Source organism: Zootoca vivipara, chromosome 1 (genome assembly GCF_963506605.1).
Source record: "Zootoca vivipara chromosome 1, rZooViv1.1, whole genome shotgun sequence".
In the NCBI taxonomy this organism is placed as follows: Eukaryota; Metazoa; Chordata; class Lepidosauria; order Squamata; family Lacertidae; genus Zootoca; species Zootoca vivipara.
The window spans coordinates 110,475,997-110,764,354 of NC_083276.1; the positions used below are offsets into that span (position 1 = coordinate 110,475,997).

The following is a 288,358-nucleotide window of genomic DNA, read 5'->3' on the forward strand; positions in this document are numbered from 1 at the left end:
CTGCTTCCTTTTCTGTTCTAGTCACAGAAACCATACCATTGGATAACACCCTTCACATCTGAAATGATCGTGCATGCTTTGTAGATTGTAAAACAGTAACGAAACAAAAATAAAGGTTGTGCCTTATATTGTGAACATAAACTTCCCAACTGCCCTACTGGGGCTGATTTTACCCTGCCACGTTTGCTTTTAATTTAGGAACTCAGCCGAGGCAATAAATAACCAGGAAACAATGGAGAGGAGTGATTTACCAATTCAAAAGGGTCTCATTTAACTCATGGTAGAAACATGATGTTAAGAACTCTTTCTTTTCCTGGTAATATGTAGTTTCACTTTTAGAAACCTAGAAAGCTGTATGGTACTACGTTTGCCAAGATATGTTATGAATTCCTGTATGAGGGCTCTTTATAGGACTTTCCCAAGAGCTAGCAGCCAAGAACCTAATAGGGCCAGCAGAACTATAACCAGTGGTTACCCCTTTCCTTATACACACACATTCTTGCTCCACAATTTTCAGTTTGCCTGTGGACTATTCCGGAATAAATGAGGATTTCCATCTGTTGGAATCTGCAGGTAAATGTTACTCAGGGGTAGAAATTAGATACTTCTTTAAGGCTGCAACCCTATGCACAATTATTTGCAATTAACCCCCAAATAGAAGCGTACTTCTGAGAAAGGAGTCCTGCACAGGTTAGGGTTGCACAAGTTAATCCTAAAAACATTATTTTACACTAACAAATTCCTTGGTCATTTGCTTCACTTGATAAACTAGTTATGTAACTTTGGGCTTGATACATGACCCCTTTTTTGCCTCAAATCATGTCTTCCAGATACTATACTTGTCTCATGATGTGCTAGAGGTTTTTCACCCATTGGACTAGTTCACATGTAATGCCAAGTCAGGGAAAGAACCTCATCAAATCCTCTTCTCTTCCTTAGTTTTTAAACAAGCCAACCTCAAACCATAGGCTACAGAGCTGGTTTATTTAGCCCGTTTGGTGAAAGCCACAATCTCTGCTTCATATATGATAAGCCAAGATTTGTGAAAAGTGAAAGTAACTGTTACAAGTCTTTTTTTTCTGACTGTGTGAGAGTAGGGAGCACACGAGTGTGAGGCTTTTGCTCTGGTTGGTTCCAACTCGTGCATATAGCAGGAGAGCATAGTTAAGAGTGTTACATGCAAACTAGCTCATAGCGTTCCAATTATACTGCTGAAAGTGAATATTGACAAGCAGGCAGCATGGCAAAATTACCTGTAAAGCTACATTAAATGTGTCCAAAGAAATTGTGTATTAATATGGCTCAGTCCTAAAACCTGCTGAGCCAAAATATAACAGATTAGAAGGTGGACATCAAACACTATGCCATGCTGGCATCACAAAACTACTGCTTGCTCAGTTGAATACTGGCACTGCAGGTAGATACATCAGTTTACATCAGGCATAGGCAAACTCAGCCCTCCAGATGTTTTGGGACTACAACTCCCATCATCCCTGACCACTGGTCCTGTTAGCTAGGGATGATGGGAGTTGTAGTCCCAAAACAAATGGCGGGCCGAGTTTGCCTATGCCTGGTATACATGTTTCAAAGTGGGTAATTTGTTACCTCTGTCAGCATATGCCCATAAATATTTGCATTCCAGTTTGTTTGTTTTCGTTGTTGTTTTTTACTAGCATACATATATCAGCATTAAACGTGCAAGAGGTACTTTATGCATAAAATATACTAAAATACTTTTTGCACTAAGTACATTTTTGTGCCAATTGGGAAAATCTGAGTGGTGATGCAAAACTAACTTCTCATCTCACTATGTTAATTAAAAGTCACACTGTTTCTTTCAATCACTTCATATGAGGAAGACATTTAGAACTGAATGTTTGCTTCTGTGAAAAATGTAACCAAGAGTAAATAATATTCTTCTTTCGAAATAGATTTATATACAGGCTGTAGTCTCTGTCCAATTCATAAATTTATTTGGTTCTTTCAAGTGCCTTGTGGTTAATGTTGCAATCTATGCATGCTTAGAGTAAATCCTTTTGAAGTCTGTGGGATTTCTGAGCAACCACGCACACAAGTGGTTAACAAAAATCTTATTTTTTAATTATGTACAATGTGTCTAAAGTTATTTTAGTTGCTGGCATCTCAGACTTGTGTTTAATGTGCATGCTCACCTTTCCACCAACTAACAGAACACTGGTTGTCACGATTTTGGTATTTAGTGATATTTCATAGGTATGAAATAGTGATGTTTCATAGTGATAATACAGTGGTATCTCGCAAGACGAATGCCCTGCAAGACGAATTTTCTTCAAGACGAATGCGTCCTGCAATCTGATGGTGACTCGCAAGACGAATTCATTTTGCGAAAAATTCGTCTTGCGAATCTTGGTTTCCCATAGGAATGCATTGAAATTTAATTAATGCGTTCCTATGGGCAAAAAAAGGAAATTTCAATGCATTCCTATGGGAAACCGCTATTTGCAAGACGAATTTTTCGCAAACGAATTCATGGCACCACTGTAATTTCTGAAAACCTAACCAGTTTTAATTTTATTCAACACACTAGCTGTACCTGGCCACATCTTGTTGTGGCTTCCATTGAAAGCAGGAAGGACCCCCGCCCCCCCCACCTTCAGAGTCCCCTTCATTTTGCAGACAAATATTCCCCCCACGGGTGTTCTGGAAAATTCCCCCACCCCACCCACCCCCAAAATAAACCGTGGAAGAACCCCACCCCACCCCATTCTTCCTCCCCAAAGGCATGCCCCTCCTCCACTCAGTGCCCCCATTTCCCAGGGCAGCAACATGACGTCATGACACCCCTTTGGTCCCCCCGATGTGTGACATCATCTTCCTCCCAAGTGATGTGATCTGCCACCCCGACCCCTCTGTCTCTCCCTCACATACCCCATGCGTATCTTGGGGAGGGCCTGGCTGTTTCCCCTGGCGAGGAGGCAGGCGGGCCAGCTGCAGTTGCTTCACCAAGGCGGACATGGGGAGGGCAGCAGGGAGAGGCGAGGCGACAAATGGGCAGGATCCGGCCCCTGCCTTCCCAGAAGGAGCCGCAGACCAGCCACTCCCAGCAGCCTCTGTACGCTCACATTGGAAGGACGACACCCCGCGCCCCAAGGCATCCTGGGAGTAAAGTATTTAGTATAGTGCGTGTTGCTTTGACATCCAACAGATGGCGCTGTTTTTTCAAAAAAATGTTTTTACCTGTCACAGGTGTGACATCTATAGAATCTAATTAATTTTATTTATATAGATTTAATACCCTGCCTTTCCTCAAGTAGCCTAAGGGAGCTTAAAGCATATTAAAATATTTTATAAACTTGACAGTTAAAAAAAACCAAACCCACAAAACCACCAAACACTAAAACAAAAAGAAGAAAAATGCAATTACTGTAGAAAAATATAAGCAAAGCATTTTTAATCATTTCAATAAAGGAATATTCATTTAGGGACCACCAGAATCCTTCCTATAAGTAAGGTTAATGCTCTGTGAGGGTGGAACGAGCCCGGCTCAGGTGCGACGGAACTGAGGTGGGCCGGTCCCTGCCTCTGCCGGCGCCAAGACATGGGACACCTTATATTTATGATTTGGCATGCGCTCTCTCACTCTCGGCAACGCACCCCCTCTTCCCCTCTCCCCGACAGCTGGTCCATCTGGAAAGTGTCCACTGTGGGAGGGTCAGTGAGGAACATGTCGGGGTCGTTGAGCATGTCCAAGGTCAGGAGGTCGATTTTCCTCTTCTTCATTATTTAAGTCATTTATTATGGGCACATCAATATAAACATTCTGGACAAGGCCAGCCAGCAGAACTACAGAAGAAACCCAGGAAAGGATGAACATGGAAGTATTTTTTTTAATATTCAACATATTATTCCTATAAAATGTTTTGAACCCAAACGTGGCATGATTCCCTCACTGCCCAACCCTCCAAGTAATTTGTGTTTTTCGATATTTCTGCTAGCTTATACAACACATGAAGAAACTCTCCGAACCAACCAATGGAGCAGGTGTACATGGCGGAGAGATGCTGGCGAGCTCACCTGGAACCAGAAGCTTCTCATAGAAGATAATAAAAAGCACACATAATTCCATGACCAATTATAAATAAATTCTTGCCTTTTCACCCTGTATTCCAATTCCAGGAGCACCTTCTGAACCACGGGGGCCAGGTAATCCTGGTTCTCCCTGCAAAAGAAAAAATAATTTGGTAGCATATCGTTGTATATATTGGTGCAATTCAGCGGCTAAAATATTGCTCTGTGAATCAAGAAGTCCCTGTTTGGCATGTGTAGGGTTGCCAGACTCAATAGTGGACAGGACTTCTGTGCCTTTAATTGCCCTGCTCTCTTTTGAGTCTGGAAACCTTGAAGAGAAACCAGAAGACCCTTTGTTTAATTTCCAAGCAAAGGGTCTGCTGGCTTCTCTTTAAGGTTTCCAGACTCAAAAGAGAGCAGGGCAATTAAAGGCACAGAAGTTCTGTCCTCTATTGAGTCTGGCAACCCTAGGCATGTGCCTCATGATGCAAACCCAGGATATGGATTTGTGATATTAGACTGAAGCCAGCCTTATAGGGAGATTCTAACCACATCTTTGCAGAGGTAAGCCTCATTTCATTCAGCTGGGTTTATTCGCAGGAAAGGGGGGTTAGGATTGCAACCAAATTCCAGTCAGAACAGACCCACTGAAATTAATGGGCCTAAATTAATCATGCCCATTAACTTCAGTGGGTTTACTCTGAGCAGGATTTGTAGGAGCTGCAACCCATAGTATACAGTCCTCATCCACAGGACTAACTTCTGAAGAGAGAGAACAACTGGTCCGAGGTCATGCAATGAGCTTCTTGGCTGAGTGGGGATTTGAACCTGGGTCTCAGACCAACATTCTTAACTGCTATACTTCCCTGGCTCTCTTATTTGCTTAATCCTATTCTTTTTCCATAAAGGAGAATCCTCCCCCCTCCCCCCGTCCATTATATGGGACAACCTCCTCCAAAATGCCAGTTTAACAGGGGACACATGACCTGAGGAAATGAAATATTACTTTTATAGAGGGATAACTTAACCAGAGTTGGATCACTGGCCTACCTAGCTCCATAGTGTCTACACTGACTTACAACAGCCCTCTGGGATTGTTACACGCTCCTATCCCAGCATACCTGGAGATGCTAGGGACTGAACCAGGGACCTTCTGTGTTCAGCCGCTGACACCAGTTCTAGAGTAGACCACACATTTAAAGCACGTGACTTCCTCTAGAATCCTGGGAACTGTAGCTCTGTGAGTGGGAAGCTACAGTTTTAAATGTGTGTTGAATGTATGATGTGGGAAATTTGGGGGGGGGCGCTAGAGGGATCTTTGTACCCCAGCTTAAGAAGGCCCTGCACCTGACCTTACTACGCCTCTGGTTATTGCCCCCTGCACCACGGGAGTCCTGGGCCCACATCATGCCACCCCCCAGCCAAAAGGTCGACAACTCTGGGAAAGGGGGAGGCGGCGGAAGGATATTTGCACCACGGTGCCGGGTATGCTTAAGAGGGCCCTGGTTTTGACCATCCGGCTGGCTGTTGGGAGATAAGCCTCCCTCCCTTAGGACGAAGCTTCCGAAAGGGGAGTCATCCCTAGTCCCTCCCAGCCAGGCATAATTTCTGAGAACGTTTTGAAATCTTGTTAGAAAGGAACGCGCACAAATCCCACCCCTGCTTGAGACGGGGCTCAGTGGAACGTTTATTATTGACCATAGCTGTCAAGTTTTCCCTTTTCTTGCGAGGAAGCCTATTCAGCATAAGGGAATTTCCCTTAAAAAAAAGGAGAACTTGACAGCTATGTTATTGACAGCTATGTTGCCTTTCCTCCAGGGAACTCCAGGCGGCATACCATTATTGCTCTTCCCACTTTTATCCTTGCAAGAGCCCTTGGGAAGTAGGCTCGGCAATAAATGCATTCCTATCCAGGCCGCCTGGCATTCTTAGGGGCCCAGGAAACCAGTTTGCTGTACGCACCCTGCAGGCGCGCCTTGGCGTTCCTAATTTGATCCGCCGAGCATCGTTAACGAGAACGGGGAGCGGCTGCAGCAGAGAAGCACGTGCAGTACGTACTAGAAGCCCGGAGCATGCGCACAACAGGCTTCTTCGGCCGCCGCGCTGAGGAAGTTTGTCCGCAGCCGGCGCCCGTCGGGGAGTTGCCAAGGAACGGCGCACGGACGCCGAGACGGGCCCCGGCGGTCACCATGGCGGCCACGGCGGACTCGCTGTGGGAGGACAGGGACGTCCGCTTCGATATCTCCTCTCTGTGAGTGTTCTCGCGCGAACGGGGGCTCCCTTTCTCGCTGTGTCCCCCGCGCGGGTGGCTCTGTCGCGACAGGGAGTCCGAGGCCCCGGCCTCGCTAGGTAGCCGTTGGCAAAGCTGCCGCTTCGAGGCCTCGAGAGCGGAGAGCGCCGTTTCCTTCCAGCCTGTCAGTTCCATCTTGCGGGAGCCGAGGATTCCGCCCTCGCCGTTAAAAATAAAACTCGGGATTTGCACACGCATCTTTGGTTCCCCACGTTGTGTAGGGCACGGCTCTTCTCGGGGCTCTTTTATTTGTTAAGTGGGCTTCCTCAGGTCCCTGAACGCCAACGGCCTCTCCGCTCCTGAACACAAAAAAAGTCGCGCTTGATATATTATTATATCAATATCAATATCATTTATTGAATTTATATACTTTCCCAACACCTTTAAAGCCCGTCCGAAGCATATTTGTTTCTCCCTAAAAGAATTATGGGCGTCGTACTTTTAAGGAGTTGCTGGGAATTGTAACTCTTAAAATTTACAGCGCCCAGGATTCTTTTGAAGGGGGGAGATGTGCTTTAAAATGCGGTTTGTATGCAGCTTCCGGATTAGATCTGCGGGTTAGCTCTTCTCCCGTTCACACAACCACTATTGTATCTTTCAGGCCCAGCCTAGCCTACCTCACAGGGTTATTGTGAGGATGAGTGGGGCTGGGGGGGTGGGGCTCGTTGGAATAAGAAGGGGATAAAAGAAGTGAAATCAAAGGGGATACAGTAAATGATCAAGGACAGTATTAACTCCTTTATTTGTAGAGTCGTAATTTTTCGGAACATATTTTGTATAGCCAACCATCTAGCTATATCTGCATTTTATTTATTCCTTTGCTGTGGCTTGTGGCTAACACAAATGAAGATTTTTTTAAAAAAAAAACTGGATAAAGTGTGGCCTATCGTTTTTTAAATTGATAATTGGTCAAATTGGCAATCTAAAATGCAGCAATATCTCTCTCCATGGCTGATACTTAAGGAGAAAAAGGTGTCTCTGGCCTGGACAGAACAGAAAAGTAAGTGATTTTAGACTTGCTTATACAGGTTATGCTTTATACAATATTCACCAGGTCCGTAAATATGTACCATGTGCCTGTTGACGCAAGATGGCTTGAATTCGCTGCCATGAGATGTAGTGATGACCATAAGAAAGTGTTGGGACAAATTCATAGCAGTTAAAAGAGTAGCTGCTGGCCATGCTGGCTGGGAACTGACCTGGGACCCATTGCTACTTGCCCTGGAGATGTGACCAATGCAACTTTGTAAATAAGTCCAGGAAAACTGGAGTCAATGCGGTTGATTGAGGAAGGATAGAGAGCCCTACCCTCCTCCAGCAGCCCCTCTGTATATGTGTGATTGACATGAAGGATGGTTTTTTTCTATCCTCTGCCAGCTTGCTTGGTTTCTGGCCTGTGCTTGCTTGGTCACTTGGCCTGCTCATTCACCTGCATGGTATTCTGTGCACCCACCTGTGAGTGAGTTTTTTTGATTATTATTTTTTTGTCACTGGTGGCTACCAATGGGATTATTTAAATAACAAGCCGGATTAATAGCATAAATAAACTTGTTTATTTCAGAATGGAAGCAAGCTTACCAAGATGTCACACATCCCTCCTTGCAGGAATCTACTTTGATTGGAACCTGCAGTTAAAATATTTGTTTAACTTTTTCAGTGCTCATGAGAAGTAATGCAAAATGCAGATAGGTGGATGTCATTGCACAACTCCGCCATTTCAATTAGTGTTTCATTTGGAAACATGACTCTTTTTGGTTAGGGAAAGGACAAGTTTTTTTCCCCAAAGTCATTACAGTATAGATCTTGGATTTGTGTTTATGCATGGTGAGCATTATTGTCCCAAAATGTTTCATTGGGATATTACTGGTTTACCTAAATAAAAGAAAATCATGGGTTGAAGCAGCAACTTAACATGTAATATTGTTATAGGCAAATGAAAATGAGACCAGGAGAAGTTCTCATTGACTGTTTGGATCCTATTGAAGATACCAAAGGAAACAATGGAGAGAAAGGTACAACTTCTGGTTTCTATAGACCCTTTCTCCCTCTTTCGCAAATGCCACTAGCACTCTGTTCCAAGCTAAAAGTTTGCAGGTTCTTGTCAAGCAAGAGGGTTATCTCCCACCTTCTGTCCAGTGTTATTTTATTGTTTCACAAATGTGTGTTCTTGCATGCCTAGGGGATTCCCCACGTATGTAGAAGCCATGACCTTATTTTTGGATTGCAGCATTTTGCTTCCCGAGTGATTGGCACTGGGCCACCTGAGTTTGCTATTATTAGATATTACGATGATGTGTCAGTGCAGATGTCCAAGATCGCCATGTGTATTTATTTATTTATTATAACTATTTATATCTTGCCTTTATATCCTTGTGATTTATTTAATATCAGCTCCCTATTTCTTCCCCTCCTGCAGATCTTAGATAGTATGTAGGTCTTTGTTGTGGGAGTTTGCTTGCCCAATCTCTTTTTCTAATATAGTTGCCGTTCACTCATTTCTGCTTATTTTCATGTACAGCAGATTTGAATGGGTTATTATTCTTGGAATTCTACATAGGAAAATAAGAAGCTGCCTTATACTGACTCAGACCATTGGCCTATCGAGTTCCCTATTGCTGTTTACACTAACTGGCTCTCTAAGGTTTCCGTCAGGGGGTTCTCCTAGTACTACCTGGAGTTGAACTTGGGACCTTCCTGATGCAAAGGAGATGCTCTACCACTGAGCAATGACCCTACCCCAAATAGTGAACTCATTCTCTGAGTGGGAATCCTTATGTAGTCAAAATATCACTATCCCTGCACAAGAGGGAGGTATCAGTAGGCTTGTGAAGATTGTTAGATTTGCAGTAGTACAAAAACATCGCAAAGTGAGCAAGCCAAGTGACCACAGAATCAAAAGCTGGCTCTTGGGAGAAAAAACAAAAAATGTGGTGGGCTGGAATGGAGTATATTAGAGAAGATCATGGTTGGCTGAAACCCCAGGACAGGAGTGCTCCATGTTTTGTTGCACACCCCTCTTGTTTGTTTTATATATATGACATTAATAAATGGATGGGGGATACTGGGTGTAGAGGATCCTGACTGAGTACATAGGATTGAGTAGGATAGCCTTTATGTGTTTTCTGTCTGTCTAGTATTAGAATAATTTTGCTATAAATTATATGGTGATTCCCCCCCCTTTTTTTTTAAATTTCCAGGCAGACTTTTGGTAACAAACTTGAGAATTATTTGGCACTCCATAGTATTGCCTAGAGTCAACCTCTGTAAGTATCCCTTCCTTTGTTTCTATACCATTAAAAAATTAACTGGTCAATCAAAAGCTTTTCTCCTTCACCTGGTACTGCTGCTGCTTCAAAGAGAGACATTTACACCCCAGTCTTAAGCACACTTGCTTGAAAGTAAGTCCCAACATTTTCAGAGGTGTTAGACACCTTTAGGATCAGAGTGGAAGGCTCTGGTTTTACTGTAACCTTCATCACTCTATTAACGTTGTGTATACTACCTTTGTATTAGTTGTTAGAATTGACATAATTATTCCCATGTAAAGAATGCATTGGTAAATGTTCTCAAAGCATTCTGCACATTACAGAAAATTCTAACTTTCCTTGGGTATATCTGGCATTCTTGAAAATAAGAAAGCCTTGCAGACTTTTGCATTGTCCCTTGCCAACTCACACTGCAATTGTCTATTTGTTTGTGTGGGGCACACAGTGTTTCATACTTCCTAAGATCACTTCATATAAAAAGCATTCCGATTCAGCATATAACTACATCACATTTCTAACATTAAATGTTGGACAACTTTCAGACTGATATACGGTAATATAAAAAAATTATAAATAAGGATGATGTACTGTGGTCAGCCTCCTTTCAGGTCCAGTGTGCTGGCAATTAGAAACTTGGTTTGCCCTTTACTGGGTTATAAAACTAGGTGGCAGAAATATTTCAGGCTGTTCTTATTTGCTCATAATCTTTATTGAGGGCATGTCAGCTTAGTTCTAAAGCTGTTTTTCTACAGTGTGTCCAGTCTAGTAAGATACAGTTACCTGCTAACAAATAGCATTCTTCAAAGTGATGTTAATTCTGTTCATATAAATAGCATTTGTGTAGCTTAGCCTTTTGTAAACATGTACCGTAGTTAATTGTGGACAAACATGGGTTGGGACCTGCAACGATGGATAGACTTGGCTTGGGAGGGGTAGGTCTGCACCATACATCTCTTATATAAGAAAACTCTGACACCATGATTAACTATCCTCTGGCAGCAGCCACTACATCAAGCTTCAAGAAGGAGAGAGAAGGGTTAGGAGGCCACTCTTAACAGTGTGCTCAGATACTTTACACTTCTTCTTCTTCTTGAACTTTTCCACTGCCAACTGATCATCAAAAGGACTTGAAACTAAGCTCTTGTACCTGAGATTGCTTATTTTTTTCTCCTTCCCTATCCATTTTCCTTTTGTGTCATGTCTTTTTGGATTTTTACCCTGAGGGTAACTGTCTTTGTGTGTGTGTGTGTTGTAAGGTTTTTTGATTGAAAAGTAAAATATAAATATAAAACTACAGTATGCACATGTCTTCTCAAAAGTAAGCAGTGCTTTGGGGTTCCTGGAAAATTTCTGATGCCCTAGAGAAGGGTTACTCAACTTTTCTTTCCAAGTGAGCCCCAAGAGTACTTTGACATAGAATCTGCAGGCTCCACACTGTCTTGTTGCACCCAGGGGAGAAGGAGTGAGGCCAAAATTTTATGCCCCCATCTTTGGGAAGGCAGCATAAGGACTGTGGGGGGGGCAATCAAATGTTGCTGAGGGCCACCAAAAAGGCATTGAGGGTTGCATGTGCCCCTTGGGCCACGTGTTGGACCACCCTGCCCTAGACAGTGATCTCATTTAGCCTGCTTTTTAAAACTTGCATTTAGTAAACAAAAGCAAAAAATATTGAAGGTGCCAAACTTGCCCAAAACTGTACATTGTTACTATGAAACAGAAAATGTTCCATGGAAAAATAAGCACTGGAAAATTTGCAGCCTCCCGTTACTGGAAGCAAGTCTCATTAGACTGCAGTGGTATAGACTATGCCTGGGAGTAGGTTTCATTTAATTTAGTTGGGTTTACCTGTGAATTGATTTACTGTTATAGTAGCAGCACGTGTTCCTGCAGCTACAGTTAGTACATAGCTGTCACACAGTGATTTCATTGGGAGGAATTCAATTTAATGGTAGGCTCAGCTGATTATTACTTCAGAGCAAGCACTTCTGCTTGCCAGATGGAAATACCCCCGTCTCCTTCCCCTTTGTGCTGTTCTGGAGTTTCTCCTGATCCTCCAGAGCCGATTTGGCAGAGGTGAGGTGTAGATGGAGCAAGACCTGTTGTGCTAGCGGGAACCCTTGTGTTGGAATCAACTAGCACACTGGGTTAAGTTTAATTTGGGCAATTTTCTATTCCAGACAGCAATATATACCACTATATCAAATAACTTAGAGAGTTCAACGGAAAGAACTCATAAAGTTCAACGGAGTAAGCAGAAGACCCAGTAGATCAGTTCATTCACAGATCAGTTCATTCATGAGGCCCATACATGTACTAGTGTCTATTCTACCTGTGTCTTTCTATGTTCATAAAGTCCAAACAATCCACATGGAAGCTTGTACAGTTCCACAGAATCCTTTCACAGAGTTTAGACAAGGATTTCGGAAATATTGGCCTTGTTTCGCTGTCCTGGTCTTCATCAGTTGTACAAGTTCATATGTGATGTAATAAGATTGTGGATCTTACGGCATAGTAGTAGTTGCTGATGAAGCCCAGGACGGTGAAACAAGGCCAATATAGACACTAGTACATGTATGGACCTCATGAATGAACTGATCTACTGGGTCCTCTGCTTACTCCGTTGAACTTTATGAGCTATTTCTGTTGAACTCTATAAGTTATTTGATATGATATAGTGAATAATATATTTTATTTCTGTAAGAGCACAGCCGGTTACGTCTTGTGTGTTTGTTGAGTGTATTGTACGTAACCACAGGTTTGATGTTGTTTTGCAAGCAATATATACCAGACAGATTATCTGGAGATATTCAGTTACATCTTTAACAATACTGTTTTTGTTTTCCCTGATTCCTTAGCTGTTGGCTACAATTGCTTTATAAGCACAACAACAAGAACTGCTAACTCGGTGAGTTTACGAAACAAATTTTGAATTAGAGCGCATTTTGAAATATATAACATGCTCTCGTCAAATGACATGATTTTCCAGTTCTTCTAAAACACATTTAATTGTCAGCAAGTCCTATGAATTTCAAAATCAACAAAAAGCCTTGTGACACCTTAAGGGCTAATGACTTTATTATGGTATAAACCTTTGGAGAAAAGTCCACTTCATTACTCTATCAGCGCTACCCAAGTTGGCAGGATGTGTGTAGAGAGAGAGAAATGTGTTAAGCAGTAAAGAGAGAAATGAAATGCAGAATAATACAGACTACAACATTTAAAGCTTAGGGGTTATATTCAGCTAAGTCATATTCAAAGTGACCAATTTATTTCAGTGGTTGTCCTCTGAATTTGACTTAGATGGATACAACTATGTATACAAAATAAGTATATGCAGAATAAGTAAAGTGAACATTCACAAAGTAGTGTTGAGTGTAACACACAGATATCCTTGCACTGGTAAGTTAATCAATGCTTGTAGTGGTAAAAGACAAACAGTTCCAAACGAACCACAATTAATTACTTGATTAATACTTGTAGTGGTATAAAAAACCCTATAACTTGATGAGGGTAATAAAGTGGGCTCTACTATGCCAAAGCTTATAGCAATTGATTAGTTTTTAAAGTGTGAGAACACACTTTTGCTGCAACAGACTAACATGGCTACCACCCTGGAAATCGTTACTGGTTTCCGATTATACTGAGAATACATAAATATTAAGATTGTTAATTTCTTTTGGAAAGTGCAGTACTAAATACTAAATCTTATAAATCTTTTCTCTTACAGAAATTAAGAGGCCAGACAGAAGCACTTTATATATTAACCAAATGTAACAATACACGTTTTGAATTCATATTTACAAATGTGGTTCCTGGAAGCCCCAGACTTTTTGCCTCTGTTATTGCTGTACACAGGTACTTGAGCTTTTTTATTTTAAAGCGTGTTAGTCTTGCATAGAAGCAGGAAATACTTGCTGAAGCACAATCCTAATGAAGTTAGTTGGTTTAGTTGCATATGCCATATAATCAATACATTTTTAGAATGAAAGGTTTGCATATATTTTGTTCAGTGAGGAAATGGTAATAATTTGGGATTGGCGTGCATATGTATGCAAATACGGTACACAGAGCAACCCTTATATTTCAAGATAAGAATATTCTCAGGATGGGCAGATAATTCGCTTTTTAGGATAAAGGATCTTATTGAAGAAGGGCATCCAATTGTGGAGGTTTTCCTTCAAGCTAAACTCAAGAATCTCTGGCATAATTACTGTACTTCCATGTTGCTCAAGTTAGAGGAGACAAATTGGTTAGGTTAGGAGTATAAATACTTATTCCCCATTTTTATCATTGTTTGAAACCGTGTTTTATTATTCCTAGAGCTTATGAAACTTCAAAAATGTACCGTGAGCTTAAACTGAGATGTGCATTAATTCAAAACAAGCAGTTGAGATTGTTACCCAAAGAACAAGTATATGACAAAATAAATGGTGTCTGGAATTTATCTAGTGATCAGGTACAGTGTAATATATTCAGAAACTGAAATTAAGAATGTGATTTTTTTAAAGCCTTTCCTGCAAAATCTGGCAAAGAAGTTCTGTAACCATCTTGTGAAACTGACTACTTGAAAAATACATGGCACTGAGGTTCAGCAGAATATTCTTAGCTCTTTAATATTCATGTGCAAGTTCTATCATATTACTTGAATTTCATAAGACTTTCCTGACCCCTCTACTGTCCTGTCCTTCATTCCCCAAAAGACACTCCTGAGGTTCAGGGGACCCTCCATTGTGGTGTTGACTGGGTCACAAGGGGCTGCTGGAGGAGAGGGAAATTAACCAAAATTGGTCAGAACCATCTTAGGAAAGAAGAAGAAAGAAAGAAGAAAGAAGAGCACAAGTTGGTTCTGGCCAGTTTCAATCAGTCCCCCCTTCTTCCAGAGTTCTCTGTATCCCACCCCACCCCATTTCAGAGGGTCCCTGTTCCTGAGGAGAAACATTTAGAAGGCCACTGCAGACGGTGGGAAGGTCACTTCCACAAGTTTCATTCGTCTTGCATTTCTCAAGATGCAACCCATATTCATTTGGCATGTGAAATAGTGTGTGGTGACTATTTTAGTGTGTGAAAATAGGCACAAAAGCAATATTGCAGAGCAAAAGGTTATTTTTGTATACTGCTATTTTAACTTTGGCATATGTGTCTTGCATGCCATCGAACTTGAATGGTATATTATTTTGAGTCCTATAGATGCAATGGAAAGCTTCTTATACTGTACTATGGTTCAACCCTGATTTGCTGTAGTAAGGGTTTCACCAGTGGATTTTGTATTTAAATGTGAGTTTTCTTAAATAAAAAATGCTATTCTCTTTACATTTTAAATGCAGAGGGACCTAATATAGTGTTATAGAAGACTAGTACCAACTAATTATAATTTCTCTCTTTCCTAGGGAAATCTGGGTACCTTTTTTGTTACAAATGTAAGAGTAGTTTGGCATGCTAATATGAATGACAGCTTTAATGTCAGTATCCCATATCTACAAATTGTAAGTACAATAACAGTACAATATTTTTGCCTAAATATTAATATGGGTTACCTTATTTTAATTGTTGTATATATAATTTCCAAAGAAATACTATGGAATTTTTGGAAAGTGTCAATGGATATTAATATAAACTTGACAAAGCTGACAAATCTTAGAAGCACATAGAGTCAGCCTGCAACTTGCATGGGGGGTGGTACATTTCAGGGATTGCACCTAAAGCCAAAATTGTGTATGGTCAAAACACATAGGGTTCAGTGACGGCTGGGATTGCCAAAGTCTTTTTTTCCCAGATACCCACCCCCTTTTTAGTTTTAATTTATAAATTTGCAAAGTGCATAGAGCTGAATGTGCACAAGTTAAATATGCATAAGTTGTGGGTTTACAGTATGTATTTCTTCTGGTGGTTGAAATGAATGGTCTTTTAGCTGGATGATGGTGGAAAGGGTACAATGTCTTTGGTGTTAGAGACTTGTCCTGGATAAGTTTGCTGTGACATGCATTATTTAATATTTCCTTGTCAGGTAGTGCTTATGCAGGAATACACTGATGGACGGAACTTTGTGTTTGGTCAGCTTTTAGACTCATAGAGAGAACATGGAGGATATTCCACCTCCAAAAATCTGCAGTCAGATTCATATACCTCTTTGCAGCAGGCCAATAGCATTTCCTCTATACTGAGGAATTCAGCTCATAGCTCACACTCTTTACCACTATGGTACACTAGTACTGTACTTTTAAAGCATTGGTCAGTTTATATGGTTTCCATGGTACTTGGCCAGTGCTGCTAGCTGAGCATTATAGTTGTTTTTTGTCAGAGGCATATGAACAAAATTCGTATCAAAGTTCCCAGGTAAGATATTTTCCAACTTTTCGATGTTCTCAGTGTTCTTCTCCACTAAAAATTCATGTGCGTTTATAATTATAAGTGACTGGAAATAGAGTAATTCATTTTCAATAATCACTGTCACTGTCAATAATTTCAGTTAATTCTGTTAAGGAGTCATATTTCAGTAATTCTTTTTAACAAACACATTTTTTGCTTGTTTTTACTTTTCAACCAGCGTTCAGTAAAGATCAGAGACTCAAAATTCGGCTTGGCACTTGTCATTGAGAGTTCTCAGGCGGTAAGAACTCAGCATATTGTACTTCCTTCAGTTTTTAATCATTCCATACAAAACTCCATTAAGTCATTTCTTAAACATCTTCAATCAATCACCTATACTTGGTGATATTTATTCCTAAGGAAGTTGCTGCTTTGATTAGGATGTCATGGTAGTATGATCTTTGCAATTTGAAGAGCTTAGTTATGAGTTCACAGAATAATGACTATGATAAATGAGCACCAGGTGACTAATCAAATCTCTGAATGAGACACCAGCATATCAGCTTGGTCACTTGCTATTTTTGAGTGCTGTGCCCCTGTAAAAGAGTCATGAAATGATTTGCTCCTGAATAGTTCTTGGGAGTAGAACTGTTTGTGAATAAATAGCTTCAGAAACGCAATTTTGAATGTGTCGTTGCTGATTACTTTCCACATGGCACAGTTGAGATTAGTACTTAAAAATAGCTTTCAACCTGGAATTGTTCCGTTGTTTTTGCAACACTATATTTACAATTGTAGCCATTCATAAAAATATGATGACTAATAATGAACATGTAACGCACTGCAAAGCCCCACTAAATTGCTATATTTATTTAATATTGATGTTGTATTGCTTCAGTATATCTGAATGGTTTAAATACTTGAGCATGATTCAATTGATAATGGCTTGCCTCATCTTCCTAATAAAACTGTGGCTTATGATTGATATGGTGTAACATTTTGTTGCACAATTTCAGCCAAAATGGTTTTACTGAATTTGGGTTATCATACTGTGGGATAACTATTGAATATGTTTTCTTTCAACATATACTCTCTTATAGACTGGTGGTTATGTGCTTGGATTTAAGATTGACCCAGTGGAAAAACTAGAGGGAACAGCAAAAGAAATAAAATCATTACATCAAGTCTTTTCAGTTAATCCTATATTTGGAGTAGATTACGAAATGGAAGAGAAGGTATTCCTATTTTAAAAATACGATTTATAGAAATTAAACTAGCTACTACTTACTTAACAAGATTTAAAGATTAGATTTTAAAGTGTTTTCTTTCATTTATTAATTTTCAGCCTCAGCAGCTAGAAGATCTGACGGTGGAACAGATACAGGATGATGTAGAGATTGAGGCAGATGAGCAGACAGATGCTTTTGTGGTAAGGTTCTACTGAAAAATAATTATCCTCTGTTGATTTACCTCTAATTCTGTAGTCCTGTGATACTTTGACCCCCACCCCCAACTCTGTGACGCAGTTCACACATCACCATAAGTCACACTTAATGGTTTACTGTAATTGCTGCCTGATCACTTCCACTTCACTCCTGCTCTAGTGTGTGTGGGATGAACAAGCAGCAAAGCTTGGCTTCTCTCCCTGACAAACCATAATTGACAAGCCAAGAAAAAACAATGATCCCCATTTCAGATAAACCTTGTGGCTTTAGCATCCCACTTGCCTTAGAGTGAAGTGAGAGTGATTGGACAGCATTTATGATAAGCCGTGAATTATGGCTTACTGTGACTGGCCCAGCATAGCTTCCTTCTGAATAAATACCGACAGGGTCAGGGTGTACATCACTTAATGTTTCTGATCCTATGGGAAGATTACAAAACTTTGTGGAATGGATCCGAATTTGCCTAGTACAAGCATAGAGGGACTTCTGCTTGTGAAAGGCAGCCCTACCAAATTGGTTCCTGTGCTTCCAAAGCCCCTGTACTCAGTCCCACATTGTTTCAGAGGGTCCCTTGACACTTGGGAGCAGGTGGGTTTTTGGTAATGGAGGACTAGAGCGGGGGAGGGGGGGAATGGCCAGGAAAGCCCCGCTGCATAAATGGAGTTCCATTCATCTCTGGGTCCAACCCTGTATTTCACAGAAAAATTCTTGGTTGTGAAGAATGGGAGACTACTTGCAGTAGGTTATATCTTGCTCGCCTGCTCGTTTCATATTCATTTGAGAAGGTGCTTCCTTTTCCGCTGTTTGTGATTAAACAGAGTGGCTCCATTTAAGCTAGCAATCAACCACCTTGAAGCTATGCTGTTCTTGGGATCCAGCTGCATGAAGTGATAGTGATAAGAATCCACATGATTATTTTTTGCCCTGTAAAAGACAAACAAAATAAAACTTCTGAGGTCCTTTAAAAGTCACCTCAATTCCAGAGACCTTTGGGAGCAGGAAGGGGAAATCCTTTAGCACAGGCAGAAGTCCCTTGCACATTATAGTGAGCACCTGTGACAATACATCTATTACAATCACACTGGATTTTTCAAAGGTCAAAATGCTATCACATATCTTCTACCTCTTCAAATATCTGGTGAGTTGTTAAGCACGTTTGGGTTCCTTACTTCATTAAGGAAAGAAATGTGTATAAATTTCTCATGTGAATATTTCACTCTTTGTCTGACAGTCACCAAAGACATGACACTAGAACACATTTCTTAAGAGTGTTAATGCTGTTGAAATAATCAACAGTCCTGACCTCTGTTTCAGTGTGGTGTATCAAATTGAAAAAAGCTGTTTTAATTACTGCTCAGAATTGCTGTAAGTTATAGAAGCATTTCTTTTGTGTTTCCTTTGTGTTTAAACAAGCTATTTTGAAAACTGGCAGAAGAAATTACTTTGTTTAATACTATATTTTATGTATCTGTCAAGGCGAAGAGATTTTTCTTTTATTTGATAGAGTATAAAATGGAGTTACTCATACTGAATAAGGAGGAAATGAAACAAAATGGCAGTACATGGTTTTAATAACCACTTCAGATGTAACAGATAATTAGATACAAAAGTATTTAATTGAACTGAGTTACTTGGTGTCTGTGTTTGAATTAACAAATGTTCAATTCTTAGGCTGTAGTACTATCCAGTTACGTGGGAATAAGCCCCATAGAACTCAGTGGGGCTTCTCAGTAGTCACACACAAGGTTGTGCTGTTTATAATTAAAATATTTAAGATGATATATAATGTTAATTGTAGGCCCACTGATTTCAGTGGGTCTGCTTTGAGTATGACTAACATTACATATCACCCTTAGACAATTACTTTTTAAGGTTTTTGATATGTTTTTACTTTTCTGTTGTAGGCTTATTTTGCTGATGGAAATAAGGTAAGATTTTATTTTATTTTTAACTAAAACTTAATAGTGTGTTAGTTCCTAATGGCCTAATTGATTATATTAACCTTTGTTTTCTTGCATTTCCTCTCTTCCTCATTTCCTGAAAAAAAGCAACAGGACCGTGAGCCTGTTTTTTCTGAAGAGTTGGGGCTTGCTATAGAAAAACTAAAAGATGGCTTCACACTGCAAGGACTCTGGGAAGTAATGGGATGACATTATTTTAAAGCAACATTTAATAAATCTGTTTAGTCTCTAAAAGTCATGTATTGAAAAAGCTACAGCTCCCTGTTTTATAGAGATGATTATATTTACAAGAAAACTATTACAAGAAGGAAGAGATAATGATGTACAGTGTATAGTTGTCATGTTATAATAAAATATATTTGATTATATATTCATGGAATGTACAGTTTTGTAATTGTATGTGCTTTCAGTGGTTACATTTAAAATTATTTAAAATTATTTGATTATTTAAAATATGTGTTGGTCTCATATGAGTGTAAATAAAAATATTTTAAAGGAAATAACATGAGATAATATGTGGTATTTTTGAATTTCCAACTATGACCCAGTCATTAAATCTTACCCTTATTTCATTCCACCAATATACTGCACATTCCATTACCCTGGATGTATGCTAAGAAATGAAGTTTACTTTTATGAAATCTACTGGTTGCTTTGACAGATGTTGAATTTGTCTTGTCATTTTTCCTTTTTACTGTATTTTTTGCTTCATAAGACACACCTGACCATAAGACACACTTAGTTTTCAGAGGAGGAAAGGGGGAAAGCCCTGGTTTTTTTTGGGGGGGGGGTCAGCTCACAGTTGTGCAGCTTCTTTTTCAAAGAGGAAAAGCCACATTTTTTAAAGGATCAGCTCAAAGTTGTTGAGTTTACTTTGCAAAGGGAAAAAATCCTGTTCAACTCACACTTCTGCAGCTTCTGATAATCTAATCAGCCAGATAATCCAATCAGCCAGTCACATGTTGCTGGGGAAACAAACAGCCTCGCTCTGCAGAACATTCAACAATGGAGGCCTGGGCAAGGGGGTGGCTGGAATTTGGAGGGGAGCTAGCTTCCCTTATCTCCCTCCCCGATCTCTTGCAATCAGCTGCTGAGCGGCTTCTTTTCAACACCCCTCTTTCCCTCTTGTTAGCCTTTAGCTCTTTCTAAAAAAAAAAAAGCACGATCTGCATTTTGCCCCTGGGCAATTCGGCTCCAGGGACCACACAATCGCTCCATAAGACACACAGACATTTCCCCTTACTTTTTAGGAGGAAAAAAGTGTGTCTTATGGAGCAAAAAATACGGTATCTGTTAAATATTGATTTCCTTTTTACTTACTAGCTATTACCGACTACTGATTTGGTGCTCACTGACTACACCATTTGTGATTCTGTTTTGCCAGTAACATCACACCTGTGAATTTTTCCACCTGTGAATTCCACTAAATAAAGCTTCACAATGATAAATCCCACCCATTGTCTTCAAGCGAGTCCCAAACAGAATCGGGTGGGTGGATGGGTGAAATTGCATAATACTATAATTCATTGAAAATTTCATTCCAGCTTTGTTTTTGTCAAATTTGTTTACCTGTAGGAGTATCACAACATAATTTTTTCATGCAGTGAACTAACAGTATGCTGCATGCAAAATTAAATGTCAGCTATTGTTTGTGAGAGGCAGCTGCTATGTTTTCATGAGACAATACCATGCACACAATTTCTGTAAATGGAAAAATGTCAAATGACTTGTTCATCCAGCTGTTATTTTAGCAGCTGATCTGTTGGGTATACATTGAGAAATAAACCAGTTAATCTTTCCTAAATACGTATGTAGAGCTAGCTCCAGATTTAAGAGTGTAATCTTATATCTACTCAGTTCTGTCGAATTCTGAGGTTTACTGTCGGGTAGGTGGAGTCAGGAATGCAGCCTAAGTCACACTTTAGGTCTCACTGAAATCATTGAAACTTCAGTTACTCATGACTAAATTTTTCACTTCCTTTTCAATGGAGCATAATTGTAACTAACTTAGTTCTACATCCAACCCCTTTCTTCTGATGAAAGTTATATTGAAAGTAAAAAGGTGAATTTCAGTAAATTGTATAAAATTGCAGGGTTGGTCCATTAAAAAACAGAATTTATACGTCAGTAGTAGGATTGTACCTGTTGACTCATTTAATAAGTAGCCACTGTGCTCCCAGAAATCTTAGGTTCTTGCTTTGACTCCAGCAGCAGCTCCTTTATCATTCTTGAACGATATTAAAAGTACACCCAGCCTGGCTAAGCACACATACTAGCTCACTGACATTTTGGGACACAATCCTGCTCTTATTTTAAATCGGTGGACATTTTCCCATTGCTTTAAAGGGCGAGTATGTTAATAAATGAAAGTAACTTTCCATTTGTATCTAGCAGATATTTCATAGGAATTTGTTTTCATAGGCATATGCACTGGCCTGATTTTTCTGAAACAATCTTTTAAATGAATTCAATGATTCAGTTATGAATGGCTATCATAGTTCCACCTGCTGGCTTCCAACTTTCCCCATCATGCTTGAGTAATATTAGCATTTTAAAGACCATAGTGACTGCCTTGGTCCTAATTCTGCACCTTTGCTAACTGCGGATGCTAATTATATTCTGCAAGTAATCTTGGTGATTCAGTGTGTGTAACCAAGTAGAAGTGGTTCCCTAGTGACTAAAAGCAACAGTTGTTTCTTTCAACCCATGACAGCTGCAAGTTCCACTCTCCTTTCCACACCATCCACCCTAAATTCCAGCATGTGAAAGTCTGTACCTATATTTAGCTGGCAAGATTAAATTACAGAAGCTTCAGGCCGGGCAGAGCACATTGATCTGCCTTTTTCAGGCAGACCTTGGTACCAGCAAGAGGGCTCTCTCTCCTACCTCCTTGCCCAGCCGTTCCACAAAATGGATACCCGAAGAGAACTTGCGGAAGAGCTTCGGCTTTATCAATCCACTCTTCTTCAAGATGGCCTTAGGGAACTTTTGGAAGAGAAAAAGTTTGTTGATTGTTCCCTAAAAGCCGGGGATAAAAGCCTCCCTTGCCACAGGCTGATTCTGTCAGCCTGTAGTCCTTATTTCCGTGAGTACTTCTTATCGGAGCAAAGCGAGGAGAAAAAGAAAGAGGTGGTTCTGGACAATGTCGATCCTGTCATCCTAGATATGATTCTCAAGTACCTTTATTCTGCAAGCATCGACCTCAACGATTCTAACGTGCAAGATATTTTTGCTCTGGCAAGCCGCTTTCAAATCCCTTCCGTTTTCACTGTCTGTGTTTCTTACCTCCAGAAGAGACTTGCTGTTGGCAATTGCCTGGCCATCCTGAGATTGGGTCTCCTCCTCGAGTGCCCGAGACTTGCCCTGTCTGCCCGTGATTTTGTGTCAGACCACTTTGTGAAGATTTGCAAAGAAGAGGACTTCAGGCAGCTCGCCCCTCATGAATTGATTTCTGTGATTTCGCCAGACAGCTTGAACATCGAAAAGGAGGAAGTGGTCTTTGAGGCTGTGATGAGTTGGGTGCAAGCGGATAAAGAGAATCGAGCGAAGAACCTCGGAGAAGTGTTTGACTGCATCCGCTTTCGCCTGATGGAAGAGAAATATTTCAAGGAGCATGTTGAGAAGGATGAGATCATCAAAAGCAACCCAGATCTTTCAAAAAAGATAAAGGTTATTAAAGATGCCTTTGCTGGGAAACTGCCTGAGCCAACCAAAGGTGCAGGGAAATCGGGCAAAGGAGAGATTAATGGTGATGTGGGGGACGAAGATTTGCTTCCTGGTTACCTAAATGATATTCCGAGGCATGGAATGTTTACTAAAGACCTTATTCTTCTCATAAATGATACTGCTTCTGTGGCTTATGACCCCACAGAGAATGAATGTTACCTGGCAGCGCTGTCGGAACAGATTCCCAGAAATCATTCCAGCATAGTCACTAAACAGAAGCAGGTTTATGTAGTGGGAGGACTGTATGTGGACGAAGAGAACAAGGAGCAGCCTTTCCAGTCATACTTTTTCCAGGTATAAATCTCTGGTTTGTTTGGTAAGGGAAGAAATAATTGAACGCCACATGCTTAAAAACATAGCTTTTGTGTGGCTCCTTTGATGTGCAACTTTATTTGGTGTATCAGCTATCTGTCTCTAGGAGCTGTACATCCTGTTTTGTCTTTCTAGTCCAAGATCATAAGAATTTATAAATCCAAAGGGGCATAAATAATTTATCCTGTAATTTTACCATTGATCCGATAATTTCACCGCTCCTTCCAGATTACCCTCGATCCTCTTTCGCTTTCTAAACTTTCTAATTTCCTCTATAATATTAGAAGATTCTCCTCTAAAAGCTTCTTCTTTTTTAACATTTGCCAACAGCACCAACTGTGTTGGTCCACAAAATGTTATTGACGTGAAACTGAAATTGTATTGTATAACAGAAGCTGTGGCACCATGTGTGCTCTCACTTAAAATCACAGCTCTATCCTGGTGGAATGTCTGAAATAACCTACTCACATGCAGTTCATACTCGCATAAATGTGAGCAGAGAGTGGGGGCAGAGCCAGCAGGAACAAGTGCAATCCCACTCTCCTTGTATGTCTCCTCAGGTGAACATCTGAACACGTGTAAAGTTGGTTTTTAATGTGGGCCTTAGCGTCTTGTCCATATTTATACATTTTTTTTTAGTTTGCTTTTGTTTCTTCCTTGTTTTACATCATATACATGTCAGATCCACAGCATACATTTAAAGTCTATTTAAAGCACATGGCTTCTCCCAAAGAATCATGGGAACTGTATTTTCTCCCTCACAAAGCTACAATTCCCAGGATCCTTAACAAACCACAGCCCCCAGGATTATTTGGGGGATCTGCCCATAGTTACATTCCAATACAGTGAGTCCTGATGGGCAGAACATCTGCCACACACACACACACACACAGACAGAGAGAGAGAGACAGAGACAGACAGACATGGAGTTTCATCACTTCCAAGGGTCTCCCCATTCATTTCAGCAGCGGTTCATATTTATGGACATTGCTTTTGCAGGCTGTGTGCATTCTGGGTACAACGTAGACTTCGAAGTCAAAATATGCTACATTGCTCACCTTGTCGCTGTTCTTTTTTTAAGTTCATCACAATGTAAACTTTACCCTGTCAATAACTGAGCCCAAAAATATCTTAAGCAAGATGGCTCATTTTGTCTGCAGTGCTGTAGTTTTGCGTTACCTGCACAAGCAGCAGGTAGACCCCACATACTTTCCCTTCCCATCTCTTCTGGCACAGCTGCAAGGAAGAGATGAGAAGCATCTGTGTTCGCTTTTAAACCAATTGGAGTTCCTTGTTGCATCGGAACACAGTTTGATTAGTTTAAGCAATTGTTAACCTGTATTTTCTAACAAGCCCAAATCATGAGCCTGTTGGAACAGGCCATAGTTTAAAATAACCATAGTGTTTCTACAAGTTCAGGCATAGCAAGCAACTGATAAACGGAGGATCCTATTTGCTCTGCAACATGATATTAGAAGGTAGTTTGTATATGTTTCGAGCATCCTACAATAAACCACAGGATGTGATGCCATCAAAAGGGTTTCCCTGATGACCTGGGTGGTTGGATAGGCTTCTACTCAAGGTGGTGGCCATTCAGGTAACTGCCACGTTTTGTCTTTATTAGTCCAGCTAGCTGCTTTTCTTCTATTTCTCTCTCTACTCTTTACTTCTTTTACTTTTTCAGTATAGCCTCCGAGTGACTGGAGCATATTGTAGCTGCTCACTCAGCCAAGGCTTTGTCTTGGCCCATCTTTACACAACCTGTATTTAAATTTAAATATTCATCCACTCACTTCACCTGCCTTGTTCATATATTTGTTTCTCTCCTGCTCTCACCTAACACCCAAATGATCCAGTTCTAGCTGCTTGTTAAAGTGAGTGTACATTTTCATCCCTGCTCATGTTCACCACAAACAATTGCCATAATAATGAACCTCCTTTTTCCAATTGGCAAAACGTTTTGCAAAAAAAAAGAGCTCCCTATTCAGCTCAGCCCAGGGTGAGGTGCTACAATCCTGAGATAAATTACCCACCTCTGTGAAAAACATGTCCAGGTTGGGAGAGATAAAATAGTTCTTGGAAAGTTTGAATATGAAACAGTCATAAAGAAGGAAGAAAAATGTATAGCCATGAAAACATAGCATTATTAGGGCAGGGCGTAGTTTAGTAATTTTCAAAAGGTGCATTGGGACTTGCAGGTTTGGTACAGAGGTCTGGTGGGGTGGAAGACGGTATAACCAAGATACAAGTTGGAGAAGCTTGTGGGATGGGACTAAAGAAGACACACAATGCATAAAGGTTTTTAAAACGGGGAGGAGGGGAATGTTGTCATGGATCAGATCTACTTATTTGTAATCTCTATACAAGCCTACAGATGATATCTCTGCTAGCAGAGTTCCATATGGGAAACACTTAAAGGTAGGCTAGAGTTTTGGTAGGTTAGCCCTCCCCCAAATCATGTGCACATATCCAAAGGGTGTATCTCCCAGCTTCTGAGTACTCTTTCCAGAAGTACATTCAGAGTCTTCACTGTGTGTGATTAAAAGTCAGGATGGGAGGAATGGATTCTGTACTGTTTCTTTTCTTCACCTGCTTATTCTACCTTTTATCTTATAATGTTCCCACCCCTTTTTCAGTTTTCCTTCCTTCCTTCCTTTGCACAGTTTACTATTACCTGTTTGAGCACTCTTGTTTTACCATCTTTCAGGCCTATGTAATCTTTTGTATGTCTTCTTTTTGTACGTCTTCGCTAATACTTCTTATTTTGAATTTTGGAAATATATATATATATAGTTGGATACCATCACTTCTGAATGGGTTGGTCTTCCTCCGCTGCCATCAGCCAGGTGCCTGTTTGGACTAGGTGAACTGGAGAACAAAATCTATGTAATTGCAGGCAAAGACCTCCAAACTGAGGAGTCTCTGGATTCAGTACTATGCTATGATCCCACGTAGGTGCCTTCATATTGTTGTGTTTATTGGAGCTTCTCGTTGAATTTTCTGTTGCCTTACTGGGTCCTCTTCCATTCCAGATCACTCAAATGGAATGAGGTCAAAAAGCTCCCCCTCAAAGTCTACGGCCATGCTACTACTTCACACAATGGAGTTGTATATTGTCTTGGAGGAAAGACTGATGATAAGTGAGTACCTCAAAAGTGTCCCAGTGGTGGTGGTGGGGGCATGGTAAAATGTTTCTACTTGTGTCCTGTTTCAGCGCCTGATTAACCTTGATTAAAGTTGGTGTCCATGTAACCATAACTGAAGTTAAAGGCATTGGGGAAACTCTGCTGCAGAGAGGAAAAGGGCTGGAGCCCATGATCCTATGAATTAGTATTGATTGATTGATTGATTGATTGATTGAAAATATAGATCACCCTATACCCACAGGTCTCAGGGAGGTTCACAATTGCATGTCCCATTGCATGTGCCCAGTGTCACCATACTGGAGGGGTGAAACCCTCAGCCTATAGTTTTAGAAATATCCAGCATTGGTTTTTGCCTGTGTGTATATTATGCAACGTTCTGGGAGAATATGTTGATTTGCTCTTGAACTATACTGTAGCAACAAGCTGGCTGAGGATGGCAGAATTAATGGAAAACTTGTAACATATACAGAAGAGACCATGGCAAGTTAATGAAATGAGCCACTGCTTAAAAGAAGAATGGGTATTCCATTAGTTACATATCATGGGAACATCATCCTCTTTGTATGCCGCCTTTCCATAGTTAAAACCATGCTCAAGGCAGCTTACCACATAAAAAGATTTGCATAAATGTAGTAAAAAAAGAATAAGTAAAAAGGATGCCAAAATGTACATGACCAAACTGAACAAATTTCACATAAATCATACGTTCTAAATTTAAAGATATAAAAAATTAGTATCAACAATAGCAACGAAAACCCCTAAAGAGTACCCAACCCAAGAGTCTGTTCAACAGGCTCAACGTTTGTAGCTGGAGTCAGTCCAGGCCCTGCCCTCCCATGCCAGGTGGGAAAAGGACTGCAAAGCAGGGATCAGGTCTTCCATCTCAAGATGCTGTGAGATGTTTTCTCTGGGGACTTTTGATCCAGACCACAGAAGCCAAGGCAACAATTCTAAGAAAGGATAGAGAAAAATATTAGGAAGTTGACACCTGCAATATAAATAGAAGAAATAAGGACACAAATTAATGCATTATTGTCAACCATTTAAAGTCATGGGATGTTAAGGTGTCTGGCATATCTATCTAGAAGTTCTTTCTTGGTCCCAACATGTTACACTTCAATTGGATTTGAAACTACTGTATTTTCCAAATCCGAATGCCTGTTGTCTTCGAAGTGGAAATGTTCACATCTTTTTGTTGCGGTCGCCGAGTTGTGATTTCTGAGAACAATTCATGTTGTTTCTTTCTCCCCACAGAAAATGCACCAACAGAGTGTTTGCATACAATTCCAAGAGGGGAGACTGGCGTGATCTTCCCCCCATGAAAGTGGCTCGCTCTATGTTTGGCATTGCTGTCCATAAAGGCAAAATTGTGATTGCAGGGGGCGTTACCGAAGAGGGCCTCTCGGCTTCCGTTGAAGCATTTGATCTCACCACTAACAAGTGAGTGTGATATCCAGTCTCGTTCTCATTGGCCACACCTATGCTGGAGGTTTTCCCGTTACAGATATGCAGAAACCTACTACCAAATTCACACAATCTGTCTTGGAAAGGGGTGATTGTGTTTAGAATGAGAGTACCATATTGCCTCCCTTCTTCCATTACCAGAGGCAGCCAATGCAGCAGTGATTTGGGGGTGGGCAGTTGAAGGAGTGGCAGTATCTTAGCGGTGGCATTGCGCTCATCGAGGTGGGATGAGGTGACATGGCAAGGCTGGTGGAGCTGTGGGTTAGCAGCAATGGTCCTATAGATGTGTGTACACCTGCAAGGTGACCGCCACCCAGTGTTAGAAACTGGGATAGAAAAGCTAGGAGCCAAATGGCTTCTGGGACCTGGGTTGTGGGTGCCAAAACAAAATGTCTAGATTCCACCAGGGTGGCTGGGTCGGCAACACTTTTTATTCATTATTTAAATAAGCATGAACTAATACGCAATTCACATAAGTGAGATTGTTAATATCACATTTTTAGCAGAAATTGTTAATACATGTTTAATTTGGTGTTTGCAATTAAAATATTGGTGCCGTACTTCAGTTTTCAAAATGTTCTACTCTTCATTGTTAAACTTCTTATTGTCTGCCGTTAGTGTATACATTTCAGAATTCCTCAAGTGCTAGCCAGGCGCAACAACAACAAAAAAAAAGGCATCCGGACTTTTTGAGGTGCTCACAAATGGAGAATCTTTAGGTGCAAAATGCGCCTGGCACCCCGATAATTTCGAACCCTGCTGCCACCCCAGAACTCCCCTTGTCTTGGCACCATCAGCTCACCATATGTTGGAGCTTGGCCAGTTTTCCAGCATATCTGAGAATGTGTGGGTTGTATCCAACATTTTCACTTCGTTCCTTGAAGGAGTTCTGCTCACAGGAGGAGTCCTTGCATGAATGAAGTGGAAACAATTGGATGCAATAAATATATATATGTCACCCCCTGCTGTTATACCAAAGTTATGTTTTAAAATCTGAGCATGATCTAATATTTGTTAAATTACAGATGGGAGGTTATGCCAGAGTTTCCACAAGAGAGAAGCTCCATCTCTTTAGTTGAACTGTCTGGCTCCTTGTATGCTATCGGGGGCTTTGCTATGATTCAGCTTGAAACGAAGGAATTTGCACCTAATGAGGTGAACGACATCTGGAAGTAAGTTGCGTTTGAATATCACTCCTTTTGCTAACCAAAGACGGTAACTGCATACATGTTGGCCAGCACTCCCGCTGAACTTAATGGGATCTGCTTCTGAGTAGACATGTATAGGATTGCTGTATGAGAGACTAAAATGTTTTGTATTCATACTGTGCGAGGTCAGCTCCAGAGTCCAGTGAAGAACTGCTGCTTTTGTAAATGTTCTAATGTCAGCTTATTGATAAAGCTTTCTTTAGCACCTCACCCCTTGCTTTTTCCTGCAGGACCAATTGCAGTCGTCAACAGTCGTTAACAGTCATCAACAGTTACAGGTAGGTAGCCGTGTTGGTCTGACGCAGTCATCCTTCCAGTAGCACCTTAGAGACCAACTAAGTTTGTCATAGGTATGAGCTTTCGTGTGCATGCACACTTCTTCAGATACTTCAGATTCTTCAGATGTGTATCTGAAGAAGTGTGCATGCACACGAAAGCTCATACCTATGACAAACTTAGTTGGTCTCTAAGGTGCTACTGGAAGGAATTTTTAAATTTTGTTTTGACTGCGTCAGACCAACACGGCTACCTGCCTGTAACTAGCTAATTTTTAATTGACAATCTTTTGTCATAGTATATTAGCCCTGCATCTGAAGCCTGTTAATTCCACCTTCTTTTTTCGCTACGAAATATTATTCACTTCAGAGGACTAAATAATCTTAACTTCAGGTTAATAAAAAAATTGTCAAAATGCTTTACAGATCTGAGGAATAACCTCTTTACCCACAAACAGGCCAGACTCTTTGCTTGAGTACTGTGTACGTGTTTGCAGAGACAAGTCTGTACCAAGGAATGGTGGATGAATTTGTCTATCATTTATCCAAGGGTATATGCTAGATTTCCTTTCAAAGGTGGTGTTTGGCTAGTTTTGCGCTAGCGCAAGTGATTTTCTCCTCACACGTGCCCCACACTGTCCCCCGAATCTGCTCTGTGGGAAAAGAACAGATCTAGGGACTGTATGGGCAGAGAAGGGGAGATCATTCCAAAATGATCTGCTTAGCGCAGTGTTGAAAGCACCCCTAAGATTTTTGGCCTTACATGTTCAAAATAGAAAGATACCATATACTGTAAACTGATTCAGATAACTGATTCATTTAAGAGCTGATAGTATTAGCTGAGTCGTGAAATTTTAAAGCAGGGATGAGGAACCATCGGCCTCCTTGGGGCATTGGATTCCTACTCCCTCCCATCGTCCCCTTTCAGCGTGGCCAACGGTCACGGATAATGGGAGCTGCCCAATAATAGCTGGAGGACCGCAAGGAAAAAGAACGTCGGGAAATAACAAACAGTTCCAGAGCTGTGAAATGACTCACTAAATCAACGATGTACTATGGTGAATAAAGCCTTAGCGTCATAACTGGCATTTTATGTTGGGATCCTAATGCATGGTTGGTATTTGTAAACATAGAAAGGGATTCGTTGCTCAGTGATCTCAGGTGCCTACTTATAGTAACTTTTGTCCATGCAGGTATGACGACGAGAAGAAGGAGTGGTGTGGGATGCTGAAAGAAATTCGCTATGCTTCTGGCGCTTCTTGTCTTTCTGTTGGCCTGAATCTCTTTAAGCTCTCAAAGCTGTAAAGTGAAAGGAAGATTGACTAATGATGATTTTTTATTGGCCCCCCTCTGGTTTTGTTGTGCAAGCTTACCCTGTACAGAGATTGAGAACTACCTTGATTCATCAAACTGTTAATGTATCCGTCTTATATGTTTTAACTTCTGTAGGTGCCCAATGCCCCCCACCCTCAGTTTTTACTAACAGTTTGAATTTGAAGTAAATTCTGCTGTAACACTGAATAAAATTGAATTTAACTAAAAACGAGTCTGGGAGATTTCACCTAGAAATGGTTCCTACCTGTGCAATTTTTGCTGTAGCTTGGTATGCAAAATACGCTTATCATCCCAATCTTCCAGGTTGTGTTGCTGGCTGAAGCACCTTGGTTTGTTATACATTTCAAAAATATTTTTCACTTAAAATGGACTTTGAGCTTCTGCACCAATCACAGCAGAGGACTTTACCCTACCTCGCCTTCCTCCGCTGCCTGAGGATTGCAAGATCCTCTGGCACACTACAGCATATGGCTCAGGGAGTTGCAATAGGAAGGGTAAAAGGTAAAGGGACCCCTGACCATTAGGTCCAGTCGTGACCGACTCTGGGGTTGCGGCACTCATCTCGCTCTATTGGCCAAGGGAGCCGGCGTACAGCTTCCAGGTCATGTGGCCAGCATGACAAAGCCACTTCTGGCGAACCAGAGCAGCACACGGAAACACCGTTTACCTTCCCGCTGTAGCGGTACCTATTTATCTACTTGCACTTTGATGTGCTTTCGAACTGCTAGGTTGGCAGGAGCTGGGACTGAGCAATGGGAGCTCACCTCGTCGCGGGGATTCGAACCGCTGACCTTCTGACTTCCCTCTCCTGCATAAGCAGAAATTTCCTCTGCCTGGTATTCATTTAACTGTATAGCCCATTCCTGTGCTTGCATTCTGAGAATCAGGTTTTGGAAGCCACCTCCATTTTTTAAAGATCAACTTGGCTTCCCCTTAAAATATGGGGGTGATATCTGCTGACTTCTGGAGTTCTGCAGGTTTAAAGCATGAGCCAGCCCTGAAACAGGAGGGGTACAACTATTTGGAGGAGCGGCTTGCCTCTCTGCAACGGACAAGCAACCTGTGGTTGTCACTCACAATGCCTGGCAGACTCGAGCGCTTGTGCTATTGTTGTATGTCTCCTGTTCTATCAATGGCTGCGGCAGCAGCAGACCCGAGGGGAGATTCATACTTGGAAGGAAACATTACTGCAATTCACCAGCTCTTAGCAGAGGAAGGTAGTTTTTAAATAGCAGCGTGACAAATTTACTAGCTGGAACCAATTCAAAAATCACAGAGTGTGGTAGCTTTCTAGTTCACCAGGCTAGAAGTAGCTCTGTAGGAGGAAGAAGCAGGTATAAAGGTATCATAAACGGAGGGGAACTGGTAAGTGTGGTTTACTTTCACTTACTTTGACCTAAAGTGAAAATTCAAGGTGCAGAGACATATTCCATCCTTATGACTTCCAGTAGGCTTTTTGTTCCGTCGTCTTTTATTGCCCATTTGTATGCATATGAGAAACACAAGTGTGTCTGAGCTAAGATTCTGAGAGGTCATTTTCGGTATGATTGCAGGGGATGGGCCTGATATTTTCCTATGGGTGGAAGAGGCAGCTCTTTGTGCCTCAAGGGGAGCAGCTCTGGAAGATCTCCAACCCTCCGGGCGGAGTTTTCAGAAAGGAGGGTTACAGATGGGGAAATGCATTCTCATCTGCATTGGAAGAATTACCCAGCCATTTCAAAGAAATCTAGTGGAGCATCAAAACCCAGCTCCAAATGTAAAACCAGAGGCACATCAGCATAAGTAGCAGATGTGTAAACCTGCTTCCGCATGTGGGTCACCCTTGTGGAACTAGAGCCTAGTGTGCATTTTGATGACTTCATTTTTAAAAAGGGATTTCATGAAAACCACCATCAGGCTGAAAATATTTAATGTTCCACAGTCTATATAAAATAACTTCATGATTGTGTGTCTTCTTCACGTGATCATGTCAAACCTTTTCATATATTTTATTCTTTAGATACTCTATCCATGCCTCCTTTGATGACAGCTCCATGGAATTCCATTCAAAATGAGGGATCTGAAATAAAATAAAGTTTACTGTAGAAATATAGCAAGGGAAACCTATCAAGATACTTGTTTTTCACAAGAACATCTGTTGGATTGGCATAGTTACACGGCCACTTCTAGATTTGGTTTTAAACTGATTTGGAGGGGAACATGATAAGTGAAAACAGGTTCAGACATAACACTAGTCCGTTTCCTGTTACAGAGCACTCGGTCACCTAAGTTTAGGAAACTGGACAGTAGTTTGCACTGAGGCTAAAGAACAAGATCATCCCAGTAAGTTGACTGCTTTCAATGGGAAGATGCATATTCACTCAAAAGTTAAGTTCTACTTACTCACTGAGTAAGTTTACACAGCACTGCAGCCTTGGCCATAGCTAACTATATCAATACTAAGGTGTTGCTAGGAAGATACTCATCTCTCCAGACCTCAAGTGAATTCTTTAAATGTCTGCCCATATTTTGCATATCCCTAAAGCCAGAGGGGGGAGCCCCATTGCGCAAACAGAAGTCCTTGTGATAGGGAACTCATCTGAAAAAGGTGCCTCCTTTTCTTTTTAGCTACAATAGGCTGCAAATAGTATACTATGAAGAATATTGGTAAACGTGGTAAGATATGAAAACAAAGTAGGTTGCTGCCAGGCAGGTGCTTTCATTCATCCACTTAACGTAAGGAAAGATTATCCATATTAGGTAGCAAAAACAGAATGAAAAGAATACTTCGATAGTTTCAGCAGGTATGACCCAATGGTATTCACTATAGCAGCCTCGGTCGCCAGATGTTGTTGGAAGCCCTAGGCAGCTTAGCCAAAGAGCAAGGATAATATGAATTGTTGTAGAACAGCATATGGAGGTCCACAGGTTGTGAGATGAACTTGAAGACACATCTTCCAACTGTGTAGTTCTTTTTAATGTTTTTTAAAACTCAGTGTAACTTCTCTACTTTTTATTCAATTGTATAAGTTTAAATAACCTCTCTTACTTCCCTCAAACCAAAGCCCATCTTTTTGCTGCAGCCTTTGGAATAACTGTCAAGCTCTAAGTCCCACTCTAAATCCAAACATGAGCAACTGGGGGGGATGGAACCTTCCTCTTTTTATTCCTACCTCTGTTTCCATCTTTCCCCCTTTGCTGTCTCCCCCACCCCCAGTCTGCTTTTAGACTGTAAGACCATTTGGGAAGGGGTGGTGATAATAATAATAATAATAATAATAATAATAATAATAATAATAGAATCATAGAGTTGGAAGAGACCACAAGGGCCATCCAGTCCAACCCCCTGCCAAGCAGGAAACACCATAAAAGCATTCTTGACATATGCCTGTCAAGCCTCTGCTTAAAGACCTCCAAAGAAGGAGACTCCACCACACTCCTTGGTAGCAAAGAACAACTTGAGAAGAAGAGAAAACAACCTTTGGAAGAAGGGTGGAGGATTGAATTCAACTAACTTTCAATGGGTCTACCCTGAGTAAAATTTAGCAGAACACAGCCCTGAATATTTATGATAAAAAGCTTTCAAATAAAGAATACTGACATATTGTCAGATAACTCTGCAATTATGTGCAATATTGATACAAAATATAGAGGACAACATACCTGAACAACGTGGTATCCTAGAATCTCCAAATGTCGCTTTTTCATAGCAGCTTCTCCTTTCAGGTGATTCAAGTTCTTACAAAAGGCTTTTGAATCCAGAAAATCCACTGCAATTCTGAATACAATACAATCACAAGTGCATGATTATAGGTTCAACAATCTGAAAACAGAATCTATTCAGAATCTAAGGTGAGAACTTTCCCAGTTCCTTTCAGTAGAGGGAGACAACCTATGTTTATTCCTTTGCACACTTATGATACCACACTCCACTGAAATGAAATGGTTAACCCTCCACAAGAGATGTGCATCAGTCTCTGCAAATATGTGTCATATGTGCAGAACAACAATAAAATATAACAATATGTGTCATATGTGCAGAACAACAATAAAATATAACAAGGTTTCTCCTGAGCAAATAAAGTTCCGGGAATACTGAAACAGACGCTCTTTAACAACACAGCCAGCTAGAAATTAACTTTCCATTGAGCAAGTAACTAAAGCAAATATAGGTTGCCCTATCAATAAGGAAGGGAGTTTCTACATTAGGAATGGTGTAGACTCAATGAAGGTGTCTATCCAGAATAAATTGCAGTAAATTAATGGAGGAAATGAAATATCCTTCTGAACGCCCTTTTTTATTTCAACTCAGCTTGCCTTGGTCCAAGAACCCCAAGGGCTTTGTACATTTCACAATGTAGCATTTTATTCCAAGTCAAAAATATTAACAGCTGAAGAGCACACACAGATGCGAAGATATGCTTCCCAGTTTGAATGGCAGAAGTTGGCACTCAGGTTCAGGCCAAAGTAAGGAGCAGCTTACTTTAAATGCTGTTATTTTAAATGTTGTTCTTAGCGACTAAAGTTGGAAGTGCAACTTGCCTCTCACTTACTCTTCAGGAGCAAGTGGAGTCAGAAACATACAATGGGACAGATCAGCCTTCCCTGAATTTGTACTTGGCATGAAACAGTATGAAGGAAGATGGACTATTGACCATAGAAGCACACAGAAAATATATAACCACCTCTGAGCTCCGGGCGGCAGCCCTTTCCTTCCCAACAACAGGCCATCTTGCTCCCAGTGCATTCCCTTCAAGTCAGCCATGACAACAATCTGTTCGGTATGAGGAAGGGGCTTCTTGTTTTTATCAAGAATACACTCGAAGTCTGAAATAAAAATGATCATCTCAGGACTTGTCACAATAGGAAGTTAATGTTTACAGTGGGCCATGACTCCACCACCAGTGTAATATTGCAAACTACAAAGTGATTCAAGCACGACTACTGTATATTCAGACACATGTATATACATAAGAGCTGTATACTTAAGAGCAGACTCTTAAGTAAAGCATGAAACAGCTTACATGGGGCTCCAGTGATCTACAATCCAGGCACTCACCAGGCTCATACTTGGTTTCAACAACACTTTAGCTCCGAGAGCTCTCACTCACTACTGAAGGTTAGGATAATAGTTACAGAGGCTACCACTTACAAGAAAAGAAAACCTATAAGCAAAACTTCTCTGTTGCACACAGGCTGACTATTTACTGCTTATGTCACTCCAGTCCCACTGTTTTCAGTAGTACAACTTTTCACACCAAGATCCTGAGCACAATTACTTGGAAGGACATGCTACTGATTTCAATTAAATATGCTCCTCACTGGGGCTTATTGTGAGTCGAGGATCCGCCACCCGCGTAGAGATAAATAAGACACAAGGGCACGTGTATTTTAGGTTAATGGGCTAAAGAAGGCCACAACTTTATTGGTTACAGCATGTGAGTGGTATTGGCTTAGGCATTGGATCAGACAAACTATACATGACCCCACCCCACTCAGCGGGGGGTCATTCAAGGGTTAACAGCCAGGGGGAGGAGCTTGTTGATGCAAATACAACTGGAAGCTTCCCCTGATGTCACCGGGGGTCGTGCCATGGCCCTAGCCACCAGCAGGGCATCGGACAGGATCCATGACTGCCGGATTCCTTTAACGGACTACCCAAACAAAGGGAGGGGAAGGTGATGGCCACAACCTGCCTTCCAACACTCCAGACATATTCCAATGCCTAACCGCCAATACCCGAAAAGTTGTGACAATTTGCTATGAGGTAGGCAAAAAACCAAGAGGCAATTTGCCAAATGGATAAAATTCCTACTGGGCCCCCTGGGCAACTAAAGCAACCAACCAAAGTCCATAGAAAGGTCAAGAGCAAAAAATGACCTAAAGGGAGGGTGGGCGGATGATCCGAAGAAAACAGGAAGCCGAATGGTGCCCCAGCACTGCCGTGGCCGCTTACATGTGGCAAAACCCCACCCCCAAGCCAGCCCTATTGGCTAGCAGAAGGGCTTGGCGCGGCAGCTGGAAAAGCTGACTCAGGGGCCCGAATATGCCCCCCTGCTGACGCGGTCGCCATCTCCCGCTCACAACTCCTCCCCCTCTGGAAAGAGGAGAGGTCTTATCCAAAAGATGCAAAACATCACCCAACCGCATTTTTATCCATGGCCCAACAGTTTCTACAAGTTTCATGCAAATGCAGTAGCTATTTTAGAGGGAAAGTTAGGGAGTAGCCTAGTTGTGAGGAATTCTGCTTTACCGGGGGGGGGGGGAATCAGGGGAGGAATTTTCACGGCTGCACTCAAAAGGCTGAGTTAAAATACAATTTAAACTTTAAAAGAACATGATATGCTACGGAAGTGGGTGGGGAGGACAGTTGTCAAGACTCTCATACTACCTCATTGCATCCAGCAACTGCAAGAGCCTGGCCACTGTATCCTGTACATTCATAACCCAGAGGCTGAATTAATGCAATGCGCTCCATGTAGCTTTTTTGTGTGATTTTAAGTAGAATTGTTGTAAACTGCTGTTTTGTTTTTTGAATAGCATATAAATAAAAGTATATAAGTACCAATACTACTACTACTACTACTACTAATAATAATAATTTTATCATTTATACCCCGCTTATCTGGCTGGGTTGCCCCAGCACAAGAATTGGCCCTAATGGTGTTTGAGGCATCCTTCTTTGGTATCCCTGCATCAAACTACTCACACAGGCCCTCCTTTGGGCCTGTGGATCAGGACATGACTTCAATAAGGAAAAATAAATAATGCTGCATTCAGATAACTATAAATAGATTATCTAGAAAGCCTTTGGGATAGCCAGGACTTGCTTCTGTACATTTGAGAAATGTTTTGAGAATTTTTCCCATGAAACGCTGAACCACAGAGGATTTCCCGTTAATTAAACACCCACCAATTCCGTAGTAGTATGGGGTGAAAACCGACACCTTGGCAAAGTGCCTTCCTCCCAAAATTTCTCCCAGAAGTCCGTGAATCTGCTGTTGCAACGCGCTGAGACTACCACTGCCTGTGTGTGAAAACAAAAACAAAGCATAAAAACCAGATCAGAAGCAAAGGAAAGACAGGAAAAAATATCACGAATCACTTTACAAGAATGACGCGTGTTACATTATCAGAAGGTGGAATCCAGGTGATGCTCCTTGAGCTTTTGCTCCAGTAGAGGCATCTGCTAAAGGAAGAAGGGAGGCGATCTTTGCCAATTTGTCCCCCTGCCCCATGCCATCTCCCAACCCATCCTGGAGATTCCCCAGCCCTCCAGAGCAGATTTTCAGGGGATGCTATGGGCTTCAGTGGGGAGAGGAAATGGGGGAAAAAATCACCTCCTGCATTCTTCAATTAGCAGATATGCTATGCAAGGGTACCAACGGGATATTACCCTGAGACTGTCAGCATCTTTGTTTTTTGTTTTTTAAGAACTTCATATTTCATTCAAAGCAGGCTGACAAGGACATAAGTGAAGGATAAGCCATTTTTGAAATGTTCTGAGTTTTAATAAATATGACTCTGTAAAGATTTTTTTTTTTTATGGACTGAGGCACCCATAATGCATCCGTCATTTAAAAGGTTAAATATTCACCTTTTCGCTGTAGATGCTGACAGTAGCGCTCATGAAACCACGGAATTTGAAGCTCTGGGCACTCCAGGCAGACTGCTCGGTTCAGTTCCATCAGCCGTAAGCGGACCCTCTGGTTTAAGGTACTCGGGAGCGCTGGTTTTTTTTATTAAAAAAAACGGAGAGAAAAAACAGAACACTATTTACACCGCAGTACGGCTGACTGTAAGTAGAAAAGCAAGTAGCCCTTCAGACAAATGACATGGCTGCAGAAGCAAATCAGAAGTCTCTTACGCTACACTGGGCTGCAGGGGCACTGGACTGAACAGAGGCATCCCTCTGCTTACTTCTGCTGGCTCAGCCAGCCACCTGTCAAGATGCTGTCAACGGCTCCCGGCTGGTTGCCCCGGAGATTATAAAGACAAGGAAAAGTTTCTTACAGTCCCTTTTTATTTAGATTTTTTTACAGAGAGTGGCTATAGAACTTCCTCACAAACATAGCCATGCCTTCTCCTCGTTTCCCTATTTAGAGAGGGCACAAGGGGGGATGAAAGTAAGCAAGTAATAAAGCTATTATTCTATGCACAGTGAGCAAAGCTTCACCGAGAAAAGTGGGACTTACATCTGAGTAAAAATGGAAGCTGCCAGATGACATGTAGTGGACTGGCTAGTACAGATGTGCCCAAATGAATAAATAAAGTCCCAATTGCATGAAAAATTATAGTTGAACAGACTAAATTAAAATGCTAGTTTTAACTGTACCTTCATTTTAAAAAACAAAATGAAATTAACGTTTCGCTCCTGACCTAGCTTGGGAGAGCATTTATGGGAAGAACTACCTGACTCAAGGTTGCTGTATGATTCTCTAGTAACCTCATTTATAATCACAACTGACAATCCTTATTCCTTCAAGCTGGGTGGAAAGAGAAGGCATTTAAAACACAGTATAGCCTGAATCAGATTTTACTTCCTTCCCATGATGGTGTTGGGGAGTAGTATGCAAGAGGAAGAAATTCTTAGTAGGTTGATATTTCTCCTAGGTAAGTAATATCTGAATTGCGTGTTGCACACTCGCTATGCAACAAGGCAGAGTATGTAGCTGAAGAAAAGAATCATCATTCTTTCCCCCATTTTTACATGTGGAGGATATGGTCACAGCCACATATCCCATTAAACAATATTCTAGGAAAGCCTCAGGCTCAACCATGGTTTGTTGTTTCTGAACTGACAAACCGTGGTTTGTTGAAAACAACCTAATTCAAACATAGGAATATTATTCCAAAGTAGATTATTGGAAACCAAGAAGACAGTAGTATCAAAAATTGCAGCTGGCTATTCCTGTTCTGAGCAAAAGAAAACACATACACACAATCTCTTAAAAATGCAAGAGTCATGTTACAATTTGTAATTATTTCTTACTTTCAAGCTGGGCATCTAATTTGGCCAGAAATTCGATGTTAAATATAGCCTTTATCACATTCTCTGGAAAATACTCAGCAACAGCCAAAGCAAAACCAAGCAGCACAAGGAGATGCGGTTCAAAACTACCTGTATAAAACAAATATATTAGTGTATCCTTTAACTGACAGTATCTCTGAAGAAGTGGAGAAACAGATGGGAAACTAGAACTCTCCCCACACACACAATCACACAGAGCCCCTTCCTCACCACAGGAACTTATCACGGGTGGGGATAAAAGTGCACCCCTGTTCTTTGCTCTACAGCTACACCCGACACACAAGGGACACATGAACAAGGCTAAAATTGTTGAGTGTTTTTACATACATTTGCTTATTTATTCTGCTTCTGGAAACTGAGGTTTGGATTTTGTAAAGGTCCGGAGGGACAGAAGGAGCAGGGATATAGAGACTGGGAACAGAGCGGGTAGGAAAGCAGTTGGGAACCATCACAGAAGCAAGAACGTGGTGGCAAATGTCACAGTCCTAAAAACGACCCGGTTAACTGTACACTGATAGAGCTTATTTTCATGCTGTTGGTCTTGACGTTAATTTGGATAGAGTAATAGATCCCTCACCCACATCCTCTCCAGCATGGTTTATGTAAGAAAATCACCGCCAGGATTCCCACACTTGTATTCACCCAGCCCTTGCCTGCCAGCCCCTTCTCCATACATTGCAGTGCCTACTAGGGCTCTGCAACCCAATCTTCCCACATTGCTAGCGGCACATTTGCTGCAGCTGCTTCACAAGTGCCCTTTACAGGAAATAACCAAATGAATCTTTGTCTTAAAATCTGTTGGTTGTTTTTTTTTTTTGTATCAGCAAGCACAAATTGTTTAAAATGTGCTCCTGCTTAGTGATGTGGTCATTTCGAAAGATGCGGAAAGGAAGAGCTGCCACTTCACTGCTCACCAGTTTAAATTCATTCTACCTACCAATGTTTAGAATAGTTAGCACACCATAACCGCCGCCCCCCGCCCCCCCCCCCCAAACAACAACAGAAGGTTCTGAATTATATCAGTTTTTTTTTTGTTTCAAAGAGAGATTTTATTTGGCTTTGTGCACCAAATTTGGCACCTTGGGGAAAATGTCACCCAGCTACCATTCCTCTCTGATGAACTTACCCAAGCAAGAGCTCAACTGCTGAAGGCAAGCCTCAAAAAACTCTTCACTCTGGGGAGGATCATAATTTAGAGTAGCAAAGGGAAGGAGGAGAGAGTAAATCCCAGAATTGTAAACCTAGAGAAGAAAGCAGGGGGTGGGGGAGAAAAGGACAGTTAGCATTTACCATGTATGTCTGCCAGATTTTAATTATTTCTCCAGTATACCTGAAGGAGCGTCTCCACCCCCATCATTCAGCCCGGACACTGAGGGTCCAGCTCTGAGGGCCTTCTGGCAGTTCCCTCACTGCGAGAAGTGAGGTTATGGGGAACTAGGTAGAGGGCCTTCTCGGTGGTGGCACTCGCCCTATGGAATGCCCTCCCATCAGATGTCAAGGAAATAAACAACTATCTGACTTTTAGAAGACATCTGAAGGCAGCCCTGTTTAGGGAAGTTTTTAATGTTTGATGTTTTATCGTGTTTTTAATATTCTGTTGCGAGCCGCCCAGAGAAACCCAGCCAGATGGGCCGGGTATTGTTATTATTCAAAAAGAAACAAAAGTTAAGGAGGTGGTCTGCAAACATCAACGAGCTCCTTCCCCACACATCAGTGGGGCTTTGTTGAGCCGACAGCTGATTCTCCCACTGTATGCAACTTCACTGATGCACACAGGGATTTGGAATACAAGACCCATGAAAATGGGGATAGGCTTTCCATAGAATGGGTCATCGTCTTCAATCTCTTCCTAATGTGAGCAAGTTATACATGTTCCCATAGTAGTAATCAAATCACTCAGCATAGTGTGCAATGCAGACCCAATACATCTTTTTTTTGGGGGGGGGCAGCTCTGATAAACTATGTCCAAATAATACACATGAAATGTAACACTGCGTGCTGTTTGTACAATCACTTTCAAGGGCGATGAAATTATCATGTGTCATTAGTACCTTATCTCTATGCTGAATGGTAATGGCAGCTATTCTATCAAGTAATGGAACGCAGAGATAGGAAGTTCTGACAAAAAAGGGTGAAAACTCTGTCACATTTGTCCATGTAATCTGGTCCGACAAGCGCTGAAGAGTAACCATGGTTTCCTCAAGGAGCATTTCTTCAAACCAGTCTCCAGACATGTATTTCAGCTCGTCTAACAGAAGGTCCAGATCATTGGCTTTCTGAAGCCTCTCAAGTGCACAGTTAGTGACTTTTTGCAAAAGTTTTCCGTACTGCACCGAAGGGCTTTGCTGACGGGGCCGATCATGTCGAATCCATTTCATAACAGCTGTGGCGATGGAACTCAAATCGCTCAGGTTGCACTGAGGCATTACAGCCTCCATTCGAGTGACTATGACTTCATCCATGTAGGAATTAGGAAGCAAGGAAAGAACACGGATGAGCATGGAAATATTTGCCGGTACGACATTAGTGTGTAAACAGCTGGAATGCAAAACAGAGAGATATACATCTGTCAGTGATGAAGAATAAAAATTGGCAGGCCACAAGTATTTTTAGTGCATTTTACACCCAAGTCAATTGCATATTCGCTGATCAAAGACACTTTCAATTGATTAATTTTGTTGTTGTTTAGTTGTTTAGTCGTTTAGTCGTGTCCGACTCTTTGTGACCTCATGGACCATAGCACGCCAGGCACTCCTGTCTTGTACTGCCTCCCGCAGTTTGGTCAAACTCATGTTTGTAGCTTCGAGAACATTAATATATCAGTTTAAATGGACATTTGCACAAAAATGATATGTCTAAAGCCAGGAGGGTGCTTCATTTAGAAACAAGATATTCTTCCCATGTGCAAGAGGAAGAATGCCTTCTTAAGAGGATCATTGCCAACCGCAATTTTGATAAGTACTTCCTTGAATTCTGCTAAGGAAGAAGGGAAGGATTCAAATGTAACCAATTAATAAAGAAAGCGGCCATCAGAATATATTTACTGATAAAATGTGCTTTCTTACCTGGTGAGCAATCTCTGTAATTTGGAATAAATCTCAGGATTGGAGCAATGAAATAGGAGGAGGGCGTAGGCCAATTTGGCCAATTCTACTGGTTTGTAGAGATCCATATGTTTGTAAAGCAGAGACACAATCCTGAAAACCAAAAGCAGATGAGGCTAAATTTCAGGGTGAAATAAAAATAATTTCAAATAACAGTGAAGATGTATTTTACAAACTGCCCTGGCCCTGAGATGTACACACATTAAATTACAAGACGGATCATAAATCTTTGTTGAATGGAGTATCTGTAACATCGGCAAAACCAGGCTGCTTGGGATCTGTCAATGCTTCCTGATAATGATGTTCTGTATTTCATGTGTCGTTATACCAGGGGTCACCACCATGATGTTGGCGGGTGCCATTGTGCCTCTCAATACCTCTTTGCAGTGCCCATGAAAAGTCATGGTAAATGCATCACTAGTGATCACTGGGTTATATCCAGAAACTTGAACAAAGTTGGGAAACCCATATACTGCTGCAAATGGATATATTGTCTTATTCCAGTGATAAAAATGGTATAATCTGAAAATCATGTCCATATTTGTATTTCTCCCCCTTTCTCCTGTAGCCTCTTGCAACCTGAAATGTCTGCTCTGGAGGCAGAGGATTTGACCAAAACAAGTCAAACACCCCTGTCGTTTACCCAAGTGCCAGCTGAATCCCAGAGCCTTCTGTGAATGGAAGGAGTCAAGCTGGATATACCATAGAATTCTATAAACTAAATTAACATTTTCAGAGAGGAAGGGAAGAAAGTGTTGCCTGCTTTCCAAGACAGTGGACCCTATCTAATGCACATAAACAATCTATGAATGAAAAGCACTTCTACTCATATATGGCAGGAAGAAGAAAAATGCCATCCAGTTGGAGGCCCCCATACTTTCAGGAAGTTTATGTTGGTCTTGATCCTGGTCACTGTATTTGCAGCAGTTTCAGGGCACCATACAGAGAAAGGGAAAACACCAAGAAGATGCAGGGAATTTTTTTCCTATCTGCTCTTTAATTTTTTACCCCAAGCCGCCCTAACAGGGAAACAAGATGGGATGTTAAATACCTTCCTATATATTCCTATAAACAGCTGTGAGAGGGATCTGAAATTAGGAATGCAACAGATGGGTGGGATTTAAGCATTTTCTCTCCTGCTGCCATTCTGATGAAAACCTCTTCTCTAAAGCTGCTTATTTGCATTGTAAGAAAACCTCCTATTGGCACTATGGGATTCTTTCTTGCCATGCAAAAAGCAGCTTCAGGGGAGAGATTTTCCTTTTTAAAAGCAGGTACATTAAGTCTAAAGATGCATTTAATGTTTTGCCTAGTTTGGCCTCAGGCACAAAGTGAGACAAATAAGGTTACCAGACTCAATAGTGGACAGGACTTCTGTGCCTTTAATTGCCTTGCTCTCTTTTGAGTCTGGAAACCTTAAAGAGAAACTAGCAGACCCTTTGTTTAATTTCCAAGCAAAGGGTCTGCTGGTTTCTCTTTAAGGTTTCCAGACTCAAAAGAGAGCAGGGCAATTAAAGGCACAGAAGTCCTGTCCACTATTGAGTCTGGCAACCCTGGAGAAAAAATAACTTTGCTGCTTTTGTTCACCAGCTTCACTGAGGTTTACTAACACCCGTTGTGTTAGGGCATTTCTTGTGAACATTCCAGCATACATTTCCACAGAAAACTCTTAAGTCAAATGAGCTTAATGTCAACCACACAAGTGATGAGTTACACCATAATCCTAGGCACGCTTACCTGGATGCAAGTTTTTCTAAAATCAATGGGACTTGCTTCCAATAGATGTGTTTAGGACTGTGGTGTAAGGTAAGTCAACGGTATCTCATATAGCGCAAGCATATTCAGCGTTCTGTATCAGCCACTCTTAAACTAAACAGAAGTTACAGCTTTTTCACTTGCTGCATTCTTAACCGGTCAGAAAAGGGAAGTTACAGAAACTGAGAACATTTTGAGACGCTATTTTGTACTGAAGGTTTACTTTTGAATCAGTTGTGGATCTCTGAGCCCTGCTTCTTGCATACTGTCCGTCACTGCTAATGTTTGCTGATGGTCAAATTCATCTGCCATTAGTAGAGCAGTTTTAGTTAACCTAAAAATAAACATACAAAATATTACATATTTCCAGCAGTTTAAGAGGCCACAGAGTTGTGTATATCATTCTTATTTCAAAAAGGGAGAGAGGTGTGTTTGGGGAAATGGAAACAGACTCCACAAAGTGAAGCTTTTAATGTATCTTGAAAGAAAGATAAGCTTAAAGCACACACACCTCCAGTAAACGTTTAGGATTAGAAGTTCCCCATAAGGGAACATTTTAACAAGGGCTGCATAGGAGACAATGCAGCAAAAGCTCATCCAAGGCAAATAAATAATACACTTTTGGTTCTGGATTGGTGAAGGGTGAAATTTGGAACCATAGCTTCTGTTCTTTCTGTAGGGAACAGTGACCTCAGCCCCCTCAAACCACATGATTTTGTACGGAAATACTTCTGGAACAAGCAATTATTGTTGGCTATTGGTATCAACAAATGCATATTGGGATGAAAGAGCAGTCCAAATATTGAACATGCAACAAAATGCCAAAACTGTTCAAATGGACCAAGGGAATAGAGAGTGCTCTGTTCTAGTTCTATGCTATTGGTGGTACCCATGGAACTTCAAATTTCTGAAGACATTTTCAGGGTAACAGAAACTCTGTGCACATCTCTTTGGATTTGGGCCTGTGACTAATTCTGCACTCTCCATTACTCCTGAGGAGAGAGTTAAGTGTGCTCAACAAGGCTGTTGTTGTGTCGCCTTTCCTCAGCACAACATGAGAATTTGTCACAGATTGAGTGAAAAAGAACACAACGGCAAGGTGTGTGTGTGCGTGCATATATGCGACCTGAAATCTATTTTGTCAATTTGGGTCAACAATAGTAACAAAGCAAGTCCACAGGAGGATGTTTCACCATTAATAGCATAGGCCGAGCACAACTCCATTGCATTTGTAGTTTCCCTTTGTTGAACTGCAGCCTATTCTGTCTCAGATAGCAATGGCCTTCAGATAAAAGCATGGAAAAATTCACTACCTTTTCCAAGGAAAAATCTATTCACATGCACACCAAGTAAGCCAGAAGTTAAACTTACTGTTCTCTGACCTCTGGTCCTGCCATGGGTGCAAGGGCAACAAACAGTCGAGAGAAGCTTGAAGGATTATTGCAGTGATCCATTGCTTCCATCAGTTTCTGTTTAGCAACTAATTTTAACTCAACGTTGTTGAATTGTAAAATCTGGTAAAGTCCAAGGATGATAGCCACATGGTCAACACCTAGCTGGTTCACATTCTGAAGAAAAACTTGGTTACACTTGTCCAGCAATGGTCGATGTGGTAGTCTGACATTCCGGAGAAACTGTACAAATCGTCTGGCATTATTCAAGGGGGCAGATTCTGTGGTTTCCAGAAGAAACTCTGCCTTCTGTATTAACCGATCTCTGAAATGCTGCGAGATAACACCAGATATGCTGACCATCAAAATTGACAAGACCCTAAAAACATTCCAAAAAAAGTATGCGGTGATTGAACGAACCCAACAATATTTAAGGACATTACATTAAAAATGGAAAGGACTGGAGGAGGAGATGGAAGGTTTGGAGGCAGAATGAGACTGGGCATCTTTTTTTTTAATACTGTACTATTTGAAAGAGGCAAAAATTAAAGGAAAAAGCATTTTGCAAAGCTGTTATTGAGTCTTTTCTTAATGCTATGCAGACTGGAGTGTTTTCAAGCAAAATAATGGAAATATTTCCATATCAGAAGGGCAGATCTTTCTCTGCCAATGAAGAGGGTTCTGCAATATCCTAGGGGCCCTGCAATGCCCTCCTAGGGACTGTAGGATTGCAGCGGAACAGGATTTAAATCCACAGGCACAATAAAACAGTAAAAATGATATCCACAATGAACCTACCCACATACAGGGTGTCCTATCAGTTGCACCTTCATTAGAATTGCACTTAAACAACTTAACTTAACTTAACTTAAACAACAGGTGGGACGCGGGTGGCGCTGTGGGTTAAACCACAGAGCCTAGGGTTTGCCGATCAGAAGGTCGGTGGTTCAAATCCCTGCAATGGGGTGAGCTCCCGTTGTTCAGTCCCAGCTCCTGCCAACCTAGCAGTTCGAAAGCACCTCAAAGTGCAAGTAGATAAATAGGTACCGCTCCAGCGGAAAGGTAAACGGCATTTTTGTGCGCTTCTCTGGTTCGCCAGAAACGGCTTAGTCATGCTGGCCACATGACCTGGAAGCTGTACAACGGCTCCTTCGGCCGGTAAAGCAAAATGAGCACCGCAACCCCAGAGTCGTCCGCGACTGGACCTAATGGTCAGGGGTCCCTTTACCTCTACAACTTAAACAACAAGAGGGGCCTAAACAGGTATGCTACAGTAGTGCTGTATATGCATGAGAAAGAGAACAAAAATACTCTCAATTCTTCTGAGACATTTATTAGATTAACATTACCTTCCATCTTGTATGGAATCCAAGTTCCTATTCACAATATCAGCTATATCACCAATGAGAGGACTATAGTACATTTGTTGGTCATGTAGGCACATTGCAAATTTAGATAGCTGAGGCATGCTGAGTCTGTGAGGATATAAAAGGAAAATCCTGCTTTACAAAAGCTTTTAAACATTTACCTATATACAAAATTTAAGAGATTGTTGAAAAGCAGTTTACTGCTTACTTACATTATCGATTTAAAACTAACAAACAAACCTGCAACTGTCCCTTGGTAACAAATTGTAATAGCTTTACATCCTGCAGTTATCGGTCATCCTAGATTACTACTTCAAGTACCTTGTAAAACAGATGTTAACATTTCTGGACTGCTTTTCGTTTTTACTGTTTACTGCTGGTTTTATTAAGTGTGGTTTGTTGTATGCTGTTTTACCTTGTAAGCTGCCTTGAGAGGGCTGATGCCCTTTGTGAAGGGAATGTTGTTTTTTTACTTGCTTACTCTATAATAACAAAACCCAGCTCCCACTCCAATGGTTCTGCTAAACCCAGGCCACCAGTGCTAGATTTAGGGCAGTTTCCCTGTACAGGGTGCCAAGCCAAGTATGTGCATCACTATCCTCCTGCTCCTCCTCCCTATATTTGCAGAAAAATTTCAGAAACATACTGGAAAGAGAAGTTGCTGAATTGCAACTCATTACCAAGCTTAAAACCATGGAGAGACCTGGTCTGAATAAGGACATGATAACGCTTTCTTTAGCACCTCAGCCCTTGCTTTTTCCTGCAAGACCAATTGCAGTCGTTAACAGTCATCTGATACAGGTTCACCACTCCTATCAGCCAATCACCCATTCCCACACCCCTTCTGAGTAATACCCCTCCCCACCCTCTGACTATACATAAGGGTCTGGCGACTTCTGTTTCAGTGTATCTGAAGAAGTGTGCATGCACACGAAAGCTCATACCTATGACAAACTTAGTTGGTCTCTAAGGTGCTACTGGAAGGATTTTTTTATACCAAAAGTAATTATTGTGAAAATAAGAATGGGGTGGGGGCAATTTTTTCCCCTCATTGAGGGCACCATATTACCAAAGTCCACTCATGATACTAGGAGGGAGGGGGGGAAAGTTTTAAAGCTATTTTAAAAGGAAATTTGCAATGGCCTTACATACTCCTGGGTTTTCCTGGAGAATTATAAACAATTTCCAAAAATTCAGCCAGGATGCCATTTTCGATGCTCTAGCTTACACTGTAATCAGTTACCCTATTAAAATGCTATAGCCAAATTGACCTTTTATTTTCTCCACCCCCGTTTCCCCCCACAAACCCGTTTCCCCCCACAAACCTTCACTGATCTATTGAAGCAAAGGTTTGTCTCACTGTACTACCATGGAAATAATATTTCTGGTACTCCTACCAGTCATCCCAAAACAATTCCCCCCCCCCCGGGTATCTTCGGCCTAAGCCACATGATTCAGCTATCCCCCAGCATGCCTTTGGCCAATCTCCGATCTAACTTCTTCCCTGATCCTAGCACTGTCTTCTGGTGGAACTGGCAACCAACCACAACTCTGACCAAGGGCTTGTTTACAGTTCCACTTGTCCCATTGCTTTCCCCTGGGAAAAACTGAACTGGAACAAATGCCAATTGGTTTCTCTGTGGATTAATGTTTGTTCCTATTCAGTGGTAAACAGCAGGTTTCCCAGCAGCGGGTCAAGCAAAAAAAAACCTCTTGGACCCATGATTTCTAGACAAGCAGAAGTGTGGGTGTGCCCTACCTAACTCAACTAAGTACCGCTGACCAGCACCCAGTAGTATTTATTATATACACTTCTTCTGGCCGCTCCAGTCTAGCCCCAGCCAATCACACCATCTAACTGAAAATTCTGAATGTGTACCCACCAATCAAAATATGCATAGACCATCTATCCTTTGGCATACTGAGAATTCTAACTCAAGAGCTGTCCATTAAGGCTCCACATGACAGTTAGACTGACTTTCATTGGGCCATACAGAAACATGTAAATAACCAGCCCCAGCCCCCTCCGGCAAGTGGTAAATACCATTTCTAGACTGGTAGCCTTCAACCATTTCAGAACTGGGACCATCTTTAACCCAACATGCATTAGGGGATCGGCTTCTTGTTTTTATTTAGCATATATTTGAAGTACAGTGGTAGTACTGCTGTTGTGACCACCTTAGGTCAGGTACAACTTAGCAGAGGGTCCCTGCCTTGTCCTTCTTTCCCTTTAAAGTTTTACTTAAATGTGCATCAGAACTGGAGGTGGGGGAAAGGACAGGGAGGGTTCTAGGGCGCAGACCGGACACAAGAGGAAAAAAGCAACATGTATTCCAAAGTTTTCAGTTAAGCAGTTTATAATTTTTTATAATTCTCTCTAAATAAATAAAGCTTAGATATTAGCCCAGATTATTGAGTTTATTGTTCTGGTACACTTTAACTTCCTCAGGGAAGGGCAGACTGGAGCAGAGGTTTTTTCCCCTCTCCCATAAATCTTTATAGATTCTTCTATAAACTGGCTTAAAACCAAGTTTTCCACTGCTTTCATTTAGGAAGCTTAACAGTGCAATCTTATACTGAAATAAATCCCACTGGGCTCAGTTGGCCTTACTGCCAGTTAGATAGCTATCAAATTTAAGCCTAAAGTCACCTTTCAAAATCTATCCAGGAGTGTTACATTCTTAAATCTGTAGCTGCCTTTATTGGTACAATGGTCCTCAGTGCAAATTTATCTCAATAATAATAATAATAATAATAATAATAATAATAATAATAATATATTTATACCCCGCCCATCTGGCTGGGTTTCCCCAGCTACTCTGGGCGGCTTCCAACAGAAAAATAAAACACAATAATCTGTTGTTGTTTAGTCGTTTAGTCGTGTCCGACTCTTCGTGACCCCATGGACCATAGCACGCCAGGCACTCCTGTCTTGCACTGCCTCCCGCAGTTTGGTCAAACTCATGTTCGTAGCTTCGAGAACACTGTCCAACCATCTTGTCCTCTGTCGTCCCCTTCTCCTAGTGCCCTCCATCTTTCCCAACATCAGGGTCTTTTCCAAGGATTCTTCTCTTCTCATGAGGTGGCCAAAGTATTGGAGCCTCAGCTTCACAATCTGTCCTTCCAGGGAGCACTCAGGGCTGATTTCCTTAAGAATGGATAGGTTTGATCTTCTAGCAGTCCATGGGACTCTCAAGAGTCTCCTCCAGCACCATAATTCAAAAGCATCAATTCTTCGACGATCAGCCTTCTTTATGGTCCAGCTCTCACTTCCATACATCACTACTGGGAAAACCATAGCTTTAACTATACGGACCTTTGTCGGCAAAGTGATGTCTCTGCTTTTTAAGATGCTGTCTAGGTTTGTCATTGCTTTTCTCCCAAGAAGCAGGCGTCTTTTAATTTCGTGACTGCTGTCACCATCTGCAGTGATCAAGGAGCCCAAGAAAGTAAAATCTCTCACTGCCTCCATTTCTTCCCCTTCTATTTGCCAGGAGGTGATGGGACCAGTGGCCACGATCTTGGTTTTTTTGATGTTGAGCTTCAGACCATATTTTGCGCTCTCCTCTTTCACCCTCATTAAAAGGTTCTTTAATTCCTCCTCACTTTCTGCCATCAAGGTTGTGTCATCTGCATATCTGAGGTTGTTGATATTTCTTCCGGCAATCTTAATTCCGGCTTGGGATTCATCTAGTCCAGCCTTTCGCATGATGAATTCTGCATACAAGTTAAATAAGCAGGGAGACAATATACAACCTTGTCGTACTCCTTTCCCAATTTTGAACCAATCAGTTGTTCCATATCCAGTTCTAACTGTAGCTTCTTGTCCCACATAGAGATTTCTCAGGAGACAGATGAGGTGATCAGGCACTCCCATTTCTTTAAGAACTTGCCATAGTTTGCTGTGGTCGACACAGTCAAAGGCTTTTGCATAGTCAATGAAGCAGAAGTAGACGTTTTTCTGGAACTCTCTAGCTTTCTCCATAATCCAGCGCATGTTTGCTATTTGGTCTCTGGTTCCTCTGCCCTTTCGAAATCCAGCTTGCACTTCTGGGAGTTCTCGGTCCACATACTGCCTAAGCCTGCCTTGTAGAATTTTAAGCATAACCTTGCTAGCGTGTGAAATGAGCGCAATTGTGCGGTAGTTGGAGCATTCTTTGGCACTGCCCTTCTTTGGAATTGGGATGTAGACTGATCTTCTCCAATCCTCTGGCCATTGCTGAGTTTTCCAAACTTGCTGGCATATTGGGTGTAGCACCTTAACAGCATCATCTTTTAAAATTTTAAATAGTTCAGCTGGAATATCATCACTTCCACTGGCCTTGTTATTAGCAATGCTTTCTAAGGCCCATTTGACTTCACTCTCCAAGATGTCTGGCTCAAGGTCAGCAACCACACTACCTGGGGTGTATGAGACCTCCATATCTTTCTGGTATAATTCCTCTGTGTATTCTTGCCACCTCTTCTTGATGTCTTCTGCTTCTGTTAGGTCCTTACCACTTTTGTCCTTGATTATGGTAATCTTTGTACGAAATGTTCCTTTCATATCTCCAATTTTCTTGAACAGATCTCTGGTTTTCCCCATTCTATTGTTTTCCTCTATTTCTTTGCATTGCTCATTTAAGAAGACCCTCTTGTCTCTCCTTGCTGTTTTTTGGAAATCTGCATTCAGTTTCCTGTATCTTTCCCTATCTCCCTTGCATTTTGCTTGCTTCCTCTCCTCCGCTATTTGTAAGGCCTCGTTGGATAGCCATTTTGCTTTCTTGCATTTCCTTTTCCTTGGGATGGTTTTCGTTGCTGCCTCCTGTATAATGTTACGAGCCTCCATCCATAGTTCTTCAGGCACTCTGTCCACCAAATCTAAATCCTTAAACCTGTTCCTCACTTCCACTGTGTATTCATAAGGGATTTGATTCAGATTGTATCTTACTGGCCCAGTGGTTTTTCCTACTTTCTTCAGTTTAAGCTGGAATTTTGCTATAAGAAGCTGATGATCTGAGTTACAGTCAGCTCCAGGTCTTGTTTTTGCTGACTGTATAGAGCTTCTCCATCTTTGGCTGCAGAGAATATAATCAATCTGATTTCGATGCTGCCCATTTGGTGATATCCATGTGTAGAGTCGTCTCTTGTGTTGTTGGAAGAGAGTGTTTGTGATGACCAGCTTGTTCTCTTGACAGAACTCTATTAGCCTTTGCCCTGCTTCATTTTGAACTCCAAGGCCAAACTTGCCAGTTGTTCCTTTTATCTCTTGATTCCCTACTTTAGCATTCCAATCCCCTGTAATGAGACACAATAATCTATTAAACATTAAAAGCCTCCCTGAACTTCAGGGTGCCTTCAGATGTCTTCTAAAAGTCTGGTAGTTGTTTTCCTCTTTGACATCTGTTGGGAGGGCGTTCCACAGGGCAGGCGCCACCACTGAGAAGGCCCTCTGCCTAGTTCCCTGCAACTTGGCTTCTCGCAACGAGGGAACCGCCAGAAGGCCCTCAGCGCTGGACCTCAGTGTCCGGGCAGAATGATGGAGGTGGAGACGCTCCTTCTTAACCCACAACTACTGCTTTGAAGAGAGAAAGGGGCCTACCATACTTTTAATAAATTAAGGTTGTCAGTACTGACCTTGCGATAGTTTTTATAAGCATGAGCTCTCAAGCTTTCAATTCATAGGACAATTCATAGGATTTTAATTTTAATGTGTACTTGCCCATTTAATCTTCTCCAGCATTCCATGACGAGCTCTTCAACTAGCGAATCATGGGCCTCAATTTCAAACCTTCACAAGGAACAAAAGACAAGTCAAATGCTCTGCATAGATATTTTAAGAGAGAGAGATGGGGAAAAAAAACCTGTGTAATTTTAAATGTATTACAAATACTGTAGCAGGTTGCTAGAGTTTTGTACCGGTACTTACTGAACACTTTCCCTGCGCATTCTGGGAAACCTCTTACAACTATGAACAGATCAGTGCTTGGAAATGTGCAGCTAGGAAGCCGCCTCTCTTTTCCCTTTAAACCCCACATTTTTTTCCAGGGCCTTTTACTTAATCACTTAAATCCCTGGGCCAGGTTCAGCTTACTAGTTCCACTAGTAGGAACCAGTTCAAGGGCTGCCGCTGGCACAATGGGGTCCCCCCCTCACCTCCCATTGCACCCCCAAATCGGCACTGTGGGGATTGTGAGAACCCACAAACAGCATGCAGGTGGTAGAAGAGGGGAGGCAGGCAGAAACGCTTGCGCCGATGGAACATTTTGCGGAGAGGCTGGATTTCCTGCCATCTCCGCTGTAACCAACCGTAAATATGCATAGCTGCATTTGCTCACATTCAGCCCTTAACACTTGGCTCTCCTTCTTCTGTTGGCTTCTCCATTGCTCTGCCTGCCTGGGACAGAAAGTCAGCCACAGCTGGAACTTTGTATTTTGCTTTTCAAACTTTTTGGACTATCAGCCCCAGCCTGCATTGGCCAATGACCATGGGTGATGAAAGCTGTGGTCCAACAACATCTGGAGGGCTACAGATTCCCCATCCCTGCAGTAACCAATAGAGAGAACCCTCTGGTAGTTGCTGTCACCTCCGCAATTATTGTCTAGTTTCCCTTTGAGCTGCGTAAGGTCAGGACATTAATGGGAGAAAATATTGGCAGCCAAGCTACTTTTGTTTTGGCTTGATTGTGCCTGTAACTGTCAGTCCCTACACTGCCTTTTAGAGCTAACATTTGCTACATGAGAGTAATCTCATATGTTTTTATGGAGTTAAGACACAGGTTTTGTGACTCATTAGAATAGATCATACATTGTTTAGGTAGATAGATAGATGATAGATAGACAGATAGACAGACGATAGAGAGATATGAGCAAATTTTAAATGGGCATTGTACCAATGAGCTGTGCTTTTGCAGCAATCAGGATGCTTCATAGAATCATAGAGTTGGAAGAGATCACAAGGGCCATCCAGTCCAACCCCCTGCCGAGCAGGAAACACCATCAAAGCATTCTTGACATATGCCTGTCAAGCCTCTGCTTAAAGACCTCCAAAGAAGGAGACTCCACCACACTCCTTGGTAGCATTTTTTTTTTAAAAAAACACAATTACTTTTTTAATCACAGATTAATAAACTTACCCCCATTACATTTCGGCATCATACTATATGGCTTACCTGAGTAAATTATACAGAATATCCACTAATGCTTCATTATCCATCTGTTCAATCTTGTTTTCTGCTAAAATGCGAAGTATAAGAAACTGGGAGTGATTTTTTACATAATCAGTAAGCCTCAGAGGCTCAGGCGTCTTCTTTTGAAACTCCCAAAGTATATTAATTGCCCTTCCCACATGTTTTTCAGAAAGTTTGGTTTTGTTCTTTCCAACGAGGTCAAACACTTGATCTTCATTTATGCAGTTATTTAGCTGGCTTAACAAGGGATCACTGCTCCAAGTTCGACAGTGGCGACATCTCAGTGCAAATAAATAAAAACGTCTTACAGACAGCATTTTTGTGATTTTTATGTTTTTTTAAACATGTCCAGAATGAGGCTATTCTTCTTCACTTCCAATCAGATGCAAACCACCAGCTAGCATTTAGATATATAATATTGCTTTTCCCTTATTCTTTGTAGTTATTGTTGAAGAAGCGGAAATAATTCTGAAGAACCTGCAAAAGCAGCCATTTAAAAAATAATTAGTCTTGCAAATAAGTTATTAAACCACAAAATTTTATTGTTCTGTTTGCCTGTGCATGCCTGTATCAATACTGTAGCCTATCAATAGTCCAGACAAACAATATTTGGCATTCAAACTTCACACAAAATCATGGTTTAGTGTTACATGATGAGTTGCAGTGAGCCTCAGGTTCAATACTCCTCCCCTCCTCCAGTGTGGCTGTAGAGGAATTTGGAAGCTCTTACTTCCATTTTCGATTCAGCTTCCATTTTTTATTTTGCTGCTTACTAGGAAAACTGAATTATGGTGCTGGAGGAGACTCTTGAGAGTCCCATGGACTGCAAGAAGATCAAACCTATCCATTCTGAAGGAAATCAGCCCTGAGTGCTCACTGGAAGGACAGATCCTGAAGCTGAGCCTACAATACTTTGGCCACCTCATGAGAAGAGAAGACTCCCTGGAAAAGACCCTGATGTTGGGAAAGATGGAGGGCACAAGGAGAAGGGGACCACAGAGGACGAGATGGTTGGAAAGTGTTCTTGAAGCTACGAACATGAGTGACCAAACTGCAGGAGGCAGTGGAAGACAGGAGTGCCTGGCATGCTCTGGTCCATGGGATCACGAAGAGTCGGAAACGACTAAACAACAATAACAAGGAAAAATGAACTCAAACAAAGCGTAGATCATCTTAACACTGGTTTGTTGAAAGTTGCCAACTTCAAAGCACAGGTTTTATGAAGTTAGCTTGTTTAAACAAATCATAGTTGAGAAATCTGTCCACATAGCACTAAGCTGTAATACAGTATAGCAATATGCGTGAATCAAGCTACTGCATCCAAACTAGGTTTCTGTATTGTCAAGTGTGTTAGGTTTTGAAGGTTAATGGAACTAGTGTATGATAATAAAGAGGGTTGTGTGCATGGGCATAGCTGGTGGGTGCAATTGCCCCCCCCCCCAATTAAGTAAATAAATAGAAATACTGTACTTAGCTAACTGACCAATTACATCACAGATAACTTGGCCTCCCCCTGGGATAAGTGGATTTCCTGAATCAGCAGAGGGCTGAACTAGATCACATTTAAGGTTCCACCCAACTCTAGGATTATATGAATATGTGTTCTGTGTATTTGTATTTCCTTCCTGATTTAAAGATGGATCTGAACCAAAACCTTTCCAACAAATCCAAACTCACTATATTGTCTATTTTTTAATTTTTTAAAACAATTTGTCTTGACATTCACTCATTTTCATACAGAATAGTGAAGTTCCTTCTCAATATTTTTTAAAAAAACAAACAAAAGAAAACCCCAACACACCTCTGTAGAAGCCACGTGAGTAAGCCCACCACCCCTATACACATAAACCTAGTACAACCTCTAACGTATCCACATTATCACCTTTCTGCAGCTGTGAAGGTAACAGTTTGAACCGCCGTGAACAGCCTGGATCCTTGCGTCCCTTGCGCTCCTTAGGAAGTCTCATTCCATCTCTTTCACCAGGATCACGTCGCACGCAGGAAAGAGTGACTTCCTACAGATCACACGACCATGCTGCCTATTGGCAAAGCAGGCTCCTCCTAGAATCCACATGGCGGGAGATCACCACCTATGTGCTCCAGCAGCAAATATCCCCGCATAGAGAGACGACTGGCTAACATCAAATAATTGTCTATAACTCCGTCCACACCGGCCGCAAAAAATACATACTGACTGTACTACCCGCTCCGCAGCTTCTGTCCTATACAACAATCGGGTCTGAGTCTTAGTTGAAGAATCTGCTACTACATTTCCCAGCATGCTCCACCGACAGCCTCCTTGCCTGTCGGGAGTTGTAGTCTTTACATTGTGCAACATTGCTTGTGGCGAATCTAGGCTACAACTATTTGGTGGGTTGAAGAAGTGTGATGGCAAGCTGCTTTAAAAAGTGCACTCCCCGCACGACTCCTACCAGCCTTAAGCTGATTTATTAGCCATTGCCTCTCCCTAGGGATCTGCGAATTTATTTTTGGCCAAGGGTTATTGATAATACATGCAAGAATCGCAAATAGTTTGGGTGCCCCAGATGTTGACTACAACCCCCATCATCCCCAGCCACCATGGTCAGTGAGTTGTAGCCCGACATCTGGAGACCCAGGCTCGGGAAGGGATGCAACCAGACCCTTTTGTTTCACTTTCTAACACAGTACAAATTAAAGTCTGTGCTATGTTGGAGAAAAGTAAGACACTTCCAGGCAATAGCTATTCCTGAAAAAAAATATGCCACTAGTGATTTCCCCCCCTCTTTTTTTGGACAGTAGGAAACGCTAAGGTTAAACGCAGCAAAATTGCATGTTTAACACAAAAGTAGACTCCCTCCTAGAAAGTGTAGCCTTGCAGCCTGAACCCCTCCACAACATTTAGAAGCATTTCCCCTCCTTCAGTCTGCGGTGTGGGAAGATGATGCTCCCCTCTCCCGACGTGGGCCGGCCTGACCTTCCTGAAAGTTTACTCTCTTTTTTGTAAAGAACATTTAATAAATAATAATACAAATATGTATGTATGTCAAATGTGTGCGGCATGCGTTTGTCTACCACCCCTAAGCGCTTCCTGGATCGCAAAGCGGTGCTGCCGAAGTACAATGACGCGGCGGCGCGCCAGCGATGCTGCGCGAGAGGCGTCAAGAGGACTGGAAACTTGAATCCTAGGGCGTTTTGAGGAAAGCCTACGGCCGAGAGTGCAAGCGAGCTTAAAACCTGAGGACATCGTTTGGGTTGAGGTGCGGCGGCTGGACACCCCCCCCCCCGGTTTGGTTGCCTCTTTCCTTCTGTCTCTGTACTGTATCCCCAGAGAAGAGGGGCAGGCGCTGGAGGTCCGGCCTGGAGGCTGGAGAGGAATTGGGCGTGCGCGCCAAAAGGGGCGGCGAGTCGGACAGATCTGATCTTCCATCTTCGCCCCCCATCCCTTTCTGGAGAGGTCGAGAGAGGGCCCTGGCGCCCGAGGACTCCCCTCCAGCCCGTTCTCCTCGTCAGACATCCTCGCTCGCTCGCGCCCCGTCCCGCCCTCGCCGCTCCAGGCTTCCCCGCTTCCCTCCCCTCCTCCACTGACGCAGTCCGTGCTGCACCAGATCCTAACATGGCGGCGGCGAGGTGGTGAAGAGCGCGGCGGCGGCGAAAGGAGACTTCGGGCCGAGCGGGCGAGCGCGGCGGCGGGCGGGCGGGTGAGTGGCTCGAGTGGGGCTCTCCTCCGCCCGAGGGGCCGCGGCGGCGTTGCCGGCGAACATTTAAGGGCCTCGTGGTGAGGGGGGGGGGAGAAAGGGGAGCAATGGCGCGGGAGGCGAGAGGGCTCGGTCCTCTCTCTCTCCATTTGAATCTGCCTCGCCAGGGGCGGGCGGCTGGGCTCCCTCACGGCCGACTCCGCGGAGGGCTCGGCCGGCCCGAGTGTCACCCCCTCAACAAGTCCCCGGGTGGGCCGTTGGGGGAAGGCGGGGGGAAGTGGGGAGACGAGAGGTAGTTGCTCTGCGGGGAATGATTTGAGGGGAAAGCGCGAGGCCTTGAATGTGGAGCGTCTTCCCGCGATTCAATCTCCGGGAGACGCGGAACGGGTTCGGGTGGGCAAACTTGGGAGGCCGCGCGGGCGGGAGGCGGTTTCGAGAACCGTTGCAAATAGTTATGAATGAAAGCGGGCGCTCACGTCCCTGTAATTAAGGGGGGGGAGGAAGGTGGCCTGGCAGTTGGCTTTGAAAATAATACCATAACTAGGGGCAATAAGTCGCGGGATAAACGTGCACAGGAGCGGGGAAGGATAGGCGAGTAAACTCATGGCCCAAAGGAAGCTTTTTGCACACTCCGAAGTGTGAGATAAAGCTACGTAATATTGTTGTACCTGTACTGATTCTTCCCCGCCCCCGCCCCAAAATGCTGTATGCAGGTTGATAGCAGACAGGCTCCAGTAGAAAGCACAAAGTTAAAAAAACACAAAAAACCAAAACAAAACCGCAGCACATGCTATTTGTCGATGTAGGGGTCTTTTATTCGAGAATTGGATCACTTTGCTCATCTGTGTTTGGAAAGAGGTTATGTGCAGCGTGACATGTATGCAATGGTAAAATAAAGGAGCAGATTAATGTGCTTTGCTTTCTGAAACTGCATTCTGAAATGTAAGGGGAATGGGTCTTTCCAGAAACATCTGTAAGGCTTGCTTTCTCACCAAGTTCCTTTTATCAATGGAAGGAAGAATCCCCCCCCCCATCTGTGTTGGGACGGGTGCATTTAAAATGATCCGCAGCCAAGTTTGCAGATGACTCCCAAATTATTCAGGATGGTGAAGACCACAGTAGACTCTCCAAACGTGAAGGGGCAGCATAATGGCAAGTGAGTTTCAATGTAAGTGTACAATCATGCACACAGAGGCAAAGAAAGAAAGAAAAGGCCTTACTTGAGATATAAGTTGATGGATGGGATCTTGGGGTAGTGGTGGACGGCTCACTGTAGTAGTAGTAGTAGTAATAATAATAAAACATTATTTATACCCCACCCATCTGGCTGGGTTTCCTCAGCCACTGAGTCTAGGCGGCTTCCAGCAGAAGTATTAAAATACAACAATCTATTAAACAAAAGTTTCCCTAAACAGGGCTGCATTCAGATGTCCTCTAAAAGTCTGGTAGTTTTTTTCTCTTTGACATCTGGTGGGAGGGCGTTCCACAGGGTCCTCTGCCTGGTTCCCTGTAACTTGGCTTCTCGCAGCGAGGGAACCGCCAGAAGGCCCTCGGCACTGGACCTCAGTGTCCGGGCAGAACGATGGGGGCGGAGACGGAAGAGAGGAAGCAGTGAAGAAAGGTAGGCTGTTGGACATTATTAGGAAAGGGACTAAAAAATAAAATTATGTTGCCATAGTGCAGGGGTTGGCAACCTAAGGCCCATGGGCCACAAGTGGCCCATGGGAGTCTAACCGGCCCACGAGCTGCCTCCAAACCAAGCTGCCCACTCGGCGAGTCCCGGCACGCTGCGCTAAACCGGCGCGGGGACTCACTTCCGCAGCGCTGAAAATCGTGTGCGCATGCGCAGACTCCGAAAATCACATCTCCACAGATGCCAGAAAACGCAGGCGTGCGTGCGATCCAGCCCACAGAGGGATCTCCGCTGGAGTGAACAGGCCCAGGCAAGATAAACCTTGCCGACCCCAGCCATAGTGCATATTCCAGCCATAACTGGCATACCATATGCAGTTCTGGTTGCCCTGTCTCAAAAAGGATGCAATAGCACTGGAACAGATAAAAAAGAGCCATTAACACCATCAAAGGTCAGAGCATATTCCAATGACGAAAGGTGTATTTGGACTTTGTTTTTAAGCAACTAAGGGACACTGATTATGTGTCAGTGTCATTCCTTAAAATATTTGGAAATATTTTAACTGAAATAATTTTCAAGTAAAGCTATGCTTTTGTTTGAATAGAAAATATAAGCCTCACTAAATGCATGTTATTTATCTCCCTCCTAGTAAATATTTCAGTTCAACTACTTTTAGCTATTAAAAAAACCTTTCAGATATTTATATCACATGTAAAGTTATCATGACACACTTTTACAATTTTGTTTAATTGTCAGCTAACCATGTTAAATCAAGTTTCTCTCAATTTATGGCAATGGAAAACTTTCCAGGAAATTTCTAGGAACATTGTCCAATTCAAAATTTTCTAGGAAAACCACATGTCTGCTTGTATAGCTCTGAATATTATGTGCTAAAGATACTCTTCTCCCTTTTAATGCCATATTTCTTGGCTTTCCAGAGGCATCTAACTGACCACTGTTAAAATCTAGATGGGCTCTTAGTCTAATCCAACAGAGCACTTCTTAAATATTGAAAAATGGTGGCTAGCTGCTGAGATTGCCATAGCTCAACAGTAGAAGACTAAAAAATCTCCAGTTAATCTAATGATAAAAGAACTTATGGAACTAGACCATAGCGGGGGAAAAAACACAAAATTTGTGTCTTTAAAGATGCAGAGAATTGAGAAAAAAATGCAGCATACTGGGAGTTTATATCCTATACCTCCAACTCGGAGGTATAAAAAGAGATTTGGTTATCATGATATTTTTGTTTTTAAACAATTACACTGTAACTTATTGGTGATGTCCTGCTCTTGTGTTGTTTGAGGAGCTATTTGTTTATTGTGTTACATTGAGAATACACACACATACATATATAATGGTGACCTGTGGGGAATCCATTGTTTACAAACTTACCTATCCAAGCCACGTTTACTAGGGAAAGAATCCCACTGGTTGCACTGAATACACACTTAGCAACCTAACAACCCAGTCCTATGCAGATTTACTTGGAAGGAAGTCCTACTGTTAAGTAGGATTTGCTCCAATGTAAATGTGCATAGGTTTGCTGCCTGAACTCGAAGCAAGGATATTTATTTTTCTCTGTTTAATATTGGTGGCTACAGTAAATCTTGATGCTAAACTCTTCCTCATAGAGTGTAGTCTATTTGACTGCTAAACAGATGAGACCCTTCTGTGATGCAGATTTTGAATGAATACTTTCCTCTCCCCATACTTTTTTCTATAAGCTTATTGGCAGGTGTGGCACAACTGAAGTCCATGTTGTAGATGGTGTGATTTATAATCCATACTCCTCTCCCCAGCCGAGCAGGATTTATGGAGTGGTGTGGCTACTGCTAAATCAGAGCTTTCCATGTTGGTGACACACTTTTTAGACATGCATCGTTTTGCGACACAGTAATTCAGTTTTACTAGCAAACCAGAGGTTAAACAAACCCCTTTCCAGCCCCGGGAGGAGCACAGGGTTCGTTCACGCGACACACTGCAGCCAACACACTAACATGTTGTGACACACACTTTGGAAAGCTCTGTGCTAAATATACAGCCCGACAACTACAATGACCAGGACACAAGGTGGGTTGGGCAAGCAGATTCCTGGGCCAGATTAGAGCTGGTGCAGTGATTGGTCTCTGTGGGACTTTCCTCTAGTTGCTGTTTCAGGGCTTTCCACCTGCTGTCAGTGGCATTGCACACTTGGTGGACCAAGGGGGAGCTCTATGCCTCTGGTGGCCAGCAGGAGGGTGACAGGGGCACCTCTGCCCAGTCCAAACACCACCACCAGCAGCAGCACAGAGGGGCTTGGATTGTTGTACAGTACATACACAGCTCTGCCTTGATATGGTTTTGCATTTCACCTCTAGGGGAAAGAGGTGTGCCACATGCGGCAACTCCTTGCTGTTGATCATCCTACAGGCCTCTCAGAGATGGAGTGTTAGTTCCAAAGACTAACTAGTTCGAAAGTTGAAGGAACATCTGCCTTGTGCTTGCAAATGGTTCTTAAAGTAGTAGACATATTTCTGCAAGAACATCCTTTCGTCTAAGTTCCTTCCACTTGTCACTTAGCAAAGTTGCTAGCAATGCTTAGGTTAGTATTTCTGTATGAGGAACTCATAGTCATGACTACTTTTCTTATTTCTTAAGAACATTGAGAACATCTGGAATCCCTTGCAGAATGTGACTTCTCAGCATGTTGGATCCATTTATGCAAACATGAAAATGCAAAAATGAATAATAAATTACAGCTATTATGAGACTGGTGCGTTTTGGTTTCCCACAGTGAACAATCAACTACCAAGGGGCATTAGTTTGTATATGTTCCCTTATCTACCATAAAACATTGAGACAACAATCCCTAATAGCAAAGTCATGACATCTTCCATGTAATAGTCTCATAAAACAACAACTCACTGTTTGAAAACAAGTCCATGGCTTTCAGTTTCAAATGAGCAAACTTTCTAGCACTCCTGGCTAACGGATAAATTTTGAAAATAATGTATCTAATCATTTGATTCTAATCAATCCTTTGGTAATCAGAGAGGAAGAGAGATGAGTGTTCTACACACTTCTCTGTCCTTCCCTCATTACCTTATACTGTCCCTTGTCTGCTCAGTACCACAATTTACAAAAGAGAAATTTCAGTATGTCAGTTGGATTCAGGTGTGATTATCAAGTAAATTGTCTGAAAATGTGTATAAATCCAATATTGTGTATTTCATGGAGAGGGCTCCTAGGTTCAAGGGCTTTAGAGAAATCTAAATTTGAACATGAATCCCTTAAAAAGCAACAACACTGAGTAGTGTTTTCAGAGAATGCTTGTATCTTAAGGGTGTGCTGTTTATTATCTGCAAGAGATCAGGTAGTTAACTGTAATTGTCTAGAAATTATGGTCACAGTTTTCCTTATGTCTTGGAGGAACTTGGAGGATACTATGCTACTAGGGCTTAGTAAGGCAGTGTAAGTGGTGGTTTTTCTAATGCTAGTTGTATACACACCAAGGCAGAAAAAAGTGGTTTGTAATTCTGAGATAAAGTGGAGAGCCTGCAAAGTTGGCCTTGTGCAACTGCCATGTGATCAGGCCTAGGAAGTGAGAGAAAGAGGAACAAGGAATGTAGATGGCATGAACCACTGCACTCTGGTAGTATTATAATTCTTAAAGAGTCTGCCACATTCCTTATTCTGGCAACCCTTGTATTATTTGTCCTGTGTATCATTTATTAAATTTGTATACTGCCCTATAAGCGTAGTTCTCGGCAGTTCACAATATAAAATTACAATATAAGAAACACAAAATCTATCTATCTATCTATCTATCTAAATGTAAAAGGGGCATGTTTGTTTGTCTCCACGTTTCTCCGAAACTGCTTGACCGATTGCGTTCAAATTTTGACACAACGTCACATGCGAATACGAGAGGAAGCAAAAACCGTTTGCATAGACAGATTTCACACCTAGGCCACGTAAAAAACCCCAAACCCCGTGTTCCAGAACTCACCAATCAGATGAAAGTGCATGCTGGGAGCACAGGAGAGGTTGCAAAACAGCACCCTCTAGCGACGGCTACACTGGTACTGCACCTAGAAAACTTCCATCTCCACAGCATCTTGCCTCGGCTTTCCAGACTGGGCCGAGTGGAGGTGGGGGCTCGCCTGGGTGGGGAATGGGGGGGAGGAGGGGATGGGATAGGTCATGGGTTGGGCCAAACACAGGGATGAGGTGGGGTGGCGGGAGGAGGGGCCGGGATGGGTCATGGGTTGGGACAGGCTGGGGGGAGTCAGGGATGCGCCTGTGTAAACAGAACACTCGTAAAACGGGGACTCTGAAGGTCAGGGGAATCTGAAGGGGGTCCTGAGGCTCCATTTAACAGACTGAGCCACAGCAATGCGTGGCAGGGCCAGCTAGTACATAATAAAAATTAGAACAGAAACAAACCAATAATCCTCCCTTCGACAACACATTTAAAAGGGCATTGGATATCAATCAGCCAAAGGCCTGGTTAAAAAGGAATATTTTTGCCTGGTGCCTATGGGTGTATAATGAAGGTGTCAGCTGAATGCCCCTGGAGAGAGCATTCCACAAATGCGGAGCCACTGCAGAAAGGGCCCATGTTGCTACCCTCCGGTCCATCTCTGTCATGCATTTTAATAGTGAAAAGTGGCTGGTATACCCACTCTTAGATGCTTCTAATATGGGTCAAGGTGTCAAGACCAAGTTTTCTCATAATTTCTGGTTTTCTTGCATTATAACTTTAAAGAGTAAAAATCTTCAGGAAGTGTGAATTGATGAACAGACTAATGAAAACCCTTTGTGTTCATGGTCTGTAGCTAGTTTGTATTTCGATTTCCCGTAATCTGCTTTTTAAAAACCTAAATTTTCCTGTTTTCCAAAGGACATATAAGCATCAATGTTCAGCCAGTATCAAGTTACCTTAGCTTCTGTGTTCTGCTGCCCTCAGATATTTTGGCAAATAATATCATGCCAAATAGAACTTGTCATGCCATATGGTGACATAAAAACAGTTAAAGGAGGGGCATGACACCTATATTGGGCAGGTAATCCTTGGTCTTTTCATATTTAAGTGTCCTGAGAAACTGGATTTGCAAACCAGGGTGTGCTCTCTAACACCAGTTAAATGAGGGAGAAGAAGCACTCAAGCCTGTTGCTTGTTCCTGTTCCAGAAAAACCTATAATTTGTAGGACCAGAACCATTGATATCTGAACCAGCCCATAGTTTTATAGACCTTAATTTAAGTAAGGTCTTCATGCTTAATACTGTTTAATAAGCTGTCTTACATCATCATGATATGTTATATTGTTTTATGTTCCCTTTTGCATTATACTTGAGTTAAGTAGTAAATAACTTTCTGAACATTACTGTGAGTCTGCAGTATGAAGCCTGTGCTGGACCCACCCCTGCAGGGATGGACCCTTCCAAATGGCATAGGCAAGCTAGGAAGTTTGGTGGGGGGGGGGGTCTCAGTCTTCGTGGCCGGATTCTGAATCATAGATCATCCTGCACCTCCTTTGCTTTGCATAATTGTATCAACTTTTGAGAGCTATGAATGCAGGCAAGAGAAAGGAGAGAAGACCAAATTAGGGGAGATCACGGGCTATGAGGCTGGCCTGGCCAAAGCATTTATTAGCATCTATCACTAGTTTTAATAACTATAGTTAAAACTTTGTACTGTACAGTAGTTGCTCCAGTGCTTTGAAGGTGCAGCTGTTCACATTGGGTGTAGACTCGGGTTGTACTGATAATGATGTAGGGTAGACGTTTCAAATGTTATATTCTTTTAAAAACTATCCCCTATTTATGAAAGTGCATTGTTTCATAACAGTAATTAGTATTATAAAGAACAGCCAAATTGGGCGTTTTAAATATTGCAATTTTTCAGATGTTGATACATTTATAATAAAGCACTTTAACGTGCTTTTTTGAATCCCGCCTCAACAAAATATTTCCAATAAACCGGAAAACATTGGGATATTTATACAGCATGTAAAACTTAAGGTGGTTTACTAATATTTTTGTTTACTAAATAAACATACAAACATAGTAACTCAGATCCCAGTCAGTTCAGGTTATTGGAAAAAAATCTTTTAAAAAATTGAACTGCATTTTTAACGGAAAATCAGATTGCTAGAAACTGATGTCTACTCTCTCACCCTGTCTCCATCTATTAGAATATCTGCCATGCAGTGTTTCTGATCGCATTGGTGCTGGCTGAGTGGAGAGGGATACATTTCTGGAATAAGTAGCTAAGAATGACTTGGGGGAGACAAGGAGGCACCAAGTGTTTATTTGCTTCCCCATCCCTACTCTTTTCCTTCATCCTTTTACAGTACTTGTAATTTATCCCCAACATGGTATGAACTTTGGAGTTGAGAGCCACTTGGTTTCAGCTTGCCCTATGTTGTCATGTCTGCCATACTCGGTAGCCTACCATTCCAAAGTCCTTGAGAGCAATCACAGTCCATATACTCGTGTTCATCACTGTCATTGTTTGCATAGCTTTATCTCTACATGGAAAAAGGGGGGTGGACTACTTTCTTCCCTATTTTTTATCGTTTGTTAGAGTTTCATATTTGAAGTTTTCGTTTTAAAAGTCTTCAAATTTAATAGAACTCGCTTCTTTGTTAACAGTCTTCAAAATTTGAAGCCATGGGAGTGAAAAGCCAGAGACCTCGTTGCTTTTTTGACATAGCCATCAACAACACACCTGGTAAGAGAGATGCTTCTGGCCTAAACCCTATAACACACAGCTATGTCCAGTTGAAACAAGTGTGTCTTAAGCACAATGACATTACTTTATTGATGATTCATTCATTCATTCATTCTTTTTCTTTTAGCTGGCAGAGTTGTCTTTGAGCTGTTTTCAGATGTTTGCCCAAAGACGTGTGAGAACTTTCGCTGCCTTTGTACAGGTTTGTATATTTCCTCACTTGAATAATTTGTTATGTAGCCCAAATTGAATTGTTCCTGGTTCCTCCAAATGGCATGATTTTGATGTTCGTCTCTTTGCGTACTGAAAATGAAGATACATTTTCATATATGATTTTGTATATTTTGGTATAAATTCATATGTGCAGAATTAATTATTCCATCATAGTTCTACAAATTTTGGCTGGCTTTCGTAGACAGCCCAAATTTATGAACACTACCGACTTGGCTCTTCCTTAATCATGCACTGAGCTTTGGAGGCACTGAAAAACGAGTGAAACTTCCCAGTACTTTCTAAGCACTTCTCAAGCTTAGTGCCAGGATAGGGAGAATTGCTGCCTTCTTCCAAGCCTAAAGAAGGGCAGGGGTTATATGTGTCACTCTTCACTTGATAATTTATTGTCTTTTGCCATCCATGAACTTGAGTGTAAAGTAACACAGTTTGACATAGTACATCGGTGAGGATGGCGAAGTCGGAATTGAAGACTGTTTTCTACCTTTGGGGGTTTGAACTCCTGCATTGGACACACACATAAGTGGATCATACTCAAGGTACCACCGGTACCACCAGATACAGGAATGGACAGGGCTCCTATAGCTTCAGCAATTGAATAGAAGAGGGAATTTTGTCAGGTGTGGTTTATGCAAGGATGCAAAAAAGTACCTACCACAATGTACCACATGACATAGTGCTACAGTCATACCTCAGTTTAAGTCCGCTGCGGTTTGAGTACTTTCAGTTTGAGTACTCCGCGGACCCGGGAAGTGTTTACTTTCGGGTCCACGGCATGTGCATGCGCAGAAGTGATCTGCATGCGCAGAAGCGATCTGCGCAGAAGCAGCACTCCGTTTAAGTACTTTTCGGGGAGCAAACGGCTCCCCGGAACCAATTGTGTGCTTAAACCGAGGTACCACTGTACAGTGATACCTCGACATCCAAAAAATTCGACTTCCGAACGTTTTGACTTCCAAAGTCGACAACCCTGGAAGTCTTTTTGCTGTGCATGCGTTCTGCGCCTGCGCAAAGCGCGAAATCGCGCTTCGCGCCTGCGCAAAAGCAGCGCTTAGACAACCGAAGACTTCGACTTACGAAGACGGCCGCGGAAGGGATCATCTTCCTAAGTCGAGGTACCACTGTACTTTGAATGCAACCCATAGTATTTATTTTCAGTGTCCTTAGGATTTGAGTTAAATGTAGTAAATAGGGGGGTTCCTTTTTGTTGGTACTATGCTGCAACATTTTTTTTTCTTTTATAGGCTTCAACAAGTAGAATGTCCAAGTCAGATAGATCAAGAGCTGATTTCCAGTTGTACTTCTGTTGTACCTGAGGGGTTCTCCATTAAAAGCTAATGGGTTAACTTTCCTCCTCCCCCCCCCCCCGCAGGTGAAAAAGGTACAGGAAAATCAACTCAGAAGCCATTACATTACAAGAGTTGTTTGTTTCACAGAGTTGTAAAAGATTTTATGATCCAAGGAGGTGACTTCAGTGAAGGTATGACATTGGCTAAATGATATCAAATAGTAGTTTGGCAAGTATACAGATGTGTATGAAGTTATTATTTGAATGGTAATGCTCTCTTCCTCCTGAATAAAACACTTGATATTGCAGCTTCTGTGTCAGGATAGAATGCTCTGGTTTGCATGTCACTTAGCTTGTCTTCAGCCATGATTTAATGGTAATTGTGCCCCATCTCCCCTGCTGGCACATGGCCTCTTACATGCCCTCCCCCCAATGTTTCACCCAGGCTGTGGTTTGTGTCTTTCAGACAAACCACAATTTGTATTTGGATGACACAGCAATACTTAGCATGACTGGTTTGATTTATGTGGATGTCATACAGAGGTTGGGTGTGTGTGGGGAGGAAGAAGCCACAAGAGGGCCACATTCACGAATAAATCATGGTTTTAATATAAGCTGTGGCTCTCAGTGAGATTCACATGAGGCATCTGACAGGACTATTAAATGGAAATGTGTTTTAAGAATGCATTTTCGTAATTTCTTGAAGCCAAGTGTTTTTATAATGAACATGACTAAAATAATAATGCCAATTCATTTTCTTAAAAACAACTAGATTTACTAACAGAAATATAAAGAAAATGTGGAATAGCCTCATTCTGCTTCATGAAAGTCTATCTTAAGATTTGTGTAGCTCCATCAAAATTTAGGTTCCCTTTAGTAACAGATTTTTTTTATGTGATAACTTTAACTTGGAATTTATCTGATATGCAATTGTTATTTTTCTCATGGGCTCTGGAGCCAGTCACAGACCTACCCTATACCTGCGATGAATCTGTTTCAACTGTTCTTAATTCTGAATTTTAAATGGTTATAACCCACCCTGGAACCTGATGGGTATTGTAGGTCAGGTAGTTGATGTTGTTGTTATTAAATTTAAAGGAAACTCGAGGCACTCTTGAAAAGGGAGGAGATAGCATGCATATTTGCAATAGAGTTTTCCTGTCTCAGCTAGTAGGATATGATGTAACCCTCTTTGACTGGCTCCAATCACTCATCAGTAAAAAATCCCTAATGGTAAGATCCCATTGTCCCATTCTCATTTGTAATACCTGTAACATTTTTCTTTTAACAAAAGGAAATGGGAGAGGAGGAGAATCAATATATGGTGGCTTTTTTGAAGGTAAGCATAGTCTTTTATCAGGTTAGCCTGCAACTCCCAGTCATAGTCATTGGTTTAAGAATATGTATATTAGGCAAATTACATTTCTTTGGCCCCCAAACTGCTGTCAAATTTATTTATTACAGGTCATAGAGTGCCCTATCCTAGGGATTCAGAGTGCTGTTGTAAAATTTTCAGGAATTAAAATTATTATTACAATCCCCTGTCTTACATCTCCTCTTCTACCCAAATGGATTTCCTCTTTTTTCTATTGAGGTGGTACTTCTCTTATTAAGAAGCTTGGTAACTCTGTATCTCATATTCATCTAACTTCTCTTCCCCTTTACCCACCCTTCACCATCTCATTGATGGTGACTAACCAAAACGACCCTCCGTTCAATCTTACTTACACTTCATTATCCTAAGAGAGAAAATAGAACATCATCCCAGTCATCAGACTGATCTTTAAGATGACTGGACAGTCTGGCTGAGAGATTAATGCTAAGTAGTAATTGGCCCAAGCAGGCAAGTGAATGGAGTCTTACACTTTGTCTTTGCAAGGTAGCTGTTTGTTGATGCTTACTGGCCAACCAGTTCAGTTTATGATTTAGAAAACTTGAATTGTGTGATGAGAATTAAAATACTTTTATTTCAAGTTTTCATGAGGATCAAGCTATTACGGTTCAGAGCTATTATAAGCAACTCTATTGCACAAGACTGCTTTTGCACAAATAAATAGAATTTCTGTTACATTTAGTTTTAAATTTCAAAATTGCCCACCTTGTACATAGGTGTTTTTAAGTTTGTTTTTGTCTGTTTATTACAAGCTTTCTTTCACCACATTATTGCTGTCACTTTTTACACTTTTATAAATGACATGCAGTGAGCTCCTTTGCACAATAACACACTGGTTTGCTTGTGCTAATTGGAATGAATTTAAAATGCACTGGTCTTACTAAGCAGCTGTACTGAATATCAAGAGACAGCTTCACTTATACATTTATATCTTATATAATGCTCTTGACTCGACATATAGTTGAGTCTGTATGTAAATAGTATTTACATTTTTGTGCATTAGGCTGAGAATTATACTGTATACCTCTGTCTTTATTTTTATCTATTTGAATGCTGTTTGGCACTACAATGATACATTTGTGCAGTTTGACAATCCTAATTTAAAATTCTAAAGAAATGCCAATGCAAGGTCATACTTGGAATTTTGAAGTAATTGGAACGCTTTCTCTAGATGAAAGCTTTGCTGTAAAGCACAACAAAGAATTTCTCCTTTCAATGGCCAACAGAGGGAAAGATACAAATGGTTCACAGTTTTTTATGTAAGTATCATGCAGCTCCACTGTGTTTCTTCAGCATTGGGATGGTAGTCCTTACAGTTTACATTTCAGAACTTGGAACAGGTGAAACAGCTAACTCCTTTTCCATTTAGAAAGCATGACTACTTTTTAAAGGTATCAAACTTAACTTGCTCTTAAATGTTTATTGGAGATAGCAAATAAAAGATTATATGGGATAAGTTTGACTATTTAGCCCTGCTGTGTTTAGAATCAGGATTAACTTGGGAGTAGTTATTACTATCTCCTAACATATGGGAACACCTGGTACTTTCCTAAGAGGTGTGGGCCTAATCATTGCCTGGATAGTAGACTATTGGCAGTTGGAATGTACTCTGCTGTTGCTTTCTTGATGAAAAGCCGAACATGAGTTTATAGTCAAAAGACTTCTGTATGTAGCCAGTGGCCATTGCAGAATATAAGTAGGCTGTAAGTGGTAGTGTTGGTTTAGTATTATATTTTTAAATCTGTCAGAGCAAGCTATGTTTTAGTTACACCAAGCCTTACTGAAGAGTAATAAAGGGCCAGTTCAGATGCTACTCTTAACACCAAGGTGCTGTATCTGGTTAAATAAGAAACAGGGTTGTGATTTGTATGCTCTATTCCAGGCATCCCCAAACTGCAGCCCTCCAGATGTTTTGGCCTACAACTCCCATGATCCCTAGCTAACAGGACATGTGGTCGGGGAAGATGGGAATTGTAGTCCAAAACATCTGGAGCGCCGAAGTTTGGGGATGCCTGCTCTATTCTCTGCCTCTCTGTGTGGATAGAAGGTAGCATATCCCTGAATGGCTCATCAGTGTCTGTGCATAGTATGGAGGAAGGAAGGGTGCAGACTTGAGCATCTCCTCATTCCAGGAGTGAAATAGTTTCTGCACAGAATTGCTCAGACAGCAGAAAGAGAGAAGTCTTTGCAATGAAAATATTAAATATTTTTTTCTTTGATAAACTTCAATCAGAGTCAACCTCGGGTTTACCAGATTCAGTTAAATGGAGTTGTAGGTAGGGTAACATATTGGGGACTGTACCTTCAGAAATGTTGTCTTTCTCTGCCCTCCTCTGCCTGCCTGCAGTTCCTTGTTTTTCCTTTTTGCCTTGTCACCCTTTTTCTGTGCCACCTTAGTTGGCCAGTTACTTGCTTTTAGAGGAATAGTTATAAACGTTGACTTATTAGTATAGTTCTTATAAACTAAGTTACCTTTTCTGAAATAAATGTATACTCAAAACATTCATTTGCTTGATCATAAATAAAATTTATGTATTAGGGGTATAATTTCAACAACACACCAGGAGGATCATACTTCTGAAGGTTGGCAGCATGTCTTCTGGGTTTTTTGGTTTTTTTTGGTGGGAGGTGGCTAAATTTCAGCAAGGTGATGAATTTGTGTGTAGACTGTATCACTTATGACTACAAGCGAGGGCTCACATCACTGGATGTTTCTCCTTACAAAATATTCCCTTCAAAAAGAAAACTAGATGATAGACAAAAGGGTTCTAGTTAGCTATTTTCCTGACATACAATTTTGTATATTGGGGGGGGGGGGGATTTGTTTTTTATGCAGGAACATCTGGGCATATTGTTGTTTTGTTTTGTTTTTTTATTTCACATCATTTATATACTGCTCGTTTGTAATAAAACCTCAGCGTTCCCATCTCTGGTATCATACTACAGTGGTACCTTAGTTTACAACCTTAATCCATTCCCGATGTCCGGTCTTAAACCAAAGTAGACTTAAACCAAGGTGTGCTTTCCCATAGAAAGTAATGGAAAATGGATTGATCTGTTCCAGACGTTGAAAAGCAACCCCTAAAACAGAAATTTCACATGAATTGTATCTAACGAAACCATTGATCCATAAAATGAAAGCAATAATCAATGTACTGTACTATAAATAGATAAAACAGTATTGTAGATGATAAAAATTAAAATGAATTTTTTCCCCCTTACCTGTACTGATGATAGTCATTGTTTGGAGTCATTGTTTTATCCATTTCCACAATCAATCAATCAATCATAAAACAAAAAACAATCCGCAGACACAAAAATGAAAAAGCCACACAAACAAAAATGCAAAAAATAGCAAAAACAAAAGCACCAAATATCACCTCAGAACGCTGCAATCAGAAATGGAAGGCTTTAATTACGATTGGGGGGGGGGACTCAGATGAGTGGTGCAAGGGCAGAAGTGGGAGGAAAAAAGGCTTAATTACGGGGGGGGGGCTCAGATAAAGGGCGAAAGGGCAGAAGCGGGAAGAAAAAAAGGCTTAATTACGATGGAGGGACTCAGATGAGAGGCGCAAGGGCAGAAGTGGGAAGAAAAAAGGCTTAATTACGATGGAAGGACTCAGATGAGAGGCGCAAGGGCAGAAGCGGGAAGAAAAAAGGCTTAATTACAATGGGGGGGCTCAGATAAAGGGCGAAAGGGAAGACGCGGGAGGAAAGAAGGCGGAGGTCCAATCCAGACAGCGCCGCCAGCAAGGCCTAGCCCTGCAGTGTGGTGCTGCTAAGGGAGACAGTCTCCTGCTGCCGGATCCCGGCAGTGGAGGCCCAGATCTGGGCAGTGCCGGCGGCGAGGCCTAGCCCCGCAGCGAGGCGTTGCGTAGGGAGGCAACCTCTGCAGCGGAGGCCCAATCTGGGGAGTGCTAGTGGCACATACAAAGGCCTGCAGCCGGGGCCTGTCGTATACCAAAGCAAAAAAATGCAACCCGGAGCACTCATTTCCGGGTTGTAATTGGTCGTAATCCAAAATGGTCGTATACTAGGCTGTTCGTAAACCAAGGTACCACTGTACAGTAGTGAGAATTGGCCGAAACATGAGGTGAGGGGGATTAAATACTGTAACCTGCATACATTTGTAACAATTCCTCAAATTTAAGATACTATTAAAGTTTGCAACTTCGTAATGCATTGATATTTGAACTACAGTTTAATGCCTCCTGAATCTGCTTATATCTTCTCATTTATGGCTTAATACAACAAGTTTACCTCCGTAATACTAATACTACGTTTTGTCATTCTTTCCCTTGATGTAATCAAAAGAACAACCAAACCTACCCCTCATCTCGATGGGTAAGTGCCCTTGTATCTTACTTGTATTTGGAAAAGTTAATTGGATAGCTACTTAAAAATTTCAGTGTGACATAGATATTAGTCAGCTTTTAAAATTAAGCTTTAATCATTTAGGCTTCATGTTGTGTTTGGACAAGTAATCTCGGGTCAAGATGTTGTAAGAGAAATAGAAAACCAGAAAACAGATGCGTCTAGTAAACCTTATGCTGAAGTACGAATACTAAGTTGTGGCGAACTTATTCAAAAATCCAAAGGTAAGAGTGAAATGTTTTTAAAAGTCGTCTCTTTTATTAAAATGTTTTTAAAGGTTGTCTCTTTTCTAGTTTTGTAAGAGGTGTGTCAGATCTAACTCAGAAGATTGGTAACTGGGAATCTTGGTTCTGTAAATTGTTGTCATTGAAGTAGTAGTAACAAAGAGTATATTAAATAAATAACAAGTGGAGCTCGAAGCAAAATGTTGCCTTTGGGCCTCCATGCCCAAAGATGTGTGTTCTTCATCAGAGCTTCATGTAACAAGCTATGCCCTCTTTCAGAATGCTTAGGTTGCTAAAAACTAAAGGAGGCAAAACATCCCCCCCCCTTTCCAAGCATTTGGAATTCTGCGGCTCCTGGAGATCACTGAGCATGTTGGGAGCTTTTTTTCTTTGCTTTTTATTTCAATTTGCTAACATCTATATCTTTCTGAACACCTACAGAGTCCCTTCTGTATGTAGAAACCACTAACATCTGTGTGCAGCTCTGGTTTGCTTCAAAACTGATAGGCACCTATTTTGCTGTTGGAGGAAGCAAATGGGACGTGCAACAAAATTTGTCTCCCTGTGAAGGAAAAAATGCCTTCCCAGGGGATTATAGCTCTGATTTCCTCTTGAGAGTTAGAGGGTTTTCTTAGGAGATCTTCCTTGTTGTCTTATTCCCTTCTCCATGCCTCTCACTTGGCTAAATGATGAACACATCTTCATCATTGGCTTTTCACCACTTGTTCTCTTGCCCAGCTCCATTACAGATTAGAAGTTTGGTTTTCTATGGCCAAGTCTCTTCCATCCCTGCCTGCAGAGATTTATGTGTATCAGGAAATATGAGTCTTGAAATCGCCTATCCAAACAACGGGATGGTTATTTGTGCCCTCCTTATATATGTGTTCTTCCTCAGTTGTCTCTTGCTCCAATTCCTCTACCCTCCTCCATCCCCTACTGTGCTCCTTTCCCACTCTTAGCGAGTCACTTTTGATTCTTTCAGGCTGATAGATGACATTTTGAAGCCTTCATTCAGCCTCCTTTCAGTATATCCAGCCAATTCTATTCTCTTTCCCCCTGCTTTTCCAACCATGGCTCCTCAGTAGGCTTAGCCCTCATTTGGCTGGTTTGTTTACTTAGCAGAATTAGAGAAGTTCCTCCAAGCATTCAGATAGCTCCCTCTTTTTCCGCTGTGATAATTGTTTCATTGTGAGCTGAGTAAGTTCCTGCTCCTAACCCAACTTCCATGCTTTAGTGGCCCTCTTGCTTGGTCACCCCAGGGAAGACGAAGAACAAAGACCAAAAAATGTTGCCTGAATAAAGTTGGGGAGACTCTTCTCACGGTGCCACCTGCGAGTGTAGCTCATTCTGTAACAACATGGGATAGTCCCTTCTTTATAATGGTACCCCAGCTGTGGCCTTCCCTCCTGCTGGACGTGTGGGTCCACAACATTAATGGAATTCTAACCCACAGTGAAAACATACCTGTTCTCCTAAGCTTTTGAAGGTTTTGTTTGGTAACTGCTTGTCTGTTGCTTTAATTTAAAGCCAAGAAAGAAGAGAAGAAAAGACGCAAGTCATCATCCTCATCCAGCGATTCTGAAAGTTCAAGTGATTCAAAATCTTCTTCTGATTCATCATCTGATTCTGAAAGTGCTTCTGGGGAAAAAACAAAGAAAAAGAAAAAGAAGCACAAAAAAAATTCCAAGAAACATAAGAAAGAGAAGAAGAAGAAAAAGAAGAGCAAGAAGAGGTACATACAGACAGGCTGCAGGGAGAGTTTTATTTTTGAGACTTAAAAAAACAACAACACCTACCTTCCTGTGCTACAGTTAGGTGAAAATGGCTCAGAAGAATCAGTAGTGCATTCTTCCATGTCATTTTCATGTCTTACAAAAATAATATAGTTCTTTGTTAATCTCCATCAAAATAAAAATTCTTGCATATCTGTAAAGGTGGAATTTAGAATGAAATGTGAAACAACTTTTTATTGTTTATATAGTCCTGTCAAAAATACTTATACTTTTATCCAGCACTTCCTTTAGAAAGCTCAGAGCCTATCTTGCCTACAGTTTCATGTGCTCTCTAATCCAGGCACTAATATCCATGTTTCCTTAGCTTTATCATAGCTACAGAATTAAGTATTTCCAGGCAACAATAATCTTTTCCCTCTGTAAGCAGTCCCCCCCCCTTTGGTGGTGGGATATTTTTTATATCTTGCATGCCAGATTCTTATCTCTGCACCACATTTTTAATAATACTAATAATTTTATTATTGCTGGGTTTCCCCAGCCACTTTGGGTGGCTTCCAACAAAATATTAAAAATACAATAAAACAGCCTGCTTCTTTTAATATAGGTGGTGTTGTGCTATGAAGCCCTGACTGAGGAATTCAAAGAGCAGCAGGAGGCTGTTTGAAAGCCCTTTTGCAAACAACCCCACACTGCTATTTATAGATTTAAAGCAGTGCAGGGCTGTTTACAAAAGGGCTTGTAGGGAACAACTGGTGAACAGAGAGTACAGTCTTGCTGGCTGCAGGGGTATGTTCTGGGAGCACAGAGAACATGTTGGCAAAGCAGATCCCAGCAGGATTGAATCCCACCCATCACCTGACAGAACCTATTCATGTCAGCTGATGGACAGGTCGACATAGTTTGGGGAAGCTAGCTTTGTGGGCCAACCTCCTGGGGGGCCAGGCTTGACCTGCAGGCCAGAGGTTCCCTACCCCTGCTGTAATTACTAGTTTAGGTACTCGTGACAGTGACATTTCCTTTTCTTTGTTCTGCTACATCAGATGTCAAAGAGAAAAACACTTACCAGATTTTTAGAAGACATCTGAAGGCAGCCCTGTTTAGGGAGGCTTTTAATGTTTAATAGATTATTTTATTTTTCTGTTGGAAGCCGCCCAGAGTGGCTGGGGTATAAATAAATTATTATTATTATTATTATTAAAGAAGGGATATATTTTGAATATAAACCCGGTGCAAAAAGATTTTTGCTTTTGAAGCCTCAACTTTATTTTATTTTGGCAGAACACATATTAAAATATTAAATACCTTTGTTTCATCTTCCAACAATAGTTTCTTTAAAATAGTGCATTTGAAGTTCCTGTTTTGGCATATGCGAATCGCAAAAGAAACATATGTAACATTTAAAATAGATGCATATAACTTTTGTTCTCTTACCAATGAAGCTCAGCCAGTGAAAGTGAAACAGAAAATCCTGAATCACAGCCACTTTCCACAGTCCGTCCTGAAGAGATTCCTCCTGTACCAGAAAACAGATTCCTTATGAGAAAAAGCCCTCCTAAAGTAGATGAAAAGGAAAAAGAGACCAAGAGCAGAGAGAAGGAAAGGGAGAGGTAAAGTTGTACTTTATCATAACTGCAGGCTTATGAGTAAGCCCCAAGCTGTGTGCCATGTGAATTACCTTGATGTTGACTGTCAGGGCTGACGGGCTTCCACTCTTCACACAATACAACGGGTCATTAGCACATAATGATCATTCATAGAGTCACTCAGTTCAGATCTCTGCTGAGGTCTGTGTTTACCCTTCCAGCATCCCAGCATCCCAGAAAATGGCAATTCTCCTGCTCCTCCTCTGCTCTACAGGCCTAGCCTCTCTCCTCCCCCCCCTGGATTCTGAACTGGAACTTAACCCTTGTTGCTCCTGTGAACTCCCTGGCTCTATATCCCTCCCTGTCTGTTCCTCTAGACCAGGCATCTCCAAACTTCGGCCCACCAGATGTTTTGGACCACAATTCCAATCTTCCCCCGACCACTGGTCCTGTTAGCTAGGGATCATGGGAGTTGTAGGCCAAAACATCTTGAGGGCCACAGTTTGGGGATGCTTGCTCTAGACTGACTTCAACAGCTCTCTCCTCATTATCCCCCTCGGGCACACCTCCTCCTTCCTCCAACCCTAAGTCTCCCCCTCCTTCCGGGGAACTTGAAACCTCTGGCCCATCCCTGACATTGACTTCGGTTATTTACTACGTGCTGGCACTTTTACACATGCTTAACTGCAATGGGATGTATTAAATGAATTTTGCAAGAAAAAAAGACAGTAATCTTCCCAGGCCTACCGCCAATGATTTCGGTGAGATTTCCTTAGGATGGAGGTGTTTTGAAATCAATTTTTGGTAAGGTTGTCCTACATCATGCAAGCAGACTTCCAGTTCCTCTCCCCACCCCCAACCCTCTAAAGCAAATTTGGATGGTGCAGGGAGAGTAATCTATTACGCCATGTCCCTTCAATTGGTAGATGATCACAGTTGGCTTTTACCCACTGTCTTCTTAATCCTCACAGTTGTGCCTTTGAATCTTTTGCCATGAAGTGAATATTTAGCAGACTGTTTGTGGAAACATACAGTTTGATAGAGCTTCAGAAATACATAATAATAGAAGAAATGATTAATCATCTTTAGAGCCACCCCAGAACTACAGTGAAGTCTTTTTCCTCCTTTCTAGTAACCCATCAAACTGTCAATCAACATATCAGAGAAGGCTGTTAGTGACTAGATCTGGACGAAAAATTAAAGGAAGAGGACCACGGGTATGTCCTTTCTTGTGATTTATTCTGTGCATTTTGGCAGCTTTTACCCTGTAATACAGTGATCTTGTTCCATAACAACATATAAGAGTAAGTGTTCCTTTTTAATGGATATACTGAAGAGGTTTTGGAGAGAGGCATTTTGGGGATGAATGGCAGAGCTGTGTGGGGTATCTTATCACTATGTCTCCCACAAACACTAGATTACACCAACCCTGCATGCTGCTACTAGTTATTTAATGAAAGAGCCAGTTTTTGCAAGCTTTTGTTTTCAGTACCAGTCAGCTGCCCTGCAACTCAACAGCATTTTAAGATGAGCAGGTCTGACACATAGAGCACAGTGGCTTTTGTCAGTTTTGACTTAGATACATTACTTCTGCTTTCTTTTATCTGAAACAATTACTCTTGCATTACTTTGCTCCTCTCTATGCAGTATTCATTTTCTGAGGTTATTTGCACCTATGTGGGTAACAGCAGACCTGTTCCACTGACTAGGATAGGCTATTTTTGTAAGCGCAGGCCTAACTTTGCTCCTGGCCTGGCTTAAGAACATTTAAAATCTCATGACTCTTATTGTTGGGATTGAATGATAGGAGCCTGATGTAGCCAAAATTATGCAATTCTCAGAATGACTGTTTTGCTTTAAAATATATAAACTTTTCTTTTTCTTTTGGAAAAGTAATTTGTTTTTAGCATACTGGTACACATTTTTATCTAACTTTTTCTGTTTTCAAAGCGCTACCGAACACCTTCAAGATCCAGGTCACGAGATCGTTTTAGGCGCAGTGAGACTCCACCACACTGGAGACAAGAAATGCAACGAGCTCAAAGAATGAGAATATCAAGCGGAGAAAGATGGATAAAGGGAGATAAGTAAGAAGTAGTCATAGAATTTGCATTACTTTTTGACTCTTACATACATCTTTGCCAGTTTCAGTGTGTATACAATTGACCATATACTAAGTGCAAGCAACTCCCTATTTATTCAGGGGTTGTGTTCCAAGGCATGTGAGTGGGACATGCATGAGCCCACCCATTCCGCACCATCCCCTTTTGTTGCCGAAAACGGTACGCATGTCAGCAGACGTGCATGACTTGAACATGCACAAACTACTGGTGTGACCTTTTTCACCTTGAATTTTCAGTTTGTAGCCAGCAGAGATATGTGCAACAACTATAAAGAATAATTGTGATTGTAATGCAGATTCGGATTCAGTCACTGATTTGGCATTTCCTCCTTTGACTTTTCTAGCTCTCACCTTTTCTTATCAAAATGCAGAAATATATATCTATATATCTATATATGGTATGTTTTCCCCCAGGGGTGAAGTTAATGAGAACAAGAAGGATGCTGCAAATCAGAAAAGCCCAGGAAGAGGAAAAGAAAGGAAAGCATCTGACCAGAGGCAAATTTCTGAGAGCCCAAATAGGAGGGGAGGAAAAGAAAAGAAATCTAAAGACCACAGATCTAGTAGTAAAGACAGAGAGACAAGGAGGAATTCTGAGAAAGAGGAGAAAGACAAGCATAACAAAAGCAAAGCCAAAAAAAGGGCTCGATCCAGGAGTCAGAGCAAAAGCAAAGAGGTGTCAAAAAGTAAGGAGAGGGACTCAAAACACAGCAGACATGAAGAAAAGAAAGTGAGATCACGAAGCAAAGACAGGGACTATGAGAAAGAGAAAGAGAAAGACAAAGAGAAATCCAATGATTTTCGAGGAAGAGAAAGGAGCAGAAGTAAAGAGAAAAATAAAAGGGGAGGGTCTAAAACTAATGGCCAGAATGATACTAAAAGTAAAGATACGGAAAAGCATACAAAGTCAAAGAGCAGAGAACGTGAACCATCTAAAAGCAAACACAGCTCAAATAGTAAGACCAGAGAGCGAAGCAATAGTGGAGACAGAGGGAAAAGAGCCAGGTCCCGAAGTAAAGAACGAGACCGCAGCAGAAGTAAAGATTATTCAAAACACAAAGATAGAGAAGTAAAAAGAAGGGGAAGATCAAGAAGTAGAGACCGAAAAGGCACACCAGAAAGATCTAAAGGCAAAGAAAACAAAAGGAGGAAGGAGTCGCAGAGCTCTGAGAGGGAGAAAAGTCGAAGTAATGACCGGCATAGGAATCAAGAGCACAGAAGTTCTCACAAAAAAGATGATGCTGAAAAAAGAAGGCGTTCTAAAAGCCATGACAGTAGTAGCTCAGAGACCAATAAGAGCAAAAAGTCCAGTAGAGATCAGGATAGGAGTCCTGATTCAAAGAAAAGACGAAGCAGCAAGGACAGGGAATCAAAAAGATCATCTTCACGTAGGAGTAAGGAAAAGGAAAAAGACAGGTCCCGGTCCTCAAAAGAAAAAGAGGTCAACCAAAAATCTAAGAATCAGGAGCGAGATCGTGCCCGTGGTAAAGATAAAAAATCTGATCATGAATCGAGTGCTGGGACTGATGAAGACAGACATGGATAATTTGATGAACTTGATGTTTCCATTCTGCCTCCAGGTTCTAGAGACATGTTGGGGAACATTATTTTTTTTAATGTGGACTTCTGTTTGGTCTTTTGATAATCCACAGCCTGGATCATTTGTACTGCTAAAGTTTTAATAAACTTGAAATGGAAAAAACAAGTTTTATGTGTAATATGGTGTGCTGTGTTTTAATATTTCAGAGTTTATGTATCCTGCTTCTGTGTTATCAGAAGGAAACGTTGTATTGCATTTACATTTTAATTTAGATAACTCACTACAAAGAAACTGGTTGGGCTGAAAATAAATATATTTTAACCAGTAGAAATCTGCCTACTCATGTCTCAGAGAATTGCTGTTATGTTCATGTTAATAAATAATATGTTAACATTACAGGAGTACAATATGGAGACAGCTAGTGTATAATAGAGATGTGGGAGGAAGGATATTCTGCAATTTGAAATGAAGATATCGGTTTGCCCAAAATGTTATACTGCTGTTGCCATTATGGGAAAAAACCACCATAAATCCCTTTGGTCTTTGGAACAACCATTTATTATGGATGAAATATTTTCAGCAGAAGCAGTTCTTTCAGAAATGGTAGCTTTATATGCTTATGAGTAACCTCCATTTTATTTCTGATTCAGCCTTCCCTGTAGCAGTGCATTTTGTATGCTGTGTTACTGTATTATGTCTCTTGTAGAAGATTGAATTCTGCATGCTTTGTCTGAAGGGGAAAACATTCCTCTAGATAGGAAGTCAGAGTGCAACTGTATTTATAAGTAGGATTCCCAGTTTTCTAACTCTCCAGTAGCCATTTTGTCCTGTTAATGATAGTTGGTTGGGACCCAGCATTTGTTCTGGATGTTGTGTAGAGTACATCCTCAGTAGCTTGGATGTGTAGGTTTAAAACGTGCACCGTATGTCTTAACTTTTCTTCTGCCTGAAGAAATGAAAATGATGAGGGGAAGCTGTCCTTTTTCTGTAGCTTGTGCTGTAACTGGTTTCTGCTTCCATTTTTCTAGCAGATGTGCAACAAAGTGCAACAAAGAGTAGAGAAGAAGGGGCTGAAGGTAGCAAGGGATGCAGTAATCAGATTCAGGCATCTGTCAGAGAAATTTAGGTTTAAGATTAAGATTAAAAAGATTTAAGACTGGGTCTCCACTCAGTCTTGGGATAGGACCATCTACTTGAGAAATGAAGGGCATATGGAAATACATACACAGCACACATGCATAACATCATTAAAAACAAGCAAAGAACAAATGAACATCCAGTGTAATGAAGTTGTGAGTGTAAGGGATTAAATTTTGTTCGTCCTTTATCCGCAGTACATCTGTACTGGGCAATCATTTCAGTTATTTTAAGTTTAAACACCATGCAAGCTTTTAGACTATCCTGTAAGTTTAAAAAGTTCCCTCTGGATACATGGGAAAACTTGTCTTTAGGGTAAAATACTTTCAATTGTTGCTTATGTAAAATGGAAGAGGAATGTATTACAGTTTACTGTGTTCTTCTTTTAAGAAATTAAAAACTCCAGACTATAAAGCATGGATATATACAGAATTGCTTTTTGTCTGCTGCGTCATAAAAATGCAGTTAATTTTGATGACAGAAAATTTTTTCGCTTGCTAAATTTGTTTCCCCTAATACCAGGATTGATGTGAATCAGTTAAACCTGAGCTTGGTGGCATTTTGAAAAGCTTTTGGCATCGGGCATATTTGGCATCGGGCAATGGCAATGTGAAAACCTGACTTTTAGTCACAGAAATAGGAAGCTGACACACATTAAAAGGTAATTAGCATCCAAAGTACATGATGTATGCCAAGAATACTTCTGCCATGTGTCTTGGTCCATATTATTCCACATTATGATGAAATTACAATACATCAAAAGCACTTTAAAGATTAACGTATTTATTAATTGGTTAAGAAATTGCTACTATGTCACAGACCATAGGGTGTGTGAAATGTAATCTTCAATATGTGCGCCAATTAAGGGTTACACTTCATACACATAATGAATTGGGCTATGGACTGTGGTCCACAAAAACATACACAATAATTAGTGAGTTGTTAAGGTATCACAACACTCTTCATTGTTTTTTACTGCAACCTTCCAACATAGCTGCCCTTCTGAAAATTATGATAATTCAAGTAGTAATACTTAGCATTTACCATTTTGCCCATGTTATTAAACCCAATTTCACATCTAGAAAAATGGTTATTTGGCGCTTCCAAGCATTCATACGTGCAGAACAAACATGAGAATTTTGCTGTATGCCTCTTTTCTGTATTTGCCCAAGATTGATCTTGATGTTCATCTGCAGCTACTATTTTGCTACGAGTGTGATATGCTGTTGTGGCAGATGGTAACAGTCACATAGTTGTGTCCCACTTAGGAAAGTCCTGACATTCCCTTTAGTATACTGTAGCCTCACTAACTGTTTTAGTTGTTCCGCATTGACCCTGAAAAAAGTGAGTTGGTGTACTGATAGCAAATGGTTATCTTGAGTTCCTGTCTCCACTGTTGTGAAACCCTAATTCTGTGAGCTGCTTCATTAAAGTACAAACCCACAACTTTGATCAGGGATCTGATAACTATGTCTTTTCGTAAAGAGCCCTGAACCTGTAATATACCCTTCTTTAGTGTTCTTTAGTTTGAATCACTCTTCCTTAAAGTATTTAATACAGGAAGAGGAATAGTATGTGTTACTACAGCTCCATTGTAAGTTGTAATGAAAAACTATACCTGTTAATAATACAGTAAATTCTTTAGGATGTACGACAAAACTCTTATACTGTACTATTACCTTTCTAGATTGTTCCACGCTTTGTATATTTTTGGAAGAGTATGATGTTTCAAGAGGGAGATTCGTTCTGTGTTTTTGTTCTTTGTTTTGCATGCATCAAATTATTGATTGATCTGTTTTTCAGGAAACTAAACTAGCAAAAGAAGGAAACTTTTTTTGTAATTCCCAGAGTCATTTTAGATGTGGATATTTAAATGTATTCACTAGTCCTGTGCAAATATTAAATCTGGATCCATGATGAGGAACTGGGATTACACTGGTGTGACCTAGCCCCTTTGGGATACCTGCCCTATCTCTTCCTGACAATTGCTTGTTGAATGTTTGCATAGCAACTCACATTCCTAGACTCAGTGCATATAAGACAATCCATATGATCTGCACACCTCAAAATAAAGGTGCCAGGGTCACAAAGATCAGCTCTGCACATTCACCTCTGTGTGCAATGTACAAAGATCAGGTGGGAGCATGGGTGGGACATTGTAATCCTGATCCTCCTCTTGTATATATGGACTTAATCTCTATCCAGGGATACTGGAATATTTTGAGTATGATGTGATAATTTAGTCTTTAATTTGTGAATTGTCATGGCCTCAATCCAAAGAAAGTTGAGCAATGTGAAATGTTGGTGATGAAAGCCCATTGATTTCCGTTGAACCTGACAAAGGCTGTAATTCTGGGAGTAAATCCCATTAAAGTCTTGAGGCTTGCATCCATGTAGGATTTTACTGTAACCTGTCCTGAACTGAGTCCTATATGTGCTTGTGTCAGTATTGGAAAGCATGCTACCCAGGTAAGTCAGTTTGGTATTCTCTCGTACATGGGACTACACAGAAACCACAGAGATTGCTTACCTGCACTGTTTTTCTTTGAGTTGCCCTCTGCAGTCTTCTTCCTTGCTGCAGGTGCTGTTGTTGGCCTGCTCTTGCTCTGGTGCTTTCCTATATAGCCACTTTGGTTATTCTGTGGAACTGAGCAGAAAAGTGGGAACCATGTCCCTTTTTGCATACTGAGGGTTGGGAATAGGCTTCCCAGCAAAACCTAACTCTAAAATGTTCTGAATGTTGCTCTGTGGTTGGCAGAACCCGTATGTGTAACTGCACAGATGACCATTCAAAGAACCACAGTTCCAGGGAAGCAACCCGTCTTTCACCCCATCAGAGAATGGGAAACACATGGTTAATTAACATGGAATTTTTGGTCACAGCACACATAGAATGGAGGAAAGGGTAGCACGCAGGTGGAATGTGTCGGCACGAAGCTCATATGTATCTTGGATTAATAAACTGATACATGCTGTATACAAACCAATGAGAACCTGATATGAATGTGGATTTTTTTGCATATAATTTTAATTAAGCCAGTGATGAAAGGTAAGCCCCTCGGCTGTATCACATAAAATAATTCCTACCTCCAGCTCAAGCAAGTAGAGTGTCAAATTGTATGTTATGATTGTTCCATTGAAAGGCAAGCAGCCTGATGACACGAATCAGGTTGCTCTATCTTCTCCAGTCTGTTTATTTACACTCCAAAAACTGAGAGATGGCCACTAGAACCGGTGGTTGGTTGCAGCATTGGCTCTTCAGATACACCATGTCTATGTGTGTCTGTATCTCACAGTATAAAATGTTTGTGTTCATCAGCATTCTGAAGATACATAAAACATGCTGTCCTAAACCTTTGCACTAATATATTGCAATAGTTGAGAAAAGAATTGCTTGGTTTAAAATTTTGCAACATTCAGAGCATGTTTGTAGCAGAACTTGGAATGGTTTTCACTTAGTATATATAGCCCCTTTTGCATATACCTCTGTAAAGTTGTATAGAAAAGGAAATATATGTTCATTTTGGTATGTTTTCTTAAATGTATTTTTAAAAATATGATTAACTTACAACAGCCTTTACCGACTCTTGTGTCTTCCACATGTTTTGGACTACAGCTCCCATCAGCTCCACCAGACGGTGCTGCTTGGGGTTGGTGGGAGTTGCAAGTCCAAAATAACTGGAGGGCTCCAGGTTGGCATAGACTAATGAACAGTATCCTGAACTGGAGTACCTGGTCAACACTGTGATGACTGTTAACCTTCATAGGGTAACATAGTCACTGATGTGTTGAAACAGATGGATTTGGGGAATAACAAAATAGCTCTGTGTTGCCTGAAGTGAGCGATGGAAACTCATTGTTTTGGAAATTTTTGTAGTTTGTAATTCTCACCTAGGAAGGACACATGGAAATGTGAGTGCTTGGTATGGAACATGCAACTTGTATATTAAAAGTATTTTGAGAAGCTAAATGCTGTATTCATATTTTATTAAGTGACTGTTTCACTGTTGTCATATTACATTACTTATTGTCTTTAATAGTCTTGAACACAAAGCTAGAATCACATATTTGGCCAGACAGTGAGCTTTTATATGTAATGTGGCACATAATATGTGGATCCGGCCTTGCCTTCAAGAATGTTAACCACAATAAGTACAGGACTCAAGAGCATGTACAGTTCAACTATCCTTTCCAGCTTTGATGTGCGTTACTGTCCATCCACTCTGTAAAAGAGTTGGCATTTCTGTGCTTCTGATTCCCTGTTCTCAAGTGTGGGTTTCTCAGACAACATCTAATGCCTTGCAAAATGCATCTGTAATACAATAACCATTTACCTGGGAACAGGTCCAATTGGAACTCATTGGAATTTATCATAGGCATGCATAAGATTGATATTCTGGGTGCCTCCTGACTGCTATATTGGATTAGTTGGCAGAAACATAAATGAGTTAAGCATCATATAGCTAGAGCTCAAAAAATACAAAAAGAGATTATAGAAGGTTTTACTTCCTGAGAAGTAGTTATAAACTAATCAAAGAATCTCTAAGCAGTGCACATAGAAGAATTTAAAACAATTATCAAATTCAGGTGCAATTAAAGTGGATTTGGAGCTCTTGCACAACACACTTCTCTGAAAGATCACACTTTTGCGATAAGGAAAGTGGTGACAAAATGCAATAGAACATACGGGGTGACACTTGGTTTGTGTGCAAAGTAGCTGCACTAAGGGAGAGGAAGGAGGTATAGACATGGGGCGACAGTGAACACAGGTGGAGAGTGGAGCTGTAGAATAGAAGCGAGAAGTGGCTTCAGAATTGGGTCAGGAAAGAGTTTAGTTAGTAGTTGCATGAGGTGGCAAAAGGAAGCTCCAGGGGGTAATGTGAGGGAGAATGGCAAGCAGAGGAAGCTGGGGGACACCCCAAGTAAGTGTCATATACATTGGTACCTCGGGTTACAAACACCTTGGGTTACAAACTCCGCTAACCTTGGGTTAAGAACTTTGTCCCAGGATGAGAACAGAAATTGTGCTGAGACAGCGGGAGGCTCCATTAGCTAAAGTGCTACCTCAAGTTAAGAACAGTTTCAGGTTAAAAACAGACCTCTGGAATGAATTATGGTAAGTTCATAACCCTAGGTACCACTGTATTAGCAATCAAATGTTACAAGCGCCATTGCTTATGGAAATGGCAACACCTGAACAGAAGGGGTTGGTATGGTATCAGCAGACGGGAACCACGTTTCCAGAAGTACAAACAACTTTTAAAAAATTATATGGATGTAAAGGGAGGAACCTCTGAAACAGCCAAAGAGGACCAAAAATGCTCACTGAGTACAAAATGCTGCCTGACTCTTGGGGAGGGCAAAAGGGGAATGGATTGAAGCATCCTGAACAGGAGCCCTCCACACGGCAACTGTTAAGCTGCAGATCCTGCTTGTCATGCCTAATAGCCAATCATTGATAGACCTACCGTCCATTTATTTGTCTAAAATCCTATTTTAAAACTGCCTAATCCAGTGGTCATTGCCAGATCTTTGGGGAGTGATTTGCATACATCAATTATTCTTCGTGTGCTGAAGTACTTTCTTTTGATACGTGTGTTTCTTTTATTTCTGGTGTGACTGCTCAGTCACAGATTGTTTTGAAAGAAAACTAGTGTTACTTCTGAAGAAGTGTGCATGCACACGAAAGCTCATACCAAAATAAAAACTTAGTTGGTCTTTAAGGTGCTACTGAAGGAATTTTTTTTTAGTGTTATGTAGTTAGTAACAAGCTTCCAGTTAGTTTGTAAAAGTAATATTTATTTTAAGGCAAGAACAGCGTGAAAGTTTGTGTTGGGTAAAAATGGAAACTCACCCCAAGTCCCTTTAATTAGCGCGTGATGATGTCATTAGGAAAACACACCTTCACAGTCTTATATTTGATACCGGGACACACTGATACAAAAACTGGTAATATAATTAAATTGCAAGACCACATAGCTGAAATACGAAACTACCTGAGGGATTTGAGTTTGATTTTGGGGGGGGGGGGTTCCTCCGTTTTTAGCTTTATTGGGTGTAAAAATACTAATACAGTTTTAGCAAACCCTTTGATTTCCACTTTAGCCCCCCTAGCTTTATTTGCTGCGTTTATATTTCTGAAGTGCTGAAACTCCTTAAACACTAGGATTAGAATGCAATACATGCACTGAACTAAAGGAGCAACTAGGCCGTTTCTCTTTGCACTGCCTGGGCTTCTCGACAGCAGCATGATGGAAATCTGTATAATGTGCTTTCTTAAAGGAAAACCACACATACCGGTATCCGAATCTACTATGTATTTTATTTGTGTGTGTGTGTGTGTGTGTTATATGTGTGTGTGTATTTTATTATGTATTGTATAAAATACTTTACGGAGAAGGGAGTGAGTGAAGATCTACATCGGGAATAAGGGAGGAATAAAACGGTACCATCGGGGGTCTGCTACCCCTTCGGACTCCACCTTCGTGGGTGGGCCGGCCCTGGCAGCATCCCTTGGGAGGACAGGGCGGGGCCCCCATAGCTTTCCTCCCCATCCGCCTCCGTGGGAACCATCCGCGTGCCTCCTTGCTCCCAAACGAGGACTCCTTTTCCTCCCTCGGTTCGCGGGCGCAACGCGGCCTCCCAAAGAGAGGTCGAAGGGAGGAGGCGGAGGAGGAGGAGGAACACCTGGCTTCCTACGGTATCACTCCACACACCGCCCCGCCAGCAGACGCATTAACGGCGCAGGCGCGAGGCGCGCGCTGCTCCTTCCCGTCTCCATGGTAACCAGCCTGAGGCGGCCGGCCGTTGACGGTTTTTTTTTTTAAATGAGAGGCGGTTGGGCTCGACGCCTCCTATGTCGCGGAGGCGTCTCTCGGTCCCCCCGGAGCTGAGCCGGCGGCAGGACCAGGCGCTGAGCGGGACCATGCGCCTGGTGAGGGAGTTGGGGCCCACCGCTTTCGTCCTGCAGGAGGAAGAGCAGCGGGCGGCGGAGCACAGGGTAGGGCGGCTGAGAGGCGGAGGAAGAGGGAAGCCCTTTCCTCCCCTCACCTGAAGGCTTACTCGGGAGCAGCGAGGGAAGTGGGAGAGCCGAAGCCTCTCTTGTGAAGATCTCTGGCTAGACCAGGTCGTCTGTGCCACCGCTCCCTTCTCCATCCCATAATCTCTCCCACCCACAGCATGTCTGTAAAGCACATTTTCACTGCTTTTAACAGTCCCGACTTATTCCCACCCCCACCCCCCTAGAATCATGGGAATTCTAGAGGGGGTGGCATTAAGTTGTTGTTTTCATCTTTATTATGTAGTCTGTGGTTTTATATCTTCATTTTATTCTGTCAACCGCCCTGAGCTCCCCCGGGGTATAGGGCGGTATATAAATTAAATAAACTGCCCCTCACAGCAGCTATAATGCCAAACAACATAGCTCATACCTTCCAACATTTTCCAGTGAAAATAAGGGATGCCATGTTATTCCATAGTAGTCATTTTATTATTTATACCCCGCCCATCTGACTGAGTTGCCCCAGCCACTCTGGGCTGCTTCCAAAATAGACAAAAACATAACATTAAAAAAACTTCCCTATACAGGGCTGCCTTTGGATTTCTTCTAAAGGTTGTAGAGTTACTTATTTCCTTGGCTCGGGGGTCACGTAACTCTGTAACCTCCAATATTTTTCTAATGAAAATAGTGACGTCCTAAGGAAAAGGGGGACGCGTTATAATCCTGTCTCAAGGCTATTTCTGCTCTGCAAGCCCTTTTTTCACTTCAGTAGCTAGACACACTGTTCAGGCACAATATCAGTCTCTCCATACCCATAGTAGGGCAATGGCACAAATCTTGTATTGTGAACTCTAGTCTTGAATCAGATTTCTTGATATGAGTGACTTAAAGAGCTCGCAAAATAAAAATAGCATTTGCATTTCCCCAATTAATCATATTCTGGTTTCCTAGCACTTGAGTAAGCTCAAGCCCCGCTTTTTGAAGCTTTTCGATAATTAGATAAAAGCTTAGCTACAAAGCACCAAATATAAATCCCATAATTACAGCATTACAAGATGTAATGCTAGCAAGAAATGAGACGTGATTTCACAGCTACCTCTTCAGTGCTGACAGAGCAAAGACCAGCATAAACTAGCCCCAATCTAAAAATGGAAATCTGCATGTGAGAAACCACATACGGAAAACATTTCTGGATATGCTTCACTTGTACAAAAGCAGTAAAACCTATGTGTCCAGCATCAAAAATGTTTTAAGTTGTGCTTTTTAAAGCACCCCCCCATATAATTTTAGCATCCATTCCAATGCTCTAATCGCCTAAAGAATCCAATTCCAATTTTCTTACTCCTGTTTCAGCAGGTGATTGGTGTCGACAGCACAAACTACGTATCCTGAAGGTTCACATTCAGACAGCCATCAACCCGTTAGTTTGTAAACTAAGGACTATTTTTAAAGATGTGTAAATAAAGTACAGGAAGAATAGCAAGATTTTAGTAAATACTCAGCTATAGCATCACCTCCCACCTTTGCCTTTATCTTCATTGTATCATTTTTGTATTACAATTTCTAAACGTGTTCTTTGTTGCTTTGCTGTAAGGTTTTTCTGGGGAATCCTCACTCGTGCAGCTGTTCAATATTTGTGAAAGAAAAGGATCTTTGTAAACATATCTGCTGGTAAATTGGTTTGTAAAACAAAGTTATACAAATGATGTTATGATAGATTTGGTTTACACAATTGCACAAGGATAATTATTTGGCTTTAAAGAAATCAGATAGCTATTCTGACAGAACGAGACTGGGTGAAAGCAGAAAGGCCTCAAAAAAGGAGGGAAAGGGGGTTATGAAATGTAGCAAGGACCAAAATGTTAATGAAGAGGAAGTAATGCAGAGGGATGAGAAGTTGAAGAGGGAAAGGGAATGTGAAAAAATCATGTCTACTATTCCAAGTACACCTAAATAGATTTATTGAATTGAAATCAGAGAATTAATGTTGAGTAAAAGACCTGTTGTATAAGTCATCAAAATGTTCAGACATTTAGCCAGGAAATGCTTTGGGGAGCCCAAAACATACATATATATGGCAGTGTTGCTGTTAGGTCAGGTTGTGACCCACCATGGGTTGCAATCCATCAGTCAAAGACCAATGCTGCAGTGACTATAAGATATAGTAGCTAAGTCAAGTTTGAATTTTTTCTCTATCATAAACTCATGAAAACCTTAGGCAAGACACATTCAGCCTCACCTCCACCATCCCTGCATCTGCAATACATGGATAACACTCCATTGTCTTATATTTTTGAAGTATTAAATGGTATATAAAAGATATGTATTTCTGTGAGGATTATAAGACAATGTGAAGTACTTAAATATGTGAAAGCTCTATACCAGGAATGGGGAAGCTTTGTCCCTCCAGATTCCAGCTCCCATCAGTCCCAGCCAGTATGGTCAATGGTCAGGGATGATGGGAGTGAATAGAACAATATCTGGATAGCCAAAAGTTCCATGTCTTTGCCTATATTGATGTAATTATTAAGTAAACATAGTAATATTTGAGAATTATTAAGAGGTAGAAAAAGAAGAGTAAATGATAGCAAACCATAATTGTACAGAGGCCTGGTTTTCACATCATGGTAAGCCAAATTATGGCTTACTGGGGACTGCTAACCGTGAGCCCAGGTTCAGATGACACTCTCATGCACTGCAGGAGTAAAGAACTCCTGCCAGAGCCATGCACACTGCATAGCACCCACAGCCCCGGGCACCCACAATTGTGGGACCAAGCTGGCACTCCTGCCTTACTGCGATGTAAAAGCCAGGCTACTGTCATAGTCAAATTTGGTAAAGATGGGCTGCATCTTAAGGATTATTACATTTCTAAATTAAAATTTGATTAGGCAGCTTTTGTTACAGTGTCAGGTTACTGGATAGCTGTGTTCTTTTTTTGCTTTTTTATTTTTAGGTTATTGTTGAAAAAATTCAAACTTCCCAGAGACCATGAATGTAAGTACTAACCTCATATTTTTATTCCACCGTTGTACATAAAATGCTAATTTTTCATTTTTCATTAGTTCACTTTTTGGTGGTCAGTTTATGGCAGAAATGATAGCATAGAGTCTGATCTTCTGATTGACTCATCATACGCATCACAAGCAATATTTCCAAAATAACTTCATTCCGTCATTCAACCCCACACCGATTTTTTCACTAGAATCTGATTTCTAGTGAGAGACCATTTGTTTTATATAAAAGGGTATGGGGTGAGTTACTACTTCATTGACAACATCTGATTCACTTGGAAAACAACCAGAATTATATTTTATCAGACATTTTCATTGTTGAACTTTTCTACAGGGGCTCTACAGTTGGGTCTTGTGGAAAGAGAAATTAACCAAGTGCTTCAGGGTCTACAAGTTGCTCCCCAACCAAAGGTATCTGCTAATTCTACCAAGGAGCAGCAAACAGCTGATGATGGGTACATTAAACAAAAGCAAATTGATGATGAGGATGTGTGCCCTATTTGCCAGGACAAACTGCTGAAGAGAATGCTTCCTGTCACTTACTGCAGGTGAGTCACCGCCATAGCTGCCAAGTTTTCGCTTTTCTCGCGAGAAAGCCTATTCAGCATAAGGGAAAATACCTGTAAAAAAGGGATAACTTGGCAGCTATGGTCACCGCTGCTGTTTAAGAAGGCTAAATAATTATGACACAGTATCTCCATAAATGTTTTGATTGGACTACGTTATCTGAAGGCTATAAAGTCTAGAATAATTGTGTTGTTAGGATTTGTTTGGTAGTGTTTTCTTTAATACTTTGGAGTCATATCTTGAGCTTTTTTATGTACTATTTTTATTATTGAGCTATTATTATTATTATTATTATTATTATTATTATTATTATTATTATTATTATTTTATGGTTAAGGTTGGTTTTCATGTAAGGCTAATGTATAGTTTAGCATAGGTGCAAAAGCTAGAAAGAGCCCAAGCAAAGCTTTGGGGTCACATCATCTCCTTTCTCCTCATCTCCTTCTGTTATGTGACTTTGAGAAAAAAATCACTTGCATTTAGCTTTGCTTTCAAGAATCTTGGCTTATTGTTTCATATACACCAGAGTTTGTGGTTTTAAAGAAGCTCTGTTTAGTTAAACATATCAGCTTCAAAACACAGCTAGGCAAGTGGAGAGGAAGGGAAACAAGGGTTGTGACAACCTACAAGATCACCCTCAGCAGCAAGCAGACATAATTATTTAACATTAAAACAAACAGCAGAAGTGACTCATTTTTTAAATCAGCAATCTATTTGTAAATTTCCGTCTTTGTACCTGGATTTTAAACATTTAGCTTTTTTAAAAAATTTAGTTACACTAAGAGCATTTTTAATATTGTAAACCCAGCTGTCAATAAATGAACCAGATTCCTCTCAATCTTTGTGATAGCCCTATGTCATTTCTTCCCTTCCATGTAAGATAAACTGGGTTTAAAAAAACCACTTTAAACCTTTTATGATGATCACAGATAATTATGTTAGAACATGTTACACAATTTTGTCAGAGACAGCAGGGTATGTACTATTAAGCTGTGAGACATTTCCTTGTTATGCTTATGAATCTAGACTACTGTAGATTTGTAACAGCTTTCATAGTTTCATAGAACTTTTTGTATGTGAGTTTTCTTGAGAAGGATAAATAATATAGTTAATTTTCTATAGGTTTGGTTGTGGCAACAACATACACATAGTATGTATGAAGATCTGGGCTGATCATCAGATAGAGTTAGAGAAAGATTCTTTGGTGAAGTGTCCCCTGTGTAGGGAAGATTTTGCACCGTTGAAACTTATATTGGAAGAATTCAGAAACAGCAAAAGACTCATCACTGTAGCAGAGAAGCAGCATCTTGACAAACATCTTGGAATCCCTTGCAATAATTGCAGGGTATGTCCCATTGAAGGCAATTGTTACAAGTAAGCATTTTCTAGTACAGTATTCTCGTACAGCCCTACACCCTCATTTGTGAGCTTGTGGTACTTGTAACTTTTCCTCAGTCAGAAATGAAAGAAAATTTATATGAACAGGCACACCCTTTGAGATTAATATTTTGTAGGGATATAGCTGTTATTTTTATGGTTATTAACCCTTTGATTTTCTACTAAATTATGTCAGTAGGTGTTTCTGCTCTTCTAAATTTATTTGTTGGATTTATATACTACCATTTTTGCCAAGGCATCCAAGGCAGTTTACAATGTTACAATACTAAAATAAATACATTATATAAAATGTAAAAAGATAGAGGCCACTCAGGCCAGCAGGGAGCTGATGGTAAAGTTCCCTGGCTTGGGCTCCCTCGCTTTTTCCTTCCTTCAGAAAATATATTTTGTTAGTACCTAGTCTAAACACAGTAAGGTATATATTCCATTGAACAAAGCAGACACATTCATACATAATTCTAAGTCATGGTTTGTTTATCCTAATTGTAGCTTGTTTGAATATTTGAGCCCACATTGGTTGGGGGGGGGGCAACAAACCATGATTTGAAACCATGTTTTGCTTTTGAATCTTGGCTTGTTTTGACCATGGTGTATTGTTACATCTGAACTCAGGATCCTGGGCTTACTGTATTCTTGTTTGTAATGGTGCCCTACCCACTAAGAAGTGTGAAGCAAAAGTGACTGGAAAAAAGGCCCACGCACTAGGCTAAGCAACTTCTGGCACCTTTCCAGAATAACCCTCTCCTCATTCTGCTTGGCAACAGATTCCTTTCCCTGCCCTAGCATCTAGCTATGAATTTCAAGCAAGTACACCTAGCTTTGCAGAAGATGTAAATTTAAAGAATGCATTGCTACTTTACTAACAGCTATGCAGGACTCCGTGAAAAAAAAACAACTTAAATTTTAGCTGGCTACCGTGATTTTCTACCTAATTAAAGTAGCAAAATAATAATGTCCTTTTCTACTTGACATGAAAATTTTCCATGGCAAAACAAGCCATGGTTTCTTTGCTTGTCTGTAAGACTGACCATGGCTTATTCAACAAACCATGGTTAAAACAAGCCATAGTTTAGTGTTATGTGCATACATGGCAAGTAAGTCTTGTTTTCCAGTAAACATGCATAGGTTAGTTGCTGTTAACAGAGGGGAAAAAACTGTTTGTATCATTGAAGTAAAGTTCATAGTTACTTGTATGTATCTTGGGTTATATTTCAATACAATAAAACCTTCCTCGCATTGGTAACTATTCTTACATGAGAGATTTCTGTTTGATTGCAGCTGCTTTCCCTCCAGTCTCTAATATAGTGGAAACTGACTTGAATACATAATTTAAAACATTTATATACAAGTATTCAAACAAAAAAAGATACAGTAATAGTCAAATTCAATAAAGGTTTTCTCCAATAAATCAAGAGTAGCAAACATGGCATTTAAAATACTATGAGAAAAAAAGACTGTTGCCCCCCTAGTGTCCATTGAGAATAATATCCTGATTTGCTCTGCATATGTAAATAAGGACAAGCTGCATTTTCTTCCACATGTCTCTGATGCTAAGGTGGCCTAATGTGCTACCTTAGACAGCGCTATGCTTTGAAATAGGAGTCTTTTTAGAGGTTTTAATTCTGACATTTCCTGGCATTGTGGTACAGTGGTGCCTCGCTAGACGAATGCCCTGCTAGACAAATTTTTCGCTAGATGAATGGGTTTTGTGATCGGAGGTTGCCTCGCAAGACGACGAGGTTTTCTATGGCTGCCGCTTCGTCTTGCGAAGCGTGGCCATAAAAACCTCCGATCACAAAACCTACAGGGTATTCCTCTAGCGAAAGGGGAACCAGCTGTAGCGTGGGAAGAAGGCAAAGGAAGATGACCTGTCAGTGCCTGTCAGCTGATCTTCCTTTGCCTTCTTCTTCCCGCGCTGCAGCTGGTTCCCCTTTGTGTTCCGCTGGTCTCTGCCGGTTGCCGCGAGCAGTGAGGGTGCCGGCAGAGACCAGCGGAACACAAAGCCGCCTCACCCGACAGAGCCAGCATTTGATGGGGCTTCCGAACCAGATGCCGGCTCTGTCGGGCGGGGGGGGGGAGAGGAACGAATGGAGAGAAAGCTGCCCTTTCTCTTCCTTCGTTCCTCTCCCCCTGCCGCCGACAGCAAGGACGGATCCCGGGTTTTGGAGACTCCGAACCCTGGGATCTGTGCACACTCAGCAGCAGGGGGAGAGGAACGAAGGAAGAGAAAGCAGCCCTTTCTCTTCCTTCGTTCCTCTCCCCCTGCCACCGACAGCAAGGACAGATCCCGGGTTTCGGAGACTCCGAACCCCGGCATCTGTGCACGCTCAGCAGCAGGGGGAGAGGAACGAAGGAAGAGAAAGCTGCCCTTTCTCTTCCTTCGTTCCTCTTCCCCTGCCGCCGACAGCAAGGAGCTTTTCACTTTCGCACCATCGCGTTTTGGCTTTTCGCCGCCTGCCTGCCTTCCCTGAGCAAGTGCCCTTTCCCGAGCCAAGCGGCCACTGCACTTCAGCTCGGGGACTGCTGTCGGCAGCGGCACTTGCTCTCTTGGCTCAGGGAAGGCAGCCAGGCAGACGGCAACAGCCCAGCAAGGGTCCGAGGCTGTTGCCGCCTGTCTGCCTGCCTGCCTTCCGCGAGCCAAGTGAGCAAGCATCGCCACTGCCGCCAGTCCCCCGGAGCCCATAGGAATGCATTAATTAACTTTTAATGCGTTCCTATGGGAAATGGTGCCTCACAAGACGAATTTTTCGTAGGATGAATTGACCGTCGGAACGAATTAAATTCATTTAGCGAGGTACCTCTGTATAGTATAGGCCAGTATTTCTTCACCTGACCTGCTCAACTCTTTAGGGACAGGCAGTTTTTATCAAATGAAGCCTGGCATAATGTGCTTTGAAAGGTTAGTTTTGAACACTAAAATAGAAAGCAAGGGTTCTTCAGTTTTCAAAAAGACATGTGCTCTCACATTTTATAGATAAGATTCAGAACCATCAAAATACTTCCAGCTAGCTTAAATTATTTTACTTTCTCACCTACAAAAGTAAATGTAATACAGGCTTGTATGTAGCATACAGCTTGTGTTTTAGTAGAGTGTTCCATACAAAAGTGCTGATAAATTCAACATTAATCAGTTTTATTTTAAGATATGCTTATTTGTGAAATAAGGAAACTGCTGAAAATTTTGTTTGCCTCATTGTTCCAAGGTGCACCGAATGTAGTGAATATCACCTATGCCATGGATGTTTTAGAAGATTTTGTCATCCTTCACATAGCTTTGCTTTTCGTGAGGTACAGTACAACCCCTTTCAAATTTTTCTTAATTCAGGAATTGAATCAGCAAACATTTTACAGGGAACCGGTAATTGTATATAAATAATCTCTGTGGAACAAAAATGAGCATTTCTGAAGGTCTTTTGACACAAGAAATTTTGACCCAAGGATCAAAATAAAGAGTAAGGATGCAATCCTAAAACATTTACTAAGGTTAAGGGAATAAGGATATGTTTACAATACTGCTTACTTTGCACCCGGTGTGCTCGCACTGCTAATTTTTGAAGCCACATTCACACTATGCTCACTACAGTCCATACTGAGCATGTAGTTTCTTGACAAATACTGCTGTTTGAAGCTGGGTCGATAAAAAGGCTTCAGTCTGATTAGAAAACTGGATGTAGAATAAGCAGTAATCCGAACATACCCTAACAAAGGACCTTGCTGCATTTCAAGCCGCTAATGTGTCCATACACTTCACCTCATTGAGCATAGCAGGATTTACTTGCATGTGAATTGACTCTCAATTGCTTTTCTATCCTAACCAATATTGCTGGGGGAATCTGTAACCCTGCAGCTATTGTTGGACTACAGCTCCCCATCATCTTTGATCATTGACCATGCTGGGTGTGAGTTACAGTTCAACAACATCTGGAGGGTCACAGGTTCACCAAGCCTACTATATTTTTCCTTTGAATAAAACCTTTGACTATGTGCTGCTGTGATGCACAATCTAATTTCAAGGAATTTCTTGTAGGATATCTGTTGAAAAAACCTGTGCTTCCGTAGTTCTTAAGACTGAAGGGGTGTGTGCCATTTTTCTGCTGTCAGTGACTTTGAAGTAATGAATTACTGCTTAGCTTTCATTAGCTCTTTACCCATTCTCTAGAAAAGGAATCAGAGATGGAGGTCAGTTGAACCAGTAACACAACTATCAACATCAGAAAATCTGCAGAACTTTAATCCAGAGAATTCTAAAGAGGAAAAACACGGGGATAAGTAAGATGTAACTCATTTGAATCATTTTAAATTAAAATAAATGAAACTTAAGCAGCTGGCAAGGACCATGGCCAATCCAAGCTGCTACTGCTGAGAAGGTGTCTGTCTGGTGGGAGAGGGCTCAGCCAGTACTGGCAGGATGCAGGAGTGGCGGCAGTGGCGGTAGTTACTCTCCAGGCAAAAGGCTGTGCCCACCTGCAGTAAAGAACATGAGCTGCCAAAGTGGAAAAGCTTGGGCAGCTTTTTAGGGCCCTGGCTAGACTGGAAAGGGGTGATCCTGGCAAGTCTTGGCTATATGCAGTTTTGTGTATGTACACTCCAAGTTACAACATTGATTTTGTTTCGCTTATTTCTAAGACTTAGTGCAACTAAAGATAAATGTTTGGGTGTTGTTGTTTTGGTACAGCTGCATACCAGAGGGTATAATAAACTCATTACCTACTGTGCTGGTTGGAAAATGCAGCAGTTTACTTGATCCAGGCTTGCAATGTAGACTCTGCTTGAAGATCTTTCGCCTTGGCCAAATGACAAGATTCTTGCCGTGTAATCACAAGGTAAATAAAAGATACAGCTGCCCAGCTTTCTCCCCCAAACTCTTATTGTCATATGCCACCCAATGTTACTTCAGATACAATGCTTTTAAGCAGAGACCATGCACACATTCAGGAATTCACACACACATTCCTGCATTGCAGGAGGTTGAACTAGATGACCCTCAGGGTCCCTTCCAACTCTACAATTCTAGGTGTGAGTCAAGAAGTGTTTACTAAGGTTGTGAAACAAGAAAAAGACTTGGTGTAGACTTCATGTTTGGGTGCCAAATTCAGCCCCCCTGCCCAGTCCTTGACACATTCCGTAGTCAATATTCCTCACTATTCCTGCGTTCCACCTCCTGTCCTTGAACTGTGATAATGTCTCCTGCTTGTTGGTATGTGTGTATGTGCAGATATGTCTGATGTTTGCGTGGCTGGAGTATGGCCTACTGTACAAAGGGAAGAATCATATCACTAGCTCCACTCACTTTTTCTGCTGGCCCTGCCCACACTTGCAAGCAGTTCCTGGAAAGTTGCTTATGAGGGGCTGTGGCTCTCAGACTAAAAAGGTTTTCTCGAATAGAACTAAAGACCAGCAGCTGTCATACCATAGCCATTTCTCCTGTTTTTAGGAACCAAGCTTTCCCCATTGGTATATAATTTGCTAACTGGAGTGTTATAACAGGCTACATTATTGTTCTACTAGTTGTGTTTTTTAAGATTAGAAATATGATGCAGTGATTGAAACTTGTTCCAGCACATATGGTTCTAGTTCTCTCACGCACAACTCAGCACTACAGCACATGCATGACATGCAAATATGTTTATGGGTTCTTCACTGGCATCTCCACTTAAAGGATCTCAGGTATTGAGGCTGGGAAAGATATGTGCCTGAGGCTTTGGTGAGGTGCATAGCTGCCAAGTTCTCCCTTTTTTTAAGGGAAATTCCCTTATGCTGAATAGGCTACCTCGTGAGAAAAGGGAAAACTTGGCTGCTATGGTGAGCTGCTGCCAGAGTATGCAATGCTGAGTAAATGAATCAGTCTTCAGACTCAGTATAAGTCAGCTTGAGATGTCCATTTTTTAAACTAGTGTAGCTTATTGCTGTCCAATTTTTAACCAAGTCTTTTATTTGTATTATATTTTATACCAATTCATATGGCCCTCTTCAATAAACAGTTGCACTGGGCAGCATTCAACAAAACAGTTCTGCTAGTGCAATGACTTTGCTGCACAGTGTAACTTCCCTACTCTGTCCTCTACCTGTACACCCTCTGAATTTGCTCTAGTGGATTGGAGAAACCACCGTAGCAGATTTAGCAGGGTACACGGGGGTATGTGGGGATAGGAGAGGGTGGGGAAGCTATATTATGCAGTTAAAAGTCATTGTGCTAGCTTAGTTCAAATCCATCCATTGCTATGTTTATAATAAATACGCTCTATAGATTTATTGATAGAATGGAAAATAGAGTACTGTAACTGGAGAGCTCTAGCCTGTAATCGAAGAGATGTTAGCAATGGATTTCAGAGAGCATTGGTTCAGTCATGGAATTTGTCTCAGTTAAGAGCACCATGGCTATTTTATTGATTTACAACAGTTTATACCATTTGAGCAAATGCATTTCTCACAGTATATTAGTGTGCTTGGCCTAATGCTCCCAAGATAAGTAGGTTTGGATCAGTATTATTCTAATGAAACCTTTTAAGTTGCTTCCGATTTTCTCTAAACTGGAAGGAGAATCCGACCTCTTTGCAAAGAATTTGTAGATGCTAAATACCCTTTTGTCAATAAATAGTATTTTGGTGGATAAGTACTGATATATATTATGTGTTTGTTTTTATAGTTCCATAGAAAATGCATTGACCATTGGTTGCACAAAGAAAATGCCTGCCCTATTGACGGACACATTGTGTATAATCCATTAACCTGGGAGAATGTACGAAGCAAAGGCGAAGTAACCCCAATTATGTCTCAAGCAAAGAATAAGTTTACAAAGCAGGATGTGCAGGAGCTTTTTATACCAGGGACAGGATTGCTTGTCAAGCAAGTGAAACCTGGCTATGTTCTTGAGAAGTCTCAAAGTCATATTCAAGTGTGTTGTAAGAAGAAAAATAATTCAGAATGTGAACAGAGTCTAACACGGAATGGCTTCAGCTATACTTGTACAAGAAGCTCTGCTTCTAGCCAGCACAGTACTCAGACAATCAGAAATTTGAAGTTTTCTAGATATGCTAAGGGTTTGTCTCTTATTCCAAAGCCTTGTGCTGATGTGTTGACACAGGAAGGAATTGGCACTGCCTTGAGAGGTTTATCTATAACTCGAAGTGCCTTTTAAATTTCCATTCTGTGCACATTTACTTGGGAGTAAGCCCCAGTGAACTCAGTAGGACTTACTTCTGAGTAAATGTTTATAGGTTCAGGATGCAAGTTTAATATATTTCAAAAGAACTATTTGAATTTATTATATTCTTTTTCGCTCCTATCTCATATCAGGAGCAATCTCTGCAAAATAGCCACTTGGCTTAAATCAGTACTTCATCTTATAGCAAATTATGTCTGGCAACATTATGCCTGCACAAGTCATATACATCCATATTGTTTCTGTTAAACATGATGAGAAAAAAAATCTGTTAATGTATAAAGCAGTAAGACATAAATTTGCCATTTAAAATTTGACTAATACAAAATATTTTCATTTGATCCTGCATATCAAAAATTAGGAAGTCATGTGCACAAATGACTGCTGTGCATGTTTTCCCTCCTGATTTAGCAGCTGGAAGTGCAGGTATGTGCCATTTTTAAAAAGTTTTGAAACACCATATAGCAGCTACTCATGGGGGCAAAACAGAGTTGAGGTTTTTCCCTCTCTCAGGTTTTTACTTTTAAAAAGTTTACATATGTGCTGTGTTGAATTGGAGCCACTACTTCTATAGCACTTCGTTTTATGCAAGTACTCAGAAATATGTATAGTGGATGAATGAACTAAGAACTACACCATGTTGAACCAGGAAGTTTCAAGCAAAGGTTCAGAGCATATCATAAGGAGCCTGAAATTGCAAGAGAAGAGGTATTAATGAAGAATTCCTTAATTTTGATCCCCTTGCCTTGGTTTGTCTCAGATGAGATTGCTTTGCAAAATTTTAGGAATGTTGTAAGTAGCTGCTAGATAACATTCCTAGGAATGGAAGCCAAGCTTAGCATATCTGCTGCTTTGTTAATTTATATTTGTTTTAATTATGGTAATACAGCTCATTTATTGGGCAATGCTTATTTCAAGCAAGTATACACAGAACCTAATGTGCATCCTTTAAATTTGTACCTATGCATGAAGTCCCTAAAGTGATATAAAATCAGTTGATAAGAACATGGATCTTCTTTGTTCATAGAAGTGGAAAAATGAATTAAAATATTATCTTCCACAATGAAAGAACACCCAGCTTTATTTTGTAACATCAAGGGGGAAAAATATTAACTAACATGTCTCAATGCATCTTTTGGTTTTCATGGGGGGGGAAATACCATAAGGTTCCAGTTCTGTGTACGGCTACTTCAGAGCAAGCGCCACTGACTTCTTTATAAGCATGTGGGGGGGGGGGGTAGCTTTACATGAGAAATTAGCTTTTTTGTGAGAAGAGTGCATTGCTAGTGAAATAACAATGATGCATTATCATGTGAGTCCAGGAATTGTTTTTAAAAGGACCAAGAATCACAAAGGCTATCTTCACAAGTTTTTAAAATATTTTTATTATATTGCATGAACTCTTTTAACATCTTATAAATTTTAAGATACACTGTAGCAATAGATCATTAGTACCATAGCAGTTACACACACATGATATGCCACTCCCTGACAGAATAGAAAAATGAAGAAACTTTTTTATAAAAAAAAAAAAGATTGAGCTACAGGAGGTCATGAAATTGAAATGAGAATGAAATAGAATTCTAACTGTGTCTCAAAGAATTAACAAGTGGCAGTGACTGCTTGTTCTCAGTATTTACAGCTTATAAGTGATGGCCAGTATTGTCTTGGGAACACTTGGAACTAGTCTTCTGAGATGCTGTGTGGCTCAATACTGAAAACAGCTCTGCATGTTGAGTCCTCCTTTCCTCCCACGTTACATCCACTAAATTGTAGTTCATGCAGTTGCTGAGATCGGAGGAAACAATACAAGGCAGTTACTTTTGAAGAGCATCAGCTGAAAAAGGGGTACTTGCTCTTATTGGTGAGGCAGAAAAAGCAAGGACAGCTGGAGCTACAGTAAGCAGGAGAAAGATGTCTGAGATCAGTACTCCTGTATCAAGGACTCCTTTCAGTGGCAGCCACACAACTCTCATGTCTGGTTTCAGACTCTGTTCCCAATAATTGTAGCTCACAGAACTGGGTTCCTGATTCAATTTGTGCTCTTAGGCAACTATCTTATTACACTTACCCAAGTGTAAGTTTTCTTGAACTAAATAGGACTTACTACTGAGGAACCATGTGTAGGACAGCAATCTTGACATACGAAGAACAGATAAACTTCCCAACGGAACAGCTTATATGTAAAAATACTCGTTTTTTTTACAAAGACACGGCATTTGTTGAAGTACAATAAACTTGTGTAAACTTGTGCTTTAAAGTAGAAGAAATGTATCAGCAAGTGGAAAATGTACAAATATTTGACAAGTCTTTTATTATCTGTAAAGTTACTTTAAATTTCAGTTGGTAAAATGAATTGATATAAAATTTCAAAAATGCTAAGAATTATCAGAATTGCTTCAGAAATCTTAATTAATGAAAGGCTTTATTTGAAAGGGGTGGGATGGCTTCCGATGCTTACCAGCAATAATGCTTTTAATGTTTTTCAAAATATAAAAAAGTAAAAGTTAAAATAAGTTTTAAAATATTTTAATATTCCAAATGTTTAGAAAGTTCAGTACAACTAAACCCAACAAGTGTAAATGTCATAGAATTTGAGGGAAAACATTAATATTTTATAAGGCTGTAATCCTAACATTACTTGGATATAAATTCCATTTAAGTTACTTAGAATAATTTTTCTAAGAAAATGTGCTTAGGATAAGGTTGACATCTTGCTCTTGTTTTTTTTTGTGCATACTCCAAAATCAGTGACAGAGTTAATTGATATATAAGTGGTAGCTTTTTCTGAACGGTGCCAACAGAGTGCATGTTGTGTGGTGGTCACATGTTTGGGTACTCCATGTGCGTAGAAAACTTAAGAAATCTGAAAATGTTCAGCCTATCCTCCCTGACATGCATTTTTCTATGTACTTCTTTCCTGTATATATTTTCTTAGTTACATTTCATGCAATCATTTCTTTTGGTAACTCCCCCCCCCCTCAACTCTACAATAAATTCTACTCCAAGGATGGCTGTTGTCCTATAGGCCAGATCCACAGCTTACCTTCTTCATATTCAGAAACACCAACAGTTAGTGCTGAAATGTGTTCCTAGTACACAAATTAGGTTAGGATACACTTAGGGTGCATACAGACAAATATACTGTGAATGGTGAGCTAGGAGTGAGCTCAGGAGAATGCTGATCAGTTAGTTCCTGTGGTATCACCCACTCTGGCTTCCCAGAACTATTTTAAAAAATAATAAAACATATTGATTTTAAAATACACCAAAAGAAGGAACTTTCATGCTATGCTTTAAGAAACACAGCCCATCTGAACTATGGGAGAATAAAAGTCATACCAGCTTCTACATAAGTACACTGGCATATTGTTTGCACTGCATAAGTGGAAGGAAGCCAGCCTCACTATACAGGGAGAATGCTTGCTTTCACTGCTGATCTCAGATGAATCTTAACACCTTTAGGCCTTGAAGCTGGACATTTCTACTTGGAAGTAAGTTCCGCAGAAATTAACTGGATTTACTAGATAAATGTGTTTAGGGTTGCAGTGTTTGTTATTTTCCACAGAAACAGAGCAGAACCAAACAAGCTCAATACAGGTTCTCTTCCGATCTGTTTTCTGGAATAAGAGAACTCTCAATCATAGGAGGCTGCCTTACAGAGACAGATCATTGGGCCATTGAACTCATTACTGTCTATGCTGGTTGACCCTGGCCCTCCAGGACTTTAGAAAGGAGTATTACCCAATTTTAAGAACTCGCTGCACCATATGGTCCTTTCGCCTTCACTTTGTCATTTTGACAGGTTTGCTATCAGACTGGAGAATTTGCTTAATATAAAGACAGTTATGGACTGGCCCTACAAGGCCAATTTTCCCATGCAAGAAAGACATTGGCTAAATATATGGATAGGTTTATTCAAGAAATTTCAAATGGTTCTTTTGCACAATGGACTTGCAAGACTGGGACCACAGCAAAATAAAAAGGAGGCACGTCATCAAATTGCTTAAGTACTACTCTGTCTCATATCTCTTTTAAGGCTATTCAGTAGCACAGGGTTGTTTCTGGAAGAAATGTCTTCTACAAAGCCATCATTTTGGCCAAGTTCAAAATAATATGTATCTTGGACACTGAGGGGCACATTCTGCCCTAATGTACAAACCTAGTTGTTCTAAAAATGGAGCACAATTTGGCTCAATACATACTGGAGCAGCACATGAAAAGCAGAAGTCCGCATACTTGAAATACCATATCAATAAGTCCCTGAATTATTATTTTTGCCCCACGTATATACAGAGAACAATGCGGTGGAATGTTATACAAGGTATCAAAAAAGGCTCTGATGTTGCATTTTAGATGAAAAATGGCAGCTTTTATCTCGCTGCCTTGCAGGACATCTACATCAAACATTGTATGGTAAAATATCCGTATCAGACACCGATTGTTAAAAGTAAAATCTTGTTCACTCACTGTGTGCCTCTTCCCCATGGTGATGCAACCCAGCAGTGCTTCTTCCTTGTCAAATGTCCGATTCCAGAGCACACAATGAAGGTTGCATTCAGGCTTCTTCTGCAGCATGTGTGCGCACCCCAACAGAAGTATCTCAGCACATTTTAAAAATCAGAAGCTTTCTTCAAGTAATTGCTGAAAAGCAAGAAGAGCTGGTTTGCACTCTTAGGAAGGTGTAACCTCTACGAATTGAGAAATTGAATGTTACCGGATTCTGGTTGTCTCTTATAAACTGAACATTTACGTTTACAAATAAGACGCAAAGAGCCAAGGTGACACCAGACAGAGCAAAATGCAGACATCTGTAATTTTAATTTATTGGAATAAGAGGCCTCTCTTCTCTCTTCTTCCAGATGTTGGACTTGCTGTCTCTTTTAGTTAGAGGTGGCCTTCCCCGTTTCTTAGCTGGAGGAGGGCTAGCCTCATGGTCTTCCATTTCTTTCTTCTTAGGCACCTCTTGTGTGTGCTGCTCTATGACTGGATCAGTCCCCCCATCTGGCATGGGCTTCACAGTCTGATCTTCAGGGGTACAAACTGTGGTTCCACTTTCACTACTACTGAGATCCAAGTCTTCCAGGTAAAGGACCTTAGAATGTTGCATGCTTTTGATGAAGGTTTTCTCCCTCTCCAGTTTCCGACTGGGATTATGCTCATTCATGTCCACCCCAGAGTCCAAGCTAGTATCGTTACTCTCTGTCTTCCTGCCCTTCTTGAGGTCTATGAATGAATGCCTCACCTGAGCTATTGGCTTGCCATCCAATGAAACAAACCATGCCCGTGGATGTGGAGATTGTTTTCCTTTTGAAAGCTCCAGCAAGGTTTGCTCTGAAATGCCTTGAAGTTCGGATGAAAATGGTGTCATGACCACAGCTTCGTTTAGCGTCCCTGGAACAGAAACTGACTCCAGCAAGCTATTGGTGTAGTGCCCCCAATTTGCAGCTTGAGGAGATAAGCCTTGTTGGCTATCTAACGCAGCTGATTCATCTCTGGAGGTTGGCACCTGGAGGTGAGAGTGCATGGGCATCTTGGGTAATGTCTGGGTATAACTTTCCCGACTCATTGGCTCCATCATTGGGCTATAGACTAATTGCCCCTTCCTTGGCAAAGTGGCAGACTTGGCAGTATGCAGCTGCTCTGGAGAATGGAACAGGTCAGATGTTTGAAGGATGGCAACAGGTTGGCTATAAAGATGCACCAATTGGTCTGGGAGGGGAGTGAGACCATATATTTCCTCATTCATCGAGAGGTAGTGGTTCCGTTCTTGCAAGTCTCTAGCAGGAGAAATGCTGCCACCAATATGTTTTGCTGGCTGTAAATGGCTCACTCCTATGCTAGGTTCCAAGGACTGGGGTGAGCTACAGTGAGAATTTTTGCTGGAGAACTGGTATGTAATACCTTCTGTGTAGATTTTGAAACTGTCGCGGCCTTTCCTCTCCTCCCCTTCAGCTGAAGCCCCTCTCTGGGGACTATAAGAGGATAATGTGGCTGAAAACAACTGAGACTTGTCATCTGGCTTCAGTGAGCCCTTGGAAATGCCAAGGTGATTTATGTGAGTTGTTGATGTTGTCTGGTCCTTTTTGGAGATATCCCGTTTTGTTGTATTTCTCCTCCTCTTTTTTGACTGACCACATGTATCCCTAAGGAAAAAAAGTGGGGAACCAATAATGTTAAAGCTCTACCTTGCCCACCAGCTGAAATCCTGACTGCAGTTAGGCTGACATCAATGGGATTTAAGCTACCTGTTCAGGAGAGCAGCCTAGATATGTAACACATCCATTTTGTGTCAAATGACATAAGAATTACACACCCTTATAGGTTATCTGCATACCTTTTTCTATTTATAACTGTTGCTTAGAAAACAGGGAAGAGTAGTACAGAAGAATCTTCTACACATGTGACTGCATGGACATAACAACATAAAAATAGCTGGATCAGGCCAATGTCCCATCTAGTCCAGCAGGCTGTTCTCAGAGTGGCTGAACAGAGGACTGCAGAGGCCATACCTCAAATATATTTTCAAAACAAGACTGAACCATCATTCAAAGGCTCCAATAGACAAAAGGATGAAACACATGAATACGTTGTGTCATAATTGCACATCGCTATAATCTTGTTACTTACCTGCAGTAGCAAAGGAGAACTGCAAAGAACCCAATTATAATGATGATGGTGCCTCCCAATATGGCTGTAAGGAACACTGTGTGGTATGCAGTTATATCCTTAGTGACCGAGGCAATGATGGAGTCTAAATTTATAACCATTAAAAAGGGAGAGAAAAAAGAAGGTGATTTCTTGTGCAAAACTGGATCCAACAATATATGGTGTCTTCCCATCTTTTGTTTACTTAACATTGTGTCTCTGGATGTGCTGCTGATTTTTCCAATCCTCATTAACAACACAAGGGTGGCTCACAGTTTAGATCAGGCATCCCCAAACTGCGGCCCTCCAGATGATTTGGCCTACAACTCCCATGATTCCTAGCTAACAGGACCAGTGGTCGGGGAGGATGGGAATTATAGTCCAAAACATCTGGAGGGCCGAAGTTTGGGGGTGCCTGGTTTAGATCCATGTTTTGGCATTAAGAAGTGGCTATGTATACATACCGTATATACACACACATTCAAACAATATTGATGGGAATCCTGCCTCAGTCAAGACACCAGAAATGCTGGGCTGGGATGCCTTAAATAATATAGCCCTGTTTGCATATTGTTTGTATGGCTTCAGTATGAGGCCTTGTTTTAGCCTTTTCTCTAAATCTATTTCTTTCAGTAATCACGGTACATGTGGTTGTGTGAGAAGAAAACCCCAGTGGGCAAGCTCATGCTCCCAAGTAGGGGATGCAGTGTGGTTAAGGCACTTCATTTGCAGGGAGGAGCTTGCATGCTGGCCTTCCTTCTCATACAACCACACAGTTACTGGATGACAAAGGTGTAAGGTTTGAGGGCAGGGCTAAAAAGTGCAGCCCTGATCCTTACTACACAGAGATGCCTTACTGTGAATCATACTTATATTTCCACTTGACCAGGGAACTAAGCCTATGATTCCTATTAAAGTTGGGAGGAGGGCATTCTTCCCTATCCCATGTTCCCTGAAGGAGCGCCTCTGCCCCCATCGTTCTGCCCGGACACTGAGGTCCAGCATTGAGGGCCTTCTGGCGGTTCCCTCGTTGCGAGAAGCCAAGTTGCAGGGAACCAGGCAGAGGGCCTTCTCGGTAGTGGCGCCCGCCCTGTGGAATGCCCTCCCATCAGATGTCAAAGAGCAAAACAGCTACCAGATTTTTAGAAGACATCTGAAGGCAGCCCTGTTTAGGGAGGTTTTTAATGTTCAATAGATTATTGTATTTTACTTTTCTGTTGGAAGCCGCCCAGAGTGGCAGGGGAAACCCAGCCAGATGGGCGGGGTATAAATAATAAATTATTATTATTATTATTATTATTATTATTATTATTATTATTATTATTCTGACCGCCAACTTGCACATAATTATTCTCCTGCAAACTACAACAGCTAAGTTCCATTCAATGATTTCACATTTCCATGGGATACCTCTAGTTCCAGGCAGTGGAGCTGCTATCCAGTAACCAAGACTTGGAGCAGTGTATGTCCATACAAGATGATTCTGTGCATCCTTCACCATGCCCAACCCACGATTCACCCAGGCACCTGGGAGGAAAAAAAATGTTTTCTTTTAGAAGGGCAAGGTGCCTTTAAATCAAAGCACAATAAGCCCTGTCCAAAACTCTAGAGGTCAGATGTGCCCGTGATGTTTCCAGCTGCATGAATGGGGAATCTGTGGCCCTCTTGTATTGCCGGACTCCAGCTCCTATCATTCATGTGGAGCTGTCTTCAAACACTAAAACAAACAGCTAAGACCTTTTCTGTTCAAAAGTTCCAAGTGCACATCAAAGATCTCCATGTAAACGAACAAGATGTCAGAGTGGGGAAACAGCATGTGCTATGAGTTATGCCAATTTGCATTTTTCAGGTACTCTTAAAAGACAAAATTAAAAAAACAACAACACAAAAAACTGTCATGGTTAATCCAAGCTCTCATGTGCCAAGTCATTAGGTTCCTGCTATTTATGAGTGGGACCTGACGGAGAAAGTCAAGCTACTTTAGTCTCCAGGTGGGGTAGGTAAGCTAACTGTTAACTAGGCTTCCTGCTTTTAAGTATTTGTATCCCTGGAAAGGGCACCCACCTGAGGTTCAAGGGTGTGTGATGGCAGCCTACTTGTTAGCTTCTGGCAAGGCCCAATGACCATGGACTTGACCAACTCTTTGACTTGGACTAAGTGAAAATCTTAAAGCTACACAGCTTCAGCCCTGTGCTAATGCAGAACAGAGAACACACTCACCAGTTTTCATGTCGAAGGTCCATGCTGGGATAGGATCTCCTGCTTTGACAGCACTAGTAGGCAGGAGAGGCAATGTTATCTGAATGGGACCATCTACGTTCAGTTCTTTCCCAGCCGAAAACAAGTTTACACATATTGCAGCAAGGGGAGTTAATTCAATACTTTTGAAACCTAAACATAAACAAGGAGATGATCTTATTTCATTTTCAGTCTGGGTGTGTGTTCCAAATTAGTCATCTGGAACCACAAAAGGTATGTAGTCATAACATTTTTTGAATTTCCTACCCTGTTTCTCATATTTTAAGACATACCCATAAAATAAGCCATAGCAGGATTTTAAGCATTCAAGGAATATAAGCCATACCCCGAAAATAAGACATAGTGATAGGCGCAGCAGCAATGCCGGCCGCGGCAGGAGGAGGAGGAAAAAAATAAGGCATCCCTTGAAAATAAGCCATAGTGTGTTTTTTTGAGGAAAAAATAAATATAAGACATGTCTTATAATATGAGAAACACGGTATATGCAAACCAAAGGGTTATTCTACATATAAGTACAGCTGTTTAAATTATCTGCTTTTTATTATAAAAATGGAGAAAGATGGCTATTAATGCATTTCCAAATTAACATATATTGGTCCTCTAAAAAATACCATTTCACAATAATTTATTGGGAAGAATATTTCAGTGAACATTCTAGCTAGCATCTCCAAAAGCTCAACATCTTTTTAAAAGGAGCAAATCAGTATTCCACCCAGCAGCCAGACTAGTTTGCGGAAGCAAACATTTCCCTCTTTCTCCATTATACTTTTTGTTTATCTGGCTACTGATACAGAATGGACCTAGACCCATCACAACCACAGTAATTAAAAAAAAAAATAGGAAAATATGTCTCTACACACGCTCAATTTCAATAGCCATTAGTAGTGGAGGCAGTACAGAAATAAACCACTAGATGGTGATAAAAGGCATCAAAATAAGCTTCTGTATTTAATCTTAATTATTTAACAGTATGACAGCACTTAAATGGTATGGAGCAGCACTTATTAAGAAACTGCCAGATTATTGGTTCATCTAGCTCAGGCTTCCTCAACCTCAACCCTCCAGATGTTTTTGGCCTACAACTCCCATGATCCCTAGCTAGCAGGACCAGTGGTCAGGGATGATGGGAACTGTAGTCTCAAAAACACCTGGAGGGCTGAGGTTGAGGGAGCCTGATCTAGCTCACGTTGCTGAACTACAACTCCCATCAGTCCAGTAAATATAGCAAATGGCTAGGCATGATGGAAGTTGATGTTCTGCAACATCTGGAGAGCCAAATGTTTCCTACACCTCATCTACTTTGGTGGGCAACTGTGCTTCAGGATTGCAAACAAAAAATCTATATTGCAGGTGACAGAATTGTCACCATCCCTTTACAAAATGCAGTAGGTTATCTGTACTATGGTTTTTGTATTTTAGCACATAGAGTAGGGTAAGTGTACAATCAGTAGCAGGGCAAACAAAACTCAGAAGGAAATCCACTAAGCATGATACTCATCGGCCTACAATAGATCAGTTCAAAATGAATTTCGAAGATGTGTGGATAGTAAAGTGCTTTTCCACTTTGGCAAACAACAGCAACCGTGGAATGGATGAATCGATGTAACTCGGTTAGCTCAGAACAAACACACACTAATCTGAGAGGCTGAGCATTAACCAACACTTTTTCTAATCTAAGTCAGCTTTCTGACATTCAGTTTATAAACATGGGATCTACTTATAAACATGCAGGGGAAAACTGAATCAGAACACTATTATGTAAAAGAAAGAAAAAGAAAAACAGCAATTAATTAATATGCATGTTCCCCTGCAGCATCTAAATACTTAGACATCTTAAAATATTAACTGTATCAACTAAAATATTCATTAGCTTACTATATATATATATCCAAGACTTCTGCATTTAACCGTAAGAATTCTAATTTCTATGCCCAGTCAAAATGTTGTGAAAACTTTCCATATGCATGGTGTAATATTACACCTTGTCACATTTGTCACTCTCCATTTCTACAAGCTAACAGACCTGTACACAAATGACTCATCTTGGCACATCTTGCACAGGGAGAGAGAAAGGCTCAAGAACAGAATTAAGCATCTGAATCCTTCTCAAAATGTGCACACTGTTAGATGTGGGTCACAAGAAAACTGTCAAATATCATGTATCAATTAACTTCCACCTGCCCCTAGGATAAAAGCTGGGTGTTGTTTTTTTCGCAGGACCACATAAATAATTTAAAAAGAAACACATCAGAGAGATTTCAGGAGGATCAAGGGGGGGAAATGAAAGCTGCTTTATTTGCTGATTCGTCAGCTGCAAAAGGTGCAGGCATACATTATTAATCCCTGTGTGTCTCGGTGTATTCAAATACCCTTTGAAAGAGTAGTGATCAGTGGCAGAAATGAAAAAAAAAAACACTAGGCAGCCATTTATTGCTTGTTTATTTTAAACATCATTGATTGTCATTCATTATACAGCTCAATAATGAAATCATATTTTTTGAGGGGGGGGCACATTGGGCTAGGAGAAGGATCCGCACCAGTGTAAGGGGAATTCCAACTCCTCCCCCCCTGCATGCCCCCAGAGGCATCTCTATATCTGGCTCTGAAGGGTTGGAAGCAACACCCAGAACAGATTTAGGGGACGCCTTGAAGGTTCTGTCGTGCAAGGAAAGAGGTTGGGCTGTCGGAACCTTACTCTTAGCACTGGGTTGAATACACTGTGGCAGAGAGACTTAATTCAAAATAAAACAAGGGAGAATACACTGAAATTTTGGTGAGAGGGCTCCAGTGTACAAGGAACAAAACTAGGACCCTCGTACCTACGGGACCGCCTCTCCTGGTACGCCCCACGGAGGACCTTACGGTCTACAAATAATAACACCTTGGAGACCCCAGGCCTCAGAGAGATTAGGCTGGCTTGACCAGGGCCAGGGCCTTTTCGGCCTTGGCCTGGTGGAACGCTCTGCCACAAGAGATCAGGGCCCTGCGGGATTTGACATCTTTCCGCAAGACGGAGTTGTTCCGCCAGGTCCCCTTTTCTTTTTGTATAAGAACAAATATGAAAGAGGCCTCTCAGCATTCTCAAAGGCCCATATAAGATCAGCGTAAACAGTTGGGCCGATGAGCACTTACTGTTCCCAACCTTAACCCCGCGGAAAGCCATCTAACTAGACTTTACAGTGGTACCTCTACTTACGAATTTAATGCGTTCCGAACGCACATTTGTAAGTCGGAAAAATTTGTAAGTCGAATCCCATAGGAATGCATTGGGAGAAAAAAATCGTAAGTCGAAGCAACCCTATCTAAAAATTCGTAAGTAGAAAAAATCCTATCTCAACTACATCCAAGATGGCGGACGGAGCTCCATTCGTAAGTAGAAAAATTCGTAAGTAGAGTTATTTGTAAGCGGAGGTACCACTGTAATTTGATTTTGACCTGTTTTTAGGAGGTAATGTAATTATTGTTTGACTTTATACTAATCAAATACTATTTGATGTTAGCCGCCCTGAGCCCGACTTCGGCCGGGGAGGGCGGGATATAAATAAAAGTGGTTCATTATTGTTGTTGTTGTTGTTATTTAGAATACAGTATTCTGCATTGACATTTTTCTTTCTGTAAATGATGTGGGGATCTTGAGTTGGTAAGAATTTGAACAATGGCATTGTTGCCAATATAAATGGAGATTTAAAAATTAATATAGTTATTGGCCAATCAAAGAAGGTGGAGACAAATAACTTCCCTCCTCTCTTGCAACAAGCTGGGGATGACAAATCTCTGTCAGCAACAAATGCAGGGGTGTGTGCTGGCTCTGAGCATACCCCAAATTACAAGATGAATCAGGGTGATTCAGGGAATGTTCTCGCGAGTTGGATCACACAATTAACAAGGTGTTCTGAGAAAAACCAGAGACTCTTTACACTTCCAAGGTGGATAAATTGTTATTCAGCTACAATATTACATTTCAAGTCCTAACCGGTGGGTCTAAAACCTATTGCCGATAATGTTTTAAAGGGATAGTCTTCAGATCCCTGCTGTATATCTTCAAAAGCTAGTGGAAAATCTGACATACCTGACTTATTTAAAAGAATTCCAGTTGTATAAAGAAAATGGTCCACTTTCAAAAACTGCTGGGGCACTGTAAGGTAGGCTGTAACATTTGTGATATGGTGGTTCATAGGAAGTTTTATTAAATACTTTGGAAACTGAACGCTTGGTTGAGATTTGGCATCTGAAAAAGAGGAAGAATTCAAAGCCAGCAATTTCACAGTGCTTCTTTCAAACAGTTAACACTTCTGATTGGCAAAACATTTAACTGGCATTCAAAAATTAATGTTCAAGCATGAACCACTTGCACCTCTTATCAATGTGCATTGAGGTAATATGCCACATTTAGGTGTTGAGATCCATAATAGTATAACGGTATTTGTATAGAACCTAGGCTTCTAACTGCTCCAGACTCTCAATACAGTATGTCTAACAAAATGATTTTTAAACTCCCTAACTATAACCTTGTCATACCACAGATACCCATGCCATCCAAACCTTAAATTGTGACCTTCTAATTCCAAAATTCTTTTATTTCTCAAGGTCACCCACTCCTTCATCCAAATTAGGCAACTGGCTGCAAAGTACAGTTTCAAGTCAGCCAGTCCCAATCCTCCCCTTTCCTTTGCCTCTTGCTGTACTTTCAGTTTAACTCGTGTGTTGTTGTTTTTTTACCTTGCCATAAAAACTTAGATAAATCTTTTGTACTGCTTTTACTTACCAGATAGTTTCCCAGTAATTAAAACTGTATCCTCAAACAACCATATATTTGCCTGGCTTTGGGGGAACAGTGAGAGTGTGACTGATGAATATACTGTGGGAAGACAAAATGATAGGAATATATTACTACAAAGGTTTATGTACTGGAAAAGAAAGCTAGAAAAAAGACTTACAGTTCTGCAGAGTGGTGAAATTTAGGACACCACAGTGATGGATAGAAAAGAGGACTGGTATTTCACATGGAAACCAGGAATTCAAAAGCATTTGTTTCCTGCTGTAAATTTGCAAGAGTTTCTTGTTATGTGCAAACTGGGTTTACAACCCTTACTTTAAACAAAACTAGACTTTAAACTAAGCAGAGTTTCTCCACTAAGGATATAATGAGGCAATCTGATTAGTTTAAAGTAATCAATTTCAAAACTATATGCCTACACACAAGCTGTTACTTTTATGCATTAGTTTATGTTTGGAATTTGTTTTAGCCTTTTTGCTTTAGTATTGGGGGGGGGAATAATATAACAAAACAGATGAGGCATTAAAAAAGGATGCTTTAGTTGAGATTTCAGCATTGCATGGGGTTGGACTAGATGGCCCTTAGGGTCCCTTCCAACTCTATAATTCTATGACCTGAAGCACAGGGTAAGAATTGTGCCATTCCAGACTCATCAGGAAAACACATGTTTATCGTTTGAGACAATATGCTCCAGTTTCTCAAACGGTTCCGCCTCCTTTAAGATAGTCTGTATTCAATATTTGGGGCAGACCTGCAGTAATTACAATATTTTCATGGAAGCATTTGATCTATATTTTATATCTCTTTCAAGACAGCGGCACTTACCTCTGCAGTTGCATTCAGCACAACATACTTTGCGTGACTTCATTAAGTCACATTCATCTGATGAAAATTAGATGGATTACCAAAAAGAAGGAAGAAAGTTCAAGTGCATTCAGTTTAATAATAGGATTTTAAAAGGGGCTTACTCACTCGGCATTCTTCCAGTCTTCCAAGGCAAAGGTGTTAACATATAACCATCTTTATAAGATGCAATAGTTAAACTTAGACCTAGTTGATAGGGAACTTGTATCAATACTGCTCCATTATTTCCAGTCAGCGTAGAATTTGTTTTTGTGTAGTTGACAAACACTTCCACAATCGCTTGGCTTAAATATTGATGGCTGATGATGTCGTTGACTTGCACTTTCAGTGTAAACATAGATCCTAAATGAGACAAAAGGCGAAAGACAACAATCAATGTTACATATGCTTTGAAATGATGAGTCTTTAGTTTGCTAGTTCCCTAGCTCAAGACAATGCTTTTTTTTCACTCCAGAAGAAAATGGTCCAACTAAGATAAAAGAGCTGGAGACTTTAAATCTGAATTCTTGAGAAAATACACTAATGTAGTTCAGAAAATGGTAACTTGATTTGCAATAAGGGCACACATCTGCTTAAAACAGGTCAGGATCAGATCGAGAAGAAAGCACAGTTCATACATTACTGGGTTTTGGACTGTATTCCTGCAAATAAACTTGCACTTCACCACATACCTCCAGCAAGTGATGCACTGGTTTTGCACATATCACCATACACACAGGACCGGTTCATACAACTTTCAAAAAAAGAAGAAAAGGGCGAAGATATCGACTGGACCATTGCACATGCACATCCAGCTATGTTGCACATTGCAAGAGGTGCATAGTGGAGGGGTAGGGCGAGAATCTAATACACCACCAAGCAAGGTGGCCTAATTTTAGTCAAGTTTCCCATTTCAAAGCTCAAACATTTCCTGAAGAAGCATACAGTCTCACTGGTTGCTGTAACAACGAAAACATGCTGGTTTGCATCCAAATAGAGCCTTAATACAATTTAGGATCTTAATCTAAAACCGTTGATCATATAGGCTTAATGCTCTGTAGAGTGCTATCTGCTTAGAGATGAGCCTTCTGCTTGGTTCTTTCCACCAAAAGAGCACTAAGGTCCTGAACATTCATTTGCCATGGAATAGGTTCTCCTAGATTTGTTTAGAAATAGCAGCTACAGGGACCCCCCTCTACACTTTTCTCACTGGACATCCTTGCCTCCTGGAGGCGCCATTTTGCTGCAGTGTCTAATGCTGAAATCCTACACCTACTTATATACCCTGTTTCCCCTATTTTAAAACGTAGTCATAAAATAAGCCATAGCAGGATTTTTAAGCATTCAAGGTATATAAGCCATACCCCGAAAATAAGACATGTGATAGGCGCAGCAGCAATGCCGGCCGCGGCAGGAGGAAAAAATATGACATCCCCTGAAAATAAGCCATAGTGGGGTTTTTTTTGAGGGGTAGGAGCAATCCTGACTATTCTATAAATATGGTCTAGTAGGAAGTGGGCAAGATAGCGTTTTGCTACAAGACAGAAAGGAAATACCCATGCTCTCTGCATGTTAAGAGCCATATACATTCATAATTTGAAAACTAAAGCTGCTACTATGCTTTAGTAACAACAGGGCAAAAAAGAGAAGTGCAAGATCATTCTGTGGATTATCCTGTGAGATACGGAATGGCACCTCCTAGATACTAGAATCTGTAATTGTTTGATAGTCTCTGGACCCATTAGTTTTTATTGCTATATAAGGTGGCTTATAAATACTGTACAGAAAATGAGCACACACGGGAATAAATGGACATATATTTATGCTTAAATTGTTAAATTAACTTTCAAACTGGGTCACATTCCTGATGCCGTTGTTTCCCAAACTTCCCACATGACCTTTTGCTATTCTTTTAAGAGGCCATTTGGCAACTCCAAGAGATGTCAGCCTCTGTGGTGGCAGCCATCTAATTTGGCTGAGCAAGGTATCTTCACACCCTTTTCAAAGGCTAAGTCTAATTAGCCACAGCAGAGCACAAACTGCTATAAATATGCATGTCCCCCGCAGGACTTTGTCCCAGTACAGAGAGTAGCCAATGGCCAAGTGGGTCTCTAAAAAGATAAAAGTTGCCGTGTAACCCTGGTGTGCATGTTACCTGAGGTGGTTGAAAAAACATAACTTTGCATAAAAACACAACAATAGCCAGATGCTTTGATTCATTTTGCCCCCTTAGGATTTGTTTTTAAAGATTACTTTTTGTATCTGAAGAAGTGTGCATGCACACGAAAGCTCATACCAAAATATAAACTTAGTTGGTCTTTAAGGTGCTACTGAAGGAATTTTTTTATATAAAACAGCTCACTCTATACTTTTCTTTGGATGTTAACTCATCAAGTAAACCGTATATGCAATGCTGTCTACAAGCATTCATTATACAATGGAACCTCGGTTTGCGACCGCCTCCGTTTATGCCGAACTCGGAGAGCGACCACCGTGGACCCAAAAGTATTTACATGCGGGTTCCACGCACGCGGAAGCATTCTGCGCAGCGCACACAGAAGCGCTCTATCGGCGCTTCGCACACATGCATAAGTGTGCTTTTGGTGAGCGGCGAACTCAGGGAGCAACTGGCTCCCCGGAACGGATCGTCGTCATAAACCGAGGTACCACTGTAATCACTGCTAACAAAGTGATGATCACTGAAGCAGCAACACCAACAATGGATGGTTTTCCTGTTAATTTTTACTGGATATATTTTGTGCCACATTGTACAGTGGTACCTCGACTTACGAATGACTTGACAACCGAATTTTTCGACTTACGAATGGGGGTAATGGCCGCGCGCTTATGAATTTTTAGATAGGGTTGCTTCGACTTACGAATTTTTCCGTTTCCAGTGCATTCCTATGGGAAATCGCGTTTCCAATGGCGTTTTTCGACTTACGAATTTTTTGACTTACGAAGGTGCCTTCGGAACGGATTAAATTCGTAAGTCAAGGCACCACTGTACATTACACACAAGTGCATTTATTAACCCAACAGCTACTTCTTCTACAGAAAAATGGCTTCAGGAAGGGCAATTTGGGGGGAATAAATAGGGGGCAGAGAGGTGAAGAGGGGTGGATCAGCCTTTCCCCATTTGCCACTATCCATCTCCTCTCACCCCTTCTCTATTCCAAACCTCTGTACCTGAAACTGCTTATTCCTAGGACAGGCAGCCTTTTCGCATGTAATGTTTGATTTGGCATATTATCCCCCTTTCTCTGCATGAAATATTTAACATAAAATCAGTGTGGTGATCTTTTCTTCCTTTTAAAATCTCCCCTATTTTGAAAATGCCAGGCATACGCTTACAATTTATTTCCCGAAGGCTGCCTCCAACATGCATTTCCATCTCACAAGCGAAGCAGCTGTGAGCCCCCACACTGGGTGATTTGTTTGGTCTTAGCTGAATGAACAACCATCATTTTCCATGTCTCACTCTTGCTTTTGTAGAACATGCTATTTCCTGATCGGCCTTATTAGAGATACGAAAGGTGCACTGACCTATAAAGAATAAACCAGTTATTCCGAAGATAATCGGGCCCTGTAAACCCAGCATGCATAGCGTTATTGTAGGGCCAACAAGAAGGGAGTTTATACTCAATAAGGAGTCAACACACAATATGTGTGGGGGTTTTTTGGGGTGGGGTGGGGTTTCCACTCCAGTGGTTTTCCTGAACCAATGGTACCACATTGCCACCATTTAATATCACTTATACCCTTTCTACCTTTAACTTACCAATAACCCTGGGAAGTAACTGTGGGATAGAGGAGTGGTTAAAGGCCAGTCAGATATAGTTACTATATTTAACAAATATATTGATGTTTATTAATTATTAGTTTATTAATTAAGCAGTTGTTGGATGCTTAAATCTGTCATGGATCCTTTAACTGAGATTCCTGCTTTGGAGCAGGTTGAACTAGCTGACCCACTGGGTCCCTTCCAACTCTATGATCCTCTGTCTCTCAATAGAACAAATGAGCTTACTTGACAAGACACAGAACTAAGGTAAAAATTATCTATAAATTAGTAGAAGGGCAATGTGTTAAGGGTGCTTTTGTTTGTTAAATTGCCAACTGCCTATAAGTGGGCTTTACTGTGATACACAGCCTTTTTGTATGGCATCGTTACAATACACATTTCAGGAGAAGAACGTTCTGAACTGATCATACATTCATTTGAATGTGATTTGCAAATCTTGGATATATGGAGCTGGTTTGAACGTTACACTACACACAGCCTATTTTAAATCAAGAGGAGAAGACAGGTTTGTCAAAGCTTGTTCCTCCCCACGAAAAAAGCAGGTCACAAGCCACCACACATCCGTAAAAACTTGAGATCTTTCTTCAGTCAAATACACCCCAAAGGCTATATTTAGCATACACTTGCATCAAATTATTTAATTCAGCATTTAGAGCAGGCATTCTCATATTCTTATTCTACTTGAGCCCCCTGAAGGGAGGGGGGAGGGAGTCAAGCCTCATCACAATTAGTGAAAACACAAACGATGGGAGACAGATGGTACATATTCACTTAATTACTGCTACTGTTCAGTGCTTATTGAGCAGAATGTAAGCTAGGTGTTATACAAATGTTGTCACAAAGTCGCTACCAAGAGGGTTTACCGGTAAAGCTATCACCAGTTTGGTCCCACTCGAAAAATGCTTCCGTTATGTCGTTAGAAACGCAACGTCAAATGTTACACCTGCAGACCAGTACAATATTGTCCAGCGTAGTTATCTCTGTTTGGGGCTGTTTTGCTTCTCATACTAATTGTGCTAATAAGGACCAGAAGTCTGCCATATGGGATGCTAGGAATCAGCACAGTCCCTGTGTGGCTTTCAGGGCAGAGGTGGCTAACCTGAGGCCCTCCAGATGTTGCTGGACTTACAACTCTCATAATCCCTGACCATGGCCAAAGCTAGCTGGGGCTGAGGGGAATCCACCCTCATTTGCAGGGCCACACTGAATCTCCATGCAACACAGACTCAATCAATCCCTTTGTCTGAAGCAGCTAGAGTAAACTTCTTCTGCAAAGCAAACAGAAAATGATTTCCCCTCCACTCCCCAACAGAAGGCTTATGCAAAGTATACAATACTAGCAGTATGATGTAAATAACAAACAGTAAATGGTGTCCTTTTTAAAGGTAATTTCTTTTTGGTCAAAGAGGGTTAGAAGGTAGAAGAATATATATTTTTAAATGAATGCTTTACATAAACCATATAAGAAGTTTAGCTGATTGTTATTTAAAGTCTGTTGAATAATAATTTAAAAAAAAACACCACTGTGTCTCATAAACTGTTTTAATACTGTATACAGGAGAGAATAATTTTCAATTGTCCTTTAACTCCAAGGCAAATGCTTTATTTATTTATATAAAGATCTTTTATCCAGCCTTTCCATTTTAGCAAAAGCACACAAGGCAGCAAACATTCATTAATTATAGAGGCCAATCAATAACGAATTAAGAATGAATGTTAATTAAAATATTAACAAATGAACAGAGAGGGGGGAAAGGTAAAAAAAAAAAAACATTTCTGATAGCAGGCAGCTGGAAGCGATCAAAAGTTAAGAATAATGCCTGCTGGCATAAAAATGTTTTTCAAAGGACATTAAGTGAAGTTACCAAACAAATCATAGAACTGTAGAGTTGGAAGGGATGACAAGGATCATCTAGTCCAGGCACCCCCAAACTTTGGCCCTCCAGATGTTTTGGACTACAATTCCCATCTTCCCCGACCACTGGTCCTGTTAGCTAGGGATCATGGGAGTTGTAGGCCAAAACATCTGGAGGGCCACAGTTTGGGGGTGCCCGATCTTGGTCTTCTTCAGTTTTTTAACTACAAAAAATTAATCAAAAAAATATATACAGTGGTACCTCTACTTACAAATAACTCTACTTACGAATGTTTCTACTTACGAACAGAGCTCCGTCCGCCATCTTGGATGCGGTTTAGATAGGATTTTTTCTACTTATGAATTTTTAGATAGGGTTGCTTCGACTTATTATGCATTCTCCCAATGCATTCCTATGGGATTCGACTTACAATTTTTTCCGACTTACAAATGTGTGTTCGGAACGCATTAAATTCGTAAGTAGAGGTACCACTGTATCATTAATTATGTCATACATTCTATTAAGGCCAATGGCCAGCATGAACACGAGTCTATACAGTCCATAATATCTTAACACTGAAAAAAATACAGAAAAATACAAAAATAAAACATACCTTAGTGTTTGTATACAATCTGGGGAACAAGCGTCATACACCTATGCAACCCCTGCTGCCTGAAGCAGGAAATAGATGGCAGGCGGAGCATGGCATCCCCCCCCCTCCACCATGCACTTGGCTGCATGCAAATACTTATCACCTGTGCCCACCAGGCGAGTGCTTAAATGCAAGGTTGGCAGAACTAAGCATTACATGCATCTCAGTGTAAGGAAAGCTCAGTGTCTCAGTTTTCTTTGGGAACAGAAACTGCACCGTGTGCATGTGCATGTGTATGCTTAATGCTTTTCTAGCAGAAGCAGCTGACGGGGCTTTCTTGCACACACATGTGTGCAATATGGTGGAAGGAATATGCTCTTAGAAAGGGGGAAGGCATAGCTCAGTGGCAGAGCACATGTTTTACACCGCACAAGAGTCTCAGCTTTAATCCTGGCACTTCCAGTTTAAAGATTTCAGCGATGGAGGCCTGGGGAAAGATCTCTGCTGCCCGTCAAAGTTGGAAGTCTCCTTCTTCTTTGGCGATCACTCGCAGCCGAGTAAGATTGTCTTCCATAAACACGGTTTTAACAATGGGTCCGTAAGGGACTGTGGAGGCCAATTCTGGATCCACACGTCCTTCCACAGTGGGGACATTGGTTTCCAGGCAGGAGTTGATCACGGTGTGGATTTGCCAAGCGTGCCTTCCTCTTAGCATGTTTCTCCCTTGCGTCCTGAGATCGAGTTTCCCAGTTGTCAGTGTTTATACTACATTTTTTAAGATTTGCCTTGAGACAGTCTTTAAACCTCTTTTGTTGACCACCAGCATTACGCTTTCCATTTTTAGGTTCAGAATAGAGTAGTTGCTTTGGAAGATGATCATCAGGCATCCGCACAACATGTCCAGTCCAATGAAGTTGATGTTGAAGAATCATTGCTTCAACACTGGTGATCTTTGCTTCTTCCGGTACACTGATATTAGTTCGCCTGTCTTCCCAAGTGATGTGTAAATTTTTTTGGAGACACCATTGATGGAATCTTTTGAGGAGTTGGAGATGGCATTTATAAGTGGTCCATGTTTCACAAGCATATAGTAAGGTTGGTAGTACAATAGCTTTGTAAACAAGCATTTTGGTTTCCCTGCAAATTTCCCGGTCCTCAAACACTCTGCACTTCAATCGGGAGAAAGCTGCACTTGCAGAGCTCAGGCAATGCTGGATTTCGGCATCAATGTTGGCCCTTGTGGAAAGGTAACTGCCTAGGTAGGAGAAGTGATCAACATTTTCCAACATTACACCACTGAGTTGGATTTGTGGCGCTACAGAAGGGTTATGTACAGTGGTACCTCTACTTACGAATGACTCGACTTACAAATGTTTCTACTTACGAATGGAGCTCCGTCCGCTATCTTGGATGCTGTTTAGATAGGATTTTTTCTACTTACGAATTTTTAGATAGGGTTGCTTTGACTTACGAATTTTTTCTCCCAATGCATTCCTATGGGATTCGACTTACAAATTTTTTCGACTTACAAATGTGCGTACTGGGCTACAGGGGGACCAATGGTCAGACTCGGTTTAAGACAGCTTCATATATGAATGCTGGAGGGATGGAGTGGGGAGAGAAACATAATTTTTGTCAATAAAACTTTTCAGTGAAGGCTATGGGCTATTTACAAGCAAGTAAATATAGGAGACTGCTTAGAATCATAGAATCATAGAGTTGGAAGAGACCACAAGGGCCATCCAGTCCAACTCCCTGCCAAGCAAGAAACAGCGATGTGGGAAACCACCACCAGAAAAAGAAAACCCATCAAGACTGATGCCTTAAACTCTAGGTTTTGGCTGAAAAACCATTTCAATACTAATCTAAGCATAAGTAAAGGTAAGGTAAAGGGACCCCTGACCATTAGGTCCAGTCGTGACCGACTTTGGGGTTGCGCGCTCATCTCGCATTATTGGCCGAGGGAGCCGGTGTATAGCTTCCAGGACATGTGGCCAGCATGACAAAGCCGCTTCTGGCAAACCGGAGCAGCACATGGAAACGCCGTTTACCTTCCCGCTGTAGCGGTTCCTATTTATCTACTTGCATTTTGACGTGCTTTCGAACTGCTAGGTTGGCAGGAGCTGGGACCAAGCAATGGGAGCTCACCCCGTCACAGGGATTCGAACCGCCGACCTTCTGATCAGCAAGCCCTAGGCTCAGTGGTTTAACCACAGCGCCACCTGGGTCTAAGCATACCAGAAAGTAAAGGGCAGCACCCCTTATCACATTTTTCATGGCAAACTGGCTATCTATCTGTCAATGTTGGAGGAGTGCAGTGCAGTAATACTAAAATGTATGGCCAGGACCTACTAACAGCTGGCATAAGGCAAGAACCACCATATGGGGCACAACGTCCACAAGTATACCTGGAGATTAGCTGAAGCTCTGATCAGCAACAATTATTTATGAAATATATAATGGAGTACAAGCTCTTCCAGTCCCCCCCCCCTTCCTATCAGTGACAAAGCATGGGAACAAGCTGCAGCAGACAAATAAGACCAGCTTCCAGATCCAGCTTACTATCAGAACTGCTTGTGTGATATTGCCAACGCATTTGGACATTTATTGATTGTGAATATTATGCAGCAAACATCACCTTACATTGTGCTATTCAAATCGAGCTATGGCATGCACAAAGCTGGACATCTCTAAAAAGACCGTTTCCCAACATCCCCTTTTCTCTTTCACAAATGTTATGTATGAGACACCCACTGTCAAATTAATTCAGGCTCTGCCCGTGAAACTTAAAAGCTACATCCACTATAATAAATAATATATGTCCAATAAAATATTTAAAGGCCAAAGTTGATATTTACATGAAAGCAGGCTGATTTGTGGAAACAGTGTTTTTCTCTCAACATTGTTCACTAAATTTTTCATGGGAGAATAATCAATGGAGACAAATATAGAGAGGCGTGAATAAAGAAGAGGGTAGGCAACCAATGAGCTTCTCAAAGGAACTCTAATAATGTGTTGGCTCGACTCCTCACATACAATCGTCGTGAAACAGACTCTATAATTCAAGAGGAATTATAAACTCAACATTTCAAGGCTGCCTTAAATGCCAAGAAGGTCCGCATACAATCGTGACAAAAACAAAGCGATTAAGAAAATAAAAATCCTAACAGAAGATCAAGACTTCAGATAAATAATCAAGAAGCCAAGGGCTTTCCCCCAACAATCATTTCTTTTCCACACAATGAAGACATAATGGCTGCTCATTTGTTCTGGCAGAATCAGTCTTGGTCCATCAACGTAGCATAGCACCTCAGTTGTGGAAGGCTGGAGGAACAGGGGTGTGGGGAGGGGTACAGGGGTGAGGAACCTGGGGTCCTACAGCTGTGATTGAACTCCTACTCCAACCAGCTGCAGCCAGCATGGCCAATGATCAAGGGTGATAGGACATTCAAGTCCCAACAACATCTGGAGAGCCACAGGTTAACCACCCCTAGCGTAGTAGATAATGTCAGACTTTTGATCAGAGATCTGGGTTGTGCGGCAATGGGCCCTTTCTCTCAGGATTAAGAGAATAAAATGGGCATATGTTCTAAACTCCTTGCAAGAACAGCTGCCCACAAATGCAAGATTAATATTATTCACAGATATAGCACTGCCCCTGCAGCACTTTTTTCCTGATCCTACGCACTACATTGCCACATGGGTTAAAAGAACCCTGAGGACCTTCTTGGCAGGAATCCACAAATGCCATTGCTATTGGCAACCAGGATTCTCTTCCTGGTAACAGCTTTGTGGACAAGCATAAGACAAGAAACTCCTGAATTAGTCACATAACACAGAACTCACATTGGGTGGGGTGGGGTGGGGAGAGGAGCTCTCACTTTGCAGGAGACAGACTCCCTGCCCCAAGTCCAGGCTGCGAGACACATTTTAAATGCAAACAGCAGTCTGTTGCAAATTCATGTTGATTCTCCCTGTACATCAGTGCAGAATTTTCCCATTCCTCTGCCCTTGGCTGAAGTCCTGGTCCAGTACCTTGACTACTGCAGTCTTCTACCTTGGTCTTCCCATCACAGGCTTCTCACATCTACCCAAAATTCCAAAACTCCCCTGACAACATTTTCCTACACTGACTCCACAAGGCACCCCTTCCTCAAATTCTATTGCTCGGCTTCCAGCATGGACTCCATGCCCTTACCTTTAAAGGTTACCATGGACTTACCCACTCTGGTTTTGGGTTTTATTCCTGTTACATACCTGTTCAATCATTATTATTATTTTTTAAAAAAAACAATTTTACTTCCACCCCCCATTTCCATCCTCAGCTGCCTAAAGGTATCTTGCTTGCTAATAGGGCTTCAACCATCCTCCCTCATTGCCTTCTATGCTAAAAGTTTCTGCTTGAATATTTATGCAATGCCACCTTTAACTCTTCACTTCCCAAAACCCACCGTGTTTTGCAACCTTTGGTTTCAAATCAGCTGTAACTAAAGTTAGGTACTGTATGTATAACACCATTTGCTCGTGTTCAGCTCTTCCTACCTTTGTCTCTCCCTTCCCACCCACCTGTCTTATTTTAGAATGTGAGCTCCTTGCTGGCAGAAATAGGTCTGATGTTTTGTTTATAAAAATTATGCAATGCATAATGCATAACCCCAAAATAATAAAATTAGGGTGGAGACACAAGGGTGTGCGATCTTGTTAAATTCTAGGTGGGAATTCTAGGCAAGGGGGAATTATTCCCCAAGTATCCTAACTGGCATAACTACTTTTGATACAATTCTAAAGTGCAATCATTCCATGGGCAGATGAATGATGTTTTGGTTACGACAGAAGATTAATCCTGAGAACAAAGGACGAAAATGAAAGGACAAGACTGGGACATCAATTCAGAAACATAAAGCTCTGCCGTAGGAATAATTTCTTTAGCCCAGAAGAGCATTTTCTGTTACCTTAAATGACTTCACATTTCTGGTGCAAGCGATTTATAGTATTTCATTAATTCTAGTGGTAACAGAACTGTAGTGTGCAAGGTTTGGTATTAGAATACGTGAAATATCTGGAAAGAAAATTTAGCGGAACATGAAATGCACGTTTTAAAGAGATATAGGCAATGCAATTCTATTTTGTCTAATCAGAAGGAAATTCCACTGACTGCAGTGAAACTTACGTGCCAAAAGTGTGCCCAAGATTGCAGCTTTAACTTATTTACTCTCTTATATGCTGGCAGTATAAGTGTATTCTTAGTTAAATAAATGGATGCCAACTTCAATACAGTGTATTAGTCAAGTTTGGCAATTTCAAAGTATTAGCACTGTTCACTTAATATGAGTATTATTAACATGTTAAAGCAGATCACTCTCTAGGCTAGGGGATTTTTTTTTTTAAAGCAAGCTAAATATTTCATAGTGCAGATTACCCTAGGAAAATTACCCTAATTTGAGTCGAAAATTTTTCAAAGGCGAAATTTCCCAGAAAACCCACACTCCTGCCTTGCTGCTTCCCAGCTATAGTATCTGAAATATATTTGAAGACAGTTCCCATGAACACTTTCCAGCAGACATAAAATGTCCCAGCCAGGCCAAGCTTATGCAGATGCATTGTTTGTATATACTGGCTTTTTTAATATCATGATTGTGCATGCTGCTGTCATCGTTTGCTTCACCACAGTCCCATTCCCCCCCCCCCAGTCTGCCATGATCATGCTAATCCCAGGGGTCACAAACACTGTGCAGCACCCACAAAAAGCCTATTGTTTACACAAAAGGTGACTCCTGCTTGGCCAACAATGTAGCAGAAGTCCTGTAGATGTCCAAGGTACTGGAATGGGGGTCTCTGGGGAGTGAGGATAATAAATAATAACAATAACAACAACCATATTATACCCCGCCCATCTGGCCGGGTTTCCCCAGTCCTTAGTATAGTGTCAAGGTTTCAACAATGCGACTAGAGGATGCCAGCTCAGAATCCAAAATAATGTGTCATACGATGGTTCAACAGGTAGACAGACGTAGAACCTTAGGTCCAATAAAAGTATTAATAGTAACCGAAATCCCCAGAGAAATGTGTTCAGTTGGGTTGTGTGCCGACTCTGTGTGTACTCCAACTTATGAGGCGAACTGGGGTGATGGTGGGAAGGTTCTCATGCCTCAAGTGTCAAATCTTGTTGTTAACAAGGCATCTAGAGACAGATCACAGACTTTCTAATCTTCTGCGTGCCCCCAAAGAGGGCACTTTTCCTTAGAAAATACTTTCCCACATAAAAGCAGATGGGCAGCAGGAACCCCTGTTTGGAAATATGTGGACACAACACTACACCAGCTAGTTTTCCAGGTCACAGCAGTTCATCTTGGCAGTGATAACATAGCTGATGACACTGCTGTTATATCTGTCAAAGACAGCTGAACTTGTGAAAATACTGTCATTTAATAATGTCCCATTGCAATACATAGAAGGAAAGGGAGCGCTCATGCTCAGCCTCGAAATGTGCCGTATCAGCCTTCCCCAGTCCGGTCCCTCTCCAGATGTTTTGGATGAAGATGCTCATAATCCCTGAGCCACGCTGGGTGGGACTGATGGGAGTTGGAGTCCAAAACATCTAGAGGGCACCTCCTTGCCACATCCTCCCATATTGAGGTCTGCATGCTTTTGCAATTAGTTTGGGTTTGTGAAGAAGAAGAAGAAGAAGAAGTATTGTGTATTTCGGGGGCAGTGTTAGAAACTGGGATAGAAAAGCTAGGAGCCAAATGGCTCCCGGGACCCTCAGGATCTCTTCCAACTTTACAATTCTGTGATTCTATGATATGATTCTGTTGCTGTGATTTTAAATAATCTCAAGAGCATCATTTTGTCCATCCTGAGCCTGGAACCAACATGTTTAAGTAAAAAAAACCACAAGTCATAATACAATTTAGGAGGTGTGTAAACAAAGCACAACCGCTACAAAGACCTTTTAAAAACCACTGTTTGTGGTCCATGGTCATGTATTTGGCATCCAAATGCGATTATCATGAGTAAACATGTTTGCTCCCCTCCCAGGGGCGTACCCAGGATCAAAACTAGGGGGGGGCAAGGGGCGGGGCCAAGGCACGGGAGGGGAGGGGCCACAAAGTGGGAATGTGGGCGGGGCTACAGAGCCCAGGTGAAATCAAAATAAACCTGAAGCGACGGCGGCGAAGGGGAGAAAACCAGCGGCCGCCTAGAGGAGAAGAGGGAAGTCTGGGGGTGGGCGGGGGGGGGGGAGAGAAGGGAACCAGGCTTGGATCGGGGCCTCCGCGGAGGTCTGGAGCAAAGCCCCGGCCTCCGCGAAGCTATCCGAGGCTCCGTTGCTGCAGCGGTCTCAGGCGCTGAACGACTCCCGACGTTCGGGAGACCTTTGAGCACAGCCGCGCTGTGCGCATGCGCCCTGCACGGCGGCCGCCGGAGTCCACAGCCGCGCTGTGCGCATGCGCCCCGCTTTGCGCATGCGCAAAGGTCTCCCGAACGTCGGGAGCGTCAGCCCTTGCCCCCTCCCACACAGCGCGGCTGTGTGGACTCCGCACGGCTCGGGCGCAAGAGACTGCTGCGGGCGCCGAACTCGCGCTCCGCTGGGCTGTCCTCCGCCTCTGCCCACCAGCCCCGCCGGCAGCGCCACTCTTGCCCGCAGCTGCCCGACCGGCCCTGCCTCTAGAGTAGGGCAGCGGCCCCTCCCTGCCCCGCGGTGGGTACGCCCTTGTCCCCTCCTCTTATTTTAGCCACATTTTCAAGAGGTTTACAACACCCCAGCGTTAAAAGCAACCATTATTTTGCTCAAGCTCAATGTAACTTAAACTGCTCTGTTTATTCTCCATGGAATAAAAAGGGAAACATTTTGGAGCCGAAGCATCTTAACTGTAATCGTTTAGTCATATGATTATATGTTTCACAGGAACACCAGCTTCCTTAAGCACTTAAAGAAAGTGCCATGGCTTCATTATGTAACAAGCATCTTGTTGAACCTGCAGCTATGGACCTCCAGTTGTCCTTGGACTACAACTCCTATCATCCCTTCCCACTGGAAATGCTGGCTAAGGCTGATGGGAGCTGGAGTCCAACAGAATATGGAGGGCCCTCAGTTAGCCATCCCTGCTCTGAGGAGTTATGGCTCTATTTAAGGCTTAAATAACAAGCATCTGAAGGAAGTCCAAATCTACAGGCATCTTAGTTACAAACAAGGTTTTCTCAACAAAGCTTTAATCACCAATTGCTATGGTAGGAGCATTTGCAATGCAAGGCTGATTCGAGAAACAAGCGAGGAACACCACTATTCTGCATACGCTACTGCCAGGAGGGGAGGGAAATGACACATTTTCTTGCTCAGCAGAGTATTCTGAAAAACAAGTGAGCTCATAGATTTTGCCAGTCATTGAAGACGTTTTAACATACACTAGCCATTTCACGCCAGCACAAATTGACTGAGCTAGGCTTATCAAACAGTATTACCTTGCAAGCTAAAGACTAAGCTAGCACATCCTTTTGGATCTTGACCTATTTCCCTTAACAACAACAACAACAACACTGCTGTATCCAAAGAGTAAAAAAGAAGGGAGAGAAAGCCAACAAGAGGGAAGGGAGAGAAGAAGAATTCTGATTAGAAAATAAAAAATACCATTATTTGGCATTAGAAAACGCAGACAGAAACATCAGCAGCCAGTGTTTCGTTTTTTGCAAATTAGATCACCAATGATGTATCACAAATCACCAGATGTGCAACTTCCTTGTTGGATGTGTCATACTCTGCACATATATTTGAACTCACGCCGAGTAAGAGCACAAGATCCATTAAAACAAAAAAAACAAAAAAAATTATAAAACGGTGAATTCAAACTCCAACATTTCCCTCAATATACAATGTTCAGGTAAGAAAGCTCATTTTGAGCTGCAAGAAATTCCAAGACACTTTCATCTCCCTTCTAGTTAACCAACGTATCTCCATCTTTTTTATTATTATTTAAAGGAGTCTTCCGTGAGTAATACAAAATATTTCCCTTTCTGCGGATAGAAGGGGATGGTTGAAGGAATATCACGTCACAATACACCAATAGAGCTGCTTTCAATATCAGCTTTAAAGTACAGCATAGCAGCAGCTGCTCCAGGTCACCTATTAAATCCCCACAGAGGGAAAGGAACAGCAACAGAGGGCTAATTCACATCCCCAAGAGGCAAGGAAACTGCTTCATTAAACACACAGTGCCAAGACCCCCCCCTCCTCAGCAACACTATCCACAAATAACAAGCAGCACATGCATGGTCTAGGCCAGGGCCAGTCTTCTGGGAAGAGGAAGGGAGACTGCGGGATTTAAAGGGGAAGCAGAGGCAAAAGGACCAGAGAGAAATTAGGGAGTCCTCCCAAGTGATGAAGGCAGAGGGGAGCCTTGGTGCCAGTGTATAGGTGCAGCTTTAGAAAGGGGAGGAGATGATGCAACCCATGGATGGGGCAAACAAGGCAATATGATGAAATTAATGGTGTGAATAAAGAAATAGATTGCATTATGGGGGGAGAAGCTTGAGGCAATATTGGGAGGGGAGAGGGCTTGTACATTAGATGCACCCCATTCAGTGCTGTAACTGGGGTGGGGGGTGTGGAGAGCTGGGGGGGTTGCCCCAGGTGAAGCCTCCAAAGGGGAGCCATTGAAGCTCCCAACCTGGGGGAGGGGTGCGTGCCAAACTGGGTCTTTGACCCGAGTGAAATAAAGCCTAGTTTCACCCCTGCTCCCACTGAAACTGCACCCTCCTGTTCCTGGGGGAGAACACACCTTCCTGTTCTTTCTATGTAGCCTTTTTTAAAAACAAATAAATATCGCACTTCCAGTTTAAGTAAATACATTTTACCATCCTGAATACCGCACTCATCCATCTGCATGGAAGAAAAGAGACGGGTATAGTGGCAAAAGTGAAAAACGTCGGGGGGGGGGGGAAGAGAGAGATGGATGGTCTGGGCTTGCCATGTAAACTCTGCGAGAAAGCAAGGAGGCCGTCTATAAAACTGGGCAACCTCTCCAAGCAACTCGCCAGCCTCTCCAGAGAAGCCGCGCTGTTCAGGCAAACCCCACACAAAACAAAACAAAACAATCCGATGCGACATTCCCTCCCCAGATCTTAAAACAGGGGTGATGCTGTAGCAAGCTAGCGAGGGCAGGTCTACTACCGCAAGCCCAGGGAAAGTGTGTGCATGCATTGCAACCGGGGGGGGGGCCGCAGGAAAAGGTTGAAACGCGAGGGAAAGAAATGGGGTGCGACGCAATACGGGAAAAAATGTGGGTGTTACAGAGGGGGAGGTTTTTTTTTCCCCAAGCGGGAGCCTCTGGGTGCAAATGCTCGCATGTTGCGCGGTCAGAGTGCGGGGAGACGTACCTGGAGGAGCAGCCGCGGAGGAAGATGCCTCCGCCAGGGCGGCTCGCTGCGGCTGCTGCTGCTTCGGAGGGCGCCTGGCGAGGTCGGCGGCGCCGGCGGAGGCTGCGGAGCCCGGGCGGCCCTTCAGCAGCAGCATAAGCAGAAACACCAGTCCCCGGAGCGGCGAGCTCCCGCGAATGCCCGGCATGGCGACCACCAGCCAGCGGGCAGCGGAGGCATATTGCGGACCGAGGGAGGGCGGCCAGAAAGGGAAGGAGCGAGGACGCCCGGGCCGGCAGCAGCTGAGCCGCTCGTGGCCACAGGGTCTCCCGCTCTCTGCCGGTCCCCCCCAGGCGCGCGCACACTCCCGCCCGCGCTGGGACAGGAGGCGGCCCCCTCACGCCCACGTGACGGCGAGGAGGAGGAGGAGGAGGAGGAGGAAGGCGAGGCGGCCGTCTACTAGGCGCCTCTGCCCGCCGCCTGCTCGCTCACTCTCCTGGGCTTCACTTTGGAGAGCAGGCGCCCAGTCCGCCCAAGCACGGGTCCCCTTATATCCCTGCCCCACCCCACAGGGGCACCACCGAGCCTCCTTCATAACCGGGGGCTCTGCTGCCGTGTTTCTGCCTCCCTCCCAAGCTGCAAGGGGCCTTGCGGCTCTCCCTAGAGCAGGCATCCCTAAACTCTGCCCTCCATGTTTTGGGACTACAATTCCCATCATCCCTGACCACTGGTCCGGTTAGCTAGGGATGATGGAAGTTGCAGCCCCAAAACATCTGGAGTTTGGGGGTGCCTGCCTTAGACGCAGCCCTCCCTCCCAGAGGTGTGGCATCTCGGTGACTGGACAGGGGTAGCAGGTGTTGGCGTCTTCTTCCCCCTAGCAGCAGGGCTTGCTCCTCAAAGGTGCTCCCCAAACCTGGGTCTCCAGGGTGGTTGGTTTGTGGGGTTTTTTTGGGGGGGGGGGGACTACAATGCCCATCGTCCATGACCGCTGACTTTGCCAGCTCGGGATGATGGGAGTTGTAGTCCCCAAACAGCAGGAGACCCAAGTTTGGGAAACGCTGCCTGGTGTATCTCTTTAACACCCCCCACCCTTTCTCACGCACATAACACACACGTCTCATGTCACCTTCAAGGTGTATGTGTTTGCTGAGGACCTCCATGGGCTACAGGGGTAGGGAATCCTTTCCAAGCCAAGGTGCACATCCTGCTGGACAACATTCGAGGACCCAATGCAGGCAATGGTCAATGAACAAAACTGGGCGGAGCATCAAGCATAAGGGCTTCTTTACATGCCTCTCTCTGTCCTTCATCCAAGTAAGCCCAAAGCAGCAGAGATGAAAAACATACCCAGGCAAAAAATTCTCAAGGAAGCTGTGGAATAGGGTCAATGAGGGCTGGAGCTGGGGAGGGGGTGCCATGTAAGGTCAAAAAGCTGGACTTGGAGAGGAGGGCTGCCTTTCAACCCCAGACCTGAGATGTACATTAAGCGTTATCCTTAATGCAATGCGCTCTACGTGGGGCTACCTTTGAAGGTGACTCGGAAACTACAACTAATCCAGAATGCGGCAGCTAGACTGGTGACTGGGAGCGGCCGCCGAGACCACATAACACCGGTCTTGAAAGATCTACATTGGCTCCCAGTACGTTTCTGAGCACAATTCAAAGTGTTGGTGCTGATCTTTAAAGCCCTAAATGGCCTGGGTCCAGTATACCTGAAGGAGCGTCTCCACCTCCATCATTCTGCCCGGACACTGAAGTCCAGCACCGAGGGCCTTCTGGCGGTTCCCTCGTTGCGAGAAGCCAAGTTGCAGGGAACTAGGCAGAGGGCCTTCTCGGTGGTGGCGCCTGCCCTGTGGAACGCCCTCCCAACAGATGTCAAAAAGGAAAACAACTACCAGACTTTTAGAAGACATCTGAAGGTAGCCCTGTTCAGGGAGGCTTTTAATGTTTAATAGATTATTGTGTTTTATTCTTCTGTTGGAAGCCGCCCAGAGTGGCTGAGGAGACCCGGCCAGATGGGCGGGGTATAAATAATAAATTATTATTATTATTATTATTATTGCATCTGACAAAGTCAATTCTTGTTCACAATAACGTCGTGTTATTTGACAGAAATTTGACAGGTGAAGCCGTTCCTATTCTAGAGATGGAATCATTAGCATGGAGTGATAGGGAAAGGTTACATTTCCTTGACCATCAAACAAGTGCTTACTTGTGAGTGAATGCTCTGGCCTGCTTGCTTGTTTGTTGCAATCAACCAGAACACGGGTATTGTTGTAGGTAGTTCAGTAAGTGATGATTTAGCTGCAGTTGCATTTTGTGGTCAAGGCTAATCAAATGGCTGGAGATTCACTTGATGAAAATTCCCAGGGCACCTAGTTCCACTTGACAACTATTGTTTTGCAATAGAAAAATATAGGGGGAAACTGAGAAGAGCCATGCAGATGGGCCTGACTATGGGATGTGCTATTCACACACGTACTCCCCACCAGCATTGGGATTACACTGCCAGTGCTTATGTCAAGGAAACTTGAGAAAGATAATCTTACCCTGTTAAGTAATTCTTAAACTGATCCATGGCCTACTGGTGAATGACAGAAGCAATAGAGAGGAATGCTACAGAGATGGAGGCTTCTTTGAAGTGTCAGTTGCAGCCATGAAACGGTAACGAAAGCTGAATTTAAATGGCTTCCTTTGCTCTCAAATATAGCACTGGGGTGAGGGGAAAGGGGACGGCTACACAAGGTCCAGTTCACAGATACTCAGATCCAGGTATGATTCCTGTGTCATGGTCGGTCATCCAGCGGAAGGAGTGAGAAGTGCGCCTCCATACGGCAACTGTGCTGGAGTTATTTACCATGCAAGTTGCCTGAGATAGCTGTGCCTTGACTGCAAAATGCCTGCGTCAATGGGGACACGTGCAAACCTAGCACCAATCTGATTTCTAGTCCCGCAGTTCCTTCCCCTTCCTCCCCCCTGGTGTTTGTTGTAGGAGGAGGAAGTGAGTTTTAATTCAGATGCTTTTCAAACAACCACTGCACATAGCAGCTGTAATAAAGGTAAAGGTAAAGGGGCCCCTGACCATCAGGTCCAGTCGTGTCCGACTCTGGGGTTGCGGTGCTCATCTCGCTCTATAGGCCGAGGGAGCCGGCGTTTGTCCGCAGACAGCTTCCGGGTCATGTGGCCAGCATGACAAAGCTGCTTCTGGCGAACCAGAGCAGCGCACGGAAACGCCGTTTACCTTCCCACCGGAGCGGTCTTTATTTATCTACTTGCACTTTGATGTGCTTTCGAACTGCTAGGTGGGCAGGAGTTGGGACCAAGCAACGGGAGCTCACCCCATTGCAGGGATTTGAACCGCCAACCTTCTGATCAGCAAGCCCTAGACTCTGTGGTTTAACCCACAGCGCCACCTGGGTCCCATAAAATTCACAAATAACAAGCAAATTTGGGCCTGCCATACAACAGACGGGAAGCACTGCTGAGAGAGTGCAATTGTCTGCTAAAAAGCATGCTCATCCCAAACGATGCTGAAGGAATGTTAGTTCAGTATCATTACTATTGTAGGGAGTTGTGACAATGGACAGCAACACACCTAACACCAATCAAGAGCAAGACAGTGGTCAATATCTGAGTGTTTAGTAGGTCTATACCAGAATCTACTTGACAACTATGGACTGATGGCATGAGCACTTGGGTTTGTTCAATCCTTTTTGTTTAGCACTTAGAGGTTTAGGATGCTCTGGGCATAAGGCTGAGTCCTTTTAACCATCTGGCTGTCAGCCACTAATGGCCCTATCACCCAGGCATTTGCAGCTGAAGTATTTTGAGTACAGTAATGTGTCCCCCACCCAATCTCATTCTCAGAGCTTCTCAAAATGCAGCTTTAAGGAGGCAGCAAAATTCTCCCTCAAAGCAAGCAGTGTTATTTTAAGCCCTGAAGCAGACAGAAAAGGAAGATATAACATAACAGTTTTAGGACAAAAGGATTTGGAGGGGGGGAAATGAAAATGTGCGCGCACAGCCTAGAGATTCGCACATTGGCATGATCCTGACAATCAGTGAGCTAAGCTGACCCTATTTCCCAACCTAAGAAAATTCGCTACTGCATTTGTAAAAGTAAATGAAGCCAGTGCAGGAGAGAAATCCTGCCACACGATCCCTTCGGCACTGCTCCATAAACTAATTAGAAGATAGGTGAAATGATGTGATGGTCAAAAGTAAGTACTGTACTACTGTATTCGGTAGGATTCAGTCTTAAGCAAGGGTGTACACTGTACAGGGTTGGAGGATGGCTCAGTCAGTAAAGGTAAAGGGACCTCCAACCATTAGGTCCAGTGGTGACTGACTCTGGGGTTGCGGCGCTCATCTGGCTCATTGGCTGAGGGAGCCGGCATACAGCTTCCAGGTCATGTGGCCAGCATGACTAAGCCGCTTCTGGCGAACCAGAGCAGCACACAGAAACGCTGTTTACTTTCCCTCCAGAGCGGTACCTATTTATCTACTTGCACTTTGACAAGCTTTCGAACTGCTAGGTTGGCAGGAGCAGGGACTGAACAACGGGAGCTCACCCCGCCGCGGGGATTCGAACCGCCGACCTTCTGTTCTGTTCTGTTTAACCCACAGCGCCACCCATGTCCCTTCAGTCAGTATAGCATGAGGCTTAATCTCAGGGTCGTGGTTGGGCAAAAGATTCCTGCACTGCAGGGGGTTCGACTAGATTACTCTTGTGGTCCCTTCCAACTCTACAATTCTATGATTTTAAGTCTTCTTTGGCCAAGGAAGTTTTCACTGAAGAAGAGAGGCTCCAACCTTTTCCTTGCCCTAGCCTAGCAGATATTTGGTTAAACAACTGAGTTACTTACCTTCCAGCAGAAAAGGCTGAAGGATTTCATGGTGAAACAATACCTGTGAAATTGTAAATCTTGTCTCCTTTCCCCTTACTATAATCAAAAGGCTGCTGACTCCTGATGTCCTGAGCAAACGGGCAACTGGGAATGTGCTGAAAAAAAGGGCACCAGGACAGCTCCTAGCCAAGGAACTGGTGCAAAACTGATACAGACAGGCTTGGTTTAAGTGGGGGACGGACGGACTGTGCTTCTGAAGGAAGGGACTTTACTTGCCTACAATGCTGCTGAGTTAATGACAAAGCAGACAGAGACTGACTATAAAGAGGTCAGCCAGGATTTTGTACAAGATCTTGGGACCCCTAAAGTGTGGGGCCTTGGGGTCGTTGCCTGGTTTGTCACTGCCCCCCACATACAGATCCTACCAACCAACCAAAGTGTTGGTAAGCTTAAAGGTAAAGTTAAAGGGGCCCCTGACCATCAGGTCCAGTCGTGGCCGACTGGGGTTGCGGCGCTCATCTTGCTCTATAGGCCGAGGGAGCCAGCGTTTGTCCGCAGACAGCTTCCGGGTCATGTGGCCAGCATGACAAAGCTGCTTCTGGCGAACCAGAGCAGCACATGGAAACGCTGTTTACCTTCCCGCCGGAGTGGTCCCTATTTATCTACTTGTACTTTGATGTGCTTTCGAACTGCTAGATGGGCAGGAGCTGGGACCGAGCAACGGGAGCTCACCCCGTTGCAGGGATTCGAACCGCCAACCTTCTGATCAGCAAGCCCTAGACTCTGTGGTTTAACCCACAGCGCCACCTGGGTCTCTCGTTGGTAAGCTTACTTCAGCCAATTCCCTGCAACTTCATATTCTTACATAATGTTCTCTTTGCATGCCTTATTAGAACTGGTCCGTTGTAATGTTCAGTGTCTATAGGCCTGCACAGTGAGCATTCTTTTCCCCAACCACTTAACTAACACCCATGCACCAGTTTGACTAGCTTTTGCTACATTAATGTAATGCATTAGTCCTGGGCAGTCCCAGCTAGTTTTATATTAGGAGGAAATGCAAAGCAATTTTGCGAATGTGAAGTTGTACATATCCTGATATTTGTGTTTTGCAAATAAATCCAAAGGACAGAGTGAAATAAGTATTTTATTCATCAATGAAGAAAGAAACATTAGTTATCCTACTATTTACATTAAAGATTTCTTCGATTGATTTATGCGAACAATTAAAAAATATATCTGACTTTCTTTTCCAAGTGTTTTAACATCAGTGGATTTGTGGATTAAGGGATGGGCAATGTATCTCCTATAGGCTATCTTTACACCTGTTGTGAGTGACAACAATGACTTGTTTTATTTGTTTTCAACATTTAAAATACTATTAATTCACAGAACTTTTATAAGGCTTAAAGTGTAAGTGCTGGTGGATTTTATTTATTGCTTTTCTAAATGCATTTTTTAAAAAAATTCCTGAGCATTAACAGTGTGACCATCCTGTTCATGCACAGTCAAACCCAGTTACACACCTGATGTTTCAATGTATTGTTATTTTTTTAAGGAAACATATACTCTTATTTCTAAAAGAAATAAAGTCTAAAGTGCATTGAAGACTTCAGCCAAATAAATACACAGAAAATATTTTAGGATGCATCTACAACAGCACCTACAGTTCCCAGGATTCTTTGGGGGAAGGAATGACAGTGAAATTGGAGTAACAGATGCAGGTTTATGGAATAACATATATTATTTCAGCCTATAACCTATGGAATCACACATAGTAAATTAAAGTGGGTTGTGAGACACCTGGAAAGAAATGTTTGGGTGAGATGTTTAGATAAACAGACTGATGGGTTGAATAGCACAGCAGCGTCCTGAGACAAGAGGGCACATCGTAACCAGAAATTCGTATTAGCAAAGTGCATTTATAATATAATTAAGAAAAGGTCTCAATTGTGTGGTAGTTACGCTGCCAATCATTGGTTTGTTTAGAAAATGACGCACGTGTTTCATAAACAATAAATCACTACATATATATATAAAAATTAGGAAATGGTGAAATAAAAGACACATTCTAAACACCAAGACCAAAAACTTAGGCTGGAATTCAAAGATTTATCTTAGACCTGCTGAAAGTCTTGTGCTCACCCCATTGGGATGTTTTACTTTTATTTTTGCATAACACCCCCCCCCCCGAGAGATAATAAATTGCTTTTGTCTTTCCTTTGTCATATTAGCCAGATGTTGCAGACAACTCAGTCTCCTATCCCCAGTTTCCTGTAATGTCTAGGCCAAAGATGGAGAACCCATGGCCCTCCAGATGTTGTGGGTCTCCAAGCAACATAGCTCCAGCATAGCTAATGGTCATGGGTGATTTGAGTTGCAGTCCAACAACATCTGGAGTGCTATAGGTGCCCCACCTGTGGTATAGAAACACATTACAGTGATGTGACATAATTGCACTGTGTTGTGCCTCACCTAATTCATTGTTGGCCAGCTGGGGCAAAGCAGAGCACAGTACAATAATATAATACCATGTGTGTCTTCACACATTGCAAGGAAGCTCTGGCAATGCTGTTCTTATAATGCCTAGTTAATCCCTGAGTTTGAAAACTCAGATGTGCAGCATGAAGGACTGTCTAAAGAAACAAACAAACTAAGCACCCATAGTCTCTCACTGGTTACTATTAGTGTTAAGTAAAATGTGTGTTACTGTTTTTAATGGTGGGTTAATTTATGTTGAATTGACATGGAACATTATTGTAAGGTCAGTGTATTTAGAGGAATAAATGTTTCACACAATAGTTGCACTGTACTATTAGCTCAGTAACAGTACAGTCATTATTTTACTTGCAGAAGTTATAAATAAGAGTTTGCAACTAGCAAACTTTGCTAACATACATGGTGTGTCGCCCAATGTGGGCAATCACATTTCTAGAGAATTATATAGACAAGGAGGCTGCAAACCTAAGTATTCTTACCAGTGAATATGTTCTGCTGAAAGCAATGGATCTTACTTCTGATTAATCCTGTGGGTGATCATAATACTATCTAGAGCAGTTACATAGTCACTGAGGTTGCACACCTAAGGAGTATTATTAGTGCACAGGTTATACTAAAAGCAACGGGGGTTAGCTATGAGTAAACCTACTTAAACCTGCAAGGTCAGTTTAGTATATTTGCTCTCTGCCCTGCTGACTTCTGAGAGACAATATATGCTACATTCATCTCAGGCCAACATGTGTGTACCACATTTTATGCTCGTCTTGGGTTTGGCTTTGGTACTACAGTGGTACCTCTGGTTACGAACTTAATTCATTCCGGAGGTCCGTTCTTAACCTGAATCCGTTCTTAACCTGAGGTACCACTTTAGCTAATGGGGCCTCCCGCTGCCACCGCGCCATAATTTCTGTTCTCATTCTGAGGTAAAGTTCTTAAACCAAGGTACTACTTCCGGGTTAATGGAGTCTGTAACCCGAGGTGTTTGTAACCCGAGGTGTTTGTAACCTGAGGTACCACTGTAATTCTGTAGCAAGGAGACATAGGGAAAGGACAAATGGACGAGAGTGACTTTGAATCTGAAGTGTCTGCACCAATATAAAGTCTTCAGAGAGCCCATACGAGGCAATAAAGTACTTCCGCTCTAGGACCCTGGAATTCTTTATGCAACAAAACAAAACAAAACCCCTAAGTGGAATGAGTACATAAATGCATGTTCAACATCAGTGATGACTCGCATAACTATAAGAGATATTGTGAATGAAACAGAAAGCTGAGTTTTCTGCCCAGAAAGTGTTTTGGCTCCACCCCCCCAAACCTCTGCAAATATTTTCAACTGAGGCAGTTTATACATACTGAGTTAAGTTCACGCATGCTTGCTGAGTGTATTCTATTTGCACATGGATATTCCACTTCAACTTCACACACACAACATTCATAACATAAAATCGTTTGAATACTGCCTTTGAAATAGGCATCACAGGTCAAGCAGGACAGACAAGAGATTCCGTACGACCTCAAACTCATTTAAAATAAATAAATAAAATTGGATGTCCTGTGACATTATGTAACAAACCTGCAAATGTGAATGAATTTTAAGTGACTAGAGATATGTGCAACAGGGAGAGAATGCCCAGACAGAATTACAGCATCTGGTTTTTCCTTAGTGAGGCCTGTATATGTTGATAATTTGGCAAGGAATTAATTAAAACTGGTTATAAAAGATGAATTGCATTTGATTTTTTTTTTAAAAGAGAGCAGCGAACTCAGAAAAACATCATGCCCCATTCCTAGCCTGTTGATTCAGTTATAATAACATTACATTCTGTTAAATAATTCAATCAACTCAGTACCTCTCAGAATATGCCATGAAAATGAAGCAGTGATATACCAATATTAAAGCATAAACGCATTATGGACTGATAAGATAGCAGCCCTATCTGCAATAGAATGACAGTGTCTTATGAAGAATGGGTGGTTGGTTTCCGGAAGGGATTTTTATGAAGAGGTCACGCAGCTCTGTTGATAAGAGCATGAGACTCATAATCTCAGGGTCATGGGTTCAAGCCCCATGTTGGGCAAAAGATTCCTGCATTGCAGGGGGCTGGACTAGATAGCGCTTGTGGTCCCTTCCAGATCTACAATTCTATGATTTTATGGTTTGTTCTAATGCTGTGTATTATAACCTTGAAGGAAATATCATAGTATATAATATCATACTATTTAATACCACTTTGTATTTTTTTAAAAAGCGGTTGCCTATACATAGTTCATATGATTATTAGGGAGTCCTATATTAGTGACAGGTATACTATGGCAAGAAAGCACTGATGTTACAACATAGGTAAAGGTAAAGGTACCCCTGACCATTAGGTCCAGTCGCGGATGACTCTGTGGTTGCACGCTCATCTTGCTCTATAGGCCAAGAGAGCCGGCGTTTGTCCACAGACAGCTTCCGGGTCATGTAGCCAGCATGACTAAGCCACTTCTGGCGAACCAGACCAGCGCACGGAAGTGCCGTTTACCTTCCCGCTGGAGTGGTACCTATGTATCTACTTGCACTTTGATGTACTTTCGAACTGCTAGGTTGGCAGGAGCAGGGACCGAGCAACGGGAGCTCACCCCGTCGCGGGGATTTGAACTGCTGACCTTCTGATCGGCAAGCCCTAGGCTCAGTGGTTTAGACCACAGCATAATGCCTCTAAAATTATGAAACCTCTATCACACACCCCTAACACCGCACAGAACTGAAAAACCCAGTGCTACCTTTATGTCTTTAATTAATGCATTTTTGTCAGTTTCCTAAATCTTGTTGTTTTCAGATATTTAAATTTAAAGACTGCCAAAACTCCCAACACTGCTGGGTTGCAGCTGTTAGCTGTAGGAGGATAGGACTACATCTGCTTGTTCACTTAGGATGTTAAGCTGTGGATATTCAAATTTCTAGTTAATAATATAAATTGGCAGATTGCTAAACCACTTGGAAATTTATGCTTTTTTGTAATACAGGACACCAAGATGTGTCTATTCAACAATGAAGTTGATTTATAACTCACTCTGGGTTGCAATTCTGTGCACACTTACCCGAGAGTAAGCCCCACTGAACAGAATGGGACTTACTTCTGAATACACAAGCATAGGATTGTACTGTTAAGAAGGATACTTTCAGTAACAGCTATGTCTAGATACAGACCAATAGAACGACAAGGCCAGAAAAAATATTTATCTCTTATCTTAACCATATTTTCATCCAATTAAGCAGACTCAAGTGACAGGACATAACCATTTGGTTTTGGGTTTTTTTGGGAGGGGGTAGCGTTCTTTGTACATTTTGATGCATCGTCTTCTGCTGTGTACAAAATATATAATCTTCATGAAAAAATTATTAAGTATAAAATGCTTAATATATTTCATTTTGCCTACTTCTGTGACATTCTTTCCTTTAGAAATATTTACATACAGTACAAGTTCATTCATCTGAATGGTCTAGGAGGGGATATCCAAGAAAAAAGAGATTTGGATAAACAAGAGCACTATTTACAAAGTGTTGCAGTGTCATTGGCCCTTATGGAAGAACACACTGTGAATGTGGCAAAGCAAAACTATCCGGTAACTCAGGGTGGAAAGTGGAAACTGATACAATCTGTTGTGTTTTGCAGTTGCTGTTCGTGCTTATCAAACAATTGTCTCTTTCAGTATGGCGTTTGTATGGAAAGTGCTACTTTGAGCCCCATAGAAGCAATTGTCTTCTCTTTATTGTCTTAAGCCTAGTTCACATCCGCATGCTCATCACTTGATAACTTGCCTGTATGAAAGGGCCATCAGATCTGGCACCATGGCATAGATAGAGCTCTATTTTCCCAGTTGCTCCTAAGTTCACACATTCAGCTAATAGTCATCGAGTACAGTAATCAATATCCCCCCCAAAATCAAATGATGTGCATGCATGTGGTTCTCTAGGCCCAAGATAAACACTAAAACTTAAGTCCCTTTTTTGTTTTCCTCTCACAGAAAATAGAGATGATTTTAAAAATAAACCAGCAATTCAGAACCACATCGCTTTGATAAATCTACCTCATTTCCCAATTTTGGTAGTTCGGCTACATGGCACACAGTTGCTCTCATCGTCCGCATTTTTTTATTTCTGCAACTAGGCATATCCTTCCCATTAAATGTACTTACAATACCCCGTTTTAGGAAAAAGGTAGAAACACCTAAGACCAAACCTTACAATTCAGCTTCACATTTGCCTTCTTGTGTATTATCGCCTCAGTGGTCTCTCTTCTCCAGGAAATCTCTCCATCAGAGCTCTTGAATACCTGGCCAACTATCTCCACTGTGGTTTCAGCTTCCTCCCATAGATCAAATCCTGGCAATGATCCCAGAAAGAGTGAAGGTACAGTCAACATCCTTGGAAATCCCATTCACCGGAACTGCCCTTTAAGGCTCTTTCCTGCTTAACAACATGCATCCTGCGAGCTGTTCAGAATAAAATGCTTTTCCTCCATTACTCCACTGCTTTCCTCTATGACGATTAAAAAAACAAAACTTCCTGGCAAATGCAACCGTGAGGGGGTCCCACTTGAGACAACATGACATTGCCACTTGGCATCTTCACTGAGACACGTTCAGCACAGCATGACTGCTACCACCGCCTGTCAAATTACTTGTACAAACAGGATTCCTTCTTTACATATCTAAGGGTTTGATCTGTAAAGACCCAGAGCAAAGCCAAGATCTAGAGCGGGATGTGGCATTCTGAACTCTTTAGTTTTCCAACTTACGCTGCAGTTAAGAGCTGGAAATTGTGAGACACGTCTGATGAAGGCTTCTAGTGGGCTTGTAAGAGGTAACAATTCCAATTCATCTAAGCACCATTTGCTTCGCTCCCTCTATGTCCTCCTTTGCTCATCCTCCAACAGCCTAGTTTTGCTATAAATAATTCCATTTTGTTTCAAAACTTGCATTTTGAAAGCAGAAGTAAAATTATGCATAGTAAGGTCAAGCAGATACTCTTAATTATTTTTTTTATAATATATTGTGAATGAAGAATTTCTGTTTCCTTGTATAGGCTTTGAATTTTCTGAAGTGCGGAAAGGTTATGAAGGGCTAGAAAAGTTATCAGAAGTCTGGTGCACAAATCAATCATTTCCCAGAGTTTGGGTATATTAGTGTCTAGAAAAAAGGCTGATGATCTCTCATAAATATTAGGAAATATTAGGAAAAGGCTGATGATCTCTCATAAATATTAGGAAACCGAAATAAATCTTTTGCATCTATGAAGTGGACAGTACAGTTGTCCTCTATGGCGAACTCACTGAAAATCATGTAAGTGGAGCAGAACATTGTATGTTTTGTCGATTTAGATGTTTCTGGTTTGAAAATGTAGTGGCAAGTTAAGTACTTCTGAGGATTGGTGAGTACCGTGGAATGGTCCAACCCAGACAGTCTTCAATTAGTGTACACACAGTTCATTAAACGGATGTAGTAGCTGCAGGTCTGCAAACTCTCGTTAGCAGTTCAAGTTGTACCAATCAACACATTTTATGTCTTTAGCCTTCCGGAGCTGGATAAGCAAGGCTGCGGCACTAAAAATATGCTCATCAGTGCACATGTATTAGTCACGTATGTGAACAGGATTAAATAGGAGGGAGGCTAACATGTATTGCTCTCATTTTGCAGTTAACCTCTGACTACTGTAGATGCCAGAAGACACCTGCAATGCAATTCTAGACAGTCTGTCCCTCAAGGCGGAAAAAAATACACATTTTAAAAAAGGAAGGTGTGTTGACCATTCTGAACCTTTTGGTAAATGACACAGCTAAAACACTGCTTAGGCCTCCGATGTCCCTTCTCCATTTTCATGCGGTTGCAGCTGTTCCCTTTCTTGTTCTTCCTGAGGTGGCCGCACACGCTTGAAGAAGCCCACCTGCATTGTAGAGAGAAAAGAAGGTAATACAATGCATATTGGGAGCGACACAGGAAGTATCTCTGCCCATAAACACCCCATGGCTTCACTCATGGGGGTATCAAAATAGTTAAGGCATCCCCACAACAGGTAGACAAATGCAGCCTCCAATTTCAAAAACATTTTACCATGCGCACAGAATCCGCATACGTGCATGGGACTTTCACATGCCACGCTACTGTTGTTACACGCACAACATCCACATGCATAGCCCAGCACATCAACAGCGCTTTAAACATCTTATTTACTGCTGAACCTCTTGCCACCAGCAGAACTCAGCCAGGCCTTCTGCAATAACAGATCTTTAAACATCTGGACGTAGACCTTAAGCAGCCAAGTCATTGTTACTATTTTAAAACATTTAATTATTTCCCATGCAAGCTCCTGTTCTGTGAGGTTGGACTGAAAACTGGTATAACTAATACTCTAAATAAGCAAACCTGTAAAAGGGCTGGGGAGGGTCCATTTGAATCAACGAGAATCAGAGCTCTCACAGCCGACCGCTACAGAAATCTCAAAGGCTGTACAACATGTTTCCTTCGGTTCTTTTCCTTGTGTTTATCTGAAGCTGCAGCTAAATCGACAAACTCCCTGTTCTCCTACCTGTTTTGTGCTTTCATGTGATTGTACACGTGTACCTCTACAACCACGTTGAATGCCCCCAAAAGATTACTCATCTGATTTCTGTCTTTGGCTACTGGATTTCTGGCTTTGATTTCCAAATATTTATATGGAACACAAAAAGGAAGTCAATTTAGAGGAACTGGGGAACCTTCGGCCACCTTTAGGCTTGGTAGAGGTCCCAGATAGACTGTTTCCCCAATCCACAGCCTCTTGCCCCGCACCTGACATCAAATGTAGGGCATATACCGATGTTGCTGGGATGTGCCCCACTGAGAACTTTCTAACGCAGCCAATCAACAGGCTGGCAGAGGAAATAGGTCCATTTTAATTGAAACCAGACCTGTCTGCAAACAAAAAGGGCACATTCTTTGTGCCCATCAGCTGATCTCCTTTGCAGGTGTACTGCCAGTGCCCATCAGTGGATTTGTGGCCAGTGCCCATCTTTCAAAGTTTGTTTGTGGCAGAGGTAAGGATCTGGCCCACTGACTGGATCCAGTTCCCCACCCATGATTTAGAGGCTTCTTCCCCCTAGGTTGAACCTACTCAGAAATAAGTTCCACCAAGTTCAATGGGAGCTAATCACAGATGAGTATAGGAGTGCACTCTGAAAAGTACCATAGTACAATAAAATGAGCCAGGATAGCTCAGTAGGTTAGAGCGTGGTGCTGATAAGGCCAAGGTTGCAGGTTCGATCCCCATATGGGACAGCTGCATATTCCTGCATTGCAGGGGGTTGGACTAGATGATCCACAGGGTCCCTTCCAACTCTACAATTCTATGATTCATTAAAGACACCACTTACCCTGTACATTATAAAGACTAGAAGTGCCAGAAGTAATAATCCTGCTAAGACGGCTAGTATGATTACCCAGACTTGCACGGTCATGGGTGCTGGCTGAATACCCCACAGGATATTCGTGGTAACCTAAAGAGGAGGAGACAACAACATATTTTATAGAGAACCAATGTAGAGCGTTGGAGGGATATGCTTTGGAAATTCTTCATGATTCACTTGCATGTGGCACACCGGTGGGCAGAAACAAACACTGTTTAACGAAGGGAAGGAGCAAGGTTTTACTGGCCTATGTTTGTGTGTATGCTGTGATTTGGGAGGAGCAGAATCTGGCACTGCTTGCTGAATTGCTAGTAAGATAAAGGTAGGTTCTGGTCGGAAGGTGATCACATAGCTTCACTGGCTTGGATTTTGAGTTTGCACCCACTGATGGGAATATGCTTGAGTGGTATTCACTCACAGGACACTTGATGGCAGAAGTGGGAGAGGCAAGCTTAATCAGTACCCTCCTTTGCCCCGCAGCCCCTTGCACCCTCTGAAAATCTGCTGTGGAGGTTTGGAAGAATTTCAGAATTGTCTCCCTGCTCCTGGAGCAAAAGCCTTCCATGAACAGAAGTACAGTCATATCTTGGAAGTCAAACGGAATCTGTTCCGGAAGTCCGTTCGACTTCCAAAATGTTCGGAAACCAAAGTGCGGCTTCTGATTGGCTGCAGGAAGCTCCTGCAGCCAATCAGAAGCTGCAAAGCCCCGTTGGATGTTTGGCTTCCAAAAATAGTTCGCAAACCATTTGGGTTTGTGGCGTTCGTGAGCCAAAACAATCAAGAACTTAGCTGTTCGAAAACCAAAGTACAATTGTAGTTCCTCCATTTGGGGAAGGTTATTAGGGCCAATTAAACACCACTGAAGCCTCCATGCTGTCTAGCTTAATATTGCTGGCTTTGATGGTGATAAATTTGCTGAAGTTCAGGGCTGCAATCTTGTGCACATTTACATGGAAATAAGCCTCGATAGAACATATATATCCTAAGTCAGGCATCAGCAACCTCCGTCCCATGGGCCAGATACGGCCCATGGAGGCTGTTTATCCAACCCATGGGCCTCCCGTGAACCGAGCCACCCACTCGGCAAGTCCCCCGCACGCTGCGGTAAACCGGAACAGCGCGACACAGGGACTCGCCGAGCAGCGCCGAAAATCGCGTCTATGCAGCCGCAGAAGCGATTTCTGGCGCTGCGGACATTTTGGAAATGGGAAGCCAGCACCTGAAATCGCTTCTGCGCAGTCACGTACATGCACAGAAGCGATTTCTGGTGCTGCGCTGCCCATTTCCAAAATGTCCGCAGCGCCAGAAATTGCTTCTGCGCAGCCGCGACATACGCAGAAGCCATTTCCGGTGTTCCAGACATGGGCAGCGCGGCACCAGAAATTGCTTCTGCACATGTGCGGCCCATGTCCGGCCCACGGACAATAGTCCGTGGGAATCCTCCGGCCCACGGGCAGAAAATGTTGCCGAAGCCTGTCCTAAGTAAACATGCATAGGATTGGGTCTGCAATTGTATGATTAGTCGATTGCAATGCAATGGGCTGGCTCAGAGTTCTACGCCAATGCTATTCTGTATGCCAGCGCCAGACATGAGCCCATTCTGGAGCAGCAGGGTGAAGGCTGCATCTAAAGCTTTTAATTGAAGGCTAAAATTTAATTAAAAGCTTCAGCAGCATGCGATAAAACTGAATGAGCCCAACAATCCACGATTTAATATAGCACAGTAAAAACATTGGAAGCAGATCAGATGTGTGTTTCATTTTGACAACTTTTTTCAGCTTAATTGTGTTGCCCTGGGTCGCGCTAATTTTGAATATCAAATAGCTTACTATTGTAGAATTGTGGACATCTTCAGGAAAGGAAAGATTCTTGTAAGGGAACTCAATAACGCTGAAGGAAGCGGATGATTTGAGAGAATAGGAGTGGTTCTGGTATTCTTTCTGTGATTGGAATGATAAGAAAGAAAATGTCAAATTAGAACCCATATTATTCAGGGGCAGGCAGATGTCGTAGAAACAGCAATGGATGCTTACGTTCATGAAGGTCTGAGTCCAAAGGCGAGATTTTAAATACAGAATTGCCGTCTTCTCCTTCTCTAGGCGACCCACTTGACAGAATATCTTTAAACATTCTGCAGTTCCGCAGCCCTAAGGTTAAAACAATAGGAGAGGTACATGAGTTTTCAGATGTTATGTTCAAAGGGAACTGGTACCAGAGCTATCCATGCTTCCATTTACTTCTTGATTTATTTCTTATGTGTTGGATCCTGAGAGCTGCTTCTAATGCTGTTATTACTACAATGGTGACCTAGCATGTTCCGTGGTGTAACAACTACTACACCCTGTTTGGGCACCAATGCAGCGAGACTTTGAATTACGCTGCTGGTGACTTGTGTGATATTCATACCAAATGCTGAAGTTTGGGTAAAGGGAGTAAAGTGTGAATTAAAAGCATATGCTCCTGAACCATTTTTAGCTAGATCTCCCTGGCTAAATTTACCTACAGTACATCCATTTCCACTATAGCATTCACCAAAATGTCTGGGAACTAACAGCAACTTGAAGATGTTTATTTCATGTAAGTAGACTGGCATGAAACGACATTTCTGCCTGTTATCTCATTCCCTTTTCTGCTCCAGTTTCTTCAGCTAGAGAACAGACTGTCAAAGCTACCCTGGATGCTTCAAAGAAACAGCAGGAAGAGATCTCATGTGTTGCTTGCACCTCCTCTATCCATGTCTTATCTATTGCTGTGGGTGGGGAGAGATGAATGTTCCATGAATGAGGGCACTTGAGATGAAATGTGGACAGAGAGAGAGAAGAAACAGAAATAGTTCCATCGGTATAGGATGGAATTATTTTTTGTTAAGTGACACCATGGAAATTCAAAATGCTTTTTTAAAAAAATGCCCATTTTTCATGAACACACCCAAGCAAAATTAAGGTGGAGAAGAACAAGGGTGCCTCTTTTTTGTGCTTTCCTTTTCATCATAAAGGTAAGAGGTAAAGGGACCCCTGACCATTAGGTCCAGTCGTGACCGACTCTGGGGTTGCGCGCTCATCTCGCATTATTGGCCGAGGGAGCCGGCGTATAGCTTCCAGGTCATGTGGCCAGCATGACAAAGCCGCTTCTGGCAAACCAGAGCAGCACACGGAAATGCCGTTTACCTTCCCCCTGTAGCGGTTCCTATTTATCTACTTGCATTTTGACGTGCTTTCGAACTGCTAGGTTGGCAGGAGCTGGGACCGAGCAACGGGAGCTCACCCCGTCACAGGGATTCAAACCGCTGACCTTCTGAACAGCAAGCCCTAGGCTCTGTGGTTTAACCCACAGCGCCACCTGGGTCCCTCCTTTTCATCATACCTACAATAATAAAGCACCTTTTGGACACAGGAGGCAGCACCCTTGAACTGTGAAACCACAAGGTCCAAAGGTAAGTCATCAACACTTGATTTTTAGAATCCCATTGTCCTTGACTTTTCCATTCCTGGAAAGGCTTGGAACAATGAATTATTTGTCAAGCTGGCAAATCAGATGTAGAGGTTTGCACCTCATATATCACAGGCATCTGAAGTACAATAAACATGCAGCATTAAATCATCTCTCGCTAGAGCCATTAAAATCCAATATTTGCTACCCTGCAGTGGCTGATTCAATGTTGTAACCTCTTCCTCCTGATCATGGGGAAAATGTTGGAGCAGCAGCTGCAGGCATGCATGTTGCATTTCAAATTGCCATTGCTGTCACCCAAATGCAGAGGGGATGGGGGAATATGTCAGTGGCAAAGGATGTAGATGTGCACCATTTGTGTTAGGATTTTGTGACTCTGGGTTATCTAAGTCATGTGTTTGATTAGATTCGTACCATGCAAAGTATTTACACACATGTAAATGAGTTACACCTGAGAACTCCAAATGAGCTTAGCGTGCTCAGTCTGAATCAGTTGTTGTAGTGGTTATAAATCATTCCGTATAAGGATTTTTGTCAGAGGCATTGCGAGTGGAACACCCCAGGGAACTAGAATTGCAATACTCAGGCTCTAAGAGGTTTTGAATTTGAGAAACGTAACCTAGCAAGCAATATATGCCAAGGTCACTGTAAAATGGCCCTCAGGAATTTTTCATAGAGTCGGGTCCCTTCCAACCTTACAGTGCTATGAATCTTAGGGTTGGTACAGTCCTGGCTGACCATTTTTATTGCAACCCCTGGTGGCAACCTCTGCTGGTGTGCAAATTAGGACCAAACCAAAAACAGTGCCTGCAAAAGAAGAGGTGCAAAGTTGTAGAGTAGTGTCTGCAACGATTTGGATTCTGCAACCCTGCTTAATTCACTGGGCTCCTTCAGAAAGGGAATTTAGATTAAAAAACCCCATGTAATTTGCAGATTTAAATAGTGCTGAGCCAACACACCTGACACTATACACCTAGAAGCATCACTACACACCTAGAAACATACACCTGATGTTTTATTATGCTTTAAAATATGCTGTAAGCTGTCCAGGGTGGCTGGGGAAACCCAGCCAGATGGGTGGGGTATAGATAATAAAAGTATCATCATCATCATCACCACCACCACCATCATCATCAAGGCAAAATTATCTGTAGTTCACAGGTATCTCTGGTAAGGGGAACTTGCATTGCTAAATATCCAAAGGGAGCTATGTAACATATTCTCTCTCATTCTCACATACTCCCCTGTCGTGATGTATGCCCCTAACAGTCTTCCCCTAGTCCAACTCAAATCTTGATTCAATGATAGGAACTGCCTTATACTGAGTCAGATCATTTGTCCATCTATGTTGACTGGCAGTGGTTCTCCAGTATTTTGGACAGTAATTTAATCAGCCTCTCCAGCCCCTACACTGAGAGATGTTCAAATACACCATGTTGCATGTTTTGTGTTAATCAGGATGTCTTGCATTACATAGGTACCATATAGCAGGTCTCTACTCATCAAAAAGCATCCGATCAGTTTCGATCTCCTGTGAGTGAGGCAGTAGAGCCTAGGCATCTTTACCTAAAGACAGAGGCAGGCTGCCAAAGGTTTGGACAACCATCCCACCAGCTTGCTCACCTCTTTTCTCAGGGTTTCCCTAACCAATCTGTCCATCATGGTCAATCAGGGCCTATGCATCTATATCAGAATTTGCTTTACAGAGCAATACCTTGGGACACATGAAGCATACCTAGGATTCTCAAACAAACCAATAAACAGACTTTACCAAAGTTTGTACATCTCCCTCAGCTGCGCTTAGGTCCCTCCGGTTGACATTGTGACTGCGGCTATCTCCTTCATTCGTTGTTTCATTCTTTTCATCTTGGTGAGGCGTTGACATCTACAGCATCAAGAAGGGTTCGGTTATCAGTACGGATTGGTGACACATCCCTAAACACTTTGTGGATGGGTGAGCAGCATACACTGGAAATCGAGAGCGATAAACGAGATACCAAAAAGCCCACAGCCATTTTGAAATGGTCACTTGCCCTGTCCACATTCAGGGAACTGCTGTTGTCAAGTGAGCCCACAAGGGGATGGGCTGGTTAGGGAGTGAGGTGACATCAACCAGATCTTTAGTGGGGAAGGTCTATGCCAGGCACCCCCAAACTTCGGCCCTCCAGATGTTTTGGACTACAATTCCCATCATCCCTGACCACTGGTCCTCTTAGCTAGGGATCATGGGAGTTGTAGGCCAAAACATCTGGAGGGCCGCAGTTTGGGGATGCCTGGTCTATGCTGCTGAGCAGACGAGGTGAGAGTATGTTTGCAGCATCACCCTCCCCAGGTCACTTCATTTCACCCTGTATATCTCTTCTCTAACGAATTCGCTCAACATTTGCACAGAAGAACCTCTTTGCCCAAGCATTTGAGCAGATACAAGCTAACACCCGCTGGATCCCCCGCTCCCCCTTTTGATGACAATGAAGTTGAATATTCTTTAACATTATAACCATTAACAATGATTTGTATTGCTTTAAACATTCAAGACAGATGGATTGCTCAGTACACGGAAAAATCTGAAGATGCTTTCCATTTACATACCTTAATTTTTAGCGGGTTAATTTCCATATCGGAAGTGCAGTTCATGGGGCCTTCAATTTCATATTCCATAATATACAACAGGGTGTTGTTGTTGTACTTGTAAGGCCACTGAAGATTGAGCATCACTTTGCTGACAGCACTCGGGCCATTGTTTCTGAGCTAGTGAGAGGCAGGAAAAACAAATGACCACGACGAACGATGCTATTTTCACTCTTGCAGCACAATCCTATCCCCTCCTACGGCTATTGTGGCATATGCCGGTACAAATGCCCCCCAACTTGTCTGTGGGCGTAGCCAGGCAGTCCTATGCTATTTAAACGGCCATCCAGATGTTGTTGGACTACAACTCCCCTCATTCCTGACCACCGCTCATGTTGGCTGGGGATGATAGAAGCTGCAGTCCAATAACCTCTGGAGGGCCAACATCCGGTTGACCACAGCAAATCCCTTTGCTCTTACCTATCTCAAGGCTGTGTGACATTGCTTCAGAACTGGGCCACCTGCCACTACAGATGTTAGAACAGAAAATCCCGCCCCACTCCTCAGGTCTCCCAAAGCCCTTGTGTAACGCTTTTGTAATGCATATCTGTTATGTTAAATACTGCCCAAAGGTTGTGAAGCACCTGGCAGGCTACAGTACAGTGACTCATGGGTTGTGTTTGGCTTGGCAGGTAACACATTCTTCAGGCATGCTTTTAAGTCTTTCTGTTCTGATTCTGGGGGAGAGAGGAGGGCAGAAGGGTGGTCTCGGTACCTTAAATGCATGAACACCCCGTGATGTGTGACATCCTTGCATACAGTACTAAGCTGCCTGGTGGACCTCACTCTGCAGGTTTGCAGCCCACAAGGTCATCTGATTAGTTTACCATTCTGCATAGCTGCCAAGTACCTGGCGGAGAAATCCGGGATCGGCAGCCGTGTGACACTGAAAGTTGCGTAGATGCAACTTCCGGTGTCGCTTTGCCCATCTATGGGCACCGAAAATGGCTGGCACTGGCGCCGGAAGTCGCGTCTACGCATGTCCGGAAGTGTGTAGACGCAACTTCCGGTGTCGCTTTGCCCATCTATGGGCACCAGAAAATGGCCGGCGCCGGATGTCGCGTCTACGCATGTCCGGAAGTGCGCAGACACAACTTCCGGTGTCAGCGCCGGCCATTTTCGGTGCCCATAAATGGGCAAAGCAACACCGGAAGTTGCGCCTACGCACTTCCGGACATGCATAGACACGACTTCCGGCGCCGGCCATTTTCTGGTGCCCATAGATGGGCAAAGCGGCACCAGAAAAATGGCCGCCGACAGGAACAAAAATAAGGGAATTTAACGGGAGAGGAGCTGGAATGGGAGACCTCCGGGAAACGGTAAGTAAAAACGGGGGGTTTCCCGGGAAATACGGGGTACTTGGCAGCTATGCCATTCTGGCAAGAGGTAAGGCATGATCCTAGCAGGCATGGCCTTCTGGTTACAGCCTTGAGCACAGATTTACCTCGTAGATGTGTTGAACCAGAGGCCCGATGTCATCCTCCGTTTCTGGATTCTCCTTGGGTTGCCAATTAGGAATTGGGAGGAAAAGATGATCCGGAGAAGAAACCCTAAATTACACAAGGAGCGCACAATAACCACCAGGCACTGTGAGCATGCAGCATAAGCCGTGTAATTGCAAAACGAAGGAAACGAGGCACCAGCTAAAATGGCACCAAGGCCATCACTCACCCTCTGATTTCGACAACTGCTGAGATGGCCAGGTCCACCTGATAAGATGTCACGGGGCTTAGGTTGTTGTACATGTTAGAGCTGTGAAACAATGCAATGGCACAGCAAGTCAAGTCATGTGCTGCTGTCGAAGGAGGTTCTACCCTACAAGCGGTATGCGCTGAAAGCACACGGTTCAGTTCAGTAGCCCATTTCAAGTGAGTTGCTTCTCCTGCGATGCCTGAAGAGTGGCTGCTTTCTGAGTTCTCCTTTCATTACGCCATTGTTTTAAATCAGGGGTGGGAAGCCAGTGGCCTTCCAGACATTGTTGGGCTATGACTCTGATCTTCCCCAGTCACTGGTGATGCTGCTTGGGGCTGATGGGAGTTGGAGTGCAACATTATCAGGAGGGCCATAGGTTTCCTATCTCTGCATTTAAAGGGCAGCAAACTGTCAATTTAGTTATTGTATTTGTATTTGCAGGGGCCAACCTCTGGATTTTTTTTGCCTCAGGTAACAAAATGTGTCAGGCTCTCTCTGGCCAGAAGTTTCATTGGTCTTTAAATGGACAGCCATTTAAAAGAGGAATGCAAGCCAATATAAACACTCTTCTTTCTCTCTCTCTCTCTCTCCAACTCACTCTGTATATTCCATTTTGGAGATGCTCAAATCAATACATTCCTTTTACAGCATATGCCGACTAATATGCTGAGTATCTCAGTCTTTGCGGTTAAATGTAATATATTGGCAATGCAGTCCTGACTGATGTTAGGCAGATTGCAGGTTTTTAAAACAATAGATTCTGGAAGAGAGGAAGCGGCCTTTTAAATGCAAAAGGCCACAGGTACAAGAAGATCCTCAAACAAGATTTCATTTATGACATTAACGGGGAAAATGTTTTAATGATATATTGTTTGTTTTTAGACTGCACAGTGCTTGGAGATTTGTGAAATATGTAAGATACGCATGCATGCTTTTAAATAAATTAAGAAAATGGCTAAAAAGGGAAGTCGGTGGTATTAAATTGGAAATGTGTGTGTGAGTGTGCATATATGCACCATATAATTACATTGTTGCAATTTAATATTCTTACAGACAATAACAGGGCCGTCTTAAGCAGGTCAGGCGCCCTGGCGCCATGGTACGCAGATCGCTCCGGCGCCCCGCCCCGCTTCTTCCCGCAGCTGGTGGGCGGGCGCAGTGCACAGCGTGGTTTCCGTGCGGCTTCGCTGCGCAGCACCCTGCTACCCCGCACCACCCAGCCTACCCCTAGAGCCAGCCCTGGACAGTAATATTACTATTATTTATAATTTAATTCTGTTAATTCCTGTCTCCCCCCCCTCCTGTTTCAATAGCAGCCCCAGTTATTAGACAGGTGAGTACACAGTGCTCCATACCTACGAATCTGTAGATCAAACTTCACAAAGGTGTCCATCTCAGATTCCTGATGAACACTAAAATGAAGGCCGGCTGAAAGCTTGAACAGAAAAGAAGATGTACAGGATTTAACATGTGACAGTTGGAAAGAGGTTGGTTTAACCCATCGTGTGGCTGATCCAATTAACCAAAAGGCAGTCAGTATGAGGCTGCCTCCCAAACCAGCAAACCCCGCTGCTGTAGGCATAGGGTTCTCCTTTTTTTTGTTAATTCTTACTTTTGTTCCTGCTTTCATTGGATTCCCAAGGTCGCAGACAACTAGCCGGGTTTTATTCTCAGTTTTAAATGCGCATGAAAGCCTTGCCAAATCCTGCAGTGAAACAAAGGCGACTGTTTTCAGAGAAGAGCACAACACTTATCATTCTCTAAGCAGGTTCTCCTTCTGACATATAATGATATTTATTGTCTACAATGAATTCTTTAGCACTCCCAATGGTTATGAGCGGTCTATCAAACATGACATTTTAGGGTTCAGAACCTGTCTCTCCGCTGGCAAGTGTGGTGCAAAGATCACTAGTGTTTCTCAAGTCCAGAGAAAATAATCCATTATCAGGCTGCAATCTCTAAGCACACACTTATCTAGAAGTAAGAGAGGGAAAGAGTGATTTGTTCCATTGTGATATGACTAAAGAGGGATTTGAACCCAGGTCCAAGTTTGGAACTGTACTGACAACACCAAAATGGCTTCCAAATGGGCAATGCTGCTTTCTTTAAGGCAGCGACATTTCATCAGTACTCTAGCCAGGCCAGCTCCATTACTTAGGCAATATTACAGTCTGTGGCGATCACACAGGGTCCCCGGACGTTTCACCGTCTATTGATCCCTGTGCCACCACTTTAAGGATCCGCTGCCACCACCCAGGCCCTGCCTGGGAAAATACTGAGTCCAGTCAGTATTAACTAGGAACATAAAACTGATGTTTATTGAGTACAGTTTAACAAGCGTGTGGTTTCATAAACGGTCACAGACAAGTACAATCTTTGGTTGCCTGCTCCCACTCACTATCCACCCTGTCAGTTATTTAATTGATCTTATTAGCTATTAACTGTTCCTCCCTCAGCTTCTTCCACTACCCTAACTCAGCCTACCCACAGACCCCCTTTCCAACCAACCACCCAACCCAAACCACCTCTTCACTCAACAACCCCCTGTACTACCCCTCAGGGCTGGTTTTTATAGTCCCTCTGACTCCACCCCCTTGGGTTCTGATTGGGTCACCCAGTTAACTATTTTCCCTCCAGCACTATACATAGGTAAACGTCACACAGTCATACCTTGGATCCTGAATGCCTTGCAAGTCGAACGTTTTGGCTCCTGAATGCCGCAAACCTGGAAGTGAGTGTTGCGAACGTTCTTTGGAACCTGAACGTCCGATGGGGCTTCCGCGGCTTCTGATTGGCTGGAGGAGCTTCCTGCAGCCAATCAGAAGCCGTGCTTTGGTTTTTGAACGTTTTGGAAGTCGAACGGACTTCCGGAACGGATTCTGTTCGACTTCCAAGGTATGACTGTATTACCAAAACATTTATTTTTTAAAACTTCACCTAGAACTTTGGCTCCTAAATCTTCTATAAGATACCAATACAGTCAGTTGCTAACAACTCTGAAGGAAATCCTGAATGCATCATAGGGGGGGAATCTTGACGTGGCAGGATTTTTGTGGTGCATTTATTGAGTTGTACAGTCTTAATTATTGCCACGTTGGGGACAAAACAGCAACAGCTAAGGCACTTATCCCAGTCCCTTGGGATCGCCCCGTTCATTTCCCAAGGTATAATAAGAGGATGAGCCTGAATTAATTTAATTACCAAATGTGTGGCTCTAAGCGCCTCAACAGAAATAGCTTTGTCTTAGCAGCCTGGCTCGCTATGTACAGACTGCTCACTGTTGCTAGACAAGACACTTCTCTCCCAGTTTAGGAGAGGATCATCCAGGTTTATCTTCCAGCTGGCAGGTCCACACTGTTCACCAGCACCATATGATCAACTAAAAGGGATGAAGCAAAATAGCCACAAAAGGTGGCACTTTTAAGCTTTGCCTAACAACTTCCTTACTTTAAATGCCAAGTAGACATTTTGAATGAAGGAAAATGATTATACCCGTATATTCCGGCGTATAAGACGACTGGGCGCATAAGACGACCCCCAACTTTTCCAGTTAAAATATAGAGTTTGGGATATACTCGCTGTATAAGAAATACGACCCGGTGTATAAGACGACCCCCGACTTTTGAGAAGATTTTCCTGGGTTAAAAAGAAGTCCTATACGCAGGAATATACAGTATTTATAATGTGAAATTACATGAAGGAACCAGGATGCAGAGGCAAGAAAGCCCCACCCCCCCACCCCCCGCCAAGTGAAAGTTTGAGCTACACTGAAGTAGCGCTTGATGAGAGTGTGTGACATGGTAGACAGAACTATGGTTTGGGATGTGGGAGACCTAAGTTCAAACCCATGCTTAGGAGCCCGAAGCTCAATGAATGGTCCTGTCTAAAGCTCACTGTAGTTGCCCAGAGCTGCTTCCCTAGCAATCTTATTCCGTGCCCCATTTGTAATGTACGGATCTTCTGATCATGTGAGTAGCCACTCATATTGCTACTTCCCACATCAATTGCTTGAAATGCAGCCGCATGAGCCAAGCATCATGTAGAAAGGGTTTTCGGAAACCAATGCAGCTGATGTTTTTTTTCTTGCATACCTCTCCCTCCCCAAATAGCATACACATTTGTGCTAAGAGCACGACTGAACTGAGATCTCATTTGTACTGCCCTTTTTCATTTCGCAATGAGCAATTGATACCAAGAGATAGTGAGCCACACAGTGGGTCTACAGTTGAGCAGGGATCTGTGTACGCAGATTATTTCAAAATACAACAATCTGTCTCCTGCACCAGACTTGCCACCACAGGATTGGTAGGTAGGACTGCAGACCATAACGCAAACCCATAGCAGTAAACTTCTATAGCAAACTCCCCCAAACTGGTACCTTCCAGGTTTTGCTGGGCTCCCATTAGCTCTCTCAGTGGTGATGAGACTTGTGGTCCAAAACACACTGAGGAGGATGGCAGGCTGCAGAACGTTGGTTCCACAACACCCTTTTGTCAGCAACCAGATACGTGATATCAAAAACCCAAGTAGACTCCAACAAACAAAGGAAGACTGTGTATGTGGTTTGACACTTAGCACGGGTCTAATTTTACACCACTGCATTGCCAGTTTGGTGTAGTGGTTTAGAGTGGTTTAGAGGACCTGGGAGACCAGGGTTCAAATCCCCGCTCAAGCCTTGAAGCTGTCTGGGTGACCCTAGGGCCAGGTGAACCCACCTCACAGGGTTGTTGTGAGAATAAAATGAGGAGAGGGAGAATCATGCATGCCACCTGGAGCCGGAGGAAAGGGATATAAAGGCAGCGATAAATAAACACAAACTTGTTGCAATAAACTCTGCTCACAGCGTACTCACTAGACTTACCTCCTTGTTGCGAACTATGCCAATGAAGTCTGCTTGAGGTGGGACGGTAACAATGAGTTCAGCTTCATAGGCTCCCTCTCCTAGGTTCTCGGCATTGACGACTAGGGTTAAAGGATTCTCATCCCCAATATAGATCTGCTTCTGATCACTGCACAAGACCAATATGGAACAAAAGTGAGGCCTCTGAATCAAGTGTTTCTCAACCTGTGGGTCGTGACCCGCAAGTGGCTTGTGGGCCCAAATAAACCCCAAGTAATGTTTGCTTTTAATCCTTAACGGGCCTGATGAATACCTCTTACAATGTTTTGTCTGAAGGGCTCGAGCCTGACATTTTAACACTTGGGAGCCACTCTCTGCGGGCGGGTGTGGCAGTTCACTCCACCTGCACAGAACCCCCAGACGTTTGACGGTCCGTTGGTACCTGCACCAACCACTGATCAATTACCCGCTTCCACCAACTAGTATATGCCTGAAAATCTCTTCATTCACTCCAGTCAAGGATAAGGTTGGAACAAACTGTGTTTATTGAAGTTCAGTACATAAGCATGTGGTTTCCAAATGAATAGTTCTTATTATCTTTAATAACAGTTTTTATACTGGCCTATACCTACAGCTTTTAATCAATCACAGTTCCAGACTATCTCTTCCTTCTTCTTACCTCACTACCTCTCTCCCACCCTCAGACTCTCTCCCTAGCCCCTCTCAGAACTCCCCTTCACCCTTCCTCAAACCTCCAAGAACCCACAACAACCCCCTCCTCTTCCCAGGGTGGGTTTATATAGTCCCCCTAACTCCGTCCCCTAGGGTTCTAACTGGCTAATCCCTTTAACTCCTTCTATGCTGTCCCTAAATTTGGGATGATCGTCACAGCTGGCAGCAGATCCAGTGACAGCTCACTGTGAGGTGCTTGTACAGGGAATAATAATAATAATAATAATAATAATAATAATAATAATAATAATAATAATAATTTATTTATTTATTCCCCGCCCATCTGGCTGGGCTTCCCCAGCCACTCTGGGTGGCTTCCAACCGAATATTAAAAACAATACAGCACCAAACATTAAAAACATGCATCTTATGCACCAAATCCCTCCTGTATGAGCACCTTGTGGTGAACAGTGATTGAATCTGCTTCTAGGGTTTGTTAAAGGGTAAGTTTGCTTAGAAACAGAAGTCTGAACACGTGCAAAAACCATTTGGCAACTGATGCCATGTTGTTTTGTTCCAAAATAACATCGAACTGTCATGTATGAGGACCCTCAAAGATAATTTTTGGAAATTGAGGTTAGCTAAATTTTGCTAAGTTCCCTGAGCTTGCTGATGAAGCAGTCTCCATGCTGTTGCCATTTGATAGTACATATCTTTGTGAGACAGCCTTTTCAGCAATGACTGCTGTGAAGACAAAATACAGAAGCAGGCTATGTATCAATAATGATCTGAGACTATGTCTGACAACCATCAAACCCCACATTGATCTACTCTTCGGCAAAATGCAAGCTCAGCCACTCCACTGATACTTGCCAAGATGGACTTCGTTGTGAATAAAATTGTCAAAACCACTCATACTTTTATTTTTTTAAATCTGACATGGCTTGTGTATCTGTATGTTTATGCAATAATTTTTTATAACTTGTGATTGAATATCCTGCAATCAGATGGTTGGTGTCCTTACATTCTCACAAACAAAGCTATGAATAACTTTGTACGTAGTATAAATATTTCAACAAATCTCACATAAATAGGGATATTAAGCAAAATTTTGCTTGGATGCCTCAAGTAATTGTTATATATATATATATATATATATATATATATATATATATATATATATAAACTTGCAGTTAAAATGCACGAAACCAACAGCTGCCAAATGTCTAAGGTCCAAAATCCATGTGATAATCAGTGGGTCACCATGCCAAATACATTTAGACTTGTGGATCGCCCTCTCAAAAAGGTTGGGAACCAGTGCTCTAGATAGGGTTGCCAGACTCAATAGAGGACAGGACTTCTGTGCCTTTAATTGCCCTGCTCTCTTTTGAGTCTGGAAACCTTAAAGAGAAACCAGCAGACCCTTTGTTTAATTTCCAAGCAAAGGGTCTGCTGGTTTCTCTTTAAGGTTCCCAGACTCAAAAGAGAGCAGGGCAATTAAAGGCACAGAAGTCCTGTCCTCTATTGAGTCTGGCAACCCTAGCTCTAGATCAATGTGTTTCCATAGCTGTTTTAAAATCGTAGCCTAGCACAGCCCCTCCCCACAAAAACCTTCTTGAGTCTGGGGGCATATTTGGGAAACTAATAAATCTGTAGGCACCACAAAATGCCCATTCCACAGAAGAAAAGTGGTGATGTACAAACACTGCCCCCACCGCAAAACCTCTAAATGGCTCAAAACTAAAACATAGCAAAACAAAACAGGCCTCTCACCTCCACAAAAAAAACCTGACACCTGTAACCAAAGAATTTCAAAAAAACAAAACAAAAACCCAACTAATTAAAAAATGGGGGGGGGATAGGGGGCCTGGGTGGGTACTAGGTAGTCTGTCCGAGGGTGCCACATTGGAGACTTCAGGCCTAGTGAGGTGCTAGCATCACTCTCACAATGCACCCATTAGATCAGCAGAGTGCTTTTCAAAAACAGGTGTTCCCCAAGCACAAAAATAGCAAACTAAATGGTCCATCCTTCAGAAAATGCTTCCTCCACCCAAGCATACCTGCCAAGTTGCTGTCAGAGAAAGAAGGGACCGGGCTGGAAATAGCAGACCGGAAGTAGAGCTGCCACCATTTTGGAACTGGGCGGAGCATGCTCAGAAGTGACTTTTGATGCTGCTTTGCCCAGTTCCAAAATGGCCGACGCGCCAGAAGTCGCACTGCAGCCATTTTGGAACTGGGCAGAGCAACATCAAAAGTCGCTTCTGAGCATGCTCCGCCCAGTTCCAAAATGGCCGCCGCGCCAGAATAAACCAGGAAAAAACAAAAAATCCGTTTTTTCAGCTAGGAACAGCTGGAAAAACGGGGATTTCCCGGGGAAAACGGGAGACTTGGCAGCTATGCACCCAAGCACATTTCTTCGACACCAGAGTATTACAAAAACCTGCCCACCCACCGCTGTAACTCCCTACCCACTAAAACACATTAAACGTTTGAAAGAGCCTATGGCAACACTTCTCCTAGGTGCTCCCAGGAACAACTTCATTTGTAAACTGCCAAGGTCATGCTACACATTAGCAGAACTGTACAAAAACAATTGAATGGCCAGCTATAGCAGAGGGCTAGGTATCGTGTTGTTTCCAGCTAAACAGCAGAGTCAGAGAATCACAGAAATGTAGGTTCTTGAGGATCATCTAGTTTTCTCAGAACTCAAAAGCAGGGCATAAAGAGGGCCTTTTGCTGCGCAGAAGAGGGGCTGAGGGTACGTGCAGCTTGGCAAAGGTACAAAAATCTATTGTATCTGGCCTGCCTAGATATAAACTAATTATAAAGAGCTAGGCCTCACAAAACATACACATAGAAACAGCACTGCCATCTGCTGGATAAAATGACACAGAACCACTCCTTTATTTAGCAGTAACCTAATGAAGATGTGATATAAGGGAAAGGAATTTTACACTGTCTTTATGTACATGGAAAAGCCCATCCATGTGCACTGTTCCTTTACTCTGCCCTTCACAGCACAAGCAATCAAACCAATGAACCTCAAATTAATCAAAGTTTCTTATTTTGCCGAAACCATGAAACATACCGGCTTTAGAACAAGCCATGATATTGAACCATGGTTTGAAGTTGGTTCAGTGTCTTAGCATTTTCCTGAAGCTAGCAGCCACAGTTTCTTGGTTCGGGTGGAACAGGAAACCATGGTTAATCAGAAGATTCCTGAATTCTCGTGCCAGAAAAGGAGGAGTAATGGGGTTGCATGTGTGGGAGAAAGGCTTGCTCATATTTTAGTGAGATTGTATGAACTGGGTCAAATGTCTTTACTATACTAATTGTCCATTTTGCAGAAGAGTTAGACTCTACCTGTCCACGGCCACTTGCAAGTCCGGACGGCAGACATTGTCCTCACCACAGTCCAGAAGAATATGAGCCTAAATATGTAAATAATAATAGTAATTAGGTATATGATATTTGAATTGTTCAGACTATCAGAATACTGTATGTATGCATTATATACTCCATGTTTTTACCCTGTGTGGGAAAGTTAGCACTATTAACGTGAAACCCTTTCCCTATGTAATAAGAGGGAGTAGCAAAGGGCAAATTTGCAGCTTCCTTGCTTTTTGAACAGCGTATACCTGCTATCGGGCACTGAAAAGGGCAAATGACAGAGGGGAACTGTTACAGAACACATTCTCCTGTGTTGTGGAGATTGAATTTCAAACTTCACTGCGATGCCGCATCCAAGGAACAAAGTTAACTTGTGCTTTTGTGTGTGTGTGTGTTTTCAAACATTTAAAAGAACAACCATGAGAATTAAAATGAGAACTTGCCAATTCAAAAGTACGTTTCTCCATTAAATCTCTCAGCATTGTACCTGTCTGCTAACGTTTGCAGGAGTGAACTGGTTGAGGATGGGCTGCAAGCCAGTAGAGTCCATAGCCGTTTTATAATCTAGCTGATATTCCATGAATATGGTGATTGGAGTAAGCTTGTCTCTAAATTCGGAGTCGTCCTAAGGGAGAACAAAAATAGAATTGCTTTTAGAAAACGAAAACTGCACGATTATACTGGAATGGAATTCAATCAAACATCTACTACGAAGGCTTGTGGCTATCTACCGCTTTAATGGAAACAATATTGGATGGAATTAAACAACAACAACAAGCAAATAAGAGGCAGCCATTTGTAAATTCTTTTGGAGAAAAGAGACGGGCTGTAGCCATGAGGCAGAGCATCTTGCTTTGCATGCAGAAAGTTCCAAGTTCGATTCCTGGCACTCCAGATAGGGCTCTCCCCGATTCCGGACATCAATAACGTTAACCCTACATATAGCAAGAAGGCAGGAGGTGGGTGGGTTGCAGCCTTGTATGACTCTTACCCTTAAAAAGGCCTGAAGTTCTTCACAGCTCATTCGACCCCCTCTGGGGACAGTCATGTTCTTCGAGTGGACCGGCTGCCTGCTGTGGAGAAACAGCGCCCTCCTGATGGCACCTTTTTGCTTCAGTTTGTCCAACAGCAGCTCCACATGGAAAGCTGCCACCAAAGGAAAAGGCAATTTAGTCAAGCAATGCTCACGTCTTGCCGTGCCTTACTGCAGCAGCCGCTGGCAAGGCAGGATGCTTAAGCTGGAAGAGATGCTGTGGCTGAGCAGTGGCCGAGAGAATCAGGACCATCCAGGAATGGGGGTGATGACTAAGACTGCCAGCACAGGCTGCTAACATCAGCACCCGTACCTCTACCCAGTTCTGCCAGCTGACTCTCATTGCTCTCTGTTTCCACTGCTGCCTCAGGTCTCCTAGATTAGCTGTTGCTCAGTGGGGATGTTCCATTCCTGTCTCTTAGCGTCCCAGCATGTCTCCTATTAGTGTTACAATCCCTTAGTGGCTGCTGCTAGGCCTTGTTCTCACAGACCAGACACGAGGTGGTACATTCTAGCCTAGCCTTATCCCAACATACTTGCTTTTTCTAAATGCAAAATAGTTTTTCCTCTGCAGAGGAACGTTTTATACATTGAGAAGAACAACGGTGTGAAGTCTGAGCCAGAAGATTTAAAAGGGGCACGGGTTTTGCACATGTCTGATACCAGCGGGGCTTTGAAAAGCCAAAGAAGTTTGACAATTTAAATTATTGTCACTGAACGTCTGTTGACAATATGAGGAGAACCGAAGTGTATGGTAAGTAAATCTACTGAGGAACTTACTGAGGTCCCTGGGAAGACTTCCTTTGCCATCCGCTTTTAAGCAGAACTTTACTTTAAAACTGTTGGGGGAAATTAGAAAACATTTAAAAACAAAACATATTTTGCACCTGAAGGTCAAGCCGCATCTATTGATTAGCAGAAGTACAGTACAGTAGTGGCTTCCAGACCTACCCTTTCATGACTGTTAATAAGATCTAGTTGCATGTGCAGATTCCTTGGTCGGTGTTGTTGGGTTTAAAGAAACTTTAAAAAGTTCCCTCCACTGCTTCCTTCAGCTCCTGGTTATTAAATATACTTTCTTAAGAGCTTAGTTTATCTATTTTGGTAAGATTTTACTGCTATAACTGAGCTCTTATTAGGGCTGGTCCAAGACTTTTTGCTGCCTGAGGTAGAAGCTTTCCAAATTCCATGTACTTAGGCCAACTAAATTGCCAGTTTAACATTTCAGCACTACATCTGAAGGCAGTAGGCTAGCGTGTGTGTGTGTGTGTGTGTGTGTGTGTGTGTGTGTGTGTGTGTGTGCAGGGCAGGCTGTGTAGCACACACAGCTATGTTCCTCAACACCTCATTGTTGCTGCCCATTACTGGTATGTCTCCCCCACCTAATGGTAAGGTCGGACCTCACTCTTATAAAGGCAAAATGGAGTTTCCAACAAAATTGCACTTGGAGGAGTGCAAGAACTATGTTGGCCATTCAAAAGAGTTGACTAGACACGAAGCACAAGCAACTCACTTCCTTTCCACATCCTCCCAGGACTTGTCCATGGAGGCAGGGACTGCTAGAGCACATTCTCCCAATGGGGTGAACAGATTTCCACCCTTCCATTTAGCTAGTTCTGTTGATAGGCTCTTCCTGCTTCTGGAAAGGGATTAGAATAGCTGTCCATGCTTCAAATGGGACCGTATAACATTACACAATGAATCCACTTAAGTTTCCCACCTGGGAAGAACCTTTGACCTTTTTTAAAAAAAAAACAGCGAGGAAGGATTTGTACAGAGTGGTACCTCAACTTACGAACGACTCGACAACCAAATTTTTCGACTTACGAATGGGGCAAATGGCCATGCGCTTACGAATGTCTCGACATCCGAAAGGAAACCACAGCGGTTTTAGATAGGGATTTTTTGACTTACGAATTTTTAGATAGGGTTGCTTCGACTTGCGAATTTTTCCGTTTCCAACGCATTCCTATGGGAAATCGCATTTCCAAAGGCGCTTTTCGACTTACGAATTTTTCGACGTACGAAGGCGCCTTTGGAACGGATTAAATTCGTAAGTCGAGGCACCACTGTATATGCTTGCTTCTTTGGAGCATCCACAGGCTATGGACCTCGCCGAGGAGGAAATTGTGCCCTTTGCTCCCTTGGATAAGGCCAGGAAATGTGGGGGGACACATTCCCTTTGCCCCTTGTCTCTCATGGCCTCCTTTGATTGACTCAAGAGGCTCCCAATCCATTTCGAGATTCCATTTCAAAGTGCAAACGAGTCATCTTACCAAGAAACCTTCTGGCGATTTTCATTCAGTTCACAGGATTTGTCTTCCGGATTTAGAATGGTTGGGGTGACCTCTAGCCCAGCAATGACTGTAATGACTGGCCGTGCCCTTTGAAAAGAACCAAATGGTAAGGAAAACAGGGTTACTGCATGAAAGAACCGCCTTGTCCTCTTTTTTTAGGCTAAGTGGGGCCTACCTCTGAGTAGACTTGTCCTAACTGGGGTTGGTGGATTATCTGCTACATCTGCATCAGCCTGGGGTCCTGATTGGGCCCTTTTGCAGGGAACAGACTGGCCAGCCTGCACTGCCCCACTACTGTAGTAGTGACCTCATAGTAGCTACTCCCAGTTTGAACACCCCTGGCAGTGGTGTTTCCTCTATTGCTGCGCTTTCCAATGCTGCAGTGGAGCCTTCATGGTGGGAGAGCTCCTCCACAGGTGAAGCTCACTGGAGACCTACAGGCAGAATGTCCACTGAGTCCTATGGATCAGGGATTATGATTGCAAACCGGCTGATTGCAAACCACTCATGCTGCTTAAACCCAGATTTGTGATTGCAGCCTAGTTCTTATGACTAAACCCCAGGATGGTAGCTGCTGCTAAGCTCAGCTGCTGGCCAGACGTTAACATGCATGGAGGTAGCTGTGTGCAACGTGGAGGAAATAACAGAACACCCAGAGAACAGGACATTGTGCCCCTTGTTTGCAGGCCATTGAGCAAGGAGGGAACCATTCCTCACCCTGATATTCCTGTGGAGACCATGACGCTAGAAAAAGGCAACGCCTCTAACAGTGAAGCAAACTTCACTCCTCAGTAAAATGCAAATACCATTGGGCTTTTCCGCTCTGACTTAATTTTGAGCACTTACCTGTATAAGGCAACTTTGTCAGCACCAAAAGCACCTACAATCAAGTCTGTAAATAGAATAAAATAATATCGTTTTTAGATTTGAGACTTTTTTTTGAATGTTACACAATTCTCTGATTAGCAACAGGTCTCCAGTACATTAATTAGGAGCAAGTGCTTTTCCTGAAAGAGCAAGCAGGTAAACATTTAAACGTGGATGCAGAAGGGTAAAGATTGGGGGTGCTTATGGAACCTAAATCTGCTGGATTCTGTCTTAGATTTTAAGGAGCTGCTTTGCTAGACATGTTTACACAAACTCTAATGGTTGATGTCCATTATTCTTCTAGATAGATGTTTTTGGGATTTTGCAAGCTGATTGAACAGAGAATTTTTGCTCCTTTTCCTGCCTAGATCCAGTCATAAACATATCAAAAGCAAATAGAAAAATGAAAAGAAACACTTCCTCCTTCCCCCAAATATTCCTGAAATTATTATTTTTCTTTCTTCAATTTTGGAAGTGCTAAGGTTTATGGGGTGTTTTCTTTAATATATAAAACTTTGTTAAAGTGATGTTGTTTATTTTATTTCTTAATTCCACTATATTTCCACAGGAGAACAAATGGTGGGGATTTTGCAAATATTCTGAAATTGCAGGTAGGTAGCCGTGTTGGTCTGCCGTAGTCGAAACAAAATAAGCACCTTAGAGACCAACTAAGTTTGTCATTGGTAGGAGCTTTCGTGAAGAAAAGCTGCTGAAGAATTGCGGATGCACATGAAAACTCATACCAATGATAAACTTAGTTGGTCTCTAAGGTGCTACTGGAAGGATTTTTTATTTATTCTGAAATTGCAGATATTCTGAAATCTGAAATTCATTCCAGAATACAAATGGTGTAGAATCCAAGAGATATCATAATGTCAGGATGCTAACAGAGCAGAACTGAGCGAATCTATTCATCCCTAGTAAAGATCAAAACCCCATGAAATCTCTTTTTCTTATGCAGTTCTGCATTGGGCTCCTCCCTGTGAAATAAATGTTGGATTAGTTTACAAGATACAGGATTGCTATTATGAAAGATCACCTGGGTAGCCATTTTTGTCCACGTCGGTAGCTCCTTTCAGTGAGTATCCAAAGCTTGGTGGCATTGTCTCAGAGGCCCATTGTCCTTCAAGGACCTGAGATGGCATCCCATTCAAACCTGTAGCTCTCCCATTGTAGATGTAAACCAGCCCTTTCTTGTCTTCTCCACCATAAGGGGCAGCAACTGCAATGTCTACAAGCAACAACAACAAAAAGAATATTTAGCATATCCAAATAGAAAGAAATCAAAATATACACTCCCAATAATTCTGCAGTAACACATATGAGTCCAGTAGGAGTATTGCTGGCTGATGACCATTGGCAAAAGTCAGGGCCACCAATGATAGGTGGAGCCTGAGCCAATAACACGCAGAGACCACTATTTCCAGTTTTGTCCCTCTCCCTCTCCCTGTTGAGTTCTGCAAAAGCAGCACAGAGACTAAGGAAGAGGAAGGTGACTGTTCCATCCCTGAGTTGGTTGTAAGGAGGAAGGCTGGAACGTGGTGAATGGCTGAATGAGGTCAGGCTCAGGTTGGTGCAACAGTGCTCCATTTGTCCTAATGGACTAAAAGGTTCCCTTGATAAAGGACCCCTGGATGGTTAAGGCAACTATGGGGCTGTGGCACTCAACTTGCTTTCAAGCCAAGGGAGCTGGCATTTGTCCACAGACAGCTTTCTGGGTCGTGTGGCCAGCATGACTAAACCACTTCTGGCGCAACGGGACACCGTGACAGAAACCAGAGCGCGCGGAAATGCCGTTTACCTTTCTGCCGCAGTGGTACCTATTTATCTACTTGCACTGGTGTGCTTTCGAACTGCTAGGTTGGCAGGAGCTGGGACAGAGCAACAGGAGCTCACTCCGTCATGGGGATTTGAATCGCTGACCTTCCAATCAGCAAGCCCAAGAGGCTCAGTGGTTTAGACCACAGAGCGACCCGCGTCCCTAATGGACTAGCTTCCACTGAGTGGGAGGCTTTGTATTCTGTTCAGATCTGTGGACTTTTATCTGCCTATTCAGTTTCGCAGCATGCGGTTGACTGGGATGGACTCAGCAATATGAGGCAAATACCTCTGAGTCAATGAGTGTTTGAGCCTCCTCAAAAAGGTTCAGCTTGCGCAGGGATCTCTGCCGCGGAAACTCAATAATGCTCCGAAATAAATTGTATTTCAAGTGTAAAGACTGTCTGGTGTAGGTCTGAAATGTAAAGGTTAGAGGCCTTGGGGTGGAGAGGAAGTTTCTGTATAGGCTTTGCCAAATCCACTCTGTAGGGTCAGGAGAACCCACCAGAAAACGTTATGTAGGGGAGGAGGAGAGGGGGGATTCTTCCATCTCACAAGTAGAGACGCTTGTGTTGACAGAATGATCAAAACAGGGTAATATTGAATTCCTCCCAATGACCCAACGCTTTACCATTGAAGCCATCCTGATCGAGATCTCCCAGAGGTGCAATTGAACTGCTGAACCTTGCAAAAACCTCAAAGCCATGCAGCTTCACGGCCTGACTCTGAAAACCTCCAGAGGCATGTTGGAGATAAACAGAAACTTGTCCCACTTCCAGAAGTTTGCCATCAGAACCACGATCCATAAAGAGTGGGGCTCCTATGAGTAGATCTGCGTAACTGAAGAAGAAGAGAAAGGGGAAGAGATCAAGTATTTCAGTCACTGCAAAAATCCCCACGTTTAAGGTGCTTCCATATGAGCACAACTTGGTCAGAGAGATATCACAAACGGGTCACTGGCAAAAAGGTTTCTTCAACTTATTATATTTTCTCCCACAAGTGCTTTTGTGCTCATGTTCTGCCCATATTCTGTTCAAGCACCTGGTTGGCCACTGTGAGAACAGGATGCTGGACTAGATGGGCCATTGGCCTGATCCAGCAGACTATTTTTATGTTCTTAAATCCAGATTAAAAGGGAAAGAAATATGAGCTGACATTTTGATAGCAACAATGTAATGTGGATCCTGAAAAATACCGGTATGTGCATGCGTGAGGAACCCCAGTCCTACAATAAACACCTGTCTAGAAACATTCTTAGAACTAAATTCTTAGAACATATCACTAAGGGGTGATATGATAGCCATGTTCAAATATATAAAAGGATGTCATGTAGAGGAGGGAGAAAAGTTGTTTTCTGCTGCTCCAGAGAATGCAGACATGGAGCAATGGATTAAAACTACAAGAAAGAAGATTCAACCTAAACATTAGGACGAACTTCCTGACAGTAAGAACTGTTCGGCAGTGGAATTTGCTGCCAAGGAGTGTGGTGGAGTCTCTTTCTTTGGAGGTCTTTAAGCAGAGGCTTGACAGCCATATGTCAATAATGCTTTGATGGTGTTTCCTGCTTGGCAGGTGGTTGGACTGGATGGCCCTTGTGGTCTCTTCCAACGCTATGATTCTATGAACTATTAGGTTCACATCACCGACAGCTGCAATCTAGCCAAGTGAATTACTTTTAAGATTCAAAGGTTTGGTGGTTTGAAAACTATGAAAATTGCAGGTGCCTAATGCTGAGCAGATCATACCCACTGTAAGTTCTTAGTTTTGTTCCTTTGGCTTAATAATTTATAAAAGTGAAGATGCCAAAAGTCCTGTGTGCATGCACAGAACCCATTCACCCACACATTTAAGGGGTATGTGGGCTTTGCCAGTTTCCCTCCAGTGACAGCCTGTAGCGTTTTTCTGGAATGGCGTTCTGGAGGGGTCACTTTCCTGTAGGGTGGGGTGGCAGAAAAGCTTAACCATATATGCAGCATAGCCAACGGGTTGTAGCCAGCTAAATTCTACTTAGGACTCAGCTATACAGCTGCAAACAAAACGTTGTAAAGTGCATTATACAAATGTGACACTAGGTGGTGATGGCGAGCTATGTCAAATTCAATATATTTTTCAAAAACATTTAAAAAAATTCAAAGTGTTTTTTTAATATGTGTGTAGATTTTTTTATATGTGTGTAGACTCGTTTAAATTACTGGGCCTAAGTTAATCATGTCCATTAATTTCGGGGGATCTGCTCTGAGTATGAGTAACCATGGATATAACCCAAAATGTTCTGCCTAAAGAGACCGAGAGCAATTAGAATGCCAGAAGACATTTAAATGTGTCATCACACAGTATGATTTAAAAGAAAATCAGCTAATCTTTCCCACAAACTGAGCTGTGTCATTCAAAAGGGCATCTGTCAGATATACCTAATGCAAGGAATGAGAGGGGAGGAAAGGGAAAATAAAGGAAGAAGAGAGATAAAGAATTGAGGGAGTTGCATGGGAGAAAGGGATGATGAGACAAGATCTGTGCTTAGGAACCTCTAGAATTACAAGCACGCCACTCTCGAGGGATTCATAGCTGTACTATGTATAATGTCTTCACAGGACAATTAAGTCATGCGTGAAATGTTTAGAGATTTATATACCAAGCACTTCAGATAAGATGCATGCAGGGACCCTAGCAGAACAAGCCAGAAGAAGAAAATCTGTGTGTGTCATTAGCTTTCAATTACTCTTTTCAAATCTTCTATTTTTATCCTAAACAAGATTTTTTTTTTAAGGCAAGCAATTATTTCCAGGAAGAATGAAAAAAGCATCACTTACTCATCCCCATTGATATCTGTGGCAGCTACAGAATATCCAAAATATGCAGCCATCTGGGAGACAAGATTAAACAGAAAAATGTTGCATTTTATGTAAATACTTCAGTAAAGATATTTCGGAATTAGTGACTGCCCCCTCGATAAAAACTCCCTTGCTTCTCCTCACTTGCATCTGGGATGTGCTTAGCTGTACTGTATATGTTACTTTGGAACATTATTTCTTTCTTATAATAAAGGTTTTCTTTTTAAAAAAATTGTTTTAAAAAGGTCCCTTGCTATGCATTCCTTAAAGGTTTTGGATTACTCCTCCCACTTTTGCCTCTGGCTCCACCCACAACTGCCATGTGGTCCCTTTAAGCTAAAAGATGCCCCCCCCTATAATTAATCAAGAGAGAGGATTTCTCTAACCAAAGAGCAGCTCTTTATTTAAAAATAATCCCGTGGATTTCAGGCACACTTGGTCAACAACCATATATGCTGCCAGTTCAAACTGATGTGATCAGGGGTAGATTGCTTGTGGTTATGTTTCCCTGTTCTTAAAACAACTCCTAAATCCACCTTCTCTGTTTTGCTGTAGGTAACTTTGTGAATTTATAACATCTAGATTCCACTAACCAAAGACTGATAATGTAAATTAAAACAATGCAGAGAAAACCATACCTGCTCTCCAGTAAAGTTATACATGGACGCCATGGTCTCTCCATTATAAATAGAAACCTGCATGAAAAAGATATAACTTAACATCTGCACTGCACAATATTTTAGAAGTTGCTGGGATAATACCAGCTGTTAAAAGTATACAGTCATACCTCCGTTTAAGTACGCTTCAGGTTAAGTACGGACTTCCAGAACCAATTACACTCATACTTCGGGTTAAGTACGCTTCAGGTTGAGTACTCTGCGGACCCGTCTGGAACAGATTAATCCACTTTCCATTACTTTCAATGGGAACGATCGCTTCAGGTTAAGTACGCTTCAGGTTAAGTACAGACTTCCGGAACCAATTCTGTACTTAAACCAAGGTACCACTGTATTATGTAAGTTCCTTACCATGCCCAAAGTTCTTGCTGCTCTTGGGACCCCAGAAACAAAATCTGAAAATAAGAAAGACAACATGACCTATATGAATACTAGTCAATGACCTCCAGAGACATTTTCCATTTAGGCCGCCATTCTGCCAATAGTTTCACATAGGTAAGGACTCTTGACTTTATCCTCTAGGCTCTAGCAATGAGCTGCAAGACTGTAGGCTTAACTAGGTCCTGTGGTAAGCTAGGAGCTGTGCAGAAGCCCCACAGTCCCTACTAAAGAGTGCTTAAAATTGACCAAAGACTCGCAAAACAGGGATGAGAGGTAAGATATTGGCAATCAATAATGGAGGCGGGGCAAGCAAAATCTTACCAAAGAGGGGGCAAAAGTTAATAGGCCATACCTTCTATGCCATCATGGCTGAAATCTCCCACAGCTACTGAATAACCTGTCAAACATGAAAGGGGTAATCATGACTTATCAATGCACATGACCTATTACAACCTTAAATAAACATCAAGAGGCTGCTTATGTTTAAGCCATCCTAATTAGCTAATCCAATCCTCCTACTTTTGCTTGATGGGGAGGGGGAAGGAAGTGTTGGTGGCTCAGAGACCAGGGAAAAGAGAGGCTTGCAGCTTTGCAGGCAAGGGGTGACATAACTGAGGGGTAAGCCCCTCGGGGGTGCTGCAGAATGAACGTAGTTGGTTAAGGGAGCCATGGACTCAAAAAGGTTGGAAACAAAGAACAAAGCTTTCCAAACTGTGTGTCGCGACACATTAGTGTGTCAGCTGCAGTGTGTAGGTGTTGTGGAAAGGGGTGAGTTTAACCCAGGGATCAGCAAACTTTTTCAGCAGGGGGCCAGTCCACTGTCCCTCAGACCTTGTGGGGGGGCCGAACTATATTTTGAAAAAATATATATGAATGAATTCCTATGCCCCACAAATAACCCAGAGATGCATTTTAAATAAAAGGACACATTCTACTCTTGTAAAAACACCAGGCAGGCCCCACAAATAACCCAGAGATGCATTTTAAATAAAAGAGCACATTCTACTCATGTAAAAACATGCTGATTCCCGGACTGTCCGCGGGGCGGATTTAGAAGGCGATTGGGCCGCATCCGGCCCCCGGGCCTTAGTTTGGGAACCCTGGTTTAACCTCTGGTTTGCTAGTAAAATTGTGTTGCGAAATGATGCATGTCTAAAAAGTGTGTCACCAATATGAAAAGTTTGGAAAGCTCTGCCCTAGAAACTCACCAAACCACCAACGTGTGAGGCAAGAGCAGCTAGAAAGCAAAACAAACTTTGGAGAAACAAGCCATGGTTTACCTGATCATCTGTGGCACAGTTCATCATTAACTCGTGGTTTGTTTTGCAAACCATGGCTTAAACAATTGCTTAGCATTATGGGTGAACCACCCAGGCCATACTATCATTCCCAGGGGCATTTTGGCATCTGCCTGTCACTAGCTTTCACTAATATCACTGGATGGGGAGGGAGGTATGAAGAACCTCAGGCTCAGTCTTACTAGGAACACAATTTTTACTAGTGTTTTACTCTCAAGTAACCTACCCAAGTAGCTGTCATCGAATTCAGCATTAGCCGACCGCGTTGCTAACTGGCTGTCATACTTGGTAGTGTAGACTTTGGGGTTGTATTTTGACACAATCTCAGCCACTTTATCAGAAATGAGCTGGCCTGTTGGGTACCAAGTAGAAGAGGAGACATAAAAACACAGACGGAGCTATTAGACGATATTTGCAGTCTCCTAGTTCACATTAGAAAAAGACAAACGGAAGCAAGGAGCTCAGAGTAAAAATAAGCACCTTGACGCAACTTCTTTATTAAATTGATAGTTACTGAGGAGAAAGATTCTATAATGATAGACACATTAATCTGTTGCGTTAAAATAATACAAAGAATCTTGTGGTGCTTTGAAGAGGGAGGGTGGACTTCAGCATAGCACAAAGTGGGTTATGCACATGGGGAATGAGGTGCACTCACATGATGGGAGTTTGCCTCTTCTGCTCCCCCTAAACCTGTTCTGGGGGTTCCTCCCAATCCCCTGAAGCAGATTCCAGGGTTGTGGGTTAAGGAGGAGGGGAGACCCATTGAGTGAGCAGAACTCATTCCTAACAAGTAACAACTTAGTCCAATCAAACCCCAACATATTTATTGCAGCATAAGCGGGTGGCGCTGTGGTGTAAACCACTGAGCCTTGGGCTTGCCGATCGGAAGGTTGGCGGTTCGAATCCCCACGACGGGGTGAGCTCCCATTGTTCGGTCCCAGCTCCTGCCAACCTAGCAGTTCGAAAGCACGTCAAAGTGCAAGTAGATAAATAGGTACCACTCCGGTGGGAAGGTAAACGGTGTTTCTGTGCGCTGCTCTGGTTTCGCCGGAAGCGGCTTAGTCATGCTGGCCACATGACCTGGAAAAACTGCCTGCGGAGAAACGTTGGCTCCCTCAGCCAGTAAAGCAAGATGAGCGCCGCAACCCCAGAGGCGTTCGCAACTGGACTTAAATGTCAGGGGTCATTTACCTTTACCTTTTAAGCTTTCATTTAATTCATCAACAACATGAAGAACCAAGAGCTAACCACACATTACATGCAAATATGTATAACCAAACCCCAATGGAATCCACCCTGCTCCATCCCAGAAAAAGCCACTTTAGGATTTGAGCAGAAACACAGCCAGGGGAGATGCTTGGCCCTTTTCCCTTCTATTACTCCAAATGCCCCACAGCTGCTTTTCATCCTCACAGGATTCCAAATAAATGTTTGCAAAGGCAGTGCCGTAGCTATGGGGGGCAAGCTGGGTTTTTGCCCTAGATGAAGCCTCCAGAGGGGCGTCACTGAGGCTGCCGACCTCTCTCTGTGTGTATGCAAATGCTTGTGTGTGGGGCGCCAAAATGGGTCTTTGACCTGGGCCCCTGGCAAAGGTAAAGTCTTGTGAGGGTCAGGAAACCTGCAATAGGAAATGCAACTGGGAGGGACAGTTTGAAGCAGAGAAACAGCAGACAGCAACAGTCACCACTTCTCCACTCAAAATCATCCCCTCTTCAATTAACCTTGCCAGAAAGGAAACTTGTTGCATATGGTTTATTTTGTAGTGTCCTTAAGAGGACAGCAGAAGATTAAATAGAATGGTCAGCTTTTTAATGGTCAGCCGTGTCTCACCTTGCCAGTAAAAACTTCCAGGTCCTCCAAGAAGTACTCTATCTCCCTAGGGTAAGAGTGGAAGGAAAAAGTAAGGCTGGGCAAAAAAATACGCAAGTTTCTTTTCTTGTAACATCTAAGGCAGGGGACAGGGACCCCTTTGGCCTGGACTGCTCAAATTCCCACCAACTGCCATTCTACACTCCCTCACAATTACCTTAACATTCCATACTTAAGCAATCTCCTCCCCATCCCCCTCTGAATGCAAACCATAAACACGATTTAGTACAAAAAAAATAACCTAACCGCAGTTCCTAGTTTGGACATATTGAGAAACTGTGGCTAGTCTAAACCAGGAAACGGAGGCTTCCTCCTCCTCTGGCATGCCTCAGAAATGGAGAGGGGGTGTTGAACCTTAAGGTTCCAGCAGGCTTGTTCCTGTAACACTAAACTATGGTTTAGCGCTGTATCCAAACCAGGTAATTGTATTCAGTGCCCTACAAAACTCTTTAAATCGCTATCCAACCCAATGCCCTCCGGATGTTGAGAACTACAACTTCCCGTCATCCCTCACCATTGGCTGTGCTGGCTGGGGTTGATAGCAAAAACCATTCCTGTTTGTTTCTTTTCCCCCTCCATTATCCGGTAATCAGGTATGCTGCTTTTGCGTGTGGAGGTTCCGTTCTTTAAGTCAGAGATGGAGAAGCTGTGGCTTTTCAATTGTCGTTGGACTCCCAACTCCTATCGGCATGGCCAGTGGTTGGGAATGATGGGAGTTGTAGTTTAGCAACACCTGAAATGCCACAGTTCCCCTATCCCTGTTTTAAGAATCTGCAACTGTTGTTGCACAGGGAAATAATGACAGACACCAATACAGTGTATATATTCTGATTTTTAGACTAATTAGTGTTGTTAAAAGACAAAGGCAAATGAAAATTCTTAAATACATTGTTATATTCTGTAGCAGAATTAACCCAGTAGGAGAGATAGCATCTCCTTCTTATTAATTCCTATTCTTCCCTGACTTGCTCACATGCCCTTTGAAAGCCTGAGCTGAATAAAAGATTTCTGTCTAGCAGGCTACTTCCAGATGTATAAATCTAAGCCAACAGGAGTGAAGTGTAAGAAGCCCCTTGAAAAGCTGATCTGACAGATATGCCTTTATAGAATTGATTTCTACAGACTCTTTCTCCTTTGCTGTCAGGTACTGAAAAAAGGAAGACATAGAGTTATAGCTTCCCTACCTGAGTAAAGTCAATGCTGAATCCACCTTGACAAAAGCCCTGTCCTTCAGCGTCAATGTTTGCTGTGAGAACAAGAGAAATGGGAAACAATAGATGGTTTAACACAAATCCCTGTGCATAATAGAGTCAAGAAAGACCCTGATATGGACCAATCACTGCTCTAAGCCAAGCTGTCACGTAACTTCCTCTTGTTCTCTTCAAACAAAGGGAAAAAAAGGTACTAAAGGCACTTACCTGGGAGATGCCCTACCTGGCAAACTGGCGCTGGCTCCCCATTGGCCAGAAAGAGTCAGAGGTCATTTCCTCAAAAGGGAGAGCCTTTAAAAAGCTGAGCTGCCCGTGCAGGTGGGCTCCTATATCACCAGGAAGCTGAACATCCTCACTGCCTACTCATATGTAGACTAGTAGTATTATCTTTAATGGCTAGGCTAGGATTAGTCCAGTTTTTAGAGCCACAATGCTCTGGCTTATTTTTGGTGGCAGCAAGTACCGTATCTTGGGACCCAGCTGGAAGTACTACAGGGCTGTTGTGCAGCAGTTGAGCAAGCAAGCAGGTGTGAGAGGTTCTCCTGAGTGTCCTCCCTTCGCCACAAATAGTGAGCGAGAATAGAAAGAAGGGGCTAGGGGGGGACCTCCTCTCCCTCCCTTGCCTTTCCTTCCTTCTCTCTCACTGGTGCTCCTCCTCAGCCACTGCCCACCAGTCTCGCATGGTGTGGGTCTGTTGCCCCTTGGCCCCCTACACCACCCTGACCTCTCCTCTCCCCCTCCCCACTTGAGTGTCTTCCGACGCCAGCATGGGCGAGAGGCTCGAGCTGTGGCTCAAGTCGCCCTGAGAGCTGGCCGTCTACCCCTGATGGCCTTGCCTGCCTATGTGAGCCGAGGGGAAGAACGGAGCCCGGGTGGTGAGGGAGTCAGGAGGCAGAATGTAGGGAACCCCACTCCACAAGGAGTGTGGGGGAAGAGAGGATTTGGTGTCATGGAACTGTGTGTGCCCCCCAATCCCCACCCCAGTGCATACTTTATTTTGCCTGTCCTGTCCTGTATTTTGCCCAACCCAATGTGGCAACTCCACCCCAGACCCATAGAACTGTAGAGTTGGAAGGGACCCTAAGGACCATCCAATCCCCTGCAAGAAAGGAAAGCTGCAATGAGCACCAGTATCAGAAGGGGAGCTCTGCCCAGTCACACCAGATGCAATGTGTATTGTGCCCTGCCATTGTGGCTTAGCCATTCCCCACCACCCCCCTTTTTAAAACTCAGTCCAGCCAGGCAGCACAAAGAGGTTTAGTGGGGCTCTGGTCTGCTGATACGGTTCATTTGGCTTTGGGTCTCATAATCTGTGCAGGCCTGACCTACGCTGGTCAGAACAGAATATCCCTCCCCCCTCCCCACTATTGTTAAGGCTAACACAATTGATTCAAAGTGCGCTGCCTGTTTCTAAACACGTTAAGTGCGAAATCTGGCATGGCAAGTATATGCTGCTTTTCTTCTCTGTTTACAGATCAGCAACCTACAAACAGCTTTGAGATGTCGCCTGCCTTTAAAACAGGAAAAGAAAGGGAATTCCAGAGCTAATCTCTCGCATGCCACAAGGCAGCCCAAGGAGGATTTTTTTATGATGTGGTTAATCCCTCTGAATACAGAGCTTTATAACAGAAATGCTAACAGTCTCTTATGGGTATCGAGGTGTACAACAGAATGTGCATTTCACTTAGGGCATTCCGTGCCCCTTTGATCCTGGGATTGATTCTGGAATGCACTCTCCCTCTCTGGGCTCTTGCTACTTAAATAGATTGTATGCATGTGCACACAGGGGTGGAGGGTTAATTTTGATCCCCACTGGGGATGGACTAAATGCATCTGTTCTAGTTTGGAAGTAATTTGGACCTACTGGGTTCCCCCCTTTTTTAACAAAACCGGCTGGATATCCAAGTTTGCTGTTCCAGCTTACTTGGAAAGTCATAGGGGCTGTAGTAGATTGTTCTGCCCAAACAGGATGCAGCTCACATCCCAGCTGTTGGAGCCAAGCTACATGATCAGCAGCTCTGTATGACGTATCTGTTACTGGAACATATTGTTGGGTGTTTCCTTGTGTAAAAAACAACAACACATATTCTACATACAGACCAGTAACCTTTTCTAAGACCTACTAGTTGTTACATACTAGTTGCCTACATACATAGGCAAGGGGCTCGCTATTGTTATTTTGCAAGAAAGCATCTAAACATTTATTCTCCTGATTGTAAAAACTTTCCTACCTTGCCAAAAAACGGGTTGGTTTTTTTTTTAGGGTGGAGGAGTGGTCCTAGTACCCCTGTGGTTTGTTCTTTTCAGTACACACCAAGGTCATGACTAGCCTTCAGCAGTGGCTGCCATTTACAGTTGTTGTTTTTAAGATACAGTGCCAAACCACACATATAATGTCACACGTCATTTGCCCCTTAGCCTTCTTCCCAGTCATTTGCCACAGTCCCATCGCAGTGACTCCACATTAAAAATGAGAGAATCACCATATCATCATATTTCCACTTCTATCTTCAGATCACTACGAAATTTCTACGTGCTGTGAAATTTGGAACCAGACTGAGCATTCAACGGATCTGCAGAGGATCCTATTGTCTCGCAGGTTTTGTTTTTGTATGACCACACACCCTAGTTCTAAGACCACCAATGTGACACCATAGCATTCTCAGATACCCCCTTTAAAAAACTTTTTGTTTGTTTCGTTGGTTGTGTATTTGGGGAGGGGGTGGCCTGCTTTCTTTGCTTTTGTGTTGTATTTGTTTTGGAGTGTGTCTAGGAGTTTTTCCTGTTATTTTGTGGGAGAAGGGTTCTGATCATCGCCAGTTTTTCATTTTGTGGTGCCCGCAAGAGTTTCTTAGATTTCTATATATTCCCCTTGGGCCCCCAAACGCTGCCTTAAACCACTGTTGCAAAGATGAGGGTGTGGGTGTGTTTCTTCCACACACACCTTAAAGTTGTGCTTATAACACGACAGCACACAGAAAATAGAGTCAGGGCTGTAATTACAATAGCAAGACATTCTCCACATACTTGACCTGCAGGGAGCGTATTCAAAAGCTCTGGACCCGTTGTGAAGATAACATGTTCCCACAGGTTCCCTCTCTGCTTTCTGTTCCGTTCTCCAGTGGTACAATGGGGCACACGCCTGCGGGGGACGCAAAATGGCAGCATTTAGAAAGCTCTTTTTAAGAGTCCACCATTATACACGGTGCAGTGAGAGGTTGCGAATCAATGGGGGGAGGGGGAGGGAATGCTTTCGAAAAGATGCTTGCCTCACACCAACTCAGCCAAACCATAGAAAGGGGGATGTCTGCCTTGTCTGCAGCTTAAGCAAAGTCTCTCAGTCTGCTGAAGGCAAATGAGGGGCTTCGCAAAGTGATTTGGCTGAAGTTTCGCCAAAAATAACAACAAGAAGGGAAGGGAAAGAAATGATGCAAGCAAAAACTTCCTCACGTCAGCTAACTTTCAGGGCGCCCTAGCCATTAATTTCCTGGCACCACCCAAGCACCAAGGCTGTGTCAGCATCTGCCTCAGCCTGTAGAAGAAGAAGAGTTTGGATTTGATATCCCGCTTTATCACTACCCGAAGGAGTCTCAAAGTGGCTAACAATCTCCTTTCCTTTCCTCCCCCACAACAGACACCCTGTGAGGTGGGTGGGGCTGAGAGACTTCAAAGAAGTGTGACTAGCCCAAGGTCACCCAGCAGCTGCATGTGGAGGAGTGGGGAAGCGAACCCGGTTCCCCAGATTACGAGTCTAACGCTCTTAACCACTACACCACACTGTAGCTCAGTTAAGCAGCTGCTGCATGGAGGTGCTCAAATGATTCAAGCAAACGCTTGAAGGAATGGGTGCTCATTGACTGTGCAGTAAGGTGCTGGGCAGCTGGAGGAGCTCTATCTATCTAAAGGCCAGGGAGTGCACAAAGATCTGTCAAACTATGGTACCCTACATATATTGTTGAACTCCAACTCCCATCAGCCCAAGACACCACCGTCAATTGGTTAGGGATACTGGGAGCTGGAGTCCAGCAACATCTGGAGGGCACGTCAACTGTCTCTGTGCTATAACATAGCTGAAAAATGCAACCTATTTTGGGGCCTTTGAATTCCTCCAAACCTGTTGATGTTGCCCTCTTTATGTGTGAATGGTGCTGTTTTGGCTGTGTAAGAACGGGCTCTCACAGAGATCACTGTTAGTATATACAGATGCGGCACGGCAACAAAATGCTGCAGCGTGGAGTGCTTCTGCTGAGGGTTCCAGTTGCTCCATGCCATCTGTCTGGGAACACCCTGCTTTCCACCACCACAATCATATAGTGAGTCTGTCTTTTTTAGGCCCACTGAGCATCCCAAGTCTCTGTTGGGCTTCTTTGGGTCCCCTGCTCCCCCAATTCTTTAATTTCTCTATTGATGTCTATGGACATCTTCTCCATTTGAATCAGGAAGTGACCTATCAGACAGGCTGCCTCCCCTCAGTCTCTCAACATCCCATGGGACAGTCTGAGTGGGTTCTGTCCCTCCTCCAAACAATTCTGCAGATTTTTTTGTACATTGGAGTTACCTTGCTGATTCCACTCTCTTATGAGTGGGTGGCATACGAAGACCTTAATTGATACACCTATCAATCAATTTGATTGGCTGATCGACTCATAAATAAATATGATAACGGCATGCAATAAAATGAAAATGAAGGCTTACCAAAATTTTGTTATCTTTAGATCTCACCGATGCGCCAAACCATTGGTGGGACTTGAATTCCAGAGGATCGTTTTTCGCAAAATCTCTGTTGCCTAGAAGACAAACAAACAACCCCCGCACGGAGCTATGAAAACGACATTCCAATGTTGCAACATCTGAACACTTCAATGAGTTCTATAATGTCTGAAGCAGGCTTGTCCCTTGCACTGAGTTACACATGTATCCATGCCTCACTTTTTAAAATTGTTTACAAGATTCGTTTTCACGCCATCCCAGCAGATCTAAAATCAGAATTAACAAAAAGGCTACACAGCATTAACACCCAGCAAAGCCCTGACCAAATAAGTGCGTCTTCAGCTGTCACAGGAAGTTCCTTAACGTTGGTGCCATCCATATCAAAGAGAGCTTTCCCCTGACTTGATTACTCTACCCTTGATGTCTTGCAATGCACTGAATAGGTTCCACTGAAAAACAGGAGCCCAAGCCATATCCACACCACACCTTTAAAGCACATGGCTTCCCCCAAAGGATCATGGGAACTATAGTTTGTCAAAGGTGCTGGGAATTTTAGCACTGCAAGAGCTAAACTACAGTTCCCAAGATTCTCCGGGGGAAGCCATGACGGTTAAAGTGGTACCCATGTGTTTTAAATGTATGGTGCGCATGTGACCCTATTCAAGCATTCCACTTATGTTGATTAAACACATGAAAAGGAACAGCAAGAGTGCTAGGTCTCCACCCTCAAGGTGCAGAGCAAACTTCCTGCACTTACAGAGGCTCTCTGTGTGCTTTAGAATCTAGAGGTCTAAATTGTGCAATTCACCCTCCAGCTTGTGAAAGGCAATGGGGATGGCTGCCAGGTGTGGTGGAGGTGGCAGAGCTTAGTGTGCTTATTCACATGTGTGAAGAAGGGCTACTCTACCTGAAGCATTTGCAAAACTGTTTGAAGTTCTCCTATCTGTGGTGTTTGAGTTGGCTCATTCACACACCAAGGAAGCATGCATTCATTCATCAAAAGTGATAATCTTGCCCATTGTCAGCCTACTAGATTACAAAGACCTGAATCACCTATTGAAAAGAATGGTATCTGTTAAAAGACTTGCATCTTCTCAAAGACAGAATGGCACCTTAGAAGCTGTGCCCAGCTGTCTGGGACCAGTGTTAATGGACAAGGTCTCCATGAGATGAGGATATGGCTCCAGTCTAAAGGTCCTCATTATCTTGGTTGAAGTGACCCTCATAACTTGATCACCATGCTGGGAACACAGGAAAATGTCTTATACTAGATTAGACTATTTGGTCATCTACACCAGTGTTCCCAAACTTGGGTCTCCAGCTGTTTTTGGACTACAACTCTCATAATCCCTAACAAGCAAGACCAGTGGTCAGGAATGATGGAAATTATAGTCTGAAAACAGCTGGAGGCCCAGGTTTAGGACACACTAATCTACAGCAATACTGAAAATAAAAAAATCCTTCCAGTAGCACCTTAGAGACCAACTAAGTTTGTCATAGGTATGAGCTTTCGTGTGCATGCACACTTATGACAAACTTAGTTGGTCTCTTAAGGTTGCTACTGGAAGGATTTTTTATTTTTATTTTGACTGTGTCAGACCAACATGGCTACCTACCTGTAACTACACCAATACTGTTTACTCTCATGTAAATGTCTCTCTAAGGAAGGGGTGGGGAACGTTCAGGTGGTACTGGACTCCACCTTCCACCAGTCCCAGACAGACAGCATGGCCAATAGTCAAGGATGATAGGAGTTACAATCCCATCTGAAGCGTACCAGGTTTCTCATCCACTAGGGAACCCTCTAGGGTCTCTGGCAGAGGTATTTCACATCATATACTACCTGATTCTTTTAACAGGAGATGCCAGGGGTTGAATTTGACAAACAAAGCACGTGCTGTGCTACCACTGAACTATGGTTTCACCCTAAAGGGAGTGTGTTCTCATAACAGTCCAACCAGAATCTACCCAGTTTAGGAGACAGATTGTGAAACCTTCCAACTTTCCTTAGTTGCTGCTGAAGGATGATAAATGGCTCAGGCAGGGGTTAACGATCACCACTTTTCCCAATGAAAAGGAATAAATATAGGACCTTGATAGGCCTGTTGAACTCTGCATTCACAGTATCTTTTGAAAACATCAAGAGGGCCAATAAATATTTCCAGAACCTGCACCCTACCCCCAGGCTTGGCCAACAAGGCAGATGTTTGCGTGACTCACCAGCTACATCAGCTTAAAATTTTGTAATCTATCTCAAAAGATTAGTTTTTGACTAACAACACTGCACTTCCCACCCTGCTCTATGTCATCCACCAGGGTGATCAAGTCAATTTTTGTCCCCAAACCATTCTGAAGCCAAGACTGGCTAGAGTTGAGAAGATCTCACCTGCTCCAGAGCCTTGTTGACAAATTCTGGCACTGCTCCATTAGCCAAGCTGTGTTCACATTTCTCTGGACACAAACCACATAATATTCTGTGGGATATTCTCAAAGAATAGGGCCGCAGTATTGCATCTGTCCATGAAGATGGCCTTGCCAGAATACAGCCCAAAGCAAGGCCATTTCCAAAGGTTATGCAAGCACCATTTATCATGGTTCTCACTAAACCAAGAGAGCCATGATTAAGAAGGATCCTCTCTTTCAGGAGTCAGCAGCTCCACTGTAATTCAGCTCAACTGCTGGCGACTAATCTAAACTCCTTTGTATGCTATCCACCTTGTAAGGAAATCTCTGCCTCTTTAGGCATATTATTGCTTCCTGTCCGGGGATTCCTGGAGAGAAAGGTTTCCGCCTTTGCTGGCAAGCCGAAACAAATAACAGCTGGTTTCAAATCTTAGTAGGATTTTATAACCATGCAGCAAAGGGATGGATGAAGATCTACCACTTTACATTCCACACCCTCATGTGAAAAAATCTCTAGCAGGGAACTATTGAGGGTCTTTTCAGACAAGAAGCAAAGCTCTCCATCTAATCATAAGGTGATTCGTTTTTAATGCAGAAAGTTTACTTATAAGGTTGCAGAGCCAGCTGTAGAAGATGCTAGATTAATAAAGATTTTGTAGTTCTTATAACACAATTCAGAAGGAAGGAAGGCATTCCCTGGACATAATGCTCAGTGGGGCTACCGTAATTTCTAGGATAAGTGTGCACAGTTTTGCATCCTCAATTTGTTAAACTGGAAGCGCAATTGACTGGTCTGAATTGCCATTACCTGATTTTCAGTTATTACTGCCTTCTAGATGCATTGCCTTGATTGCACTTGTTTTAATTTGCCTCGGTATGTAATATTGGGATGGCTTTGGCAGCCAGCTATATAAGGTGGGGGGAAATGAAACAGAATAAAATAATCCCAAAGGTGGCATTTCTTCACGAGTGCATTATGGACTGTTATCATTCTCCTATTCTTAATATAATATTGTAGGAGCCTGATACTTTACAAACTGTACACTAATTGATATGTGTGTGCACGTGCTTGCAAAATTATGTAAAAATGTGTGATAAACTGGAACATACTGAGGTATATGCTATGGTCGGTGCACATAATGATCTCCATGAGGCTTTTGTGCTTTTTCTGGACAGAAGCACTTAAAATAGCCCGTACTTAGTACTGGTATTCAAGATCGATTTTTCACTGGCTTCCGAACTTAAGATCTTGTAATGTTTCAGTGCGAACAAGCACTGTACCTAAGACCAGAAGGTGCAACTGAAATTTGCTAAACCTTGGCATAAATGTAATAGTACATTGCAATAGTTTCCAGATTTTCTGCCTCCAGGGAATTTTTTTTTTAACACTAGCCTCTTTGCTGAGGAATCTTAAGTCACACAAAGCCTGAGGAAGATTCTTGAACATGTCCTGGGCCGCACATTCAGTTTATGCATAGCTCTGGTTAGGTCTAGGCTTGGGGATTCCTTTCTCCAGTGTGGACTAATGCTTTAGCTGAGATTCCTGCATTCGCAGGGGGTTGGACTAAATGACCCTTGGGGTACCTTCCAACTATACAAGTCTATGATTCTATGCCATACCCTATACCGTATTGCTTTGTGGCTGGAGACTTCAGTGTTACATACTCTTCATACTCCCTTCTGGCTCTATATTGTAGGGAAAGATCAGCCTTAGTTTGGGGAAGTTTGTCTGGCTAACTTCCCAGCAGAGGAACCTCTGGCTTCCCTGGGAGAGTTTCAAAACCAACACACCTATTGGAAGCAAGCCTGATGATTGAAGAGCAAGAAAAAAAGGTGCTTCTTCAAAAGCATCTCTTCGGCTAATGGAAAGGCAAGACATGACCTGTTCCTCAAGGCAGTATGTTTCATCTGCTTTTTCAGTCAGTGGAGAGGAGTGGCCCGCTTCACAGCTGCCTCTTTAGCTCCTTGCTTGGGGTACTTCAAACGCCAATACTTCCAGAGCACATGATTGTTCTTAATTAGTCACAATTATTTATGGAATTTATAACCCTATCCCCAACCTCAAAGTAGTAGTTTGTTGAAATACGCAGCAGTAAAATCCAGCAAGCGTGTTAAACAGCAACCCTTCAGCAGAGGAAACCAAATCTTATACAGTAATCTGCCTTAGGCCTGAAGGAAGAAATATTAACCTGATGTCTAGAAACAGGTAACAGGGTGTGTGGCTGTATCTGCAGCGGGAGTTTCACATCCGGGGGGCCAGTACAGCGAAGGCCCTGTTCTATGCTCCCACACAAAAAGTTTCTCTCCCCCAAAGTGTCACCTTGGTAACAACCACACACCCCCACACAAGTGAGCCTGTTGGAATCAGGCAGCAAAAAGGGACAAGCTGCAGGGAGAGGCTGCTGCAGTTGGCTCGCCATGAGATTCTCTCAGCCCCGGGCGCCTTAAAGCGGTTGGGGAAATGCTAATACAGTGGTACCTCGGTTTATGAACACAATTGGTTCTGGAAGTCTGTTCATAAACTGAAGCGTTCATAAACTGAAGCGAACTTTCCCATTGAAAGTAATGGAAAGTGGATTAATCTGTTCCAGGGGTACTTAAACTGAAGCGTTCATAAACTGAAGCGAACTTTCCCATTGAAAGTAATGGAAAGTGGATTAATCTGTTCCAGGGGTACTTAAACTGAAGCGTTCATAAACTGAAGCGAACTTTCCCATTGAAAGTAATGGAAAGTGGATTAATCCGTTCCAGATGGGTCCGCAGAGTACTTAAACTGAAGCGTTCATAAACTGAAGCATGGGTGTAATTGGTTCCGGAAGTCTGTTCATAAACTGAAGCGTTCATAAACTGAAGCGAACTTTCCCATTGAAAGTAATGGAAAATGAATTAATCCGTTCCAGATGGGTCCGCAGCGTTCATAAACCGAAAATTCATAAACCGAGGTGTTCATAAACCGAGGTTCCACTGTATGTTGGGCACATCACTGCTTAGTAACTCTGACAAGGGGAAACTGTGGCAGCCAGCCTGGTGCCCTCCAAATGCTGTTGCACTACAACACCCATCAACCACCACCATTGGCCATGCTAGCTGGGGCTCATGGGAGTTGCATTTCCAGCAATACCTGGTGTGCAACACATGGGGAACCCCTGGAAACAAGGGCCATCTAGCCCCACCTAGTCCAATAATCTGTTCTCACAGTGGCCAACTAGTTGCCTAGGGGAAGCCTACAAGCAGGCCCTGAGAGCAACAGAGCTCTGCAAGATGCGATCCAGCTTTTCTATTCTCTTCATGCGGCCCTTCAGATGCGTCAAAAATGCAAAAACTGAACCAGAGTCCCTGGTTGGCTAGGAAATCTAAGAAGGAATGGACTGCATGGGGTGGAAAGCCTAGCCAGAAGTCACAGATTTATTGCATCTCAAGAGGGATCATTTATCTGCAGAGATGCTTCTTCTGCTTTTGTGCCAAGAAAAGACGGCTTGTGATGTTGCTGCCTCCTTCTCAGTTTGTTTAGAGCGCTTCCAATGTTAATATCTCCAGAGCGCATTGTTTAGCACAGCAGTCGTTGCAACATACACAGTATAAATGAAAGCAAATGCTCGTCTTTGGAGGGAAGCGGAAGGCCTGGGAGTTGGCTGATCCATGTCTTTAAACACGAGTAAGCCTAAATCCAATGTAAAGTGTAGGATGGAGTGCAATTTAAAGAGCAAAAGAGGTGAGCAGGTAAGGAATTTCTCCACCCACCCACCCACCCACCAAGCTCAACCCCTACAGTTTACCTCCCAAGAACATTTTCTCTCTCTCCTAGAGGGCTCTAATAGTGGAAGCAAATACAACTACCGTAAATAAAGAGCAGCTGAGGGAGAGACTTCTGGAGCAGGGGAAGGATATACCACCACCATCAGAGTGCCATAGGAAGCTGCCTTATACAGAGTCGGTTCATTGGACTACATAGCTCAGTACTGTACTGTCTACGTTGACGGGCAGGGAATACCCAGGGTTTCAGATGGGGTATTTCCCTAGCCTTACCTGGAGGGGCCAGGGATTGAATCTGGGACCTTCTGCATGGAATCAGATGCCCTACCTTTCAACTCAACCCCTCCACTTTGCACATGATTGTGACAGGTTCACCTTTAAAGAAATAGGCCTGCCACCCCCTCACATGCACTCAATCTTCATTTAAACATGCATTCAGATGGCAATAGCCCTTACATGCTGACACACCCTCCAAGTATCTGTATTTTCCAGGGACAGTCCCAGATTTACAGAAGCCATCCTGGTTTCTGATTTGATACCGGAATGTCTCACTTTTCCTTAGGATGATGATGATGATGATGATGATGATAATTTATTTGTACCCTGCCCAACTGGCTGGGTTTCCCCAGCCACTCTGGGTGGCTTCCAACAAAGATTAAAAATACATTAAAATGTCACACATTAAAAAACTTCCCTAAACAGGGCTACCTTCAGATGTCCCTATTTTCATCAGATAAATGTTGGAGGGCATAAAGTTATGCAACTCCTGAGCCAAGGAGATAAGTAACTACAGTACAACTTTTAGAAGACACCTGAAGGCAGCCCTGTATAGGGAAGCTTTTTTAAAAAAATGTTTTATGTTTGATTATATGTTTATATATGTTGGAAGCCACCTAGAGTGGCTGGGGCAACCCAGTCAGATGGGTGGGGTATTATTATTATTATTATTATTATTAAACATCCCTATTTTCATCAGATCAATATTGGAGGGTGGGTGTGCTGAAAGAGCAGGCAGGCCCTCCTCCCCTCTGCCATGCTGTTCACATCAGGTTTCTGCCCATTTGTGCAGGATGGAGGAAGGGGAATATGGTGCTCATCCAAGAAGAAGGATGCCTGCACCATATGCAACATGACACGCATTGTGGAGGGGAGGGAGCATGCTTGCTCCTCAATCTGTGAGGATATATTGTTGCACCAGGATAAATATATGAACTCGGCCTTCAGGATTTCCTACTGGGATGCACGCAACATCTCCAGGAACCGACAAGACATTAACAAGCGTTGGTTTGCTGTGTAGGCATGTTCACAATGACACCGGCCATGCAGTCAAGGCCGCCCCAGGCTTTGCCACTGCTCTAGCACCAACCACATTTCAACTGGCCCTCGCTGGAAATGCACAGCTCCTGCTTTGGTCAGCAAAGAACTGCTTCTTCCTCCAGAAATCTTTTAAAAACACAAATAAATCATTCTATCCTGGCTAGTAGGAGCAAGGCATTTTATCCTCCCATCTACTTATGACTTGAGTAAACACAGTTTGAAACTATCCGAGCAGGAATCTCCTTAACCGTGCGTACAATGACTAATGCCGGGAATTGCACGCTGTGGTGAGAAAGAGGCAGAGCTTATTTCCTTGCAGCTTTGCGTGAGGTATACTGGATTTAACAAGGGCCCCATAATACATTAAACGCATAGGTATACATTGCAACTTGCTTGAACCAAAATGAAGCCCACATGTTTTTCAACCAAATTTTTCAACCTGCGCCATGGCGCAAGGCATCAAAACTCTCTTATCTCAAGTCAGACAATTTATTCATCTAGCTCAGTATTGGTCTACACTGGTTGGCAGCAGATCTCCAAGGTTTCAGGCTGGGGGCTCTCCCAGCCCTACTTGCCACTGATCGAACGTGGGCCTTCTGTATACGAAGCAGATGCCCCGACACTGAGCCACAGCCCTTGCCATGTCTAACAGTGTTTTCTTTTTACTTGCGCCACTATCGGTTTGTGAGATTACACTTTGGGGCTCCAATCTGAATGAGGAAGACTGGGAAATAAGGAAGTTGAAGCAAAAAAGAGCATCTTAACAGGGTCAGGTCAATGATCTGCCTCAGGCTCGCATCCTACTTCTGACAGTGATCTGTTCCAGACACTTCTGAAGGGTGTAAGGAAAGAAAGCACAAAAGTGCTTACTTGGCAACGTAATTGTGACATCTGGTAGCCATACCGTAAAGTTTTTGTTTCTCAAATTCCCACAACTTAAATATGTTTTTTTAAAAACAAACAAACAAACAGAAAATTCAGAAGGCATACAAATGTATGCCATTTTCTGTAGTCATTTTCATCGTACTGGTTTTGTTACATCAACTTCGTTGGACTGGTCATGTGGTTCGGATGCCTGACTATCGTCTTCCAAAGCAACTACTCTATTCCCAACTTAAGAATGGAAAGCAAAATACTTGTGGACAGCAAAAGAGGTTAAAAGATGCTCTCAAGGCAAATCTATTTTTAAAAATGCAGTACAGTATAAGCACAGATAATGGGGAAACATTGGCCTGCGAGGGCTCCAACTGAAGAACAGCCTCTACCAAAGGTGTCATGGGCTTTGAAGAAGCACAAACTCAGGATGAAAGGGACAAACAAGCTAAGAGGGAGGCACATTTGGAAAATCCTCATCGTAATCAACTCCTGCCCAGAAACCTATGTCCCCACTGCAGAAGGGCGTGTGGATCTAGAATTGGCCTCCACAGTCACTTACAGACTCACTGTTAAGACAGTGTTCATGGAAGACAATCTTACTCAGCTACGAGTGATCACCAAAGAAGAAAGAAGAAGGCTATCTTCATGAAATTTCCTCTGTATCTTAACACCCACGCGCACACCCAAAGCACATGATCAGAGGTTGGGATTGGTTTGCCCAATATATTTCTTATGGGTGTGCCACTTTACATATCCACAATTTAATCCATCTACCATTTTGTGTCTCAGTTGTCCTAGCTATATTAGATCCTTTCAGAGGTGCTACCTTCTCCAGAGGATTGAGGGGCCCCGACATGACATCCTGACATCGCACACAGGGCCCTCTGAACATTGAGGAGGCCCAGCCCCCTAAAAATATTTTTTTAGAAAATTGGAGCCCCCCCCCCACAGTGCATCGGCCGCCAGGAGCAAGAACCCTTGGATCTTTTGTTAATTCTTCTACAGGGTGCTCTGCCTCTTTCACCTGGGTTCAAATCCCTACTCAACCATGAAGCTTGCTGGACGACCTTCGGCCAGCCACAGTCTCTCAGGCTAACCTACATCCCAGGGTTGTTGTTAAGATAAAATGGAGTGGGTTAGAACCCATATACAGTGGAACCTCGGTTTATGAACACCTCGGTTTATGAATTTTCGGTTTATGAACGCCGCGGACCCATCTGGAACAGATTAATTCACTTTCCATTACTTTCAATGGGAAAGTTCGCTTCAGTTTATGAACACTTCAGTTTACGAACAGACTTCCAAAACCAATTACACCCATGCTTCGGGTTAAGTACGCTTCAGGTTGAGTACTCCACGGACCATCTGGAACGGATTAATTCACTTTCCATTACTTTCAATGGGAAAGTTCGCTTCAGTTTATGAACGCTTCAGTTTATGAACAGACTTCCGGAACCAATTGTGTTCATAAACCGAGGTACCACTGTATGCTACTTTGAGCTCCTTGAAGGAAAGGTGGGATATAAATATAATAGTAATAAATACAGGATCTTCGGCTTGCTCCCTCTATACTTTTTCCTTGTGTGTATTGCCTGTAGTTTCATAATAGCTTCAAAAACATCTTTTTAAACAGCTTCAGTGAAAGGTTTTGTCATAGACACACAGAAAATCAACATATATTAAACCATGTATCAGTTGCAACACTTTCAAAATAGGCTGGGAGTTTTGCAAGAAGCACGCTCCTTGCACAAATGTCATATCCTGTTTCACCATGTGTTGAAAAGCTTTGATCTGAACTGTAAAATTAAACCAGAGGAGAGGTCCCTCCAAGAAATGAGAAACTACAATGTTTCTTCTTGCTAAAGGGCCCCCTGTCCATCCTTTGCTTCCTTCTGCAGAACCTTAGTAAAGAATATAAAACTCAGCCACACAAGGGCCCAAATCCTGAAACACATTCACAAGACCTGTGGACTTACTTTTGAGTGAAGATACGAGCAGAAGAGGGGTCTATGTGCTAGATCAGGCCACAGGCCCATCTCATCTAGCATTCTGCTCTCACAGAGGCCAACCAGCTACCCACACGAAGTCTGCAAGCAGGATTTGAGTACAACAGCACTCTCCTCACTTGTAGTGATCAGTAACTGATATTCAGGGGCATGCTGCCTCCCAAAATGGAGGCAGAACACAGCCAATGCGGCCAGTAGCCACTGATAGCTTTATCCTCCATGAATTGGTCTAAACCAGTGATGGCCTAACTTGACCCTCCAGCTGTTTTGGGACTACAATTCCAATCATCCCTGACCACTGGTCCTGATAGCTAGGGATGATGGGAGTTGTAGTCCCAAAACCTGCTAGAGGGCCAAGTTTGGTCATCACTGGTCAAAAGCAAGGTTTCTCAAACTTGGGTTTCCAGCTGTTTTGGGACTACAACTCCCATCAGCCCTAGCTAGCAAGACCAGTGGTCAGGGATGATGGGAACTGTAGTCCAAAAACATATGGCGACCCAAGTTTGAAAAAAACAAAACAAAACAAAACAAAAACCCCAAACCCGGAACCTCCTTTAAAGCCATCTAGGTTAGCAGCCATCACAGCATCTTTTGAAAGCAAATTCCATAGTTCGACTATGCACCGGTTGAAGAAGTAATTTCTTTTTGACTGCCCTGAATCTTCCAACACTAGCTTCATTTAACAAGTTCTTAGTATTATGAGAGATAATCCTTTCCCACCATCCGAACCAGATGTGCAGGATTGTGCTGTTTGGGCCCAGGATGCCTGATCCCATGTCAGACCTCAAAAGGAACTTCTTTTGTTGCTGCCACTGTCTAAGCTGTGTGGCAGTGAAGATGAGTCTCCTTGATTTGAGCTCTTTCCCTTGCTGGCAGCACTTTTCAACCTTGAGTCCCCAGATGCTGTTGGACTACAACTCCCATAATCCCTGACTGCTGGCTAAACTGGCAGGGGACAATGGGAATTGTAGTCCAACAACACATGGGGACTTAAGGACGAAGAACACTTACCTGGGGAGGCTCCTCTAAGTAGCTCACATCACAGGAAGGTGATAAATACTTTCCTGCTCACAAAGGGTTTCAGTCAATTCAGCTGTTCCTAATATCAAAATGAGCTTGATTGGCTTTCTCTTTCCCTTCCGTTTTGTAGTGGACTCGGTGTTCTAAACATTTTCGTTGGGGTTTTTATATTTTGATCTGCTCTTTTGCTGCCACAGGAGCCTTTTGTGGGCTTGTTGGCAAGATGTTGCTTTTAGACTAAAGCTATAAATAGGAAAAGGACCTTCCCGTGACCCCCCGCCCCCAAACGCAGCCTTTGAACAATGACACGCTGGATCAGTTCAGCTTCATCTCTGCCAGCTTCCCTCTGCCATACGCCGAGAGAAGTCAGCACGCAGCTCCCCACCAATTTCCCCCCTTCCCAGACCCCTGGCACACATTTTCCGCATGAGTTCTCAGCACCGGCAGCAGCTCCTGAGCTGGAGAATGCTAAGAGGACGGCGCTACGCGAGGCCCTTTTAAATATGCCAGATGCTAAATGGGTCACAGAAATGGCCATGCCTGACCGATAGCGTCGTTTGGCTCTCAAACAAGGCTTTCTATTGTTGGCGAAGGGATCACCCACACACAATAACCAGAAGGGAACGTGGCTCTGTTGCCCTGAAAAGGGAATTCTACACTCTTTTTAAAGCCATGCTTCCCCTTCCACGCACATCAGAAATGAAACCAGAGCTGCAGAGTTTCTCCTGGTGAACATTTCAACAGTCAAATGAAGGGGAGCGGAATTCACTGAGCTTGCTGGTTTTTTGGAACAGTCAGGCTACAGCTGGAACCAGATGACATGTTTCTATAAGGTGTTTGTGTGCAGGCTAGAGGGAGAATCTTTGAGATGGATCCTGACTTTGGCCATGTACACATTGCCAGCTTAAAACACAGCTAGGTTGTTCTTTTTCTCAATTTTGATCGAAGCTGATTTGGGGGGAAATACAGTATTTCATAAGAAACGACAGGATAGATATGGATTGCGGCCAATGTTGTGTGTACATCGCTTCCCAAACTAGCAGTGGGAGCAGAATGGATGCAGTAAGCGGCAGTGTGTACGCAGCCTTAGTGATGCTTAATGTAGTCCAGTCTTCTCCAATCTGGTGCCCCTAAATGTTGCTGGACTAAAGTCCCCATTGACCATTGGCCTTACAGGCTAGGACTGATGGGAGTTGTAGTCCAACAACTGCTGGAGGAAACCAGCGGAACTCAAGTTAGCCATGACTAAATTTCTGCACAATCCTAGCTACTCAGAAGTATGTCATGTTAAATTCAATAAGGCTCACTCCCAGGTAAGTTACGTTGAGATTTCCACTTTAGGCCCAATTGATTTTAGTGGATCTACTCCAACCTTTGCCAACCTGGTGCCGTCTACACATTTTGGACTACAACTCCCATTAGTTCTAGCCAGATGATGATGAAGAAGATGACGACGACAACAACGATTTCTATACCACCAATCATCTGAGGATCACAGGGCTGTTTACAATATAAAAACACTAACATACAAACAAACAAAAACAATACCCCATAGATTTCTTTTTAGATCGAAGGCCATAGATCAATTGGTCAAAGGCCTGGAAGAAGAAGAATGTTTTTGCCTGGTCCCGAAAGATATGTAACAAAGGTGCCAGGGGAGCCTCCCTGGGGAGAGCATTCTACAAACAGGGAGTTACCACAGAAAAGGTGGTGTTACCACGCTCTGGACCTCTCATGGAGCAGGGCTCAGTTTATGGTCTCAGGGTCCTGATAGGTTCATATGGAAAGAGGCGGTCTTTGAAGTATTGTAGTCCTGAGCCATTTAAGGTTTTATAGAACAAAACCAGCACTTTGAATTGGACCTGGAAACTAACTGGCAGCCAGATGACAAACATTTCTATAAACCTGTATTTATTTATTTATTTATTTATTCATGCCATGTGTTTTTCAGTGGTTGTTGCTGTTAGCTGCCTCGGGCGTAGCATGAAGAAAACTGGGCTACAAACTGACCATTTGCATAATTGCAAATGTGGAACACATAGTTGAATAGATAGCCTGCAACTAGTGTACCCGCAAGCCCAGCACTGCTCCTGAAATGCCTTAAATGACTGCCTGCCCCTATACAGTAGCACGCTTACCAGGATTCCACCACAGGTCCACAGATGGCTGTGGGGCTGCATGTGCAAAGTCATGCTGTGTACATGGCTTCCCTTTTAATAAATAAATAAATAATCTAGCCTTAGTGGGAGTGACTGAGGGATTGCGTAATCTGCAACTCATAAACACAGGAATTCAAGCTTGGCTTTATGAGCATATCTCCCACTTCAGGACCTCTTGACTTGGAGCCTCAGGCTAAGTGAACTTAAGAAACTTTCTGAAAGTTTCCCATCCCCTCTTACCTGCTGCCACCACCTGAGCCCCCCTAGTATTGGGGAGGGGGCTCCTGAACAATGTGGGGCAGGGCATGAGATTGCTGCTAGGAACAGAAACTAGAATTTCCCTTGTGGTTCAAATACGATTTGAGGCAATTCTCCCCTCTCATAGCAGCCCACCACACCACACCCCTGAAAAAGAGGGGTCTTCAACCTGCAATGGAGAGGAGGGGACAGGAAACCTCCCCCTCCCTCCGTGAAATTCCAGAATCTGGTCCTCTATGTTATGCCTACATTGTTCTAAGCCCTGGACAAGGAATCAACATACCCTTTGCTGGAATAGCCAGCATATAAAAAGCACTTTCATTTTTGCCACTGTAAAGATTCCAGCTCACCAGAAAGCCAGCCTATTTTAACACATGGAAACTGCCAAGAACGAACAGCGATGGTTTAGGGATGTCTTTGAATTGGCTTATACCCTACCTCCCATCACAGGCCGTCATTCCCTCCCTTACATTTGCAAATCCTGTGCACTTCCGCCAAGAGAAACTTTATCTGCTAGGATTTGCAGTTCCTTGAGGGGCTGCCAGAAACAAGAAGAAGATGGCAGGGAGATGTGGGCTGGTTTCCAAGCAGTACAGATTCCCAAGATCACGTGGGAAAGCTACATCCTTCCATCCTGCTGGTTCTGTCACCAGGATCCAAACTGTTCACCAACAATGAATGTGTGGGCTGTCGTCACAACCATTCCAAATCAATGGCATACTATGCATGTCGGCAGGCCTACCACAACATGCACCCAAGCCCTCAAGATGGTTCACAACACTGAGCTAAGAGCAGCTCAACCATTTTGAATGACTATGGCATGAAGACAGGCCAACAAAGCGAATGTGTACAATGACCCGTATTGCTCCAAATCTTTTCCAACAGGTTGTTGATTTGCTTTCCTCTTTGCAATTCGTCCAAATCCCATGGGTTGGCAAAAGCGCATGTTGCTATATTACCTGTGGCGTCGAATAAAATCGGCTGGCAGTTTCTTCTGTTGGGGTTCCAGTTACACTTGAGCACCTGGCCTCCTTGCACAATCCCAGGTTGAGTTGTGTTTGCCTTTGGAGCACCCACAAGGAGAAACATCCTGCAGGAAAGAAATGAAGAAGCAAACAGGTTTAGGAATCCTCATTATTCCACTGAAGGAAATGGTACGGCAGCTACTGTAATGTTAGGTAGGGCTAGAACCATAGCTAGAACCATGTAGAAGCCAAAGGATTGAGGTGGGATTGCTGGGGGGCCCTGCGTGTTCTTCCTTCTACAGTCAAATGCTACCCCACCAGCCATATGTGAATGTCAATCCCATCTAAACATTGTGGTTTTGCTGCCCAGCTGAGACTAGAAAAATGGTGGCTAGAGTGGGGGTCAATCACCTGGCAGAGCCCATGGCTCATGGGCTGTAGTCATCTTGGTGGGTCATCATTAGGGCGGTCTTGTCCCATGAGATTTTCTATCACCACAAAAAAGTTCAGAGCCAGTGTGACTCTCCCCCAGATTCCTAGGGCAGCGTTTCTCAACCACTGTTCCGTGGCACACTAGTGTGCCGCGAGACGCTGGCTGGTGTGCCGCGACGTGCGGCGACGAGAAGGCCGATTTGCATTGTCACGTGCCTGGCGGCCGCCAATACTCATGTGCCCCAGCAGAGACTGCGCGCGCGCACTCTCCCCCCCTCTGCCTCCTCCAACCGCCGCTCCCGCCGGACACCGCCTCACTGCAGGGCACGTCAGGGAAGCGAGAGTGGAGGCCGGCGAAGGCCTCCTCACAACCCTCCCTGGCCGTGAGGAGCGACGGTTGGAGGAAGCGGGGGGGGGAGAGTGCGCGCGTCCTTCCTGTCGGCGGCTGGGGGAGAGGAACGGAGGAGGAGAACGCAGCGCTTTCTCCTCCTCCGTTCCTGTCCCCCTGCCGCCGACAGCAAGGACAGGTCCCAGGGTTCGGAGAAGCGCTGCGCAAGCGCTTCTCCGAACCCTGGGATGTCTTCTTCCTGTCGGCGGCTGCGGGACAGGAACGGAGGAGGAGAACGCAGCACTTTCTCCTCCTCCGTTCCTGTCCCCCTGCCGCCGACAGCAAGGACAGGTCCCAGGGTTCGGAGAAGCTCTGCACAAGCGCTTCTCCGAACCCCAGGATGTTCTAGCGCCCGTTATTAAACGGGCTGAAATACACTAGTAATTATAATATAGGGCAGCACAGAGTTAATTTTTTTAACTTTTTTAATGGTGGTGTGCCTCGTGATTTTTTTCACGGAACAAGTGTGCCGTGGCCCAAAAAAGGTTGAGAAACACTGTCCTAGGGAAAGCCCATAAGCAGGACATGAGAACAGCAGCACTCTTCCCACTTGTGAATTGCAACAACTGATATTTACAGGCATACGAGCCAACTCCTAGGGGCCATGGGGGCTTCGGTCTCCACAACAAAATATTTGAGGGGGCTGGGCCCCCGCAAAGTTGATGGGCCTTCCCATTCAAAAGGTGTGCGTGCACTGCATCGTGCGATTGATTACGCGGGATGGGGCTTTCCTGGTTCCCCACAATATTTTATTCAAGTTGGCCCCCCTGTTTACAGGCATACCAGCGAGACCTAAAATTTCAGCATGAGGGCCACATTCCCTTAGGAACTTCTCAGGGGCTACATGTCAGTGGTGGGCAGGCCAAGAGGCAAAAAGTGAGTGGAACAATGAATGTGAATCTTACCATACAGTATCAGGGGAAGGTAATATGGAACCTGAGTGAGGACAAAATTTGGTACCCCCTCCAAATATTTCTTATTTTCACAATAAGTCTTTTTTGGTACAGTTGCTTTTTTAAATGGATCTTCTCAGTAGGTACCCGTATAAATATATGTGTTGCTGTTGCTGTTGTTATTTTGCACACACTTGGCTCAGCGCCATGTGCGAGAGAACTGTGCTCAGCGCCCTAAATCCGGCACTGGCAATAGTCTACCTAGCGAAACAAAGCTCAGCGGTTTCTGCTCTCACACACATCTCCCATCCCTTATCCAAGCAAGCAAGAGGCATTATCACACTTCAAGGACACATTCCAGTCAAAACAAAAAACACAAAAATAAAAAAAAATCCTTCCAGTAGCACCTTAGAGACCAACTAAGTTTGTCATAGGTATGAGCTTTCGAGTGCATGCATTCAAACATTCCGTCTCCCAAACGATCGAAAACCTGGAAGTGAGTGTTCGGTTTTAAAATGTTCTTTTCGAAGCCGAATGTCCGACAGGGCTTCTGCGGCTTCTGATTGGCTGCAGGAGCTTCCTGCAGCCAATCAGAAGCCGCGCTTTGGTTTTCGAACATTTTGGAAGTCGAACGGACTTCCAGAACTGATTCTGTTCGACTTCCGAGGTACAACTTTACAGAGCTGGACTCTAAGACATAAGAACGTAATAAAAGCCTGTTGGATCAGATCAATGGTCCATCTAGTCCAGCTTCCTGTTTCACAATGGCCAAGAAGATGCCTGTGGGAAGTCTGCAAGCTATACATGAGCACTCTGCCTGTCTGCATTTTCCAGCACCTGGTATTGAGAAGCATAATGCCTCCGACAGTGCAGGTAGACAGACCACAAAGCAGAAGTCTACATGGCAGATGAGCCTTGCATGATGTTTCCACACAGCAGATGTTTCCATGTGCTGTGTTTGAGTAACTAGCAGCATATGAGGCTTAGTGATCTTCTAAGTTGAAGGGAATGAGTCTTAAATTCCATTTAAATTCCATTCAACATATTCCAAAGCTATTCTGGCCTTCAACTCCTCACCCAGCAAACACACTTTAAGCGCAAACAAATCTACTCCAAAAATAAAACAAACGGCCTCCTGCAGTCATTAGATTAGAATATATCATGTTCCTTGTACTCAAGGAAAGTCTCTCCCACTCTCCTTCCACTTCAAGCAACACGCCTCTATAAGTCATCAGGCATATTCCCCTTAATTCACAACATCTCTGCTCAAATCTACTCTCCAGAACAAATACCCCCAGCTATTCAGTCTCACTTACTTCTGATGTTTTGATTTGGCAAATCTTGGCCATGACAGTATTGAAATGACAGCTTAAAATAGAAAAGCAGCAGCCAAACAAAAACACACACACCATAATAACCGGATTCTGATGTTGACTATGCCAGGAAATAAATGCAAAACATATGGCAAATAAACGGCTCTACCCATTGCAGCGCCTTAGAGCACAACATTTTGCCAGGGACATCAACGCTGTCCAACACAAATGTTTAGGATTGGAGTGTTGCATGTTGATCCTACAGATATCAGCAGATGCAGTGGTGAGCCACAGAGTGTGCTGTGTGCCAACACAAGATTGCCACATTCCAAAAGGATTATGGCTCCTCTCTCTTTCAGAGGAAGCTGGAAGTTCCGCAGGTACAGTGTGCTTACCAACATGTGAACAGAGACAGGGCGAAAGGGATAGCGAAAGGGCACCTGGAAAACAGTGTCCATCCCCTCTGCTCCTGCCAAATTTCAATTTGTTTCACTTTTATCCCAGAATTAGTATTCACATGCTTTGAGAACATAAGATGCCTCCTCTATTTCTTTCTTAACAACTGCTGAAAACTGAAACCATGGCTTACGTCTTCAGCAATGGGAACTGTGTGTAGACAAATATCCAACTAAGTTTGTGCCATGTACACGCCTTGCTTATTTGGATTGCTAGTCAAGTTTACACCTTGGGCATGTTTGAATCATTAAACATGTAGAAATGGTTCTGTGGTTCACTGGATCCCCAGCCATGTAGATGAATCCCAATTATTTCAACAGAGCTTATTTCCAAGTCTTTGTTCCTTGGCATCAGAGTCCAGGAAAATTATATATACAATGAGTCATGCTGTACTAAATATAACAAGGCAAGTCAACTTTTCTAGGAGCATGATATCCAACTAAGTTGTACTCAGAGTAGACCCATTGAAACCAATGGACTTTAGTTAAGTTTGTTAATTTCTATGGCTCCACCCTGAGTACAAATAGCATCGGATACCACCATTCATTTCGTTTTTGCCTGGGGCACAATTCATCTAAAGAATAACAAAAGGAGGAGCAACGTCCACACAGTGAAGCAAAATGGTCAGTCAACATCCAACAAGCTTGTGCAAAGTAGGAACATAAGAAGACTCCTCCTGGATCAGAGCAAAGGCCCTTCTAGTCCAGCATCCTGTTCTCACAGTGGCCAGCCAGATGCTCATGGAAACTAGCAAGCAGGAGATACAAGCATACATACATAATTTTATTCATATGCCACTTTTCCACAGTTCAAACCATGCTCAAGGTGGCTTCCAACATGAAAAAAACATAAATGACTTCAACTAGGGCTTGGTGATGTATCAATACATCACCCAAAATCGGTTTTCCCTATCCCTATCGTGATAATGGTTTCATAATGTCTGGCATGGTGATATATCACAAATCACGATGTGTGTGTGTTTGTGTGCTATATAAAAAATTGCGATGGGGGGAAATTGTGAAGCCGGTCGTAACTTCTCTCATGATTTCTGCTGCCCCTGCTGCTTATAAAATAACAGTATGCTAAAGGTAAGTAAAAATGTATCAGTTTTAGACCCCTAAGTCAGAGTTTTCCAAACTTTTCATGTCAATGGCACATTTTTTAGACACGCATCATTTAGTAATAATAATAATAATAATAATAATAATAATAATAATAATAATAATAATTTTTTATTTATACCCCGCCCATCTGGCTGGGCCTCCCCAGCCACCCTGGGCGGCTTCCAACAGAAAAATAAAACACAGTAATCTATTAAACATTAAAAGCCTCCCTGAACAGGGCTGCCTTCAGATGTCTTCTAAAAGTCTGGTACGGTAGTTGTTTTCCTTTTTGACATCTGTTGGGAGGGTGTTCCACAGGGTAGGCACCACCACCGAGAAGGCCCTCTGCCTAGTTCCCTGCAACTTGGCTTCTTGCAACGAGGGAACTGCCAGAAGGCCCTCGGTGCTGGACCTCAGTGTCCAGGCAGAATGATGGAGGTGGAGACGCTCCTTCAGGTATACTGGACTGGGGCCATTTAGGGCTTTAAAGGTCAGCACCAACACTTTGAATTGTGCTCGGAAACGTACTGGGAGCCAATGTAGATCTTTCAAGACCGGTGTTATGTGGTCTCGGCGGCTGCTCCCAGTCACCAGTCTAGCTGCCGCTAGACACAGTAATTCAGTTTTACTAGCAAAACGAAGGTTAAACTTTTCAGCCCCAGGAGGAGTGCAGGGAGCATTCGCATGACACACCTACACACTGCAGCCGACACACTAATGTGTCGCAACACACAGTTTGGAAAGCTCTGCCCTAAGTAGTAGCAGCTGCCAGAACATTATCCTGTTTGCCTCTACATAGTTACATCCTTATTTCAGACATCGTGATATATCGGTATACAGGGGTGTAGCAAGGGGGGGTCTGATGGGGGCGGGGGCGACCCGGGTGCCACTCGACGACCCCCCATGAGTGAGCAGCCAGCTGCCGCCTGGTAAAAGCCTCGCTCGGTGGCTGGCTGCTCGCTCACTTGCTCGGCACACGCTTTGCTTCTTCCTGCTGGGGCGGAGGCAAGGGGCGGGCCAGGGAGGGGCGTCAGTGGCGGCCGCTGATGCCCCTCCCTGGCCCGCCCCTTGCCCAGGAACAAGCAAAGCGCGCACAGAGCTGGTGAGCGAGCAAGCTGTAGAGTGAGGCTTTTTAAAAAGCCTTTTAAAAAGCCTCACTTCGTGGCTTGTTCACGGCTTGCCGGCGGCCCCGCTCTAGTGCTCTAGTGCCAGGATCCCCTGCTCGCGGCTCTGCTAGCGGAGGGAAACCGGCCCTGTGCCACATGGCGCTGGTGCGTGCCACCCGGGATCCTCCGTTCACGGCTGCAGCGGCTTCATCCCCGCTTCATCCCCGCAGCGGCTGCATCCCCGTACAGCTGTTTGCTGGCAGCTCTGCTGCGTAGCGCGCATGTGCGGAGCCACTGTGTATGCCTTCGTCTGCCCCTGTCAGTATATACCACTGTGTTCATCTGATGATATATCGCAATGTTGAAAACCAGATATCGCTCAGCCCTATCTACAACATAACAAAAGCATTCATAAACAATAAATTAAACATTAACAATTACAAAAATAACTGAACAATTTCCACATAAATCACAACAAAGTCTAAAATAAAGTTACAAAATACCAACAGCACCCCCCCCTAAAAACAACAACAACACCTCAGCCCACAAGTCTATTCAGCAGCCTCAGCTTCTGTAGTTGGAGTCAGTCCGGGCCACGCCCTCCCATGCCAGGTGGAAAAAGGCCTGTAAGGCAGGGAGTCTTCCAGGACTCACAGCCATGATGGACTTGAACACAACAGCACTCTTCCCTCCTGTGGTTTCCAGCAACTGGTATCAAAAGCATTGCTGCCTGCCTCTGACAGTGGAGGTTGAGCATATCAATCAAGGCTAGGCTAGTAGCCAACTGATAGGCCTATCTTCCGATAATTTATCTAATCTTTGTGAGGTCTCCCTGCTCCTTCTTTGAATGATTCATACAAGCTGCACTGGATGGGGATTTGCCCATAATCAACACAACTGCCACTTATTAAACCATCAGATATTGTAAGCTATCAGACTTCTGTCAAGATAAAGCAGGTCTATTCAAGCTATAGACGCGGGTGGCGCTGTGGGTTAAACCACAGAGCCTAGGGCTTGCCGATCAGAACCCCACGACGGGGTTGAGCTCCCGTTGCTCGCTCACAGCTCCTGCCAACCTAGCAGTTTAAAAGCACGTCAAAGTGCAAGTAGATAAATAGGAACCACTACAGCAGGAAGGTAAACGGCGTTTCCGTGTGCTGCTCTGGTTCGCCAGAAGCGGCTTAGTCATGCTGGCCACATGACCTGGAAGCTGTACGCCGGCTCCCTCGGCCAATAATGCGAGATGAGCGCCGCAACCCCAGAGTCGATCACGACTGGACCTAATGGTCAGGGGTCCTTTTACCTTTTTATTCAAGCTATAATCCACCAAGCCAAAGACAGGCGTTGTGAGCTGCAGGCACCTCCCCTCCCCAATCCTGGCCCCCAGTTTTGCAGGCAGGAAGCACAAGGGTAGGCAGGAAGCACAAGCACTGGTAGTGCACCCTTACATGATTGATGAACTAGGTTCAGCTTGCACTGCATTGTTATCAAGATGCTTGCGAATTGACTGCTTCATCATCTGCCCTAGGATCTTCCCTGGTACTGATGTCAGAATGACAGGTCTGTTACTTCCTGGATCCTCCCCCACTCTCCCACCTACCCACCCACTTCCCATCCCTGTTTTCTTTTTTACTATTTGGGCAACATTTGCCTATCTCCAGTCCTGCGGCATCTCAAGATGATAAACAGCAAGCTCTTTGTACTACCCAGGCATACCAAGTTCCATACATCAAGGTTTTGGGGAATTTCCTGGATTCCTTCTGCAATTCATCATGCAAAACTGCTCTCCTGAGTTTCTGCAGAACAAACTACTGACCTGTTTTCCTTCATCATACTTGGTCATAAGCATAGCTTTCCTCCTGCCTGCATTATGTGTATAAAGTATACATATTTATTTTACTATATAGGTAGAAACCTATGCACAGGGTGCATTGGATTTAAATCACTAGTCAGTAAGACTTGATTTGATTTTTTTTTAACAGAATGACTCATTCTTGCTGGTATAATCTTAATATTTACAAGCAGATGAAGGTTTCATTTTTGGAATAATAAATTTTCAGAGTAGTTTTTACACTTATATCAAAAATTACTGATTTGGTTATACTATTAGAAATACATAGACAGATAATTATGAAATTATTGTGAGGATTAATAAATTAACTGTTTATATTTGGACAACTTTTCTGCTGTACTTTACTGGAAGGAGAAAAACAATCATTTCCTTAATAACAATTTAAACAATTTAACTAAAACAATAACATTATAGCATATGTATCCATGTTTGTTAACTGATGTGGTTAAACGGGTTTTGTTTTTGTTTTTTAAAAAAACACCTTAGACTGAGTTTTAGCACACAAGAAAAACTTAAAACAAATCCTTATTTCCTGATGAATAGCCTTTGGACTATAATGTAACTTAAATAGAAAACTATCTTTAGAAAGATTTTTCCTCCGAAAACTTTTTTTTTTTTTAAATCCAATTTAAAATTGGATTTTGCACCCTTAGCAAACTACACTTCCCTGGATTCCTTGGGGGAAACCATAGCTGTTAATGAGGCATAAGACTGCTTTAAAGGTATGGTGAGAATGTGAGCACACTTAACGTATTTTTCCGTCTATAAGACGTATAAGATGCCCCCCAATTTTGGGGGGACTCCAAATTAAGAAAACATCCCTCAGCATTACTGATGTATAAGACAAGCCCCAATTTTAAATCTATTTTTTTGGGTTAAAAAACAAACAACAACAACCCTAGTCTTATACATGGAAAAATACGGTACTTCTTCCCCATTGCCACTGCAGTCCTATTTGGGCATTATGCTTCATGCAGTTTTTACTGCATGGAGAAAGATACCAGGATCATGCCCACCAGCTTCACCCTGCCCAGCCCACAGATCCTGCCCCACATCCCCTCCCCTGCTGGCTTTGCCCCCCCCCCAATCCATGGGATGCAGGGAAGGTCTGTAGAGCAAAGCCCACCATAATTTCGAACCCAGATTATACAGGGCTTATAAATCATGGAAGTGAGGAACCTACACACCAAGAACAGGTGATACTGAGCTAGATTGATCAGTACATACTGCTATGTACTGGAGTAAAGGGTTAAAACCTATCTACCCATAGGCAGCCCCTCCTCAGACAAGACATTTTGCTGCCTGAGGCAGACAAGATGGTTCTCCTCCCATTGGCACATACAGAAGCTGCCTGGGAATTGACAGCCGGATTTTACTTCAACACTAGTCATGTGTCAGCTTTCCCCGCCACACCTAAGGGCAACAGGTTAGCAGGATAAGCTCTGTCCTCCAGCACCTTGCTGCCACCCCCACCCTCAGCATTCACTGTCTGAGGCGGCCACCTCACCCTGACTAATGGTAGGGACGGTCCTGCCCAAGCCTACCTCAGGCCCTAAACTTCTTTGGCCATATCTGGTCAGAGGCCTTCATGTGAAAGACCTTTGGTTCGATCCATAAAGACGGTTCATATTTGAAACAGTCTTATAAAACAATCCTACTCATGTTTACCCAAAAGTATATGCCTTGGGTTCCGCGGGGCTTTAGTAAGGGCCTTCTGGAGGTTCCCTCACTGTTAGAAGTGAAGCTACAGCGAACCAGGCAGAGGGCCTTCTCGGTAGTGGCACCCGCCCTGTAGAACCCCCTTCCACCAGATGTCAAGGAGAAAAGTAACTACAACTCTTAGAAGACATCTGAAGGCAGCACTGTATAGGGAAGATTTTAATGTTTCATGTTTTATCACTGCAGGCCTAGGCTACCACTTATTCCTGGGACCTCCTCTAGGAAAACCACACACACACAGCAGTTGTACTGCGTGACATTAGCAGCATATCCACAACCTTTGCACCAACCTCAGTTACATTCAAAATGTATATCCTCTGCCACAAACACCTATCTGGAAAGAAAGTCACAGTGAGACTGGGAGAATATGCATCCGAGCGTAGCAACCAGCTCCTAGGGGCTGAGGTGACTTTGCCCTCTCCCAATAAAATATTTGATGCCCCCAGTTGATGGGCATTGCCTTTCGAACGGTGTGTGTGTGTGCCGTGTCTTGTGATCGATTATGCGGGGCGAGGGTTACCTGCCCCCCCCCCAGATTTTATTCAAGTTGGCACCCTTGGCTTCAGAGCATTAAATTTAGCCATCACAGAAACAGACAGACCCAGGACCAGTTGACCCTCTCATTTGGGGGGACTTAACACAGCAAAGTTTGTGCAATCTGGATGATTCTGCCCCCTCATCCCCATAATCAAAATGAAAAGCTGTCAGACCACATTAGAGCCTAGTAGACAAAAGTGCTTTCAAATGGATGACGATATCTGAATCACACAGCAACACTGGCTCACGGGCTGCAAATATCCTGACACAGAGTTTGTGTTACTTCTGGGAATGGATCGTTCAAGACAGCATTGCTTAGGATTCAGTGGGTGGGTGGGTTTAAGAGAGGTCCACGTCTTATTGATTCATCTTCTACAATTTTTATACATTTCCACATATAATTATGAAACATAGCATCTGCCCATTATTACTCCATTTATACAATAGTAATAATATTAATAAAAATGTTGGTGGGGGTCCTTTAAAAGGCTGCTTCTAATTAATCTGGGACAAGCAACAAATTATGAATATGGGGAAAAAATATGTTTCCTTCTCTCCCCTCCCCCGCCCCTTTCCTTTGCAATTACAGCATCAAAATGGCTCACATCACATAGCACCACACTATCATCTCCTGATACAAAGTGTCCCTCACGGATTTGTATGGCCAGGATAAGAAGAGGCAATCTTGCCTTGTATCAGGGGGAAGGAATGTGAGCTAAGACTTTCAGTACTTGGGTTTTAGCCAATTCTTCCTATATGCACGTAGCTTTCCAATGATTTCAACGGGATTCCTTCCTAAACGCATCCTTACTTGGGGAGTTAAGTCCATCTCAAAGCACTTCTGAGGAGGTTCGCTCTGTGGTGCATTTCTTATGGGCCACTGAAACCAGCGGGATTGGGGAGAGGCAGAAGATGGGGAGAACGTATAGCTGAGCGAGGAGGAGGAGAGTATCTAACCGGGGTTGTAGAGGCGCGGAGGGAAGCCTACGCTATCCCAATTCCAGACACACTTTTGCTCGGAAGTTCCGTTCCATTCATTCCAATGAAGCTCGCTTCCAAAGCGGAGCTGTGCTCAGAATGGAGATCAGAACAGGCGCGTTTCAGTTTCCCTTGCAGGGCTCCATCAAGGACTTTCCTGGGGCTTGTCCAGCGGGTTTTTTTTTTTTTTTTTTGCGTCTAATAATTAACAACAACAACAACAAGACTGCAAAGATCCCAGGGTCCTCCTGGCGAAGGAGAGCGGCGCCTTTTCCCGCTTCGGGATGGATGAGCGCGAGTGACAGATTATACTTACGAGGAGCGATCCGGGGCGAAGAAATCCACCGCGAAGCCGAAGTAACTCCCCTCGGAACCGGAGTAAACAGTTGGGCTCTCCACGTCCAGGTTGAAGGCGCTGCCCGGCGCCAGTAGGCGGCCCACGAGCAAAAAAACCCAGAGTCCAGCCATGGCCAGCAAAAGCGATGCCCAGCAGATGCCCTGTAGAGACGGGTCCTTCCAAGCTCCCCCCCCCCTCCCCGTGGGATTTTATTTTATTTTTTGCGGGCACCCCAACTCTCCAGCCAAGGAAGCGTTGCGGGAGAGCCGATTCCGAAACGGCGAAGGAGGAGCTGCGAAAATTACTCCACAGCCAGCCGGCGGGACTGACCACTTCCTTTTTTGTTTTGTTCCCTGTTTCTCCAGGACGGGCACTGACTGGGTCGTGGGCGGGGAAACAGGCGCCGCCGCCGCCGCCGCCAGCCTTGAGCCGTCGAACCGCCCCCATCGCTCCGAGGGGGCCGGGCGAGGAGAGAGCGAAAGGCGGATCATCGCCATCATGTGACTGACTGGAGAGGAGGAGCAGCAGCAGCGTGCGCTTTAATGTGAACACTAGGGGAAAGGTGGCCTTGGTCGCTCGCAGGGGTTGCGCTCTCCTCGGTCCGGCCGGAGAGCAGGCTCGGCTCCTGCTAACCGCGGAGCGAGTGCACGATCAGGCTGGATAGGCACCGAGAGCGCCGAATCATTTCCTGGAAAACGCGCCGACAACCCGAAGTTCGAATTACAAAGCGAACTGAGCTGGGCCTCAGCATGCCCACCTGTAAAATGGGGGGTTCTAGCGGTCAGGTGCGGTTAACAGAAAACCTTGGCGGGGGGCAACATGGCTTTGGATGGAGGGTCCCTTGGTTAAGCAATGAATGGGTGAGTGAATGGGTACCCACAGTAAAAACGGGCACAGTTTTGCTCATCCCCTGGTTGTGCTGCTGCTCTAAACCATGGTTTCACTTCGCATTGTATCTGAACCAAGGATCTGGTATTTCTCACTCTGTAATGAAGGTTTGTTCTTAGTTTACTGTTCCTGGCTTATCTGGGGGAAACAAACCAGCAACCCATGTTTCCTTTCCTTACTCAACTAATGAAAGTTGTAGGAACCCTGTGTTCTTCATCTGGCTACCATAGCTGCCAAGTTTTCCCTTTTCTCCTGAGGAAACCTATTCAGCATAAGGGAATTTCCCTTAAAAAAAGGGAGAACTTGGCAGCTATGCTGGCTACTCTGAATTTGCTGGAGCAGGATTGTTACTTCTGAACCGGGACATATTCAGTTCCACAGTCTCAAGGCTGAATCAAAAAGTATTTTCTTTCTGATTTAAATAGTTTCTCCCATCAAGTAGTTGTTTAGCATCCTGTTTATTGAAAAGTGAACTGAACAGAAAAAACCCTAGAACTGAAGAAAATGCATTTGGCTAATTATTACTGGGTTTATTATCCCTCTTCCTCATACTCCCACCATTGTTGGATTTTTTAAAAAAAGAATCCTTCTGTAATATTTGTTTCCTCCTTGTGTTTTGATGTGTGTCAGAAGGGCAGCAACTGAGTTAATTAAGGCAGTTGTTTTGCCAAGTCAGCAAACTGCCTCCTACCACGCTGAGTCATGTCAAAGAAAAGGAAGTCACAGAGTCATTTACTGTATGGATTTCATTCCCTACAGGCCTTGCAAAGAAAAAAAAACCCCCAACTCTCCAGCTGTCTAGACATATTCAGGGTGTAGCTACACATCCTTATATGGAAATGTGCCCTCCCCACAATTAAAAAAAATCCCCAAGGGCACCAGAACTATGAAAGGTAAGGATGTGAGTACTGTATACCCTAGCCTAGTTTGTAATATGACTAAAGAAGAATGGTCTTAGGCCAACAAGATAATGTATTACATTCAGCTTCAAAACAATTCCTGCCTTTTGGAACGCATGACCAAATCTGATTGCTACGGCTAACAAAGGATTACAAACACAAATTTTAGGTTGAATAGGATGAGAATGACTTGTGGCTAAGTGAACAAAACCCTTATCTCGCCTAGAAGTCGAAAACACGGTACTTCTGATTCTGCTTGCTCAGTGTTTGGGTACAGCTGCAAAATGAACAACTCTAGAATCAGATTCCAGATGGTAAAAATGGGCTGGCATGCTCTTGTTTTTTTGGTGTGAGGCTCAGATACCCATCCGAAAGTGGCAATTAAGGGGAGACGTAAGGAGAGGAGGGTTTTATTTGGTATGTCGTAATGTTGTTGGGGACGCGGGTGGTGCTGTGGGTTAAACCACAGAGCTTAGGGCTTGATGATCGGAAGATCAGCGGTTCAAATCCCTGTGACAGGGTGAGCTCCCATTGCTCAGTCCCTGCTCCTGCTTAGTCATGCTGGCCACATGATCCGGAAGCTGTACGCCGGCTCCCTTGGCCAGTAAAGTGAGATGAGCACCGCAACCCCAGAGTCGTCCGCGACTGGACCTAACGGTCAGGGGCCCCTTTACCTTTAATGTTGTTCTAGCTATTCAAAAAAAGAAGCAAGATCAGTGACTATGTTACACAGCTGTAGCAAAAAAAAAAGGTATTGTAGTACCTTTAAGACTATAAGGCTCCATCTGCAGTGTACATTGAAAACAGCATACCACTTCAAACAGTCATGGCTTCCCTCAAATAATTCTGGGGGCTGTCGTTTGTTAAGGATGCTGAGAGTTTCTAGGAGACGCTTATTCCCCTCCCAAGTGCTACAATTCCCAGAGTTCCCTGAGAAGAGAGATTGACTGTTAAACCATTCTGTGAGAGAAATAGGAATCTCTTAATAAACTATAGGTCCCAATATTCTTTGGGGGAACCCGTGACTTGTTTCAAGTGGTATGAAATTGTTTTAAGTGCAAAGTGAGATGGGGCCTAACAGATCTCCCATGCAATCCCATGCATGCTTTCTCAAAAGTAAATCCCACTGAGTTTAGTATGGGTTACTTTCAGGATTGCAGCCTTATTGCGGTTCAAGTTTTCATAGACTAAAGCCCACTTCTTCAGATGCAGCCCTTCATAAAAAAAGAACTCGCATGTAGTCCACTCCTGTCATATCCCGTTATATGAGCACTGCAGCGGAACATTTTATTTTCCTTTTTAAAGAGGCATGTTGTGATTAGCCAGGGAAATTTGGTGTTTTAAGTTTGCTTATACTTTGGGGCCCAAGTTAACTTCTACTGTACTGATGTTCCCTTGTGAACTTTTATCCTATTAAAGTTTTGTTTTGTGACAGTCAAATGTCTTGGTACAAATTAATCTAATTTGAGCACAGTGGTTTAAGGTCACACTGTACATTAAATAGAATTGGAATTAATATTTAATTATCTTTAAAAACACTGCTTTGCTTTCTTCCTCTTTTTATAAACTGTGTAGTATTGAATCTCTAGCCAAGAGAAGGCCTTCCTAGCCAGCTTCAATATTCTCTTTCCACGCTGGTTTAATCTTCTCAACTCCTGAAACTTGAGGTGATGCTCCTGGGCAGAGGTGGGCTTTGATTATAGGGTACCTCAGCAGTGTTTTAGAGGGGAAAACAAGTCAATGTGGTTATAACCAAGCCTATGTATTTAAATCTGTCTTTCCCTGGCTGGAAGATTCATTACTGGATTTCAGAGAAATATGAATAACCTTTTATACTGGGGTAGGGAAGCCGTGCCCCTCCAGGTATTGCCAGACTTCAGTTCCCGTCATCCAACCTAGACTATTTGTCATGCTGGCCGGGGCTGATGGGAGCTGGAGTACAACCATCATCTACAGCAGGGCAGTTCAACCCCTCATACCAAGTGGGCCACAAGAATACAGTCATACCTCGGTTTAAGTATGCCTCGGTTTGAGTATTTTCAGTTTAAGTACTCCACGGACCCGTCTGAAATAGATTAATCCACTTTCCATTACTTTCAATGGGAAAGTTCGCTTCAGGTTAAGTACGGACTTCCGGAAACAATTACACTCATACCTCGGGTTAAGTACGCTTCAGGTTGAGTACTTCGCAGACCTGTCTGGAACCGATTAATCCATTTTCCATTACTTTCAATGGGAAAGTTTGCTTCAGGTTAAGTACGCTTCAGGTTGAGTACTCCGCGGACCGTCTGGAACGGATTAATCCACTTTCCATTACTTTCAATGGGAAAGTTTGCTTCAGGTTAAGTACGCTTCAGTTTAAGTACTCCACGGACCGTCTGGAACGGATTAATCCACTTTCCATTACTTTCAATGGGAAAGTTCACTTCAGGTTAAGTACAGACTTCCAGAACCAATTGTGTTTGTAAACCGAGGTGCCACTGTACTTCAACACACAACCTATTTAAAGTTGTGCACATCCTGCAATTAATGCTATTTTCTTTCATGCCCAGTTGCCCACCACAGATATGCTTGTGCAGATGGGATGCTTGCAATAGCGCAATGCTGAATTCCACCCGAGTTTTCCACTGATAAAAACACCCATTTATGAAGCTGTCTTTTTTTCATGGTGGTTTGGATTTGATTATTTATTATATGTTTAAACTGCCAACTTGTAAGAATATCATGGAAGCATACATTAAAATGATCAAGACCTTCCAAACCCTCAGTCTTAACGGACTGGCAAATGGGTAGCCGTAGCCTGGCATGTTACAGTAGAGTTGGAAGGGACCCTGAGGGTCATCTAGTCCAACCCCCTACAATGCAGGAATTCTGAGTGGGCTCAAACCAGCAACCTTCTGGTTAACAGCCAGATGCACTGACCCATTGTGCCACATTTTTCTGGGCCCTGAGCACTGTTTTTCATGGGTCCTGCTGAGCTCTGATTCTGCACCTGGATTCAGGCAACATCATTTGAAGTGAGGGCGTGGCTTTGTAAGCTGGTTTACATATTTTTTTATTCTTTACACAGGAACTGTGTTGCTGTTTTTTTCATTGTGAAATTGCCTTGGGAGCTGTTACGGCAGTCTATAAATGCAGTCAGTAAATAAATAACTACATCCGGCCAAAGCTGTGGTTCCTTCTGCCTTGGGGCTGTATAGCCTAAATGCTCTTCAAACAGGTGGGAGAAGAAAACCTGTCCTGACTGAAACAAAAAAAGGCGTGTGCATCTTAAAGGCGACTAAGCGAGTGCTGGTTCTGAGTCCCATATCTAGTCCAGTAATCTATTCCCACAGTAGCCAACCAGATACGCCTAGGATACCTGCAAGCAGGAATTGAGAACAACAGCATATTGCTACTCATGATCCCTCAGCAACTGGTGTAATGCCGCTTCTAAAGGTCCCAGGTTGAATCCCTAAGTGCCTATACAGGCAGGGTTGGGAATCCTCAGGCCTAGGGACAGGGCATATGCAGCTCTGACAGTTTCTCTGTCAGGCCCTAAAAATTCTACCTTTCATCAGTCCTGTGTTGCAGAGTGATGGGAATAGAGCAGGCATCCCCAAACTGCGGCCCTCCAGATGTTTTGGCCTACAACTCCCATGATCCCTAGCTAACAGGACCAGTGGTCAGGGATGATGGGAATTGTAGTCCAAAACATCTGGCGGGCCGAAGTTTGGGGATGCCTGGAATAGAGCATACAAAAGTCCAGAGAGAGAATAAACTGTCAACACTTTACTGAAGTCAATTGAACAGGAACAGGAGAAAAAAAAACATAGCTTTGTCTGTCTTGTCAGGCCTACACAGGGAGGGTAAGGGGGTGGGAGAGAAACTCCTTCAGAACCGCTTTTCTTAATAGTAATAATAATAATAATTCTATTTTTTATACCCCGCTCATCTGGCTGGGTTTCCGCAGCCACTCTGGGTGGCTTCCAGCACGTATAAAAACATAATAAAATGTCATTCATTAAAAACTTCCCAATACAGGGGTAAACTCAAATCTCCATAGTCGCCTTGACTGAAAACTACCTCCGAATTGACTAGAACCTTCAGAACCTACAGACAAGCAGTCTGCTGCCAGCCAAAGAACAGAATCAAGGCCTTAGATTACTGGCTGAGTGGCCCATGCTGTTGTAATTGCTTGACTCGCATGTGACACTGAGAATTCTTCTTGCACGGAGGGAGCGTAGAGAGGGGTGTTTGTAGAAACTAACCTACAGCACAAAGGTAACTCCCCTCAGCTCACCTTTGCCCCTGCCCTCGCCCACCTCTGGCATGTGGCCCTTGGAAGGTTGATAAAGGTTTCACACCCATGAGGAAAGGGCTTGGAAAGTCTGTCTGAAACCCTGGACAACTGCTTCCAAGTCAGTGTAGGTGGTAGATCAGTGCTCGGTCTCTGTCTCAGCCAACTTCCTAATATTATGGTGGTCGTACACAGCTGTCAGGACTAATAGACATTGATAGATGCATCCTAAAGAGATGGTGGGGGGTAGTTTTATATCTTTGTTTTAAAGCCGCTTTTGTGCAGCATGTTCTCAAAAAGCAGCTTGCAATAAATTAATTAAATAGGGGGAAACTTACTAGAAAACCAGAGGTGGTTTTGTGGTGCTAAAAGACAGTTCAGGCTCCAGATTCTTGAATGATACTAGCTTGTGGCGGGTTGAGACAGCTTCACTGAGCAAATCCACCGAAAGCGTTTCTCCCCTTCAGATTGCTAAAGGAAAGGAAAAGACCCTGAGTGGTAGGTGGTTGAGTGGGCAGGCCTGGAACTTCAGCATTCATCTGATTAAGCAGCCTTTATGGGAGGGTGATTAAAATGAAAACCAAAGCCCTGGCAGTGTTTACTCTGGAAACGGCATGGTTTCTGGTAACTTGGGGTTTCTTTGAGGCCAGCAGTCTGATTCATAGATGGCACAGGCATGAAGGCACAATTGAGCTCATGGATTAAAAGCAGAGACCAAAGGGTTTTTTTGGGGGGGGGGGGGTTTCCTAACTGATGCCCAAACTGATGCAGCTCATTCTTCATAGTTCTTCATTTATGACAGTTGTAACGAGTGATGCCAGAAGCCCTTATAAAACCAAGGGCCCCCTTTTGAATACTTGCAAGCAACATGGAAGCAAACGGGGATCTGTTGTTTAGTCGTGTCCGACTCTTCGTGACCCCATGGCACTCCTGTCTTCTACTGCCTCTATGGGGACCTACTCACCCCTTGATCCTGGGCGTGCTGCCACCATGTTCTCCAAACCTAGAGAGGGCAAGGAAAGGATGTGGGCCTTAGCAGTGGTGGCAGGTGCCTCGGGGGGCCATGGCAAAGCATATTCTCTCATTGGTGGTGGGAATGGAGTGACTAGGTCTGGAATCCCCCAGCACTGAAATGAATCTGATGGCTTGCGGGCGAATATGCTCTACTGAGACTCTGGGAAGGCCTGCCACCTCCACCAGCCTGGGGAGACAGTGAATGGTAGTGGGAGAGATGGACACTCAGCAAAGCCGACTGGAAGAGCAGCTTAGACTGTAAGTAAGCTCAAGGGCCTCCTACAGATTTCAACACATGTTGATTTTTTGACAGCCCTCCCTCCCCAAATATTTTTAGTTGCCACATGTGGAAGGTAAATGTAACTGCCTGGCTGCCAAAGTGTTAATGGTCTATGCCTGCCCTGATGTTTTGGACTACAGCTCCCATCAGCATAACCAAGGAGCTGTAGTCTAAAAACTGTAGGACATAAGGTTGGTCTATGGAAAAACAATATATAGTTCAAGAAGCAGACCTAAAGGGTTAGTTGCTTGAGCAGAAAGCTCGTTTCAGTTTCTGCTCAATCTATACTGTATTGATAAGAATCAATGGTGTCTCGCCCTTCCTCCTTCCTCTTTGTTCTAACGAATAAATGACTCACCAGAACTTTGCCACCAACTAGGGCCAGGCACAGTCAGACTCACATGGAAGCCCACCATCCTCTAAAATGGAACAATGATGCTCAGCAGAACTCCTGCCCCTTAACAAACATTTCCCCCCATGAGGAAATATTCTGCAGACGTCTAAAAATGCATTAAGAGACATTTAGGCATTTTCCTATATGTGTATAAAAATAGCAACGGAATGATATATGGACAGCCAGCATCCATTCCAAGAGGAAAAATATTTGCGCATGTCTCAAATTCTTTTTGCTGTACAAAGTTCTTGGTCGCCGACAGAAAACAGCCTGCTTCTAGTAACCTTGTATATTTCACAAGTTATTTATTAGAAAATGGGATATATTCTTTCCTGCTTCTGGATTATCTTGGAATGTGATGAATGTGACAAGTAGAGAAGAGATCCAAATCAAAACACATAATTTTAATGAGTGAGAAATGTTTTGTGGGCTGTTTCTTGGTTAGTGAATTGAAGTTAGTGAATACATGGCAACTGAGAGTCATATTAACTGTTCCCACATTTATCCCTTTTCCTGATTAATTCTGGCTTGCTAAGAACACCCCCCAAATGCATAGCACAGCCTGTTACATTCATGCGCACACCATTGATTACATCTTAGCAAAAACACGTATACCGGTACTTCTTTCCTCTTTTTTTAAGTGCGAGGGAATATAGGAGAGGATTCACAGTGGCATATTGGAGGAACTTTCTCATATCAAGTTAGACCACTGGTCCAGTATTGTTACGTTGACGGGGTTTCAGACAGGATAGTCCCAGTCCTACCAGGTAGCAGGTGCCCTACCACTGTACAGTGCCAGATTAAACACTCTGAAGGCTCCTCGGCAGTCAAAATCTATGGGGCCTCCTTGCAAATTATCTCCTAATATGTTCTTGTAAATTTCTTTCAAGATCAAATCAATATTTTGAGCCTATGTTGTGGGGCACCTAAAAGGTGTGGGGCCCATAGGCCCGTGTCTACTCTGCCTATTGGGTAATCTGGCATTGCCACTGAGCTACAGACCCATTCCTAAACTTTTCCTATTATCACCATATAATACTTATCCCAAGCTTATAAACAACCACTTACCTGGCATCTATGGTAAACAATACAAAAAGGCAAACATGGAAGCGTTAACATTTTCTTCCTCTTTACGCTCAAGTGGTGAAAACGTATGTGAACTTAATCGCAAGGGCTGGTGTATCCCGTTTCTTTCCCTCTCCTCTTGAGCTTTCAGGTTGGAGAGGATGTAGATAAGGAATACAGTGAAAATACTGGTTAGTTTGCAATACACGTACCACTTGCTTATTCAATCATCATTGATCTGTCATGGGCCACAAATGGACAAGGCTAAGACTTTGTATCAGTTCATGCATTACACTCTACAGTTCAAGGATGAGACCAGGACCAAGGTCTCTGCCTAGAAGAGGGGTGGTGAACTGGACCTGGTCTGGATTTCCTCACCTTTGATGGGCTATTTTTACAGGTGGGCCAATCACCTGACACCCTTATGACACCAAATGACCCATTTTTCCTTTGTAGCATGGTAAACTGCACTAGAACAGAAAATCCATACCCAAGCAAGTGGAGCTTGAAGTTCCCACCAATCAGTATCCATGGAAATGACATGTATACTTACCTTCCTTCCAGCTTGCACACTCTGGGAGCTGGGCCAAGTTATGTACATGCATTATGATTTCTTTGCTGTCCAGATGTAGGTAATTTCATGCAGACACAGGGTTCACACAAAACATTCGGCTGCTTTAGACTAGAACTACATATAAGGACAGCACTCTTTAGTTGCTATAGCAGATAGATTTCCAAAACCATCCACGGTACTTTCCTCTCCAGTGATCAACGGGATAGCCCCACTTGCATTTACTTGGCTGTATTTTTAGCAGGCAATCCATGCGCCAATCAGCCTTTACAAATACAATTGATGCTGAAGGAAATTGTCTAGCATCTTTTTTTTTTAAGTGGATAGGAATTGCATTATAGCAGCGGGCCTTTGGCAATTACTTTTGCCTATTTAAAAAATAAAGGTCAGGGTTATTAAAGTAGAAATGCACATGTGATGCTTTAAAACACACACTGATTTGTTAAAAGGAAGGCATGCTTCCTTTAACATGGGAGAAGAGACATGACTGGTGGCTGAACCAGTCTGGTATGCAGATGGCAAAGCCGGAAGAATCCCTTTTTGTTTTCTGTTTCTGGGTTACATCTGCCTTTACTCATTTGACTCTAACCAGCAATTCTGTTTTCTAAAACTTTGTCACCAGTCAATGCTGCTGTTTTCTTGTAGTTCAGCATCGTAATTTTGAACAGATTAAAGGATAGAAACAGCATCTTAAATGGGATTAGCTTTGTTTCCACATTTGCAGTTCCAGAACCGTAATGCCGCATCAGGATATACATGTCTACCTCAAGGAGTACTTGTTCACTCACCACAAGACTAAAGCCATGTTATCTACAGCCAGTCACAGCACTTCTTTAACCCAAATGTTTCTACTGAGTTTGGTTGGTTGTTCTACAATGGTCACTAGAGAAGAAAAGCCATGCATGTTTCTACACCCACACCTTTCTATGCAGCCAAGCAAGAGCAGAGCTGGCTCACTGATGAGGCAGGGTGAAGCCCCACTGCTTCTGCCACCGGTGGCGGAATGTCCCCCTCTTGCCAAAGTCAGTGAGAGGGAGTTGTACTGGCGCATGGCGTTGCCGCTTGTCTTCCCTGCCCCTGGGGCAGAGACGAGTGTTAAGGCTTTGCAGAACACCCTCTCCACTCTTGCCAAGTTTGGCGTACTCTGGTGCACAATGGAAGTGGTGGTGGTGGTGGGGTGGCCCATTCCATTTCTGCCTCCGGTGGCAAAACAAGACAGGCCACTTCTGAGCAAGAGGCATGATCAGACAACAATGGCACATTCCAGACAGACAAAAACACCCAAGGAAGTTATGAAGGAGGGCTGGGGAGACTGTAGACAGAGAACTCCAAAGGCCAGAAAAGAGGAGCATTCAGTTTCTGGTTCTGAGGTATGCCGTCCCTGCATTATGGGATGAACCCACAAAAGTGATTGTCACTTCTAAAAGGGGCTGATAGCCCTGTGCATGTGTGTCACTTCAAGAAAGCATGCAACCTACAATTCAAAGGTGCACTAAGTTATGCTCAGACAAAAGTAAGTTATTTATCAGATTGCTTACTCACTCTTCATCATAGGAGTCCCGGGGCAGGTAACAACAATATAATAGTTGCTAATATGGTAGAGCCTTAAAAGGATGGTGTAGCAATAAAACTGCTAGCACATTTGACTGCATGGGGTAAAACAAATGCACAAGGATCCAGATTTACAGTAAATCTCCTGTGTACATGAAGCTTGATCAAACTCCTCTTTGATAAAAACTATATAGGCTCACAGGGTTATTTTCCCTTTAAGGGGCGGGGGTGGGAAAGAAGCATCTGATTGGTGCTGTGGGTACTTTCCACTTTGATAATAACATGACTGAGAGCAGAGGAGGAAATCTACAAGTCTATGAGCTTTCAACATAACTCTCTCCTGCATTTCATTAATAGTTCACAGCATTCGTGGCAGAAGCAACAAACACAGGAAACAGCTCATTTCTTGGATGCCAGCACAATGACCAGCAGGTAATAATTAAACTAAAGAAAGCATTTATAACAGAACAGGGTATGCAAACCTGGTGAGGTAGTTATTAAAGTGAGACCAACAACAGAATTGTAGTTTGGATGCATCTCTCTCTCTCTAACTGGGGTGAAGGTGCTCCTGCACATATCTTGGCTCTGCATATGCAAGTATATACCGTATTGGCCTGAATATAAGCCTCACTTTTTTTTTTTACCAAATTCTGACCCTGAGAAGTTAAAGTGCAGCTTAAATTCGTGACCTTGCAAAAATAGGCTTTTACGATATAGCTGCTGAAACAGACATATGGTAAAACGGAATGGGTGTGAGTGGCTGCATAATTTTAAGGGAGCAGCTTATATTCAGGTATTGTCTCCCCCCCCCCCCTGAATTTTAAGGTGTGACTGATATTCGGGCCAATACGGTACATGGGTTGGGTGACTTGTTTCCTAAATATCTTTGGCTTAATTTATTTTAGCTTACAAAATATACCAATAGAGCCTAGTTCGGTCAGAATCGAGTACAGTGGTATCTCGGGTTATAGACACTTCAGGTTACAGACGCTTCAGGTTACAGAAATTTCAGATAAAATCACAGTGGACTTTGCTACCAAACTCTGCCATTTTGTCCTTACCCACAACCACTTCAAATTTGGTGATAACCTGCTCCTCCAGATCAGCAGCACAGCAATGGGCACCCGCTTGGCCCCACAGTATGCCAACATCTTCATAGCAGATTTAGAACGTTTCCTAAACTGCTACTCACTCAAACCTCTCTTGTACCTGTGATACATTGACAATATTTTTATTATCTGAACACATGGTCAACAGACCCTGGACACCTTCCACCAGGCATTCAATGACTTTCACCCCACAATTAATCTAACAATGAACCAATCTATGCAAGAAATTCATTTTTGGACACTATTATAAAAATACAGGATGGGCGTATAGACACCACCTTATACCGTAAACCAACTGACCGACAAACATATCTACATGCTTCTAGCTACCATCCCAAACATACCAAACAATCCATTGTATATACCCAGGCCCTACGTTACAACCGCATCTATTCCAACTCTACAGAAAGAGACTCTCACCTAAGAGATCTACAGCAAACCTTTTTAGAACTAAAATATCCGCCCGATGAAGTTAAACAACAGATCAACAGAGCCAGACTGATACCCAGAGAGAACTTGCTGCAAGGCAGACCAAAAAAGAAATTAACAGAACACCACTAGTAATCACATACAGCAGTGTTTCTCAACCTTTTTGGGCCAAGGCACACTTGTTCCATGAAAAAAATCACGAGGCACACCACCATTTAAAAAGTTAAAAAATTTAACTCTGTGCCGCCCTATATTGACTATATAATTATGACTGTAAGAAACACTTGCCAATTGCTGTGTTGGTTGCAATCTCCTGTAATAAGGTTTCACAAGCCGCTGATTTCTCTGCCAGCACAATCCTTTGCTCAGCAAGTTTCAGGTTGAGCTCATCCAGCCAGCTTCTTTAAGTTTGTCTAAAACCACCCTCCCGTGGTGGTGGCTGTTGAGAGCTGCGCTCGCCCCGCGTCGTGACCCGGCCGGCTTCCTTTCCGGCGGGTAAGTGTAGGTTATTGGCGGCCGCCAGGCACGTGACAATGCAAATCGCCCTTCTCGTCGCCGCACGTCGCGGCACACCAGCCAGCGTCTCGCGGCACACTAGTGTGCCGCGGAACAGCGGTTGAGAAACGCTGACATACAGCTCCCAAGATAAAACAGTACAACGCATCATCAGAGATCTACAACCACTCCGTCCTAGACAATGCAGTTCTCTTTTTCAAGCTCTGGGTGGAAGACCTTTCATTGCCTACAGACAGCCACCCAACCTTAAACAACTCCTCACCCACAATAATACAACCACCAGACCTAACATGGACACTGGTATCAGAGCCTGCAATAAACTCAGATGCCAACTTTGCTGCCACATACACCCAGACAACACCACTACTGACCCCAACGACATCAAACATACCATCTCAGGACTATTTATTTGCTCATCTTCTAACATTGTGTATGCCATCAAATGCCAACAGTGCCCTTCAACTCTCTATATTGGACAAACAGGCCAAACCCTACGTCAAAGGATAAATGGACATAAATCTGACATCAGGAATCACAAGACAGAGAAACCAGTAGGCGAACACTTCAATCTCCCTGGACATTCTATACAAGATCTCAAAGTAGCTGTCTTATTACAAAAGAATTTCGGAAATAGACTGGAAAGAGAAGTTGCTGAATTGTAACTTATTACCAAACTTAAAACCATGGAGAGACCTGGTCTGAATAGAGACATTAGATTCTTATCTCATGATACATGATAAAGCTCTTTTTAGCCATCTCACCCCTTGCTTTTTCCTGTAAGACCAATTGCAGCCGTTAACAGTCATCAACAGGTTTACTACACCTATCAGCCAATCACCCATTCCCACCACCCTTCTGAGTAATACCCCTCCCCACCCTCCCGCTATATATAAGGGTCTGGTGACTTCTGTTTCAGTGTATCTGAAGAAGTGTGCATGCACACAAAAGCTCATACCAATGACAAACTTAGTTGGTCTCTAAGGTGCTACTGGAAGGAATTTTTCCAGAAATAGTACCTCGGGTTAAGAACTTTGCTTCAGGATGAGAACAGAAATCCAATGGCGGCAGCAGCAGGAGGCCCCATTAGCTATAGTGGTACCTCAGGTTAAGAAGGAGCTCCAGAATGAATTAAGTTCTTAACCCGAGGTACCAGTATATACTTCCAGAGTCAATGTAAATTCCAGAGTCAATACTTCTGGTAAATGAGCCACCATAGCCACTAGAGGGCTGTGAAAATTTGAGAAGATGGTGAAATGGCAATTTTGTGGGCTCACAGATTTCCATGTCAACCAATTTAATATAAATCACCACCTGCCAGCAATGCCCACCAGTTAACTGGGGAAAAAACCAAACACCTTATGGGAGCACTTAAACAGGGTTTTAAATAAAAGTAACAGCTGGTTCTCTCATCACAAAAGGCATCCATTTGCTGATGTACTAGTTCTGGAGCTGAACTATTTAAAATTTTAAAAGATGATGCTGTTAAGGTGCTACACCCAATATGCCAGCAAGTTTGGAAAACTCAGCAATGGCCAGAGGATTGGAGAAGATCTGTCTACATCCCAATTCCAAAGAAGGGCAGTGCCAAAGAATGCTCCAACTACCGCACAATTGCACTCATTTCACACGCTAGCAAGGTTATGCTTAAAATTCTACAAGGCAGGCTTAGGCAGTATGTGGACCGAGAACTCCCAGAAGTGCAAGCTGGATTTCGAAGGGGCAGAGGAACCAGAGACCAAATAGCAAACATGCGCTGGATTATGGAGAAAGCTAGAGAGTTCCAGAAAAACGTCTACTTCTGCTTCATTGACTATGCAAAAGCCTTTGACTGTGTTGACCACAGCATACTATGGCAAGTTCTTAAAGAAATGGGAGTGCCTGATCACCTCATCTGTCTCCTGAGAAATCTCTATGTGGGACAAGAAGCTACAGTTAGAACTGGATATGGAACAACTGATTGGTTCAAAATTGGGAAAGGAGTACGACAAGGTTGTATATTGTCTCCCTGCTTATTTAACTTATATGCAGAATTCATCATGCGAAAGGCTGGACTAGATGAATCCCAAGCAGGAATTAAGATTGCCGGAAGAAATATCAACAACCTCAGATATGCAGATGACACAACCTTGATGGCAGAAAGTGAGGAGGAATTAAAGAACCTTTTAATGAGGGTGAAAGAGGAGAGCGCAAAATATGGTCTGAAGCTCAACATCAAAAAAACCAAGATCATGGCCACTGGTCCCATCACCTCCTGGCAAATAGAAGGGGAGGAAATGGAGGCAGTGAGAGATTTTACTTTCTTGGGCTCCTTGATCACTGCAGATGGTGACAGCAGTCACGAAATTAAAAGACGCCTGCTTCTTGGGAGAAAAGCAATGACAAACCTAGACAGCATCTTAAAAAGCAGAGACATCACCTTGCCTACAAAGGTCCGTATAGTTAAAGCTATGGTTTTCCCAGTAGTGATGTATGGAAGTGAGAGCTGGACCATAAAGAAGGCTGATCGCCGAAGAATTGATGCTTTTGAATTATGGTGCTGGAGGAGACTCTTGAGAGTCCCATGGACTGCAAGAAGATCAAACCTATCCATTCTTAAGGAAATCAGCCCTGAGTGCTCCCTGGAAGGACAGATCCTGAAGCTGAGGCTTCAATACTTTGGCCACCTCATGAGAAGAGAAGAATCCTTGGAAAAGACCTTGATGTTGGGAAAGATGGAGGGCACTAGGAGAAGGGGACGACAGAGGACGAGATGGTTGGACAGTGTTCTCGAAGCTACGAACATGAGTTTGACCAAACTGCGGGAGTCAGTGGAAGACAGGAGTGCCTGGCGTGCTATGGTCCATGGGGTCACGAAGAGTCAGACACGACTAAACGACTAAACAAAACACAGATCTGCATAGAAGCTAGGCAATACTTGTTCTAGGACACCAAGTGTTTTAAGTTGTGCTCTGTATTTGCGTAGTCCCTCACTAGTGAAATAATCATCTTTGCATCTCCCTTATTACAAGTATGTGAACGTGCAAGTCCACATGACAAAGGGGGCTACACTGCATTCAGACCTTGCCGTAACTCCAGTGACAGAGGGCTACCAAATCACAATTTCCAATTTTTAAACCCATATAAGCAGGTTTACTTCCCAGACAAAGTATGCACTGATTTCAGTGCTGAAGGACTTGAATTGTTTTAGTAGCCGCCTCCCCAATCGTGATTACTGGTGGATCGCCCCACCCAATATGCATACACACATTCAAGGGTAAATATGCTAGGCAGGATGTAAATAATGATTCCTACATCATACACTATGTACAAAAATAGAGGATATTTCACTCACCTTTACAGGTGAAAAATGTAGGCCAAGTGCTGTTCCTTTACAGATCTCATACAATGACCAACATCTGTAAGGTTCTCTTGCCCCTTTGTAACAAATTAAGGCAGATTTTTTCAAACTTTTCCAGCTCAGCTCCCTTTCCAAGTTTACACCTTCTGCCCCCACTCCCCAAGTGTCAATAATCTCCTCCATGCGTATCTAAGGGTGAGGAACCTGTGATTCCCCCAGATTCCAACTCCCAGCAGCCTCAGGCAGCTTGGCCAATGGTCAAGGATGATGGGAGCAGCTGGAGAGACAGTTTCCTCTCCCCAGGCCTACAAAAATCGTTTAAGTACAGTTGTGTCCACTGCAGACTATCCAGGACTTTGGGTGGTGGGTAAGACATGCTGCGTCTAAGGGTCTTTACACCCACTCTTCGTTCATTTCAAACCTGAAGGGGATCCCATCCTACAATTTGGGAACTATCAAACTAGAGCTCCCAATTATCCACTTGGGACAAAACATTTCTAGGCACGGTTAAAAATTCATTAATATCTAGAAAACAACCAAACACAAAGATAAGGGCCATAAAGCAAAGTCATGACATTAACATGACTAGAAAGAAATAGCACACCATACCACCTGACTAGATTAAGTTTGGGATCCCCCATCCCTACGGTAGTTTTCAACGCATATGAACAGATGACTATTACAGTGGTTTTCTAACTATATTTCAGGGAATCCTGGAGTGCCTAGGAAGCTTCTCAGGGATCCCTTAATGAACATATCATTAGTGGCAATGAAGTTTACAACTGCAAAGGAACAGTGGGAACACCCTTAAGGTCAGCCTCAGTTGAAGTAGGGGGAACACAAAATCTAGCAAGCCTCATGAAAATTTGAAAGCCACTATTTTGCTAAACAGCTTGTAGAAATTTCAAGCACTCTAAAATTTAGTGAGACTTCCCGCAGTTTAATATGTCTTGTGCCATATTACTTAGTAAGAATTTTTGGGGGAGTCATCTTTCAACCAAGGCTATTTATAATTTTACAAAACTCTGCAGTTTTGTAGGAATATGCAGGAATATGGCTGAAATGAATATTTAGTCAGGAAACATTTTATAGTTCTGGAAGAGAACATTTCATAACACACGGTACATGAGAAAATTAAGAGCTGCAGAGCCACTGATTTACAATAATTCCCATATTATATGATCTAGTTAAGGGTCCCCAAACTACGGCCCCCGGGCCGGATGCGGCCCAATTGGCCTCCCAATCCGGCCCGCGACGACCCCCGCCGCCCGCTCCCGCCACCCGCTCTTACGGCGCGCGGCGGCGATCTTCAAAATCAGCAAAAAATCGCCGAAAATCCTTTGTGCGCATGCGTATGGGCCTCTCCCGACCCAGAAGAGGTCATTTCCGATGCACTTCCGGGTCGGGGGAGGCCCATACGCATGCGCACAAGCGATTTTCGGCGATTTTTTCCCGACCGTGTGCGTGTGCGCATGCGCACGGGCACGCACTCCCCCGCCCTCCGGCCCGCTGCGCGCACACTCCCCTACCCTCCGGCCCGCTGCGCGCGCACTCCCCTACCCTCCAGCCCGCAGCCCGGTAAGTCTGGGGACCCCTGATCTAGATGAATTTTCTCCATGTGGTTCACTGCACACTGCAATTAAAGAGAGGATTCAATCTCAACATGATCTTGTCTTTTCCTTCACTATAACTGAACTTGAATACAAAGTTATTCAATGTGTTTTGGAAACAATAGCACAACTATAAACACAATCATCCACTACAATTCAAAAGGCTAACCCACTTTCAGGATAGAGGAACCAAAGTAGCCATTTGTGTCTTATTAAGGTTTCTTTGGCATAGTAATAATGTAAGAATTACTACTTCAAAAATAAGCAGGTCACATTAGCCACAACTAAAAATGGCTGGGTCTGCTGTTTAATCTTCAGTCTACATTTTAGAGAGGAAAGTTTTCCAAACTTTTGAAAAAGAGAGAGAATAACATTAAGATGCTCAACAACATTTACTCTTCATTTTCCTTGAAAACAAGCATACTGCAGTGCTAAAAAAATAATAAATTCAAGTGCTTTTTAAAAATAAAAAGCAGGATGTATGATAAACGGAAGCCCACAACTCTACTTGTTTCTGGAAAACTTAAGGCAGATAAGCAAGACGTGATTCAAATGAATCTCAACTCAATAAGAGGTCTGCATGAAAAAAAGTGAGCAACGAAGGAGATGGTGAAAAACCAAGTACACATAAAATATGTAAGCAACCCTACAGATCCCACTTAGGTATAGGCTGATCCAAGTTTTTCTATTTTAATCCAGCCACAGGCTGGGAAGGTTCTATGAACTTTGATGGCTAGTCCATTAACATTCAGTTCTACAAATCTTTCTTCAGCATTATCTTATTTAGCATTATGTTTTAACTCCCCCCCCCCCAAAGTACTGGATGAAGCATTACCTCTCGCCAGCTGGACAGATTAGTCAAGGCATTTTCAGTTTCCAGTCTTCACAATATCCATTCCAAGTAATTTTCCATTTAAAAAAATCTATCTAGAATTTCTAGATTTTAGTACTTGGGTCATATCACAACATATCCCATTCTTACTAAAATATGGGACTAAAAACACTTTTGAAATGAACAAGGCTATATTCGCATTCTAAGAGAGGCCTGTGCCACATGAAATGTAACATTTGTCTTTAAGCTCTCTCCACATCACTGGTTTGCAAGCTATTCTGCCAGAAAAACTTCTAAACTTTGCTACAAAAAATGCAAAGCGAGTTGCTGTATTTAATGTTGAACTACCTGGGCTAACACATTTTTTAAAAATATCACTGTACTGTAATATGGTATTTGTCTTTTCAACATTACAGCTAAGTTTAAACCCATTTGCCTCTGTAGTCTAAAGAATGTACGAATCTCCTGCTTTGATTGCTTAAAGCAGAATTCCAGTACTACTAATTCCCAAATCTCACAAAATTTACACTACATACAAATGGATATGCCTGAAAACTAGAAAGAATGAAGTCAGAGCAAGTACATTTTGCATATGCTGGGATTTTTCAGCAGGCAGAAGAATAAGCCTTTTCACAGATAGAGGCAATCTATAAATTACACTTTAAGCTGCAATTAATCATACTTGCAGAAGTGCTTTTGTTTAGGTCTACTGCATATTTGCAAAACATGCATATACACTAATGTAGAACCAACATGGTGTGTTTTTTTTAACCAGATAGTCTTTATTTACACCTTGGTGGATTAACTTTAAAATTTAGAAGCAGGGCCCATACTTGTGTGATTTTATGAATCTCTACCTTAGGTATCTGTTTGGTCAAATAATCAAAAGCAATTCCAGCACTTTTAATAACACAGCCATTTCAACCTGTTATCACTTCGACTTACAGTATTGTAGCACAAACTTAATCACTCAAAATACTTATTTCAAATGCAGTTCTACTGAAGGATTTCTTGACCTCCTCCTGGACTTCGTAGCAACACTCCCCTTCACACATCCTGGAAAAGTAGTGATCGACTTCCTACTTTTGGCGGGGATTTCATTACGTCATTGTACATTAAGAGAGTTCTTTCTCAGTGTACTATCTGGGAAGTTTATTAAGCTGGTTAAGACTGAATCAGGAAAAAATTGGGGGGAAGAGATATTTCTGTTTAATGTTTTTTTTTCCAGAATCATGTGAGGAACCAAGAGTACTCCACATAAGAATGGAGATCGTATTAACGTTGTCAAGTAGATTTAAATTCATTTGTGATGCTGCTTGTTCATTCCTCTAAATCAAGTGTGTTTAGTTCTTCTTCTAGTTCTTCCAAATCCTCGCCAGTAAAAAGATTTTCGTCAACTGGGACAGCATCAATTATTCCATTTTCCTGGGTGCCCTCCATGTCGCTGTCAGCTTCCAAATCACTTTGTTCTCCATTCTCCAGTCCACCTCCAGAAGCTTCACTCAACTTGTTATCTGAAAGTGAAAACAATTCGTACCATTTAAACACACCAACCTATTTTTCCTGCTGATGTTAAGCAGGCTAAGAAAATTGGCTACACAACTCTAGAAAGTGAGGCTGATGTATCTGAAAAATATATACTGGATTCCAATGAAGGAATTCTATTAGCACTAGGAATTCCATTTGTGCAATCAAACATTTCTTCCCTCTCCTCACATGCCCTCTCTAAATGTGCTGAAGGGTTGGGGGAAATCCCAAAATAGATTTAGGGAGTCTGTGGGGAAGGGAGAGGGAGGAGAAATTCCACTGCATAGCTGGAGGTTTGTGTGCTAATGGAACTACTTTGTTAGATACTTCCCAGAGTGAGCAGAGCACCCTTATTTTGAAGTAAATGTCACAGAAATCAGAAATATTTGCTACTTAGTCCTGAGCACATTTACACTCAAGTCCCACAGAGGTTTCCTGGACTTAAAAACTGTAGCTTTATCTGAGCCTTCTGCTTGATAGGAATTTCTTGGGAGTTTGGTAGCCATTATTACACTGCTTTGATTTTATAGTCTTCTTCCACATTTTTTGCTTGTGAGCTCACCAAGAGTGACTGCTTTTGTTGCTGATATTTTTGTTCTGTGATTTTTTTGTTTTGCTTTTTCCTAATGGTAGCAGAGGGCAAAGGAACACCAGGCCTCTCTCCATAGATCCAGTTTAAAGATCAGTTGATAATTTAGCTTCTCTTCTTTCTGAACAGTTTCCATTCAAGCTTGTCATTTTAAGAAGTATGTGACCAGGCAGAGGGCCTTCTCGGTAGTAGCACCCGCCCTGTGGAACACCCTCCCATCAGATGTCAAGGAAATAAACAACTATCTGACTTTTAGAAGGCATCTGAAGGCAGCTTTGTTTAGGGAAGTTTTTAATGTTTGATGTTTTATTGTGCTTTTAATTCTGTTGGGAGCCACCCAGAGTGGCTCGGGAAACACAGCCAGATGGGTGGTAGGTAGGTAAATAGATAGATAGAAGTAATAGGAGTTGATGCCTGCTTATTTTCCTCTCCCTATCACTCCCCCCCTTTTATCGTGTCTTTTAGATTCCAAACCTGTAGGCCAGTAATGTTCTCTTTTTAATCTGTGTATAGTGACTATACAATTTTAGCAGCTTTAGAAATAATGTGTTCCAAAGAAAACCACAACAAGAGCTAGGAAATGGATATTAAATATGCCAATGCATTTTCCCATAGTCTCTATCCTGAAGATTTCAGAAAGAATGAGAAATGGACAGGAGTGGAATGGGGAAATGAGTGACATTATCGTAACCCTAAGTTACAAAGACCCAGGTGGCGCTGTGGTTAAACCACTGAGCCTAGGGCTTGCTGATCAGAAGGTCAGCGGTTCGAATCCCTGTGATGGGGTGAGCTCCCGTTGCTCGGTCCCAGCTCCTGCCAACCTAGCAGTTCGAAAGCACGTCAAAGTGCAAGTAGATAAATAGGAACCGCTACAGCGGGAAGGTAAACGGTGTTTCCATGTGCTGCTCTGGTTTGCCAGAAGCGGCTTTGTCATGCTGGCCACATGACCTGGAAGCTATACACCGGCTCCCTTGGTCAATAATGCGAGATGAGCGCGCAACCCCAGAGTCGGTCACGACTGGACCTAATGGTCAGGGGTCCCTTTACCTTTAAGTTACAAATAAAATAATTAATTTTCATGCTGGTAATGGATACCAGCCAGATAGGAGGGGTAGAAATTGTTTGTTTGTTTACAAACCATATTCCATTATACAGTGGTGCCTTGCTAGACGAAATTAATTCGTTCCACGGGTCAATTCGTGTAACAAATTTTTCGTCTAACGAGTCCCGGTTTCCCATAGGAATGCATTGAAACTTAATCAATGCGTTCCTATGGGCTCTGGGGGACTGGCAAGGGTATGGGACAGGGCTTTGGTGAAGGTCTTCGAAGCCACATCCCATGCCGGCTGTGTGTGAGGGGGCGGCGGGAGAAGCTCTCTTCTCCCTGCCACCGCCTCCCGCTTGCCTTCCCCAGGATGAGACGCGGCTTCAGAGCTTTCTTCCCTTGCTACAGCTGATTCCCCTTTCGCTAGACAAATGCCCTAGGTTTTGTGATCGGAGGTTTTTATGGCCATGCCTCGCAAGACGAAGCGGCGGCCATAGAAAACCTCGTTATCTTGTGAAGCAACCTCCGATCGCAAAACCTATTCGTTAAGCGAAAAATTCGTCTTACAGGGCATTTGTCTAGCGAGGCACCACTGTATATGGATCTGAATGGCTCATAATGGATACAATGCTATATATCATTACACATGTCCATGTACAGGAAAGGTACATAAGTAACTTTTTAAAAGGGATAACCACCTACCCAAGTTAATGTTTTGCAATCTATTCCATAAACAAACTGCAAGGATAAATTAAAAACATAGGAGTCACACACTGTGGCACGAAACATTAAAGCATGGTGTAGCCAGGATTTATGCTGGAGGGGGCAGAACCTCAGTTAATTAAGTATTTTTTTTTATTGATTTACTCGATTTAGGGGGGCAGCTGTCTCCCCTGCCTACACCCATGCATTAAAGGTTGAATCCAATAACGGAATTCCATTTGTGCCAAGGACTCCCACTTTAACAATGGAATTCCCTCTGCCCCCAAATCTGCTCTTGTGAGTTGGGGGAACCCCTAGAAAAGATCAGAGGGAGTGTGGGGGAGGAATGGAAAGGCAGTTCCTGTGCGCAAGGACAAGTTCTTGCATAAATAGGACAGCTTCATTGAATACAATCCTGAATGTATCAATAACCTTTCAAAATTTAAATACTACTGCAGATCTTAAAAACACAGAACACACAAATCTTACCATCCTTTTCAGCCGAAGTATATGTGCTAAATCGTTCCAGACTAGCTACTGTAATTCCAGTCTCATCTACGGCTTTTGGAACATACAGGTTCAAGTCAATATCATTTACATCCACTTGTTCATCAACCTGAAAGGGGAAAAAAAGTTATTTTAATTTTACTTACAACAGAATCAGTGTAGGCTTTAAGTTCCACTGCATTCAGTGCAGCTGACCCACAGTAGATCATGCTGTGATCAAAAGGCATCTGGTACATAGAGGTCACTAAGAATGCTACAGTTCATTATGCAACTTGAAGTTCCTCGACCATGGAAATAAGGTTATTCTTTGGTTGTCTTGAGATTGCATACAATACTCTTGGATCTCCTTTACCTCATCTTCACCTGTTCCTTGAATATAACGGGTGTCATCTGCTTCTTCATCATCTGCATCAACCAGCTCTGGCCGGAACTCAAACACTTCACGTCCACTGATCTAGCCACAGAGAAAGAGCACAATATGAAATAGTAATATACATTGGAGAGTTTGGAACATTTCGCTTCACTGAAAAATGTTTGCCTGTGTGTCGTTACATTACTTTAATGTACACAGAACTTACCACCAGTGCTTTGCCAGCCTTAAAGTCTGCTTTCCTTCTTTCCATATCTTGCTCAGCCTTATTAATTTTTTCTTGTCTTTTCCTTTTCTTCCATGCCAGAAAAGACTCTAAAGTAATTTTAGTAACATTTGCTCCTAAGGCTGCACGCTGTAAGACAAAAGATTATTAACTGAGCACGCTTTTAGAAGACTCAATTCCCCCCCTCCAGTACATTAAGAAAAAGCCTTAAAGCAATTAAATACAGTCCTTCGGCAGAAGCTTTTGTTCTATGGATTTCAGCAAGAGTCTCCATTATTGTTCTCGTAGTTTCCTCTGAGCCTACAAGGAACTAGTAAACATGAAATACAGCCAGAATAAAGAACTACCTAATGTCAAAAAGACTACATGATGCACTAATACCCATATATGTTCTTATCTGAGTGAACATTTTCCAAGTACAGTGGAACCTCGGTTTACGAACACCCCGGTATACGAATTTTCGATTTACGAACGCCGCGGACCCATCTGGAACAGATTAATTCACTTTCCATTACTTTCATTGGGAAAGTTCACTTCAGTTTATGAACGCTTCAGTTTATGAACAGACTTCCGGAACCAATTACACCCATGCTTCGGGTTAAGTACGCTTCAGGTTGAGTACTCCACGGACCTGTCTGGAATGGATTAATCCACTTTCCATTACTTTCAATGGGAAACTTCGCTTCAGTTTATGAACGCTTCAGTTTAAGTACTCCGTGGACCATCTGGAACAGATTAATCCACTTTCCATTACTTTCAATGGGAAAGTTCGCTTCAGTTTATGAACGCTTCAGTTTATGAACAGACTTCCGGAACCAACTGTGTTCATAAACCGAGGTACCACTGTACTGTACATGGCAAGCCACATTCATTAGTAATCAGATACTTAACATTAAGTGCTACACTCTATTCAGTTTGAATATATGAACACATTTTTTAAAAAAGTAAACATAGCTGTCCCTTGGAGGCAGGAATTCAGTACTTGATTCCTGATGTTGCAGAAACTGATTTTTTAAAAAAACTTAACTAGAATATTACAAAGAAATCTGCTGTAATCCAATAAATCTACTCCAATTATAGATAGAAATTGCTAAATTTTTCTGAAATAAGCCTTTAAAAAAAATTAAAGTGTCCATATTAAGGCTCAGGTATACAAAAATCCAGTTAACTAAAGACTCCTCATTGCTAAAATAACCTCACAACATCAAAGTGACAAACTAGAAGCGGCTTTGTCATGCTGGCCACATGACCTGGAAGCTGTACGCCGGCTCCCTCGGCCAATAATGCGAGATGAGCGCGCAACCCCAGAGTCGGTCACGACTGGACCTAATACCTTTACCTTTACTGTATTTTTATAGAGAAAATGACTACAACATTACCTCTTTTTCTATTAGATCTTCTAAAGAAATTTCTTCTTCCTTTTCTTCTTTCTTCTTGTCCTTCTTGAGTACAAAGCCAGGAGGGAGTGCATGACGGTACATACAGTTGTCTCCTCCACCAGGACAGACCCAAAACCATCCATATTTATTGTTTTCAATAGCATCGAGGAAATACTTGCAGACCTGCATGGAACATTCATTATCACACATTGTCTTCATTTTATAGACACAATAGGCAGAATGAATCTTAGGCTCTGGTCACCAAACCCAATTAGAAGCAAGCATTTGCCAGTGTCAATGCCTAACCACTGGTCCTACTAGCTTGGGATGATGGGAGCTGGAGACCCAAGTTTGGGAAATGCTGCACTACATCCTGGATAAAGTTACCATAGTATGATCATTAAATCTACATTCACTCAGCAATTGTACCTATTTTTAAAGTTATCAGATGCAGTGAGCGAGATTCAACCAAAGAGTCCTATAAGTGGAAATTTTGTATAACAACCTGCTTTTGCAATGGGGCACAAATATTTTCCCTCCCTACTGCATCCCCCTCAAATTGGGACTGAGAGAACCCCTGCAACAGCATGTAAGGGACGGAGAGGGGAATCATTCTGTCTGGCAAGCAAACTGAAATGCTTGCCCTGATGGAACTATTACCTTAGCGTGACACTGAATTTCTTCCAGAACCCCTATATGTACCGTGTTTCTCCTAAAATAAGACAAGTCTTATATTTATTTTTTCCTCAAAAAAACACACCATGGCTTATTTTCAAGGGATGTCTTATTCGGGGGCTGGATCATAACAGGGAAATGATTTTTGATATGAATTTTACAGATGCTGTACAATTGGCTGTGTTTATTTCTCTACAGTGGTGCCTCGCTAGACGAAATTAATTCGTTCCAGGACTCAATTCATCCTACGAAAATTTCGTATAGCGAGGCACCGTTTCCCATAGGAACGCATTAAAAGTCAATTAATGCGTTCCTATGGGCTCTGGGGGCCTGGCGGCGGCAGCGATACTTACTCTCTTGGCTTGGGGAAGGCAGGCAGGCACTTGTTCTCTTGCCTGCCTGCCTCCCCCGAGCTAAGAGAGGTGTGTGCCACCGCATCCCCCAGAGCCGGCATTTGACAGGGCTTCGGAACACCCGTCAGATGCGGGCTCTGGGGGGGGGGGAGAGGAACGAAGGAAGAGAAAGCAGCCCTTTCCCTTCCTTCCTTCCTCTCCCCCTGCCGCCGACAGCTCCCCCCCCCCCCCGCACGACACAGCGTGGATCGGAGGAGAAGCCTCTTCTAATCTGCGCTGTGTCAGGCGGGGTGAGGGGAAAGCGGGGCTTTCGGCAGCCGGCGAAAAGTCCCCGCACTGGCCCGCTTCTGCTCTGGGTGACGGGGCCGAAGCGCGCCGATGCGGGGGTGTTTTGCTGGCTGCCTTTCCCCCCCATCCCGCCTGTCACACAGAGGGGATCGTTGGGGGCTTGAGAAGCCCCTACGATCCCCTCTGTGTGACAGGCGTGATGGGGGGAGGTGGAAGAAAGATCCTCCTCTTCCCCCCCCCCATCCCGCCTGTCACACAGAGGGGATCGTCGGGGGCTTGAGAAGCCCCTACAATCCCCTCTGTGTAACAGGCATGATGGGGGGAGGTGGAAGAAAGATCGTCCGCTTCCCCCCCCATCCCGCCTGTCACACAGAGGGGATCGTCGGGGGCTTGAGAAGCCCCGATGATCCCCTCTGTGTGACAGGCAGGATGGGGGGAGGTGGAAGAAAGATCGTCTGCTTCCCCCCCCATCCCGCCTGTCACACAGAGGGGATCGTCGGGGGCTTGAGAAGCCCCGACGATCCCCTCTGTGTGACAGGCGGGATGGGGGGAGGTGGAAGAAAGATCATCCGCTTCCCCCCCATCCCGCTTCCCTCTGCAGCAGCCGCCGCTTTGTGCCGGGCGGCAGCGGGAGAAGCAGTTCCTCTGCTTCTCCCGCCGCCGCCTGGCACAAAGCCGGTTTTGCTTCCCTCGGCAGCCGCCGCCTTCAGACGGCGGCTGCTGAGGGAAGCAGCTGTATGCCAGGTTGCTGCGGGAGAAGCAGAGGAACCGCTTCTCCCGCCGCTGCCCGGCACAAAGCCGACATCGGACGGGGCTTCAGAAAGGCGCAGCGCTTCTCCGAAGCCCCATCCTATGCTCCCGGGTGTCCATGGCGTAGCAGTGGGGGGAGAAGTGGGGGAACGGATCGCCAGCAAGCGCGCTGTTGCCTCTTGCCGGCTCTTCCGAAGGCGCTTAAATGCCTTCCTTTCCTTGCCAGACATGCTCCCCCCGGCTTATTTTCGGGGTATGTCTTATATTTATTCTACTCATGAAAAGCCTGCCATGGCTTATTTTTGAGGCCCGTCTTATTTTAGGAGAAACACGGTATGACATGTTCAATCATGACTGAATGCAGTGGTTTCATAGCAGAATCTGGCACATTATTCAGGGGGAAAAACCCTAAGGAGTCTGTACATTCAGCTGGGCTTAGAATGTATAGAGCAGCATTCCTTACCACTCTGGCTGTATGACAAACATTTTCAAAAACTCAAGGAGTTAAAAGGAATTGGTGAAATGACATAGGAAGGCCATTATCTCAACAAAGGGTAAAATCCCCAATGAGTGTATGCAACAACTTGTGTACATCTGAGCTAGCTCTCTGGTTTAATGGTTACCTTTAGTCAACACTTCAAAAAAGTATAGATTTATCTTGATTTGGAAGATTAAGACCTCTGTGGAACAATTTTTACCTAGGAAAGTAGTATCATGTTTGAATCATTGTTCTTTGATTTTCAGGTTATGGTGAATATCTACTTTTAAATAAAATCAAGTTTAAGATTACAGTCTATGAAATAATTTTGCGACACCACAGAATAGCCATCTATATGTCACTTGTACTATACAGTGAACAGCAATTACTGGTATACCTTATAATTCAAATTTAATAGTAATGGGTTATAAAACTGGACTTCCACAGACTCCATTTGCTGATGCAACTAATTATCACACATAAGGTTTTGATCAACACTAGTAAATAGTATTCCTGCCAACCTAGCAGTTTGAAAGCACATCAAAGTGCAAGTAGATAAATAGGGACGGCTACAGCGGGAAGGTAAACGGTGTTTCCGTGTGCTGCTATGGTTCGCCAGAAGCGGCTTTGTCATGTTGGCCACATGACCTGGAAGCTGTACGCCGGCTCCCTCGGCCAATAATGCAAGATGAGCGCGCAACCCCAGAGTTGGTCACGACTGGACCTCATAGTCAGGGGTCCCTTTACCTTTAGTAAATAGTATAGTTTCAAAACTTGTAATTATTATGGACTGGATTTTACCTATATTGTACTAACAACTACAAAAAGTAATCACATCTCTGAGCTACTTCTCATTCTATTTAGTATTGTTTATTGTACGTTGGCATTATCATATAATGTCACCAGGTGGTCCCTGAGCTATTTTGTCCTTAAAAGTTCAAGCTGTTGCCATAGTATTTTTTAAAACAATTCAGCTTATTTGCATCACAGCTTATTTTCAGCCACAAGTCACACAACAAGAATATCCTGTCATTTTATAAACAGTTTTTTTCTGCTAAAAATGAGATATTTAAACTAGGTATTCCAATACAAAACAAGACAGACATACTATTTGGGTTTTGGGTTTCTTCTTTTCAGCTTCACCATGCTTCTTGTTCACTACCTCCTCCAGTTTCTTTTCATCCCAGTTATCCATTGTGTCTACATATAGCAGCAAAACATTTCATTATACAAGGGAAGAAGGGGACTAAGCTTGTTCAACACCACCAGCAAAGCTCTCCTATATAAATATTTGAATTCTACCTTTGTGTTTATACTGCAAGAGGCATATAAAAAGATGTAAGCCAGAAGGAATCAAAAGTGCAAAGGGAGGCAGGACTAAGATGAAGACAAATAGGACAATATTTGGATGAAGCAACAAGAGTAATTAATGACTTCAAGGAAAGATCAAAATAATTACCTTAGAAAACCGGGTTCAGGTATCAAAACCAACTAACTAGTAAGTCCAAACTCTTGTGAAGTGGAAAAAAAGAAAAGCTTCCAAACTGCTCCTCTTAGCCACACCAGAGGAAGGGGTTGGGTGCATGAGCCCAAGGTTTGCACAGGTTTGTTCATGTAACACCAAACCATAATTTAGCATTGTATCTGAATTATGCTGAAGCATGTTCACAGGAGTCTTTTCCTAAGTGCTATGCTTGTAAATATGACCACTGATCAATCTGCAGATCTCTCATTTTACATTCATTCTCCCAGAGTAAAAGTACAAGACAGTGCCAAGAGATACTATTATCTAGGACAGGGGTAGGGAACATTTTCTGGCCACAGGGCCAGATCATTGTCTCCTCACATCCTGGTGGGCCAAATGTGACAGGTGAATTCAGCTGCTATGACATCACTATGCCAGCTGATGCTGCACTTTGAAGTCCCAACTGTTGAGACTTCCAAAACCAGTATAGCGTTGCTTTAAAGTCTATTTGCTGTTTGCAAAGGGGAAAAAATCCCACATGCAGCCAATGCTTTCAAAATGCTCCATTCTCTCCCCCCCCCCCAAATCAATTGATGAGGGCAGAAAATGTGCCATTTGAAAGCTCTGGTTACCTGCGAGAGAATTTCCTTGAACCCTGCCCATTGTGGAGATGATTTGGGGAAAATCAGGCCAAGATGGACTCCCTGGCAGGACAAGATTAGCTCATGGGCTGGAGAGTCACCATCCCAGATCAAACAGCTCCATTTCTTCATCTTAACCAATTTTAACCCTGGTTTAAATGCTTGTAAAAATTGAAAGCACAGACCACAGTGAATCTGTAGAAATGCAGGTAATTTGTCCTTTACATAAGTATGTATGAAAATTGAATGAAGAGAAGAACCACCTATTTAGACTTGCATTTATATCTACTTCCTCAAAGACATGATTAGTTCTAAAAACAATTTGTCTGCAATTTTCAAGAAGTAACCTACCCTTTTCAAGATCTTCATCTCTGGCATCAATGTAAACACTTCTCTTTTCACACTTTCTCTCCAAAGTCAAGTCATGAGAAAATTTGCACTTGTCCCCTTTTGTGCATTGCCCTTGCTTGAAGAAAGCACAGACTACAGATTTTGGATCGGCACCTGCAACATATGCTGATTATTTAGTACCTTTCCAGATCAAGTAATACATAAATCTGAGATGCACTGAGGCGGAAAATGGAAGTCATCCAAAGAAAGCTTGCCTTTACTGATTTTCTGTGCAGCAACCACAGGTTTGAAAAGCTCATTCAGCTCCTGTAATTCTTTCTTCTTATCATCTTTCTTTAGTTTCTTGTCACCTTCTGCTTGACCAGCCTAAGAGAACACAGAGAACAGGTATTTACAAAACCACCAGGAGTGCATAAGTGCATACCACAACTCTTAAAACAAAGTGCACGATACAATATCCATAAAACATAATAATAATAATAATAATAATAATAATAATAATAATAATAATAATACACTCTGGGCGGCTTCCAACAAAGATTAAAATACATTAAAATGTCACACATTAAAATCTTCCTGATACAGGGCTGCCTTCAGATGTTTTCTAAATGTCAGGTAGTTGTTTATCTCTTTGACATTTGATGGGAGGGCATTCCACAGGGCGGGAGCCACTACCGAGAAGGCCCTCGGCACTGGACCTCAGTGTCCGGGCAGAATGATGGGGATGGAGATGCTCCTTCAGGTATACATAATTCATAATGGCCTTTTTCCAGACATTATAAGTGGAACGAGCCTGTGCATAACCTGGGCTTGTGTGTTTCCTTCTCCTCTCTGGTGCAGCTATGAGGAGTTTGAAAGCATTTTCTTTCATTTTTTAACTAACCATATTTTGGCATTTTATTGTTGTTATCTATATTTGTATAGATATTATATATTAATTGTATAAGTATTTAATTACTTTTCAATTATTATTCTTTCTTTGTTTTTCGCTTTTTCTATGTCATCTGTAAACCACATTGAGTCCCAGTCTGGGAAAAAGACGAGATATAAATAAATATAATAATAATTTTTAAAAGACACATTAATATATTTTGAACTGTTCCAATGTAGCCCAAGGACTATTTATAGCCCATCACCTCTTTTTCTGCTGTGAGTATGGCCTAATCTCACAATACACCCATAAGCATAATGGCTGCCCCTTAACACAAATTTATCCAACAAAGAAGGACCTAACTTAATTGTCCCATCTTCTGACAGCTCCACACTCCTATGATGCAGCATAATAGAAAAAGCAATCACATTATAACAAGTGCAAAGAGAGAACAGTGAAGCCAAGTAAACATTTACTTACCTGCCGTGGGTTTTGCTGACCGAACTTAACTTGATGGGTCACAGCCTTGATAAACTTTTGCTGTTTTGCTCCTTTCTTATTCTTTAAGCCAAAGGTTTTGTCCTAATTTCAAAGGTTTGTAGGAATGTTATTAGCTAGCATGACTTTTCAATGTGTAGAAAATGTAGTTTAACTCTCATTCACTTTTAGTGTACATCATTTTAGTCACTTAAAACTCTAAATAAAACCATTTTACTTTTCAGTTAGAAAATAAATACATTTTAACTGCTATCTAGTGACAAAAAAACACCAATTCTAGTATAAATCTCCTATGAAGGCTCTTTACAGGTCAGCTTAAATCATATGCATCTGTCTTGCAATGTGTATCTAATATTCTCTTCAGTGATAAAAATCTGGTGATTCAATAGAGCCATGCAAATAAAGGAGGAAGCCTACCCAGTTATCAAGAATTTTTTAGTAACTACAGGACTGTAATCATTCTTTTTAAAAGAACTTAAAGGTTTCTGAGTTCATGGATTAGAACAAACTACAATTTAGAATTACAATAACCATGTTTATATGACCAATTAAAATTGAAGCAAAATATTCTGCATGCAGAGGACGTTACTGATAACAATATACAACTGATTTGGGCAGAATATTGTGTAACATGGTCCCAATTGCTACTGTAATAGCAGTACATTTATAATTATAATTTCAAATTTTCTACAATATTAATTTTGCCCCATATAACATATATGGCCTTTTCTCTTTGAATTCATCTCTGTTCACTAAGAAATACAGAACTGCTAAACAGGAATACCTATTCATTCAAAAAAGAAAGTTTTTTTGAACTGAAATTGCTCCAGTGTTAAAAGAACCAACACTTTCATCTGAAAGTTTTAAAAGATGTACATCATGTGGATCATATGTATGCAAAGTAACATAGCAATTCACCTTTCACTTCTAACACTGTCATAACTCATTATGGTGTGTCATGTGTACTGGTTAAATTATCTGAATGTCAGGGTTGAAGTCTAAAGAACAGAGTCTTATTTTATCATATTACAGTATTATACTAATACTGTATCAAGGTGCATATTATATTTTTGTTTTGGTTCAAAATCCATCTATCAGTCTCCCTCCAATATTTCATCTGGTTTAGAATTCTACCAAGGGGTACCACCATTTGGTTATTAGCATTACAATTCCATACCAATGCATGTTCACTCAGAAGTAGAAACCTAACAGGGTGTTCAATGACTCAGATTAGTTTAAACATGATCACTCAGGAATAAACCAGACTAAGTTGTGTGGGTCTTACTCCGAAATGCACACAGCTCTCTTAATTCCACCATTACAAATCATTTCCTACCTTTCAGTACTTTACTTTTTTGAAGAGATGCTGGAGGGCTTATCCACCTGAAAACATGACCCTTTGATCGGGAATTTGGAAGCCTTTCCCATAATAATGATGTGTAGGAATTTTACCACCATAGCTCAGTGTACAGAGTATATGTTTTGTATTACTTGCATGAGAAAGGGTCCAAGTTCAATCCCTGGCAAATATGTAGGGATAGGAAAGACCTCATTAAAAGTGCAGCTGCCAACCAATGTAAACAATACCAGACTAGATGAATCAATGACCTGACTATAGAAGGAAGTTAAGTTCAGGCATTGGAAACAAATGCCTGGGCTCAGTCTTTTTATTTATTACCATGCCACTTTCAAAATCATACTGAAATATACCCTCTGAAAAATAATACTGATAGAAAAATATGAGGCATATAGTTCTGTGCATTACTCCAAAGTTGGCATTGTTTAAGAGATATCCAGTATACCAATAGCTTCTTTAAACAGGTGGCTAAGCTGTGGGCCTTCCAGATTCTATTGGGACTCCCAGTTCCCATCAGCCCAAGTCAATCTGGCCAAAGGTCAAGGGTAACAGGAGTGACAATACATCAACATCTGGAAGGCCACATGTTCCCCAGCCCTGTTTAAAGTCTTGTAATAATTAACAGGAGCGGACAGCACATAAACAGGAATGGCAATACTAATTTATGACGCCACCAGAGGATCTTGGACTCGGCTCAGAACCGGAATCAGCGCTAACAGCCTCCAAAACCTGTATCGGGTGCCAAGTCCAGCCTAGCATGTAATTACAGAGAGGTGGCATCTTCATTTCCCTGCTAAAAGTTGCCTACCTCTGTGTCTGGATCACATAAAATCAGAATACAGTACAAATGTGGGTGGGAGGTGGATATCCTGGTTTATTGGTTCTCTGGATGAAAACACCCACCACCTCAGAACACGTCTGGGATAAATGGCAGGAGCTGAAACTTTCCCCTCCCTAAAACGTTAGCTTTCTACATGCAGGGTACACATTGGGTAGGTCTGGAGGCCACGTAGTTAAAAAGCTTTCCCTGCAGTCCTTAGTGGTACAGTTCCAAAACAGAGCTTGACCCCCCCACCCCCCACGATAATTGGGCCTAAATTGTCTCACCTCGATGATCTTCTCCTTCTTTTTCTGATCTGACTTTTTGTTACCCGCCCCCGATGCTGCCGGTGCCTGTTTTTTGGGGGGCATTTCGGACGGGGGGGGAGGAGGAGGAAGAGAACGGGTGGGGGGGGAGAAGAAGACGCCGCCGAGGCCCAGAAGCAAAAGCGACCCCCCCACGCCTTTGGTTAAGCGCCAAGCGGGGTAGGGGCCGGCTGGGTTGAGAGGTGGTGGTGGTGGTGGCGGCGTGCAAGCTGTGAGGGGAGACTGATGGAAACCACCACCGGCCGAACGAGGGCTTCGCGTTTGCGACAAGCCGTCAGTGACGGAAGCGGCAGAGCATTATGGGAACGGGAAGAGAGGAGGAAAAGCCGAACGTGAAAAGGGAGAGTGCGCACGCGCGCAAGAACCTTTCCCTCCCCGGTCCGCCGCCGCTCTCGACGCTCATCGCCTCGATCCCACAGTGCATTGCGAAACCCTGACAGGACAAGGCAAAGGGCGGAGTTTAGTTAAGCCCCTCCCCAGAACCCTCCTGCGGCGTGCGATTGCGTCACGGGGCGGGGCTTAGGTTTCCGTTGAGGGTTCGGTTTCGCCGGGTAAAGGGGAGGGGGAATGACTCGGAGTGCCTCTCTCAAGTTCCTCAGAGGCTGTTACCGGTAGTCTGCGGTGGTCAACTTACTGTAACGTTCGTCGCGCCGTTTCTTTTCCTCTGTTCCTCGCTTGTGTTACGGACAGCAAAATTTCTGGAAGCCTCCTTTATTAAAAGTGTGACGTCTTCGGCCCTCCTAAAGCGTTCTGAAAACGTCCTGAGGCAAGATGAGGCGGCTGCTTCAAGCGGCAAGGGCCCACAGGGGCAGCAGATCCAGCCTCACAAGGGATGCGTCGCCTGCTGCTGCTGCTGCTATCTTATTCTTTGACAAGGTTAATGGAATCCAGTAGCTACCAAAGTTTTGAAGGATGGTGTGATAGAGAGAAGCAGAAAATTAATATTTTGGTGAAATACGCTCACGGCGCAACCCCCCCCCCCTAGTTGTACGAGGTGGCAGTCATCCCAGTCAATCAAGTAAATAACTAAAAAAAACCCCACTTAACTAAAAGTATACATTGCAGAAAGATTTTGACAGGTTTTTCTGAGCACTTTGGGTCAAAATAAAGTAATGTAAAACAACAGTTGTTGAGACATTTCATTTAGAATCTGCTAGACAGAGCCAGACAGGATGATGACAGATAGGTGCATACCGGTAGCTTAAATCCTGGCTACGCCCACGATCCCTGTTTAGTGGTGCTTACTACATGTACCGGTATGCATAGAATTGTGTGGGCCGCTCCCCCACCCGGCTTTTTCTTGCTGTAGGTTAATGTAGATTTCCCCTTTAAAGTTACAAACAGCTGACACCTTGTGGCCATTTGTATAAATGACAAGGTCCTTTCTTTGGAGCAACACTGCTCCCTACAAAAAGCGTAGCTACGGTAGATGGTTCAGGCTACACGTTCTCATTTGTGTGGTGCCTCTGATGTTGTGGGTCTGAATCCAGTGCAGGAGTGTGCATCTTAGAATAGGTCCTTTGACAGTATGGAAACTGAGTGGGCTGGCAAAGAAAAGCACACTGTCTCTGAATCACTAGAGTAAATAATTCCCGTGTCACCAGTTTGTTGTGCTTTTCTTTTCTAAGCTCCGCTTCTTTGTTGCACACTCAAAAAAGGGAGCCCCTGTCTCAGTACATGGGGAAGAAATGGAGCAAGTGATACAGCACATAATGATGAAGTCAAGCTGAGAGAGGGGAGCCTTTCTTAAGTGTGCAGTATGGTTATGTGTGAGAACATGTGTAATGCATGTGTGATTGAGATATGGGTGGATGTGGGCACATGTGGATGTGCAGTTTGTGTGTGTTGAGAAAGAGAATATAGTATGTAGTTCTGTGTGTGCATTTGTATGTTTCGGTCCTGTCTGTTTTGGGCAACTATTGTGGCTACTTACTGTGAAACTAGTATTTTACTCTTTCCTACTGTTCAGCTTTTTAAAGTGTTTTTGTATGCTGGTGTTTTTAAAAATTGGAGCAATATCCAAATACATCATACTCAGAGTACATCCATTGAAATCAATGGATTTAAGTTATTAACCCTATTGATTCAATAGGTCTCGTCTGATTGCAAATAATGCTGGCTATAACCCTTGGGTTTTATTATGGGGTGGGGAATGTCCAGTCCGCAAGTCAAGAGTAGACCACTGGACTCTCTCTAGGTCATTCCCCTCACCAGCTGTACACCCTGAAAATGTTTTTGCCTGGTTGGAATAGCTGGAATGAAGCCTACTGTACATATATTGGGGGCGGGGGGCGGGTCCGTACAGGGAAATGTGACCCTTGTGCTGAAAAAGGACTCCTACAACTATTTTATGGTATATCCTTCCCTGGTATCAGTACACATGAAGGTGGGTTTCTATAAATATTTTTAACAATAAACAAGCATACAAATAAATTACTGCTGAGATGTACCCACAATTGTGAGGCCTGCAGAGATTATAATGATGCATCTCCAGCTGTTGCCATTGGCTACAGACTACCTGTGACATCACAAAAGTACATGGCAGCTGAGTGGATATAAAGGTGGGCCTTTTCCTCTTCCCCAAAAGAACACAGCAAGCAACAGAGTGATGTTCAGTCTTCCACCTGGAGGATGTGAATAGGCAGATGGATGGAGATGATCATCTGGCTGTAGGATGCTGCAGAGCAATAATAAGGCAAGTTCACTTGCAGTGTGGAATTGTTGCTTGAATGCAGCTGATATCCATGGTTCAAACTGTGTGATGTCTAGTGGTGGACCTAGCAGAAGCTGGCAGATGTTGGTGGGTGGAAGCCAATGGAGTTCTCATTCGGATGTTGCAAGGCTGAAACACAGTGATATTTGTGGGTACAAACTGGTTGAAATTCACCTTTGGAAGCTGATTGCAGAAGCCAGTGGATATTTGTGGATTGAAGTTGGACAATGAATATGAATTGTACCTGTAATCCCAGGTCATTACAGTACCTGTACAAAAGACACCTGCCGACAGAAGCAATCAATCCAGCAGATTCTAAAGTAGCCACAATGAGCAGGACCAAAGAGCTACCCAAGGATGTCAGGGACAAGATTGTAGACCTGCACAAGGCTGGACTGGGCTACAAGACTATTGCCAAGCAGCTTGGTGAGAAGGTGGCAACAGTTGGTGCAATAATTTGCAAATGGAAAAAAAATACAAAAATAACTATCAACCTCCCTTGGTCTGGGGCTTGCAATGATCATGAGAATGGTGATGAAGCAGCCCAGAACTACACAGGCGGAACTTGTCAATGATCTCAGGCCGAAATATCTCATAGCTTCACGATTGGGTGCATGTATTGTTTCAACTACACCCAATATGCCAGCAAGTTTGGAAAACTCAGCAATGGCCAGAGGATTGGAGAAGATCAGTCTACATCCCAATTCCAAAGAAGGGCAGTGCCAAAGAATGCTCCAACTACCGCACAATTGCGCTCATTTCACACGCTAGCAAGGTTATGCTTAAAATTCTACAAGGCAGGCTTAGGCAGTATGTGGACCGAGAACTCCCAGAAGTGCAAGCTGGATTTCGAAAGGGCAGAGGAACCAGAGACCAAATAGCAAACATGCGCTGGATTATGGAGAAAGCTAGAGAGTTCCAGAAAAACGTCTACTTCTGCTTCATTGACTATGCAAAAGCCTTCGACTGTGTCGACCACAGCAAACTATGGCAAGTTCTTAAAGAAATGGGAGTGCCTGATCACCTCATCTGTCTCCTGAGAAATCTCTATGTGGGACAAGAAGCTACAGTTAGAACTGGATATGGAACAACTGATTGGTTCAAAATTGGGAAAGGAGTACGACAAGGTTGTATATTGTCTCCCTGCTTATTTAACTTATATGCAGAATTCATCATGCGAAAGGCTGGACTAGATGAATCCCAAGCCGGAATTAAGATTGCCGGAAGAAATATCAACAACCTCAGATATGCAGATGACACAACCTTGATGGCAGAAAGCGAGGAGGAATTAAAGAACCTTTTAATGAGGGTGAAAGAGGAGAGCGCAAAATATGGTCTGAAGCTCAACATCAAAAAAACCAAGATCATGGCCACTGGTCCCATCACCTCCTGGCAAATAGAAGGGGAAGAAATGGAGGCAGTGAGAGATTTTACTTTCTTGGGCTCCTTGATCACTGCAGATGGTGACAGCAGTCACGAAATTAAAAGACGCCTGCTTCTTGGGAGAAAAGCAATGACAAACCTAGACAGCATCTTAAAAAGCAGAGACATCACTTTGCCGACAAAGGTCCGTATAGTTAAAGCTATGGTTTTCCCAGTAGTGATGTATGGAAGTGAGAGCTGGACCATCAAGAAGGCTGATCGCCGAAGAATTGATGCTTTTGAATTATGGTGCTGGAGGAGACTCTTGAGAGTCCCATGGACTGCTAGAAGATCAAACCTATCCATTCTTAAGGAAATCAGCCCTGAGTGCTCCCTGGAAGGACAGATCGTGAAGCTGAGGCTCCAATACTTTGGCCACCTCATGAGAAGAGAAGAATCCTTGGAAAAGACCCTGATGTTGGGAAAGATGGAGGGCACTAGGAGAAGGGGACGACAGAGGACGAGATGGTTGGACAGTGTTCTCGAAGCTACGAACATGAGTTTGACGAAACTGCGGGAGGCAGTGCAAGACAGGAGTGCCTGGCGTGCTATGGTCCATGGGGTCACGAAGAGTCGGACACGACTAAACGACTAAACAACAACAACAATTGTTTCAACTCTGGCCATAAAAGATATGAATGCTAAATATATGTTGGAATGAAGTGCTGCTTATTGCTGCAGAATGTGTTTAGGACTGTTGCCTTGCTGTCCCATAATTCAGCCTTTCATTCAGTTCAGTGTGAAGGAGGCGCATTACTCTGGCCAAGCTACAGTAAGTGTGCTGTTGCTATTCTATCTGAAAGAGGAGTTCTATGCAGACTCTTGATCTAAATACCGTGGTCTAACAAAGTTTAGAGCCATAGCAACAGAGCACTTTAGAAATGCTTTGCATGCATACCATCATGTTGCAATTCTTACAAAAAACTGTGTAAGGTTAGTAAATACTATTTCCATATTGCAGATTAGTTCAGGGGTGGCAATGCATAAAAGCCAGAAGTCAACTGAGGGCAACTCAATCTGTGTTCCAAGAGTTCTGCTGGTGAACGAGCACCGTCCCACATCTTGCAAATCCCATGGTGCTCTAGGAAGTTGAGCAGCACGGGGTTAAAACCAGATGGTGTTCCAGAGTCCGGCCTCCTTTAACAGCCTCCCCACCCCCCACCCCTTAGTGGCATTGCGAAAGGAGAGAGCTGCTGCTGCTGGGCAATCTCCAAGCACTGCTCAAGATTATTTGCAGCCCATTCCTCTGCAACTGAACTCTCCAGGCATCAGATGTTACACAATCCTTACTGCTTATCTTTGGCAATGCCAACTTTTGCCTGGATGCATTGAAAGAAGCTGCTTGTGTTTCAGGCATCTGAGTGCGCTGAAGATTTCGATGGCTGGTTCAATGGCTCGGTTGCTCCCGCTGATCCTGGCCTCCTGGGTCACCATTTTGGCAGCTGAAGGTAGGATTTTACATTATATATATTCAAATTTGCAAATTTGCAAACAACAATCAAGCAAACAAAACAATTTCCATAAGTTCCCTTGGACTTCCACCCTCCCTTTTGTGGGTCTTTAGGTTAACTTTTTCTCCTGCATCTTCTCTATTAATCCAGTTCTATTAAATCCCCAATAAAGCCATCCAAAGTTTAACGGCAAGCCTCATTCCAGTCCTACTAATAATTTTAATTGTTTACAATTATTTTTAAGGTAAGTTATTGTTCGGTTTCTGATAATTGGTTCTCATGAGAAGCTTACAGATTCTTGCTTCACACAATTAACTCAAGGCAGTGTCAATTTACTCTTGGCAGAAAGCCAAGGTCTGCCTGGCCTGGCAACAGCTCTCTGATCGGTTAATGACCAGCACTGAACTCTGTTATCTAGGAATGCTAGCACAGTTGTTTCTTGTTGGGTGTTAGAGAGACAGAGAGGATTTATTTTGCTTTGCTTTGTATGCAGAAACTCTGCTGGTTTTCTTTTCTTTTAATAAATCCTGTAAATAGTTATTCTGCGTCTAGCCGACTAGTCATTTCCACCTCAACTAGCTTCTGCGCTGTGCAGGAAAACTCTGCTACGTTTGGGCTAAAGCCCCTAGAGCTATGCCTGACACTTCAAAATTCTAAGAGTTATGTATTTCCTCCATTCCTTATTGAAAATCTGGTGTTCCTAATTCTTGTCAGTTTTTTTTTGGGGGGGGGGGCTGTAAATGTCTGGTGTGTACGCAACCTAGGTGGCCAGTGAGTCTTCCTCTAATTTATTATTTGATTAAGTAGTAAAAAGGTGTATTAAGTCAGTCAAGTTCTGCCCGTCTTGTGGAAAGTGGAGCTTGTGCTGCCTTTGCCTGCATGTGGCCAGAGCAGCATTGCTTCAGGATTCCCATGCTTTTCCAGTTGTGAAATCTAACCCTGCTTCTGACACCGGAGAGCTGAATAGTTAGCACTTGCAAGCTTGAAATTCTGCAGCTTCTGTGCAGGAATAGCAACGGTTCTCTGACTCAGACATTTCTTTTATATGCACACACAGGCCAAAATCCTTCTCCTCCACAAGTGCTTACCAAGAATGGGAAGCTCCAGGGCCAGCAGGTCCAAGTCAATGATGCTGAGAGAAAGGTGGATGTTTTCCTTGGAGTCCCCTATGCAAAGCCACCTCTTGGGCCATTACGGTTTTCCCAACCACAGCCGGCGGAACCTTGGAGCAATCTAAGAGATGCAACTTCCTACCCACCAATGTAAGTCAAGTGCAGGGGAAGTTGGGTCACCCTGAGAAAGTATTACCTGCTGCCTTGGGATTGTTAGAAAAGATGACCTACAGAACTTGCTAACCATACTGTAATTTTCTGATTCGCCTCCGGATATGAAAATCCCCTTGGTCAAAATTAGTGTTACTTTGGCCACTTTCCAGTCCTCAGATAATGGAGGTTCATCTGAGGGATAAATTACATATTTTTGTTAGAAGATCAGAATTTGAGGTCTCCTGGGTGGATGCCATCCAGGCCCCACAATTTCTTATCTTTTATTTTTATTAGGTCTATCTAGACCAGGGGTAGTCAACCTTTTTATACCTACTGCCCACTAATGCATCTTTCTTGATGGTAAAATTTATTTACTGCCCAACAGTGCTGTAGTAACATGTGGCGTAGAACTCCCCACCTTTAATCCTGAAACGCCCACTAGTGGGCGATATGGACCAGGTTGACTACCCTGATCTAGAGTATTCTAGACAGTCTGTGGCATCTGCAACCTTCACACCAAGCAGGCAGCTTACCATGCACTCTGCATGCCGTCGAGAAACCTAACTATGTCCCTAATGATTGAATCACCCCATACAAGGATCCCCCTGGCTTTCCCATTCCCATTTTTTCCGAGTGATGCTTTGCTTCCCCAGGATCCTCCATGAAACAAACTAGTTTTTAAAACAAATTGGCACACACACACACACACACACACACACACACACATACACACATACAGGCATCAGGTTGCAAGCAACAATCCACATCCCTCCAAGGAGAGCAGTTGGCTTCTCTAAATCCTCCTGCTTCCGTCTTCCGCAGCACCTGAGGTGCCAACGGGAAGTCCCTCCTCCTCCTCTCTGCGTCCTTTGTTCTCTAATACAGTTGGACCATTTTGGAGTGGGGTGCGTCCCCCACACTCTCTAATGCTGTCTCTGCAATCTGTCCCCTCCCTTCTGTTCATAGCTAAGCAACTCCTGCCTAAACTGCTCTGTGTCTGTCTCAGCTTCTTTTTTCTAAAAAAGTATTTTTATTAAAGGTTTCTTGATTTACAAAAGTATGTGCAATGTCTCTCTCGTATTTTTTCCATTTATCATTTTTACAAATCAGTTTCATTTGTTGAGACATTGGGAAGAAGAGGGGAAGAGAGGTAGACGGGGGTTGGGGGTGTTGATTGACGATACTTTTACTTAATATATGTAGAGTTTGATGTCAGTGTTGCTTGTGTGGGTTCTCTTTTGTTTGCTTGTGTTCCTTTGGTGGTGAGAGAGGTTGGCGTTGGCCTAGGGTATGGTTGTTCATTTGTGATTGGCTGTGGTGGTCTTTGTTTTCATGTGTGAGTGGGGTGGGTGGGTGGTTTTAAACTGACCTGAATGCTGAAATTTGTGCCATAGCAAAGAGAGTGCAACAGTCAACTACGCAGAAGGCTTGTCTTAGAAGCTTGGTGGCCTTTGTTTGGCAGCACCACTTAAAGAAAAGACTACTGTATATCAAATCAGGTGAGGACAGGCTGCCGCCCTGGGTTTTTCGTCCTTTGTTGGCATTCTCCTCCATTAAGTCATGCAACACTTTTCTTCCTCTCTACTCATTTGGTGTTTGCTGATGGTCAAACATGAGAAGCTATTTTTGCACTGTGTGTACTGAATTAGTTTATTTCTTTTATTTGCTTTGTCAAGGTGTCTGCAGGACCCGGAGATGGGACAAATGCTGTCAGATACGTTTACTAACAAAAAGGAAAAGGTCTCTTTGAGTATTTCTGAGGATTGTCTGTACTTAAACATCTTCACCCCGGCTCGTTCTGACAAGAACAGCAAGTTATCAGTAAGTCATGTTCTTCTTCAGGGCTATTCACTCCCTATTATGTGTCTTGGCCAAGCAGCCTGCCAAATGTTGTCCACATCTATATACTGTAAACCAGGCTTCCTTAACCTTGGCCCTCCAGATGTTTTTGGCCTACAACTCCCATGATCCCTAGCTAGCAGGACCAACAGAAAGCCTGCTGTAAACATACGAAGCCTTAAACAGCTCAGGATCCAACTCTGGAAGGAATTGGAGAATCAGAGAATCTTAGAGTTGGAAGGGACCTAAGGGTCATCTAGTCCAACTCCCTGCAATCCAAAAAACTTAGCTAAAGCATCCATGACAGATAGCCATCCAACCTCTGCTTAAAAACCTCCAAGGAAGGAGAGTCCAAAACCTCCCGAGGGAGACTGTTCCACTGTTGAACAGCTCTTACTGTCAGAAAGCTTTTCCATATGTCTAGTCAGAATCTCCTTTCCTGCAACATTGGTTTAAGTCCTACCCTCTGGAGCAAGAGAAAGGAAGCTTGCTCCCTCCTCCATGTGGCAGCCCTTCAAATATTTGAAGATGGCTATCATATCTCCTCTCAGTCTCCTCTTTTCCAGGCTAAACATACAAGTGAAACATGACATCAAACCCACTCTGAACATTTTATTTGGCTCTGGTGGGGCAGGTAACCCAGCATGATCCCCAAATTCTATCTTTTGCTTTCAGGTGATGGTTTGGATCCATGGAGGAGCATTATTGGTGGGTGCAGCGTCCATATATGATGGGTCTGTGTTAGCGGCTTTTGAAAACGTGGTAGTGGTGGCGATTCAATACCGGCTGGGCATTCTTGGTTTTTATAGGTAAGATGTTTGTCCCAAGCTCCTTTGAGCCTGAAACATGAGTGGAGCAGAAGAAAAAGTCCCCACTCAGGGATTGGATGCACAGTCTCAGAGGCCACCCATGCTGCTTCCCTCCCTCGGGGACAGAATGGACTGCTTGGTGGCAACCAAAAGCTTTCCACGGTCAGTGCTGGAGTGCCACAGGGAAAACAGAGCCTGCCTTTCCCACTGCTGACAACACACTGGAGCCTCAGACTGTGAGCCCCTCTCCTTGGGAACAGGGCAGGAGGTAGGGTGAGCAGGCAAAATGCCACACCATCGGGACCACATCGTGCATCATACCATCAAGTGACCACAGGTGGTGGCCCTTTGCAGGTGGTGGCCAGTAGGAGTCTGCTAGAGGCTACCAGGGCTGGGTGGAGGGACACAAAGGAGCTTGGACTGTGCTTTTTTAGGATTGCAGCCTTTGTGTCCCTGTTCTGCTGTCACAACAACTGTGAAGTACTGTAGAAGAGACACTAGAGCTCCTGGCCTGAGGCTAAGTGGGGATTTGAACCTGGATTTCAAGCCCAGGTCTCTTAAGACTGGCTGTCAGTGACTAGGCAAGTGGAGCTTCTATTCAGATGCTCATATCTCCTGCAACACCCCTTCCTCCCCTCCAATGTGCATGTGATCAAATTTAGACACATCCAGTGAGACATCATTGCTTCTGGAGAGGCTGCTTCATTTCAGGTAACCAAGGTAAAATAAATTATTGCAGGGCATTTTCTCATTGCATGCCCATGGGTTGGCTTTGTATTGTGACTGCTTTTCAAAAAGTTAATCAGGTTTGGCAGATCTTCTGTCTGTGCACCAATGGGGGAGGATGCTGTGCTGCATCTACACCCCCCCCCCCAGGCTAAGATTGGATTGCATTGTTCCTTGTCATGCCTTTCCTACCTCCAAGACCTCTTAACATCTGCATGTGGGCATAACATTTGAAAGAGGGTCTTTCCAAGTAAAGATTCAATGCATATAAACACAAATTGCACTATGAATTTCTGAATGATATATGGGATGTGGATTGTGTTGCTCTGGCCCACGTGTGGTGCATTTGACATACACAATACAGTCCCTTCATGCAAATGTTACAGCTGTCTACACATGTCCAGGATGACAGGCTTGCTGTGTGGGGTGGAACATTACCTGAACTGGTTTAGCATTGACAACAGATATTGTCTAGCATTAGAACATTTGAAAGTTTGCAGTTCAGCCAGGAGAATCTCTCCTTTCGATTTGCTTTTCAACAACGTGAAAATAAGGAATGTTGACTATTTCCTTTTGTAGATGGCTTCTTTTCTGAATCCCCAAACTCCATCGCAGCCTATCATTTCTGTGCTGCTTTTTCATTCCAGTACTGGTGATGAGTTTGCACGTGGAAACTGGGGCCTCCTAGATCAAGTGGTAGCTCTCCAGTGGGTCCAAGAGAACATTGCAGCCTTTGGAGGAGATCCTGGATCAGTTACTATATTTGGAGAGTCTGCAGGTGGATTCAGTGTTTCGGCCCATGTAGGTTCATGGGGATCATAACATTTATGATTCATTTGTTTATTTTTTTGCTCATAGAATTTCCAGGCCTTCTATTGCAAGTGATTAGCTATAAAACTAAGCAAATATTACATTTGTTTTATTGCTCCAGAAACCTAAGATTAATAATGTGAAGAAACTATCCTGAAAACAACTCAAAAGAGTGTTTTAATTGAAATGTTGCATTAAAAAAAACTGGAATAGGGAAGCTTATAAAACAAAATGGGCAACTGATAATGAAGGCAATTTTTTTTTGTGTGTGTGCAAATTAATGTCACTCTGAAGCAGTTTAATTTGAGAATAAACTTATACACTAGTAGATTTCTATTACTCAGATAGAAATTGGGGAAAGCATGTTTAACCTTCTAACAGTCAGTGGTTCTCTAACCAGCCCCGCACCCCCAGGCTCTGAACTGCCATGACTAATAGTGGAATGTGGGGTGGGGTTCAAGGCCTGGCCCTGCTTATGAGGCAAGCTGGTGATAGCTGTTTCATACCCTCCAATATTTCTCCAGTGAAAATAGGGACGTTCCATTCCATAAAGATAGTCTTACTATTTATACCCCACACATCTTACTGGGTTGCCCCAACCACTCTGGGCAGCTTCCAACATATATAAAAACATAATAAAACATTAAACACAAATAACACCTTCCTTATATAGGATTGCCTTCAGACGGCTCAAGAGTCGATTAACTCCATACCCTCCAACATTTCTCCAATGAAAATAGGGACAGCCTAAGGAAAAGAGGGACATTCTGGAATCAAATCAGAAACCAGGATGGCTTCTCTAAATTGGCGACGTCCCTGGAAAATAGGGACACTTGGAGGGTTTGCTGTTTGGGGTAACATTCAAAGGGCAACAAATGGTGGCACATGCCAAGGAGTCTGTCTCTCTGGGGGATACCATCCCTCCCTGCTTTAGTGGGTAACAATTGAACCTAGGCAGGTTTGAAGTGTGTCAGAATCCACATTAAGGGTCAAAGTAGCTAATGCGCTGGTTTTCAAACTTCCTTTTAGCAGACCTTCAGAATATTGGAGTGGATTCTAGACCACTCACATAGTTAATGCAGGGCTCTGGCCCAGTGTGTTGGGGCCCAGTGTTGCTCCCCTTAACTGAGGGTGTGCCATAGTTCTGACACCCTCACCTGTGCCTGCACTTTGGAGGGATGAGGCCCAGGGTGAAGGCGGCATTACAGATCTTCTCGCTGAGGAGACCCCGAGGAAGTCCAGGACCTCTCAGGAGGAATGTTTGGACATTGCCACGCTTTTGGAAATAGGAGTGATATGGCAAGGCCGTGACTGGGATGTCTGCTTCCCCTGCTTCCCTTCTCAGGTCGTATCTCCTCTGTCAAAGGGTTTGTTCCACAAAGCCATCTGTGAAAGTGGCGTTTCTGTCATGGATGTTCACAGAGAGGTTAATCCACAAGAGTTTGCAAAGGTCAGTGTTTGAAAATGGCCCTGGTAATATAGACGGAATTGGCGAGGGAGGGCAGCTAGAGCTGAGCGTGTGTGCTGGTCCAAGGAGTTGCCTTTTGGAGCTGTGTTGCACTTTTTAAAACCCAAAAACCAAAACATGAAGTGGCCTGTTTCTTAGGGTGACATGCAACTCTCTCAGGGTTCTTACACCTGTCTCAGGATGTCTGTGTGTCTCTCTGTGTGTGTGTTGCACACTTAGTTACATGGCACTGAAGCATTCTCCTCTGCCGTCCTCTGCTACTTTTGTTTACACCTCGCTGTGTCCACACAAGTATTAAAAATATTTGTGCTTCTCCTGATGGAGCAGAATGGCCTGTTCTTTCTGATGCTTAGCCAGAACTGGTTTCTTTCTCATGGTTGCAGAAAATTGCTGCAACCGCTGATTGTCCGATATCCAGCTCAGTCGAGATGATTCGTTGCCTCAAGGGAAAGACGGAGAACGAGATCCTACAGGCGACTCTCAAGATGGTAAATGTGTTACAATCTGATGCTGCCCTCTGCATAGTTAGGGAGATAAAAGTATTGATAGAGGTTAAGGAATCTCAGTGGAACTAGATGTTGATAATAATAATAATAATAATAATAATAATAATAATAATAATAATAATGCCACAATCATTTTTAGTCCTCTTATCCTTGTTCCATCACTGCATGAGAATTGAGTATGCTTAGTGGCCATGAAACGTTACCAGTTGGGAGGTGGGAAGCACTACAGGTAAGGGAGCAGGGAGAGAGTAGAATCCCCTGCGTGAGTGGAGCTCCTCACACCTTGGAGCTTGTCCAGCAGGCTGGCAGCACAAGCCCAGAAGAGAAGGTGCTCCTGCGAATGTCCCGCTGGTTGTTTAATCCGCTTCCTTCCAAGGCAGCGTCTGCTCCTGGGGCTTTGCCCTCTTCTGACCTGTGCACAGCTCCCATTGTTTTCCTATGTGTAGGACAATTTCTTAGTGATTTATGTCTGCAGACCTTTAAATAGGAAAAGACTATGTGACACCTGTCCTCTCAGCTTCCCCCTTCCTGTGATTACAGGATTTCATCAGAATGCATCTTGGCGCAGAAGAAAAAGTGAGTAAATCAATGGAATGAGGATGGCCTGAGGGGAGGGAAGCAAGTGAAGAAGACTTACCATGAGAACAGGCACCAACAGCAGCCGACTGAGGGCAGCTCTAAGCCTGCTTCTTTTCCAAACTGCAGGCGAGAGTTCTCTGCACCTCGGGATCCAGAAACGGAATCTGGATGCACATTTTTATGTGGCTGGATGCCCCCCCCATGTAAAGATAAGAGTCACATCCATTGCTTTCCCCCCTTCTGCACAGAACAGGGCGTATTTCTGAGGAAGCAGCCTTGGCAGCCTTGGATTTGGACTTCCTACTTACTGTAGCAAGCTAAACTTTGCTCCCCCACAAGGCTACCTCTCCCAGTGTCATTGGTGTCAAAGGGCACTGCTGGGAATTGTAGTTCTGTGAGAGAGATAAGCCACAGTTCCCTGGAATCTTTGGGAGCGGGGAAATGTGCTTCTAAGATATAGGTGTGTATATGAAGCCTGAGATAGTCATCTTGTGCCATTTGATGCTGCAAAACCTTCACTTATTGCCACTGATGGAGAGGTAGTCTTCTGCAGAAGACAAAGCCTAGGACAGTAGCTCCTGATCCAGCTCCAGTCTCACAGAACAGCCCATGGAGCCCCACCCACCTGACTAAACAGAGCCAGCCTGTCAACCAGGGCTGGCCCTTTTCTCATGGACTCTTCATTGCATTGAACACCTCCAGAACATCTGGAGGGCCGCAGTTTGGGGACGCCTGCTAGTCTCTGCTTCTCAATGTGTATTGTATTATTTTATGTACTGTGGCTTGTCGTTTTATTGATTATAGTTTAGAAATTATTTATTGTAACTGTTGAGTAGATTTCTGTTTAACTTTTATATGTTGATATTATTTTATACTATTCCAATAATTGTTGAATGTTACTTTTTGATGTAGGTTGCTTATTTTAAAGTTTTGTTTTATTATCACATTTTTGTATTGCATTAGATTGCTATAAGTTGTACGTTTTTTTGTTTCTTCAGCTTGTAAACCACCTTGAGTATTGTAAGATAGAAAGACGGTATACAAATTAAAAATGATGATGATGATGACCCTGTGACTGGTAAGGGTGTGGGCCACAAACAGGCTTCACCACAAGAATTGCCTCCAGCCTTTAAGAGCAAGAGGAAGAGCAGAATATTGGACATATTTATGTTAGGCATAAATGAAAGTTCCAGCCCTGAAGAGCGAAGCAAAAGCAAATAACTGATTTTTTAAAATTCCCTCCTCCCTCCAGCACACTATGTTCTACACTGCAAGTGTTGATGGTGTATTTCTTCCAGAAAACCCTAAGGTTCTCCTTGAAGAGAAAAGGATCAATAATGTTCCATACATCATAGGTGTCAATAATCATGAAACAGGATGGCTTATACCTAATGTAAGACATTGTGTATTTTAATGCATTCTTTCTGGGGCCCCCTAGTGCTCACATCTAGAACTAGAAGCTCTGCTTCTTCTCCTCTAGATGATGCAGTTGCCGGATGCCACGAAGGGGCTTGACAGAGAGACGGTCACTCTTGTGCTGCGCAGCTCAGAGCAATTATTGGTAAGGGGGTTTCTCAGATTGATTGACTTTCTAATGTCATTAGCCGTACTTTCCCCAAGTGAATTGTTGCTTGGGGTGGCAAGGAGTAGAGGGGCTTTTTGGAGATGCTTGATATCTACTGGCAGTTTTCTGGCCGTCTAAAGAACTCTTTTGAGCATCTTCATCAAGGGGATGGCAGGGAAGGGAAATTACAGGATTCCTGGCAGAAGGGAATACAGTAATGTGGTTCTATGTTGCCCTTCTCCTTGATCATGGGAGAAGCTATGTTTTCAATAGCTCTTCCTGCCTTTATCTCCCATTGCAGGGTGTTGCTCCGGAACACGTTCCTATAGTTGCCAATGAATATCTGAAGGATGTTAGTGACCCTGTACAGCTCAGGGACCAACTTCTTGAGCTGCTAGGAGATGTGGTATTTGTTGCTCCAGCCATCCTAACAGCGAATCTCCACAGAGGTCAGTTGCTGTCAGAGTTGCTGCATCACAGGTGGCCTTCGCTGGGCCAGTAGAAGCGAGCTAGCTGCTCACTAGGAATGAGGCATAAATTGGGATTCATTAGGATTTTAATATGAATCTCACCAATTCACACTTTCCGAAACAAATGTGGAAAGTGAAACATAGCCAGCCTTCAAAATTAGCATTTCTCCCAATTTTGTGATGCAATTCTCCCACCAAATAGTGTGTGCGTCTGGGGGAAGTTTGAAGAAAAAAATCCATATATTGGTGAAAACTACACATAAAAATGCATTGTGTTAGAATAAATTGCTTGCAAAAATGTGTCGTTAGGAGAAACTTGCACTAAAAAGCTTGTGGATTTTCACGAGGACTTAACAAAAAAATTGCAAAAATGTGGAGTGCCTTCCCCCTGAATTGATTACCCCCTCCATCCAAGATGTCTCCACTCATGACAGCTGCAGATGCTGAGCCCAGGTTTGTTGGTTTGTGAAGCATTTATTTGCTTCCACCGCTGAGCTGCTGGCCTTCAGCATTAACTGCCTGTGGCTCTCTCAGAATGGCCATGCAAACATTTGGTTGGGGTAGGGGGATGGAGATTACTTTCTACCAGGAACTCTGGTTTTCAGTTTGAAGTCTGGGAAATAGTGGGTATGCTAGTTGAGAGAACATCCCCTGGAACCTCCACAGCTCATGAAAAGAAGTCAAGAGTATGGGTAAGTCCCAAGAGTTACTGAGCCCAAGGAAAGGTTTTTCTTTCTGGTTTTGTATATAACTTATGTGCTCCAAACTCAAGGTCTGAATGCTATGAAGAGTTTTTAAATGGAGTGAGTTAGTTAATTTATTGTTATGGTTCTCGACCAGCACACACATTTATACATCAAACTATCCAATATACAATTTTTAAATGGAGATGAAAGCATTTTGACACCTGCCCCACAAGCAGTGATCCCCCTTCAAACTGTCATCAACTCTCTGAAAAATGACTTCTGGTTCCAGTTCCAAAATCAAGAGTAGGGAATTAAAACTGGCTCACAGACTGAATCCAGAACTTCTCCCCTACAGCAGACCATTCTGGACCTAAATGGAAAGGTTTTTGTAAATAAATAAATACATTTAAGGTTTCCTTCTGTCTTCTTCCACCAGCCACTCACTCAACATGTTGCTTTATGTTTATTTTGGGTAATGTGCCAGAGAATGCCCCCTTCTAACAACGTCTTTGTTTTTTTTTCAGATGCTGGCTACCCAACCTTTGTGTATGAATTTCAGCACCGTCCAAGTTCATCCTTGGGCTTTAAACCAGACTATGTTAAAGCGGACCATGGTGATGAAATTGCCTTTGTCTTGGGGAAGCCTTTCTTAGCAGGTGAGGTGCTTCTGCTCTCTAAAACTTTTTTACATTTTATTTTTAGCAATTAATGATATTTTGGTTTCATCTGCAAACGATGGGCATGTAATCACATCTAAACAGGATGTTTAAACCTCGGGATTGTTGGTGGTCACAGAGGGGCTGTGGGTGGCTGCATTTGGAAGACTCTTAAATTGTTGTCAAAGGCAGATCCACATGCAATTTGTTAACAGCAGTCAGATTTTAAGGTTGTGAAGGTATGAGCCACTGTCGGCAATCCAACACTTCCCACCCCTCTCTCTCCTGGTCCTGGCATCCCAGCATTTATTGCATGAGTGACTATCACTGAGCCTAAATGGCAAGAGGAGTGAAGTTATGGAGGAAAGCTGCAGGAGTTCTGTTTTCTACAATTTTGGCCACTAGTGTATTAAGGGCTAGGTGACCTGTAGCAATATATAGCAATTTTATCTAACTTTTTTCTGTTGTAAACCCCCCCCCCCCGAGCCACGCTGTGTGTTATGAAGCTATTATTGCTACGCAAGAGAAACTGAATTATTTCTGTATACAGGCTTAGCATAAGGAGGAAGGGCTCATAGCATCAACACACTGCTTCCCTATTAGGTTTCCAAGAGGATCTCCAGAGCCTCGTCTTTGGTTTCACAGAGAGCAACTAATCATCCAGACCACCAGCCACCCAGTCCTGTAACAATATTTTATATTGCCCTTTTGTTGTGGATTTTTATTGTGATATTATTATTGTGTTGTATTTTTGTATTTGATATACATAGAAAAGGTAAAATAGGTAAAATAGGTAAAGGACCCCTAGATGGTTAAGTCCAGTCAAAGACAATTAAGGGGGTGTGGCACTCATCTCACTTTCAGGCCAAGGGAGCCAGTGTTGGTCCACAGCTTTCCAGGTCATGTGGCCAGCATTACTAAACTACTACTGGTGCAGTGGAACACCATGGTTGTATCCAATGGGTGAAATTCAGGGCTTTACTCAGAGTAAACCCATTGCAATTATTAATTTACTCTGAGTAAAAGTTGAAAATTATCCCATAATCTTTAGAAATGGCTTACATCTATTTTTTTGTCTCTTGTCTGCAGGTGATGCTACAGAGGAAGAAAAAAGGCTGAGCAAAACGGTTATGAAATATTGGGCTAATTTTGCTCGCAGTGGGTGAGTAATAGAATAGAATATAATGCTGATGTTACTGAAGTATATGTCTTTTGAACCAGTGGGTGCATTTTGAATTTTGAGAGAATGTTATGGGCAAAAGTCACAAAATGGCTGCCCTGAGGGTGTGGCATAACACAAATGCCATAACACAAAATTAGACCACAGTCATTGCTCCTTTACTCTCTCTCTCTCACACACACACTCCTCCAGGACAACCTATTGCTTAGCATGCGAAGCCAGCTATATTCTGCTAGCCCTTGTTGCAGAGATACAGCTGTTAAAGGCAGAAGAATCCTGTTTTTTCTCTCCAGTGTCAATCCTACATTAAAGTCTAGGCTGCCGTCAGATACCCACTTACCTGGGAGTAAGCTCCATTAAACACTTAACTTTGGAGGTATATAAACCCTTTTACTGTAGGTGAAAATACAGCAAATTCTTAATGAGGGCCTGGCCTTCAGCTCCTGCAGAGCAGGAGGCATACCTTGGCCTCTTTGAAAAAAATTCTATAGGCTTCAGGATTTGTCCATGAAGCAAAACCCCTGACCCACAATCAGCCCCATAAAACATAGATTTGCACAGCAATATAGGCAGGAGGGTGTAGTGGGAAGAGCAGGAGCCTGTTCAGTTGGCTTGTGTGTCTTGCGAGGAGGTCAGGGTCCTACTTCCAGTGAAATGACCCCAAATTGTCCCACCATCACCCATAAGAGTGAGCATATTTGGGATAACAGGTCCTGTGGGAAGCTGATGGCCTCTTTTTATGGTTTCTAGGAACCCGAATGGTGCTGGCCTGGTGAACTGGCCCCTTTACGATGCAGCTGAACAATACTTGGAAATAGGCTTAAAGCAGAAGCCGGCAAAGAAGCTGAAGGAGCAAGTAGTTAACTTTTGGACCAAGACCTTACCTGAAAAAATAGCTGAAAGCCAAAGGCGAACTGAATTATAATGTCAGGTTGTGATGGTTGGCACACCTCCAGTATAGAAGTAGCAAAATGAGGTTGGACTCTGCCCTTCAGACTCTATGTGGAGCATAGCTGTCAAGTTCTCCCTTTTTTAAAGGGAAATTCCCTTATGCTGAATAGGCTTCCTTGCGAGAAAAGGGAAAACTTGACAGCTATGATGTGGAGAGGTTATATTATTGACTGCTGCCCCATATAAACATCTCATAGAAAATCTTTCTCGATGTGCTAGTTTACAAGAATGTGTGTGTTTGTGTGGGAGCACTCAACAACATGACTCTTCTACTTGGAGTCTAAAGCACAGTCAATAATTCTACTGCTATATTGTACAACCGGATTCTGCGCAGGATGTAGAATAAATTTTCCAGGATCCCAGAAGATGGCAGTCCAAACCTGCTGTAAGAACTGTACCAGCATTCTGTTAGAACATGGATAATTGTATCCTAAAGTGTTAAGTTTTAATTTGCTTTATTTCAATAACCTGAGAATTCAGCAATGTCCACATAGCTAAATTGCACCCTTAAATATGCAGACTGGAAGGAACATACTTCAATTTTTTGTGTGTGTTTTCCTCTTTGCACTGTTTGTTTATGGGGGTTGGTTTCAGGGTAAGTACTAAGAATGAAAGCAACTGTAGTAGGAAACTTTTAACACTTTCATTTCTTTAAAATGTTTAAGATTACAGCTATGATGTGTGTGTGTTTTTTAAACACTTCGTCTCAACAAATGAAACTGTTTGGTAAAAATGTTACGAGAGACATTGCACATATTTCTGTAAATCAAGAAAATCTAATAAAAAAAAGGTTTCATCCTCAAAAAAAATTTTTATACACTAAAAGGCTTGTGTGCATTTTGCTTTAGCACATGCATTGGCAGTTATATGTAACACCTGTGATGAGAGTAGGCCCCAAAAAACTCCACTTTGCTGAAGCTGAGTCACACACCCTGTTGGTCCCAAGTCTGACAGGCTTCACACATTGCGTACATATACTGAAGCTGTTCACATATACATGAAGGACATGTTGATGTGTCATCAACAAACTGATGGTACCTTGCCCCCAAATCTCCTAATGACTGCTCCCAAAGGGTTCATACAGATATTAAATAGATATTGTTGGACTCCAGTTCCCATCATCCCTGACCATTGACCATGCTGGCTGGGGCTGATGGAAACTAAAGTCCAACAACAACTGGTGGATCACAGGCTCCTCACGTTTGGTGTAGGCCAGCCTTTCTCAGCCTTGGGTTCCCAGATGTTGTTGGACTACAACTCCCATTATTCCTGACCACTTTTTCTGTTAGTTAGGTATGATAGGAGTTGTAGTCCAGCAACATCTGGGGACCAAAGGTTGAAAAAGGCTGGTGTATGCTGTCCATTTGACAGGACTTCACAGCAAACTTTGGTTTGTGAACTCTTTCTCATATTTTGTGTTGGAGCTTTAGCATGAGTCAGGACCCTTGTGCATGTTTTATGCATGTGATCGATCAGCCACAAAAGAGAGGGATCATATGAGCAGAGCCTACTAATGCAGGTTATGTGTTATGATGATGTACGTATGTGAATATAGTGTTCTCTCCCAACCGTGACATATGTACAGCCTGAGCATTGGACTAGTGTAATGCTATCTTCGTGTTGTTTTCTAGTGCCTTGTAATACTTTATATAAAAATGCAGTTTTAAAAAAATTAAATAAAAGAATGCCTGTACCTTCAGTTGCTTCAAAACGGAACCAGATTGATAGCAGAGACCCGCAGAATGGTTCACATTATACCTTTTATATGTCACTAGCTCTTAGGTTGTTTCCAAATTTAGTTCAAGGTGCTACAATGGCATTATCCTTCAACAGCCCAAATGATCTTGGACCAGAGTGCCTAAAGAATTACTTGAGAACTTCACTCAGCTACGGAGGTGCTTTCTGTTGTTTCCAAGGTTAATATAAGTTTGCTTAGTGAGGATGGAAGAAAGGGCCTGTTCAATTTCCAATTTCCATGTTGTTTTTGCTTAATTGACCAGATTTTTCCATGGAAACTGTAAACCTGGATTAAAAGGGGAAATGTAGGCAAGTGGTAAATAAGCAAATTCAGCCACAAATTCTTGAAGTATTGTCTAATCTGGGCAGGTGGACCCCCCTGCCTTTATGTGTGCACGCATATACAACCAAGGAGGCCTTGGTCTCCTGGCTAATGTCAGAGTATCCTTTCATTCAGATCTGCAGTTGCAGGTTTACAAAATCCTTAATCGTTGTTGTTGTTGTTGTTGTTGTTGTTAACACTTGGCCTTGGATATATTGCTTGATATATAGCTCCTTTATGTTGTGGTGATTTTGGACGATATCTGCCCTGAGGCAGACTTGTGCATTGTATTTGATTAACTCTGCAGTAAATGTACAACAACATGATGAAGATAGAGCACCAATATTGTTTCATGGCTACTGACCAAGGACGGAATGAAGGTTTCCCTAGGCAGCCATTTAAGGTCAGTTTGGTATCACTAAAGTACCTTTAAACTGAGCTCTGCCCTCTTCCTCCTAAAACATTCTGATTGGGATCCATGAAAAAAGATGTCTGGCTGCTTCACACTAGAGCTGATGCATTGCTTTCCCACGATGGTCTGGAAGAGGAATTGTAACTGAGATTAAAAAGAGCTTGCTAGATTATTGCTATCTCTCCTGGGAGCTGTTGCCCTCTCCTGGCAGCCTCCAATTAGAATTGTTCTCTCTGTGTCCTCTCAGATGGTGGCATCCAATTAGAACTGCCCTCTCTTCTAATTGGACACCACCAGCAGAGAGAACAGTTTTCTTTCCTATTTTCCAGATCAGCCAGCCAATTAAACTAGTAGGTGGGCAGGAGAGTGAAGACCATACTGGATTTGTGGCTGGTGTCCAGGTGAGGATTAAAGAGCTTGACAGGTTCCCTGGTAGATCTCTGTGGTAGCATTGATACCCATGGATGCTGGGTTGTGGACCCCTCCTTGTCTAGATCTGCTTACACTATTTGAGAAAAGTAATTTCTATTTAGTTCTTTCCATTTCTTTGTTTTTGTTTGTTTTTCTAAAAACTTCCTTGTACATTTGGCCTGTGTTACTGCTTCCTCTTGAGTGCAGGTGGGAAATTTCTGATTAAAAGAGCTTCTTGAATAGCCTTCTTTAATTACGCTGATGTCAGTTTCTGTTCTTGAGGGGGGAAATTATGAGCTTCCCCTCGGTTTTATTCCTGCTCCAACTTTGTGATAGTGTAAAAGCACTATTTCACTATAGAAATGAGAGGGATAATGAGAGGAAACCAATAACATAGGAACAGAAACTGGCATCGAAGCAATTAAGGGAGGGGAAATTAAGGAAATTTTTCATATGTGACCCATTTTTCACTCATATTTATCTTTTTCACACTCATAACTTCCAAAGGTGATAACCACCAAGGTGTTTTACGTTCTAATAGGTTTTTATACCTATCCCAAACTTCAAACAGAGATCTTCGGAATATATGGTTACCAAATCCTTTATGAACCTTTGTTTTATTGTACCATAGATATGCGTGCCAACCAAACCTATTATCATAACCTTCTAAATCCAACAAATCTGTATTTTTTAACAATATCCATTCCTTTAACCAAAAAAGGCAGGACATTTCATAGTATAGTTTCAAGTCTGGCAAGGCGAAACCTCTTTCTTTAATATCTGTTAATAATTTATATTGAATTCTTGCTTTCTTTCCCTGCCAGGTGTATCTTGAAAACATATTTTGCCATTCCTTAAATATCACTGCCCCTTTGATTATTGGAATTGATTGAAACAAAAATAACATTTTTGGTAGCACATTCATTTTGATAGTTGATATCCTACCCCATAGGGATAGTTTCATCCTTCCCCATACTTCCAGATCTCTTTTTATTCCATTCCACACCGGTGTATAATTGTTCTGAAATAGGTCTATGTTCTTTGGCGTTAACCAAATTCCTAAATACTTTACTTTTTTCACTATTTCTATACCAGTCTGTTGTTGCAATGTATCCACCAAATCTTGTTTCACATTTTTAACCAACATTTTAGTTTTCTTTTTGTTTAATGTAAAACCTGCAAATTGTCTGAATTGTTCAATTTCTTCCAATACCTCTTTCATACTACATAATTGGTCTTCCACTGTCAATATCAAGTCGTCTGCAAAGGCTTTAACTTTGTACTCTTTTCGACCAACTGAAATTCCTTTTATTTTCTCATTTTCCCTTATAGCCTTAAGAAAGACTTCCAGAACCGAGATGAATAATAGTTGTGACAATGGACATCCCTGTCTTGTTCCTTTCGGTATCTTAATATTTTCTGTTACCACATTGTTCACTATCAATTCCGCTTTATGAAAAGTTAAAAGAGAAAGGAAATAAATGGAAAATGAAACCGTATGAAGAGTTCAGGTAGTATGTAAATGATTGGTTGCACTATCGCCAAATCAATGAAATGTTTAAAGAAAATTTAAAATAAAGTGGATTTGATCATAAATCAAAATTTGAAATTGAAATACTGAACAATAGTTGTAAAATATTGTCTAAAATGTAAAAAATACTGTTGGAATGGCATTTGAAAGATGAGGAGGTAAAGTCGGTGATGATACATTGGGCCAAAGATTTTGGATATAATATACAGTTAGAGGACTGGGAGAAACTGTGGAAAGAAGGAATAAAATTTACTGCATGTAGTACTTTGAAAGAAAATATAATGAAAATGATGTATAGATGGTATATTACACCAGTGAAACTAGCTAAAATGTATAAAACAAGTAATAAATGTTGGAAATGTAAGGAAAGAGAAGGAACGTTTTAACATATGTGGCGGGGATGTAAGAAAGTGAAAAGCTTCTGGGAAATGATATATAAAAGATGTTAAGATATACATTCATAAAACAACCAGGAGCTTTTTGGAATTGTAGGAGAGGATATTAGCAGACAAGATAAAAAACTGTTTTTGTATGTGATGACGGCAGCAAGAGTATTATTGGCACAGAAATGGAAACAAGAAGAACTACCGACGATAGAAGAATGGCAGATGAAGTTAATGGACTACGCAGAATTGGACAAGATGACAGGTAGAATTTGAAACCAATGGGACCAGAGGTTCTTGAAGGATTGGACTAAAATTTAGAAATATTTGAAAGACAATTGTAAACAAAAAAAATACACTTGTAGGTTTGCAAGAAGTTTTGTAAGGAGAGCTATATGAAACATTACAGGGAAAAGTTAAAGTAAAAAAATGGTTATTGTTTTTTAAAAGCAAGTAATAGTTAATTACGGAATACAAAAAGTTGTTAGGAAAATTGGAAATCTTTAGACGCGGACTTCTGGAGCAAGCTTGTTTTCTCCTGCTTTGAAGGGTAGGACCTGAACCAAGTTACAAAAAAGGTGATTCTGGCTAAACATTGGGAAGAACCTTTTGACAGTAGGAGCTGTTGACAATGGAATGGAGGTCTTTAAGCAGAGGTGGGCTGGACTCTCCTTCCTTGGATTTTAAGCAGAGGATGGATGGCCATCTGTCATGGATTCTTTAGTTGAGAGTCCTGTATTGCAGGGGGTTGGATTAGATGACCCTTGGGTCCCTTCCAACTCTACAATTCCATGATTCTATGAAAATGCTAGACTATATGAACTTTTGGGCTGATCCAGGAGGGCTCCTCTTTATGTTCCTACCATACAATTAGAATCCTGGAAGGTTCAGATTCTAAACTGTGTGGTGGGGAGCCTGCTTGAATAGAAAAGTTTTCCATTTCAGAAGTTTCCACTCCAGCACGTGATGTGCAGAACTAATGTGCTTATGTGAGATATGATAATGTGCTTGTTGTGTGACAGCTAAACAGGGCTTCTGTGCATTAAAGAATCATAAAAGAAGCTTAGGGCAATTGTGGGTCAAGTGCTCCCATAATAAAAGGGTAACGTTACACTATAGTAACCTTGGCAGTTGCTTGGGGAATTATTAGGGTATGACATTATGACTGCTTGGAGCATGCAATTGCCATGGCTTTTGCAGTGGATGTGTTGTTATTGCTTTGTTTGGAGTTCTTATAACAGCTGGTTTGATGGTGGTGCTAGCCAGGTATAGGCTACTGATCAGCTTGTATCAGTGGAAGCACAATGGTAACTTAGCTGGACAATAAGCTTATGCCATTATATTTGGTTCTAGCCTTCAGAATAGCAGATGCCAGAATCATTTGTGGGAAAGGAAGCAACTTCATCCATTAGCTATCCTCCTTTAAGGACATACAAGATTTTGTACATCATTTCCCACAACTTGATTTAAATTGGGAGAAATGAAGTGCCTTATTCCTGCAGACTTGATGAGCGAGTGGTGTTGATCTTCAGGAAACGGCTCGGGATACATCTTGTAACGGTTTAGCCAGCAAAGCCCAGCTGGCTGAGATTCTTTGCCCACTCCTCTCTTTTGAAACTTCGCTTTAATTTTGCAGCGCTTCTCGTCGTTTCCAAACGACTAAAGTAAAATGTGCGCCTGGTAATTACATTTAATCGACATAACTTTTGCTATGTGCCATCTTCCTGCAACTTGACTGTCTCTTTGTATATCTCTGAAGAGCGATTGCACACACCGAGCCCTATAGATCAAAGCAGAGGCAGAACTGCAATTCAGCAGAAATGTCACTTTGCACAAAGTGCCAGCGCTTCGTATCTGAATCCACAAAAGTATTCACATAAATTATCCATGCTTAGCAATAGGGAATGTTCAACAGCACAGCCTCTTAGGGTGAAATTTAATCAGTTCAGTTAAGATTGTCCAGTCCCACCTGCAACTTCCTTATATATCTGCTGCCTCCCAATGATGATCACCTGTTCTTTCAGGCCGTAAGAGGGATGGACGAATCTGTCAAGTTTTGGCTTCTTTCTGTCCCCCATTTTTCCAATCTTAAATTCACTTCTGCACATTTCTGCAGCAATTTGTGCATTTTTAATAAAAAAAATTATTAAAAATTCACCAGTATTTCTTCTAATAAGCACATTTTCCTCGGTAGTTTTGGCTAATTACACCCCTACACCATACAATGTATTTTTGTATGCTGTTGTCATCAATATGTGGGTGCTTATCCAACTCTTCCCCCAATAAGTGTATTTCTGTGCATGTTGATTGGTTGGAGAAGCACACTGCAAAATTTATGGCAGCCACACACCACCCATAATGCCCAATTTCTGAGCTTAGAAGTGTTACTATTACTATTTTAAAGAGAAAACACCAACCTCAGAAGTACAACCCCTGGAGAAACTTTTATTTTGGGCTATTTACACTTGCTTAGTTGATCGTCTCAAGATTTATAAGGAAATAATTTTATTTCTAAATTAACCAGCAGGCATACTGTGGAATGTAATTTAAAATTGATTTCATTTTTCAACCTAACTGAAAAGTATTAAGGGTGTCAGATTGATGCATGGCATCTAATCAAAGGGAGAATATCCTATTGCAGATTGGTATCATTAACATTTGAATGTTTTCGTATGACAATAAATCCTCAGTGCTTGCGAAATTCTTTGATATTCCAATGGTAGCAATAATACTCTAGCGGTTTCATTGTGATCGTTTTAATGTGTTTTCCTTCTCAATGCTTGTTTGAAAAGCAAATGATTGCCATTATGAACACTGCTAGAATAAAAGGAGGAAAGTTTTTAAGACATTCCCCTATCTGGATATTTATAAATTACTTTGTGTATAAGAGATTAATCTAAAAGCTGGGGATTTGTTTAGTGAAATAACCTTTAGGTCCCTTATACCATACAGTTTTATTTGGGAGTATTCCCCCCCCCCCGGTATGGATTCACTCTTCTGTAGTTTAAAGAATTTTCTCAGAAGCTTTTTAGTAATAAGATTATACTATTTAACATTTGCATAGCAATTTACAATGTTCAAAATGCTTTTCATACATTATTTTAGTTTATCATTACAACAATCTTATAAGGTAGGTCAGTAGTATTAATCTGATATTGCAGGATTTTGTTTGAAGGCTCAGGGCAGTTCCTTAGCTAAAGCCAATTACTTACCGGTAGTTCATGCTGCAGGCAAGAGTTGAAGAAAAGACTTACTTAGTCATGGTCTGGAGTCTGCCAGTATTCTGCAGTCACTTTTTAAACTTTTAAATATGCAGAAAGCAGTATGTTTAATAGATTATTGTGTTTTATTTTTCTGTTTTAAGCTGCCCAGAGTGGCTGGGGAAACCCAGCCAGATGGGCGGGGTATAAATAAATTATTATTATTATTATTATTATTATTATTATTATTATTATTATTATTATTCCCCTTTTATCTTCACAGCTACCCTGTGAGGTAGGTTAGACTTTGTCAAGGTTACCCTACAAGCTAGAAAGCCTTAGGATGACCTTGGCAAAGTCTAACCTACCTCACAGGGTAGTTTCTAGCTTGTAGGCACATTAACCGGTGCGTCCGAACCAGTCTTAAGTCCAGAATACTAACTTGCTACAGCGATACCTGCACTCTGGCTTTTTGGATTTGTGGTTTTGGAATACTTTATAGATAAGCCTGAAAAAGTGAGTCTAGGTTCCGTTTTGGAGGCAGCTATGGAATAATTTATGCCCTTTGGAGCAAAACTTGGACCAGTTACATAATGATAACTAATGAGCTACTCGATCAAAACCTTAGTAATGGCTCCTCTGAGCTATCCCTTCTCAGTCTCTTAATTAAGGTTATTTAGAATTTTTGAAACTGTGGGTTAATTTTCAAAGTAGGTTGTCATGAAATGTGTATAATGAATGCACACATCTTGTTTGATCATGAAATGAAATAGATTTTCATGTTGTAGAAGTAGACTTAGTGAAACAAAAAATCGGTGGTCTCTTTTTAAAATGGTTTACTAATTTATTACCATAATGTTGTCTCTTTGCAAATACAGTGGTACTTTCGGTTAAGAACTTAATTCGTTCTGGAGGTCTGTTCTTAACCTGAAACTGTTCTTAAGCTGAGGTACCACTTTAGCTACTGGGGCCTCCCACCGCGCCGCCACCATGCCGCCACCATGCGATTTCTGTTCTCATCCTGAAGCAAAGTTCTTAACCCAAGCTACCGTACTACTTCTGGGTTAGTGGAGTCTGTAACCTGAAGCATTTGTAACCCAAGGTACCACTGTAGCAACTTGCAGCTCTGTGTTTCTGTGCCCAATACAAATATACTTTGTGATTCAAACAAGGTAAGATTAGTGTGACCATGAGCAATACATCCTGTTTTTATACCACCTTGCTCAGCTAACACATCCAGCTTTTAAATCCATGATTGCCACCAGCTTAGCGTAGCACTCTCCCGTCTCTTTCTGTTCATTTCACATTAGTGCCCGAAATTGTGATTTCAGTTCCTGGGGCAGTCTCCCAGATCTATCTCACATCTGTCCCTCCAGTGACTTAGCACCGTCCATTTGTTTTTATACACCTGTGATGCTATGGGCCCTTCAACACTAAGGGCATGTATACAAGGCAGTTTAAAGTGAATACAATGCATCTTGTGTGTGGGTTTTTTGCTCCGATGTTCATGTTGTGTTTTCCTCATCCGGGTGGCAACCTGTACTTTCCCCCAAATAATTAGAATTTCCTGATCTGTGGATAATCTGAAAGGGGGAAATATGCAACAATAAAACCACATGTTACCCAAGTGTGGATGCACTGAAGCTTTTAATAAGTGAGTGAAAGCTGTGGGTCAGATTGCAGGGTGTGTGTCTGTGACACACTGTAATGACCCCCTGTATACAGCAGTGATCTGGACACAGAGTTGGAGGCATCAGATTGGGGAGCTAGGCTTGGGTCAAGACCAGGAACTGACTGTGGAAAATAGGGAATTGATTGCTCCAGATGCAGTTGGACAAGAACTCACAGAGGAGCCTCTCAGACCAACAGGGCCTATAAGGCCAGAGTGGGGACTCCTGAACATCTTCCGCTGAACCTGAAGAACTGGATGACCCCCACCATGCATGACCAGTCCAGAAGCTTTAGGAGTGCATCAGGAGGGAGCTGAGGCATAGCTAGGCAGTGTGGGGGGCACTGGGTGCCACACCGCGGGGGCGGCACTTACTGCAGGGCCTGCAGTGCACCCGAGCCACGCGTCTCTCCTGGGAGTGACACGGTGACTTGGACGCCTTCAGGCTCTGCGCTGCCCAAACGCCAGCATGTGGCTTGTGTCTTCTCGCCGTCTCCCGCCTCCCTTTCAGGCTTTTGCCCTACAGTTGAGGGGGAGGTGTCGGGCAGACTGCCTGCAAGCTCTGTGCTGTCCGAGCGGCTAGCAACGCCACTGGGAGGGAGGCCATGGAACAAAGGAGGGGAGCCCATCTTCAGGCTAGATGGTTGGCCCTTTAAGGCTCTGAATTTTTCTCAAGTGGGTGAAGCCTAAAGGAGGTAGTCTGGAGACAAAGTCTCAGCCAGCTTTCAAATTGCTTACTTGGAGCTGTCCGTGGTCTGCCAGCTGTCCTATTTTCCTTGCGGGTTTCAGCACTAAACCAGTGCGCAACACACACCTGGTACCTGCAAGCTCTTTTGCGTTAAAGGAGGCAAGGTAGGGGCAGCAGGCACAACAGCTGTGGAGATTAGCCTCTCCATGATTTGTAGTGAAACTTTTATTTCCCTCTCCTAGTCCTGACTACCTCACTACAAAAAGTCCCCTACCTGAAGTTGCTGTTTGTATTTCAAGGAAAGCTTCCATTGGTGCCAATGATGACTTGAAATGCAAGTAGCACCTTTGGAAAGGCCATTTTTCTCAGGACTGTGGCAGGGAAATAAAGACTTAATCTCCCCCCCCCCCCCCCGGCCTGCCCACTATATAATCCCAAGGCTGCTCAGGCTTCCACATGGCTGCTTTTTTATTTATTTACATCATAAAAACTCTGCACATCAATTGGATTCACACATTTAATATCATGGCCAGTAAACTGGCTCTAAGTGGTTACCTTCACTCCAGAACTTGTGGTCATAGGGCCACAGGGTTGGTTGTTGAACAAGCCAAGGAATTTGACAAGGATGTGGATTTCAATGTTCGTTTAACACAGAAGTGAACTTGAATCCTGATTATCCATACTAACTAGTTGCCAGATTCTAACAGAGGTTTGCTGGCCCTTAAAATGCTTCCTAATGTAAAAGCTGTTTGTCTTTTGATTTAAAAAAATGTCTTCCATTGTCATAGGCTAAGTAATTTCTCCTCTATGGAATACCTAGATTTTTATCCCTCCCTCCCTCTGCCCCAAGTTCATAGGGAACAGAGTCCCAAGGACTCAAAGTAAACACAGGCCCTAAACGATTTCTGCCTCTTGTAATATGAGAAACTGAGGTAGACTAAGGCTTATCATAGGATACGAAACTTCACAGGTGAGCACTTTTAGGCTATCAGACTCTAGAGGTGATTTCAAACTGATGAGGGAATTCTACTGGCAAGAAACTTACTAAATATTTCAAAGGAGAAAATGCATTTAGTGTTAATTGCTTGCTTGGTGCGTCAGGCCAGTGGTTAATCTACAACCGGCGGAGAAGCCCGGGGACTGCCATAAGCTCTGTGCAATAAATTTGCATGTAGACTCTGCATATTATGCTGCCTTTTATATTAATCACAAACCTGTCTGTTTCCTTAGGAATTAAAATGTGCAAATTTACATTGATTACTTTCTTAGGGCATACGCTTAGCAAAGTTTTCTTTAAAAGAAAACTAGGCTTATCCCTCTTTAAACACTTTAAGCCAAGGCTTTTAATGTTTAATAGATTATTTTATTTTATTTTTCTGTTGGAAGCCGCCCAAAGTGGCTGGGGAAACCCAGCCAGATGGGCGGGGTATAAATATTATTATTATTATTATTATTATTATTATTATTATTATTATTATTATTTATTATTTATTATTCTCTGCTGCAATTCACCTCATCTTAAACTGTCCTGCTTACCATGAGGTGGCAGTCCTGATCCATTACCATCAATGGGGAGAGAGGGCTTGTATCCCATTAGCTCTAAATATTTGTAGCATTACAGGAAACCGTTAAGACTGTTAGATTACTAATCTGTTGTACAATAGTGATGTAAAATGTGGACATGCACCAATTCCTTAGCTATGCCACCTTTTAAAAAAAGAATTGGCTTGCTGTATCAGGCCAAGGTCCACCCAGTTGTCTCCATGTGATCGGACCCCTCCAGTATACACATGCATGTGTGTGACCATAAAAAAAGTTGCAGCATGGAGTGACTATTTTCAATATGCCAGCCTGTCTTTCAGCTTACTCCATTCCAGCTCCCCACCCAGCTTTCTGTTACTGCCCCTTCAACAGATATATTATCTGCCATGGGCTGGTTGGATGCAGAGGAATGGTGGGAGGAACCAGCTGGGAAACCAGCAAGGGAAGAAGGCTCAGAGCCTGGAGTGGTGGGACAACGATGAGTGATCACAGGGAGAAAACTGGGGAGAGGAAGTGTCGGAAGCTGAAGAGGGTAACAGGGCTTAGTGACCTGGGAGACTCTGGCAGAGAAATGTCCAGGAGCAGAAGCTGAAGCAGGAGGGAGAGAGGCAGAGAGGAGTCAGGCTGGTGAAGAGTCACGGATGTCTCCCTCTTCTGCTGTAATAAGCTCCCCTCCCCCTTGGCCTCCCACAACCAGAAGATGTATGAAGTGGAAAGGAGCAAAACAAGCATGCAAGAGCTATTTCTGATTGCTAGGCAAAACCCTGGAGAGAAGAAGACATAGGCAGCTGTGTACTCTCAGTGGAAATTGGAGTTCTTGGGAGAGTCCAGAAATAAATGATAAATTACAAGAACTCAGGCCAAAGAAGGATGATTTCAAAAAAGTATCTTCACAGAGTTTTAATAAGGATAAATTCCAGTAAACATCAACATCAGGACAAGGCCCTGTTTCGATTATTCTTCATCAGCACAGATTCACAGGTCAGAGTGTACCAAATATGTTTGCCTTCAATATGTTTGTGCACTCTCAGCAACTAAAGGCCTACCAGGCACGAGTTCTTGTGCTCAGTAGGTCAGGCACTCTGCCAAGACGGTGCAGATCCTGTTCTTGCTAATAGAGTTAACTCCAATATGCACAGTATGATTTACTGCTGGTTTGCTCCTGTCATTATCATTCTGTCACCACTGAGTATGTTCAATGGTCATTGGATTTTTGGGTGGTGTTGTTGTTTCCCCATTAAGTTCCCACCCCCAAAAAGCCGCCTTGTAGTTTCTCAGTAGCTTTCATAACACAGCATTTGAGTTTGTAGTGTGCCTCCATATGTATTATTATTCCAGAAAAAAGATTATATTGGAAAAAAGTATTATACAATGTTTAATATATCTCAGCAGATATTTATTTTTTAATACAAAATAATACTGCCTAATGTAATAACAGTATCTAAAAGCAATTTTATGTGAGAGTAAAAAATAATAATACTGTACAATGTTCAATAAAAATTCCAAAGAATGATATAAAACCACAACACAACTGTGTTTGTGTATCAGAATGTGGGTGCAGAGAGATAAAGGTATGGATGAAGGTACGGATGAAGAGATTGTGTTTTGGAAGCCAGTATAGGGATTTATGGAGGCATCCAAACATAAATATCAGGTAGGTAGAGTGTAGAGTGGTACAGTTGGGTGCCATCAGCATACTGTATATGTGGTTCTGAAAGCCATAATTTGATTAGGTTGCATAGAGACATAGGAGAAGCTCAAGTTCCCAAAGGTGGCAGGGGAGACAGAAAGGGGGGGGGGATTTGTGAATTTATTCCACCATGAATATATTTAATCCAGCCTTTTTCAAGCTGGTGCCCTCCATATATTGTTGGACTCTTCATCCATGGCTATTGACCAATGATATGGTTGGGGCTGATGGGAGTTTTACTACAAAAACATATGGAGGGCACTAGATTGGAGAAGCTTGGTCCAATCCTTTTGTAACTCCTCTAAATCCCTTCTGTCAGCTCATTTCCCTTCTCATCCCTTGCCTGGGAACATTTTGTTCAGATGAAACACCTACTTGTCAAATTTCTCAGAAATATCCTGCACTGCATCCTTGCTTCCCAGGGCAAAAGGCATAATGGTGACTGATCAGCAAAGCAACAACAAGAATTACTGTTGTAAAAATTCAGAAGCAGCAGGTGTAATAAGGAAATACAGGTCCAATAGCCACAACTTTCCTGCTGCCATAAGAGTCGGACACGACTAAATGACTAAACAACAACAGGAAGGTGTCTTTGGACCACTGCTATTCCTAACTGCTTTACAATATTGGATTGTCCTTTGCAAATCTGTTATGGTATATGTTTGCCAGCCAGCTAGCCTATATTTTCTTCTCTTTCTCCCTAAGACTATGATGATTAGATCCTCTGGACTGTGATAAGTTACAAATATTGCCTGTTAATGGTATGCTCATTCATAAATATGACCCAAATCTAGTTTGTCAATTTCACTTGGTCTGTTTTCTTAATGTACTGCCGCTAGTGGTTTTGGATCTCCAGAAAATGTGTTTCATTTCCTAAGAAGAATGAGAGGCCTTGATTTAATGAAATGCTGATCAATACTACTAATTATATCATGCATGTGTCCTAGCTTACATTGAGTTGCGTCCTGTATTTAGAGATAATAAATGAGAATGGCTAAGTAGAGATGAAACTGGCAGAAGAAGGCAAAATCTGCACAATGTACTGCATCTCTCTGTTCTATGTTCATTAATCACAAAGGAAGCACAAATGTAGCCGGGAGATAGAATTATGGCAAAAAGGGGCACAGGCCTTCAATTAATCACTGCCAGGTCTTCACCCGGAGATGGTGCATGTCTCTTTAAAAGTTCTGGGGCACGAAGAAGGAATATGAAGCTACTATCTCCCTATATATTTTTTTACCCTGCTATAGCATACAAAACTTTAGGTATGTCTCATCATAGATGGAGGAGAAGCATTGACCAAAGGAAAGCAAGGCACAGCAGCTGTGGAGCTGAGAAAATAAAGAGCTGTTGTACCTACTTCCCAGGTTTTTATAGCCTGGGAGTCACATTCTGTCATGCATAACCTGTTTTTTTGGGGGGGGGGGGATGACAATGGTGGGCATGACCAGAGGCAAAAGTGAGCAAGGCTAGAGGCAATAGTCCAATGGATGTGGCTCCTACATGTGATAAGCAAAATCCAGATACGCAAAATCCGGTTTCTGCAGGGGTCCATAGAAATGGTCAACCCAGCATGTAAATTATGGACCTCCAACCTTGGCTAGGCACACCTAAACAGAAGCAAGAACTTCAGTCTAGTGTTATATTGCAATCTCGGGGGAAAGAACAGATCACTTGCGCTGGTGCAAGTCTCCCCACCTGAGAACATCCTAAGATGTTCTCCTCTGTGTTCCAACATCTCCTAAGATGGTTGGAACCGAAGAGTCATTTCTGTGGCTGCATCGAGACTTTGGGTCTCCATCTCGACTGGGAGGCACGCTTCTCTTAGATGTCCTTGCAGAAGCTGGCAAAAAAACTCCCCTTTTAAGAAAGATTTTGGCTTGCAGACAACTTTTTAAATTAGCTTTAATCTACTGATTTGATATGGTTTTTTAAAACTATTGTTTTTATGTTTCTGTAACTGATATTTTAAATGATCAAATTATTTCTTGATTTTGTTATTGGCCATCTTACTATTTTATGAAGGTTGGGGAGCAAATATATTAAATAGATAATTTTCTGAGTCAAGAATGGCCAAATTTCTTGTGAAATATGTTGCTTTTGTTGGGAGGGGGGAAGGAAAGAGAACAGATGAGAGCTGATTAAGATAATTAGCTAGTCCTTGGCAATCAAAACAAAACTGAGTTCAGTTCAAAACAGAAACTATAGAATAAGTGTTAATTGTTTCACAATGTGCATTGCTGGAACAAAAGTCAATTTAATTTGGAAAGCTTCACTTTTTTTTTTTTTTTTTGCTCCGGTGCAGGTATGTTTTGCCAAGAAGGCTATTTTGCAGTCAAGGAGGCTCTAACATTTTATATACGTACAATATAAACCCATTACATCTTTATGTCACAATGCCATACTTGGCCTCTTAGCATTCTCATCTCAGGCTCCAGTGAATACTAACTCATGCAAGTACCGTATTTTCAGACCTACACAATTTTGTTGGTAGATGTAACAATTTCTTCTGCGGGGGCCTTGCTTGCAAATGAATAAAAATGCACAGTCACTTAGCATCAAGGGCAAGAGTTGCCTCTGACAAAGTAACCTTGATTGGCTATCAGAAGTTTAAAAGCATGTCACAGACTGGTTCTTTGGTGGGGGCGGGGGGCGCAAGGAGCCTTCTAAACCACCAATTTAAATGCTTTAGGAATCTGACAAGGCACAGACTCTAGAGGGAGAAAAAATCATTACCTGTCTGACATCTTTTCCTTGGGACATCTTGCAAGGGGAGAAAAAAGGAATAATGCAGTAGTAGACTGTTGTATGCAGGAATGGCATTTTCTCATTTGCAAACTGCTCCTTCCTAAAGAAAGAAAATAACAGAGTAGGTGACATTTGTTTGTTATGCAAGAACCCCCTGCTTTAACGTAACCAGGTAAAAAGCAGGGACAGTATTATAATGATTCACTTGAAAAGTCATAGTTCTGAAGAATGATTTTGGATCGAAGCAGATATTTGCAGTCCTTGTATCTGTTCTTACTCTTGGGCCTTTAAATCAATTCTTTCTTCATTGCCCATTGCTGGCTGGAGATTCTTTTCCCCTAGCTGAGGTGTCCGGTCCGACTTACTACTTGCAGTGGACATTGCCCACCGCTGAAATATGGCTAATGGGGAAAGCCCGTACCTGGAGTTAATCTAGGCCTTAAAAGAAAGTGTGAATATTTATTCTTAAGACATTTAATGTGAATGAGAGGGAGAAAATTAATATTCTAATTTTGGGGACCTTCTTAGAGGGAATAGAAAGTTAACGGATCTGCTTAACCAACAGATTGTGAATACTATGTTATTTTCCAGTTAATCAGATCAACTACCTATATTTTGTGGTTAATGACATACCTCTCAACTGTCCTGCTTTTTAAGCAGGACACCCTGTTTTGGGGGCCTGTGGTCTTGTGCAAGTCACCTGGCTCCTGTGAGATTGCGACCTCGAAAGACACACATTTTTGGCACTGTGCTCTCACCTGAGTGATGGATGTGCGCTTAGAAGTGAAGGCACAAGTCTGGCAGCTTTATTAAATCCAATTGCACTTTGAATAATATACAATAGGTGACATCCCAAGCTATCAATTCATAGTTAGCAATGTTTGGCCCAAAGCATATTATTCGTATTCCAACTGGAATACTATACAGTTTTCAAGACTATATCTTTCAGTAAAGTTTAATTTCTCATGATTTTTTAAAATAACTATTCAGGAGGGGCCAGCGGTGGAGCTTCATGCTCCACCACTGGGGGCGGAGAGCAGGTGCGCTTCCCCCAAAGATGTGGCATGCGTTCTGGAGGCGGGGCGCTGTGCACGTTTTGGGGGCGGGGTGGGCAGCCGCGATGGCGCCCCTGGGATTGCGCCGCTCGGGGCGGCCCGCCCCCTCCGCCCCTATCTTCCTACGCCCCTTGGAGGGGCTATTCATGAAATACCTTACCAGCTTTCTTTTATAACCTGCTAGTGAAATAATATTGAATGTTGAGAAGCTTGGAAAAGTCAGATGCACTGACTAGTATGTAAGTCTGTACTCCAAAGCAAGAGGTTTATATATACAGAGAACAGGAAGAAGGTGTGAAGTATGTTTCCTGCATAGTTTTTTTTTCTCTATTTCAACTCTCTGAACTTGGTTCAAGCTTTGGTTATGTCAACGTGTCTCAGAGGGAACCTTGAGGTTGCTCCGAGTGAAGAGTTTAATGAGGAAAGCATTGGAGAGCTATTGGTTATTATTATTTTATTTTATTTATTATCTGCAGCTTGAGAATAAGTGGATGTTTGAATAGTAGTAGAGGTTATTTTCTGGTTATTTTCACTCAATATGGAAACAGTGATTTGGGAAGAAACCAATGATTGTTAGCAATGATGTGCAGCTAAAAACACATTGACACTCTTTTTTATGGGATTTCTCCTTAAGCTAAAGGGGGACCCCTGACCATTAGGTCCAGTCGTGACCGACTCTGGGGTTGTGGCACTCATCTCGCTCTATTGGTCGAGGGAGCCGGCGTGAGCTTCCAGGTCATGTGGCCAGCATGACAAAGCCGCTTCAGGCGAACCAGAGCAGCACATGGAAACGCCATTTACCTTCCCGCCGGAGCGGTACCTATTTATCTACTTGCACTTTGACATGCTTTCAAACTGCTAGGTTGGCAGGAGCTGGGGCCGAGCAACAGGAGCTCACCCCGTCACGGGGATTCGAACCTCCGACCTTCTGATCAGCAAGCCCTAGGCTCAGTGGTTTAACCCACAGAGCCACCCACGTCCCTTCTTCTCCTTAAGCTAACAACCCTGCAGTTAGGTAATCAGAAGCTATTACACAGCTTTGGATTTCCTCCTGCTCACATGTGTGTGGAAAACTGGAAATCTTGGCAGGTGTTACAGCAGCTGGCCAAACTTTATTTTGGGTACGAAGCATGCTCATTAGTCTTTATGTTTTGAATAGGAATATATGTACTCTTTCTCTACTTGAAAGCTAAAAAGTTCTCTTTTCTAAACTGTAAACTGCTCGTAAAAGTTTTTGAGCTATACAGTCATACCTTGGTTTAAGTACGCCTCAGTTTGAGTATTTTCAGTTTAAGTACTCCACGGACCTGTCTGGAACGGATTAATCCACTTTCCACTACTTTCAATGGGAAAGTTCGCTTCAGGTTAAGTGCGCTTCAGTTTAAGTACTCCACGGACCACCTGGAACAGATTAATCCACTTTCCATTACTTTCAATGGGAAAGTTCACTTCAGATTAAGTACTTTTCAGGTTAAGTACAGACTTCTGGAACCAATTGTGTTTGTAAACTGAGGTACCACTGTAATAGTAATCAATAGTTTTATGTGTGTATGCAACTTGGCAGCTGTATTATCTTGTACAGTACTGTATTTGGAGGGTGGCAGCCTTAAGTTAATGTTGTTTCCAATTCTAGAAACTGCTGTTCAGGATCGGATGATCCCTCTGCTCCTCCATACTTCTCAAATCATACATCTCATTAAATGGAGGCTTTTAACCAATGTCTGTCTTTTGTCACTATAAGAGCAACTTCAAAATTCAGTCATGGTGGTGGTGGTGGTAGTATAATAATAATAATATTGTTAATGATGATGATAGAAACTCAATCATGGTCTAGTTAAATAGTGGATAGAATGGGAAATTTGAATAAGGACAGGATTGACAACAGACATACTTCAACAATTTCCCTCTGATATAACTTTGGCTGCCATAATTAAGATGTTGGATTAGAGTTGTGGGAAATTACCGGAGCCTTTCTCCCCCCCCCCTCCTTAAGGACTGTCTTATCTAAGTGTAAAAGCTCCCATTAGTAAGGTTACAACACAGAATAAATGTTTGCATAAGTACATTTATTAGTGGAGAAGACTGTATCTTGGCTTCATTTTATCTGGCAGTGCTAAATAAAACCCTGTGTCTGGAATTTTGTCTCCACTCCTCAGAATTGTTAATGGTTACTAGGGAAAATGCAGCATCCTGTGCATTTTACACATGTTTGTTTATTAATGTTCATGCCCAACCGTTCCCTTAAGGGCTATGTACACATTATACATTTAAAACACTCCTCCAAGTGTTGTGTATTGAGTCAAAGGATTTTATATCTGTATTACAATTGTATGTATTTGCATTAGGGTAAAGTTACTGCCTTTTGGTTCCAGAAGGTACAGCTACTATTGGTTCATTTAAGCTGCTGTATTTGGATCCTCTGTCTTATTGGTTTCCTCCAAAAGGCAGCACTGTGATTGCCTGATATTGTTCCCTCCAAAATGTATCCCTTTCTAGCTAGTCCCCCGTCCCTATAAATGTAGCTTTCCTCTCCTCAGAGCTTAGTCTTGTTTGCTTTAATAAAGAAATGTTACTAGAGAACTGTCTCCAGCATATTATGTCAAGAGAGCTGAAATCACGAACCCCATGTCACAACACCAAGAATAATTGGAACTGTAGTTTGTGAAGATTACTGGGAATTGTAGCTCTGTGAGGGGTAAATTACAGTTTGCAGGATTCTTTGGAGAATGGGTTTAAAATGTATGGTGCGTATGCATCCCAAGAGTTCATGATGGTGTATATGATCCTCGCAACAAACCTGTGAGTAGAATCTAGGTAGCTGCTTTATACTGAATCACGCTACTGGCCTGTCTTCTCAGTACTGTCTACAGGGAACCTTTCCCACCTCTACCTTGAGGTGCTGTGGATTGGATTTATCTTCTGCATGCAAAATAGAGGCAATACCGCTCTTTCCCTTGATGATGACAGACCTAAGATCACCCGGAGATTTAAGCCTGGAGCTTCCCAGTCCTTGCCCTACTCTCCAACCACTACACAACACTGGCCTCTGCAGAATTCTGCTGTCCTGTTTTCAGGCGCCATTCCACTTGGAGGATAAGGCTACCAATTTGTTGTGTATTAAAGTAATAGCACAGCCAAGTATGTATTTGTAATACAGAGTTTATTGTATTGTATTACAGAGTTTATTTGAATGTACAAGTTCCAGCGGGAACGTCTATCATTTGCTGGTTCAGGGTGCAGGATTTGGATCCTCTGCCGGATTGGTTTTCGTGGGAGGGAATCTGTGCCATTGGTTCCCGCCAAAATGTATCTTTTCCCTGCTAGTCCTCTGTTATTATATAAGCCCCAGTTTTCCCCATTCCTGTGTTCTGGCTCTTACCTGTTCTTTGAAGTAAAGAGATGTTGTACCAGATCCTCGCCTCCAGCTTCTTACCTGCACCGGGTTGAAACCACTGAATACCCACTACACAACACAATTGTTACTGCTTGTCACGACGGCTAGGTTCTGCCTCCATGACCGGGAGTAGTATGATTTTGAGTAGTAGCTGCTCTCCATTTTGGGTAGCTTAACCAAATCTGGTGATGTACCACTCAGCAACCGGCAAGAACTCTACAGCCAGATATGTTTCTTCCAGAGCCAGCTATTTTGCTTTCTTTCAGGTAATTATTAAAGTAGCTAAGGAGAAATGATAATGCTTTATCTATTCCTTGCTATATATTTTTTTGCCCCTGTTTCCCTGATGTGGCAATGACATGATTGATTGCTCCTTCTGTCCTTTGATGGGATTCACTGAAAAGAATGGGGGGGGGGACCACTACAGTATCTGATTTCTGTCTGGAATTGGAATGGGATTGAGACCAGGGAGGAAAGGGTTAAATCTCCCCTGCTTACATGCTGCAGTCCCCACATTGCCCTTTATGCTATTAAATAAACAAATAACTTGACAGTTGCAAATGATGTGTTTAGCACCCTGTGTGGTTTGGGCCTTAGGAAGCATCTTTTGTGAAGTAGTCTCACTGAAACCACTAGGCAGCTAAGTGAATTCTGCGTGTGCTTGCTCCAGAAAGGACTACGCTCCAAAATGTTCAGCAACAAAAAAGCCAGGACATATTCATGTGCTAAAGCTGTTTCAGATGTCTACCTCTGGCATAAGGCTTCTGATTTAAATGTTACTCTCTTAACTTTAAAGGCATTTTAAACAAATTGATCCTGGCTGGATTACATTAAGTTTCCTACTGGGAAATACACCAGAATGTTACATCTATTTATAGAAAGGCCACTCTTCTTTCTCTCTCTCCCCATCCCACCCCCTGAGCTATTTCCCTGTGAAACAGTTTGATCCAATGTAGAACGGTGCTCTTGTTGAGGCCATATTTGATTTTCAACAGGATGAGGCTTCATAAAAATGTGTTTACCTAGCAATCTAGAAATCCCATTTTAATGGAAATGCTCGGCAGCTTGAAGGGACAAATGTCAAGATAAAAATGTGAGCACTCGGCAATAGAATTTCTTTGTGAACAAAATATCAGATGATTTGAACTTGCAAGAATTCGGAAGGAGAGGAAAAACTTATGCTCAGCTGTCAGTTGTAGTATGAATGGTATTATCTTCGGCCTGCAACCATTTACAAGTTTAAGGGAGCATTTGTACAGCAGTTATATGGGGGAAATGGTTGTTTGTGCCATCTATAGGCAACACTCACCTTTGGATTCCTCCAGACATCTTTTTTTATTGCACATTCATGATGGGTTGTGCTCAAGATGCTATTGAGGCAGTCACAGGTGAACCTGCTTTCAATATCATTTTCAAAAGTTTTGGGGTTGCCCCAGTGCTTCATTTCCAATCAGGGCATATCCCATAATTTCCTGCTAAAATCTCGTAACTCTGGTTTATTTTTGTTCCACTTTTGTCGCTCTGTAGCCCCTCCAGACAGCAAAAATCTGGTAGTGTTGGGGAACCATCACAGAACAAACTAAAGCAGAATAAATCTGCTATTAATGTGCTATTACTGTGTCAATGACATGTTGCAGAATTCACCCATGATAAAATGCCAGTCTGGAATGGGCCTTAGATTCGGCTAGTGCAGATTTCCCACAGTGCAGTCTTATGCCTCTCTCCTCAGAGCAATTCCAGACTGTCACAATTTTGGGTGCGATTTACTCACATGCTGGCTAATTCAGGTAACATAATTACAGTTGATTGGGAGCTCTTGAGCAACAACCCCCTTTGCTACGAGAGAGAACTTTTTGGGAAAAGAAAAATGACAGGAAAATACACTGGAAAGTGTGGGGCAACACTTCCTTTGACCCAATGACATTTAATCGCCTTGCAAAGAAAGGATGAATGCTCAGTAAACAAGCTATCTGGAAGAGTCCTCAGAAGTAATCCTTAGTGAGTTCAGTGGGGTTTATTTCACGGTAGGAATGGAAGGATCTATCAAGCTTTGGTTCTCTGTTTCTTCACATTCCTGCAACCGTTCACCTTCCCCCCCCCAAAAAAGCCTCATGAAAACCCTTCAGCATTTTAGTGTGCGTTTTTCCTGATAAACATATTTTTATGTGCATGTTTGAATAATGTATCACAGATAGCTCAGAGTGAGCATCTTGTTCTGGCAAGGGCTTTATGAGCCTCTGTCGCCAGCCTGCCCTTCCCAAACTCCATCCCCTTGATCAAAGAATGGAAGCTCTTAAGGGGCAGAATGCTTGGCCTCAAGACAGGTATGTTGTTGTTAGTATTACTTGTGCTTCACCACTGGATCTCAGGGCAGGTTACAATAATCTATATATATAAAAATGTAAAAGGTCCCCGTTCGTACGCATCCAGCTACCTCCGAAACCGCTTGACCGGTTGCGTTGAAATTTTCACACAACATTCCATTCCACTACATGGGTGTTTGTATAAACTTAGATTGGACAGATGTCACACCTGTGAGAAGTTAGAACATGTTTTCTAGAAAAACATGTCAAAGCAGCACAACTGAGGATGTCTCAGCTGCTGCCATTGGCTGCAGACTATCTGTGACATCACAGTAGCATGGCATTGCCCAGCATAGCACAGCCAGGGGAGAAGGCCAGGCCCAAGATGCACATGGGGGGTGCGGGTGGAAGAGAGAGAGGGGTCGGGTTGACGGGTGCCATCACATGGGAGGAAGATGACCAGTGATTAGCAGAGAGAGCTGGAGGGAAGATGACCAGAGAGACGGAAGGGACCACAGAGAGAGAGGTGTCACGACGTCTGGGTTGTGGTACGGGGCTGGGGTGAGGAACGGGGGCACTGAGTGGAGGTGGGCCATGCCTTTGGGGAGGAGGAATGTGTTGGGGTGGCGGGTGCCCTCACACGGAAGGAAGATGATGTCACATGGCGGGAGGACCAGAGACGGGTGTGCGGCTGGGGTGGGAAACGGGGATGCTGAGTGGAGGACGCCCGTGCCTTACGGGAGGATGAATGGGTGGGGACGAGGTGGGGGGATTTGCCAGAACACGAGTGCGAGGGGGAGAGAGTGCTTGGCCTGCTGGGTGCCGTCAACTGGGAGGAAGATGATATCACGTGGCGGGGGGACCAGACAGGGGTGTCTCAACGTCATGCGGCTGCGGTGGGGAATGGGGACGCTGAGTGGAGGAGGCCCATGATTGAGCCACAGCAACGCGTGGCTGGGTACAGCTAGTTTAAAATAAAATACAAAAAGCAGTTAAGCAGATTGCAGTCATAGGAATAGGGTGGGTCCTAATAACACACATCTCAAGTGCCAAAAGGCTAGGATAAAGAGGTGCATTTTTAGTATTCACCCAAAGCTGTATGTGAAGAAGCCAGCAGCGACTTTGTGGAGAAGGGAATTTCACAACTTGGGGGCTGCTGTAGAGAGTGCTGTCTCCCAAGCCACTCCCCTGAACTTCTGGGGGAGATGGAACCATTAAGAAGGCTCCCACTGCTGATATTCGCACCCAAGAGTGTCTGTAGGGCAGGAGGTGGTCTTTCAGATGTTTGGGAGCTTAGTTGTTAGCACCGCATGCATTTTCTGGTCTGTTGGGTACATATGGCCGTGCCAGAAACACTTTAGAGCAGGCAGGGGCGGGACTGGCGCATATCCCGGGGGCGTGGCGTGCCCCCTGTGGGCGTGTGGTGCCCAGAGTGGGTGGGGGGCAGCCCCACGATGGCACCCCACCGGGATCGCGCTGCCAGGGGCAGTGCGCTCTCCCCCCCCCACTCCTCTTCCTCCGCCAGTGTCTGCAGCAACCAATTCACTTCTCTTGATCAATAGTTTTTGGTAAATTTTAATGCTGCCAGTGTGTTTATGTTCAGCTTCTAGAATGGCAATTTCTAACAATGGCTAGTCTCGGACTGCTACTCAATCTTTTCAGTCTGGAAGACTTTAATACAAGCTCCCTTTATCACAGTCCCACAACAGTTCAATCGATGTCTCAGGAAGATGGTTAAATTGAAAGAATTCATCTAGGCCCTTTTCTAGTTGTTCCTTACTAGCCAATCAGTCAAAAGCACAGGGTGTAAGTGAAAGGAGAAAACACTTCTATCATGATCAATCATTGACAAGGGCCTAGACACTGGTGTGTGAGCTAACGTTGTGATACACTCTGTTTCTGCTGTTTCAAAGCAGCTCTTTGGTGAAGAGAAGGGGAGGACTAGATCTATACAAGACTAAGTCTTTTTGCATCTTGAAAACAACAACAGATACAGGTAGTATCAATTGTGAGAATGCAGAGCCTACCACATATAACAGAATGTGTGACTAGCAGTGTGGTTGGACATGTTTAGGTTGCCACCCACAATCACTTCACTTTCAACACCATTGTTAGAAACTGCAATTGTCCCTCATTTGGAGCATATATAGAGCCAATAGTAAGGTGATTTGGGTCCAATGTGGCTGTAGTATCAACCTCTACAGACTGTTAATCTATCAATTGTTCGGAAAGGGCATCTCTGTGTGAGGATAACAGCGGTGCCCCTTGAGTTTGAGGATCCAGGATAACAAGAATAATACTGTCAGGGGACCACCAGGGGTCAGTGGAGAGTCCAGGAAGTCGGGACCAGGGCTCTCTGATGGAGACGGAGCCCGGGAGGCGAGCGGCTCGCGACATCCTTCGGAAGGTGGTACTGGGGCTCAGGAAGCGGTGCAGACCCTTGGGGATGCCGAGAGTGCAAGGTTCCCACAGGGGAGGTTTGAAGGGTCGGACCAGAGTGCTCAGGAGGGGGAGGTGCCATAGGAGACAGCACCGGCCCCTCAGCTGAGCAGCTCGAGTGGAGAGGGTGCTCCACCAGCCCCATCACCCCAACAGCGAAGGGGGAAAAAGAGGTGCAAGGAGAGGAGGAGATTCAAGATGCCAAGGGGGTTTTGTTGGTGGAACCGACGGACGGTGCTTCCGGATTCTGAATCGGACTAGGACAGTCATGGATTTTGATGCTCTGTTTTGTACATGTGTATATACCGTAATAAAGCACTGTAAAAAGCAGCCGCGGAGTTTGGAGCTGCTTACTCGTGAGGAAGCAACCAGCATCATTACAAATACTTAAAGGCAAATGGATTAAGTCAATTAATCAGTTGGAATTTCTGCAAAAGGAGGACATCTGGGTGCTCTTTACAAATCAGCAGTTCAATACATGAGTGCTTAATGACATATCCCAGGCCCTTGATTTTTTAGCAAAAAGATTTAGCTTATTACCCATTTTATCTTGCACAATCCAAATTCCTTATCAAAACTTTGGGTAGCTAAGGTTATTGGATCTAATGAAGAGTCTAGACACACCACACCATTTAAGTGGAGAACATCTATTTGAACTGGTCCTTGAACAGGAATATTGACTTGGCAGGCTTCAATTAGTGGAGCTATTACAGGGTTAATTTCACAGTCTTGATTTTTCAGTGATTTTGACTGAAAACTCTCCAAACTGAAGTTAATCAAAGTATCAGTTGTACAAGGGTCAGAAGCATCTACAAAGTGGTCATGCTTGGAGGACTGTGAATGCTTTTGGTGACTTTTGATTCATCTCTTGCTAGGTCAAAATCCTGGAATTTGTATTTGGGGTTTGAATTGACGGTTTGGAAGTCCTGAGGTCTTGAGA

At 42.9% G+C, this 288,358-nt stretch overlaps 9 protein-coding genes across 10 annotated transcripts; 5 read left to right on the top strand and 4 right to left on the bottom strand.

Moving 5' to 3' along the window:
* The first annotated feature begins 6,189 nt into the window (after positions 1 to 6,189).
* BBS5 (Bardet-Biedl syndrome 5) lies at positions 6,190 to 20,493 on the top strand. The gene is made up of 12 exons (XM_035133398.2): positions 6,190 to 6,298; positions 8,267 to 8,349; positions 9,535 to 9,600; positions 12,459 to 12,508; positions 13,331 to 13,458; positions 13,924 to 14,059; positions 14,991 to 15,086; positions 16,148 to 16,210; positions 17,010 to 17,144; positions 17,255 to 17,338; positions 19,259 to 19,282; positions 19,403 to 20,493. The coding sequence occupies exons 1-12, from the start codon at positions 6,237 to 6,239 to the stop codon at positions 19,502 to 19,504; spliced, it is 1,029 nt and encodes a 342-aa protein (XP_034989289.1). The 5' UTR covers positions 6,190 to 6,236; the 3' UTR covers positions 19,505 to 20,493.
* A 1,650-nt stretch (positions 20,494 to 22,143) lies between these two features.
* On the top strand, positions 22,144 to 30,989 carry KLHL41 (kelch like family member 41). Its single transcript, XM_035133384.2, has 6 exons — positions 22,144 to 23,335; positions 26,147 to 26,304; positions 26,386 to 26,493; positions 27,754 to 27,939; positions 28,989 to 29,135; positions 30,640 to 30,989. Exons 1-6 carry the CDS (start codon positions 22,226 to 22,228, stop codon positions 30,749 to 30,751), a joined length of 1,821 nt encoding a protein of 606 aa, XP_034989275.2. The 5' UTR covers positions 22,144 to 22,225; the 3' UTR covers positions 30,752 to 30,989.
* Positions 30,990 to 32,748: 1,759 nt separating this feature from the next.
* Positions 32,749 to 57,046, bottom strand: FASTKD1 (FAST kinase domains 1). The gene is made up of 15 exons (XM_035133411.2): positions 56,460 to 57,046; positions 54,560 to 55,054; positions 53,110 to 53,178; positions 47,391 to 47,516; positions 46,022 to 46,420; positions 44,874 to 44,984; positions 42,857 to 42,988; positions 41,843 to 42,329; positions 40,918 to 41,032; positions 39,753 to 39,881; positions 38,358 to 38,489; positions 37,674 to 37,787; positions 35,446 to 35,587; positions 34,424 to 34,538; positions 32,749 to 32,840 (listed from the first exon to the last, which is right to left on the bottom strand). Exons 2-15 carry the CDS (start codon positions 54,892 to 54,894, stop codon positions 32,751 to 32,753), a joined length of 2,496 nt encoding a protein of 831 aa, XP_034989302.2. The 5' UTR covers positions 54,895 to 55,054; positions 56,460 to 57,046; the 3' UTR covers positions 32,749 to 32,750.
* An 891-nt stretch (positions 57,047 to 57,937) lies between these two features.
* Positions 57,938 to 81,259, top strand: PPIG (peptidylprolyl isomerase G). The gene is made up of 13 exons (XM_035133442.2): positions 57,938 to 58,257; positions 66,528 to 66,606; positions 66,734 to 66,808; positions 68,210 to 68,317; positions 69,420 to 69,464; positions 70,690 to 70,777; positions 73,833 to 73,862; positions 73,977 to 74,116; positions 75,644 to 75,848; positions 77,289 to 77,456; positions 78,565 to 78,649; positions 79,383 to 79,519; positions 79,969 to 81,259. Exons 2-13 carry the CDS (start codon positions 66,546 to 66,548, stop codon positions 81,098 to 81,100), a joined length of 2,274 nt encoding a protein of 757 aa, XP_034989333.1. The 5' UTR covers positions 57,938 to 58,257; positions 66,528 to 66,545; the 3' UTR covers positions 81,101 to 81,259.
* A 4,464-nt stretch (positions 81,260 to 85,723) lies between these two features.
* Positions 85,724 to 102,905, top strand: ZSWIM2 (zinc finger SWIM-type containing 2). 2 transcript variants are annotated; one of them, XM_035133469.2, is made up of 9 exons: positions 85,724 to 89,231; positions 90,826 to 90,902; positions 92,188 to 92,228; positions 92,580 to 92,793; positions 93,935 to 94,186; positions 97,414 to 97,498; positions 98,370 to 98,479; positions 98,886 to 99,033; positions 100,857 to 102,905. In XM_035133469.2, the coding sequence occupies exons 1-9, from the start codon at positions 89,088 to 89,090 to the stop codon at positions 101,346 to 101,348; spliced, it is 1,563 nt and encodes a 520-aa protein (XP_034989360.1). In that variant the 5' UTR covers positions 85,724 to 89,087; the 3' UTR covers positions 101,349 to 102,905. The 2 variants fall into 2 exon arrangements, with proteins under 2 accessions (XP_034989360.1, XP_060136378.1); XM_060280395.1 differs by having other exon boundaries at positions 85,724 to 89,165.
* On the bottom strand, positions 102,899 to 133,216 carry FAM171B (family with sequence similarity 171 member B). Its single transcript, XM_035133458.2, has 8 exons — positions 132,524 to 133,216; positions 116,029 to 116,262; positions 115,045 to 115,137; positions 114,349 to 114,507; positions 110,241 to 110,411; positions 109,431 to 109,547; positions 108,003 to 108,126; positions 102,899 to 107,518 (listed from the first exon to the last, which is right to left on the bottom strand). The coding sequence occupies exons 1-8, from the start codon at positions 132,708 to 132,710 to the stop codon at positions 106,192 to 106,194; spliced, it is 2,412 nt and encodes an 803-aa protein (XP_034989349.2). The 5' UTR covers positions 132,711 to 133,216; the 3' UTR covers positions 102,899 to 106,191.
* A 5,259-nt stretch (positions 133,217 to 138,475) lies between these two features.
* Positions 138,476 to 209,201, bottom strand: ITGAV (integrin subunit alpha V). Its single transcript, XM_035133482.2, has 30 exons — positions 208,787 to 209,201; positions 197,688 to 197,818; positions 182,922 to 183,013; positions 181,254 to 181,368; positions 178,200 to 178,261; positions 176,977 to 177,022; positions 175,370 to 175,495; positions 174,198 to 174,242; positions 173,816 to 173,859; positions 173,426 to 173,482; positions 172,767 to 172,819; positions 170,588 to 170,796; positions 169,178 to 169,369; positions 168,118 to 168,163; positions 167,251 to 167,358; positions 165,755 to 165,813; positions 164,933 to 165,087; positions 164,429 to 164,566; positions 163,915 to 163,982; positions 159,901 to 160,048; positions 156,652 to 156,744; positions 156,395 to 156,474; positions 155,019 to 155,099; positions 154,792 to 154,897; positions 153,309 to 153,467; positions 152,491 to 152,604; positions 149,303 to 149,416; positions 149,099 to 149,209; positions 147,237 to 147,359; positions 138,476 to 145,771 (listed from the first exon to the last, which is right to left on the bottom strand). Exons 1-30 carry the CDS (start codon positions 208,936 to 208,938, stop codon positions 145,676 to 145,678), a joined length of 3,123 nt encoding a protein of 1,040 aa, XP_034989373.1. The 5' UTR covers positions 208,939 to 209,201; the 3' UTR covers positions 138,476 to 145,675.
* Positions 209,202 to 228,342: 19,141 nt separating this feature from the next.
* Positions 228,343 to 243,081, bottom strand: ZC3H15 (zinc finger CCCH-type containing 15). Its single transcript, XM_035133494.2, has 10 exons — positions 242,761 to 243,081; positions 240,279 to 240,380; positions 239,182 to 239,293; positions 238,928 to 239,080; positions 237,579 to 237,670; positions 233,927 to 234,109; positions 232,530 to 232,676; positions 232,304 to 232,405; positions 231,934 to 232,060; positions 228,343 to 229,095 (listed from the first exon to the last, which is right to left on the bottom strand). The coding sequence occupies exons 1-10, from the start codon at positions 242,842 to 242,844 to the stop codon at positions 228,902 to 228,904; spliced, it is 1,296 nt and encodes a 431-aa protein (XP_034989385.1). The 5' UTR covers positions 242,845 to 243,081; the 3' UTR covers positions 228,343 to 228,901.
* A 5,067-nt stretch (positions 243,082 to 248,148) lies between these two features.
* Positions 248,149 to 262,664, top strand: LOC118093787 (fatty acyl-CoA hydrolase precursor, medium chain-like). Its single transcript, XM_035133506.2, has 14 exons — positions 248,149 to 248,382; positions 249,443 to 249,647; positions 251,327 to 251,471; positions 252,165 to 252,298; positions 253,672 to 253,825; positions 255,180 to 255,284; positions 255,686 to 255,790; positions 256,349 to 256,384; positions 257,640 to 257,780; positions 257,868 to 257,948; positions 258,253 to 258,400; positions 259,632 to 259,763; positions 260,853 to 260,925; positions 261,694 to 262,664. The coding sequence occupies exons 1-14, from the start codon at positions 248,313 to 248,315 to the stop codon at positions 261,866 to 261,868; spliced, it is 1,704 nt and encodes a 567-aa protein (XP_034989397.2). The 5' UTR covers positions 248,149 to 248,312; the 3' UTR covers positions 261,869 to 262,664.
* Positions 262,665 to 288,358: the final 25,694 nt, after the last annotated feature.

Bases quoted from the DNA above. Each gene is read 5' to 3' on its own strand.
- ZSWIM2 (XM_035133469.2), top strand. From the start codon at position 89,088: ATGTCGCGGAGGCGTCTCTCGGTCCCCCCGGAGCTGAGCCGGCGGCAG. The intron at 89,232-90,825 runs GTAGGGCGGCTG...CTTTGCTGTAAG, and splicing joins AGCGGGCGGCGGAGCACAGG to GTTTTTCTGGGGAATCCTCA. The intron at 92,794-93,934 runs GTGAGTCACCGC...AATTTTCTATAG, and splicing joins CTTCCTGTCACTTACTGCAG to GTTTGGTTGTGGCAACAACA.
- ITGAV (XM_035133482.2), bottom strand. From the start codon at position 208,938: ATGGCTGGACTCTGGGTTTTTTTGCTCGTGGGCCGCCTACTGGCGCCG. The intron at 172,820-173,425 runs GTATGGTTTTCT...CTTGTCTCCCAG, and splicing joins ATAACTTTACTGGAGAGCAG to ATGGCTGCATATTTTGGATA. The intron at 160,049-163,914 runs GTAGAGTCTAAC...GGTCTTGTGCAG, and splicing joins TTGCAAGTGGCCGTGGACAG to TGATCAGAAGCAGATCTATA.
- KLHL41 (XM_035133384.2), top strand. From the start codon at position 22,226: ATGGATACCCGAAGAGAACTTGCGGAAGAGCTTCGGCTTTATCAATCC. The intron at 23,336-26,146 runs GTATAAATCTCT...ATATATATATAG, and splicing joins TCCAGTCATACTTTTTCCAG to TTGGATACCATCACTTCTGA. The intron at 29,136-30,639 runs GTAAGTTGCGTT...TTGTCCATGCAG, and splicing joins GAGGTGAACGACATCTGGAA to GTATGACGACGAGAAGAAGG.
- PPIG (XM_035133442.2), top strand. From the start codon at position 66,546: ATGGGAGTGAAAAGCCAGAGACCTCGTTGCTTTTTTGACATAGCCATC. The intron at 68,318-69,419 runs GTATGACATTGG...TTTTAACAAAAG, and splicing joins AGGAGGTGACTTCAGTGAAG to GAAATGGGAGAGGAGGAGAA. The intron at 73,863-73,976 runs GTAAGTGCCCTT...TTAATCATTTAG, and splicing joins CCTACCCCTCATCTCGATGG to GCTTCATGTTGTGTTTGGAC.
- BBS5 (XM_035133398.2), top strand. From the start codon at position 6,237: ATGGCGGCCACGGCGGACTCGCTGTGGGAGGACAGGGACGTCCGCTTC. The intron at 12,509-13,330 runs GTGAGTTTACGA...TTTCTCTTACAG, and splicing joins CAACAAGAACTGCTAACTCG to AAATTAAGAGGCCAGACAGA. The intron at 19,283-19,402 runs GTAAGATTTTAT...CCTGAAAAAAAG, and splicing joins ATTTTGCTGATGGAAATAAG to CAACAGGACCGTGAGCCTGT.
- FASTKD1 (XM_035133411.2), bottom strand. From the start codon at position 54,894: ATGCTGTCTGTAAGACGTTTTTATTTATTTGCACTGAGATGTCGCCAC. The intron at 46,421-47,390 runs GTAATGTTAATC...GAATGTTTTTAG, and splicing joins GATTCCATACAAGATGGAAG to GGTCTTGTCAATTTTGATGG. The intron at 35,588-37,673 runs GTGGGTGTTTAA...TTTTTATTTCAG, and splicing joins CCCATACTACTACGGAATTG to ACTTCGAGTGTATTCTTGAT.
- LOC118093787 (XM_035133506.2), top strand. From the start codon at position 248,313: ATGGCTGGTTCAATGGCTCGGTTGCTCCCGCTGATCCTGGCCTCCTGG. The intron at 251,472-252,164 runs GTAAGTCATGTT...TTTTGCTTTCAG, and splicing joins ACAAGAACAGCAAGTTATCA to GTGATGGTTTGGATCCATGG. The intron at 252,299-253,671 runs GTAAGATGTTTG...TTTTCATTCCAG, and splicing joins GGCATTCTTGGTTTTTATAG to TACTGGTGATGAGTTTGCAC.
- FAM171B (XM_035133458.2), bottom strand. From the start codon at position 132,710: ATGCCGGGCATTCGCGGGAGCTCGCCGCTCCGGGGACTGGTGTTTCTG. The intron at 110,412-114,348 runs GTATGTCAGATT...GTTTATGTTTAG, and splicing joins AATTCTTTTAAATAAGTCAG to GTTTCAAAAGTATTGAATTA. The intron at 107,519-108,002 runs GTAAGTAACAAG...TTTTTTCCTTAG, and splicing joins GTTCTCCTTTGCTACTGCAG to GGATACATGTGGTCAGTCAA.
- ZC3H15 (XM_035133494.2), bottom strand. From the start codon at position 242,844: ATGCCCCCCAAAAAACAGGCACCGGCAGCATCGGGGGCGGGTAACAAA. The intron at 239,294-240,278 runs GTAAGTAAATGT...GTGTTCTCTTAG, and splicing joins GTCAGCAAAACCCACGGCAG to GCTGGTCAAGCAGAAGGTGA. The intron at 239,081-239,181 runs GCAAGCTTTCTT...CATATGTTGCAG, and splicing joins TGCACAGAAAATCAGTAAAG to GTGCCGATCCAAAATCTGTA.